A 278,785-nucleotide genomic window follows, 5' to 3' on the forward strand; every position below is an offset into this window, starting at 1 on the left:
TGCAGTGCCTTAGACCGCTGTGCCACTCGGGAGCCATATAAGTCACTTAATTGAGTTCCACAACCAATTGTAGATACTTTCAGATGATTTGGATATGATGCTTGAAAAATGCTAATATCCATCCCATGACTTGAGTGGGATTTGTGCCACAAATGCTAAAACCTAAGCATGTGGTAACACTGCCGGGGAAACTAAACGAAAGCATGGATTGCTGTCATTCATGCCTTGTCCACAGACTGCTTACAGGGTAAGGAAACCAATGTGTCATTTTGTAATTTGGTTGAACTATCTCTTGAACCTTGGCCTGAGGCAGCCCTCACTAGGGTCCGGTTACCCAAAAGCATCTTAAGGCTAAATTCATCGTCAGGATTAAGATGCTTTTGGGAAAGGGCCCAGACTGGTTGTTTCCATAAACAATGCATTTTGGCCTACATGAGAAACGTTTCCACCAGGGAACGCGTAAAGTCACATCCTTTCTATAACAACAATCAGAAACTAAGAATAAGCTACAGGTGTCAGGTTTGACGAAACATGTTGCTATCCACTTTGCCTAGAGTAGAGAAGACATCCTATCAGCATAATCTCTCACAGAGGAACACAATTCAAGATAGACAACTGTAATGGAAATTTTACTCCAAGCAGTTTTGAGAGGAGGCCCCTACTTCTTATGTGGCTCTCTATCCCCCCTCAGTGGACAAAGCTATCACAACACCCCACAGGCTGTGTAGAATTGATAAGATCATAGAATACTTTGAAAATAAATTATTGGCATCAAATCATGTTTATAAGGGTAGCCTAATGATTATATACAGAGGGGCAAAAAAGTATTTAGTCAGCCACCAATTGTGCAAGTTCTCCCACTTAAAAAGATGAGAGGCCTGTAATATTCATCATAGGTACACTTCAACTATGACAGACAAAATGAGAAAAGAAAATCCAGAAAATCACATTGTAGGATTTTTAATGAATTTATTTGCAAATTATGGTGGAAAATAAGTATTTGTTCAAAAACAAAAGTTTATCTCAATACTTTGTTATATACCCTTTTTTGGCAATGACAGAGGTCAAACGTTTTCTGTAAGTCTTCACAAGGTTTTCACACACTGTTGCTGGTATTTTGGCCCTTTCCTCCATGCAGATCTCCTCTAGAGCAGTGATGTTTTGGGCCTGTTGCTGGGCAACACGGCCTTTCAACTCCCTCCAAAGATTTTCTATGGGGTTGAGATCTGGAGCCTGGCTAGGCCACTCCAGGACCTTGAAATGCTTCTTACGAAGCCACTCCTTTGTTGCCCGGGCGGTGTGTTTGGGATCATTGTCATGCTGAAAGACCAAGCCACGTTTCATCTTCAATGCCCTTGCTAAAGGAAGGAGGTTTTCACTCAAAATCTCACGATACATGGCCCCATTCATTCTTTCCTTTACACGGATCAGCCGTCCTGGTCCCTTTGCAGAAAAACAGCCCCAAAGCATGATGTTTCCACCCCCATGCTTCACAGTAAGTATAGTGTTCTTTGGATGCAACTCAGCATTCTTTGTCCTCCAAACACGACAAGTTGAGTGTTTACCAGAAAGTTATATTTTGGTTTCATCTGACCATATGACATTCTCCCAATCTTCTTCTGGATCATCCAAATGCTCTCTAGCAAACTTCAGACGGGCCTGGACATGTACTGGCTTAAGCAGGGGGACACGTCTGGCACTGCAGGATTTGAGTCCCTGGCGGCGTAGTGTGTTACTGATGGTAGGCTTTGTTACTTTGGTCCCAGCTCTTTACAGGTCATTCACTAGGTCCCACAGTGGGGTTCTGGGATTTTTGGTCACCGTTCTTGTGATCATTTTGACCCCACGGGGTGAGATCTTGCGTGGAGCCCCAGATCGAGGGAGATTATCAGTGGTCTTGTATGTCTTCCATTTCCTAATAATTGCTCCCACAGTTGATTTCTTCAAACCAAGCTGCTTACCTATTGCAGATTCAGTCTTCCCAGCCTGGTGCAGGTCTACAATTTTGTTTCTGGTGTCCTTTGACAGCTCTTTGGTCTTGGCCATACTGGAGTTTGGAGTGTGACTGTTTGAGGTTGTGGACAGGTGTCTTTTATACTGATAACAAGTTCAAACAGGTGCCATTAATACAGGTAACGAGTGGAGGACAGAGGAGCCTCTTAAAGAAGAAGTTACAGGTCTGTGAGAGCCAGAAATCTTGCTTGTTTGTAGGTGACCAACTACTTATTTTCCACCATAATTTGCAAATAAATAAATTAAAAATCCTACAATGTGATTTTCTGGATTTTTTTCTCATTTTGTCTGTCATAGTTGAAGTGTACCTATGATGAAAATTACAGGCCCCTCATCTTTTTAAGTGGGAGAACTTGCACAATTGGTGGCTGACTAAATACTTTCTTCCCCCACTGTAGACCTGAGATATTTCAACTGGAGAACCTCGGTGGTACTGCAGTGGTCTGCAAAAAAAAGTATTTTTTTTATATTTCAAAATAATATGAATATGAATATCACTAGCAACAAAATCACTTACATACCTACAGTAAAACAATATAATAGAATACCTTCTTTCTAACGATGTCAACTTTTTTCTCAACTCTCAATATTAAGCAAATTAGACGTATTGGAGCCAATTACACTCAGTGTAGAATCTTGGTGACTCATAGCTAACCTTTGTTTAACCAGCTAAACAGCGTTTGGAGTTGTAGTACCTTTCAAGCTAATAGGCTATGTTAATGTTTACACCTCCTTTTCCAATTATAATGTGGGGAGGTCAAAATAATTTAAAAATATCTACAAAATGTATTACTTTTAAAATGGTGATTACTTTCCCTTGACATTATCGTTAACCTGATGGGGACGGTGGGCAAGGGTCGCGGCTAGAAGGGATCCGGCTTTAGTCAGAATTTAATTTTCGTATTTTATTTTTTTATTTAACCTTTATTTAACTAGGCAAGTCAGTTAATAACAAAATCTTATTTACAGTGACGGCCTACCGAAAGGCAAATTACTCTTGCGGGGACGGGGGCTGGGATTTGATTTTTTAAATAAATAACATGTAAATATGTAGCAGGTTAAGGATAACTTACGCAGCAGTTTAGAATAATTAACGTGGCAGGTTATTATACTTATGTTCAAATTAGGAAAATAGTAAGGCTTAGCTAAAATAAAAAATAATAATACAAATCTACATTTGACATAAATTGAACAAAAGCTGGATTCCATCTAGACATGACTGGGCAAGAAAAGGTTGAAGACCCCTGAGCCTATGGTATTTCATGGGGTAGATCCTTTAAATCAAATCAAATCCAATTTTATTTGTCACATACACATGGTTAGCAGACGTTAATGCGAGTGTAGCGAAATGCTTGTGCTTCTAGTTCCGACCATGCAGTAATATCTAACAAGTAATCTAACAATTTCACAACAACTACCTTATACACACAAGTGTAAAGGAATTAATACGAATATGTACATAAAAATATATATGGATGAGAGATGGCCAAACGGCATAGGCAAGATGCAGTAGATGGTATAGAGTACAGTATATACATATGAGATGAGTAATGTAGGGTATGTAAACATGATATGAAGTGGCATAGTTTAAAGTGACTTGTGATACATTTATTACATCCAATGTTCAATTATTAAAGTGGTAAGAGATGGGTCAGTATGTTGGCAGCAGCCACTCAATGTTAGTGGTGGCTGTTTAACAGTCTGATGGCCTTGAGATAGAAGCTGTTTTTCAGTCTCTCGGTCCCAGCTTTAATGCACCTGTTCTGACCTCGCCTTCTGGATGATAGCGGAGTGAACAGGCAGTGGCTCGGGTGGTTGTTGTCCTTGATGATCTTTTTGCCCTTCCTGTGACATCGGCTGGTGTAGGTGGCCTGGAGAGCAGGTAGTTTGCCCCCGGTGATGCGTTGTGCAGACCTCACTACCCGCTGGAGAGCCTTGCGGTTGTTTGGCGGAGCAGTTGCCGTACCAGGCGGTGATACACCCCGATAGGATGCTCTCGATTGTGCATCTGTAAAAGTTTGTGAGTGTTTTTGGTGACAAGCCGAATTTCTTCAGCCTCCTGAGGTTTATTCGTTGACATTACTAGTTATCTTACAGACGGTGGCTTTCCTCACTTATGAAACATATTTAGGCATATCGATAAAAATATGAAAAGTGCATCAAACGGGTCTGCATTTTATTTGATTGGCACTGAATTCATCCAATCATGTCCAATCAGCAACCAAGGAAAATGTGGGCGGAGATTTCCTGAATCCTGAGCGTTCAACAATATTCCAAGGTAGTGGTGTTCACTCTCGGTCTATAGGCAAGGCGGAAGATATAGCCCGAGGTATTTCTTTGTTTCACAATGCATGTGAGTAACACGGTTGTTGCTTTCAGTTTTAGCCAATGAGTGAGTATTATGGTCAGGAATCAGCCTAATTTGTGCCATAGTCGGGCTCGCTAATATAGGCATTGCTACAGCGTAAACAGTGTAAAACGGTGTGAAGTTCTGAAATCGGTTCATTTCGAATACATCGCCGTGCACTGCACACGCGAACAGATGTTGGCTTGTTATATACCCTGTTCCTGGAACACAGTCATTAGTAGGGTCTCGTCCTTGACACACTAGCCTATTGTTTCCAATAGCGATTGTGGTATGCAGCGAATATAAACGTGGTCCCTCACTCACCTCTGGCACAAATTGAGGTGGATGTTTCGTTTGACTCTTAAAGCTAGAATCCTTAGTTGCTTCATCCATTTTTTGTCTACCCATAGATTCTTGAAGAATTTAACTTAGTTATGCTTCATGAGCTTAGTTCAACTGTTGTACGCCATCAGAACCCCAAATATAAGCTTGCTCTACCCCAATGTTTGTAAATGGAAGCAAACGCTGTATAGCTTCAAAATATGGTTAAACATTTTGATATTAGTTAGTCTTTGCATCCATAGCTCATTCAAAACAGAGACGGCGTCGAGCTTTGTTTCAATTAAGGACTAGCTTTAAAGGCAGAATCTGTTCGTGTCTACTAATTTCAAGTAATGAATTAAATATATATATATACATCTCCTGTTTTGAAAATTATGACAGCTTAAATACAACTGACCTATAAAATACTTTTAAATAGCCTATATTACCTTTTATAACTAGAAACCAAAGGTCCTATAATTAGCGTACACCATTGTTTTTTCCTCATAGGAGACTGCAAAAAGTATCCATCAAATGAAAATAATAAATAGGCTACCCTATACGTTTAACATGTTGGAGAGAAAAGTAGGGAATGTAATGTTGCTCTCATGGAATCAGAATGGTCCTCTATTTGTTGTTAGTGAGGGAGAAATGTGACCTATAAAGTGGCTGAAAGATCTAATGTCTCTCACTCACTCTTCCCCATGGTTCCTCCAGTCTTGGCACTGATGGCCAAACAGAGCTCAACCCTTGCGGCTTTGCCGAGAGCGGAGGTCTGTGCCTACTGGGTGCTCTCTTTTGGCTCCCATCTCTACTCATTCTATCAACTGCACATATTCTCCAAAGGTAAATGTACCTGTCTTAAGATAAAAAGATCTATCAATTGGGTCATTGTTTACATTTTTTCCCACACTGAAGTAGTTAAGTCTGCTGTATGCAAGATACCTGACTTCCCACCCTTTGTGGCCTTGTATTAGTCTACTTACTGTAAGTGGAGACCTTGGCTGTGATATGCAGTTTTTGCCACTAGGTGGGACTGTGGCACTGTTTCATACCCCTTGCAGAAAAGTGAGCTGTCAGGTAAATCTGTGATGACAACTCACTCCCTTTCCGTTCTTACCATTGACTCCCTCTCAGAGATCTGAAAGGTTCCCAAACTCTATCCTGGAGACTCCAAGAGGTGCACGTTTTGTTTTTTGCCCTAGCATTACACAACCGATTCAAATAATCAAAGCTTGATGATGAGTTGATTATTTGAATCTGCTGTGTAGTGCTAGGGCAGAAACATAAATGTTCACCTCTTGGGATCCCCGGACCGAGCTTGAGAAATGCTGGTTGAGGGAGTGGCTGCGTTTCCGGTGTTATGTTTAAATTAAAACCATAGGACACCAAACATCGTTCCCCACAGAGATTGTCATACTTCATAGTAGAGTTCTTCAAGCCTCCTGGCAAAACTCCGGAATAAAAATTGAATGATTGAAACTGTACAGACAATGTGAGAAGATGTCACTAAAATATGCTCTCTTTTCCTAGAGCATGAAGCAGGATTGGAGAGACAGTTCCAACTGGAGAAAGGCTTTCTAATATGGGGGCATAAAAAGGTGAGTATAATTTATGGCTATTGGGGTCTACAAACATTGTACGACTTCCAAAGGTGCGTAAATTATTATTATTATTTTTAAAATCCAGAGGCCTGTCATTTAAAAAAAAAAAGTATTCCTAGGGTGTGTCATATGGCATGACATTTTCAGACTGGGCCCATGATAAAATGAGTTGTCTGTGACAGGACCCTACAGACTTTGAGTGGAGTTTCTGGAGTCACTGGGCTAGAAAGTCTTTGCTGTGCACTTTGTTGGGCCATGCCGTGGTCTCCAGACTAGCCAGCTTCTTCATTCCTAAGGTATAATATACAAGGAAAACATCAGCTGAAGTGAGACCTTAACATTTTTACCCCAATTTTTTTCCAGACAAATTAGAACCAAAATACTATAGCTTTGATGCTTTTTTGCTTTTCAACTTCCCATCAGTTCAGAGTGACAGCTCTGTTGGCCTATGGTCTCCTTGTGGCTTGCTGTGCAGTGGGGATTAAAGGATTGGGCGTGGTCCTTGGCCATCTGGGCCTGTCATTGGCTGTTGCCCAGCTGTGTAACCCTGCCCTGTCCTGGAGCTGTGCCCTGCTGCTACTTTCCACCCTCCACATCCCCCCACTGCAAGAGATACAGGTGAGTCGCACCTCTTTTTACTCAATCTCTTGCATGCTATCCCTTTCTCTCATCCACCCACTGCAAGAGATACACACCTCCCTCCCCCCACACCTGCCTACTGCAGCAGTCACACAGACCGAAGCAGTGTTTGATTTTACAGATATGAAGACAAAGACCCCCAAATTAATATCCAGGCCCTCTGGCATCAAGATTACTTGATGTCTATTGTCACAGGACAGAGACTTTTAAAACCATTAGAAGCCTAAGTATTTTAACCAGGTGTGTCAGTCTGACCATAGCCTGTTGCCATCCCCATTCCCTTGTTGGTATCTGTAAATAGGGAATCACGCTATTGTATATTATGTCATCTGGTTGAATAATGTTCAAATTACATATTGACTCTTGGAGGTGCCAAATGTCCATAACTTCGACATATTTGTGTGAGAGTGTCGTTGTCTGTGTTTCTGTGTGTGGTTGGCACATTCAAATATTGCTTTTTGTTATTGGGGTGCTCAGCCCCTCACACCACTCCCAGCCCCCTGTTATTGGATACCCGACAGACTGCATTTCTTCATTGATGTTTAAACTGGGTCGTTCCACCAATTAAGTGCCTTTTGAATAGTGTGCCTTGGTGGAATTTTTAAATTTCACCTAATTTTAACATTCTTATATAAAGAGCACATGTTAACCTGAACTATTTACATTGACACACTGCTGCTACTTGCTGTTTATTATAAATGCATAGTCACCTTACCCCTACCTACATGTACAAATGACCTCGACTAACCTGTACCTCCGCACATTGACTCGGTACTGGTACCCCTTGTATATAGCCTTGTTATTGTTATTTTATTGCAACTGTTTTTTCTTCTTCACAGTAGTTTATTTAGTAAATATTTTCTTAACCAACAACGCAGCTCAAGAAATAGTTAAGGGCTTGTAACTAAGCATTTCATAGTAATGTACACCTGTATTTGATTGAATTTAATAAAAATACAAAAAATCTTCCCATCTCAAGATGTTAGATAAATAAATAAATACTATAAGTGCCAAATAAAGTAACGAGGAAGACAAATTCATCTTAGATCAAACATAAATCCCCTTTTTACTGGAGAAATGGAAAGTTTGTGTGCAACAGGGAGGGGAAAGTGTGTGTGAATATATTTAAACTCAGTTTTTCACAATTTCTGACATTTTAATCCTAGTAAAAATTCCCTGTTTTAGGCCAGTTAGTATCGCCACTTTATTTTAAGAATGTGAAATGCCAGAATAATTGTAGTGATTTTATTTCAGCTTTTATTTTTGTCATCACATTCCAAGTGGGTCAGACATTTACATACACTCAATTACTATTTGGTAGCATTGCCTTTAAATTGTTTAACTTGGGTCAAACGGGTAGCTTTCCACAAGCTACCTGAAAAAAAGTAACTTCCTCTCACTGTCAACTGTGTTTATTTTCAGCAAACTTAAAACATAAGATTCAACAACTGAGACATAAACTGAACAAGGTCCACAGACATGTGACTAACACAAATTGAATAATGTGTCCCTTAACAAAAGGGAGGTCAAAATCAAAAATAACAGTCAGTATCTGGTGTGGCCACCAGCTGCATTAAGTACTGCAGTGCATCTCCTCCTCATGGACTGCACCAGATTTACCAGTTCTTTCTGTTCGATGTTACCCCACTCTTCCACCAAGGCACCTGCAAATTCCCGGACATTTCTTGGGGGAATGGCCCTAGCCCTCACAGACGTGCTCAATGCGATTGAGATCCGGGCTCTTCGCTGGCCACGGCAGAACACTGGCATTCCTGTCTTGCACGAAATCACGTTGAGATCGAGCAGTATGGCTGGTGACATTGTCATGCTGGAAGTTCATGTCAGGATGAGCCTGCAGGAAGGGTACTATATGAGGGAGGAGGATGTCTTCCCTGTAACGCACAGTGTTGAGATTGCCTGCAATTAGAAGCTCAGACCTATGATGCTGTGACACACCGCCCCAGACCATGACAGACCCTCCACCTCCAAATCCATCCCGCTCCAGAGTACAGGCCACGGTGTAACGCTCATTCCTTCGATGATAAACGCGAATCCGACCATCACCCCTGGTGAGACAAAACCGTAACTCGTCAGTGAAGAGCACTCTTTGCCAGTCCTGTCTGTTCCAGCGACGGTGGGTTTGTTCCCATAAGCGACATTGTTGCCAGTGATGTCCGCTGAGGACCTGCCTTACAACAGGCCTACAAAGCCCTCAGTACAGCCTCTCAGCCTATTGCGGACAGTCTGATTACTGATGGAGGGATTGTGCGTGCCATCCTGTATCTGTCCCGCAGGTGTGATGTTCGGATGTACCGATCCTGTGCAGGTGTTGTTACACGTGGTCTGCCATGGCGAGGACGATCAGCTGTCCGTCCTGTCTCCCTGTAATGCTGTCTTAGGCGTCTCACAGTACGGACATTGCAATTTATTGCCCTGGCCACATCTTCAGTCCTCATGCCTCCTTGCAGCATGCCTAAGGCACGTTCACCCAGATTAGCAGGTACCCTGGGCATCTTTCTTTTGGTGTTTTTCAGAGTCAGTCGAAAGGCCTCTTTAGTGTCCTAAGTTTTCATAACTGTGACCTTAATTGCCTACGGTCTATAAGCTGTTAGTGTCTTAACGACCGTTCCACAGGTGCATGTTCATTAATTGTTTATGGTTCATTATGGTTCATTGAATAAGCATGGGAAACAGTGTTTAAACCCTTTACAATGAAGATCTGTGAAGTTATTTGGATTTTTATGAATTATCTTTGAAAGACAGGGTCCTGAAAAGGGACGTTTCTTTTTTTACTGAGTTTGACATTTGAGTACTTTGTCCACCACTGCCTAAAAGTAGTGTACAATATAGGAAATAGGGTGCCATTTGGGACGCAGCCTGTGTTTATCGATTAGCTGAGCCCAGAGCAGAGTAGACACCTGTATCAGCACTTTGTCACGGTGTCTGTTATCTGACTATTGGCAGTCCAGACTGACTGATGTTGTCAATTCTGTCCATTATGATCCTCTTCCTCCTCATGCTCCTTATGTCTCCTCCACCTCTTCCTTTTCATCCTCCTCGTTGTCCAGTGCTGAGATGACCTCAGTGATTTGGTGTGTTTAAACATCGAAGAAGTCGTTCAGTAACTTAATTATATACATATTTTTAAACGTAATTTTTTTCTTCAACTTTTCCTGTTGAAAAGCGATATACCAAGTATAAATAAAGTAATGTACACGTATTTAAGGGTACAAATACATGTTGTAGAAGGACTTTAAGGTCCCTGCTCTCTTACCCACTGTGCTGTCTCATCTTGCATGTCGACCTGCCACTCACAATTCACACTGAGGGAGAATCGCTTCCTCTCTGTGACGACAGAGATCCACATCTAAAGCCTCTGCAGTACCTCTGATGGATCTGTCTAGATTGATGTACTCAAGTGTCTGCTAGTCTCTTTGGGAAAATAATAGTTCAGTAATGTCAGCCATGGGTGTCGTTTGTGTAGTGCTCTTGCACTGTTCAAGGTGCGTCGACATGATTTAACACACAATGAACTATTGTTCAGCTGAAAGCAGACCTTTTTCATTCATTTTTTTGGAGGAAACATTTGTGGCCTTAACCCAGCTGTTACATCACCAGAAAAAAGTTTGGACACACTTACTCATTCCAGGGTTTATATTTAATTTACTGTTTTCTACATTGTAGAATAATAGTGAACACATCAAAACTATGAAATAACACACATGGAATAATGTAGTAGCCAAAAACATGTTAAACAAATCAAAATATATTTTATATTTGAGATTTCTTGCCTTGATGACTGCTTTGCATGCTTTTGGTATTCCCTCAACCAGCTTCATGAGGTAGTCACCTGGGGGCTGGATTCACAGAACCTTAAGAAGAAATTACTTCGTAACTGCCATTTTTTCCCCTTAACTATAGACTTAAGAAGAAAGTTAAGCAGAGTTGCTTTTCCTCAAAGGGTATTGGACATTTTCATGCGCTATTTCTTACGTTTCTCATTAAGCAAAAATTGAATAAGAAATTTGATTCTTGAAAATAAAGTTTTGGAAATGATCTTGATTCCAAGATGGCTAAACCCTTGTATTAAACTCAGGGCAGTGAGAGAAAAGCTCAAGAAAACAATTGACATTGTTTAATTCACTCAACTTGATCTGAAAGGTTTAGTATTGATGATTTTAAACCCAAGAACATATTTTAGAACCCTAATCTCAGTAAGAAATATGCAAACATGATTGCCATTGCTAGCTAAATTGGTTGCCTTGTAACAAACATCTTAAGAAGTGTTGCGTCTTTACTATCATTAAATGAAGACTTTTAGTTTTTATCAAGGATTCTCTGTAATTAGTATTACGCGATTAAACTGATTAATCATGTAACTGTAATAACTAGGAAGTCGGGGCACCAAGGAAAATATTCCGATTTAAGTTATAAAATATCTGAAAAGTTATATTAGGAAATTATATCTGATCAATTAGTCTTCAAATTAATTATTTACTTTACCTTACGTTAGTCTCATTCCAAACGTCGTAAATTGTTGGTTATCTGCACAAACACAGTCTTCACTGAGTCATCCATACATCAATTGTCTTAAATCATTTATTTACTAAGTAATTCACAGAAATGCATAAACAAACAAAGTAAAAATGGTTACAAGAAATGATAGGGGAATGTGCCCTAGTGGGCTAAACCGGCATGGTGGCTTGTTGTACAAAAGGGAAGTGGGGGTCGACTGAGAAGACAAAAGAAAGTTGATAATTCTAACAATTTAAATGCTATTCCTTTGCACATGAACCCTCACTCATCGGGGAACAATTGCAATCAATTATATATATATATATATATATATATATATATATATACACTGCTCAAAAAAATAAAGGGAACACTTAAACAACACAATGTAACTCTAAGTCAATCACACTTCTGTGAAATCAAACTGTCCACTTAGGAAGCAACACTGATTGACAATAAATTTCACATGCTGTTGTGCAAATGGAATAGACAACATGTGGAAATTATAGGCAATTAGCAAGACCCCCCCCAATAAAGGAGTGGTTATGCAGTTGATAACCACAGACCACTTCTCAGTTCCTATGATTCCTGGCTGGTGTTTTGGTCACTTTTGAATGCTGGCGGTGCTTTCACTCTAGTGGTAGCATGACACACAGTCTACAACCCACACAAGTGGCTCAGGCAGTGCAGCTCATCCAGGATGGCACATCAATGCAAGATGTGGCAAGAAGGTTTGCTGTGTCTGTCAGCGTAGTGTCCAGAGCATGGAGGAGCTACCAGGAGACAGGCCAGTACATTAGGAGACGTGGAGGAGGCCGTAGGAGGGCAACAACCCAGCAGCAGGACCGCTACCTCCGCCTTTGTGCAAGGAGGAGCAGGAGGAGCACTGCCAGAGCCCTGCAAAATGACCTCCAGCAGGCCACAAATGTGCATGTGTCTGCTCAAATGGTCAGAAACAGACTCCATGAGGGTGGTATGAGGGCCCGACATCCACAGGTGGGGGTTGTGCTTACAGCCCAACACCGTGCAGGACATTTGGCATTTGCCAGAGAACACCAAGATTGGCAAATTCACCACTGGCGCCCTGTGCTCTTCACAGATGAGAGCAGGTTCACACTGAGCACATGTGACAGTCTGGAGACGCCGTGGAGAACGTTCTACTGCCTGCAACATCCTCCAGCATGACCGGTTTGGCGGTGGGTCAGTCATGGTGTGGGGTGGCATTTCTTTGGGGGGCCGCTCAGCCCTCCATGTGCTCACCAGAGGTAGCCTGACTGCCATTAGGTACCGACATGAGATCCTCAGACCCCTTGTGAGACCATATGCTGGTGCGGTTGGCCCTGGGTTCCTCCTAATGCAAGACAATGCTAGACCTCATGTGGCTGGAGTGTGTCAGCAGTTCCTGCAAGTGGAAGGCATTGATGCTATGGACTGGCCCGCCCGTTCCCCAGACCTGAATCCAATTGAGCACATCTGGGACATCATGTCTTGCTCCATCCACCAACGCCACGTTGCACTATCCAGGAGTTGGCGGATGCTTTAGTCCAGGTCTGGGAGGAGATCCCTCAGGAGACCATCCGCCGCCACATCAGGAGCATGCCCAGGCATTGTAGGAAGGTCATACAGGCACGCGGAGGCCACACACACTACTGAGCCTCATTTTGACTTGTTTTAAGGACATTACATCAAAGTTGGATCAGCATGTAGTGTGGTTTTCCACTTTTTAATTTTGTGTGACTCCAAATCCAGACCTCCATGGGTTGATAAATTTGATTTCCATAATTTTTTGTGTGATTTTGTTGTCAGCACATTCAACTATGTAAAGAAAAAAATATTTAATAAGAATATTTCATTAATTCAGAGCTAGGATGTGTTATTTTAGTGTTCCCTTTATTTTTTTGAGGAGTGTATTTACGCTCAGTGTGTTGTCTTGATCGCTGTTGAAAAGTTAGTTTCTGTTAGAGAGTTTCCGTCCTCTCTCTCTCTCTCTGCCTCTGTCTCTGTCTCGTGGTTAGGATGGACTGTTCAGAGTGACATTCATTCATTTGGTTATAGAATGGGTGTTTCGGCGGTTGTTGTTCTTCGCGTTCAATGATACCGAATTCCTAGCTGCAGACTAGTAATTAATATCAAAGACTTGTTCTTATTCTGTCGGTATCGATAGTCTAAGAGTTTAACCACGTAGTATGGTTAAAGGATTCAGCAATGGGCTGTAACCTTTGTCCTCTCGTCATGGAGAAAAACATGGTCTGTTGAGAATTTCTCAAAGTGGGGTTTTATTCAGGAGTTGCAGAAAAGGGCTTGTGCCAGGATGCCTGACCCTAACTAGGCTCATGGGCGGTCCTCTGATTTAGTTCATCTCAAAAGGGGGGGGAAAAAATCACAATTTTACAAACGGTATCATCCTCAGTCATCTTATACAACAATTAGATGTAAACCTCATATCTGAGGCTATTATATAAACAGCGTTATGGTAATGTGGCTGCACCGTCTCTCATGAGATTTACAAACTTGTACCAAATGGACCAGTTCGTTGCTGGATTCTTCACCGATCTTTTATACCTTCTCCGGAACACAAATGTTGTTCGGACCTCAAGTTCTGTGAGGTGGAAGAAATTCCTTTGTTCTCTATGAAACCTCACTCTCTCTATACTGTGTCCATGAGGAGATAATCTCTTCAAGGAATTTACGTCCTCTCTCACCACAGCAGCCTAGTTGTAGGAGGCAGGGAGAGGGGGATGGGGCTTGCCTGTACCCAAAGAGCGCAACGTCATGACAGAAGATTAGTAAGAAGATGTTTCAGAAGTTCATAAGAAAATCATTAAATCTAAAGATATTAGTGAGAAATTGCACTTATGAACTTTATTTTTTAAGAAGCTTCTTAAGTTTTTGCGTAAGAAGTGTTTTGTGAATCTAGGCCCAGGAATGCATTTCCTACTTAATGCGTTTGAGCCAATCAGTGGTGCTGTGACTAGGTAGGGGTGGTATACGGAAGATGGCCCTATTTGGTAAAAGACCAAGTACATATTATGGCAACAACATCACAAATAAGCAAAAATAAATGACAGTCCTTCATCACTTTAAGACATGAAGGTCACTCAATGTGGAACATTTCAAGAACTTTGAAAGTTTCTTCAAGTGCACTTGCAAAAAACATCAAGCGTTATGATGAAACTGGTTCTCATGAGGGCCGCCACAGGAAAGGAAGACCCAGAGTTACCTCTGCTGCAGGGGATAAGTTCATTCGAGTTACCAGCCTCAGATTGCAGCCCAAATAAATGCTGCGCTCCCAAGAAGCTTCACTACAGACCCTGGTTAGATTCCAGGCTGTATCACAACTGGCCATGGTTGGGAGTCCCATAGGGTGACGCACAATTAGCACATTGTTGTCTGGGTTAGGGTTTGGCCGGGTTAGGCCGACATTGTAAATAAGAATTTGTTCTTAAGTGACCTGCCTAGTTAAATGAAAGTGACATTATTTAAATAATAATAATAATTTTAAGACATCAACTCTCAACATCAACTGTTCAGAGGAGACTGTGTGAACCAGTCCTTCATGGTTGAATTGCTGCAAAGAAACCACTACTAAAGGACACCAATGAGAAGAGACTTTCTTTGGCCAAGAAATTACATGTATTTATGAAGCCCTTTCAACATCAGCAGAGGTCCCAAAGTGCTATACAGAAACCCAGCCTTAAACCCCAAACAACATGCAATGCTGATGTAGAAGCACAGATATAACATATATAGAAGAGACAGTAATGCTTATGGGGGGAGGTGTTGCTATATACATTCAAAAGTTTGGGGTCACTTGGTAATGTCCTTGTTTTTGAAAGACATAAACTTTTTGTTTTGTCAATTAAAATTAAAATATAGTCAAATTGATCAGAAATACAATGTAGACTTTGTTAATGTTGTAAATGACTATTGTAGCTGGAAACGGCAGTATTTTAAATGGAATATCTACATAGGCGTGCAGAGGCCCATTATTAACAACCATCACTCTTGTGTTCCAATGGCACGTTGTGTTAGCTAATCCAAGTTTATCATTTTAAAAGACTGGCTGATCATTAGAAAACCCTTTTGCAATTATGTTAGCACAGCTGAAAACTGTTGTGCTGATTTTAAAGAAGCAATAAAACTGTCTTTCTTTAGACTAGTTGAGTATCTGGAGCATCGGCATTTGTGAGTTCCAATTACAGGTTCAAAATGGCCAGAAACAAAGACTTTCTTCTGAAACTTGTCAGTCTATTCTTGTTCTGAGATATGAAGGCTATTCCATGTGAGAAATTACCCGCAAAACACCAGTCTCAAAGTCAACAGTGAAGAGGCGACCCTGGGATGCTGGCCTTTTAGGCAGAGTTGCAAAGAAAAAGCCACATCTCAGACTGGTCAATAAAAAGAAAAGATTAAGATGGGCAAAGGAACACACACTGGACAGAGGAACTCTGCCTAGAAGGCATGCATCCTGGAATCGCCTCTTCACTGTTGACATAGAGACATACTATTTAATGATAGATAACAATAATAAACCTGGCATTGACAACTTAAATGGAAGGCTACTGATGATGGTAGCTGACTCTCTCTGTCATATCTTTAATCTGAGTCTAGAGGAAGGTGTCCCCTCAGGCCTGGAGGAAAGCCAAAGTCATTCCACTACCCAAGAGTGGTAAAGAGGCCTTTTACTGGTTCTAACATCAGACCTATCAGCTTGCTGCCAGCTCTTAGCAAACTGTTGGGAGAAAGGTTTTGACCAAATACAATGCTACTTCTCTGTAAACAAATGAATAACATATGTTCAGCATGCTTATAGGGAAGGGCACTCAACATGCACTGACACAAACAACTGATGATTGGTTGAAATATATTTATAATAAGAAGATTGTGGGAGCTGTACTGTTAGATTTCAATGCAGCCTTTGCTATTATTGACCATAACCTGTTTTTGAGAACTTATGTTTTATGGCTTTTCAACCTCTGCCATATTGTGGATTCAGTGCTATCTATCTAATATAACTCAGAGGGTTTTCTTTAATGAAAGCTTCTCCAATGTCAAATGTGTAGTGTACCGCAGGGCAGTTCTCTAGGCCCTCTTTTTTTTCTATTTTGACCAATGACCTGCCACTGGCATTAAACAAAGCCTGTGTGTCCATGTATGCTGAGGATTCAATCACATTTAATGAAGTCACTGAAACCATTAACAAGGAGTTGCAGTCAGTTTTTGAATGGGTGGCCAGTAATAAACTGGTCCTGAACATCTCTAAAACTAAGAGCATTGTATTTGGTACATATCATTCACTAAGCTCTAGACTTCAGCGGAATTTGGTGATGAATGGTGTGGCTGTTGAGCAAGGAGGACTGAATGACTTGATGCTACCTTAGATTGTAAACTGTTTTTGTCGAAACGTATATTCAATGGCTGTAAAGATGGTGAGAGGTCCGTCTGTAATAAAGAGATGTTCTGCTTTTTTGACACCACACTCCACAAAGCAAGTCCTGCAGGCTCTAGTTTTGGCTTATCTTGATTATTGTCTAGCCATGTGGTCAATGCTGCTACGAAAACCTAGTTAAGCTGCAGCTGGCCCAGAACAGAGCGGCACGTCTTACTCTTAATTGCAATCAGAGGGCTGATATAAATACTATGCATTCCAGTTTCTGAGGAGAGACTGACTGCATCACTTCAGGGGTTTTATAAGGAACAGTGTGTGGAAAAATCCAAAAAGTTTTCATAGTTAACTTATGCACAGATCTGACACACACACACACACACACACACACACACACACACACACACACACACACACACACTTACCCCACCAGACATGCCACCAGGGGTCTTTTCATAGTCCCCAAATCCAGAACAAATTCAAGCGCGTACAGCATTATATAGAGTCATTATTGCATGGAACTCCCATCTCGTGTTGCTCAAATGAACAGCAAACCTGTTTTCCTAAACAGGTGAAGCAAGACTTCACGGCACAACGTCGCTTCCCTATTTGATCTAGATATATTTTGTGTATGTATTGATATGTAGGCTGTGTTTTTGTGTTTTTTTTTATGTATTATAGTTCTGTACTTGTCTTTTAATCTTCTCTTATGTCATGTTTCATGTTCTGTGTGGACCACAGGAAGAGTAGCTACGGCTTTCAGCTAATGGGGATCCATATGAAATACAAAGAATTGCATATTTGCGCACTGGATGAAGTGAGCCAAATATTTTGGTTTCATTTTATTAAGACAGCCAGGACCGGACGAACTAAGACATGTGTTTTTGATGTTTGGTATACTCGGTGTATGTCCATTTTAAATGTGGTTAAAATTCATGAAATGTAAATTGATCAACTTAAGAAAATATACATTTACATTACATTTGTGACATTTTTATGTTTACTTTTTAATAGTACTCCGATTGAAGGACCAAGAAATCTCAAAATTGCTAAGTAGATGCAAAATTGTCATTTCAGTCTGGCCTTAAAAAAGACATTATACAGTGGATGATTACTATGTTACATTTGTTTTCTCTTTGTTTCTTTAGAGTATGTGTTGCTTCATCTGTTGCCTCATCTGTTGTTTCTTCACATGGAGATTTCTCTCTCTGCCGCCCCCCCGTATGAATCTGAATCCTGGGGGAAACAAATGTACAGTTCCTTCAGAAGATCAGAAAGTATTCATACCCCTTGACTTATTTCACATTTTGTTTAGTTAAATGTTATTTTTTTCTTCACCCATCTACAGACATTACCCCATAATGACAGTGAAAACATGTTTATATATAAGTATGCAAATGTTTTCCAAATTAAGTAGATATCAATTTACGTAAGTATTCACACCCCTTTGCCATAACACTCCGAATTTAGCTCAGGTGCATCCAATTTCCTTTGATTGTCCTTGATGTCACTACAACTTGATTGGAGTCCACCTGTGGCCCATTCAATTGTTTGGAGATAATTTGGAAAGAAACACAGGTGTCTATATAAGGTCCCACAGTTGACAGTGCATGTCAAAGCAGAAACTACACAATGAAGTCCAAGGAACTGTCTGTAGGTCTCCTAGATAGAATTGTGATGAGGCATATATATAAAACCATTTCTAGAGTGTTGAAAGTTTCCAAGAACACGGGGGTCTCCATCATTGGGAAATGGGAAAAACCTGCAACTACCCAGACTCTGCCTAGAGCTGGCTGTCTGACCAAACTGAGCAACCGGGCATGATGGACCTTAGTCAGGGAGGTGACCAAGAATCCAATGACCACTCTGACAGAACTACAGAGTGTCCTGGCTGAGATGGAAGAACCTGCCATAAGGAGAACTCTCTACAGCACTTCTCCAATCTGGACATTACGGGAGAATGGCCAGACGCAAGCTACTCCTAAGAAAAAGGCAAATGACTGCATGCCTAGAGTTTGCATTCTGTGGTCTGAGACAAAAATGGAACTCTTTGGCCTGGCTCCAAAGTGCTGTCTAGAAAAAAACAGGCACAGCTCATCACACGTCTAACACCATCTCTACCATGAAGCGTGGTGTTAGCAGCATGCTATCGGGATGCTTTTGAGCAGCAGGGACTGGGTGACTGGTAAGGAAAGAGGGAACAATGAATGAGCCAAATACAGGCAAATCCTTGATTAGAACCTGCTTCGGATTGCAAACAATCTTATACTGGGGCGAAGAGTTACATTCTAACAGGACAATAACCCCAAGCTTACAGCCAAAGCAACGCTGGAATGGCTTCAGAACACGAATTTGAAAGTCCTTGAGTGGCCCAGACTTGAATCCCATTTCAAATCTGTGGAAAGACTTGAAGATTCACTACCGCTCTCCATCTAGAATGGGGAAAAAATGGGGAATGCAGAAAAACCCCACAAATCCAGATATGCAAAGCTGACAGACATACTCAAGGAACTCAAAGCTTTAATTGCCGCAGAAGGTGCTTCTACAAAGTATTGAGTCCGGTGTGAATACTAATGTTAATGAGAGATTTCTTTCTTTTTCATTTTCAAATGTCTAAAAACATGATTTCACTTTGTCATTATGGGGTATAGTGTGTTTATGGTTGAGGAAATGTATTGCTATATATTTTGCTCTGCAGATAAAAGAAGAAGCCTGCACATGCTTTATTGCATGATGTTTCATTATTGGACTGGCATTGTTGATTCAGTGTTTGTTTTGTAATACATGTATATTTAGCCTCCTGCCTTCATCACACAAAAAGGACCATATCTGGTAGTGATGTTAGTACAGTAAGAGTGATGAGACTTGAGTTGTTTCTGCCTATTCAAATGGAAACCAACCAAATCCATGTGAATGAGTGTTGTCACAGATTCCTAGAGGAACAGCTCCTGCGATGTCTCGCTCTTGCTCAAAACATGTGATCTCTCATACCGTAGGCTTAGGCAAAATGCACTAGAAAACTTGGGTCACATTCAGCAGGGTGCAACATTCTGGCACTGAACATTGCAAATAGAATGTCATGAATAGAGTTGACATGATATCATATTCTACATGTCAGTCATACACAATATTTGAACAGTTTACGATGTTGTGCTCTGCTGAACACAGCCCTGGGTCAAGTTCATTAGGCGGCACCTTCGGGAAACAAATGTGTTTCTTATTTAACAAGTTCAGATAGAAACAAAGAGGTAATCTCTGTTTTTGACAATTGTTGTGGTTTCTGGTATGTTGTCTCCCACAGAGAAGCTGGCACCAGACAGAGGAGGAGTACTAATCAAATTGTATTCGTTACATGCGCCGAATACAGCAGGTGTAGACCTTAAAGTGAAATGCTTACGAGCCCCTAACCAACAATGCAGTTTCAAAAAAACAGATAAGAATAGGAGATACAAGTACTTAAAGAGCAGCAGTGAAATAACAATAGCGAGACTATATACAGGGGGGTCTGATAGTCAATGTGCGGGGGCACCGGTTATTTGAGGTAGTATGTACATGTAGGTAGAGTTATTAAAGTGACTATGCATAGATGACTGCAAATAGTCTGAGTAGCCATTTGTCTAGATGTTCAGGAGTCTTATGGCTTGAGGGTAGAAGCTGTTTAGATGCCTCTTGGATCTAGACATGGCGCTCCGATACCATTTGCCATGTGGTAGCAGAGAAAAACTGTCCATGACTAGGGTAGCTGGAGTCTTTGACCATTTTTAGGGCCTTCCTCTGACACCACCTGGTATAGAGGTCCTGGATGGCAGGAAGCATGGCCCCAGTGATGTACTGGGCAATTCGCACTACCCTCTGTAGTGCCTTGCGGTCGGAGGCCGAGCAGTTGCCATACCAGGCAGTGATGCAACCAGTCAGGATGCTACCGTTTACTCTTCAGTGTGATGTATTCTGCCGCAGCCGCTGCCTCACCAGGCGTGTTGTTCTTCACCCACAGAGAAGCTGGTACCAGACAGAAGAAGAGTACTACCTCTTACTCTTCAGTGTGGCAGTGTGTGGCCTACGCTTCATCAGCTTCAGCCTGGAGCACTGCTGGCGCCCCCTGGAGGCTGGAGGACTGCAGCAGCAGGTCTACTGGCTGACCGCTTACTCCTTCTACCATCCTTTGTTCTTCAACGGACCCATCCTCACCTTCAAGGACTTCCTCCAACAGGTGAGATATCAACCAATGAGCTTTTAGTGCAGGTGGAACTCAGGCGAAGTCAGCAAATGAGCTGACGGGGCGGGAGGATGTCAGGTGAGATATCAGGCAATGAGCTGTCACCTTCAAGGACTACATTTACATTTAAGTCATTTAGCAGACGCTCTTATCCAGAGCGACTTACAAATTGGTGAATACACCTTCTGACATCCAGTGGAACAGCCACTTTACTACCTCCAACAGGTGAAATATCAGTCAATCAGCTGCCAGGGAGAAATCAGCCACTGATCTGACATGAAAAGTGCAAATCTTCAAGCAATTTTCCTCACTGGGAACATTCAATTTTCATTTGAGAGCAATTGATGCAAAAGTTTTCCTGTGAGCAAATGGGTAGCATAGCAAGATCCCCTTGGTTCCAAACTCCTGCTTCCCAAAATGAAACATCACTCCAAATTCTCATCACAGATTGAAAAAGACAAGTCAGTGTTGCAAGATTTTCTGTGATTTCTCTCTCTCTGGTGTAGTTTTAGACTCTGTGTGTGAAGGCTCAGGGATTTCTCAGCACCTTGGGGTGAGATTTATAAGAGCTAAATGAAACTCTGGTGGAAAAAGGGCTGCAATGATCCATTGCTGTAGGTTTACTGAGGGCAGGAAGGAGGGGGTTTGCACTTTTGGGACATTTCTATTGGTTCCATCTCAACAGACATGCTCAATGAAGCACAGCTAATAAAGTACGTGCAAGCATTGAAAATACTATTTGAATCCAGGTCTGCAAAGCACAGCTGAGCAGCTCCTGTTGGGCTATCACAATGCACTCCATGTGTTTTCTGTTTTTCTACTGCAGGAAAAACTCATTCCCTCAAATACTGTGCAGTAGGTGATGCTGCTAGAGTTGAGAAAGTAGTGGGTGGTGAATGGCAAGAAAAAAGATGCTGCTAGTTTGATAGGGAGGAGCGAGATCAGACCTTGGTTCAAATACCATTTTAAATAATTGCATATACCCAATCAGGGCTTGATTGAGTTTATCTGGCACGATGCAACCAATAGAATAGTCGCACACAATGAAAACCCCCAACCTTCTGTTACTTCAGGGAGGCTAAAGCAACCACACAAAGTATTTTGAAAGATTTCAAATATTATTTGAATCCAGGTCTGAGATGTCGTATTGAATATGTAAAGCCCACAAACAGGAGAAGCTAATTGGGCTAAGGTTATTAGGAAATGTGGAGAGTGCTTGTATGGAAAGAATCCCTTCCATTATTTATCATGTCCTCACCGGTCCCATCTCCATACAGACTATCAGAGGAGCAGTGGAAGCTGGTGACTTGAAATATTGAGGAGGATGGGAAACACATGGTATAGGCACCGAGATGACAAATCATGTTTAAAAAAAAATCATGAACGACATTATTTTAACTTAAAACATTTTAATATAGACATTTTATTTTAAAATATTATGGGGAATGGGAAGGCTACTTACAACGTGTTGGGAAGGGATCACAGCAGTGATTGAATGAGGGTATGAGGCATGAGTTGAGATGTTCAGAGGCTTGACTTCAGAGCAGGACAGGGGTTGGGGTGTTCAGAGGCTTCAGTGCAGGACAGGCTCATCATGGATGGATGGTGTTGAATAGCTCAACTCTTCCACTGAGGGCAGGACAGGATTTGACTGGGAAAACGAAGAAAAAAAATAACACAGTTGTACAAAAGAGCTAAGAATGTGTTAGTCCAAGCAAGGACTAAAATCACATTGATGTGTAATAATGTGATTGTGATTGAATACATACAGTAATGAGAGAAAATTGACAGGACTTAGAGAGGAAACATTCAATGCGCCAGGAAGGGGGTGTGGAGCCATGAGCCTCCTAGGTTTTGCATTGAAGTCCAGAGGAGGATGGAAAATGGCTGCCCTCTGGCTACACCATGATGCTAACCTTAGAGGGTGCTGTTGAAACTACTGTACATCTTTATTGGAAAAAAGGGGGTTTAAATCAGGTATTTGGTAACGTGAATATATTAGCTTTTATTTTAATTACATTTTTATTCACTGAGTAGGATGGTCTTCCTCTTCCTCTGTGGGGCCTGTATGAATGCTCCTCACAACACTCTACCTGTACTGGATGTTCAATAAACCTTCCATACTGTACGTTCCATTCTATTTGACCAAATACTTGTCTTATCGGTAATAGGGCTGTAAAATAAAGTATTACCTTTGTGTGATTATTGTAGATGCAGGAACCTGTGAAGGATCGTGGTGCTAGGATTACATTCCTCTCGCTGCTGGCCAACGCTGGCAGGATCTGTGTGTGGTGGCTTATAGCAGAGTACATGATACACCTGATGTACATGCACACTATACAGGCCAACGAAACATATCTGGAGATCCTGCCACCTTGGGCATTGGGTAAGTGTTTGTGTGTGTGTGTGTGCTTACAAGTGTTCGTGTGTGTGCGTGCGTGCAGTATGTACATGCATGTGTGTTTTTGTGTAGTTCAAAACTGCCATACTCTTTATTTAGCTAAGGAAACCGCCTTAAACTTGAGTTCGATGATAAAGCCATCTGTTCAATTGCCTGAAAGCAAAACGTTTGGGACCCTCCACTGTATTTCACATGGTAAGCATTTTGCCTGAGAGAGAGCGACACTCTGTAGGTAACAGCAAGCTTGTAAAGTACTGATCCTTTTGTTTTGTCAACAGGGAAATTGGGCGATTTCATGCCAGCATAGCACAAAAATATTTTTGGTGTCTCAGATTGTACTGGCAATCCTCACATATAAACTTACTTGGGAGGAAGAGTGTTTGATTTGTAACACAATTATTATACATTTATGATAATCTGCCAATCTGCCATTTTAGGCCCTTTTTAGACCTATACATGCTCACTGTAAGACCCAATGATTTGTGAACTGTACATGATACAGACAGCACCTTCATGTCAGTGTACTATCGCTACATTCTGAAATACAATTTTACACATTAATTTATTAAACAAAACAATCAATATAATATTTTAGACCGCTGCACCACTTGGGAGGCCGAAGTCTTTGTGGTGCTAGATGCGTCACTCACTACATCACATTTCCAGAGTGAGCTTTCTGATACCTTTTTAAAGATACATTTTATGTACCCCACCAACACAGTGAATTGCAAAATGGATTCAAAGGAACTCCCTTTGCTGGTGATTTTTAATATTCAGGTTGTTTAATCGTCACATGTATGTACGGGGTTGCAGCAACTATTGCAGCGTACAGTGAAAATCTTGCTGTATGTGCAATGTGTCCTGTGATTGGGTTTTATATGTTTAAAATTGATAATTTATTCAAAAGTAGCAGAGAGCCCACTCTGGAAATGTAATGTGTTTGAAGAGTATATTGTTCAAAACAATTTGTTTAAAAATAATCTAAATCAAAAGGGGTACTTTTGAAACCATGTACGGTTCATGGATCATAAGGTCTTACAGGAGGCATTTTATAGGTCTAAAAAGGGCATAAAATGGCCACTTTGGTCATGATTTTCTTTAAAAAAAGTGGTTTGTGATACTGTATGTAAAAACCATGATGAACATCATTCCTCCCAATAATGTTTCAACGTGAGAATTACCAGAACAAGCGGAGATGCCAAAAATATTTTTGGCCATGTTGGTGTGGAATCGACCCAATACAAGTTCTCAGTCAGCCTAAGGTTTTTTGAGATGGAAAGCTAAGTGTCGTAGCAGTTATGAAGTAGAACACAAATTGAGAGCAACAAAGGCTGCCTGGGCTGCACAAGCCTGCCTTTACCCAATAGTTATCTTAAAGCATACTGGAGAGAAGGCTAATAAGTGTAGTAGTCGTTAGTTCTGAAGTAGGACACAAATTGATAGATGCTTTTAAATTCTCTGAATTCTTAATCATGGAGGTAATGAAATTGTTCGGTGACAAACCGACCTGTGCAGTAAGCAATATGGCAGCCATTCTCCACCTGGCCCATCAGAGGGCAAGATGGAGCTGCCATCATATTACGAACATGAATCCAATCCTCTCAAATATACACAAGTACCAAGTGGTAGAGGCTGAGGGCTTTAGAGAGTTTCTCTCTATGCAGTCTATCTGCTAGTAAACTATTGAACACTACGGTAGCCCTTGGATTAGCTGTTCAGGAGTCTTACGGCTTTGGGGTAGAAGTTGTTAAGAAGCATTTTGGACCTCGGCGTTTGGTACCGCTTGCCATGTGTGGTAGCAGAAAGAACAGTCTATGACTAGGGTGGCTGGAGTCTTTGACAATTTCTAGGGCCTTCCTCTGACACTGCCTAGTATATAGGTCCTGGGTGGCAGGAAGCTTGGCCCCAGTGATGTACGACCTACCCTCTGTAGTATCTTGCGGTCGGAGGCAGAGCAGTTGCCATACCAGGCAGTGATGCAACAAGTCAGGACGCTCTCTGGTGCACCTGTAGAACCTTTTGAGGATCTGAGGACCCATGCCAAATCCTTTCAGTCTCCTGAGGGGGAATAGGTTTTGTCGTGCTCTCTTCACAACTGTCTTGGTGTGTTTGGACCATGATAGTTTGTTGGTGATGTGGACACTAAGGAACTTGAAGCTCTCAACCTGAGGTGTTTAGTCCCAGCGTCTTTAGCTTAGTGATGAGCTTAGAGGGCACTATGGTGTTGAATGCTGAGCTGTAGTCAATGAATAGCATTCTCACATAGGTGTTGCTTTTGTCCAGGTGGGAAAGGGCAGTGTTTAAAAAAAGAAAGTATTTAACCAGGTAGGCCAGTTGAGAACAAATTCTCATTTACAACTGCGACCAAGATAAAGCAAAGCAGTGTGACAGAAACAACAGAGTTACACATGGGATAAACAAATGTACAGTCAATAACACAATAGAAAAATCTGTATACAGTGTGTGTGAATTAAGTAAGGAGTTAAGGCAATAAATAGGCCAATAGTGGTGAAGTAATTGCAATTTACACTGGAGTAATATATGTGCAAATGAGGAAGTGCAAGTACAAATACCGGTGTGCAGAAAAACAAAAACAAATATGGGAATGAGGTAGGTAGTTTGTTGGATGGGCCATTTACAGATTGGCTGTGTACAGCTGCAGCGATCGGTAAGCTTCTCTGACAGCTGACCCTTAAAGTTAGTGAGAGAGATATAAGTCTACAACTTCAGTGATTTTTGCAATTTGTTCCAGTCATAGGCAGCAGAGAACTGGAAGGAAAGGTGGCCAAAGTGGGTGTTGGCTTTGGGGATGACCAGTGAAATATACCTGCTGGAGCGTGTGCTACGGGTGGGTGTTGCTTTGGTGACCAGTTAGCTGAGATAAGGGGGAGCTTTACCTAGCGAAGACTTATAGCTGACCTGGAGCCAGTGGGTTTGGCGATGAATATGTAGCGAATACCAGCCAGCGAGAGCATACAGGTAGCAGTGGTGGGTAGTATATGGGGCTTTGGTGCCAAAACTGTGATAGACCGCATCCAATTTGCTGAGTAGAGTGTTGGAGGCTATTTTGTAAATGGCATCGCCGAAGTCAAGGATCGGTAGGATAGTCAGTTTATGGATATGTTTGGCAGCATGAGTGAAGGAAGCTTTGTTGCGAAATAGGAAGTTGATTCTAGATTTAATTTTGGATTGGCGATGTTTAATATGAGTCTGGAAGGAGAGTTTACAGTCTAGCCAGACACCTAGGTATTTATAGTTGTCCACATATTCTAAGTCGGAACCGTCCAGAGTAGTGATGCTAGTCATGCGGGAGGAGTGTTGACTGGCGTTGAAGCTCGTTTGTTAACAGTGTCCAAAGAAGGGCCAAATGTATACAGAATGGTGTCATCTGAGTAGAGGTGGATCAAAGAATCACCCGCAGCAAGAGCGACATCATTGATATATACAGAGAAAAGAGTCTGCCCAAGAATTTAACCCTGTGGCACCCCCATAGACTGTCAGAGGTCCAGACAACAGGCCCTCCGATTTGACACACTGAACTCTATCTGAGAAGTAGTTGGTGAACCAGGCGAGGCAGTCATTAGAGAAACCAAGGCTGTTGAGTCTGCCGATAAGAATGTGGTGATTGACAGTCGAAAGCCTTGACCAGGTCGATGAAGACGGTTGCACAGTACTGTCTTTTATCGATGGCGGTTATGATAACGTTTAGGACCTTGAGCGTGGCTTGTGCACCCGTGACCAGTTCGATAGTGGAGAAGGTACGGTGGGATACGAAATGGTTGGTGATCTATTTGTTCACTTGGCTTTCGAAGACTTTAGAAAGGCAGGGCAGGATAGATATAGGTCTGTAACCGTTTGGGTCCAGAGTGTTTCCCCCTTTGAAGAGGGGGATGACCACGGCCGCTTTCCAATCTTTAGGAATCTCAGACAATGCGAAAGAGAGGTTGAACAGACTCGTAATAGGGGTTGCAACAATGGCGGCAGATAATTGAGTGCAGTGGAGATTGCATCATCTGTGGATCTGTTGGGCAGTATGCAAATTGGAGTGGGTCTAGGGTTTTTGGGTTAATTGTGTTGGTGAGCCATGACCAGCCTTTCAAAGCAGTTTATGGCTACAGACGTGAGTGCTACGAGTCGGTAGTCATTTAGGCAGGTTACCTTATTGTTCTTGGGCACATGGACATTGGTCTGCGTGCAACATGTTGGAATTACAGACGCAGTCAGGGACATGTCGAAAATGTCAGTGAAGACACAGCGCGTGCTCGGGGTACACGTCCTGGTAATCCGTTTGGTCCTGCGGCCTTGTGAATGTTGACCAGTTTAATGGTCTTACTCACATCGGCTACGGAGAGCTTGATCACACAGTCGTCTTGGAACAGCTGGTGCTCTCATGAATGTTTCAGTGTTACTTGCCTCGAAGCGAGTATAGAAGTAATTTAGCTTGTCTGTTTGGTTCGTTTCACTGGGCAGCTCGTGGCTGTGCTTCCCTTTTGTAGTCTTAATAGTTTGCAAGCCCTGCCACATCTGACGAGAGCCGGTGCAGTATGATTCAATCTTAGTCCTGTATTGATATTTGATGGTTCATTGGAGGGCATAGCGGGATTTCTTATAAGCTTCCAGGTTAAAGTCCCACGCCTTGAAAGCGGCAGCTCTAGCCTTTATGGCTTCTGGTTGTGGTATGTACGTACGGTCACTGTGGGGAAGACGTCATCAATGCATTTATTGATGAAGCCAGTGACTGATGTGGTGTACTCCTCAATGCCACTGGAAGAATCCCAGGACATATTCCTGTCTGTGCTAGCTTAGCATCTGCTTCATCTGACCACTTTCTTATTGACCTAGTCACTCGTGCTTCCTGCTTAGGTTTTTGCTTGTAAGCAGGAATCGGGAGGATATCATTATGGTCAGATTTGCGAAATGGAGGGTGAGGGAGAGCTTTGTACATATCTCTGTGTGTGGAGTAAAAGTGGTCTGGAGTCCCCATCCCCCCCCCTCTGGTTGCACATGTATCATGCTGGTAGAAGTGAGGTCAAACGGATTTAAGTATCCCTGCATTAAAGTCCCCCGGCCACTAGGAGCTCCGCCTCTGGATGAGCGTTTTCCTGTTTGCTTATGGCCGTATACAGCTCATTGAGTGTGCTCTTAGTGCCAGCATTGGTCTGCAGTGGTATATAGACAGCTACGAAAAATATAGTTGTGATCCGTCTTGGTAAATAGTGTGTCTACAGCTTATCAGGAGATACTCGCGAGACTTCTTTAGATTTCATGCACCAGCTGTTGTTTACTAATATACATAGTCCACCGCCCCTTGTCTTACCAGAGGCCGCTGTTCTATCCTGCCGAAAAAGCTTAAAACCCGCCACGACTTGGTGAAACATAAGATGTCAGTTTTAATGTTTTTAATGTCCCGTTGGTAGGATATATGTGCTCGTAGTTCATCTATTTTATTATTGATTGATTGTACGTTGGCTAATAGGACCGATGGTAAAGGTAGTTTATCGAGGTTGACCGATTTTATGATTTTTCAACGCCGATACTGATTATTGGATTGTGCTTTTGTTAAATCATTACACATTTGGCGAAGTAGGCTGTGATTCGATGCTAAATTAACAGGCGCCGCGTTGATTATATGCAACGCAGGACAAGCTATTTAATCTAGTAATATCAACAACCATGTGAAGTAAACTAGTGATTATGTGAATATTGTTTTTTTATGTGATACGTTTAATGCTAGCTAGTAACTTACCTTGGCTCCTTGCTGCACTCACGCAACAGTACGGGGTGAGTAATCGCTGCCCTGATGTCAAGAAGCTCTTTTCAGTCATAAGACATGGCGGCAGAAACATTATGTACAAAATAACGCAAAAAAACATGCACAATTGGTTACGGGATTGTAAAATGTCCATCTCCTTCGGTGCATTATTATTGATGTTGACATGTGTCTGTTACTTGAACCCTGGGAAGAATTTATTTGGGCTGCAATTTCTGAGGCTGGTAACTCTAATGAACTTATCATCTGTAGCAGAGGTAACTCTGGGTCTTCCTTTCCTGTGGTGGTCCTCATGAGAGCCAGTATCATCATAGCACTTGATGGATTTTTGCAGCTGCACTTGAAGAAACTTTCAAACTTTCTTGACATTTTCCAGATTGACTGACCTTCATATCTTAAAGTAATGATGGACTGCTGTTTCTCGTGCTTATTTGAGCTGTTCTTGCCCTAATATGGTCTTGGTCTTTTACCAAATAGGGTTATTTTCTATATACCACCCCTACCTTGTCACAACACAACTGATTGACTCAAACGCATAAAGAAGGAAAGAAATTCCACATATTAACTTTTAACAAGGCACACTTGTTAATTGAAATGCATTTCAGGTGACTACCTCATGAAGCTGGTTGAGAGAATGCTAGGTGTGTGCAAAGCTGTCATCACGGCAAAGTGTGGCTACTTTGAAGAATCACAAATATAAAATATATTTTGATTTAAGACTTTTTTTGGTTACTACATGATTCCATATGAGTTATTTGATGTCTTCACTATTATTCTACAATGTGGAAAATAGTAAAAAATAAAGTAAAACCCTGGAGTAATTAGGTGTTTAAACTTTTGATTGGTACTATATATTTTACATTCCCTTTCTCTTTTGTGAATGCTCATTCTCTTCCTCTATTTCCCTTGTTCTTTCTCCTGTCCCTCCCATGAGCGACCATTTTTCGTTTCAATCATGGAAGCCTCAAGCTACAAAGCGTTTAAGTACCCATTCATGTTCTCATTGTGAGGCTATTTATTATTTCCATACTGTTTATAACACCTTTGTGAAAGGCATTTTCAAGCAGATTTAGGGTTGAGATAAGAACGGAATTCCTTGTAAATTATTTATTGATGTGAATGGGACACTTGCTGGAAATTGAATTAATAGGTGGTTCTCAAGTCTAAATACTGTCCCATATAAATAAATTATACATGTTCAATTGAAATAACCAATGGAACCAGTCAGCAAAACTGTAAGTTTCAAATGGGGCAAAATGTTGTTTTTCCTGACATGTTAACCCCAATGCCAATCCACCATAACACAAATGTCTCTACTGTTCATGAATTATGTAGGCCTATAGTCCCAGTCAATATTAAATGAAACGTTGCTGCCCTGCCTGCCGGTGGGGATAACAACCTGTGGTTACCTAGGCTATCCCATTGGCTCACTGCAAAGACTTCACCTTTTTTAAATGTAATTTTCTTGTCTGCTTGTTTTAGTTAATTGCAAACTTGAAAATGTAAGAAAAGTACAACATGGCTAAAGATGACTTTTTTTATTGTTGTTATTATTATTTTTTAAATATTGCACTTAGATTGTATCTTTCATCAATATTATTGTCTGCATCACTTCCAATCCCCCATATACACTACTGTTCAAAGGGTCACTTAGAAATGTCCTTGGTTTTGAAAGAAAAGCAAATTTCTCTGTCCATTAATATAACCTCAAATTAATCATAAATACAGTGTAGACTTTGTTAATGTTGTAAATTACTATTTTGCCTCCCGGGTGGCGCAGCGGTGAAGGGTGCTGTGCTGCAGCGCCAGCTGTGCCACCAGAGACTCTGGGTTCGCGCCCAGGCTCTGTCGTAACCGGCCACAACCGGGAGGTCCGTGGGGCGACCCACAATTGGCCTAGCGTCGTCCGGGTTAGGGAGGTAGGGATATCCTTGTCTCATCGCGCACCAGCGACTCCAGTGGCGGGCCGGGCGCAGTGCGCGCTAACCAAGGTTGGTATCCAATTGTGGTATCCAATTGTTTAGTAGCTACTATCTTGTCTCATCGCTCATTGCTACAACTCCTGTACGGGCTCGGGAGAGACGTCCTCCGATACACAACCCAACCAAGCCGCACTGCTTCTTAACACAGCGCGCATCCAACCCGGAAGCCAGCCGCGCATGGTGTTTCCTCCGACCCCCCGCCAAATTGTTGAATGAGTTTCCTGTAAACAGTCTATATTATATTCCTAAAGATTACTTTTTAACATTGCCTGCTCCTGGGAATTCTCACTACTTAGAAAAATGGCAGTGCTAGCAGCCACGTGATTGTAAGCTAGCTACCGACCGAAATATTAAGCTAGCCAACAACACAAACAAACGGACTATACAGCTACAAGTAGTGAGTGGAGTTACAAACAAACTATACTAAACAAGTGAAATGTCTTACCTGTGATGAAATGTTTTCCACACACATACAAGTCACATAATAAGCTGCATGGATTCACTCTGTGCAATAATAGTGCTGAACATGATTTTTGAATGACTACCTGATCTCTGTACCCCACACATACAATTATCTGTAAGGTCCGTCAGTCGAGCAGTGAATGTCAAACACAGATTCAACCACAAAGACCAGGGAGGTTTTCCAGTGCCTCGCAAAAAAAGCCAGCTATTGATAGATGGGTAAAAAAGCAGACATTGAAAATACCTTTGAGGATGGTGAAGTTTTTCATTACACTTTGGATGGTGTATCAATTCAAACAATCACTACATAAATACAGGCGTCCTTCCTAACTCAGTTGCCGGAGAGAAGTAAACCGCTCAGAGATTTTACCATGAGGCCATTACAAACTGTGTAATGGCTGTGATAGGAGAAAACATTGTAGTTACTCCACAATACAAAAATAAATGACAGAGAGAAAAGGAAGCATGTACAGAATAAAAATATTCTAGAACAGGCATCATGTTTGCAATAAGGCACTAAAGTAAAACTGCAAAAATGTGTCCAAGCTATTTTTTGTCCTGAATACAAAGTGTTATGTTTGGGGAAAATCCAATACAACACATTACTGAGTACCACTCCATAATTTCATGCATAGTTGTGGCTGCATCATGTTATGGGTATGCGTGTAATCGTTAAGGACTGAAGACTTTTTCAGGATAAAAAATTAACTGAATGAAGCTAAGCACATGTAAAATCCTAGAGGAAAGCTTGGTTCAGTCTGCATTCCACAAGGCACTGGCAGATAAATTCACATTTCAGCAGGACAATAACATAAAACACTATGCCAAATCTACATTGGAGTAGCTTACCAAGAAGACCGTGAATGTTTGAGTGGCCGAGTTATAGTTTTCACTTAAATCTGCCAGAAAGTCTTTGGAAAGATCTGAAATGGTTGTCTAGCAATGACCAACAACCAATTTTACAGAGCTTGAAGAATTTTGAAAAGAATAATGGGCAAATGTTGCACAATCCAGGTGTGGAAAGCTCTTAGAGACTTACCCAGAAAGACTAACAAATGTGATTCTAACATGTATTTACTCAGGGGGTTGAATACTGATCTAATCAAGATATATTAGTGTTTTATTGTTCATTCATGTTTTACAAATGTTAGAATTTTACTTTCACTTTGACAGAGTATTTTGTGTATATCTTTGACAAAACATGACAAATCTATTTGAATCCCACTTTGTAACACAACAAAATGTGGAAAAAGCCAAGGGGTGTGACTACTTTCTTAAGGCACTGTATATATTGCCCACCATTTGGGAACCACTGCCCTAGAGGCACCAATTCATCCAACTTTAGAGAGCCTTATGAAATATGAATATGCACAGATCTCTTTCTCGTCACCGTCAGTTGTAGTGTTTCTGTACTGAGACTGTAACTCATCTTGCCATAATATGTAGACCTGTACTGTATCATTCCACCCACATCTCTTTGGCTGCGTTCCAATAGTCTTATTTCACAGGGTTTGGGTTGATTCCATTTCAACTAAATGTTATTTAGGATAATGTATTTCAATTGATGAATTTCTTTTTTATTCAGGGCACAAATGACTTTTGCATAAATCCTTAATTGATGTCAGTAAGACACTTGCATGGAAATTTGACTCTCAAATATTATCCTTATTGAATACCAATTCATCAAGATTTACTTGATTTTTGATACTTGAGGTGTTAACTTAATGTACAGTACAAAATGTCATATGAGCTGATCCTGGCAGTTAATGTGTATTTTGGTTGATTTCAATCAAACCTACATTGCAGTTTTTACACAGTAGAATATAAACATTACCTTTCTTCCAGTGGACTAGGATAAAAGGCAGAATAAGACGTGTGCACATTTCAGAGTGGGAGATTGGAAAGGTAAGGGCGCAGATTGCAAGTAGTCAGAATACCACCTTGGGGCAGTAGATATTATAAACAAGGCTTCATCTCTCTCCCTACTTACCTATATATGTCTCTACCTCCCTCATGCATGCCGGCCCTGGCATTAATCCAGTTGTTCTATGTACTGTATATACTAAGTACATAGTGCTGTCACTATACAGTATGTGCTAAAGCAGGGTTTCCCAAACTCAGTCCTGGGGACCCCAAGGGGTGCACGTTTTGGTTTTTGCCCTAGCACTACACAGCTGATTCATATAAACTACTAATCATCAAGCTTTGATCATTTAAATCAGCAGTGTAGTATTAGGGCAAAACAACAAAACGTGAGGTCCCAAGGGCTGAGTTGGGCAAACGCTGTGCTAAGGCTTCATCCCTCTCCTACCCATTTCTCTCTCCTGTTCTACCTCCCTCAGGTGGGCTGGCCCTGGCATTAGTCCAGTTCTTCTATGTGAAGTACCTGGTTCTGTTTGGTGTTCCGTCTCTGCTAGCTGGACTGGATGGGCTGGCCCCCCCGAAGCTACCACGCTGTGTCAGCATTATGCACAGTTTCACAGGAATGTGGAGGTGAGGCTGGAACACACACACACACACACACACAGGCGCACTGTCGCACACAATCTATTTTAAGTCCGATCACTGCTGCTCTTGAGATGAGGCTGTAGTAGGATCTATATTAGAGACTGTTTGCTACAGCAGGAAAATAATCTGCAATAGAAAATGTTAATTATTTAGTTGATTTTATAATGAATGGACATTTTTGTAGGGTTGCTAAAAAAACTTTTGGAAGGGAAAATCAAGTCTTAAATTTCAGTGGAAATTACAAACCTCAGAAGCCTTTTTAAAACCTCAAATACACTAAGTTTAAAATGTCCTGCATTGCAAGAAAGTTCTCCAGCAACAGAGGGATCAAATTAAGATCCTACATTTGTATACAACCAGTGCATTTTTTATCTTGGCCTGCAACAGAACGAGACAAGATTGTCAGTTTAAGAGTCTGTCTGTATGTCTGTGTGCGCATGCCTGCGTGTGTGTGTTTTGAGATGCAGTTTCTACTGCGTCAGCAGGTAAGCTTGATACGGCTTGCTAGATCCATTGTAGGCATCAAACAAGCCAATCCGTCTCATTTGATTACAAAGCTGATGTAAGTGCTGTGCCAAACTTTTACTACAGGTGGCAGAGTAGCCTAAGTATGTCAATCAATTGAAAGTCTTGGGAATTTAATAGGAATAGAACACACAATGCTCATCAATGCCATTTGACATATTACATAAGTCTTTAATAATGTGTAAAAATGCCATATTTGATGGCTGGGTCATGATGGCCTGGTTCATGTCCTATTTTTACTTTAGGCTGACAAAGACCGTGTAGGCTGAGTGGCTGATCTTAGGTTGTTCCTAAAAGGCTTTAATGGGAAGCATGTAGCAGGTCTTATGTTGGCTTTCATGTCGAAACCCTGGGTGTTCTCTTCAGATTCAGTGATCTCTTACACTGGCGGGTGTTCTTGTTCAAGAAGTAATGGGGAAATGCGTCTGTTCTTTTTTTTAGTCTCAGGTGAGAAAGCTGTAAAAAATTTTTTTTATATATATATATATATATATACACACACACACACACACAGTGCCTTGCGAAAGTATTTGGCCCCTTTGAACTCTGTGACCTTTTGCCACATTTCAGGCTTCAAACATAAAGATATAAAACTGTATTTTTTTGTGAAGAATCAACAACAAGTGGGACACAATCATGAAGTGGAACAACATTTATTGGATATTTCAAACCTTTTTAACAAATCAAAAACTGAAAAATTGGGCGTGCAAAATTATTCAGCCCCCAAAAGTTAATACTTTGTAGCGCCACCTTTTGCTGCGATTACAGCTGTAAGTCGCTTGGGGTATGTCTCTATCAGTTTTGCACATCGAGAAACTGGAGCCCCAGATCGAGGGAGATTATCAGTGGTCTTGTATGTCTTCCATTTCCTAATAATTGCCCTCACAGTTGATTTCTTCAAACCAAGCTGCTTACCTATTGCAGATATAGTATTCCCAGCCTGGTACAGGTCTTCAATTTTGTTTCTGGTGTCCTTTGACAGCTCTTTGGTCTTGGCCATAGTGGAGTTTGGAGTGTGACTGTTTGAGGTTGTGGACATGTGACTTTTATACTGATAAGTTCAAACAGGTGCCATTAATACAGGTAACGAGTGGAGGACAGAGGAGCCTCTTAAGAAGTTACAGGTCTGTGAGAGCCAGAAATCTTGCTTGTTTGTAGGTGACCAAATACTTATTTTCCACCATAATTTGCAAATAAATTAATTAAAAATCCTACAATGTGATTTTCTGGATATGTGCAGTGCATTAGGAAAGTATTCAGACCCCTTGACTTTTTCCACATTTTGTTATGTTACAGCCTTATTCTAAAATTGATTAAATAACTGTTTTTTTCTCATCAATCTCCACACAATACCCCAAAATGACAAAGCGAAAACAGGTTTTTGCTTAAGTAAGACTCAAAAATTAGCTCAGGTAAAAGTTAAATAAAATTAAATTGTCACATGCGCCGAATACAACAGGTTTAGACCTTAACATGAAATGCTTATTTACAAGCCCTTACCAACAATACAGTTACAGAAATAGTTAAGAAAATATTTACTAAAATAAAATAAAAAGTAACACGAAATAACAATATCGAACTACATACAAGGAAGCAACATCTCAAGACATCAGTAAGGAAGTTGAAGCTTGGTAGCAAATGGGTCTTCCAAATGTACAAGGACCGCAAGCATACTTCCAAAGTCAGAAAATTAGACAATTAGTGGGCAGAAATGAAAAAGCGTGTGCGATCAAGGAGGCCTACAAACCTGACTCAGTTACACCAGCTCTATCAGGAGGAAGGGGCCAAAATTCACCCAACTTATTAAGGGAAGCTTGTGGAAGGCTACCCAAAACGTTTGATCCAAGTTAAACAATTTAAAGGCAATGTTACCAAATAGTAATTGAGTAGATGTAAACTTCTGACCCAGGATGTCAAGAGGATCTGAGGACCCTTGTCAAGTCTTTTCAGTCTCCTGAGGGGGAAAAAGTATTATCATGCCCTCTTCACAACTGTCTTGGTGTGTTTGGACCATAATAGTTTGTTGATGTGGACACCAAGGAACTTGAAGTTCTTTTTTTATATTTTCTTTTTTTATACACCTTTTTTCTCCTCAATTTCGTGGTATCCAATTGTTGTAGTAGCTACTATCTTGTCTCATCACTACAACTCCCGTATGGGCTCGGGAGAGACAAAGGTTGAAAGTCATGCGTCCTCCGATACACATCCCAACCAGCCGTACTGCTTCTTAACACAGCGCGCATCCAACCCGGAAGTCAGCCGCACCAATGTGTCGGAGGGTACACCTTGCACCTGGCAACCTTGGTTAGCGCTCACTGCGCCCGGCCCGCCACAGGAGTCGCTGGTGCGTGATGAGACAAGGACATCCCTACCGACCAAGCCCTCCCTAACCCGGACAACGCTAGGCCAATTGTGCGTCGCCCCACGGACCTCCCGGTCACGTCCGGTTACGACAGAGCCTGGGCACGAACCCAGGGACTCTGATGGCAGAGCTGGCGCTGCAGTACAGCGCCCTTAACCACTGCACCACCCGGGAGGCCCGAACTTGAAGTTCTTGACCTGCTCCACTACAGCCCCGTCAATGTGAATTGGGGAGTGTTTGGACCTCTTTTTCCTATAGTCTGCATTCAGCTCCTTTGTCTTGCTCACATTGAGGGATTGTTTTTGTCCTGGCACCACACTGCCAAGTCTCTGACCTCCCTATAGGCTGTCTAATTGTAGTCAGGGATCAGGCCTACCACTGTTGTCATCAGCAAACCTAATGATTTTGTTGGAGTCGTGCTTGGCTACACAGTCGTGGATGAACAGGGAGTACAGGAGTGGATTAAGCACACACCCCTGATGGGCCCGGTAATGAGGATCAGCGTGGCAGAAGTGTTGTTGCCTACCCTTACCACCTGGCGGTGGCCCGTCAGGAAGTCCAGGGTCCAGTTGCTGAGGGAGGTGTTTAGTCCCAGGATCCTTAGCTTAGTGATGAGCTTTGTGGGCGCTATGGTGTTGAACGCTGAGCTGTAGTCAATGAACAGCATTCTCACATTGGTGTTCCTTTTGTCCAGGTGGGAAAGGGCAGGGTGGAGTGCGATTGAGATTGTGTCATCTGTGGATCTGTTAGGCGGTATGTGAATTGGTGTGGGTCTCGGGTTTTCGTGATGATGGTGTTGATGTGAGCCATGACCAGCCTTTCAAAGCACTTCATGGCTACTGACGTGAGTGCTACTGGCAGTAGTCATTTACGCAGGTTACCTTCGCTTTCTTGGGCACGGGTGCATTCTGTTTCCTTTGATCATCCTTGATGATTCTACAACTTGATTGGAGCCTGCCTGTTGTATATTTTATTGATTGAACATGATTTGGAAAGGCACACACCTGTCTATATAAGGTCCCACATTGACAGTCCATATCATTGCAAAAATCACGCCATGTGGTTGAAGGAATTGTCCCTAGAGCTCCGAGACACGATTGTGTCAAGGCACATAATTTTATTTTACCTTTATTTAACTAGGCAAGTAAGTTAAGAACAAATTCTTATTTTCAATGACGGCCTAGGAATAGTGGGATAACTGCCTTGTTCAGGGTGACCAAGAACACGATGGCCACTCGGAGAGCTCCAGTGTACCTCAGCAGAGATGGAAGAACCTTCCGGAAGGACAATCATCTCTGCAGCACTCCACAAATCAGGCCTTTGTGGTAGTGGCCAGACAGTAGCCTCTCCTCAGTAAAAGGCGTGATAGCCTGCTTTGAGTTTGACAAAAGGCATCTAAAGGACTGCCAGACCGTGAGAAACAAGATTCTCTGGTCTGATGAAACCAAGATTGAACTCTTTGGCTTGAATGCCAAGCGTCACGTCTGGATGAAACCTGGCACCATCCCTACGCTGAAGCATGGAGCTGGCAACATCATGCTGTGGTTATGTTTTTCAGCAGCAGGTACTACGAGACTAGCCAGGATCGAGCCAAAAATGAACAAAGCAAAGTACAGAAAGATCCTTGATGAAAACCTGCTCCAGTGTGCTCAGGACTTCAGACTGGAGCGACGGTTCACCTTCCACCAGGACAAAGACCCTAAGCACACAACCAAAACCACGCAGGAGTGGCTTTGGGGAAAGGCTCGGAATGTCCTTGAGTGGCCCAGCCAGAGCCCGGACTTGAACCCAATCGAACATCTCAGGAGAGACCTGAGAATAGCTGTGCAGTGACGCTCCCAATCCAACCTGACAGAGCTTGAGAGGATCTGCAGAGAAGAATGGCCCACCTGTATTTAGGGAGTTTCTCCTAATCTTATAGTGTCAGATCCAAGAAGACTCAGGGCCGTAATCACTGTCAAAGGTGCTTCAACAAAGTACTGAGTAAAGGCTCTGAATATTTATTTAAATGCAATATTTTCTTTTTTTTATTTGTCATGAATTGGCAAAAATGTCTAAACCTTTTGCTTCGTCAATATGTGGTATTGTGTGTTGATTAACCTCTTGAAACTCCCCATCCCGGATCCGGGATCGTGACTAAAGCCTCAGGCTCATTAGCATAACGCAACGTTAATGATTTCTGAAAATCGCAAATAAAATTAAAATAATGCGTTTGCTCTCAAGCTTAGCCTTTTCTTAACAACACTGTCATCTCAGATTTTCAAAATATGCTTTTGAACCATAGAAATTGACTAATTTGTGTAAGATTATGCAAAGCTAGCAATGCATTTTGAATAACATGTAGCACGCAACATTTTCACAAAAACCAGATAACCAAATAAATAAAATCATTTACCTTTGAAGAGCTTCTGATGTTTTCAATGAGGAGACTCTCAGTTACACACCAAATGCGCAGTGTTTCCTGAAAGCGTCTGTGTGTAGGAGAAATCGTTCCGTTTTCTACATTGCGCCTGGCTACTGAAACGAACCGAAAATGCAGTCACCTACAACGTAAAACTTTTTCCGGATTAACTACATAATATCACCCGAAACATGGCAAACGTTGTTTGGAATCAGTCCTCAAGGTGTTTTTTCACATATCTCTTCATTGACATGCAGTTCGTGGAAGCTTGCTTTACTCTCTGTATTGTTTGGAAAAATACTGGCAGGTGACTTTTGCGCACCAATTTCGGCGCAGGACACCGGGCGGACACGTGGTAAATGTGGTCTCTTATGGTCAATCTTCCAATGATCTGCCTACAAATACGTCACAATGCTGCAGACACCTTGGGGAAACGACAGAAAGGGCAGACTCATTCCTCTTGCGTTCACAGCCATATAAGGAGATCATGACAAACAGAGCCTCAAAAATCCTTGTCATTTCCTGGATGCCATCTCATCTTGGTTTTGCCTGAAGCTCACGTTAAAGGGCACGCACAGAGAAGATCTTTGTATTTCTGGACACGTCAGAGTGTTTTCTTTCGAACAGTAGCAATTATATGCATAGTCGAGCATCTTTTTGTGACAAAATATCTTGTTTAAAACGGGAACGTTTTTCATCCAAAAATGAAATTGCGCCCCTAGAGTTCCAAAAGGTTAATGAGGGGTAAAATATTTTTTAATACATTTTATAATAAGGCTGGAACGTAATAACATTTGGAAAAAGTCAAGGGGTCTGAATACTTTCCGAATGTACTGTATGTACTCTACCGGCCAAATGTTTAAGAACACCTACTCATTCAAGGGTTTTTCTTTGTTTACTATTTTCTACATATTCTGAAATATGCTGAGCTCTTTTGGGCTGTTTTTCCTTCGCCCCTGAGGTCCTACTCATCCCAAACCATCTCAAGTGGGTTGTGGAGGCCAAGTAATCTGATGCAGTACTCCATCACTCTCCTTCTTGGTAAAATAGCCCTTGCACAGTCTGAAGGTGTGTTGGGTAATTGTCCTGTTGAAAAACTAATTATAGTCCAACTAAGCCCAAACCAGACGGGATGGCTTATCGCTTCAGAATGCTGTGGTAGCCAAGCTAGTTAAGTGTGCTTGATTTTGAAATAAATCACAGACCATGTCACCAGCAAAGCACCCCCACACCATCACACCACCTCCTCCATGCTGTATGGTGGGAAATACACATGTGGAGAAGCAAGTCTCTTCTTCTTATTGGTGTCCTTTAGTAGTGGTTTCTTTGCAGCAATTCGACCATGAAGGCCTTATTTCACACCATCTCCTTTGAACAGTTGATGTTGAGATATGTCTATTACTTTAACTCTGTGAAGGATTTATTTGGTCTGTAATTTCTGAGGCTGGTAACTCTAATGAACTTATCCTCTGCAGCAGAGCTAACTCTGGGCCTTCCATTCCTGTGGCGGACCTCATGAGAGCCAGTTTCATCATATCATTTGATGGTTTTTGTGACTGCACTTGAAGAAACTTTCAAAGTTCTTGAAATGTTCCTTATTGACTGACCATGTCTTTAAAGTAATGATGGACTGTTGTTTCTCTTTGCTTATTTGAGCTGTTCTTGCCATTATATGGACTTGGTCTTTTACCAAATATAGGGTTATCTTCTTTATAACCCCCCCCCCCCCCTGTCACAACACAACTGATTGGCTCAAATGCGTTAAGAAGGAAAGAAATTCCACAAATTAACTTTTAACAAAGCACACCTGTCAATTTCAATGCATTCCAAGTGACTACTTTATGAAGCTGGTTGTGAGAATGCCGAGAGTTTGCAAAGCTGTCATCAAGGCAAAGGGTGGCTTTTCTGAACAGTCTCAAATATAAAAGTTATTTTGTAAAATAAAATAAAAAACATTAAATGAGTAGGTTTTCTTAAACTTTTGACCGGTAGTGTATATAAGCCAGTTTTGTCGTTACTGAAAAGACCGTTAATTGGGACCTAAATCACCTTACCCTAAGCACCATGTGAACCCCAAGCACGTGTAGTATTACAACAGTTAATACTGGTTGTGTCGTCATTAGGTTCTGTACTTTTTCCAGGCCAGGTCACATGGTAAGAACAAACTGTCTCTACACATATATGGCACACCAAGAACTCACATTTGATCTACTCGCTGCAACAAGATCACTCCCACTGTATGATGCTTAGGGTTTCTAATGTAATGTGTTTTGGATTACGAGGTTAATTTCTTTATTACAGTTTTCTTATCTGAGAGCAAGGTTATAAAACAAAGTGTTTCCTTCTACTTTGTTATAAGCAGCAGTGTTAATAACATACTAAAATACACCTCACAGCGATGGAACACATTAGTGATGGGGGGAAAAAATCAATAGTTCCGTATCCGGATATTATTTCTGATGATATATTGTATCGTTTGACAATCTCAATGTGATTTTTTTCGCTAGTTGGCTGTACCTGCACCAAAATGGCATTTTTCCTTCATATCTTGTTCGCCATCTTCTTTTTAAATAGGTAGCCAATTTGTTTTAAGCAGTTTTATTTCCATGCCTGATCAAAACTCGTTTTCTCATTGCTCTCTTGCAGACATATGGTGAGCAATATGTTTTGGAACATTGAATCGCAATAAAATAAAAAAATAAAATAAAAACAGTATCGAATCACATTACATATAGAATCGTGAGAATTGCAATACATATCGTATCCGCGCCTAAGTGTCGTGATAATGTCGTATCATAAGGTCACTGGCAATTCCCAGCCTTAGAAGACAGCTGGGTTACAACTTATTAAAATACCTATGGATGGGAAACCATCTCTCAAACCCTCTTTCTTACCCTGGGGCATAGACACAAACTTTACAACTCTCCAGCCCCAGCAGACACTTGACTGCCCATCACCACCTTTGACTCTGCCTACCTGCATCTCCTGAGGGTGCCTGTCCAATAGGCAGGTGGGCCCGGACAAGTAGAAAAGCACAGTCCAGACCAGTCCAGGCTCAGTTTTCAGCAAGCAGTGGCAGATCAAGGAGCTCTCCCATACATCTCTGCCCTCCACGCCAACAGCTGGGCCACACCCCATGGATCTTCCTTCTGTCAGGTTCTACTGTAAGCTTATAATGTACTGTAAGCTATCTGATAGCCATTTCTGCCATAGGCCTTAAGATGGTCACTGGCCAGTGTTGTCATTGTTATGCAACCTAAGATGGCCACCCCCATGGCCTTATGCAACATGGCTTCTGTTTACATATTACCATTATTAGCCACATAGCATGCTAACTTGCCACTGCTAATGGTTCTGGTTATATTATTGCTATGTTAGCCCATGGCCTTTGGCCTGCTTGCCTGCTAAGTTATTACCTACGCTAGTTGGCCTTGTATATATATATTGTGCGCAATGTTTATCATATTAGCCCATTGCTAACACCTATTGTATACACTATATTAGTATGCTGTGTGCTGCGTTTCCCATAATAGCCATAATACCATTAGCCTCATTAACATTATTTGCCCTGTGTAAATATTGAGTTAATCCTAATAGGATGCTATGCTGATACTTGATGTATGCTATGCCATGTTTTTTGCTGCTATTCCATTATATAACTCAAATTTTGTTGGTCACATACACATGGTTAGCAGATGTTATTGTGAGTGTAGCGAAAAGCTTGTGCTTCTAGTTCTGACTGCAGCAATATTTAACAAGGAATCTAACAATTCCACAACAACTACCTAATACGCACACATCTAAGTAAAGGGATGGAATAAGAATATGTACATTTAAATATATGGATGAGCAATGTCAGTGGTATAGATGGTATAAAATACAGTGTATATACAAATGGGTTGAGTATTATTAAAGTGACGAGTGATCCATTTATTAAAGTGGCCAATGATTTCAAGTCTGTATGTAGGCAGCAACCTCTGTGTTAGTGATGGCTGTTTAGCAGTCTGATGGCCTTGAGATGGAAGATATTTTTTAGTCTCTCGGTCCCAGCTTTGATCTCGCCTCATGGATGATAGCAGGGTGAACAGGCAGTGGCTCGGGTGGTTGATGTCCTTGATGATCTCTTTGGCCTTCCTGTGACATCTGGTTCTGTAGGTATCCTGGAGGGCAGGTAGTTTGCAAACCGGTGATGCGTTGTGCAGAACGCACCACCCTCTGGAGAGCCCTGCGGTTCTGTGTGGGGCAGTTGCCGTACCAGGCAGTGATACAGCCCAACAGAATGCTCTCAATTGTGCATCTGTAAAAGTGTGTGACGTTTTTAGGTGACAAGCCAAATTGCTTCACTCTCCTGAGGTTGAAGCCTCCTGAGGTTGTGCTGTTGCACATTCTTCACCACACCATCTGTGTGGGTGAACCATTTCAGTTTGTCAGTGATATGTACGCCAAGGAACTGAAAACTTTCCATTTTCACTACTGCTGTCCCATGGATGTGGATAGGGGGTGCTCCCTGTGCTGTTTCCTGAAGTCCACGATCATCTCCTTTGTTTTGTTGACGTTGAGTGAGAGGTTGTTTTCCTGACACCACACTCCGAGAGCCCTTACCACCTCCCTGTCGGCTATCTCGTCGTTGTTGGTAATCAAGCCTACTACTGTTGCGTCATCTGCAAACTTGATGATTGAGTTGAAGGTGTGCTTGGCCACGCAGTCATGGGGGAACAGGGAGTACATGAGGGGGCTGCGCACCCACCCTTGTGGGGCCCCGGTGTTGAGGATCAGCGAAGTGGAGATGTTATTTCCTACGTTCACTCCTTGTGAGTGGCCGTCAGGAAGTCTAGGACCCAATTGCACAGGTTGGGTTGAGACCCAGGGCCTCAAGCTTAATGATGAGCTTGGTGGGTACTATGGTGTTGAATGCTGAGATATAATCAATTAACAGCATTCTTACATAGGTATTCCTCTTGTCCAGATGGGATAGGGCAGTGTGCAGGCGATTGCATCGTCTGTGGACCTATTGGGGTGGTAAGCAAATTGAAGTGGGTCTAGGGTGACAGGTAAGGTGGAGGTGATATGATTCTTGACTACGCTTCTATCACAAGGCCATCAGACAGTTAAGCAGCCATCACTAGCATAGAGAGGCTGCTGCCTACATACAGACTTGAAATCATTGGCCACTTTAATAAATGTAACACTAGCCTCTATAATAATGCCACTTTTTAATAATGTTTACATATCTTGCGTTACTCTTCTCATTTGTATAAACTGTATTCTATACTATCTAATGAATCTTAGCCTATGCCGCTCTGACATTGCTCATCCATATATTTATATATTCTTCTTCCATTTGTGTGTATTATGTATTTGTTGTAGAATTGTTAGATATTGTTGCATTGTCCGAACTAGAAGCACAATCATTTCACTACACTCGCAATAACATCTGCTAACCATGTGTATAACATCTTGCAATTAACATCTGCTAACCAACATTTTATTAAATACATTACCCTTTTGTTCCATTGCAGAAACCACTTCTACTAGTCCCCTCTTTTTAATTTTTTTAATTTTACCTTTATTTTACTAGGTAAGTCAGTTAAGAACAAATTCTTATTTTCAATGACGGCCTAGGAACAGTGGGTTAACTGCCTGTTCAAGGGCAGAACGACAGATTTGTACCTTGTCAGCTCGGGGATTCGTACTTGCAACCTTTCGGTTACTAGTCAAACGCTCTAACCACTAGGCTACCCTGCCGCCCCTGCCGCCTCTTGCTATGTTGGTGTGTGCAATAGTATGTTCTGTACATCTATCGTCTACTGGTCATTACCACGCCTTCTAATTGAGGCGCAGGGACTTTTGTACCTATATTTAACCGGCACCTCTTTCGGAGACCAACACTAATTGGTGGCGCTATTTCCGTGGTCCTTCAAGCCGGATAAGGAAGTATACTATGGCGAGATGATGAACTGACTCAGCTCTAGAGATGACTGGCCTGCTTCACTGAAAGATGCCTGGCCTGCCTCAGTGGGAGAACTACCTCCACCTGCATTAAGGACACAAACCGTCCCAACTGCTGCTGGACAGAGTGGCTTTATGGGCATCATGAGCACCTTGTCCCGCACCTCCCGCTCCATCCATGTTAATGAAGGGTTAGCGTCATGGAGCAGCGAGCCTCTGTCCGAGTCTGGTGTCGTACAGCTACCAGATCCTGTTATATGGTGTTACAGTCAAATAATAACGGAGGTTTGATTTACTTTATCTTGCCCCTCAGCTCCTGCCGTGCGTGTTTCTGATTCAGAACTGACAGATTTATTGGCACTTCCACTTCAGGTAAACACAGGCAAATTAAATGTATGTATAGTAGACACGAAAGGAGGGATAGTGGGTGAAGATAAGGGGCTGGGGGAGAGGAGGGAGTTGTGATGCTCCTCCGTGAAAAATTAGCCCTTAAAGGATACTGATTGCTACAGGAAATGTAAGATTTGGCCGGTAGCTCGGCTCGGGTTCTGTGGTGTCTAACATGGTTTTGGCTGCTGGTGTTGACACTGACACTGTCCTGCCCCCGGTCTTGGCACGGACTCCCAACTGTTCACTACTGAGCTCCGGTCACCTGAAATAGAAAGGGAATATTGGAGTCAGAAGGGATTTTTGAAATGTCATAGGATACTAGAGTTGGTGCATGTGCATGCATGCTTGTGCACGTTCCAATGTGTAATAGCTGACCAGGCTCCAAGATACTAAGCTGTCTGCCAAAGGCACCAAGTGTGGTATTAAGTTAAGTGAATGATTTGTCTAATATGTCTGCGTTTCGTTGAGCACGCTGCTGAATCTGAGCCATGAATTACCTTGGACAGGTTTATCTGGCAAGCTTCTCTTTCTGTTTGCTAAACAGATGGAGGTAATGATGGGGATTTGATGAGAGAGAGCGAGCAATGCAGCCTCCCTACAGTATGCCAGTCTCCTGATTGCCTATTAATTCACTGACACTGAAGAGCGGTTGTGCTGACTCGTACCTTTGTCGTGCTCGTGCACACACACACTTGCTTGCAAACGCCAGTGGCGTAATTAGGCCTGGGTATGATCCAGCACCTATGTGAGTTTCCATAAACACACATCACTTGCGCTATGCAGTATATTTTTGTTTTACTGACACATTGTTATGACTGAAATAAACAATACAATATAATGCGCTAGGCAGTAGCAGGCACTGCAAGAAGCGCCTGGAGTGACACAGTGCCTGCTAGTCAAGATTTCACAACGCAGTGGACCGCTCACATCACAGATGTTCTTAATGTTTACTACACTCAATATATTTAACCCTGTTTTAAAATGAGCAATGTTGAGGTGGTAAAACTGACCAAATTAATCAGAGAGGTCTTATAACCTATTCCATTCTACTAGTAAACATGCTTGGCTCATGTCTGTTATTTCCATATCGGCTATTAACTATTTGTAAAAAACTGCCCATTTATTAAATTGGCGAAATTATTTCATTGAGATTTTATTTTGATTAATTTTTTTCAGTTAGCTACTTACTTTTTTTATTGTAAAATTGTTGAGAGGTTAACCTGAAAGTAAGTATCTCATTGCAATGTATACTCAATGTATATTGTGTAAATGACAGTGCTTGAGAGATCATGTATTTTCAGGTAGAGAGATACTCTACCTCGCGAAGCAACATCTGCTCTCTGTCACATCACGATTCATCATTCTTCTCTCTTCTGTAGCAAGCGTAAAGAAACCGACTGGGCAAGTAGATGCACATTGGGATTATGGTCATTGTAGTTAATTACCAAGTCTTAGCTGAACTTTGTAGAAGATTGGCATGTTGAAACTACATTGTACAGTTCAGGCTGGATTGGATTTATCTATAAAGAAACTTTGATTGTGCACATTGAGCTCACAGGAAATTAAAAAGGAACAAAAATGAATTCAAATAATATAATTGAACCGATGTCAGTCAATTAGTTGTTTAAACGTGGAATAATAACCAACATTTTGGTTAATCGCTCAGCACTAATGACAAAAAAAAAATTGAACAAAAGGGGAAGAGATGGCCAGCATCGTTTTTAGATTTGTGCTCGACAAAACATTGAAAATACATAGGCCCTTAAGTTATTTCAAATTAGCTTGTAGAACTAATGAAATGAATCGTAGAGGTCTAATAACTTATTCTATAGGTATTTTTTGCTTGTCTCTTTATATTCATAAACCCTAGAGCCTATGTAGCGTCTTCTCTCTTGAGGCGCTCTTATGCAGTCACTTAAATTTTTCTTTACAGTTGAGTTGCCCTGCTCGTGTCAGTATACACTAACTTTAAAGCGCAACTTCCCCTAAAAACTAACTTCTCATTTAGAAACAGTTGAGTCCGAAACATTTATTCTGTCATAATATACTACAAAGTGTAAATAGGATAATTTTTCACAAAGTCGGTGTCATCCAAAAGTTTTGTGAGACTTGTTGTTCGTGACTGCATCACAATGTAAATGAAGGTTGGGTTTGTTTCAATCCTACCCACAGCTGGCAGCACACGAGTAATCATCAATTCGTAGTGCAGCTGCATGTGACCCGGTCATAATGTCTGTGGTAAATTTGGATTGACTATGGATATCCTTATGGGGCTAGCCTGAAAGGGCTGCAGGTTCCCAACTGGGAACACCCCCAAAGCAAAAATATTCTTAAAAATATTTAACCTCCACACATTAACAAGTCCAATAGCTTAAATGAAAGATAAACACCTTGTTCATCTACCCAGCATGTCAGAATTTTAAAATGTTTTACAGCGAAAACATAGCACATATTTATGTTAAACCACCACTAGGAAAGCATACAATATGTAGCCACATTGCTATGCAAAATAGCACAATCACAAACGCAGGATTAAAAGAAAAATAGTTCACTAACCTTTTGAAAATCTTCATCAGATGACAGTAATAGCACATGTTACACAGTACATTTGTTTTTTTCAATAATATGCAATTTATATCCATAAATCTCTGTTTACATTGAGCCATGTTCAAAAATGCAGCAGAAATGTCCGGAGAAATTATAAATAGCTCCGGCAGCTAACGCCAGATAACAGCAATAAACATCATAAACTTTGACTAAATATACATGTTCTACATATATTTAGAAAGATACACTTCTTCTTAATGCAAACGCTGTGTTACATTTATTTTTAACGTTACAGAATTCGTTCACTATTCAATAATCTGAGACGGCGCTCAGGCATTAGCATTATTTCTCTACAATGTTGGATTTGACAAAAATACAATTTTAGAACATAAATATTCCCTTACCTTTGATGGTCTTCGACAAGAATGTCGTGGAAGGAGTTATACTTACCTAATATAACGTTTGGTTGCTGTTGGTGTGTCTTTGTATTAGCAAACGCTAACATCTTCAGGTGAATTACCCCAAAAAGGACTTCTGATCACGAAAATTGCGCATCAAAACTTCAAATTTACATATTATATGTCGACTAAACTGGTCAAACTAAGTGCAGAATCAAGCTTTAGGATGTTTTTAACGTACAAAACAATTGGCGATTAAATCAAACATAACGAACTCTCCTCATGCAAGCCGGAAAAAAAAGACCCTTTTCACAGAGCGCACACCTGAAAACTCGTGACACCTCAGTATTTTGCCAGCCAAGCAGTCAAAGCTCGTGCTATTTTCTCCGTTCCACGTCTCATTGAAAGACGAGAGCGCGCTGAAGAAATAGAAACTGTTCCCAGATCCGTAGCTGGTTGGGAAGGGTGGGGGCCATGACGTCAAAGTTGGAGCAACTTTCTTAGGAGAGAGAGAGAGTTTGGAAGAATGGCTGCCCTGTGAGTTCTGCTTTACATACAGACCTAATTCGAACGGTTTTAGAAGCTTTAGAGTGTTTTCTATTCAATAATAATTTTATATGCATATATTAGGACAAAAGCGTCTGCTAAATGGGATATATTATTAGCAATTTTTGACAGTTTTTTTTTTTAGTTTACTTTGGGCACACAATTCATCCAAAGGGGGCAGTATTGTCCCGAGCCTGAACTCCATCTGTCGTCTCCAAGCGTTTGTGTACATTTATCGATAGCCTAGCATAGCATTATGTACACTTAGCATCAGGAAGCTTGGTCACAAAAATCAGAAAAGCAATCAAATTAACCGTTTACCTTTGATCTTCGGGTGTTTTCACTCACGAGACTCCCAGTTACACAACAAATGTTCCTTTTCTTCCATAAAGATTATTTTTACACTCAAAATACCGACGTTTGTTTGTCGCGTTATGTTCAAAAAACCACAGGAAAGAGCGGTCATGACAACGCAGATGGAAATTCCAAATAGTCTTCATAATGTCCACAGAAACATGTCAAACGTTTTTTATAATCCTTCCTCGGGTAGTTTTTAAAATATATATTCGGTAATATATCAACCGAGTGTGTAGGTTAAATAACAGCGGGAGGAACAATGGCGGCGTTACTCTGTAGCACAAAAACTCACTCTGAGAGCCCCCACCTATCCACTTACGCAATGTGATCTTTCACACTCATTTTTCAAAATAAAAGCCTGAAACTGTCTAAAAACTGACACCTTATGGAAGCCAGAGAAAAAAGTATCTGGTTGATATCCCTTTAAATGGAGTATAGGCATGCAAAGGAACAGAATGGTTTCAAAATAAGAGGCACTTCCTGATTGGATTTTCCTTAGGGTTTCGCCTGCAATATCAGTTCTGTTATACTCATAGACAATATTTTGACAGTTTTGGAAACTTTAGAGTGTTTTCGATCCTAATCTGTCAGTTATATGCATATTCTAGCATCTGGTCTTGAGAAATAGGCCATGCCCCCTAGCTACAAGAGGTTAATAAGCATATTTAATTCATTCAGATCTAGGATGTGTTATTTTAGTCTTCCCTTTATTTTTTTGAGCAGTGTATAATCGAATAGATATTTGAAAAACACCTTGAGGATTGACTATAAAAAATGTTTGCCATGTTTCTGTCGATATTATGGATATAATTTAGATTTTTTTCGGCGTTGTTGTGACTGCTATTTCCGGTGGATTTCTGAACATAATGTGACAAACGGAGGTATTTTGGGTATAAAAAAAATCTTTATGGAACAAAAGGAACATTTGCTCTCTAACTGGGAGTCTCGTCAGTGAAAACATCCGAAGATCATCAAAGGTAAACGGTTAATTTGATTGCTTTTCTGATTTTCGTGACCAAGCTTCCTGCTGCTAGCTCGACATAATGCTATGCTAGGCTATCGATAAACTTACACAAACGCTTGTCTTGCTATCGCTGTACAGCATCATTTCTAAATCTGAGACGACAGGGTGATTAACAAAAGGCTAAGCTGTGTTTCGCTATATTTCACTTGTGATTTCATGAATCTGAATATTTTCTAGTAAGATTATTTGACCGTTGCGCTATGCTAATTAGTGTAGTTGCTGACAATTCTCCCGGATCCGGGATTATTAGTTCCATTAACCTCTCTAGGATAGGGGACGCTTGTGTCCCACTTGGCCAAAAGCCAGGGAAAATGTAGGGCGGCAAATTCAAGTAAAATGATATAAAAATCTAACTTTCATTAAATCACACATGAAAGATACTAAATTAAAGCTACACTCGTTGTGAATCCAGCCAACATGTCAGATTTTAAAAAGGCTTTTCGGCGAAAGCATAAGAAGCTATTATCTGATGATAGCACAACTGTAAACAAAGAGTAGCATATTTCAACCCTGCAGGCGCTACACAAAATGCAGAAATAAAATATAAAACATGCCTTACCCTTGACGAGCTTCTGTTGTTGGCAACAGAAACATCACAATTGGTCCTTTTTGTTTGATTAGTTCCGTCCATATATATCCAAAATGTCAATTTATTTGGCGCATTTGATCCAGAAAAGAATAGCTTCCAATTTGCGCACTGTCACTACAGAATATCTCAAAAGTTGCCTGTATACTTTGCCAAAACATTTCAAACTACTTTTGTAATACAACTTTAGGTATTTTTAAATGTTAATAATTGATCAAATTGAAGACTGGTCTATCTGTGTTCAATACAGGAAGACAACAAACCAACGCTACTTTTCAAGTCTTGCGCAACTCTCAACAGTGTTACCCAGTTCCTAGATAGCTGTACTTCTTTATTGCACAAAGGAATAACCTCAATCAAATTCCAAAGACTGGTGACATCCAGCGGAAGCGGTAGGAACTGAAAACAAGTTCCGAAGAAATATCGTTTCCCAATGAGAATTCACTCAACAGACAGAGACCTCAAAAAAAAAATCTGAACGGTTAGTCCTCTGGAACTTTTCCTGCAACATAAATTCTGTTATACTCACATACATGATTCAAACAGTTTTAGAAACTTCAAAGTTTTCTATCCAAATGTACTAATATGCATATCTTATATTCTTGGCATGAGTAGCAGGACGTTGAAATTGGGCACGCTATTTATCCAAAAGTGAAAATGCTGCCCCCTATACCTTAAGAAGTTGAGTATTGACGAGAACAAGGCTGGAGATCACTGCTGTCATGCTGATTGAGTTCAAAAAACAGACTGGAAGCTTCAAAAGGATGGTAGTGCTTTCAATCATTGTTCTTCCTCTGTCAACCATGGTTACCTGCAAGGACACGCATGCAGTCATCATTGCTTTGCACAAAAAGGGCTTCACAGGCAAGGATATTGCTGCCAGAAAGATTGCACCTAAATCAACCATTTATCGGATCATCAAGAACTTCAAGGAGAGCGGTTCAATTGTTGTGAAGAAGGCTTCAGGGTGCCCAAGAAAGTCCAGGAAGTGCCAGGACCGTCTCCTAAAGTTGTTTCAGCTGCGGGATCGGGGCACCACCAGTACAGAGCTTGCTCAGGAATGGCAGCAGGCAGGTGTGAGTGCATCTGCACGCACAGTGAGGCGAAGACTTTTGGAGGATGGCCTGGTGTCAAGAAGGGCAGCAAAGAAGCCACTGCTATCCTGGAAAAACATCAGGGACAAACTGATATTGTGCAGAAGGTACAGGGATTGGACTGCTGAGGACTGGGGTAAAGTCATTTCCTCTGATGAATCCCCTTTCCGGTTGTTTGGGGCATCCGGAAAAAAGCTTGTCTGGAGAAGACAAGGTGAGCGCTACAATCAGTCCAGAGACCATTCATGTGTGGGGTTGCTTCTGGGAGTGGGCTCACTCACAATTTTGCCTAAGAACACAGCCATGAATAGAGAATGGTACCAACACATCCTCCGAGAGCAACTTCTCACAACCATCCAGGAACCATTTGGTGACGAACAATGCCTTTTCCAGCATGATGGAGCACCTTGCCATAAGGCACAAGTGATAACTAAGTGGCGTGGGAAACAAAACATTGATATTTTGGGTCCATGGCCAGGAAACTCCCCAGACCTTAATCCCATATGAGAACTTGTGGTCAATCCTCAAAAGGCGGGTGGACAAACAAAACTCCACAAATTCGGAGAAACTCCAAGCATGCCATCAGTCAGGATGTGGCCCAGAAGTTAATTGACAGCATACCAGGGCAGATTGCAGAGGTCTTGGAAAAGAAGGGTCAAAACTGCAAATATTGACTCTGCATCAACTTCTTGTAATTGTCAATAAAAACCTTTTACACTTATGAAATGTTTGTAATTATACTTCAGTATTCCATAGTAACATCTGACAAAAATATCTAAAGACACTGAAGCAGCAAATTTTGTGGAAATTAATATTTGTGTCAGTCTCAAGACTATTGGCCATGACTGTAAATCGAACCGTAACCTTAGCAAGCATTTGCTCATTAACAGACAGTATGACTATCTGTAGAGCATCTACACATCTGGACTATCCAAATAAAGTGTGAGAATTTGTTTAAAGTGGGCTTTAAGGAGTGTCTGTTGAATGACATAAAATGGTTTTTATGCCAGTGGGACCAGAAGACTGCTATTGGTTGTTCACTGTGAGATAACAGTAGTACTATTGAGTCCATAACCGAGAGGTAGGGATTATCTAGAGGGCCTCAGGGCAGTCACACTAACATCAAACAGACTACTGGATTCACTTTCAACTGGCTCCAACTGTGTGTGTGTGCTTGTGACTGGGCCAGTGTGAGTCACGAGTCAAGCACGCCTCACATATCTATGAATGTTTGATGTGTGTCAGACTGACACTAGATACAATCCTATTGAGTTGCACCCTCTCCTGCTGAACATCCGGTCCTAATGACCTGGTACTCAGGACTCTATTGTCCTTCTAACCACTTTGACATCAATGCAAATGCAATTGAAAATCACATCAAGCACTTATCATCAAAATCAGTATTTGGTAGTTATTAGGATCCCCATTCACTGCTGCAAAAGCAGCAGCTACTTTTCCTGGAGTCCACATGAAACATGACCTAATACATAGTACAGAACATTATTAGTCAAGGACTGGAATACATCTTAAATGTCACACAGACTATATATTATTACATTCACACTATCTAGGTCTAATACATAGTACATAACATTATTAGTCTTCACAGTCCCCTTTATGCAGTGTTGTTTTCTGTTTTTTTAACTGTTTATTGCTAGCTTGAGTTAACTGAGGTGGCGCAGATTTCCATGTAGTCTTATTTATTTAATACTGTGCCTTTCCTAGCCTCTGTTCTGGACCTGGGGACTGAAGAGACCTCTGGTTGCATGTGTTGTCTGTCTGAACTGTTTGCCAACTGCTTGATCAGACATTTCGGTACCTTCAACACATCAACACCTCGCACAAATTCCAATAGTGTTGCAGTCGATCTCTCCTCAACTTTGAGCCAGGAGAGACTGACATGCATTTTACTGACACTTTTCTTCCGTGTGCATCGAAGTGCGATACGAGCTGCTTTGTTCTGGACCAACTGCAATTGCTGCACATGACCCCACAGCTGGGCAGTAGTCCAGGTGCGACAAAACTAAGGCCTGTAGAACCTGTCTGATCAACTGAGATGTTTGAAGTAGCCTCAAAACTGATCGGCGGGAAATCACGCGGCCTCCATTCGCTATTCGAGTGCACAAAGATGACGCCTTGCTATAAAATCATATAAAATGAAATGACATGGGACTTTAGAAGCAAGAACAAGCCTACAACCTATGGCACAGAGCATAGCCAGATAGCATAGGCCTGCATTAGGCCAACTCATATTTTGTTCTTCTGAAATACATGTAATTCATATTGTTTCTTTATACCTGACTAACATAAATAATGGATTTATTGTGATGGTGTATATTAAATTATTTATTAGACTTTTTGTAAATGTAGATGTTCCAAAGGTGAGCATCAGTGGCTTGTATGTGTGGAGGCCTGGAGATGCTAAACATGTTTGTTAGATAATGATCAATTACTGTGCGACCGGCAGTCTTTTGCATGATAATAACGGGCTGACAAAATTTCATGACCGCCACAGTCCAAGACACACATACACAATCCATGTATCAAGACATAAAAATCCTTCTTTAACCAGTCTCCTTCCCTTCATCTAAACTGATTTGAAGTTTGATTTAGCAAGTGACATCAATAAGGGATCATAGCTTTCACCTGGCCAGTCTGTCATGGAAAGAGCAGGTGTTCTTAATGTTTTGTATACTCAGTGTAGCGTGAAAAACCAAATAATATGGAACGTTGAGCCTTCATTCGTCCCTATTTTAATTTTCAGAAAAATCATATTAAACACCAAGAAATCCTCCATTCATATTGTTCTTGAAATTTTGGCTTTGGACTAAATCTACAGAAATATGAAATGCTGGGGCAAAATACTGCCATGATCCCAACTTTCTCTTCTCTCACTGTGCACCTGTTGAAACAGAAACATGTAGGGCTGTGGAGACAAAATGATGGCAGATCATGAGAAACAGTTAAAAGTAACAACAAAACAAACAGATGTTTTATTGGTAGTTGTAGTTGTGTACTTTCATTTCCATCAACTGGCAGACATTGTAACCAAATTGGTAAAATGTGTATATCAAAGATTTCACCACCCTCCTATCTCCTTAATGTAAATATTTATTGTTTTCCAGACACTTTGATGTCGGGCTGTATCACTGGCTCATCAGGTAAGACTCAAATTTTCAATATTTCCTAAAAATGTGTATGATAATTTTAAATAGGAAAAACCTATATAGACAAATTAAGAGCAATTGTGTTAGAAATGCTATACCAAAGGATGACATTCGCGTAGACATTTGATACCACATGATTGAAGTACAGTTGAAGTCGGAAGTTTACATACACTTAGATTGGAGTCATTAAAACTTGATTTTCAACCACTCCACAAATTTCTTGTTAATTAACAAACTATAGTTATTGCAAGTCGGTTAGGACATCTACTTTGTTCATGACACAAGTAATTTTTCCAACAATTGTTTACAAACAGATTATTTCACTTATAATTCACTGTATCACAATTCCAGTGGATCAGAAGTTAACTTAGTGTATGTTGACTGTGCCTTTAAACAGCTTGGAAAATTCCAGAAAATTATGTAATGGCTTTAGAAGCTACTGATAGGCTAATTAACATAATTTGAGTCAATTGGAGGTGTACCTGTGGATGTATTTCAATGCCTCCCATCAAACTCAGTGCCTCTTTGCTTGACATCATGTGAAAATCAAAAGAAATAAGCCAAGACCTCAAAAACAAAATTGTAGACCTCCACAAGTCTGGTTCATCCTTGGGAGCAATTTCCAAACGCCTGAAGGTACCACGTTCATCTGTACAAACAATAGTATGCAAGTATAAACACCATGCGACCGCGCATACCACTCAGGAAGGAGACGTGTTCTGTTTCCTAGAGATGAATGTACTTTGGTGCGAAAAGTGCAAATAAATCCAAGAACAACGGCAAAGGACCTTCTGAAGATGCTGGAGGAAGCAAAAGTATTTATATCCACAGTAAAAAGAGTCCTATATCGACAACCTGAAGGCCGCTCAGCATGGAAGAAGCCACTGCTCCAAAACCGCCATATAAAAGCCAGACTACGGTTTGCAACTGCACATGGGGACAAAGATCGTACTTTTTGGCTGGATGTCCTCTGGTCTGTTGGAACAAAAATAGAACTGTTTGGCCATAATGACCATTGTTATGTTTGGAGGAAAAAGGGGTAGGCTTGCAAGCCGAAGAACACCATCCCAACCATGAAGCACGGGGCTCTCAGCATCATGTTGTGGGGGTGCTTTACTGCAGGAGGGACTGGTGCACTTTACAAAATAGATGGCATCATGAGGGAGGCAGTCATTGCAAATAAGAATTTGTTCTTAACTGACTTGTCTAGTTAAATAATGATAAAATAAACAAATGTTTATACTATCTTTTGATCTGTTTGACTGAGTGATTATGGTTGGCACGCATGCTCGGGATGAGTGAAGCTAACCTGTAGAGTATGGTTCAGTTTGGTCGCTTGGTGGCGCTGTTGGGCAAAAATAAGTATTGTAAGATATTGTGTTTGCATTGTATATGTGAACTGCGGGGCTCAGAGTAGAACCTGTAAAACAATAATAACCAACCTGTGTTCAACTAGTATCTCTGTTCAAAAACACTGTTTGCGGTTTTTGTGGATTGTCCTTTCCTACTTGTCCCTAATGTTCAGAGAGGAAGCGGTACATAATCAAGTGAAGTTAAGTGTACCTTGAAAGTATATATTTTTTTTATTTTATTTAACTACCTCAGATACTGTACAATTATTTTATTTTGTTACCTTAAACTGCAGTTTCTGTGGGTGCTCGGCTTGGTTCGAAAAGATTCAAACACATACCTTACTTACATGAGATGAATTTTTACAATCAGTGGGAAGCTTTTTTTCCCCCACACAACAAAAGCAGCATAGAAATATGGTGTTTGAGTTCCTCTATTAAATATGTGTCCTGGTACATTTGGGAAGCGCTGTTTGTACTCTCTGTGAGCACATTCATTGTTGAATATTCAAGAGCTCAGTAAAATTCCCTGTACAAAAACACACGTCATTACTACCTACATAGGCTTGTGCCAATGTGGATCTCCAGCAAACAAAAAGATGTTTGATCCACTGCTGTATTTGCATGTATTCATTATTACGCTGTGTATTGCCATCACAGGTGAACCACTTGTGTGGCATATTGTTTTTTTGTTTTTTTTGCTTTGTTCAAAAAATGCTCATCTCTTTGAATATGCGCATATAAAACACATGCATAATGAATCTGTGTTCATTTCTACTTTTAGTTTTTCTGTGTTTTTAATGATGGACAATAAGCTCTGAATGTGTTAGTTTGGGCTCTGTGCTCGGTCTGGTGATTGCATTTGGAAAAAGGTTCCTCACCTTGGGTTACCACACCATCATTCTCAGGTCAGTCACCTGCCATAATGTCCCCAGTGAAGAGATCCATCAACCTACACTTGAAGGGCCAGGTTCCCGGACCAAGATAAAGGCTAGTCCTGGACTAACCTATATATTTTCAATCGGAGGTCTCAATTGAAAATTTATTTTTACCGCAGGAATAGACCTATTCTGTGTTTTCCTGCCAAATTCAATCAAAACCAGTGACTAGAGAGAAAGCATTATTGTGCTCTAAGAATGCAGTCATGGTCTCTGCCATTACATACAATGCTTTGAATTATATACTGAAAGAAAATATAAATGCAGCATGAAAAGTGTTGGTTGGTTTCATGAGCTGAAATAAAAGATCCCAGAAATGTTTAATTCACAGAAAAAGCTTATTTCTCTGATTTTGTGCAAAAATGTGATTACATCCCAATTAGTGAGCGTTTCTCCTTTACCTAGATAATCCATCCATCCTGACAGGTGTGGTATATCAAGAAGCTGATTAAACAGCATGATCATTACACAGGTGCACCTTGTGCTGGGGTCAATAAAAGGTCACTCTAAAACAATGCCATATGTCTCAAGTTGAGAGGGAGCATGCAATTGGCATGCTGACTGCAGGAATGTCCACTAGAGCTGTTGCCAGATAATTGAATGTTAATTTCTCTACCATAAGCCGCCTCAAACATCATTTCAGAGAATTTGGCAGTATGTCCAACTGGCCTCACAACCGCATACAACGTCTAACCATGCCAGCCTAGGACCTCCACATCCAGCTTATTCACCTGCGGGTTCGTCTGAGACCAGCCACCCGGTCAGCTGATGAAACTGTGGGTTTACCAACTGAAGAATTTCTGCACAAATTGTCAGAAACCATCTAAGGCAAGCTCATCTGCATGCTCGTCTTCCTCACCTGGGTCTTGACCTGACTGCAGTTCGGTGTCGTAATCGACTTCAGTGGGCAAATGCTCACCTCCGATGGCCACTGACACACTGGAGAAGTGTGATCTTAACGGATGTATCCCGGTTTCAACTCTACTGGGCAGATGGCAGAAAGCGTGTATGGCATGGTGTTGTGTGGACGAGCGGTTTGCTGATGTCAACGTTGTGAACAGAGTGCCCCGTGGTGGCAGTGGGGTTATCGTATAGTCACGCATAAACTACGGACAACAAATAATTGTATTTTATCGATGTCAATTTGAATGCACAGAGATACCGTGACGAGATCCTGAGGCCCATTGTAATGCAATACATCTGCCTCCATATTTCAGTGTGATAATGCACAGCACCATGTTGCAAGGATCTGTACACAATTCCTGGAAGCTGAAAATGTCCCAGTTCTTCCACGGCCTGCAAACTCATGGAATGCTCTGGATTGACGTGTACAGCAGCGTGTTCCAGTTCCCGCCAATATCCAGAAACTGCGCACAACCATTGAAGAGTAGAGCAACATTCCACAGGCCACAATCAAAAGCCTGATCAACTCTATGCGAAGGAGATGTCGTGCTGCATGGGACAAATGGTGGTCATACCAGATACTGACTGGTTTTCTGATCTACGCCCCTAATTGCTTTTTAAATCTGTGACGAACAGATACAGATCTCTATTCCCAGTCATGTAAAATCCCTAGATTCGGGCCTAATGAATTTATTTCAATTGACTGATTTCCTTATATGAACTTGTAACATTTTTTAAATTGTTGCATGTTTATATTTTTGTTCAACGTATAATTCCTACAGTTGAAGTCGGACATTTACATACAATTTAGCCAAATACATTTAAACACAATTCCTGACATTTAATCCAAGTAAAAAGTCCCTGTCTTAGGTCAGTTAGGATCACCACTTTATTTTAAGAATGTGAAATGTCTGAATAATAATAGATGTATTTCAACTTTTATTTCTTTCATCACATTCCCAGTGGGTCAGAAGTTTACATACACTCAATTGGTAGCATTGCCTTTTAAATTGTTTAACTTGGATCAAATATTTTGGGTAGCCTTCCACAAGCTTCCCAGAATAAGTTGGGTGAATTTTGGCCCATTCTTCCTGACAGAGCTGGTGTATGTTTGTAGGCCTCCTTCCTCGCACACGCTTTTTCAGTTCTGCCCACAAATATTCTATAGGATTGAGGTCAGGGCTTTGTGATGGCCACTCCAATACCTTGACTTTGTTGTCCTTTAGCCATTTTGCCACAACTTTGGAAGTATGCTTGGGGTCATTGTCCATTTGGAAGACCCATTTGCGACCAAGCTTGAACTTCCTGACTGATGTCTTGAGATGTTGCTGCAATATATCCACATAATAGTCTTCCCTCATGATGCCATCTATTTTGTGAAGTGCACCAGTCCCTCCTGCAGAAAAGCACCCCCACAGCATCATACTGCCACCCCCGTGCTTCATGGTTGTGATGGTGTTCTTCACCTTGCAAGGATACCCCTTTTTCCTCCAAACATAACGATGGTCATTATGTCCAAACAGTTCTATTGTTGTTTCATCAGACCAGAGGACATTACGCCAAAAAGTACGATCTCTGTCCCCATGTGCAGTTACAAACTGTAGTCTGGCTTTTTTATGGCGGTTTTGGAGCAGTGGCTTTTCCTTGAGCCATGGCATCATTTTCTGGCATTTTCCAAGCTGTTTAAAGGCACAGTCAACTTGGTGTATGTAAACTTCTGACCCACTGGAATTGTGATACAATGAATTATAAATTGTCTGTAAACAATGGTTGGAAAAAGTACTTGCGTGATGCACAAAGAAGATGTCATAACCGACTTGCCAAACTAGTTTGTTAACAAGACATTTGTGGAGTGGTTGAAAATTGAGTTTTAATGACTCCAACCTAAGTGTATGTAAACTTCCGACTTCAACTGTATAGATAAAATGCTTTGAACACTTGTAATAACACTATAAAAGCTATCCATGACCATCATTATTATCCATATCCATGTTATAATGGAATTTAGGTACCCTCCAGCTCTGAACACTGATACAATGTCCATCTGTAGCGGTTTCCCTATCTTCCTCAAAGGTTTCTTCTGATGAAATGTTTTCTGATTGTGATGCTCGGCTCACCGTCGTCGACACCAAATTATATGCACAATGCCCACGTCCCCAGCTCGCCAAAGTGGTGCTGAAGTAGTTCTAATGCAGTTTTAAATCCGCTTTAATTGTCTGTAGCATCCCTGCATGTGTTAAAGGTCCTGTTCCACAGCTCTCTTAAGGCATTCAAATGGCTGTCTTCTCTCCCACGTAGGCTGCCTTGTTGCATTGTCGCCATCGTCTCCACTCATACACCACTATAAGGCTTCATCAGCTCTCTTAATGCTACAATCTGGGATTTGATTATCAGTGGGTATACTGGATATCATACATTTTAAAGACCAAAAATGTATGTACCAATCACAGACTGTACCTTTTTAATGTTGTCGCCATCCAAATAGCCTCAGCCCACCTGAGGGAGCTTGGAAAGCATGTAAAAGCTTGGAACACGTGGTGGGGTGTTTAAACCAGTGCACGCACAGCTGTTAAACAAGATTCAATAAAATGAAGGGACAGAACACTTTATAGATCTAATTGCCTTATTAAAGGCGGCTGACTAAGTTCTATTACACATTTCGGAACATGCTAATCTTGGTGACAAAGCTTGCCAGGTAAATGCACTCTCTTTTTGTCATGTATTTTGTTGCGGTGCATTTCAAAGGAAAATGCTGCCGTTTGTATTTAGGAAGGCCCCAAAATGCAGGCTCATCATTCAGATGCAGATGCTTCCACTGCAGCTGTCCAGCGCACACATACACACACACTCCCCAGCAGACTTTTAGTTAAGCCGCAGAAAGCTAGCTAACTTTCTGATATAGCAGCACAGTGAGATAGTAGCGGACCTGAGTTCAAATACTATTTGAAATAATTTCAAAATGACCTAGAGTGCCAGACGGGCATGGCTTTCCACTTGAGACTTTGCTGTTGATTCCAATGCAACGGATAAGCTTAGTCAAGCTCAGCTAAAGCATTTGAAATGGTTTATTTTAACACAGGTCTAAGCAGCAGCACGGTGAGATACTAGCGAGGGCCCCAGGGGACACATACACAGACCATACAGAGCTCTAGTAATAATAACAGGACAAATCGCTTGACCATCTGAAATAGTGGTTGTTATTCACACCGGTTGCATACCAAATGGCACCCAATTCCCTATTTAGTGCACTACTCTTGACCAGGGCCCATAGGACCTCGTAGGAACCAGTCTCCTTAACCAGGGATGTGTATCTAGAGATGTGACATTTCAATTCACGTTTAACGTTAACATGAAGGGGAAATATATTACTGAAGGGGTTACTACATTCAGTGTTTTTCTGTTTATTACTGCTTTTGTGTATTTAGCAGGGCTGTCCACATACGTTTGTATATATAGTGTATAGAGTGTATTTGGGAAGTATACAGCCCCCTGACTTTTTAGACATTTTGTTATGTTACAGCCTTATCCTAAAATTGATTAAATTGTTTTAAGTCAAGGGGGCTGAATACTTTGAATGCAATGTATAAACTATATAAAAAAAAGTATGTGGACAGCCCTTCAAATTTGTGGATTCGGCTATTTCAGTCACAGCAGTTGCTGACAGGTATATACAATTGAGCACACAGCCATGCAATCTCCATAGACAAACATTGGCAGTAGAATGGCCTTATTAAAGAGCTCAGTGACTTTCGACTTGGCACCGTCATAGGATGCCACCTTTCCAACAAGTCAGTTTGTCAAATTTCTGCCCTGCTAGACCTTCCCTGGTCAACTGTAAGTGCTGTTATTGTGAAGTGGAACTGTGTAGGAGTGACAACTGCTCAGTCGCAAAGTGATAGGACAATTAAGCTCACAGAACGGGGCCGAAGCACGAAAAAGTGTCTGTTCTCGGTTCTAAACTGCCTCTGGACGCAACATCAGCACAATAACTTTTCGTCGGGATTCATGAAATGAGTTTCCATGGCTGAGCAGCCGCATACAAGCCTAAGATCACAATGCCAAGAGTCAGCTTTTGTTGTGTAAAGTCCGCCGTCATTGGACTTTGGGGCAGTGGAAACACGTTTTATGGAGTGATGAATCACGCTTAACCATCTGGCAGTCCGACAAACAAATCTGATTTTGGCAGATGCCAGGAGAACGCAACCTGCCTGACTGAATGTTCGATCTAGGCCCCTTAGTTCGAGTGAAGGGAAATCTTAACGCTACAGCATACAATGACATTGTAAACAATTCTGTGCTTCAAACTTTGTGGCAATAGTTTGGGGAAGGCCCTTTCCTGTTTCAGCATGACAATGCCCCCATGCACAAAGGGAGGTCCATATACAAATCGTATGTCGAGATCTGTGTGGAAGAACTTGACTGGCCTGCATAGAACCCTTATCTCAACTCCATTGAACACCTTTTGGATGAATTGTAACACCGACTGCGAGCCAGGCCTAATCGCACAACATCAGTGCCTGACCTCATGAATGCTCTTGTTGCTGAATGGAAGTAAGTCTCTGCAGCAATGTTCCAACATCTAGTGGAAAGCCTTCCCAGAAGAGTGGATGCTTTTATAGCAGCAAAGGGGGGATCAACTCCATATTAATGCCCATTATTTTGGAATGAGCTGTTCGATGAGCAAGTGTCCACGTACTTTTGGTCATGTAGTGCATCTACTGCTGTACATATCATTCTTAGTATTTCTTGTCTAAGTTTATCCGGTGTAGATGCATATAGATTGTATTTGGCATACTGGTACAGTGCTATTTGGGTTGTTAATTAGATTATTTCTGTTTTTAAAATGTGTTCATTTTTGGTTATTTGTCGAATGTTTTGCCATTTTTCTGCATTGTTTGGAGCTAGTAGCAAGCATTTCGCTGCACCCTCTATAACATCTGCTAAACTATGTACGCAACCAATACACTTTGAGTCCAGGGTCAAGAGCTAGCTCTGACTTGACCCCATTGGTTGACGTGCGCAAGCGAATTACTGTTGTTCAAGCTTATGGTGACCAAAATGTACAAAAAAGGCTTGCTTCCCAAACACACATAATCCAAGAAACGTGGGCAGGCCTCTCTGGCCTAGAAGTTCTCACGCTGCCCTCACCTGCAGTAACTCTAATAGCCCACCACTGTGCTCAATCAACACTTAACAAGACCTCCTGGCAGAGCACAGCACCTGATCCGGTTGCTGCTGCCACCTGGGGCTGGAGTTTTGGAAGTGATAGTGTAGTGTCTAATTGTGCTCTTAAGAACTCAACTACCAAACTATTCCATAACAATATGCATGGCAACAATAGCAAACAATGTGTCTGGGGCACAATTTGATTAAACAGTGAACAAACAGATCTATACTCTGTCAATCATCCTAACAATACAGCGAGTGTTGCTCTGGTAAGAACAGTGAGTGTCTGTCTGAAAGTGGGAGGTCTAATCTTTTTTTAGGGCTGTGTTGGGAGATTGGGTGCAATCAGGTGTTGCTGTGTTACATTGAGTGTATGTGTAAAAGCTGTGGTATAATCTGTGTTCACGATAGGAGGGCGTGATGTAAGATTTGGTGCCTGGTTGACCGCTGTCTCCCATAGGGATTAGTGAGACTCCACAGGAGCAGAGTGGATGACAACAGGCAGCCTCCCAAACACAGTCGTTTTAATTGTTTAAGTGACACAGAGGAGATGACAAATCCACCCCCACACGCTCGAGAAAAGAAAAGCACACTTTCTAGTCTACGTTGGTGATATCTTTCTATGTTTATAGGTTAGATTTTGTTATGCTAATCTCAAACCGTTTTCTCAACTGCTCTCGCTCTCTTTCCCTCTCTTTCCCGCTCCTTTCTTTAAGAGGCTCTCAGTAGCTTTACGTCTGTTTCCCTCATCCTATGGTTAGGTCTGCATCAGCTGATTGCAAAACAAACACATACAAAGAAAATGCTGTTACGTTTTTGCCAATCCAGGCACCTGCCTGTTCTCTTGTTTGATTCAAACACCTGTGATTCTTGTTATCCTGTTTCTGATGTGTGGCCTTGAATTTCCAATAATTACTTTTTCATGAAGGCTACCCAGTACTGTTTCTACAAAGAAGAAATGGAACCATGCTGAATGTCAATCTCTGCTAGTCCGGTTCAGACTGGCAATGAAATACAGACGTAGAAAAACAAAGAGGAATTAGTGTGAGGGAACAAGAATCTCTGCTCTGTGTTACCACTCGTCATACTTACACAACCAGTCGGTTACCCCTCGTCTTACCCCAGAGACTGTATAGCCGTAGAACATCTGACAAATCCCTCCTTTCCAATTTAGAGGTTTATCATTCATTGTAGTGGGTGTCTCGCTGCAGGCAAAGAGGTAGGGCTTTGTTTTTATGAAACACATTCATCACAGTGTAATTGTCTCTGCATCCCTGGTCTCGTTATGCACAAGATGTTCTTACTGTTTGGCTGATGGGTGTAGATTGATGAGTGTGGATGTTGCATTTACATTGAAATGGCAGATTTCAATGTACTGTACTATTTGAAATTAGATGTTCAGATATGTGGCCCTAAATCTAGTCCATCATTAGGAACCAAGAAACAACCACATGTTTTTGTTATTTTTTTCCTGCCCAATAACCACAAATAACTTTTAGATTGTAGCAAGGAGTGGAGCATGCCCAATATGACAGGAGCGAGTTTCCCAAAGGCTGGAGCTTTGGCCTTCTCGCCCGCTCCAATTTCGCTCCATAGCGTTCCAGTAGCGCTCACTTCACGAGCTCAGGGCATGCCCGGCCCAGCATGCATTTGTAATCTACTTGTGTGCTGCTATAGCCCCTTGCTTTAGCTACTGTCATGAAGTTCGCTAAATATTTTCATAAAGAAACTGATAAAACACACAGGTGAAAAATCAAGGTGACTTACAAAGATGAGGAGGACCAAGAGCAAGATGTCATGTCCACAACTAAAGAATCATTGTGGAATCTGAAAAGACAGGTAACCCGAAAGCATAATGGTGTAACGTTACTTAGTACGTGCACATGCTAAAAGAAAGAAAGAAGGTGGGTAGCTAGCTAAGTCTGTCATCGTGGCAAAGTATTTATAAACTAAAAATCAGATATCTTATAAGTTTTGTTCATTTTCATTATATTATCTATACAATATCATACCATCATTGATTTTGGGGCGAGGCAGGGTAGCCTAGTGGTTAGAGCATTGGACGAGTAACCGACAGGTTGCAAGTTTGACTCCCCGAGCTGACATGGTACAAATCTGTCGTTCTGCCCCTGAACAAGGCAGACCCACTGTTCTTAGGCAATCATTGAAAATACGAATTTGTTCTTAACTGACTTGCCTAGTCAAATAAAGATAAATTATATTTAAAAATTGGCCCTATAGCCTTGACATACAGTGGCAAGAAAAAGTATGTGAACCCTTTGGAATTACCTGGATTTCTACATAAATTGGTCATCAAATTTGATCTGATATTCATCTAAGTCACAACATTAGACAAATATAGTGTGCTTAAACTAATAAAACACAAATTATTATATTCTTGTCTATATTGAATACATAATTTAAACATTCACAGTGTAGGTTGTGAAAAGTATGTGAACCCCTAGGCTAATGACTTGGAGTCAAATCAATGAGATGTTGATTAGAGCTGCTTTGCCCTATAAAAAACACTCACAAAATTTGAGTTGGCTATTCATAAGAAGCATTGCCTGATGTGAACCACGCCTCGAACAAAAGCGATCTCAGAGGACCTAAGATTAAGAATTGTTGACTTGCTGGTGCACGATGAGACAAGGATATCCCTACCGGCCAAGCCCTCCCTAACCTGGACGACGCTAGGCCAATTTTGAACCCAGCGCTGCAGTACAGCGCCCTTAACCACTACAATGAATTATAAGTGAAATAAACAGCCTGTAAACAGTTGTTGGAAAAATTACGTGTCATGCACAAAGTAGATGTCCTAACCGACTTGCCCAAACTATAGTTTGTTAACAAGAAATTTATGGAGTGGTTGAAGAACGAGTTTTAATGACTCCAACCTATGTGTTGGTAAACTTCCGACTTTAACTGTACTTTTTCTTGCCTCTGTAATTTAAATAATATTACCTAAATAATTCATTGTCGTTCCTTCTTGGCTACCGTCTGGCTCCTGACCTATTTAGTGTTTATGAGCTGTTTAATACGATATGTAGCCTATTTGAAATAATGAGCCCTTTTTCTGTTGTTTATTAAAATACTTTTCATGCGAATCTTATGGTTTGGTTTCAATTCTTCAAAACCAAATGGGTAGGTCCAGGTAGTCACAAAAATATACTGACAAAATATATAAACGCAACATGAAACAATTTCAAAGATTTTAGTAAATTGAAATTAATTAGGCCCTAATCTATAGATTTCACATGACTGGGAATACAGATATGCATCTGATGGTCACAGATACCTGAAAAAAAATTGGCCTCACAATGGGCCTCAAGATCTCGTCACAGTATGTATTTCTGTGCATTCAAATTGCCATTGATAAAATGTAATTGTGGTTGTTGTCCATAGTTTATGCCTGCCCATACCATAACCCCACTGCCACCATGGGGAACTCTGTTCACAATGTTTACATCAGCAAACCGCTCGCCCACACAACGCCATACACATGGACTGCGGTTGTGAGGCAAATTTCTCTTTGAGAAATGAACATTAAATTATCTGGCAACAGCTCTGGTGGACATTCCTGCAGTCTGCATGCCAGTTGCACGCTCCCTCAACTTGAGATATCTGTGGAGTTGTGTGACGAAACTGTACATTTTACAATGGCCTTTTATGGTCCCCAGTACAAGGTGCACCTGTGTAATGATCATGCTGTTCAAACAGCTTCTTGATATGCCACACCTGGCAGGTGAATGGATTATCTTGGAAAAGTAGAAATGCTCATTAACAGGGATGTAAACACCTTTTAAAGAAATAAGTTTTTTGTGCGTATGGAACATTTCTGGGATATTTTATTTCAGCTCATGAAACATGGGACCAACACTTTACATGTTGTGTACTTTTGTTCAGGGTAGATGGATGTTGGTTAAATTGTGATTTTAATGAATGGAGCGAATTTGCAGCGGCATTTACTTTTTGAGTGAGTAGCTGTTTTTAGCGGAGTGGCTGGAAAGGATGTGGAACGCTGGGGCTCCGAGTGATGAGCGGGATTTCCAACCTGATCAACTGCACTCACATACTCTGTTACCTGGTAGCCCTGTGTTTTGTGTATAATGTCTTTCTGAAGTCCATGCTACCCGTGGTTGCTGACTTTGTCGCCCTCCCTGTCCCAGGTACATTTACATCCCATTAGGAGGTTCTCACCACGGGCTGCTGTGGAAGATGCTGGCCACGGCTCTGGCATTTGGCTTTGTATGTTTCTGGCATGGAGGACATGACTACCTACAGTACTGGGCTCTGATGAACTGGGTCGGGGTGCTGGTGGAGAATGGAGTGACCATCCTCATCTCTTCTCCCCTCGTCTATCCATCTATTGTAAGTCACTGAAGTCTTTACTCACCTTAGCCCTCATCTACCCCTCTATTGTTTGTGAGAACACATGATTGATTGAATTAATGAATGAATGACACAGGTTTTGCAAACGTGTGCAGAATTGGCCTGAACCTATTGATTTGCTGGACATTGCCTTAACTTGTGTCTGTAGAACCGTCCCAACAATTTGTTTCTGAATTACGAACTGTTCCTCTAAGGCTCTTTGAAATGCATCTGGTCTTTCCATGTGGGTAGGGTTGATAGTGTCTGTGTGTTGGTGTCTGTCTGTGTTGGTGTCTGTCTGTATACAGTATGTTTAAACGAACTGCTCTAAGTTGACTGATTTACAGCAAAGCCATAAAAACGATGTGGGAGGACTTATCAGCTCAACCCACACACACACACAAAAAGTGCTTAGTCGAGCCTGGGTCTGTTGGCTGACTCTTCATCACACTGGAAGGGCAGGGAAGCTGAGGCCTGGACCCTCTCCCTTCTTTATTTCGCTCCATCTCTGCCTCTCTCTTTTGCTTTCGCTCTGGGAGAACCTTGAATCCTCATGTCCTCTTTTGAAAAAGGTTCAAGGTAATCGATGAGAGAAAATGTGGAAATAAATATACTTGTATGAAAGGAGACTCCTCTAGCATGTCCTCAGGCAAATGAGGCTTACAGAGTTTGAATCCCAAAATACATGTGTAAAGTGGTAAAAATAAATTGGTTGGTGTTGCTAGACAAAAGGATAAGTAGCTTTTATCATTCCAAACAGCTCTTTCAAAGGGGGTGTGGTGGATTTCAAAAGTCTTCCATGGTGGGATACATCTGAGCATCCTACACTGGAGAAGGCAATTTAGGAGATGAGCAAACTCCTCTGTTCTCTTATTAACAAATTGACACTCTTACATATGGCAACTACTTATCCGTTCTCTTTGTCTGTCAACTTCAGTACAACATACTATGGGGGAGTCGCACACTAGCGACTTCAGTTAAAGGATCTACAATCACGCTTGACAAAGCCAATGAAATCTGCTCCTATCTCGAAGCCCTGCCTTACACAGGTGATTGGCGTGAGGCTCGGATTAATTCATTAAATTATTCCCTTCACCCCTGTGTGAACCAAAATGATTCACGCTACTAAAACAAACAATTTGAACACAAGACTGTCTTATGTTGCGCCAAATAAACTGTCCCTTAGTGGTAGAGCATGGCCGCCCCCTGGACATTGTGGGCTGAAGTTTGTGTGGTTGTTATAAGTCTCCTAATCACAAACCTATTAGTTATTCTTCAAATTGCTTGGCCTGCCTCTAGCAATAGGTAAAATAACTAATGTGACCGAAACAATGAAAGCTAACAAGCCGGGTTCGGGTTTGCAACCATGCCCCAATGAATTAAAAGATACTCACGTTGTATGTCTCTGCTCGGTGCGTATTCAGGCTACCCTCTCTCAAATCTGTTAGTTTGGGAGACTAGGGGACGACTGGCACTGTTCTTTTGGGGGCTTGGTGTTTCCGATAGTGACTTCCTCTCCCGGGTGCCAGTACCTTGGCTGAGTCTGTGTTGTGGGACGAGGAGATGGTTTGGGTCATTGGTCAGGTCTAATGTCCTCTGGTTCCTGTGTTGTGCTCTGTCAACGGTTACGGTAGGCTACTCTGAGAGAGGTATCCCCCCACTGCTTGTGTCTGCCTTGGTTAGGCCCTGCTTGCCTCTCTTCAATTCCTGGAGTTGGAGGGAATAGAGAGGGTGAGGATTGTATTTTTTTTCCCCTGAGCAGCTGCGCAACTCAACAAAAACATTGCTGTGACGACGGTGCCTCCGCGTTTTGTTTACGGAAAATGGGGTACTATGTCAGCCATTGCTGGAGCCCTCTGTGCCCATAAGGGGGCTGGGCTTCATGCAGGCTATACAGTCTCATGGAAGCGCAATGTGTGTTGGAAGCTTGTCCATGTTTAATTCCCCTCTGGAACCCTGCATTCCATGGTTATAATGTGGTGGTTGGTAGCGGACTCAAGCAGGGTTGGACATGACCATGCTATTATCCAACACACAGTCTCTGTGGTTCATATGAACTCTGAAATGAGCTGTCTTTCTCCAGCTCACCGCTTTTCATTCCTGGGGGAATTGGATTCAATTACGAATCGCCCATGTCTGTTAGCACAGAAGGGGTTTGTTTTTCAGAGCTGTCTGTTCCATTCCCAGCGAGGCTACAAGGCGCTTTGTCACCAGTACCTATGACTGGTCGGTAGGGTAACCTTCATGATAAAAGAAACTCCCTGGGTCTATTTTTAATGTTGCGGTTCAGTGCTGGGTGCCAGCTAGTTACCGTATCGCATCTTACTGCCTTAACCGAGTGAGGCTCATTGTGACAACAGTACCCACAGGTGGTACTGCCTATCGGGGTTTTCACTGATCACCGAAGCCCTTGTACAGAGAGTGGGCCAGGCTTTAGGCAAACTCAGGAGTTCCACAGTGTTCGAAGATGTCAAAAGTGTTGTCTCCCACATGTGAGTTTGATGAAAAGTGTCCCTTCTCGATGTTCAGACACATGGTTGTCAAGAATGGTGGAAATGGAAGAAGTAACAATATTTCCCAGTCCACATCAGGGTTCCATCAGGGTACAGGCTACAATTTATTGTGTCCACCACGCTTCTGCAGCATCATATTGACTGTTCCAGAGGCCTCTGTGCCCGTTTTGAGGAAATATTGCCTCCATCTCCAGAAGCAGGCAATCCGAGTGGTTCCTTTGTCGAATATCCAGGACGGCTGGGCTTTGCTTCCCATTCTAGACCTACAGTGCCTTTGGAAAGTATTCCGACACCATTACTGTTTCCACATTTTGTTAAGTTATTCTAAAATGTATTAAATAGTTGTTTTCCCTTAGCAATCGACACACAATACCTCATAATGACAAAGCAAAGACAGGTTTTTAGAAATGTTTGCTAATTTATAAAAAAATGAAATAACACATTTACATAAGTATTCAGACCCTTTACTCAGTACTTTGTTGAAGCACCTTTGGCAGCGATTACAGCCTCCATTCTTCTCGGGTATAACGCTACAAGCTTGCACACCTGTATTTGGGAGTTTCCCATTCTTCTCTGCAGCTCCGTCAGGTTAGATAATGAGCATTGCTGCACAGATATTTTCAGGTCTCTGCAAAGATGTTTGATTGGGTTCAAGTCCGGGCTCTGGCTGGGCCACTCAATGACATTCTGAGAGTTTTCCTGAAGCCACTCCTGCATTGTCTTGGCTGTGTGCTTAGGGTCGCTGTCCTGTTGGAAGGTGAACCTTCAGCCCCATTCTGACGTTCCTGAGCACTCTGGAGTAGGTTTTCATAATGGATATCTCTATACTTTGCTCCGTTCATCTTTCCCTCGACCCTGACTCGTCTCCCAGTCCCTGCCACTGAAAACATCCCCACAGCATGATGGTGCCACCTAAGGAGTGGCTTTTGTCTTGCAACTCTACCATAAAGGCCTGATTGGTGGAGTGCTACAGAGACGGCTGTCCTTCTGTAAGGGTCTCCTATCTCCACAGAGGAACTCTGGAGCTCTGTCAGTGACCATTGGGTTCTTGGTCACCTCTCTGAACAAGGCCCTTCTCCCCCGATTGCTCAGTTTGGCCGAGTGGCCAGCTCTAGGAAGAGTCTTGGTGGTTCCATCCAGAATGATGGAGGCCATTGTGTTCTTGGGGGTCTTCAATGCTGCAGAAATGTTTTGGTACCCTTCCGCAGATCGGTGCCTCGACACAATCCTGACTCAGAGCTCTACGGACAATTCCTTCGACCTCATGGCTTGGTTTTTGCTCTGACATGCACTGTAAACTGTAGGACCTTATAGAGACTGGTGTGTGTGCCTTTCCAAATCATCATGTCCATTCAATTGAATTTACTACAGGTGGACTGCAATCAAGTTGGAGAAACATCTCAAGGATAATCAATGGAACTGTGTGCGGCCCCCTTTGAGCATCTGGAGTCAATGGATCTGAAGATCCTCTCTTACAAAACCTCCCTACTCATGGCTTTGGCCTTGGCTAAATATTTTGGGGACCTTCACACGTTATCCGGCACTCAGTTCCCCCGGGCAACTCTGAGGTGACATTGCGGCCTTTGCCCTGAAATTCATGGCAATTTCATACAGATCCTTAGCTTTTGAGCTATTTTCCTTTTTGCCTCCTTTTGCTTCTGAAGTGCAACAGAGCTTACATGCCCTGTGTCCATTGCGAGCTTTAAGCATATACATTGAATGGACCCGGGGTATCTGGTTGTGACCGGCTTTTTGTCTGTTTTGCTGATCCAGCTCACGGCAGGACGCCCCCTAAGCAGCGGCTCTCCCTATAACCTATAGCAGCAAGGGTGACCTAGCGGTGTACGCACCCACTCCACCAGGGGTCTGGCAGCGTCTTGGGCATTGCTTAAAGGGTTGACTATAGGATATATTTGTGCCTTGGAAAGTTGGTCATCGCCACAATTTTTTTCATACATATATAAATGTTTTACCCCCAATTTCGTGATATCCAATTGGTAGTTAGTCTTGTCAAATCGCTGCAACTCCCGTATGGACTCGGGAGAGGCAAAGGTCGAGAGCTGTGTATCCTCCGAAACATGACCCTGCCAAGCCTCACTGCTTCTTGACACAATGCTTGCTTAACCCGGAAGCCAGCCCCACCAATAACTTGCCGGCGCACTGCACCGTGTCAGCGTGCAGTGCGCCCGGTCCGCCACAGGAGTCACTAGAGCGCGATGGGACAAGGACAACCGGCCAAACCCTCACCTAACCCGGACGACGCTGGGCCAATTGTGCCCCGCCTCATGGATCTCCCGGTCGCGGCCGGCTGCGACACAACCTGGGATCAAACCAGGATCTGTAGTGACGCAGCTAGCACTTTGATGTAGTGCCTTAGACCACTGTCCCACTCGGAAGACCCACATGGTTTTGTAAGGTTTTATCGCTTGGATGTCACTGCTCCAAGTGTAGCCCACAGTGTGCTTACTGCTGGGACATTGGAAAGTCTCCAGGCAGCACACCGTGTACGTAATACCCAGACTTCTGCATCTGGCAGGGTCAGGTCTGGGTAGTCTGCCGGGGGCCATTTTCTTTTAGTATCCGTTGGGGTCGGCTTGGGGCGTGACTATATTTCCCCATAGTATAATGCACTGAAGTTGACTGACTGAAAGGGAACATAATGTTACGGCTATAACTACTGTTCCCTGAAGGAGGGAAATGGGGTCCAACGCCCATATCTTTCTATTACACTTCTCACTACACACATTCCACATTATTGTCATTCTCCACTGAGAGATGTAGTTTATCGTAGTTTCAGTCTACACCCTTCTACTCTTTCCGCCCTCGAGCCTCACAGCCCACTCCATCTGATAAAAACAACAAGTTATATGTTGTATGTTGCCCCTCCCTCCCCCTCCCTCTGTATGTCATTAACTTTTGTTGCTATTTCCTCTGTGTGCTACTGTAACTGTTATGATAGTGACTGCATTGCTCCTCCCATCTCTAGGAACGCTGTATCTCCCCCGCCATGAGGAGGCGATGTTTGGCTCTCATCTCAGCCTTCTCCACAGCCATGCTCATTCTGTCCAACCTCATCTTCCTTGGGGGAAACCATGTTGGCAGGATCATGTGGAAGAGGGTCTTTATACAAGGTGAGTTATCTACTATATCAACCCAAGAATAACCCCCTCTTCCCTGACATTCTGTGGTACACTGGATTGACCACTGGCTTTCTTTCGATTGAGTTCCCAGTAGATTGACTGATTCAGTCCCTACAAATCAGTGAGGACAAAGATGTCAAAAATCCTCACGGTTCTTTTTTTTATTTTTATAGTATTACATGTAAAGATAAGGGTTTTCGATCTGACGTGGTTGTTTTGAATGTGTTCCCCAAAAATGTGATGGCACAGTCCCTAAACGAAGCATGAAAACTAATGACGATTAGAAGCGTTCACACACACAACACACGGAGCTATGTTCCTTCCTGCCTAAAATAGTTTGGCTTCTGTTGGTTACTATTGACCTGGATGTTGCTTTGTGCTCCACCTAGAGAATAATCCTTTGGAAACACTGCAGCATACATAGTTCTCTAACCAGATGGTCTGGCTTACCACCACCACCTCTGGTTTGAGGCCCAAATTACACCCTATTTCCTATATAGTGCACTACTTTTGACCAGGGTCAATAGAGCTATGGTAATAAGTAGTGCACTATAAATGCAATAGGGTGTCATTTGGGACACGCGATTGGTCTGGCAGCAACATACAGTACTGCAGAACAGTTTCCCACCCTGCTGCTGTTTCCACTGATTCCACATGTTGAGATGGACTTGAGACAGTTGGTCTGGCCTACCACCACACACATACACAGACACGAACAGAAGCACGCAAACACACACCCGACACCCACACTGCCAATACACTTCTGGCAGAAGTTCCATATTCCCAGATGTTCTTCATTTTCCAATCCAAGCTTCCACAACATCCAGAACACCCATTCTCTGCCAACTGAGGTGGTAGAATTGCTTGGGAGGCAAGATTATTCTCATCGTAACTCGACCCTTTCTCAAAGAGTGTAGCCCAGCCGCTGACATGGAGATGATAGCCCAGTATTGTTCAACGGAAAAGTTGCACTCTCCCCTTCACACACCCCTCTTTTTGGAGTTTGTATTCCAATGACTATCATAAATGCACGACTCTATCCTTGTAGTGTGGGTCTGATCTTGCCACATCATGATATTAGAGTTGACCCTATTCTCCATCAGTAGCCCCTTCCCTAGGACTCTACCTGCATCCCTCCCTCCCCTCACTCTCCCTCTTCCCCTCTTCCTGTGTCACAAAGTGCATCACAAGCAGGTAACTATACCATACAGACAATAACATTGTCTCTCACCGGCAAAGGAACCATTCTATAGGCCCAGGTCAAAAGTAGTGCACTATAAAGGGAATAAGGTGTCATTTAGGACAGAGTCAGAGTCATCTCAGAGTAGGAGTGCTGGATCAGATCCCAACCTGTCCATTTAATCTTATTCATTATGATATAAAAGGCGAAACTGATCCGAGATCCAACACTCCTACTCTAAGATGGTTTGTGGATATGGGCCCTGGGCTCAGTATGAACCCATCTATATCTAGTGGATGTGATTACTGGATGCAGTAGGGGGCATAGATACAGTATCATAAGAGCCATCATCATAGGTGTGATCACACCTCTATACTGTAAGCTCCCTATGTAAGAAGTGATTGTCCCATTCATTATTTTGTTCCACTTCTTTTAATCTTGTAAAGTGTATGAGCCCTAAATGCACTTTTTAAATGAACTCTGAATTGACTTCATTGTGTCAGTGAGGTAATGGTACTAAAAAGAGAGACTCCTGCTCTGATCATTCTAACACAAAGTGCACATACCTTTGTTCTAGTGAGAGCTCTTTTCATTCACATTGTCTAAACTACACTTTCCAGACCCTTGTTCCTTCACACAACTATTCAGGCGTCATTTCTCAAATGGAACCTCTTTCTCCAAGAATATTTTTTGGTCCAAACAGCTTTCTGTACCTTTTTTGTACTTTTACTGCAGTCTAACCTAAACTACTGTCTGGTATAAAACCTGCCCCCACCTCAGGGGTCACCCAGGCAGACTGGATGACCAAAATCTATTCTCTCATCTGTACTCTGATACACGGCCTTTGGTGACTAATTTTGTCAGAAAGTGGATTATTTCTGATAGAGCTGGCTGATAACCCGATTTGGCATACAAGTGATTTAAAAACAACAGGACTGAAGATTCTTCTTGAAAATCATTAAATGTTTGAAATTAAAATTTTCAGACAATAGTTAGTGCAGAGCTCTTGGTTTTATTTTATTTCACCTTTATTTAACCTCTTGAAACTCCCCATCCCGGATCCGGGATTGTGACTAAGCCTCAGGCTCATTAGCATAACGCAACGTTAACGATTTCTGAAAATCGCAAATAAAATTAAAATAATGCGTTTGCTCTCAAGCTTAGCCTTTTCTTAACAACACTGTCATCTCAGATTTTCAAAATATGCTTTTGAACCATAGAAATTGACTAATTTGTGTAAGAGTATGCAAAGCTAGCATAGCATTTTGTGTAGCATGTAGCACGCAACATTTTCACAAAAGCCAGATAACCAAATAAATAAAATCATTTACCTTTGAAGAGCTTCTGATGTTTTCAATGAGGAGACTCCCAGCCACATACCAAATGCGCAGTGTTTCCTGAAAGCGTCTGTGTGTAGGAGAAATCGTTCCGTTTTCTACATTGCGCCTGGCTACCGAAACGAACCGAAAATGCAGTCACCTACAACGTGAAACTTTTTCCGGATTAACTACATAATATCGACCGAAACATGGCAAACGTTGTTTGGAATCAATCCTCAAGGTGTTTTTTCACATATCTCTTCATTGACATGCAGTTCGTGGAAGCTTGCTTCTCTCTCTGTGCCCCATGGAAAAATACTGGCAGGTGACTTTTGCGCACCAATTTCGGCGCAGGACACCGGGCGGACACGTGGTAAATGTGGTCTCTTATGGTCAATCTTCCAACGATCTGCCTACAAATACGTCACAATGCTGCAGACACCTTGGGGAAACGACAGAAAGGGCAGACTCATTCCTCTTGCGTTCACAGCCATATAAGGAGATCATGAAAGACAGAGCCTCAAAAATCCTTGTCATTTCCTGGATGCCAAGTCATCTTGGTTTTGCCTGAAGCTCACGTTAAAGGGCACGCACAGAGAAGATATTTGTATTTCTGGACACGTCAGAGTGTTTTCTTTCGAACAGTAGCAATTATATGCATAGTCGAGCATCTTTTTGTGACAAAATATCTTGTTTAAAACGGGAACGTTTTTCTTCCAAAAATGAAATAGCGCCACCATAAGTGTAAGAGGTTAACTAGGCAAGTCAATTAAGAACAAATTCTTATTTACAATGACAGCCTAGGAACAGTGGGTTAACTGCCTTGTTCAGGGGCAGAACAACAGATTTTTACCTTGTCAGATCAGGGATTCGATCTAGCTAGTTACTGGCCCAACGCTCTAACCACTACACTTGATGTCTGTGTTGCAATGGTTAGCATGTTGTTGTAACGTGTGACTGTGTTGCAATGGTTGGAATGAAGTTGTGTTTTGCCAACATTGTCACTGTGTCTGTGGTAAAGTGTTGGGAGCTGGCTGGTTGACTCTGCACTGGAATCTGCACTGTGCTGGTTGACTCTGCACTGGAATCTGCACTGTGCTGGTTGACTCTGCACTGGAATCTGCACTGTGCTGGTTGACTCTGCACTGGAATCTGCACTGTGCTGGTTGACTGCACTGGAATCTGCACTGTGCTGGTTGACTCTGCACTGGAATCTGCACTGTGCTGGTTGACTCTGCACTGGAATCTGCACTGTGCTGGTTGACTCTGCACTGGAATCTGCACTGTGCTGGTTGACTCTGGTGGAATCTGCACTGTGCTGGTTGACTCTGGTGGAATCTGCACTGTGCTGGTTGACTCTGGTGGAATCTGGTGGACTCTGGTGGAATCTGCACTGTGCTGGTTGACTCTGGTGGAATCTGCACTGTGCTGGTTGACTCTGCACTGGAATCTGCACTGTGCTGGTTGACTCTGCACTGGAATCTGCACTGTGCTGGTTGACTCTGGTGGAATCTGCACTGTGCTGGTTGACTCTGGTGGAATCTGCACTGTGCTGGTTGACTCTGGTGGAATCTGCACTGTGCTGGTTGACTCTGGTGGAATCTGCACTGTGCTGGTTGACTCTGCACTGGAATCTGCACTGTGCTGGTTGACTCTGGTGGAATCTGCACTGTGCAGGTTGACTCTGGTGGAATCTGCACTGTGCTGGTTGACTCTGGTGGAATCTGCACTGTGCTGGTTGACTCTGGTGGAATCTGCACTGTGCTGGTTGACTCTGGTGGAATCTGCACTGTGCTGGTTGACTCTGGTGGAATCTGCACTGTGCTTGACTCTGGTGGAATCTGCACTGTGCTGGTTGACTCTGGTGGAATCTGCACTGTGCTGGTTGACTCTGGTGGAATCTGCACTGTGCTGGTTGACTCTGGTGGAATCTGCACTGTGCTGGTTGACTCTGCTGGAATCTGCACTGTGCTGGTTGACTCTGGTGGAATCTGCACTGTGCTGGTTGACTCTGGTGGAATCTGCACTGTGCTGGTTGACTCTGGTGGAATCTGCACTGTGCTGGTTGACTCTGGTGGAATCTGCACTGTGCTGGTTGACTCTGGTGGAATCTGCACTGTGCTGGTTGACTCTGGTGGAATCTGCACTGTGCTGGTTGACTCTGGTGGAATCTGCACTGTGCTGGTTGTTGAATCTGCACTGTGCTGGTTGACTCTGGTGGAATCTGCACTGTGCAGGTTGACTCTGGTGGAATCTGCACTGTGCTGGTTGACTCTGGTGGAATCTGCACTGTGCTGGTTGACTCTGCTGGAATCTGCACTGTGCAGGTTGACTCTGGTGGAATCTGCACTGTGCAGGTTGACTCTGCTGGAATCTGCACTGTGCAGGTTGACTCTGGTGGAATCTGCACTGTGCAGGTTGACTCTGGTGGAATCTGCACTGTGCTGGTTGACTCTGGTGGAATCTGCACTGTGCTGGTTGACTCTGGTGGAATCTGCACTGTGCAGGTTGACTCTGGTGGAATCTGCACTGTGCAGGTTGACTCTGGTGGAATCTGCACTGTGCAGGTTGACTCTGGTGGAATCTGCACTGTGCAGTTTGACTCTGGTGGAATCTGCACTGTGCAGGTTGACTCTGGTGGAATCTGCACTGTGCAGGTTGACTCTGGTGGAATCTGCACTGTGCAGGTTGACTCTGGTGGAATCTGGTGGAATCTGCACTGTGCAGGTTGACTCTGGTGGAATCTGCACTGTGCAGTCTGTGCTGGTTGGCTGGTGACATTTTGACAGGGAGAGTGTGGCGAAGGCCCGGAAGACATCTGTTGCACGGCTGTGCCAGCTCCTGTCCCTTTCCAATCTCCCCGGGGCACTTTCTTCTGCTCAATGAATTAATGCCTAAAGCAAGACTCTGGTTCCTCACTCCCTCTTTTCCTCCACCTCCCTCTCTTGATCCACTTGTTGCTTTCTCTTTCACTCAGCTCTTTTCAATCTAGATTTCTCTCTTTTACCTTTTTGTCTCGCTCTCGCACGCTCTCTTTCTCTCGACACCATCCTATGGCAATTACTGTATATGTGAAACAAGTGAGAATTAGTTTTTTCCTCTTCACACAAGGGCCATGCATTAATGTGGGGGGGTAAAGGTTATTACGTTAAACAGTCTCACGTCCTCGTGCTCATTATTAGTTTCTATCACGTCGAGTTCAGTTCCCATGAGCCTTGTTGGACAGTTGAAGTGTAATCATTCATCACAATGCATGAGTGGACATTTCTCGGCTCTCCTGCACTTCCCTCCTGCCATTGACTGACTCTCTGATAGCCCAAGCCCTTCAGTTCATTCCCTTTATTACTAGGCTTATCCTGTCCTATCTTTAAAAAAAATATATTTATTATGTTTACATTTTTAAAAAGACAGCGATACAAACATTGACATTCATTGTACTGTTGAATGGGATGGCCAATTTAGAGGACAAAACTTACACATACACAAAATAAAACTAAATCCTATTCGGTGGTATATGTATAAGAAGACAGCATATAGTCATTACAAGCAGTGTAATTAAGCCAAAAATAAATATTGAGTAGAGTACAGCACAGAGTAGCAGCAGATCATCAACCCAGTTATGAAGCGGGACTAGACCATTTATCCAGTATCGGCTGCCATATTTTGTAAAACATTGGACTTCTATTGGAGGTACTGTATCGAATCTTTTCCATGTGTATTACATTCCCTAAATCCCGTAACCACAATTCAAAGGTAGGTACAGTCTTCAATTTCCAAAATTACAATATGAGCATTTTCGCTAATAGAGTACAGAGAGAGACAGCCTTCCCTTCCTGGTTATTCCCATCAACTGTACCAAACAGAGCGATCAATGGGTCTGGGGCTAGAACTCAGGCTTTAGGTAAGTAATCAGAAATGAAAGCCCAGTAAACATGTAACTTAGGACATGTCCAGAATAAGTGGGTCAACGTCCCCTCATCCTGCTTGCACCTCTCCCATAGTGGTGAGGTGTAAGGGAATATTTTGTGCAGTTTCACATTTGAGTAATGTAACCTGTGTATCACCTTAAACTGTACAAGGTTGTGTCTGGCATTCACTGAACTGTGGTTTATATTCCTGAGAGCTTCTACCCAGTCCTCATCTGAGATTCCTGAACCAAGTTCTTGTTCCCAAGCCCTTTTAATGGTGTCTGTGGATACCTCTATATGGGCCTGTAGCACATCATATAGTCTAGAGACCAACCCTTTTGAATTGGGTTTGACAAGGATCAGGCTTGTCAGAAATTCCTGATTTGGGGGTATCTGAAAAAATGTGTTGTTGGCATGTTAAACTTACCCTGTAATTGTTGATATGAAGTTGACTGACTATCATTGTATTAGTTACCAATTGTTGTGAGCCCCTTCTCCCTCCACTGTGAATCCAATGCAGGGTGGAAAGCATGATTTAGGCAAATCGTGCAGTCAATGTATACAGTCGGTATGTTAAGAAAATACCTAATCTGTTTCCAGATCCTAAGAGTATGACAAATGACTGGATTAGAGTCATAAGTGGCCTTTTTGACATATGATGGACTATTAACAAGTGCAGGGAGTGAGGAACTTGACAGGAGGCCTGCTCAATCAAAAGCCATGAAGGCAAATCATTCTGTCGCATCCCAGGTAAACTTTCCCTCCAGAAAGACACAATGTTCAGATTAGCAGCCCAATAATACAGTTTAGAGTGAGGAAGGCCAAAGCCCCTCTCTATCTTGTACTTGCATAAATGCTTCTTTGAAATTCTGACTGCCTTGTTATCCCATAAAAATGGAATTACTATTGAATCCAGTTTCTTAAAATAGCTTTGTGGCATGAAATTGGGTAGACATTGGAGGAAGTAAAGAAACCTAGGTAGGACAACCATTTTAATAGTGTTTATACGACCAACCAAGAAGATAGGCAGAGTTTTCCAATAATCTATATTTTGTTTAAGCTGATAAATTTTCATGTCCCAATTCACTTTCAATAGCTGATCAAGTTATCTTGTCACTACAATGCCAAGGCTTGTGAACGTGTCCATCACTGTTCTAAATGGGGTAGATTGTAATTGCATATCCACAGGCCGGATATTGGCATCAATTCGCTTTTTTGCCAATTTATCTTGTAGCCAGAAAAGGAGCCGAATGTATTTATCAAGTTAAGTAAGGGGGGAATAGAAGTTTTAGGCTTGAATAAAAACAAAAGAACATTGTCTGCATATAGGGACATTTTGTGCTGCGTGTAGTTAATTTTAACCGGAGCTATATCGGCACATGCACAAATGAGAGTAGCAAGGTGTTCCATGGCTATAGAGAAGAGAGCAGGCGAAATAGGGCACACCTGTCGGCAGCCCTTGAACAGGTGGAATGACTGCAACATTTCCTGATAGGTTACCACGGATGCCATTGGGTGTGTGTAGCGGTCTTTATACGTACCACAGGAGAACCAAGAAATGAAGAGCGACGCCACGGCTGTCTTTTATTTCACATGGTGATCTTAAGCTTGTGTGCTGCTAATCGGCCATTGAAATCCATTTCATGAAGCTCCCGGCGAGCAGTTATTGGGCTGACATTGCTTCCAGAAGCAGTTTGGAACTCGCTAGTGAGTGTTGCAACCGAGCACTACACGCTTCAGCACTCAGCCTTCCTGTTCTGTGAGCTTGTGTGGCCTACCACTTTGCGGTAGAGTCGTTGATGCTGCTAGACGTTTCCACGCTAACAGAGCTTACAGTTGACCAGGGCAGATCTAGCAGGGCCGACATTTGATGAACTGACTTGTTGAAAAAGTGCCACATTGAAAGTCAGTGAGCTCTTCAGTAAGGCCTTTCTACTGTCAATGTTTGTCTATGGAGATTGCATGGCTGTGTGCTCGATTTTATATACCTGTCAGCATCGGTGTGGCTGAAATGGACAAATCAATTAATTTGAAGGGGTGTCCACATACTTTTGTATATATACAGTGCATTCGGAAAGTATTCAGACCCCTTGACTTTTTCCACATTTTGTTAAGTTACAACTTTATTCTAAAATGGATACAATATTTATTCCCCTCATCAATTTACACACACTATCCCATAATGACAAAGTAAACGCAGGTTTTTAGACATTTTTGCATTTGCAAATGTATAAAAAACTGAAATGGCAGTGATTACAGCCTCCATTCTTCTTGGGTATGACACTACAAGCTTGGCACACCACGTATTTGGGGAGTTTCTCCCATTCTTCTCTGCAGATCCTTTCAAGCTCTGTCAGGTTGGATGGGGAATGTCGCTGCACAGCTATTTTCAGGTCTCTCCAGAGAAGTTCGATCAGTTTCAAGTCCGGACTCTGGCTGGGCCACTCAAAGACATTCAGAGACTTGTCCCGAATCTACTCCTGCGTTGTCTTGGATGTGTGCTTAGGGTTGTTGTCCTGTTGGAAGATGAACATTCACCCCATTCTGAGGTCCTGAGCAGGTTTTTATCAAGGATCTCTCTGTACTTTTGCTCTGTTCATCTTTCACTCGATCCTGACTAGTTTCCCAGTCCCTGCCGCTGAAAAACATCCCCACAACATGATGCTGCCACCACCATGCTTCACCGTAGGTATGGTGCCAGGTTTCCTCCAGACGTGATGCTTGGCATTCAGGCCAAATACTTCAATCTGGATTTCATCAGACCAGAGAATTTTGTTTAGTCCTTTAGGTGCCTTTTGGAAAACTCCAAGCCGGCTGTCATGTGCCTTTTACTGAGGCGTGGCTTCCGTCTGGCCACTCTACCTTAAAGGCCTGATTGGTGGAGTGCTGGCGAGCTGGTTGTCCTTCTGGAAGGTTCTCTCATCTCGTCTGAAGCTCTGTCAGAGTGATCATCGGGTATTTGGTCACCTCCCTGACTCTTCTTCTTCCCCTGATTGCTCAGTTTGGCTGGGCAGCCAGCTCTCGGAAGAGTCTTGGTGGTTCCAAACTTCTTCCATTTAAGAATGATGGAGGCCGCTGTGTTCTTGGGGACCTTCAATGCTGCAGAAATTATTTGGTACCCTTCCCCATATCTGTAGCTCGACACAATCCTGTGTCGGAGGTCTACGGACAATTCCTTCAACCTCATGACTTGGTTTTTGCTCTGACATGCACTGTCAACTGTGGGACCTTATATAGACAGGTGTGCCTTTTCAAATTATGTCCATTCAAATGAGTTTACCACAGTTGGACTCCAATCACGTTCTTGAAACATCTCAAGGATGATAAATGGTAACAGGATGCACCTGAGCTCAATTTCGAGTCTCAATGTAAATAACGTATTTCTGTTTTTTTGTCATTATGTGGTATTGTGTGAATTGATGAGACAAATTTTAAATTAATACATTTTAGAATAAGGCAAAATGTGGAAAAAGTCCATGGGTCTGAATACTTTCCAAAATGCATTGTAGTGTGTTTTGCAGGGATCTATCATCCTCCCTCCCTCACATCGGATGCAATCAATCCTGTCTATAAGACCCATTTTGGCCTGATTTATGTGTTTGTTGTCTGTCAAGGGTTATTTTTACTTGTCTCTCCTGTGACAGTGGCTTTTTATTGGAAATCGCCACTACACTGTCTCTGATCTACTAAGCCCATTCATACCCAATATCATTTATTTAGAGGCTCTCTGAATCTCGATTGGCTTACACTCTCGGCTGATTGTCTTAAATCAGCATTGATCTGAACTTAGTCCAACTGATTTCAGAGCCCACTCGTTTGACTTTAAAGAGTCCTGCAAAATCAACTCTAATTGATCTCAAACCCTCATAAATACTCAACTTTGCTATGGACTTCAGTTATCACTGTCCTATTGTCTGTGTCAGAAACACAATGTTGCCTGATTACTGAGAGAAACTTTAAACACTTCAATGAGCAAGGGTTCTTATGTGACCTTTACCATTTAGGCTTACTTAGTTTTAATGACACTCCGGAAGCGGAACTTATTGGTAAATTCTCAGCTGTGGCCCTTTTTTGATGGAAAATGTATTCTGACTGCTCACCAGTCAGGCTTTAGGCCAGGACACCGCGCCGTCTCGGCTGCTTCTCTAGTCATAAATTACATAGTTAACTAGACCAGAAACAGCACTGCTCTGCCCTTTTAAAAATTATATTTTGCAAGCATTCAATACAGTTTTTCATGCACTGCTGCTCCGCAGCTACCCGAAATTTGTCTTGCCCAAGTGGCGTGCGGCTGGTTAAAAAATTACCTGCACGACAGATGTCAATGTATATCTGCTGATGGAGTTCAGTCTAATTTTCTTAACATAACTAAAAGAGTCCCACAGGGCTCAATACTAGTCCCTTTACTTTTCACATGAATAATGTTGGTCTGTCCCTGAATAATAATACAAAATAATAATAACTGGGGCTTTCATACATTTATGGGCTCCCGAGTGGCACAGTGGTCTAAGGAACTGCATCTCAGTGCTAGAGGCGTCACTACAGACCCTGGTTCGATCCCAGGCTGTGTCACAACCAGCCGTGATTGGGAGTCCCATAGGGCGGCGCACAATTGGCCCAGCGTCTTCTGGGTGAGGGTTTGGCTTGGGTAGGCTGTCATTGTAAATAAGAATTTGTTCTTAAACAATCAGTGTCTTGTCTGGTAGTGATGAAGAGACAGAACAATCCCCTTTCCAACCCACCCTGCACTCCTCTCTCGCTCTCTCTCCTCTCTCTTTCGCCTGTTCTCTCCTCTCTCTCCCTTACCTCTCTATCTCAATCTTTCTTTCTCTATTTCCCTCTTTCCCTTTCCTCTTTCTCCTCCCTCTATCCATTTCACTACGGTTCCAGATTTATATAAACTCCCAGATATCATTGTGCTGTTTAATAATTAACTCCACAGTGAACATACAGCACACAACGTGATGTGTTGTATAGTACAGCTTATTCAGAGGCTACACTCCACACAGATTCCCATCTCAAATGAATGTCTTTTTTTAGATTGCGTCCCAAATTGCACCTTATTCTCTGTAGTGTACTACTTTTGACCATGGCATAGTGCACTATGTTTGAAATAGGGTGCCATTTGGGACATACTTAGCTTGTCTTTACTGTACTACAATCCTCGTTTTGTGAAACATCGTATTGCCTCATTAGTTTTTGTTACAGATACTGATGGAGCTGTGTGTCATCAAGTCCCCCTGGCTGTACTTACAGTATGGATGGTGATGTGATTACTGTAATACTATCACATCATTCAATACCCATGGTGGTATTTGCTGATGGTGATACAGTATAATGCTGTTAAGTTCTCTTCTGCTTTGATGGTGATGGTTATGTGATATCATCATAGGGTGATGCCCTCCTACTGATGTTCATCCATCCATCCTCTCTAGCCTGGTTAAAGCTAAACGCGTTGATGGCGATATCTCCTCAGTGTTTCAGGGTCAAAACCATTATAGTTGAGTAGGATAAAGACCTGATGGTCTCTATGAAATTGGATTGTACTGTAGCCCGCCTTACTTACCTATCATTATGTCTGATATGAAGACTAAAAGGAGGGTCATCAACACAGATGCATGTGTGTGTGAGATGGGAGACATCACAGAGACATGCAGAGCTATCAGTCCTACCCACAGTCATCCTGACCTCATTAGGGTTGGAGTTTTGCATTATATTAAGAACACCCCCCCCCCCACACACACACACACACACACACACACACACACACACACTTCCCATCCCCCTGCTGCTGCATGGGGACCACCAGCTGTGTGGCAGAACATTATACGGCAATAGGTTACTGCCAGTGCAACTGGAGAAGGGAGACTACATACACTACACACACGTATTACTGTAATACTAAGTAACCTTCATTTTCACATTAACAAACAATGAAAATCAGCAAGAGTTAGGTTATTAGAGTGTGTGGATATTGCGATAGAGGCACTTTTAATACAATTGATAAGCAATAGCTTATCAGGAAGAAAATAATTTCTAAATAATCTTGCATAACATTGATAGAAGCAGGACAATTTGCAGGCAGACAAATAAATGCGTTGTCAATATTTATTTCCAGTCAATGTTAGACTATAGTTTAGGGTCCATCATATTTAGGAAGTTAATTTCCATAGAAAGACTATTGCACCATGCGTCTCTGCCAGTGTATACAGTGTATAGCTAACAGGCTATTTCATTGAGACCACGCATAGGCACATTTGATCTCTAGTTGGGAGCACCAGTGCTACCAAAAATGTTTAATTTAGAGTGCTAGGGGAAAGGGTGCTTCTTCTTAATACCAGTGTTGTCCCAAAGTGCTGATGATGCATTAGTCTGAGGCAGCAATTCTCAAGTCATGGGTGAGCACTAAAATTGGGTTCGCGAGAGGCTTAAAATAAAAAGTTGCAGACCTGTTTCTACGAATATACACAGAGTGTACAGAACATTAGCTACACCTTCCTAATATTGAGATGCACCCTCTTTTGCCCTCAGAACAGCCTCAATTCGTTGACGCGTGGAATCTGAAGGTGTTGAAAGCGTTCCACAGGGATGCTGGCCCATGTTGACTCCAATGCTTCCCACAGTTGTGTTAAGTTGGCTGGTAGTAGACCTCTACTCCAAATAGCTCATTCCATCTCATCCCACAGATGCTCAATTGGATTGAGGTCTGTTGACTGGGCAGGCCACTGCAGTAAGCTGAATTTACTGTCATGTTTGTGTAATCATTCCTGGACAATGCTAGCCTTGTGGCAAAAATCCATTCACAGATGGATACACTGCTGCCTTGAAGGGATGCAACTGATTGGCAATGATATTCAGATATCCTGTGACATTCAAACATTTCTCCACTTTTATCAAGTGGCCCAATGTGTGCCATGAAAAAACACCCCACACCATCATACCACCACCAGCCTGCAATGTTGACACATGGCATGATGGGTGCATGCACTAGTGGTTTTCTCCATACCCTAGTCCTCCCATCAGCAAGAAACGGCAGGAACCAAGATTCATCAGACTAGGCAATGTTTCTCCAGTGTCCAGTGTTTTTGTTTCTTAGCCCACAGCAACCACAGTTTCTTGTTTTTTCTGAAAGAAGTGGAACTCTGTGAGGTCGTCGGCGGCCACACCCCATTCGTGTCACGGTATGACGAGTTATGCATTCCTTTATGGGTTTTCGGGTACCAATGTTGTACTGGACTGTCCCTGTAACCCATCTGTTGCTCTGCACAATTTGTCAGCATCCTTTGTCCTCTTATCATTGACCCGTTTTTGACCACTGGCATGCCGTTGGCTGGATGTCCTTTGGGTGATGGACCATTCTTTATACACACAGGAAACTGTTGAGCGTGAAGCTCAAAGGTGTTGCACTTCTTGACACACTCAAACCGGTGCGCCTGGTATACAACGTTCAAAGGAACTTACATTTTTTTTATTGCCCTTTCACCCTCTGAATGGCAAACATACACAATCCATGTCTCAATTGTCTCAAGGATTCAAAATTCTTATTTAACATGTCTCCTCCCCTTCATCTACACTTATTGAAGTACACTTATCAAGTGACATCAATAAGCGATCATAGATTTCCCCTGCATTCAACTGGTCAGTCTATCATGGAAAGAGCATATTTTGTACACTTACTGTATATCTTGTAGAATACAGCCACTTTCTTGTTGAAAATCAACGGACATGCAGTGAGTCTGTAGATAGTTTGTAGAGCTTCTACAGATGGACTATCCAAATAGTGTTACTGACTATTTCATATTTCGAGGTTCAGCGGCAGCAACAACATTGATTTGATAATCCTTTGTTTGCTCTATGGAAACACTTAAATTGAACTGTGCTGAAGTGGGTACAATATATCTGACCTAGTACTGATTCCATGTGCTTAATATCATATTCAGTTTTTTTCTCTTTTCTTACATTTGATATTGAACACTGCATTGTTGAGGAAGAGCTTGTAAGTAAGCATTCGCGGTTTACAGCTGTTGTATCCTGTGCACGCAACAAATTAACTTTGATTTGAATTGGGCTGTAAATGACTAATGACTCCACAAGCCACAGCTCTTCATTCTCCACCTACTAAATAATTGTATTGCAGTCAAAAGCTGCATGGCGGAAATCCCTAGAATAATATACCTTAATGACATTGCCCATTTTGTGCATTACAAATTGCACTCTACTCCCTACATAGTGCACAACTTTTGACCAGAACCTATAGGCATTATGTAGGGAATATGGTGCCATTTGGGACGGAACCCCAGAGTGGCCTTTTCTCCCCGTTTGTACTTATTACAGACCTCTATGGTGCTAATCAGCTCACAAAGGCAGCCATTTTGGCTAATTACAGGTTTCTGATTGAATCCTTAATAACAGTAATCAGACTGCCGTTTTTAGTCTAATCACAAACCCAAACTCTCCACTCTGGGTCATGTTCATTAGGCACTAAACTGAAGAAAGTTTTATGAAACAGAGCGATAACTACCTGGACTTGACCAATGACACATTTTATTTTTTGTTATTTGTAGAAAAAGGTTTGGATAATGATATTGGCCTAGAAGGCCAAGCATCCTGTAGTTACCGCTTCACTGTTGACGTTGAGACTGGTGGTTTGAGGGGAATATTTAATGAAGCTGCCAGTTGAGGACTAGGACTAGACACACTAATGTACTTGTCGTCTTGCTCAGTTGTGTACTGGGGCCTCACACTCCTCTTTCTATTCTGGTTAGAGCCAGTTTGCGCTGTTCTGTGTATGACATTGTATGAGATCTTCAGTTTCTTGGCAATTTCTTGCATGGTATAGCCTTCATCTCTCACAACAAGAATAGACTGATGAGTTTCAGAAGAAAGTACTTTGTTTCTGGCCATTTTGAGCCTGTAATCAAACTAACAAATGCTGATGCTCCAGATACTCAACTAGTCTGAAGAAGGGCAGTTTTATTGCTTTTTTTAATCAGAACAACAGTTTTCAACTATGCTAACATAATTGCAAAATGGTTTTTCTAATGATCAATTAGCCTTTTAAAATGATAAACTTGGATTAGCTAACACAACACGCCATTGGAACACAGGAGTGATGGTTGCTGATAATTGGCCTCTGTATGCCTATGTAGATATTCCATTAAAAATCAACCATTTCCAGCTACAATAGTCATTTACAACATTAACAATGTCTACGCTGTATTTCTGATAATATGATGTTATTTTAATGGACAAAAATGTGATTTTCTTTCAAAAACAAGGCCATTTCTAAGTGACCCCAAACTTTTGAACGGTAGTGTACATGTATTTTGATTGCTCCTGCATTGATGCAAATATTAAAGCAATAATACACAAGGGGGCACGATTGCTTGTGGTTTTAGCACGGCTGTACTGCGATCATAGGTACAAACGACATCCAATGACTCTTAAACTGTCTACATAACATCATTATCTAGATAACCCCATAGGTTTGGATACAACCTGATGTGTAGTGTAACATAGAGGTGTGTCTCTTCCCAAAATTGGCCTTAAATTCTTATGTTAATCCTGGGTCTGTCCTTGGTTTTAATCCCATTCTAATCTTCTCCATGACCCTTTGGCTGGCAGTGGGCTGGAATTACAGTATCACAGCAAGGCACCTGTGGCAACCTCAGGGGCACCGCAGGAGAGGTGAGCCCCCTCTCAGGGCTTAGGCTTATGTCTGTTCACATGATGTAATGAACTGAAATTAAGACACACAACACACATCCCTCTCTCTTTTCTCTGTCTAACCCTCTGTCTTAACCCTTTTGAAATCTCTGTTTTCCCTTCCTCTCTTCATTTCTATGATGAAAAGAGTCAAATGTATTTTTCTGTTTTACTCCTCGTCTCTCCTCGTCCTTTGTCTCTTGTCTCTGCAGAAACCAAATGTAGACATTCTTGAGTGCATAAACTTTTTCTGCCAGACTAACCATTAAGAGTCTATTGACACAACCGTGTGTCAATCTAATGAACAAAATAATTCCCATCCATATCCGTCAGTTCAAGCTAGAGATGTTTTTTTTGCACCGCATCCGCCTATGTTCCCCTTCCTGAAAATCAGTCCTCTCATGAAAACGTCTGTAACATCCGAACGGTTTGGTTTACTAACTAATGTGGAAAAATGAGACTGTTACGAACACGATGGTGTTCTCCGTTTTGCTCTCATAGTCCACAAGCTTCATGGGACTCGTCTGAAGTCTGTAACGCTGATGTGCCAGCTCTGTCTGTATCGTCCGAACCGTTTGGGCTACAAACTAATGTGACCTCACTGTGGAAAAGGGAAACTCCCACGAACACGATGGTGTTCTCTCACACAAGTGTCACAGGTCTCGTCTGAGGGTAACCAGGTACTGGTTTGAAAAATGAATGGCAGTATTAAGGTAGTTGTGCCATAAAAAAATGGTTTAAATGTTTTTTTTTGTCTGTTTTCTTTTCTTTTTTTTACATATTTCCTTTCTTTCTTAGGGCAGAAACATCAAAACCTTTTTATTCCTTTTGATATTTTTTTAACTTTCTGTTTTGCCATTTATGAATGTTATTCAATACTTTTCTATGAGCTATAGTTGTGAAGGCCAAATTCAATATTTTATAAAATACCTGAAGTGGTCCATCATTTAAAAAACAAACATATTACAGCAATTCCATATGTTAGCTTAGTAGAACTCTCCCCACCACAAACGCTTATTAAAGCAAAGATCTAAACCGTTTCCCAGCCTGCTGTAAAAAGCAATGGTGAGGCTGAGTAAGAATGCCCAGTCATTCCAGATATTTAGTGCTGTCAGGACCATCTGCTCTATAAAAGTGTGTTCACATCGTCCTGTCATGTCTTGGAGTTAGTATACAGCCCTGATTTTATCTGTACAAGTGTCTTGTATTTTCTTCTACGGAGTGGCTGCGATTTCAAATTCTCTGGAACCTTACTTCTTTTAACATAGCTGCTAAAGATATGATCAACATGTTAAAATTTGAGTGCAATTATTATTTTTTTCATGTTGTAGCCCACACAAAAGACATGTTCGTTCAAGCATATCAAACACAAGCAAAATCTAAACAGGCGGTCAAAAGGCGATTATTTTCTCATTATCATTGCAAATGTTGGCTAGCTCCTTTTTCATAAACTCTCGCTATGATATGGCAGCATAACTATGAAGATTATCATCACACAAAGTAGGCTGTCTAAAGCGGTAGTTGACAAACAACATAAGAAGTAATAGAGCACCGGGTGCTGCAAAATGAACTCGCCCATGCTCAGACTCAGTTACCGGTCCATATGAACATGTTTGGGCTCCCTAGAAAGTTTGGCTGCCCAGAGGTGGAACAGCTAGGTAACCTACTTGTGCAGTAGGTCTACTTACATGATTATTCAGTGGTTAAAGCGCAGATTGTTTTTTTGCACCATTGCAAAACTCAAGCGGGGAGTTACAAAATGGGAAGGTTAGTTATTTTTTAAAAGACTGGATTTGTACGGATCTTGGACATAAAAGTGACAGCTCTACAATGATTTTCTGTCAAAAACTACAGCTGTCACACACGTGCAACACACACACACATACACATACACACACTCATGCTCTACACACTTAACAAGGCATAAGGTCCTTATGTTCTCCGTGGCCGACGTGAGTAAGACATTTAAGCGTGTTAACCCTCGCAAGGCTGCTGGCTCAGATGGCATCTCTAGCCGCGTCCTCAGAGCATGCGCAGACCAGCTAGCTGGAGTGTTTACAGACATATTCAATCTCTCCCTATCCCAGTCTGCTGTCCCCACTTGCTTCAAGATGTCCACCGTTGTTCCTGTACCCAAGAAAGCAAAGGTAACTGAACTAAATGACTATCGCCGTCGTAGCACTCACTTCTGTCATCATGAAGTACTTTGAGAGGGTAGTTAAGGATCATATCACCTCTATCATACCTGACACCCTAGACCCACTTCAATTTGCTTACCACCCTAATAGATCCAAAGACAATGCATCAACATCGCACTGCACACTGCCCTATCCCATGCAGTCTGTCCAACACATCACCAGGGACACACTGCCTGACCTCCAGGACACCTACAGCACCCAATGTCACAGCAAGGCCAAAAAGATAATCAAGGACATCAACCACCCAAGCCACGGACTGTTCACCCCTCTATAATTCAGAAGGTGAGGTCAGTTACAGGTGCATCAAAGCAGGAACCGAGACTGAAAAATGTCTTCCATCTCAAGGTTATCAGACTGTTAAATAGCCTTCCCTAGCCGGCTACCACCCCTCCTGTAGTCCCTGTTCACCCATGATGCGTGCCCATGCACACCTCCAATTCAATCATCAAGTTTGCAGATGACACAGTAGAAGGTCTGGTTACCAACAATGATGAGACCGCTTACAGGGAGGAGGTGAGGCCCTGGTGGAATGGTACTTACGTCAGAATGCTGTTCATTGAATACACCTCAGCATTCAACACCATAGTACCCTCCAAGCTCATTAAGTTCGGGGCCCTGGGTCTGAACCTCGCCCTGTGCAACTGGGTCCTGGACTTCCCGAAGGGGCCGCCCCCAGGTGGTGAAGGTAGGAAACAACACCTCCACTTCGTTGATCCTCAACACAGGGGCCCCACAAGGGTGCATGCTCAGCCCCCTCCCGTACTCCCTGTTCACCCATGACTGTGTGGCCACGCACGCCTCCAACTCAATCATCAAGTTTGCAGACGACACTACAGTGGTAGGCTTGATTACCAACAATGACGAGACAGCCTACATGGAGCAGGTGAGGGCCCTGGCGAAGTGGTGCCAGGAAAATAACCTCTCCCTCAACGTCATCAAAACAAAGGAGCTGATCGTGGACTTCAGGAAACAGCAGAGAGAGCATGCCCCCTATCCACATTGACGGGACTGCAGTGGAGAAGGTGGAAAGCAAGTTCCTCTGTGTACACATCACTGACAATCTGAATTGGTCCACCCACACAGACGTGGTGAAAAAGGCGCAACAGCGTCTCTTCATCCTCAGGAGTCTCAAGAAATCTGGCCATCAGAAACCTTTACAGTTGTACAATCGAGAGCATCCTGTCGGGCTGTATCACTGCCTGGTATAGCAACTGCACCGCTCGCAAACCACAGGGCTTTCCAGAGGGTGTACGGTCTCCCCAACGCATCACCGGGTAAACACTGTTGACCCTCCATGACACCTACAGCATTTCACAGGAAGGCCAAGAAGATATTTAAGGACATCAATCTCCTGAGCCACGGTCTGTTCGCCACGCTATCATCCAGAAGGCGAGGTCAGTACCGGTGCATTAAAGCTGGGACCGAGAGACAGAAGCTGTTTTTCAATCTCAAGGCCATCAGACTGTTAAACGGCCATCACGAGCCGGCCACCACTCATCTACTCAACCCTGCACTTTAGAGGCTGCTGCCATATATACACTGCTCCAAAAAAGCAAAGGGAACACTAAAATAACACATCCTAGATCTGAATGAATGAAATATTCTTATGAAATACATTTTTCTTTACATAGTTGAATGTGCTGACAACAAAATCACACAAAAATTATCAATGGAAATCAAATTTATCAACCCATGGAGGTCTGGATTTGGAGTCACACTCAAAATTAAAGTGGAAAACCACACTGCAGGCTGATCCAACTTTGATGTAATGTTCTTAAAACAAGTCAAAATGAGGCTCAGTAGTGTGTGTGTGGCCTCCACGTGCCTGTATGACCTCCCTACAATGCCTGGGCATGCTCCTGATGAGGTGGCGGATGGTCTCCTGAGGGATCTCCTCCCAGACCTGGACTAAAGCATCCGCCAATTCCTGGACAGTCTGTGGTGCAACATGGCGTTGGTGGATGGGGCGAGGCATGATGTCCCAGATGTGCTCAATTGGAATCAGGTCTGGGGAATGGACAGGCCAGTCCATAGCATCAATGCCTTCCTCTTGCAGGAACTGCTGACACACTCCAGCCACATGAGGTCTAGCATTGTCTTGCATTAGGAGGAACCCAGGGCCAACCGCACCAGCATATGGTCTCACAAGGGGTCTGAGGATCTCATCTCGATACCTAATGGCAGTCAGGCTACCTCTGGCGAGCACATGGAGGGCTGTGCTGGCCCCCAAAGAAATGCCACCCCTCACCATGACTGACCCACCGCCAAACCGGTCATGCTGGAGGATGTTGCAGGCAGCAGAACGTTCTCCATGGCGTCTTCAGACGGTCACGTCTGTCACGTGCTCAATGTGAACCTGCTTTCATCTGTGAAGAGCACAGGGCGCCAGTGGCGAATTTGCCAATCTTTGTGTTCTCTGGCAAATACCAAACGTCTTGCACGGTGTTGGGCTGTAAGCACAACCCCAACCTGTGGACTTTGGGCCCTTATACCACCCTCATGGAGTCTGACCGTTTGAGCAGACACATGCACACTTGTGGCCTGCTGGAGGAAATTTTGCAGGGCTCTGGCAGTGCTCCTCCTGCTCCTCCTTGCACATAGGCGGAGGTAGCGGTCCTGCTGCTGGGTTGTTGCCCTCCTACGGCCTTCTCCACGTGTCCTGATGTACTGGCCTGTCTCATGGTAGCGCCTCCATGCTCTGGACACTACGCTGACAGACACTGAGCCACTTGTGTGGGTTGTAGACTCCGTCTCATGCTACCACTAGAGTGAAAGCACCGCCAGCATTCAAACGTGACCAAAACATCAGCCAGGAAGCATAGGAACTGAGAAGTGGTCTATGGTCCCCACCTGCAGAACCACTCCTTTATTGGGGGTGTCTTGCTAAATGCCTATAATTTCCACCTGTTGTCTATTCCATTTGCACAACAGCATGTGACATTTATTGTCAATCAGTGTTTCTTCCTAAGTGGACAGTTTGATTTCACAGAAGTGTGATTGACTTGGAGTTACATTGTGTTGTTTAAGTGTTCCCTTTATTTTTTTGAGCAGTGTACATAGACATGGATTCACTGGTCACTTTAATAATGTTAACATACTGCTTTACTCATCTCATATGTATATATTTTTGTTATATTCTAAAGCTACTCCAACATTGCTCGTCCTAGTATTTATATACAGTTGAAGTCAGAGGTTTACATACATCTTAGCCAAATACATTTAAACTCAGTTTTTCACAATTCCTGACATTTAATCCTAGTAAAAATGTCCTGTCTTGGATCAGTTAGGATAACTACTTTATTGTAAGAATGTGAAATGTCAGAATAATAGTAGGGAGAATTATTTATTTCAGCTTTTGTTTCTTTCATCACATTCCCAGTGGGTCAGACGTTTACATACACTCAATTAGTATTCAGTAGCATTGCCTTTAAATTGCTTATGTTGGGTTAAACGTTTCAGGTAGCCCTCCTGCAGCAAAGCACTACCACAATATGATGCTGCCACCCCCGTGCTTCACGGTTGGGATGGTGTTCTTCAACTTGCAAGCCTCCCCCTTTTTCCTCCAAACATAATGATGGTCATTATGGCCAAACCGTTCTATTTTTGTTTTATCAGACGAGGACATTTCTCCAAAAAGTACTATCTTTGTTCTTTGCAGTTACAAACCGTAGTCTGGCCTTTTTATGGTGGTTTTGGAGCAGTGGCTTCTTCCTTGCTGAGCGGCCTTTAAAGGTTATGTCGATATAGGACTCATTTTACTGTGGATATAGATAATTTTGTACCTGTTTCCTCCAGCATCTCCACTAGGTAATTTTCTGTTGTTCTGGGATTGTTTTGCACTTTTCACACCGAAGTACGTCAATCTCTAGGAGACAGAACGCGTCTCCTTCCTGAGCGGTATGATGGCTGCGTGGTCCCATGGTGTTTATACTTGCATACTATTGTTTGTACAGATGAACGTGGTACCTTCAGGCGTTTGGAAATTGCGCCCAAGGATGAACCAGACTTGTGGAGGTCTACAATTTATTTTATGAGGTCTTGGCTGATTTCTTTTGATTTTACCATGATGTCAAGCATAGAGGCACGGAGTTTGAAGGTAGGCCTTGAAATACATCCACAGTTACTCCTCCAATTGACTCAAATTATGTCAATTAGCCTGTCAGAAACTTCTAAAGTATTGTCATAATTTTCTGGGATTTTCCAAGCTGTTTAAAGGCACAGTCAATTTAATGTATGTTAAATTCTGACCCACTGGAATTGTGATTAAATGAAATAATCTTTCTATAAACAATTGTTGGAAAAATTAATTGTGTCATGCACAAAGTAGATGTTCTAACCGACTTGCCAAAACTATAGTTTGTTAACAAGGAATTTGTGGAGTGGTTGAAAAACGAGTTTTAATGACTCCAACCTAAGTGTATGTAAACTTCAGACTTCAACTGTACATCCTAATTCCATTATTTTACTTTTAAATTTGTGTGTTGTGAATTGTTAGATATTACTGTGCTTTTGGAGCTAGGAACACTAGCATTTCACTAGACCTGCAATAACATCTGCTAAATATGTGTATGTGACCAATACAATTTAATGATATTTGTTTGTGTTATTTGTAACCCTCGTCTTCTGTTTTCAGGAAGATGTATAGTCACATACAGTCCGTTTGAACAATGGATATAGGCTATAACACATTTGTCACAGGTTTCTTTTTATATACGCTGGATATTATCATGTGGTGCACTTGAACAAGAGAGAAAAGTTTTGAGAGGCCGCTAAAACCAATTTACACCTTCAATTCTAGATGTTATTTCTTTCTTTAACTTAATCATATCAGCAGTCTCAAATTTAGATTCCAGCTACTATCTTTTTAATTAAAGTCTAATCTCCCCCTGACTGTGAGAGCAAACAAAAAAAAACTTATCCTCTTACCTCATTAGCTAAAATAACACAAATTTTGCACTGAAGGTTCTATTTTAGATTGAGTGTCTGTCCTCAATAATCTCTTTGTTAAGTAGTTTTCTCCCTCTCCAGAGACCGACATGGAGGAGAGCTTAGATCTTATAGCAACTTCCACCCTCACCTACAGTACATGCCTGCTGAATTTCAAATCAACCCCCCTAGCTCAACACCTCGGAGTGTGTGTGTATATATATATATATATATATATATATATATATATATATCTAAACCAAATGGTAATAGCTTTATCTTGGCTTCTGACTTAGTGGAAATCCTATATTGTCTGGGTCATCATACTATATTTCTTCCACCTATCTAACCCTCTCAGATCTACATGGCCTTTCCTGGAAAATGCTGTTCCTGGTATACTAAATAGGCATGTGAGTTTTTTCCCTGAACAGACTGGCCTCGTTTTGGCTGGCTTGAGTAAGCTGCTTCACTAACACGCGTTCACAGAGCACAGCACTCATTTCCCTATGGGCTGCTCTATTTTTCTCTCTCTTTAAGAAGTGAAACTAAGACCGTGGCTCCTGAACATAGTTTGATCCCTCCATTCTCTGCTGCATTGTTAGAGCTGCTCTCGATTTGGAAGGGAAAGAAACTAGCATGACAGTGTATTGTATTGGCGGGTGAATGCCTTTCCTGGACTGTCTGTCTTATCTGCCAAGCAATTTCCTTAATCCTCTATGGCATTCATTTTTATTTGGGGGAGGGGGATTATTTAATTTGGGGAGGTTGGGGGTCCCTGATACTAAACTCAGCAAAAAAAGAAACGTCCTCTCACTGTCAACTGCTTTTATTTTCAGCAAACTTAACATGTGTAAATATTTGTATGAACATAACAAGATTCAACAACTGAGACATGGCTAGAGATTTGAGTCTGTATGTTGGCAGCAGCCACTCAATGTTAGTGATGGCTGTTTAACAGTGTGATGACCTTGAGATAGAAGCTGTTTTTCAGTCTCTCGGTCCCAGCTTTGATGCACCTGTACTGACCTCGCCTTCTGGATGATAGCGGGGTGAACAGGCAGTGGCTCGAGTGGTTGTTGTCCTTGATGATCTTTTTGGCCTTCCTGTGACATCGGGTGGTATAGGTGTCCTAAAGGGCAGGTAGTTTGCCCCCGGTGATGTGGTGTGCAGACCTCACTACCCTCTGGAGAGCCTTACAGTTGTGGGCGGAGCAGTTGCCCTACCAGGCGGTGATACAGCCCGACAGGATGCTCTCGATTGTGCATCTGTAAAAGTTTGAGTGTTTTTGGTGACAAGCCGAATTTCTTCAGCCTCCTGACGTTGAGGCGCTACTGCGCCTTCTTCACCACGCTGTCTGTGTGGGTGGACCATTTCAGTTTGTTCGTTATGTGTACGCCGAGGAACTTAACTTTCCACCTTCCCCACTACTGTCCCGTCGATGTGGATAGGGGGCTGCTCCCTCTGCTGTTTCCTGAAGTCCACAATCATCTCCTTTGTTTTGTTGACATTGAGTGTGAGATTATTTTTCTGACACCACACTCCGAGGGCCCTCACCTCCTCCCTGTAGGCCGTCTTGCTGTTGTTGGTAATCGAGCCTACCACTGTAGTGTCGTCTGCAAACTTGATATTTGAGTTGGAGGCGTGCATGGCCACGCAGTCATGGGTGAACAGGGAGTACAGGAGAGGGCTGAGAACACACCCTTGTGGGGCCCCAGTGTTGAGGATCAGCTGGGTGGAGATTTACCACCTGGGGGCGGCCCGTCAGGAAGTCCCCGCCCTGTGCAACTGGGTCCTGGTCGAGACCCAGGGTCTCAACCTTAATGACGAGTTTGGAGGGTACTATGGCGTTAAATGCTGAGCTGTAGTCGATGAACAGCAAAGCGAACAGCTACGGTTGATCGGATGCAGTAGATGGTATAGAGTACAGTATATACAGTTGAAGTTGGAAGTTTACATACACGTAGGTTGGAGTTCTTAACTCGTTTTTCAACCACTCCACAAAATTCTTGTTTACAAACTATAGTTTTGGCAAGTCGGTGAGGACATCTACTTTGTGCATGACACAAGTCATTTTTCCAACAATTGTTTACAGATAGATTATTTCACTTATAATTCACTGTATCACAATTCCAGTGGGTCAGAAGTGTACATACACTAAGTTGACTGTGCCTTTAAACAGCTTGGAAAATTCCAGAAATTATGTCATGGCTTTAGAACCCTCTGATAGGCTAATTGACATCATTTGAGTCAATTGGAGTAGTACCTATAGATGTATTTCAAGGCCTACCTGCCTCTATGCTTGACATCATGGAAAAATCTAAAGAAATCAGCCAAGACCTCTTAAAATAAATTGTAGACCTCCACAAGTCTGGTTTATCCTTGGGAGCAATTTCCAAACACCTGAAGGTACCACGTTCATCTGTACAAACAATAGTATGCAAGTATAAACACCATGGGACTATTCAACCATCATACCACTCAGGAAGGAGATGCGTTCTTTCTCCTAGATATGAACGTACTTTGGTGTGAGAAGTGCAAATCAATCCCAGAACAACAGAAAATGACCTTGTAAAGATGTTGGAGGAAACAGGTACAAAAGTATCTATATACACAGTAAAATGAGACCTATATCGACATAACCTGAAAGGCCGCTCAGTAAGGAAGAAGCCACTGCTCCAAAACTGCCATAAAAAAATCCAGACTACAGTTTGCAACTGCACATGGTGACACAGATTGTACTTTTTGGACAATGTCCTCTGATCTGATGAAACAAAAATAGGACTGTTTGGCCATAATGACCATCGTTATGTTTGGAGGAAAAAGGGGGAGGCTTGCAAGCCAAAGAACACCATCCCAACCGTGAAGCACAGGGGTGGGAGCATCATGTTGTGGGGTGGGGCTTTGCTGAAGGAGGGACTGTTGCACTTCACAAAATAGATGGCATCATGAGGTAGGACAATTATGTGTATATATTGAGGCAACATCTCAAGACATCAGTCAGGAAGTTAAGCTTGGTCGCAAATGGGTCTTCCAAATGGACAATGACCCCAAGCATACTTCCAAATTTGTGGCAAAATGGCTTAAGAATAACAAAGTATTGGAGTGGCCATCATAAAGCTCTGACCTCAAACCTATAGAAAATTTGCGGGCAGAACTGAAAAAGCGTGTGTGAGCAAGGAGGCCTACAAACCTGCCTCAGTTACACCAGCTATGTCAGGAGGAATGGGCCAAAATCCACCAACTTATTGTGGGAAGCTTGTGGAAAACTACCCAACCTTTTTGACCCAAGTTAAACAATTTAAAGGCAATGCTGCCACTTACTAATTGAGTGAAGGTAAACTTCTGACCCACTGGGAATGTGATGAAAGAAACAAAAGCTGAAATAAATAATTCTCTGAAGGAATTAGATTCTTCTGTTTTAATACCCAATTAAATTAAACTCTGTCAATTCATAAGGATTTGTAAGACCCTTAATTTTATAGGAATGGACAGAGTCCGGTCTTAAAAGTCAAGTAACAGCATTTATTCAAAAGAGTACGGAGTTCATACACATTTTACCACAGGTTATAAACTGAAAATGACGTCAGCAATTTCCTAAATGTTCCGTCTCTTTTTGACACTGGTAGAAAGGCTCTATAGCTCTCAAGCCTTTCCTCCTCGCTTAGAGCCAAGGTCAGTCAGAGTAGATAAGCATTCTAGACAGTCTGGAGATAGTTCATTCATTTGTACCAAGGAACAGACCGTCATTGTTCTAAACTCTTGACTATATTATATTCAATACTGGGAGCAAGAGAGAAAATTCATACATGTACAGTAACATAATAGTATTCGGATTAGTCAGTCCTGATTGAAATGTATACATAATTAGTCATCATTGATAAAAATTCCCTTAACATTCTCTCTACTATTATTCTGACATTTCACATTCTTAACTTCTTGCTGATCAGTGGGACGCTACCGTCCCACCTGGCCAACATCCGGTGAAATTGCAGAGCGCCAAATTCAAATTAAATGACTATAAATATTAAACTTTCATGAAAATTGCGTCACGAAAGTCAGAAATAGCGATATAATATATGCCTTACCTTTGAAGATCTTCTTCTGTTGGCACTCCAAAAGGTCCCAGTTACATTACAAATGGTCCTTTTGTTCGATAAACTCCTTCTTTATATCTTTAACTCAGTTTAGCTTGCACGCTTCAGTCAATAATCCACTTGTTTTCCCTCCTTCAAAATGCATACAAAATGAATCCCAAACGTTACCAATAAACTTGTCCAAACAAGTCAATCAACGTACGCAAATAAATAATCAAATTTAAGACGGAGAAACGTTATTGTCTTTACTGGAGAAAAATACCAAAGAAAGTGCTCTCATTCACACGCAGGGAAACACTACAGCCAAAATGGGAGCCACCTAGACAAACTACAATTTCTGGCAAATTTTTCCAAAAACCAGCCTGAAACTATTTCTAAAGACTGTTGACATTTAGTGAAAGTCCTAGGAACTGCAATCGGGCACATTTTCGCCCTATTATAAAAGTGCCAGCCATTTGAAATCAGTGGTAGGATGAATTTAGTTTTTTTGTGATGGTTTGTCCTCGGGGTTTTGCCTGCCATTTCAGTTCTGTTATACTCACAGACATTATTGTAACAGTTTTAGAAACATTATAGTGTTTTCTATTCAAATCTATCCATTACATGCATATCCAAGCTTCTGGGCCTGAGTAGCAGGTAGTTTGGGCACTCTTTTCATCCAGATGTCAAAATACCGGATGTCAAAATACCGCCCCCTAACCCTACTTCCGGCGCCGACAGAGATGGCCGCCTCGCTTCGCGTTCCTAGGAAGCTATGCAGTTTTCTTTTTTTTGTGTTATTTCTTACATTGGTACCCCAGGTCATCTTAGGTTTCATTACATACAGTCGAGAAGAACTACTGAATATAAGAGCAGCGTCAACTCACCATCAGAACGACCAAGAATATGACTTGCGCGAAGCGGATCCTGTGTTCTGCCTTTCACCCAGGACAACGGAATGGATCCCAGCCGGCGACCCAAAGAAACGACTTCGTAAAAGGGGGAAATGAAGCGGTCTTCTGGTCAGACTCCGGAGACGCGCACATCGTGCACCACTCCCTAGCATGCTTCTCGCCAATGTCCAGTCTCTTGACAACAAGGTTGATTAAATCCGAGCAAGGGTAGCATTCCAGAGGGACATCAGAGACTAACGTTCTTTGCTTCACGGAAACATGGCTCACTGGAGAGACGCTGTCGGTGCAGCCAGCTGGTTTCTCCACGCATCGCGCCGACAGAAACAAACATCTTTCTGGTAAGAAAAGAGGGGCGGGGCGTATGCTTCATGGTTAATGAGACGTGGTGTGGTCACAACAACATACAGGAACTCAAGTCCTTCTGTTCACCTGATTTAGAATTCCTCAAAATCAAATGTCGACCGCATTATCTACCAAGGGAATTCTCTTCGATTATAATCACAGCCGTATATATTCCTCCCCCCAAGCAGACACATCGATGGCTCTGAACAAACTTTATTTGACTCTTTGCAAACTGGAATCCATATATCCTGATGCTGCATTCATTGTAGCTGGGGATTTTAACAAGGCTAATCTGAAAACAAGACTCCCTAAATTGTATCAGCATATCGATTGCGCAACCAGGGCTGGAAAAACCTTGGATCATTGCTATTCTAACTTCCGCGACACATATAAGGCCCTGCCCCGCTCTCCTTTAGGAAAAGCTGACCACGACTCTATTTTGTTGATCCCTGCCTACAGACAGAAACTAAAACAAGAAGCTCCCGCGCTGAGGTCTGTTCAACGCTGGTCCGACCAATCTGATTCCACGCTCCAAGACTGCTTCCATCACGTGGACTGGGATATGTTTCGTATTGCATCAAACAACAACATTGACGAATACGCTGATTCGGTGAGCGAGTTCATTAGAACATGCGTTGAAGATGCCGTTCCCATAGCAACGGTTAAAACATTCCCAAACCAGAAACCATGGATTGATGGCAGCATTCGCGTGAAACTGAAAGCGCAAACCACTGCTTTTAATCAGGGCAAGGCGACCGGAAATATGACCGAATACAAACAGTGTAGCTATTCCCTCCGCAAGGCAATCAAACAAGCTGAGCGTCAGTATACAGACAAAGTAGAATCTCAATTCAACGGCTCAGACACAAGAGGTATGTGGCAGGGTCTACAGTCAATCACGGATTACAAAAAGAAAACCAGCCCCGTCACGGACCAGGATGTCTTGCTCCCAGGCAGACTAAATAACTTTTTTGCCCGCTTTGAGGACAATACAGTGCCACTGACATGGCCCGCAACCAAAACATGAGGACTCTCCTTCACTGCAGCCGACGTAAGGAAAACATTTAAACGTGTTAACCCTCGCAAGGCTGCAGGCCAAGACGGCATCCCGAGCCGAAACATGGCAAACATGGCAAACGTTGTTTGGAATCAATCCTCAAAGTGTTTTTTCACATATCTCTTCATTGATATATCGTTCGTGGAAGCCTGCTTTCTTCTCTGAATTCCATGGAAAAATACTTGCAGCTGAGGTTTGCGCACCAATTTCGGCGCAGGACACCGGGCGGACACATGGTAAATGTGGTCTCTTATGGTCAATCTTCCAATGATATGCCTACAAATACGTCACAATGCTGCAGACACCTTGGGGAAACGACAGAAAGGGCAGACTCATTCCTCTCGCATTCACAGCCATATAAGGAGACAATGGAAAACGGAGCCTCAAAAATCCTGCTCATTTCCTGGATGCCGTTTCATCTTGGTTTTGCCTGTAGCTCACGTTCTAGGGCACGCACAGAAAATATCTTTGCAGTTCTGGAAACGTCAGAGTGTTTTCTTTCCAAAGCTACCAATTATATGCATAGTCGAGCATCTTTTTGTGACAAAATATTGCGCTTAAAACGGGAACGTCTTTTTATCCAAAAATGATATAGCGCCCCTAGAGTTTCAAAAGGTTAAACAGCCACCACTAACATTGAGTGGCTGCTGCCAACACACTGACTCAACTCCAGCCACTTTAATAATGGGAATTGATGGGAAATGATGTAAAATATATCATTAGCCACTTTAAACTATGCTACCTAATATAATGTTTACATACCCTACATTATTACTCTCATATGTATACGTATATACTGTACTCTATCATCTACTGCATCTTTATGTAATACATGTATCACTAGCCACTTTAACTATGCCACTTTGTTTACATACTCATCTCATATGTATATTCTCAATACCATCTACTGTATCTTGCCTATGCCGCTCTGTACCATCACTCATTCATATATCTTTATGTACATATCCTTTATCCCCTTACACTTGTGTCTATAAGGTAGTAGTTTTGGAATTGTTAGCTGGATTACTTGTTGGTTATTACTGCATTGTCGGAACTAGAAGCACAAGCATTTCGCTACACTCACATTAACATCTGCTAACCATGTGTATGTGACAAATAAAATTTGATTTGATAAGTTAAAATAAAGTTGTGATCCTAACTGACCTAAGACAGGGAAATTTTACTAGGATTAAGTGTCAGGAATTGTGAACTGAGTTTATTGTATTTGGCTAAGGTACAGTTGAAGTTGGAAGTTTACATACACATGATACATTTAGACAAGGTGTAAAGGTCTGAAGTCTCTAGGAAAAGTAATGTATCAGATTCATTCTTGTCTGTAAGGGGAGCAGATCTCAAACTTGACAGGGTGCCCCCCCCCCCCCCCCCACACACACACACTTATATGGTATTAAAGTAGTCAAAAGTTTAGTATTTCTGATCCTATATTCCCTGCACACAGTGACTACATCAAGCTTGTGACTACAAACACCTTACATGCATTTGCAGTTTGTTTTGGGTTATGTTTTGCCCAATAGTAACTGAATGCGGTACTACATACATAAAACACTAATTTCTGAACGATAAAACGGATATGAATGAAAATTACACTGTGTTGCAGCGGCATGGGCGCAGGTTTGGGCCGGAGCACCAAGGTGAGAGGCTGGAGACAAGCCAGGTTTGGGGGAGGAACAGGAAGTTGAGGAGGAGTAGAGGGGAGGAATGGGCTGGAGCAGCAAGGTGAGAGGCTGGAGATGAGTCAGAGGAGGTGGAGAGTGGAAGGATGTGTCTGTGAGCAAGGACAGACATTTTGAGCATTTGTATTCAGAACTGGGTGAAACTGAGGTGAACAGACGGAGACTTTCAAAACAACCTCTTGTTTGTGCAGACTGAACACAACCTTGACTGCAGTCCTGTTTAAAGTGTTTTCAGATTTCTATGAAATATTACCTATAATTGATTACAATATGAGTTCAATAGTTTTTCTTCCAAAAGATGGGAAACAGTTCCAGTCAAAAGTGTGGACACACCTACTCATTCCGAGGGTTTTCTTTATTTTTACTATTTTCTATTTTCTACATTGTAGAATAATAAAGAGAAACTATTAAATAACTCATATGTCCTTGCAGTACAACTGGGCAAATGGCCAAAGAACAAGTATCCTGCTCCAGACTCAATGTACAGACCAATGAAAACGTAGCACATGTAACTCTGAGTTCAGGACTGACATTCCACAGATTCTAAACAGCTGTTGAACTGAGACACAACTATTTCCATTAACAATTCTCTATTGACCATCAGTACTCTATTTCGTATTTAGTACTCTCGTCCTCTCATCCTCTGCATTGTGTATTTATCTTCAAAATATTCTTATACACTTTTGGCATTCTCTCAACCAGCTTCATGAGGTAGTCACCTGGAATGCATTTCAAATAACAGGTGTGCCTTGTGAAATTTCTTTACTTAATGTGTTTGAGCCAATCAGTTGTGTTGTGACAAGGTTGGGGTGGTATGGAGAAGATTTGGTGAAAGACCAAGTCCGTATTATGGCAAGAACAGCTCAAATAACTAAAGACAAATGACAGTCTATCATTACTTTAAGACGTGAAGGTCAGTCAATCCGGAAAATGTCAACAACTTTGAAAGTTTCTTCAAGTGCAGCTGCAAAAACCATAAAGCGCTATGATGAAACTGGCTCTCATGAGGACTGCCACAGGAAAGGAAAACCCAGTTACCTCTGCTGCAGAGGATAAGTTCATTTGTTAACTGCAGCCCAAATACATGCTCAAAGTTCAAGGAACAAACACATCTCAACATCAACTGTTCGGAGGAGACTGCGTGAATCAGGCCTTCATGGTTGAATTTCTGCAAAGAACCACTACTAAAGGACACCAATAAGAAAAAGGGACTTGCTTGGGCCATGAAACACGAGCAATGGACATTAGACCGGTGGACATCTGTCCTTTGGTCTGATGAGTACAAATTTGAGATGTTTGGTTCCAACCACCGTGTCATTGTGAGACGCAGAGTTGGTGATCTCTGCAAGTGTGGTTCCCACCGTGAAGCATGGAGGAAGTGGTGTGGGGGTGCTTTGCTGGTGACACTGTCTGTGATTTATTTAGAATTCAAGGCACACTTAACCAGCATAGTTACCACAGCATTCTGCAGCGATACACCATCCAGTTTGTGCTTAGTGGAACTATCATTTTGATTTTCAACAGGACAATGACCCAATACACCTCCAGGCTGTGTAAGGGCTAAACTTCCCTTTTCAGGACCCTGTCTTTTGAAGATAATTCGTAAAAATCTAAATAACTTCACAGATGTTCATTGTAAAGGGTTTAAACACGGTTTCCCATGCGTGTTCAATGATCCATAAACAGTTAATGAACATGCACCTGTGGAACGGTCGTTAAGACACTAACAGCTTACAGACGGTAGGCAAATAAGGTCACAGTTATGAAAACTTAGGACACTAAAGAGGCCTTTCTACTGACTCTGAAAAACACCAAAAGAAAGATGCCACGGGTCCCTGCTCATCTGTATGAACGTGCCTTAGGCATGCTGCAAGGAGGGATGAGGACTGAAGATGTGGCCAGGGCAATAAATTGCAATGTCAATACTGTGAGATGCTACAGGAAGACAGGAAGGACAGCTGATCGTCCTCGCAGTGGCAGGATGGCAACAGCAACTGCCTGAGTTACACCAGGAATGCACAATACCTCCATCAGTGCTCAGACTGTCTGCAATAGGCTGAGAAAGGCTGGACTGAGGGCTTGTAGGCCGACACCAACCATCACCGGCAACAACGTCGCCTATGGGCTCAAACCTACCATCGCTGGATTAGACAGGACTGGCAAAAAGTGCTCTTCACTGACGAGTCGCGGTTTTGTCTCACCAGGGGTGATGGTCGGATTCGCATTTATTGTCGAAGGAATGAGCCTGTACTCTGAAGCGGGATCGATTTGGAGGGGGAGGGTCCGTCATGTTCTGGGGTGGTGTGTCACAGCATCATCGGACTGTGCCTGTAATGACAACAAGCTATCTCAACGCTGTGCGTTACAGGGAAGACATCCTCCTCCCTCATGTGGTTCCCTTCCTGCAGGCTCATCCTGACATGACCCTCCAGCATGATAATGCCACCACGTACAGAACAAGCAGTATGGCTGATTTCCTGCAAGACATGAATGTTAGTGTTCTGCCATGGCCAGCCAAGAGTCCGGATCTCAATCCCATCATTTACAACATTAACAATGTCTACACTGCATTGCTGATCAATTTCATGTTATTTTAATGGACAAATTCTTTCTTTTTTTTCAAAAACAAGGACATTTCTAAGTGACCCAAGACTTTTGAACGGTAGTGTATGGACTGTGAAATTATGGGTGTACTGTAAACAAGTGAATGTGTATGTGTTGCTGGCATCTAAGGGTGTGTCTCTCTTTCTCTCTCCAGGTTGGTGTACAGTGGCTCCACCCATGTTAGCCTTCCTCTATTGCTTTGCCCAGATCGGACTGGAGTGGGAACACAACCCACCCTAAATCACCAACCCCACAGAGACTGTTGGAAGGGAGGCAGAACTCACCCTAACTCACCAACACACAGTGCTGACTCTGCTATGTGGGGAGAACAACCCACCTTAAACTACCCCACAGTGGACTCGGGTAGTCTAGCAGTTAAGAGTGTTAGGCCAGTAACCAAAAGGTTGCTGGTTCGAATCCTGAGCTGACTAAGTGAAAAATCTCTGTGCCCTTGAGTAAGGCACTTCAACCCTAATTGACCCTGTAAGTCGCTCTGGATAAGAGCGTCTGCTAAATGACTTAAATGTAAGTGGACTCTGCCATGTGGGGAGAACAACCCACTGTAACCACCCCACAGTGCACTCTGCTATGTGGGGAGAGCAAACCTGTCCTTTACTACCCACCCACAGTGGGGACTATCAATGAGACCTGCTGAGGAAAACACTGGACCCATGTCCGTATGTGACTATAAGAAATTGACCTACAGTGTAAGAAACCTGTCCGCCAAACTACCTGTACCTATCAGAACTGCTGCTTAATATTTGGGTGCATAGAGTAAAACGCATATATGGAAAAACAATGGATGCTGTTCAGTGGTAATTTGTTAATAACCTGACAGTGAGGCTTGCAGTATCCAACCTTGGATGTTTTGGATCTGTTTAACCCCAAAATCAGCATTATACATCTCCTGGAATGGAATGGCTGAAAGCACCTCAGTATTTTCCATTGACTGCGCTAATCCTGTATCTGTCTCATAGCACTAAAGGGATCAGCAGATCTGTGTCAGTTTAACTAACATGTAGGGTCGGGGGAGAAAACCCTGCTAATTAGACTAGCCTAACACTACTCTGAAAGGGATTTAGGTCACATCCTATTCCCTAGCTAGTGCACTACTTTTTACCAGGGGCAATAGGGCTCTGGTCAAATGTAGTGCACCATATAGGGATCTATTTGAGACAAGCTTAAATGGGTCTTATGTCATCCCGAGAATCCAAAAATCCAGTCAAGAAGAGAATACGATCTGCAGCGTTAAATCTTAAACAGTTTATGATAAGAAACCCGCCACACAAGCCTTTTCGTGACGGATTACAAGTATAGTAATAATTTCATCACACGTAAAGGTTGCTTCAAAGGGTGCCCCATGTTAGTGTTAGTCATGTAGGCTGCTCTTACTAATAATGTGCTTGTATAGAGGCAGTTCGTCACCCAGTGAGCCGGCCCTAATATTTAGGTTGCAGTGACTGACCTCGGTTCTACATGGGCCATTGTGTGTTCCTCCGTCACTGGATCCCTCACTCCCTTTTTTTCTCTTTCACTTTGTTTCTATTTCTCTCTGTGTCCGACTGAGTCTCTCTTTTCTCTCTATGTGGATATCTGTATCTTTCTCTATCCATCTCTGTCAGGGATGAGGGCCCGGTGTCGTGTTAATTGGATGTTAATGTGATGTTTTTATACATAGCGTTCAGTAAATATTCTGCTCCTTCAGGAGGCAGCCAGGCCACGCAGGTGTTATCCAGCTAGATTCAACCCCTTGTCTGTCTCTTACCTAACATGATTGGCTGGAATGGAATAAATGGAATGGTATCAAACATATGTAAACCACGTGTTTAACGCCGTTGCATTAATTCCATTCTGGCCATTACAATGAGCCTGTCCTCTATAGCTCCTCCCACCAGCCTCCTCTGATATCACTGTACTATAAGTGTGAGATGATGCATGTGCAAGGGTTTGTTCTTCTACTGTTGATGATGATAGGAGACTGTCCTGTATCTTATCATTGTTATTATGGTGGCTTCACCTATTGACATGGAACTTTGTCTACCTACATTTTTGCCAATATCGAATAAATAGTTATTTCCTCAACATCACACAATTGTGTTTGAAATGACCATGGTCTCATTTAAATTAAATGAACAACAACAAAAACTTTGAAACCAAACAGCCGACGGCTATGTATAAAATATCATTTATTATAAATAGTATTTTACATATCTTTACAAATACTCTCATTTGTGCTTGCAATTACATTTACAGTATCATTACAGGAAACATATGAATATCGTGACATGTGCATAAATCACATTACTGTCCTCATTATATATTTATATTAATGGTTGATCTTTTAGTAACACTTTACTTGAAGGGTAACTGCATAAGCACTTCATTACCCATATACTGCATTCATAAGCAGTACCTTTACTAAATGCTTGTCAACTGTCAACAACAAGTCCTTATGCATGTACCCTTCAAGTGTAACCAATTCTCTCTCTCTCTCTCTCTTCACATGACATTAAAGTAGTATGTACATACACAGTGGTACTAGGCAGCTCCCCTGAACTGACCACAAAAATAGTTTTACGCTGTTTAAACATGTCTGAAGTAATCATGCTCACGTTTTAAAGAAATCAACAGAGCATAGCCGCGGGAAGATGAGTGGGTGTGGGGGTGGGGGTGCTGAACAGTTTTTGTCCGCACTACAGACAGCTAGTTCGGTCTGCTAATACAGGAATAGTGAAGGCCCAGTGCACTACTTTTGTGTGAGAGTTATACTTTTGTATTTTTTTTTCAGGGGGTGCGGATATGCAACAGAGAATCAATCAGCTTTAAGGTTTTTTTGGTGCATTACGGGACTTGGGGGTGTGTGGCTGGGAGTCTGGGCCTAGGACTTTAAAAACAAGGTGCTGGTATTTTATTAGGTTTTACTGACCAGGCTCACGCATGGAAGGGTTGCATCCCAAATGGCACCCTATTCCCTATATAGTGTACTAATTTTTGGCCAGGTGACCTATAGGGAATAGAGTGCCATTTGGGATGCACTCGAGGACTAGCTCAATAGCTGGTAGGATCTTTCTCAATTGTCTAAAATGTCTGTCCTCTCCTAGCTTCCTCTCCTTTATCACACTGATCTGAAAGAACTGACCACGTTAAGAGCTTCCGCTGCCTCCCGGGTGGCACAGCGGTTAAGGGCGCTGTACTGCTGTGCCACCAGAGGCCCTGGATTCGCGCACAGGCTCTGTCATAACCGGCCTAGCGTCGTCCGGGTTAGGGAGGTTTTGGCCGGTAGGGATATCCTTGTCTCAGCGCGCACCAGCAACTCCTGTGGCGGGCCGGGCGCAGTGCGCACTAACCAAGGTTGCCAGGTGCACGGTGTTTCCTCCGACACATTGGTGCGTCTGGCTTCTGGGTTGGATGCGCGCTGTGTTAAGAAGCAGTGCGGCTTGGTTGGGTTGTGTATCGGAGGACGCATGACTTTCAACCTTCGTCTCTCCCGAGCCCGTACGGGAGTTGTCGCGATGAGACTAAAACAATTGGATACTTAAACAACTGGATACCACGAAAATTGGGGAGAAAAAGGGGTTAAAAAAGAGCTTCCACCATATTATTTTAATCTTTCAAGTCTTTTCCAATCAGTGCAGATAAAATGATTTTTTTTGTTGTTGTGTGCAATCAAGATAGAGCCCCAGATGACTCAGTCTGGAATTGTGATGCACTCCATCAGGACTCTCTCAATTGTTCTAAACGAACCTCCTCTGTGATATCACCACAAGAAAAACCAACACAGAGGGTTATCCATTAATGCCATGTTACATGTTCTACCAATTATTTTCCAAAAGAGAAAAAAACAGGTGAACTAAGCCAAGAACAAATCACTTTTTACCCTCAAATGTATCAAATATTGTTCACATGCATCAATGCAGCTGGCACAAGGATGTACATCAAGTTTCCATAAAAGAGTGGTAAATGCATGTACATTTGAATAGGCATGTGATTTTAGGTAAACATCATGAAGAATAAATGTACATTACTAACAATATGCACCAACCAAATGACATCGTTGTTGTTACCCATTTTGGGAGAGTATCAATTAACAAAAAAGCATGCTATAATATTTTGAAACATTTGAGCATTGCAATGCATAGAGTACAGTGTCATTCTTCTCATTAATAATGCAATATCCCCTTACTCAGGCACTGGCCCCTTTAAACATTATTATACTATACTGCATGTGAAGCTATATGTGTTAAAATAATAAACAAGCTGTTGACTTCTCCGTATCATGGAGACCTGAACGCGTACATTCTGTTAACACATCAACGGCAATGCACAATTATTGTTTACCAATGACAGCAACACGTGCAATCACCTAATTTCATTAGTGAGTAATGTAGTGCATACTTACTTTGATTTAACATACATAAGAATCAAGTTATGTTTAAGGGCTGGATTCAACCCTTATTGTGGAAGATCTGTGTTATAGCGCAATTGAAATGTAAAGATCATTTCCGATTGAGCCAACACATGCAGCGTTTACTGTGAAAGCAGTCTCCACGAACATGGGAACGTTGCCTTTAAATGTCAATCACGCTATGGCACGGATCTTCGACGATACGGATTTAGTCTATTTAAGTAAAGTGTGTGTGCATTTCTTTCCAACTTGCTTGATAATAGTAACACATTTACATCAGTAGGGGTCATTTGGGTCAGCAGTGAACAATCATAACTATTGTTTACAGCACGTGTCAAACTCATTCCACAGAGGGCGTGTCCGCTCACCTGGTTTTCTAGGTCTTAATTGAAAGGAAAAAACAAAAACATGCAGACACTAGGCCCTTCATGGAATGAGTTTGACACCCCTGGATTACATTGTAGCACTTAACTTAAGGGAATAATCCACTCCAAATATTTTGTTTTTTCATTAGTCCACTTGATACAGACTCATGATGATGTGGCAAGTGATGATGATGTGGCAAGTTTCACTTTGCTTCTTGAAAGTCCCATATCTTAACTGCTGACATGCAAAACATTTTGGGACTGTATCAACATTGGACTAATGGAAATAACAAAATAGTTTTTGAGTGGATGATTCATTTTACTCCAACACGTATAATGCATGATATTGTTATAATGCAATATAATACTTGCAATAAGACATAAGGGGTTTGTTTATATGCTTATCTCATAATTATCCTAAATGCATAATTGCTATTTTCCCAAAAAATGCTTAATATACATGCATAAAATAGTTTATAAACAAGTCATAAAGCACTTGACATGTTGGCTTTACATAAAGTGTTTCTGTTAACTACAATTAATATCTGGCCAGGATCGCAATTATACTATTCGTAAGTATTGATAATATTGTCTAAGTGAAGACCCTCCACATTCCATGTTGTGTATGGTCAAAAGATAAATATGGTAACATTCATAAGTCGTAGTTTCCATAAGATTCCAGCATGGACAAATTATCAAAATCAGGACTTTTGAAAGAACTGACATGGAGAGCTGCTGCTTGCGTACAGGAGCTGATCTCAGAACGCTAGTTATGTAAGCAAGCTCTTAGTGGAATACAGGACAGTCCAAAAAATACTACTGTATGAGGCTTATTCACACGTAAGTGAAAGAAAACTCATTCATGACCCTTTAATATCTATATATTTTCTAAAAACACATGTTCTGTAAACATTGTATACTGCTATCGTAACGGTTTTGTTCAAAATATATACAGTGACAAGAAAAAGTATGTGAACCCTTTGGAATGACCTGGACTTCTGCATAAATTGGTCATAAAATTTGATCTGAGCTTCATCTAAGTGACAACAATAAACAAATACAGTCTGCTTAACCTAATAACACACAAACAATTATATGTTTTCATGTCTTTATTGAACACACCGTGTAAACATTGCCAGTGCAGGGTGGGAAAAATATGTTAACCCTTGGTTTTAATAACTGGTTGACCCTAATTTGGCAGCAATAACCTCAACAAAACGTTTCCTGTAATTGCAGATCAGACCTGCACAACGGTCAGGAGGAATTTTGAACCATTTGTCTTTACAAAACTGTTTCAGGTCAGTAATATTCTTGTGATGTCTGGTTTGAACTGCTCTCTTGAGGTCATGCCACAGCATCTCAATTGGGTTGATCAGGACTCTGACTGGGCCACTCCAGAAGGAGTATTTTCTTCTGTTGAAACCATTCTGTTGTTGATTTACTTCTGTGTTTTTGGTTGTTGTCCTGTTGCATCACCCAACTTCTGTTGAGCTTCAATTGGCAGACAGATAGCCTTACATTCTCGTACAAAATGTCTTGATAAACTTGGGAATTCATTTTTCTGTAGATGATGGCAAGCTGTCCAGGCCCCGAGGCAGTAAAGCAGTCCCAAACCATGATGCTCTCCACCATACTTTACAGTTGGGATGAGGTTTTGATGTTTGTGTTCGGTGCCTTTTTTTCTCCACACATAGTTTTGCATGTTCCTTCCAAACAACTCAACTTTAGTTTTATCTATCCACAGAATATTTTGCCAGTAGCGCTGTGGAACATCCAGGTGCTCTTTTGCGAACTTCAGACGTGCAGCAATGTGTTCTCCGGTGGTGTCCTCCAATGAACACCATTCTTGTTTAGTGTTTCACATATAGACTCGTCAAAAGGGATGTTAGCATATTACAGAGATTTCTGTAAGTCTTTAGCTGACACTCTTGGATTCTTAACTGTAAGAGCACAGCACAGAATGCTCAATGAGGTTATCTTTGCAGGACGGCCACTCCTAGGGAGAGTAGCAACAGTGCTGAACTTTCTCCATTTATAGACTATTTGTCTTACTATTTGTCTTTTGTAACCCAATTCTTAATCTTAGGTCTTCTGAGATCTCATTTGTTTGAGGCATAGTTCACATCAGGAAATGCATCTTGTGAATAGCAAACTCAAATTTTGTAAATGTTTTTTATAGGGCAGGGCATGTCTAACCAACATATCCAACTCGTCTCATTGATTAGACTCCAGGTTAAATGACTCCTGACTCCAAAGTTCACATACTTTTCCCAACCTACACTATGACTGATGTATTCAATATAGATAAGAAAAATACAATAATTTGTGTGTTATTAGTTTAAGCACACTGTTTGTCCATTGTTGTGAACTAGATCAACATCAGGTCAAATTTATGCAGAAATTCAGGTAATTTCAAAGGGTTCACACAATTTCTTCCTCCTGTATCTGAAATAATTTAAGGCGAAATAAGGTAACAGGCTAATAGCCTGATGTAACACGATCACGATATGGGTTTGATTTAGTTAATGCATTGTTACTGCAGAGAGAGACCTGTTTTTTTCCCCCTCTTAGTCGGAAGTTTACATACACCTTAGCCAAATACATTTAAACTCCGTTTTTCAGAATTCCTGACATTTAATCCTAGAAAAGATTCCCTGTCTTATATCAGTTAGGATCACCACTTTATTTTAAGAATGTGAAATGTCAGAATAATAGCAGAAATAAATATTTATTTCAGCTTTTATTTATTTCATCACATTACCAGTGGGTCAGAAGTTTACATACACTCAATTAGGGGAGGCAGGGTAGCCTAGAGGTTAGAGCATTGGACTAGTAACCGGAAGGTTGCAAGTTCAAACCCCCAAGCTGACAAGGTACAAATCTGTTGATCTGCCCCTGAACAGGCAGTTAGCCCACTGTTCCTAGGCCATCATTGAAAATAAGAATTTGTTCTTAACTGACTTGCCTAGTTAAATAAAGGTCAAATTTAAAAAAATGGTAGCATTGCCTTTAAATTGTTTAAATGGGGTCAAACATTTCGGGTAGCCTTCCACAAGCTTCGCACAATAAGTTGGGTGAATTTTGGCCCATTCCTCCTGATGTAACTGAGTCAGGTTTGTAAGGCCTCCTTGCTCGCACACGTTTTTTCAGTTCTGCCCACAAATTTTGTGATGGCTTTGTGATGGCCACTCCAATACCTTGACTTTGTTGTACTTAAGCCATTTTGCCACAACTTTGGAAGTACGCTTGGGCTCATTGTCCATTTGGAAGACCCATTTGCGACCAAGTTTTAACTTCCTGACTGATGTCTTGAGATGTTGCTTCAATATATTCACATAATTTTCCTCCCTCGTGATGCCATCTATTTTGTGAAGTGCACCAGTCCCTCCTGCAGCAAAGCACCCCCACAATATGATGCTGCCACCCCCGTGCTTCACAGTTGGGATGGTGTAGTGTTCTTCAGCTTGCAAGCCTCCCCTTTTTCCTTCAAACATATCATTATGGCCAAACCGTTCTATTTTTGTTTCATCAGACCAGAGGACATTTCTCCAAAAAGTACAATCTTTGTCCCCATGTGCAGTTGCAAACCATAGTCAGGCTTTTTTATGGTGGTTTTGGAGGAGTGGCTTCTTCCTTGCTGAGCGGCCTTTCAGGTTATGTCGATATAGGACTCGTTTTACTGTGGATATAGATACTTTTGTACCTGTTTTCTCCAGAATCTTCACAAGGTCCTTTGCTGTTGTTCTGGGATTGATTTGCACTTTTCACACCAAAGTACGTTCATCTCTAGGAGACAGAACGTGTCTCCTCCCTGAGCGGTGTGATGGCTGCGTGGTCCCATGGTGTTTATACTTGCGTGCTATTGTTTGTACAGATGAATGTGGTACCTTCAAGCGTTTGTAAATTGCTCCCAAGGATGAACCAGACTTGTAGAGGTCTACAATTTATTTTCTGAGGTCTTGGCTGATTTCTTTTGATTTTCCCATGATGTCAGGCAAAGAGGCACTGAGTTTGAAGGTAGGCCTTGAAATACATCCACAGGCACACCTCCAATTGACTCAAATAATGTCAATTAGCCTATCAGAAGCTTCTAAAGCCATGACATCCTTTTCTGGGATTTTCCAAGCTGTTTAAAGGCACAGTCAACTTAATATATGTTAAATTCTGACCCACTGGAATTGTGATACAGTGAATTATAAGTGAAATAATCTGTCTATAAACAATTGTTGGAAAAATGACTTAGTAGATGTTCTAACCGACTTGCCACAACTATAGTTTGTTTTCAAGAAATTTGTGGAACAGTTGAAAAAATAGTTTTAATGACTCCAACCTAAGTGTATGTAAATGTCCGACTTCAACTGTACATACTTTAAGACAATTTGTCACTAATAAATTGCATGAATTGAAAGTGAAAACTTAATGGAGTGCGGTGTTGCAGCTGTCTGTTTCTAGCCATTTGCAGGCTACTTAGCACATTTCAGCTGTTATGTAACACAATGTTGCCATTATGTAGCTCAATGAAAACACAACCATTAGTGGATACCTCACCTAAGACTAATAATGAATTACATGTATATGTAATGAAGCTGGTTTAGTAAACCCCACTCACGGGATGAGTAACCTTGCCTGAGACCTGAAGACTCGCATTGGCTTACCGAACTAATGGCTATGCTTAAGCTCAGGCTAACACTGTCTTGTGGCAAACCAGGGCCCAAACGCCAGTTGGTCCCATATAGTGATGGGAGGAACTTTGGCAGCAGTTAACATTAAGATCATAATATTTTCAAATATTAACATGATACGGCTTCGATGTGATTAGGCTTAGGTCTCAAATTAATGAAACCCATTGAAGGTGCCCACACCATTGAAGACGTGAAAACTTTGGAACCGCTAGGTTCCAATTAGTGAAAGTTCCAGACAGAAGGAGATCAACATGTCCTGGATATAAATTAGATTTAAAAAATGTACATCGATTACTAATTCATAGGCCTCAATGTTCTGTTTGCCTTTGATATTCAGTAATGGAGTTCCAAGCATGAGCATTCAGTAGGCTAGCCTATGGAAAACTGCAAGGCCAAGCAGTGATGTATGTCGATCAACGCAAGTCATGCAGCAAGTCATACTTTGCAGTGAGAAGTGTCTTGAAAAAGTATGTTTTTTGGAAGACCCAGTTACACAGTAAATGTTGAAATACTTTTTCTATTCGTTTCACATGTACAGTGTCAGAGAGCCATGTTTGACAAACATAAACTAAGAATCAGTTAAATAATACAACCTCCACATCCAAACAACACAACATGTCGCCATGATGGAGCGTTGTTAGTGCAACTGACGCAGTTCCTTAAGAGTATTTCCCAGCACTGTAACCATCGGCCAAGAATAAAGACGAACCAGTCAACAAAGGTGGTTGTTTCTTGGCTATAGATAGCAGTTCTCTGTTCGATCTGATAAGACATACGGTGATGGTCAGTCAGTCTAAAAGGGGGTTGGAGTTCTTTCAAAAGACCATGCTGGTCTTTGATTGGCAAGTCAGGGTTCTCTGCGTACAGACCAAAAGATTGATTGGTTGAAACCTAATGGTCCTGAACTCTGATTTGTCAACACAGCCTCCTTCGTCTGGTTTAAAGAAGATGGCTACAAGGTGATCCAATTATTACAGAGTATAGTAGTAAAAACAACCTACTGTAATACGTTCTGTGAACCATCTGTGTGTAATGCATTGTCAGGAGCAAGATCTATATTGAATGCTTATAGCAAGTGCAAAGCTCAATATACAGTATCACCTGTGCTGAATGTTTCTATATCCTTTTTGTATTTATAAAGGCAACACCAAGGTATGCATAAAGTCTTGTAAAGTATTACACGGTGATAGAATGACATCGTGAATACATCCAGAATGCATTGCGCACTGATGGTTCAAAGATAGTGGAAAAGCAAAAGATGGATTCACCCCTTATAGATACCATACTCTGAGAACCACTAAAGATAGTGGTCCCATTGGAGATCTACAAGGATAATGAATAATAATGAATCTGTTGCTGCTCTGCTCTTGAACTCCATGGACTGGTGGAAAAAAGTAGAAACTTAAATATGCAGCTGATGTGCACAAGCAGACCAGGAGAACACAAGAGTACAGCTGTGAACCTGTGTCTGTGGGTCACAGAGGGGGTAGCCAAACCCATGGTGGTCTAAAGGTCACTGCAGTGCACCTAGACCCCTTTCACTGCGCACACCCCAGATTCTCCAAAATGACCGATGGGATCAACTCCAAGGTTCCATAGCCCACGGGTAAAACCACCAGATCCTCGTTAAATTAACAGCATCGTAGCTCCGTCATCTGCTGCTTTCACAGGCATCGGCAAGGTGAAGGACAATAAATGGCCTCAGCTGAGATACACCAACAACTCCCAGAATCTGTGGCCCTGTGACCAAATTGCCCAGTATTGGGACAAAGATTTTCTGAATCTGTTGCCTGTCTTCACGCTCTCAACGTAAGTCCCTTTTTGCTTCTATGAAAATATGTCCTCCTTGTCCGAGTCTGGTGTGGTGGGTCTAGAGATCTCAAAAAGAGGCTTGGGGGAGCTAGAAGCTCTCCTTTGGACCTTGAGGAGCTTCAGAGCCTCTGCTAGCTGGGCCTCCAGGCCAGCCATGCGGGTGTTTAAGGCCTTCAAGTCCTCTTTGAGCTCCAGCTTGAGCTCCAGAACAGAAGCCTGGAGAGTCTGCTCTGGGATGGGGTAGAAGGCGTGCTGCTTGGCCACCTCAGGGGGTGCCATAGGGCTGCGGTCCTGTGGTGTGGTGCCTGTGGTGCGGGAGCTGTCCCCCACGTTGTCTAGACGCAGATCGCTCTTGGTGATGCCGCTGTCACACGAGTCGGTTTTCTTCAGCGAGGTCTGGGACTCGTGGGCTGCCCCTGCCTTAGTCCGCTCGGGTAGCGTCTCCATGGACTCTGCTTTGGACACCTTGGAAATTAAGAACAGAATGTATTAATGAAGATGGCTGGCTTCAACCGAGGCGCGTTCTCGACAAACTGAATCCTGGCCCAAATATTTTAGGTTTCATACCTTGTTCCAGTTGGACTCCTTGGTCATGGAGTCCTTGAAGCGTCCCCAGCCTTTGACCCTGGCCGGCTCGAACACTCGGAGAGACGGGGCCTGGAGCTTGGCTTTGTCTGACGGGCTGGAGATTGTGGAGGCCAAAATGGGTGTGGCTGGGCTTTCGGTAACAGTGACAATGCTGGTGGTGGCGATGATTTCATGGATGGGAGTGGGCTCGACATTCACGGTTTGACCTCTCTCCATGTCATCGGATGGGTTGGCCTGCTCCTGATGTATACGGGCCTCCTTCTGCTGACGGAACCGCTGGAAGAGCCGACGCACCGGGTGGTCCGGCGGGAGATTAAGGGGTGCTTCATTCTTTCGTCTCAGTCGCTCCTCTTCCTCCCGTTTCACATCGCTGATTTTTCTGAACACAATCTGTAGAGAAACAAGACTCTTGATTAGTTAAATTAAACTTGTTTTTGTTTGCACGTACTCTACGATAGCTTGCCTGAGAACAGAACTGTGATACCATGAACTCAATCCTGTGTTATGTAGCCTTTGCTGTGAGTTGGCTGGGCTGTCTAACCTAACCAGAAGTTGCTTAAATGAACCAAATAACCTGAATATGCACTTTAAAACAGTCTGTCTAGGTAAGTGAAAATACATGTAAATGTGTGTATAGTGAACTACGTTCTGCACCAAATTCAGCTCTGTTCGATGAGCCTCTGACAGGTCCGACTATCACGCAGGTAAGTACCTAAAGTAGGTAAGCATACAGCAATGGCGCTTAAGGCATGAAAGTGCTGTGCTGCACACCCCCCTCATCACTAATTTAAACCCATTTTATAGAAAACACAGCAAATAATGCCTTTTGCTGAGTCCCTCAAAGGAAATCATGAAATATAAATGGCTTCTCTCGTTTCTAGCGCCAGTGAATTTTTCTCTACTGAAACTCATTCATTCTTTAGTAGACCATTAACCAAAACACAAAGCAGACATTTCAGCTTATTCTGGGTGACATTTTGATGAGAGAAAAATATTTAGGTGTATTTATGTTGATCGAGTACCTCACATAGAAAATGTTGTCCCACAGATTGTGTTATATACAGGAGTATCAAGCAAATTTATCCCTGGGAGCCGTATTCAGTCTTCACTCTACGTCTGGAGGGCAGCACTGAAAATGTCTTGTATTTCCTCACCCTCAAAATTAGCAAGATAATTGTTTCTGGAATGTTCTATGCTCTTTGACTGTCTAGTTTTCATTTCAGTAATTATTAACAAGCTGGACACAGTAAAGAAACCTCCCCCCATAAATAAATACAAATAATATTTGACTCAAGCCACCCACGGGCCGGATTGGACCCCCCTCGCGGGCTGGTATCACACCCCTGATTTAAACCATGATTGCACAACACATTTCAAGCGGCATAAGATTACCACAGTAAAGGCTTAATTGAATTTGTTTCCGAGGTGTGACATCGTCTCTTGAGAGATGAGGAACTGTTTCATCAAGACCACTGGTGTATTTACAGATAGGATAATTCAATCAAATCTTCATGACATAATAGTCACATTACTGGTGATGTAAGGATAAGTTCCATTTTAGCACCCTATTCCCTACATAGTGCACTAGTTTTGACCAGAGTCCTATGGGCCATGGTCCAAAATAGTGCACTAAATAGGAAATATTATCACAGACAAATTGTCCTCCCACCACCTCAAATCCTAGTCACCCTGACCAATATTCCATTAATGTTCTGACCCCTGTCATACCCTGCCCAGCTGCATGGCACGCTTGGCTCAGATGGATGTATTGAGTATCAAGTATGAGTTTTATAACTGTACCCATAGCTTTGTATTAGGGAAACACTATGGATGGAGTGAAGAAAGAGCAGGCTGATTGTTGTGTGTGTGAGAGTCAGAGAAGGAGAGATGAAAAGGCATATACAGTGCATTCGGAAAGTATTTAGGCCCCTTGACTTTTTCCACATTTTGTTACAGCCTTAATTTAAAATGTATTAAAAAATATATTTTCTCATCAATCTACACGCAATACCCCATAATGACAAAAAAAAACAGTAAACAAAAAACAGTTCTTTAGACATTTTTAAATAAGATATATAACAAAAATATATGAAATATCACATTTATGCCTCCCGAGTGGTCTAAGGCACTGCATTGCTTTGGGGGAGCAGGTAGCCTAGTGGTTAGAGCGTTGGGCCACCGAAAGGTTTCTGGATTGAATCCCCGAGCTGACAAGGTAAAAATCTGCCCCTGAACAAAGCAATTAACCCACTGTTCCCCATCATTGTAAATAAGAATTGGTTCTTAACTGACTTGCCTAGTTAAATAAAGGTTAAATTAAAAAATGTAATAAATAAAAACAAATCGCAGTGCTAGCTGTGCCACTAGATATTCTGGGTTCAAGTCCAGACTCAGTCGCAGCCGGTCGCGACCGGGAGACCCATGGGGTGGCGCACAATTGTCCGGGTTAGGGGAGGGTTTGTCCGTCAGGGATGTCCTTGTCCCATCGCGCACTAACGACTCCTGTGGCGGGCCGGGCACAGTGCACAGACACACTCGCCAGGTGTACGGTGTTTCCTCCGACATGTTGCGGCTGGCTTTCTGGATTAACTGGGCATTGTGTCAAGAAGCAGTGCGGCTTGGCTGGGTTTTGTTTCGGAGGACGCTCGACCTTCACCTCTCTCTCGAGTCTGTACGGGAGTTGTAGCGATGAGACAAGACTGTAACTACCAATTGGATACCACGAAAAAAGTGGTAAACATTTATTTTTAAATAAAATAATCATATTTACAAGTATTCAGATCCTTTACTCAGTACCTTGTTGAAGCAGGACTGCTACAAGTAGGACCGCTACAAGTTTGGCACACCTGTATTTCAGTAACCCTGTTTGTCGTCAGCTAGCTACAGTACCTGTAGCGTACCCTGCACACACTTAGTGCTGTTGGCTTGCTAGCTCCACTGCTTTAGCATCAAGCTAAGAGCAGGTTTCCACTAGTTTTAGCAAATTCTAATCGTAGTCACTACCTCTCCATCTGTCCCTACCATTCAAAGTTAACTAGCTGAACAGTTGAGTATCTTTGCGAGCAACCTCTGGGCTAAGCCCCATTCGGTTTGCTTGGCAAACTCATGCTGTTTCTTCAAGTCTGTTACCCCACCATTGAAGCACCATCCTTTTACATTCCCATGTAAAAGATACACTTAGCTGTGCCTTTTACCTCGAGTCGCTTGGTTTACACACGAGCCAGCACTTGGCATTAACAAGCGCTTGGCTAGCTAGTTATTGTCACCTAGGTGGTGATAGCCAGCTAATTAGCTAGCATCCCTGTTTAGCTAGCATCCCACTCCCCTGGTAAATAAAGCGTTCTGTTTCTCCATACCTGGCTACCAGCTATCATTGCCATGTGTCTCGCCTGACTACTTCAAGTTAGCAGTGCATGGAGTAGCTAGCTAGCAAGCCTTCCCCCCGATAATTCCATCCACATTCATCCATCTGGTCAAAACAATGTCATCAAGTGTACCAACCAAGGGAGAGCGAAAGCAGCACAAGCCTAGTGAAGCTTTCCCTGGCAATTGCGGCCTGTACATATTCCAGTCTGACTCTCATCAACAATACCTGCCTCAGCGTGTACCATACTTTGGCAGCTCTAATTGACCCTGCTAGTTGATGCCCCGCTGGGCCCTGAAGTATAAAGAAGTATATTTACACACACAACCTGATTTATTAATTAGATACAAATATAGACAACAATACTGGACATACAGTATGCAAGAAAACATATTGCATCTAACTCTTTGTTGTTGCTTTCTGCTTTGTTGGTTTGCTTCAATATTTCATATCACCTCAAGGGAGGAACCGGTGCCTTGCTGTGTACAGAAAAGTCAAGACAATAGTGTTGTGGACAATGAAACATTGTGGCCTGAGGTATTAAGGAGTTAGTGTTGCACTTTTATCTTTAGATTGCACTGTACACAGACAAGAGTAACACACACATCACCTCCCGCTATATGCCCAGAGGTTGTCAGAACCAGGTCTGCAAGTGAGGGTGTGCTAAAGCCATAGTAGCAGAAGTGTCTGTGTGCTTGCGTGTGTGGGTGTTTGAGAGAGGGTGTCTGTTTGTGTTAGTGTGTGTGCTTGTGTGTTTTTGAAAATACGCTTGCTCAGTCAGTATATGTCAGGCTAAGAAGGAACTCCTATGACGCTGTCTGAAAGTTCAGAACTCGCCTCTGGCTCAAGACTTACTTTCTCATGGGAACGCTATGCTAACAAAGCCTTCTCCTGCCTCATAAACCACTCAAGCTAACACAGACCAAATCCAGTCTGCTCAGTGACCTCTGAAAAACTTAGACAAAACAACCGCCATGGTCATTTAAGTACAGTTTATGTATATCATAATATAAAATGTAGCCAAACTCAGAGTAATACTGCACCCAAACCCAACTCATTTGAATGTGTAGAAGAACCCCAAAGGCAAATCAAGCAGTATAATTTTGATTCTCTTTGATAGATTAATGGGCATGGACAACTCACGACTTCCTTGTATCCATGGCAATGACAACAGTGTATTCCATCTTCTAAAACTTGCCATCCAAAGATGGGTCCACTCAGCCATAACATACCACAGAGTAGTTTGATGCTGTAGTGTATTCATGATGTCTTCAGAGGCTCATTAGCCATATTATATGCTTTGATGTGTGACACTAGTAATGTCTCCCTGCCTTTGCCCTGAATGCTGTTACAAAGGGAGATACAAATGACAACTGCATTAGCTGGGAGGTTTAACTTACACCATATCAATCTGTTGGACTAAAACCAAATGAGACAGAGTATATTGTATGACAACGTCTCTAAGTGTGATAGCTGAGCTTGATCCCAACAATGGAGTTTCTTTCTCTCCTCCCTTGTTTGGCCTAACAGAGCCATAGGGAGTGGACTCTCTCTCTCTCTCTACCTGTGTGCAGTTTATTGTTAGGCTTTGTTGTCTAGCATGGCCTTTGGCTCTCTCTCATCCATGCTGACAGCAGTATAGAGAGAGCAGGGTGAAACACCACAGTACCCCTCTACCACCCACCACCCCCTACCCAGACCACAGTACCTCAACCAGCACCACCTCCCACCCAGCACGCCCACTGCCCATATATCACTGCCTGACAAACACCATCTGAAGCTCTGTGGGAGTGCGCACACACACACAGAATAAACCACTAACCACCGGGCTCCAAGCCCTGGTTCAAAGATGCTGAGGCGAGAATGAAGATGCTGAGTGTTCCTGCCTGGACCAGCATGGGATAAGCACTAGCATTAGCATGAGTCGGGTCATGCTGGCCTGAAGATGTACAGGCAAGGGCAAGAGAAGGCAGTGGCAGAGTGTGTGAGCCTTTGCAATCGACTACCCTGCAGTTAGACTGTGCAGATTTACTGATCTACAAATCATGTTGCATCACAAACAACTACTCATTATATGATCAAGATTAGTGATTCTGCGCCACACCTTGCTCAAACTGATCCTCTCAAACGTCCTCTATATCTTACACAGTTCGTGTCCCAAATGGCACCATATTCTCTATAGATCTATGGGCCCTGGTCAAACGCAGTGCACTATATAGGGAATAGTGTGACATTTGGGATACAATCACAGGCCTGATATTGCTCATGTATCCACTCACACAGAAGTTAATACACTTCCCTACTGGTTAAGCTACTCTGCTGCTGTGACATGTCACACCAATCCTTTGTCATAAAGCTGTCTTTAAACTGACATGTTGTCTATGTAATTTAAAATGTGGTCCTTTGATTTCTTCCAAAGCAGAGCTTAACAGAAATCTGCCATTCACAAGCGCAGAAGTCCAAACTAGGGTTAAATAAAAGAAGGAACCCAGCGGGCAAAGCTGTTTGAATGACATCCACAACAAGGAGAGATGAGTGTGACTTTATTTTTCATTTGAATTGACACCATTACTACAACAAGTTACCAGAATTAGTTTGAATCTGGTTGTATATCAAGGTAACCCATTTATAGGTTGAAATCGGGTTGCAAGGGGATAATTGCAACCAGTTCTTCCCTTGGGGAAGATAGCTAGGTGACAATATTGCAACCATACATTTATCCACCAACCTAATCGTGGAAGGATATAATTTTCATTACTACGGTTCATTCATTTTCCCTATAACTGTGACGGTAGACCAAGATTGATGGTCACAAATTGTCGTCCTCCTCTGTCTCCTCAGAATTGGGCATTTTGCTTCGGTTCGCTTTTTCCCGAACACTGCTGCCGATTGTAATTGCTTCTTGCATTGAAGCTTTTATTGATGCTCTCCTCCACAGCCTCACATGCACACACGTGCGCACACACACACTGGATTGTCTTATTAAACTCATATCTCCTCATTCTGCCAGCCTGGTTGTTTACTTCCTGCAGCTCCTTCCCAGCTCTCTAGAATTTAATACATTTCTCAGAATGCTGTATATTTTTTGTGCAAAACATTATTGCTTTCCTGTTCCTTGGCCAACTTGAATGTCATTGAGAAATCATAGATATCTATTATTTGAAATTCCATCTTAGTCATCCTGACCCGGTAAAATTTTTTAACTGAGTGGTTCTGGAAACAAACAAATCTTCTACTCACTCAAGCATGAGCGAACCTAAATGGATAATATAAGGTCAAGCATATCTCTTTCTACAGTGGGGCAAAAAAGTATTTAGTCAGCCACCAATTGTGTAAGTTCTCCCACTTAAAAAGATGAGGTCTATAATTTTCATCATAGGTACACTTCAATTATGACAGACAAAATGAGGAAAAGAAATCCAGAAAATCATATTGTAGGATTTTTTATGAATTTATTTGCAAATTATGGTGGAAAATAAGTATTTGGTCACCTACAAACAAGCAGGATTTCTGGCTCTCACAGACCTGTAACTTCTTCTTTAAGAGGCTCCTCTGTCCTCTACCCGTTACCTGTATTAATGGCACCTGTTTGAACTTGTTATCAGTATAAAAGACACCTGTCCACAACCTCAAACAGTCACACTCCAAACTCTACTATGGCCAAGACCAAAGAGCTGTCAAAGGACACCAGAAACAAAATTGTAGACCTGCACCAGGCTGGGAAAACTGAATCTGCAATAGGTAAGCAGCTTGGTTTGAAGAAATCAACTGTGGGAGCAATTATTAGGAAATGGAAGACATTCAAGACCACTGACAATCTCCCTCGATCTGGGGCTCCACGCAAGATCTCACCCCGTGGGGTCAAAATGATCACAAGAACGGTGAGCAAAAATCCCAGAACCACACGGGGGGACCTAGTGAATGACCTGCAGAGAGCTGGAACCAAAGTAGCAAAGCCTACCATCAGTAACACACTGTGCCGCCAGGGACTCAAATCCTGCAGTGCCAGACGTGTCCCCCTGCTTAAGCCAGTACATGTCCAGGCCCGTCTGAAGTTTGCTAGAGAGCATTTGGATGTTCCAGAAGAAGATTGGGAAATGTCATATGGTCAGATGAAACCAAACTTTTTGGTAAAAACTCAACTCGTCGTGTTTGGAGGACAAAGAATTCTGAGTTGCATCCAAAGAACACCATACCTACTGTGAAGCATGGTGGTGGAAACATCATGCTTTGGGGCTGTTTTTCTGCAAAGGGACCAGGACGACTGATCCGTGTTAAGGAAAGAATGAATGGGGCCATCTATCATGAGATTTTGAGTGAAAACCTTCCATCAGCAAGGACATTCAAGATGAAACGTGGCTGGGTCTTTCGGCATGGCAATGAAACACACAGCCCGGGCAACGAAGGAGTGGCTTCGTAAGAAGCATTTCAAGGTCCTGGAGTGGCCTAGCCAGTCTCCAGATCTCAACCCCATAGAAAATCTTTGGAGGGATTTGAAAGTCCATGTTGCCCAGCAACAGCCCCAAAACATCACTGCTCTAGAGGAGATCTGCATGGAGGAATGGGCCAAAATACCAGCAACAGTGTGTGAAATCCTTGTGAAGACTTACAGAAAACGTTTGACCTCTGTCATTGCCAACAAAGGGTATATAACAAAATATTAAGATAAACTTTTGTTATTGACCAAATACTTATTTTCCACCATAATTTGCAAATAAATTCATTAAAAATCCTACAATGTGATTTTCTGGATTTTTTTTTCTCATTTTGTCTGTCATAGTTGAAAAATACCTATGATGAAAATTACAGGCCTCTCATCTTTTTAAGTGGGAGAACTTGCACAATTGGTGGCTGACTAAATACTTTTTTGCCCCACTGTATGTGTAGATTGTGTTGGAGGAGAAACATTTGTCATCTCTAGTGTTGGAGGAGAAACATTTGAAATGTCCAATAAGGATTTCGTCCCATTAAGGGACTTCAATTCTTAATCAAAAGCATCAAATAATATTTATATTCCAAGTTCCTGAATCACAGAGAGATTTCTATTTTCTCTCTTTTCTCTTTCTCTCCTTTAAATACATTCTTGCATGTCACTTTGGGTCTGATAAAAGCACTATACATTTTTTATTATTATTGATCTCTATGAGCAAAAACCCTCTCTTAAATTATAATATGTGGAAATACAAAATCCTCTCACAGAACTAACTGTAATGTACTTTGTAATATTATGTAAAACGCAAAATATTCTCTCTGATTGCTAAAGTGTGTTTTATTTTGTCAGCCTAAAAGCCTTCCGATCTGCGATTTGGAATCCATCAATAACATGATCTCTATCATTATAAATAGAAGAGTAGTCTAAAAGTCTGACATTTTCAAGTGATCTCACCTGACTGACCCCCATTATATAATGTTATCCTATCATGCATGTTCTTGTTTCTCACTCTGACTTCATCAGACCTCCACCAGCAGGCAAAGCTGAGGCGTGTTCAGCGGGACACAACGTTTTGGAACGTTCAGATGAGAATATGCTACGCACAACAAACATGCCTCTGACATGTAGAGTAAGGAATCACATCAGCTCTAGTGGTGGCATTTCAGTTCGTGGCCAGGTTGTAATGATCACAGAGATAATGTCCGGATACATTGTAAGAAATCTAAATAAAATCAACCACTGAAATGTGTGTGCATATCGGAGTTACCGTCTTCCAATTAATTTGGACTTATAACAACAATTATGAATCATAATAAGATACATCTCTATGAGGAGTTGGATGCTGCTGGTTGTCTCTCCAGTAAAGAACATGCAACAGGCTGGTGATGAATATCTTTATGCCAGAGGACAACTCTGAGCATGCAATATATGCTCATCAGCAACATCACTCATACAGGTCATACACACACATCCATAAACACTGTGGATGCACTGTTACATAACATAATGACAGATTCATCATCATCCACTTTAATTGAAATGAATCACCCTTCTTGGATTTCATGGTCGGCTCATAAACCTGGGTTCCATAAGAAACACTGGTGTGGCTCATGGAATTATAATTGTCACAACTATCGTCTTTCAATGGTATTGGTCTTTCCATTAGATTGCACAGCCCTGGAAAATATTATTCCTTTACTGACCCTTGTCAAATTCTAGTGGAGCAATCTAAAATTATGACTATTATTATTATAACTTTTTCGTACTCTTAAAAAGTCAGAAATTCTACTCTATTAAAGTGATATCCCATAGATATACATACTACTACACCCTCCCAGCGCCCTAGAGACAGAGCACGCAGCGCCGGCGCAGGATACCCTGGGCCGAAACGGCATACTGTAGACCAAACACGCTGGGCTGGCACAACACGCCCTAGCTGAATGCCCACTCTTGTTTGGCACTTGTGGGGGGCTGGCCTATAGCCCACCCGGGCTGTGAGCGCGTACTGGCGACACCGTGCGCTTGACCGCATAACACGGTGCCTGACCAGTACTGCGCTTCTTTCGGTAAGCACAAGGAGTGGGCTCAGGTCTCCAACCTGACTCTGCTTTGTGTTTTGGGGCTGCCTCTCGTGGTGCCGTGCTGCCTCCTCATATCGCCGCCACTCAGCTTTCGCTGCCTCCAGCTCTGCCTTGGGGCGGCGATATTCCCCAGCCTGTGCCCAGGGTCCTTTCCCGTCCAAAATCTCTTCCCATGTCCATGAGTCCGGAGATCGCTGCTGCCCGATACCACGCTGCTTGATCCTTGGTTGGTGGGTGATTCTGTAATGGAATTCTTCGTCCTCCTCCGACGAGGAGTATGAAATGTCGGACCAATGCTCAGCGTGGTATGTGTTCATGATGTTTATTAACTGAACAACAAAATACAAAATAACAACGTGAAATAAACGAAAACCGAAACAGTCCTGAAAGGTGCAGAAAACACTAGACAGAAAATAATCACCCACAAAACACAGGTGGGAAAAGGCTACCTAAGTATGATTCTCAATCAGAGACAACGAACGAAACCTGCCTCTGATTGAGAACCATACCAGGCCAAACACATAAACACAACATAGAAAAAAGAACATAGACTACCCACCCCAACTCACGCCCTGACCATACTAAAACAAAGACATAACAAAGGAACTAAGGTCAGAACGTGACAGTATTACAGCATTCTCTCAACCAGCTTCATGAGTTAGTCACCTGGAATGCATTTCAATTAACAGGTGTGCCTTGTTAATTTGTGGAATTTCTTTCCTTAATGTGTTTGAGCCAATCAGTTGTGTTGTGACAAGGTAGGGGTGGTATACAGAAGATGGTCTTTTACCAATTATATTATGGCAAGAACAGCTCAAATAAGCAAAGAGAAACAACCGTCCATCATTACTTTAAGACATGAAGGTCAGTCAATGTGGAACATTAAGAACTTTGAAAAGTTTCTTCAAGTGCAGTAGCAAAACCCATCAAGCACATTGAAGAGACTGGCTCTCATGAGGACCGCCACAGGAAAGGAAGGCACATCCTCTGCTGCAGAGGATAAGTTCATTAGATTTACCAGCCTCAGAAATTGCAGCCCAAATAAATGCTTCTCAGAGTTCAAGTAACAGACACATCTCAACATCAGCTGTTCAGAGGAGACTGCGTGAATCAGGCCTTCATGGTCGAATTGCTGCAAGAAACCACTACTAAGGGACACCAATAAGAAAAAGAGACTTGCTTGGGCCAAGAACCACCAGCAATGGACGTTAGACTGGTGGAAATCTGTCCTTTGGTCTGAAATCTGTCTTCCATGTCTTTGTGAGACGAAGAGGTGGTGAACGGATGATCTCGGAATGTGTACTTCCCACCGTTAAGCATGGCGGAGGTCTGTGTGTGGTTGTGCTATGCTGGTGACACTGTCGGTAATCTACTTAGAATTCAAGGCACACTTAACCAGCATGGATACCACAACACACCATCCTATCTGGTTTGTGCTTAGTGGGACCATCATTTGTTTTTCAACAGGACAATGACCAAAAACACACCTCCAGGCTATGTAAGGGCTATTATACCAAGAAGGAGAGTGATGGAGTACTGCATCAAATGACCTGGCCTCCACAATCACCCGACCTCAAACCAATTGAGATGGTTTGGGAAGAGTTGGACCACAGAGTGAAGGAAAAGCAGCCAACAAGTGCTCAGCAAATGTGGGAACTCCTACAAGACTGTTGGAAAAGCATTCCTCATGAAGCTGGTTGAGAAAATGCCAAGAGTCTGCAAAGCTGTCATCAACGCAAATGGTGGCTACTTTGAAGAATATCAAATATAAAATATATTTTGATTTGTTTAACACTTTTTTGGTTACTACATGATTCCATGTGTTATTTCTTAGTTTTGATGTCTTCACTATTATTCTATAATGTAGAAAACCCTTGAATTAGTAGGTGTGTCCAAACTTTGATTGGTACTTTAAATATTCATACCCACAATTGGAAGCGATTATAACAAGTCTTTCTGGGTAAGTCTCTAAGAGCTTTGCACACCTAGATTGTACAATATTTGAAAATTATCATTTTTTTAATTCTTCAAACTGTCAAGTTGGTTGTTGATCATTGCTGGACAACCATTTAAGTATTGCCATTAATTTTCAAGACGATTTAAGTCAAAACTGTAACTAGGTCACTCAGGAACATTCGACGTCTTTATAAGCAGCTCCAGTGTATATTTGGCCTTGTGTTTTAGGTTATTGTCCTGCTGAAAGGTGAATTTGTCCCCCAGAGTTTGTTGGAAAGCAGACAAACAGGTACAGGCAAAAACCTATCTCTATTCCATTTATTTTTATCCCCAAAAACTCCCTAGTCATTGCCAATGCAGCCACCACCATGCTTGAACATATGAAGAGTGATGTGTTGTGCTGGATTTGCCTCAAACATAATCATTTGTATTCAAGACATTAAATGAATTAATTTGCCATATTTTTTGCTGTTTTACTTTACTACCGTATTGCAAACAGGATACATGTTTTGGAATATTTTTATTCTGTACAGGCTTTCTTCTTTTCACTCGGTCATTTAAGTTAGTAATGTGGAGGAACTACAATGTTGTTGATCCATCCTCAATGCTTTAAAGCTGCAGAATCTTTTTGGTAACCTTTCCAAGATCAATGCCTCAACACAATCCTGTCTCGGAGGTCTACGGACAATTCCTTCAATCTCATGCCTTGGTTTTTGCTCTGACATGCACGGTCAACTGTGGTAGCTTATATAGGTCAAATCATGTCCAATCAATTTAATTTACCACAGGTGGAATCCAATCAAGTTGTAGAAACATCTGACCAATGTAAACAGGATGCACCTGAACTCAAAATCAAGTCTCAGAGCAAAGGATCTGTATACTTATGTAAATAACGTATGTGTTTTTTTTGTAATAAATAAAAACTGTTCTAGCTACTATCTTGTCTCATCGCTACAACTCCCGTACGGGCTCGGGAGAGACGAAGGTTGATGCGTCCTCCGATACACAACCCAACCAGCCGTACTGCTTCTTAACACAGAGCGCATCCAACCCGGAAGCCAGCCGCACCAATGTGTCAGAGGGTACACCGTGCACCTGGCAACCTTGGTTAGCGCGCACTGCGCCCGGCCCGCCACAGGAGTCGCTGGTGCGCGATGAGACAAGGACATCCCTACCGACCAAGCCCTCCCTAACCCAGACGACGCTAGGCCAATTGTGCGTCGCCCCACGGACCTCCCGGTCACGACAAGAGCCTGGGCGCGAACCCAGGGACTCTGATGGCACAGCTGGCGCTGCAGTACAGCGTCCTTAACCACTGCGCCACCCGGGAGGCAAAAACTGTTGTCTTTACTGGGTATTGTGTGTAGCTTTATGAGGGAAAAAAGTAATTTAATCAATTTTAGAATAAGTCTAATGCAACAAAATGTGGAAAAAGGGAAGAGGTCTCAATAGTTTCTGAATGCACTGTATATACAGTATATACATTATTTTAATAGCAGGACACTCTAAAGTCCATTATTCCTCTGAAGAGTATGAATTAGGCTGTTTGAGAAGGTTTGAATCCTAAGCAACCTGGCTACACATTTGAAGTACAATACACCAACATAGCTACTTTAGTAGGTCAAAGCTGTGCGCTGGAAAAACTTGCTAGAGCATGGGTGGAGTAAGCAGTGGTGCTGCTCCTGTGAATTTCCTTTCTTTCTGGCTTCAGACCAATGCCTATTTCTCACATAAAATGTTGTTTTTAGTTGTTATTTTCTATGGTTTTTGATTATTCCCTGATATAAGTGGCTTCCCTTTTGCTTAAAGATTCATGTTAAATTATGCCTATTTCAGCCGCAATAGGGTTTTTGACTCACCAATTACACCAACTGTGCCAACTTTAATACAGCCTAACACAACAATACAAATAAAGTAAAACTACTCAATAATGACAAATGACAACAGAAATAATGTAGTTATTAATATTTATTTTATATAATCAGCTGATTTTCCACAGGGAAGTGAAAATCCAGAAACCTATTTAAGCCAATATGGAGTAAACTGGAACAAATTTCCCTGATCTCTTTTAACAAGACAATTGAGCAACCTCCTGGAAAATACACAAAAGATCAACATGTAGCCTACCCATGAACTATTTACATACATTATTGTTGGTCACATTTGGTGGCTCGGAGAACAAGGCATTTAGTGGCACAAACTGCTTGGTGTTCTAAACCAGCAGAGGGCATGTGCTACTTCTCCCCCTGACATCCTCGTCATCCACCTCAGGGAATACAACTTGGGATACGCCAAGGAGCTGGTGCGTCAGATGCAAGGTTTTAAAGGTGGTCATCCAAATGTTTCCTGGGACAACAGTGGTTTTCTCTGATATCGCACAGCGGAGGAGCTGGATGTTCCAGTGGGACCAGAAGATAAACAAGTACATAGAGGGGGCCAGGCGCTCCGTCAATCAGCTTGTGTATACATTTCAGGGAACACAATCCGCCACCCTGCCTTTAAGCAGTGTGTCCCTAGGATGTAGGGTAGGGGTTGGGTACATCTGGCGGATGTGGGCAACAACATATTCATTGAGATTTGGTCTCTCCAGTCTCCACTGTTCTCTCCTCCATAGTAGCAAGAAGCATGCAGTAGTACACACACCACACTCCTTATTGCCACTCAGACGCTTTTTCAAGAGCCACCAAATAATTGCAAATAAGCACACACCATGCATGCGTGTGCATGCCAGTGTGTGTCACGATTGGGAGGGGGGGTGTCAAAACAATATATGAAAGAGAATGATCAGTTACATTAACCGCTACGCTACGAACCCCGTCATGTACGCATTATCTCGAGACTATTTAAATGGACAGTCTGGTGATGACAGGAAGTTTTTGTTGCACTATGTTTTTGTTGTTCATTCACTCAGTACTGATTGAACGTTTATTTCTATTGGTGGGTTAAAAAAACAGTATCATAGCAAACAAAGTTAGCAAGCATGGCGTTGTCGTTTGACTGTGCAAAGGTCACGCAAGCAAGTAATGTTAGTGTTATTTAACCTGGGTGCACCCGCACCCGATGGCTACGTCTTACTTGGATGGCAACTTCAGGTTTACATTGAAAAGTAACTTCCCACTGTGTTAATCAGTCAGCACAAATGTGTATTAAAATGACAAGAAGAAAATTGCATTGACAGAGGGAACATACTGAATCAATGCATAAGGTAAGGGCTGTAACGTTAGCTTGCTACATTGCCAAGCAAGCATGATTGACTAATGTATGGACTAACATTAGCTAACGTGGAGCAATGCCCATTGCATTTATTATACATTAGCAGTGTGGAATTTCCCAAACTTGTGTTGACTATGAACTTTAATTAGCTAACTAGCTGTGCTTTGTGGAAGAATATGGGATATATTGTCAACATTGTGTTGTGCTGGTGCATGATCTGTCCATAAAGCTAATGTTATAGCCTTGTTGGCTTGTAGCTAGCTAGCTAACATTACTGGCGATAGTTAATTGGCTAGCTAACTGGCAATAGCAGCCAAGGATTTTCGCTATATTATTTTCGCTTATTTGTTTGTGCTCTCAATCCTAAAATTGTTAAGTTCAATGGTCACTTTTTTATTAGAATTTTACCCCATTTTTCTCCCCAATTTCGTGATATCCAATTGCTATTTACGATCTTGTCTCATCGCTGCAACTCCCTAACTGGCTCGGGAGAGGCAAAGGTTGAGACATGCGTCCACTGAAACATTTAGAATTTGAGCTAGGTCGGCGCTGAAATACTCTGAAAACTGAATTGCTAACGACCATGTTAAAAACCTGTTTTTTGTTCTTGGTAATGGCCGGGCGCCTCATGATGAGAGGCGGGGAGTGTGCTGTGTACCTCCAAGTTGATTTGCAAATGGTGTCATATTGTCTTTGAAAAGCAAGATCTATTATCATATCTATGTCAGTCAGAAAGGATTTTGTCCCAAGGTACTTTTATCAGTGCTGGATTATGGTGATATTGTCTATATGCAGACCTCAGCAAGTAATTTAAACTCTGGACACTATCACGGTGCTTTAAGATTTATCACAAATGCTAGATCACTAACCCATCACTGTGATTTGTATGCCATGGTGCAATGGACCGCAGTCTACACCAGGAGGCTAGAGCACTGGTAAACTTTTGTGTATAAACATTGATAGGGCAACTCCCTCTAACTCTGTTCTTTACTGACCAGATCAGTCAACACAGTCTTCGTTCAGAGTCTCTGCTCTCCTTGTCTATTCCTTCATCCTGGATCAAGCTCAAAAGATATTCATGTTAGGGGAGTTAGTTTCCTTGCCTGTTTTTAAGACTGATCGACAACACTGGTTTTGATAGCTGCAGTTGTTTTTAATCTTCAAATGGGTCTGTAACTTGTGACACTGTCTTGTGTGTGTCCCTTTTTATTTTCTATTCTATACCTTGCTATTTCCCTGTTTTGCCTTCTTGCCAGGTTACCCTGGCAAAATAGGTTTTTAATGTCAAATGGGTCTTACCTGGTTAAATAAAGGTTAAACAAAAAATTAAAATAATAGGGAGATTTTAATTTAACATTGAGCTTCAGCCCCCAGAATAATATTATTTATATATTGAAATAAAGACAACCATAGAGATAGAACAAAACAATTGTTTTACTTCTATGGAGACAACTGATCTACTAAATGTCTGTCTGCACTCAAATCATTACATTTACAAATGACTATCTTTAAATTACTTTAAATACTTTTTTCTTTTCCTTTTTTTAATGTTTTTGATCTGACTAATTTATAGGCCATGCTATCCATTTTCTGTAGTGGCTTTTGAATTTATACCAAGACTGTTGAGTTGTGTGTATAGCAGCAAAGAGCACCACCAGGGAACCAAACTAAAGCTAGCTGCCTTCATGGTCCACATTATAATTCAATTCCAAAAACATCAGACTAAGCCTACTGATGCAAATTTCCACCTCTTAAATCATCCAGTTTTCTGCTTTGTTTTGAAGGATTTGCAGATCACATACATTCCCAAAAGTCTACTATACCGGATAACAATATATTGAAATGCCAAATTTGCATGCAGCTTAGCTGTCAGGATAGGAGTTATAAGCCCACACACACCCAGTCTTGTATAACTAACCTTGTGGGGACACACAATTCAGTCCCATTCACAATCCTATTTTCTCGAACCTCAAACCCAAACCCAAAAACCTAACCTTAACCCTGAAACTAACCCTAGCCCCTAAACCTAACACTGATTCTAACCTTAACCCCATAGAAATAGCATTTGACCTTGTGGGGACTACAAAATTTCCCCAGTTGGTCAAAGCTTTGTTATTTTACTATTGTGTGTGTGTGGACATGTTTAACTATACTTCTGGAGATCAGAAGTCTACTATTGTGTAGACTTAGCACATGTAGTTCAGCTTTAATATTGCAGATTGTAGCCTCCATCAATGTAATTGCCTGCATAATTTCCGTTCCCCCACATATTGTTTTGTAAATGTATATAGTACCAGTCAAAGGTTTGGACAAACCTACTCATTCATGAGTTTTTCTTTATTTTTACTATTTTCTACATTGTAGAATAATAATGAAGACATCAAAACTATTAAATAACACAAATGGAATAATTTAGGAAACAAAGTGGTAAACAAATATATTTTAGATTCTTCAAAGTAGCCACCCTTTGCTTTGCACAAAAGTAGCATTCTCTCAACCAGCTTCACCTGGAATGCTTTTCCAACAGTTCCCACATATGCTGAGAACATGTTGGCTGCTTTTCCTTCACTCTGCGGTCCAACTCATCCCAAACCATCTCAATTGGGTTGAGGTCAGGTGATTGTGGAAGCCAGGTCATCTGATGCAGCACTGAATCACTCTCCTTCTTGGTCAAATAGCCCTTAAATAGCCTGGAGGTGTGTTGGGTCATTGTCCTGTTGAAAAACAAATGATAGTCCCACTAAGCACAAACCAGATGGGATGGCGTATCACTGCAGAATGCTGTGGTGGCCATGCTGGCTAAGTATGCCTTGAATTCTAAATAAGTCACCGACAGTGTCACCAGCAAAGCACCCCCACAATATCACCCCTCCTCCTCCATGCTCAAAAAGACATGGCGATTGGAACCAAAAATCTCAAATTTGGACTCATCAGACCAAAAGGACAGATTTCCACCGGTCTAATGTCCATTGCTTGTGTTTCTTGGCCCAAGCAAGTCTCTTCTTAATATTGGTATCCTTTTGTGGTGGTTTCTTTGCAGCAATTCGACCATGAATACCTGATTCACACAGTCTCCTCTATACAGTTGACGTTGTGATGTGTCTGTTACTTGAACTTGAAATATTTATTTGGGCTGCAATTTCTGAGGCTGGTAACTCTAATGAACTTATCATCTGCAGCAGAGGTAACTCTGGGTCTTCCTTTCCTGTGGCGCTCCTCATGAGAGGTAGTTTCAGCGCTTGATGGTTTTTGCGACTGCACTTGAAGAAACATTTTAAGTTCTTGAAATATTCTGCATTAACTGACCTTCATGTCTTAAAGTAATGATGGACTGTTGTTTCACTGGCTGAATGACGACATTAATAACATACAGCTGGCGGGTTATACACTATCGGCAGGATAGATCAGCAGCCTCTGATAAGACACGGGGTGGGGGCCTATGCATGTAACAGCTGGTGCACAATATCTAAGGAAGTCTCAAGGTTCTGCTCACCTGAGGTAGAGTATCTCATGATAAGCTGTTGACCACACTATCTACCTAGTGAGATTTCATATGTATTTTTTGTAGATGTCTACATACCACCACAGACCGATGCTGGCACTAAAACTGCACTCAATGAGTTGTATACCGCCATAAGCAAACAGGAAAATACTCATCCAGAGGCGGCGCTCCTTGTGGCCGGGGACATTAATGCAGGGAAACTTAAATCAGTTTTACCTCATTTCTATCAGCATGTTAAATGTGCAACCAGAGGGAGAAAAAAAACTCTAGACCACCTTTACTCCACACACAGAGACCCGTACAAAGCTCTCTCTCGCCCTCCATTTGGCAAATCTAACCATAATTGTATCCTCCTGATTCCTGAGTACAATAAAAATTAAAGCAGGAAGCACCAGTGACTCGGTCAATAAAAAAGTGGTCAGATGAAGCAGATGCTAAACTCCAGGACTGTTTGCTAGCACAGACTGGAATATGTTCCAGGATTCTTCCGATGGCATTGAGGATCAGGAACACATCAGTCACTGGCTTTATCAATAAGTGCATCGAGGACGTTGTCCTCACAGTGACTGTACGTACATACCCCAACCAGAAGCCATGGATTAAGGCAACATTTGCACTGAGCTAAAGGGTAGAGCTGCCGCATTCAAGGAGTGGGACTCTAACCCGGAAGCTTATAAGAATGTGCCCTCCAACGAACCATCATACAGGCAAAGTGTCAATACAAGACTAAGATTGAATCGTACTACACCGGCGCCGACACTTGTCGGATGTGGCAAGGCGGGCAAACTATTACAGACTACAAAGGGAAACAGCCAAGAACTACCCAGTGACACGAGCCAGACGAGCGAAATAACTTCTATTCTCACTTCGATGCAAGTAACACTGAAACATGCATGAGAGCGTCAGCTGTTCTGGACGAATGTGTGATCACGCTCTCCACAGCCGATGTGAGTAAGACCTTTAAAACCTGTTGAGGCTAGGGTGCAGCAGTTTCACTTTTGGATGAAAGGCGTGCCCAGAGTAAACGGCCTCCTACTCTTTCTGAAGTTTCTAAAACTGTTTGAATTATGTCTGTGAGCATAACAGAAGTCACATGGCAGACAAAAACCTGAGAAGAAATCCAAACAGGAAGTGAGAACTCAATTTAGAAAACAGTGCCATTTGAAGTCCAGCTTAGATATGGATGTTTATGCACTTCCTAGGGCTTCCACAAGATGCCACCGTCTTTAGATTCTGGTTGTATGATTCTACTATAAAGGAGGGGCTCATAATAACTCTTTGAGTGGGTGGTCTGGCAGAAAGCCTCGGATTCATTGCGCGTGGTCACGAGAGAGTGTTCTTGCGTTCCAATGGGTTTGTTCAGACAATGAAATTCTCCAGTTGGAACCTTATTGCTGATTAATGCTTAAAACATCCTAAATATGGATTGCATACATCATTTGACTTGTTTCTACGACCTGTAACAGAACTTTTTGAGTTTTTGTCTGGAGGAATTGCTCGTGCTTTTTGAGGATTGAATGCTGGGCTGAACAAGCTGACAACAAGTGGCTAAATGGTGGGCTTTATGGAACTTTATGGAACAAATCAGTCATTTATTGTTGAACTGGGATTCCTGGAACTGACTTCTGATGAAGATATTCAAAGGTAAGTGAATATTTATAGTGTTTTTTGTAGCTTCTGTTGACGCCAAAATGGCGGCTATTTCTTTGGGTTCTGAGCGCCGTTCTCAGATTATTGTTTTCCTATTATTTTCCTGTTTTTTTAGTTTTTTTAAATCTGACACAGCGGTTGCATAGAGGATACGTTTCTTTAATTCTGTGAATAACACTTGCATCTTTTATCAATATTTATTGTGAGTATTTCTGCAAAATCACCGGATGTTTTGGAATCAAAACATTACTGCACGTAACGCGCCAATGTAAACTGAGTTTATATATATATATATATATATATATATACAGTGGGGCAAAAATGTATTTAGTCAGCCACCAATTGTGCAAGTTCTCCCACTTAAAAATATGAGAGAGGCCTGTAATTTTCATCATAGGTAAACTTCAACTATGAAAGACAAAATGAGAAAAAAAATCCAGAAAATCACATTGTAGGATTTTTAATGAATTTATTTACAAATTATGCTGGAAAATAAGTATTTGGTCAATAACAAAAGTTTATCTCAATACTTTGTTATATACCCTTTGTTGGCAATGACAGAGGTCAAACGTTTTCTGTAAGTCTTCACAAGGTTCACACACACTTGCTGGTATTTTGACCCATTCCTCCATGCAGATCTCCTCTAGAGCAGTGATGTTTTGGGGCTGTTGCTGGGCAACACGGACCTTCAACTCCCTCCAAATATTTTCTATGCGGTGAGATCTGGAGACTGACTAGGCCACTCCAGGACCTTGAAATGCTTCTTACGAAGCCACTCCTTCGTTGCCTGGGCGGTGTGTTTGGGATCATTGTCATGCTGAAAGACCCAGCCACGTTTCATCTTGAATGCCGTTGCTGATGGAAGGAGGTTTTCACTCAAAATCTCACGATACATGGCCCCATTCAATCTTTCCTTTACACGGATAAGTCGTCCTGGTCCCTTTACAGAAAAACAGCCCCAAAGCATGAGGTTTCCACCCCCATGCTTCACAGTAGGTATGGTGTTCTTTGGATGCAACTCAGCATTCTTTGTCCTCCAAACACGACGAGTTGAGTTTTTACCAAAAATTTCTATTTTGGTTTCATCTGACCATATGACATTTCCCAATCTTCTCCTGGATCATCCAAATGCTCGCTAGCAAACTTCAGACGGACCTGGACATGTACTGGCTTAAGCAGGGGGACACGTCTGGCACTGCAGGATTTGAGTCCCTGACGGCATAGTGTGTTACTGATGGTAGGCTTTTTTACTTTGGTCCCAGCTCTCTGCAGGTCATTCACTAGGTTCCCTCGTGTGGTTCTGGGATTTTTGCTCACCGTTCTTGTGATCATTTTGACCCCACGGGGTGAGATCTTGCGTGGAGCCCCAGATCGAGTGAGATTATCAGTGGTCTTGTATGTCTTCCATTTCCTAATAATTGCTCCCACAGTTGATTTCTTCAAACCAAGCTGCTTACCAATTGCAGATTCAGTCTTCCCAGCCTGGTGCAGGTCTACAATTTTGTTTCTGGTGTCCTTTGACAGCTCTTTGGTCTTGGCCATAGTGGAGTTTGGAGTGTGACTGTTTGAGGTTGTGGACAGGTGTCTTTTATACTGATAACAAGTTCAAACAGGTGCCATTAATATGGGTAATGAGTGGATGACAGAGGAGCCTCTTAAAGAAGAAGTTACAGGTCTGTGAGAGCCAGAAATCCTGCTTGTTTGTAGGTGACCAAGTACTTATTTTCCACCATAATTTGCAAATAAATTCATTAAAAATCCTACAAAGTAATTTTATGGATTTTTTTATTCTCATTTTGTCTGTCATAGTTAAAGTGTACCTATGATGAAAATTACAGGCCTCATCTCATCTCATCGTTTTAAGTGGGAGAACTTGCACAATTGGTGGCTGACTAAATACTTTTTTGCCCCACTGTGTGTGTGTGTGTGTGTGTGTGTGTGTGTGTGTGTGTGTGTGTGTGTGTGTGTGTGTGTGTGTGTGTGTGTGTGTGTGTGTGTGTGTGTGTGTATATGCAAATTATCGAACAAAAACACACAATACATGTATAACATGATGTCCTATGAGTGTCATCTGATGGAGATAATCAGGCTTTTGTGACTGTGAAAAATGGCTGTGTGTGTCTTTGAATTTGGTGGTCATCTAACATAAATATATGTTGTGCTTTCGCTGTAAAACATTTTAAAAAATCAGAAAAGATGGGTAAATTAACAAGATGTTTTATCTTTCATTTGCTGAATTGGACTTGTGTGTGTGTGTGAAAGTTAAATATTTCTAAAGAATATTTTTTTCAGCTGAATGGGAGGGGGTGTTCCCTTTAGGGAACTCCTTGTGTCCCCCTAGCCCCAGGTCAACATTCACAAGGCCGCAGGGCCAGACAGAATACCAGGACATGTACTTCGGGCATTGGCTGACCAACTGACAAATGTTTTCACTGACATTTTCAACGTCTCCCTGTCTGAGTCTGTAATACCAACATGTTTCAAGTAGACCACCATTATCCCTGTACCCAAGAACACTAAGGTAACCTGCCTAAATGACTACTGACCCGTAGCACTCACATCTGTAGCCATGAAGTGTTTGAAAGGCTGGTCATGGCTCACCAACACCATTATCCCAAAAACCCTAGACCCACTCCAATTTGCATACTGCACCAACAGATCCACAGATGACTACAGCTCAGCCTTCAACACCATAGTGCCCTCAAAGCTCATCACAAAGCTAAGGACCCTGGGACTAAACACCTCCCTCTGCAACTGGATCCTGGACTTCCTGATGTGCCGCCCCCAGGTGGTAAAAGGTAGGTAACAACACATCCGCCACATTGATCCTCAACACGGGTGCCCTTCACGGATGCGTGCTCAGTCCCCTCCTGTACTCCCTGTTCACTCATGACTCCACGGCCAGGCACGACTCCAACATCATCATTAAGTTTGCTGATGACAACAGTGGTAGGCCTGATCACAGACAACAATAATAATAAGCCTATAGGGAGAAGGTCAGACACCTGACCATGTGGTGCAAGGACAACAACCTCTCCCTCAACGTGATCAAGACAAAGGAGATGATTGTGGCCTACAGGAAAAGGAGGACTGAGCACACCTCCATTCTCATCAACGTTGCTGTAGTGTAACATGTTGAGAGCTTCAAGTTCCTTGGCGTCTACATCACCAACAAACTAACATGGTCCAAGCACACCAAGACTGTCGTGAAGAGAGCACAACAAAACCTATTCTCCCTCAGGAGTAGAGGTCGACCGATTAATCGGAATGGCCGATTAATTAGGGCCGATTTCAAGTTTTCTGTATTTTTGGGCACCGATTTTTATTTATTTATTATTTATTTTTGTATACCTTTTTATTTAACTAGGCAAGTCAGTTAAGAACACATTCTTATTTTCAATGACGGCCTAGGAACGGTGGGTTAACTGCCTCGTTCAGGGGCAGAACGACAGATTTTCACCTTGTCAGCTCGGGTGATCCAATCTTGCAACCTTACAGTTAACTAGTCCAACGCAATAACGACCTGCCTCTCTCTCGTTGCACTCCACAAGGAGACTGCCTGTTACGCGAATGCAGTAAGCCAAGGTAAGTTGCTAGCTAGCATTAAACTTGTCTTATGAAAAACAATCAATCATAATCACTAGTTAACTTCTTGCGTCGAGCAATCCCGGATCCGGGATTCTATTTATAGCCTCAAGCTCATTAGCATAACGCAACGTTAACTATTCATGAAAATCGCAAATGAAATAAATATATTTGCTCTCAAGCTTAGACTTTTGTTAACAACATTGTCATCTCAGATTTTGAAAATATGCTTTTCAACCATAGCTAAACAAGCATTTGTGTAAGAGTATTGATAGCTAGCATAGCTATAAGCCTAGAATTCAGCCAGCAACATTTTCACAAAAACAAGAAAATCATTCAAATAAAATCATTTACCTTTGAAGAACTTCAGATGTTTTCAATGAGGAGACTCTCACTTAGATAGCAAATGTTCAGTTTTTCAAAAAGAATATTATTTGTGTAGGACAAATCGCTCCGTTTTGTTCACGTTTGGCTATGAAAAAAACCTGTATCCAGTTATAGCCTCAAGCTCATTAGCATAACGTAACGTTAACTATTTATGAAAATCGCAAATGAAATGAATGTGCTAGCTCTCAAGCTTAGCCTTTTCTTAACAACACTGTCATCTCAGATTTTCAAAATATGCTTTTGAACCATAGCAAATCAAGCATTTGTGTAAGAGTATTGCAAGCTAGCTTAGCATTTTGCGCAGCATTTAGCACGCAACATTTTCACAAAAACCAGATAACCAAATAAATAAAATCATTTACCTTTGAAGAACTTCAGATGTTTTCAATGAGGAGACTCTCAGTTACATAGAAAATGTTCAGTTTTTCCTGAAAGAATCTTTGTGTAGGAGAAATCGCTCCGTTTTGTACATCACATTTGGCTACCGAAACTAACCGAAAATTCAGTCACCAAAACGTCAAACTTTTTCCGAATTAACTCCATAATATCGACCGAAACATGGCAAACGTTGTTTAGAATCAATCCTCAATGTGTTTTTTCACGTCTCTTCATTGATATGCCGTTCGTGGAAGCCTGCTTTCCCCTCAGAATCCCATGGAAAAATACCAGCAGCTGAAAATGACGCACCAATTTCGACGGAGGACACCGGGCGGACACCTGGAAAATGTAGTCTCTTATGGTCAATCTTCCAATGATATGCCTACAAATACGTCACAATTCTGCAGACACCTTGGGGAAACGATAGATAGGGCATGCTCATTCCTGTTGCATTCACAGCCATATAAGGAGACAATGGAAAACAGAGCCTCAAAAATCCTGCTCATTTCCTGGTTGCCGTTTTATCTTGGTTTTGCCTGTAGCTCCTGTTCTAGGGGACTCACAGACAATATCTTTGCAGTTCTGGAAAATTCAGTGTTTTCTTTCCAAAGCTATCAATTATATGCATAGTCGAGCATCTTTTTGTGACAAAATATCTTGTTTAAAACGGGAACGTTTTTCATCCAAAAAATGAAATAGCGCCCCCAGAGTTTCAAGAGGTTAACTACACATGGTTGATGATATTACTAGATATTATCTAGCGTGTCCTGCGTTGCATATAATCTGACTGAGCATACAAGCATCTAAGTATCTGACTGAGCGGTGGTAGGCAGAAGCAGGCTCGTAAGCATTCATTCAAACAACACTTTTGTGCGTTTTGCCAGCAGCTCTTCGTTGTGCGTCAAGCATTGCGCTGTTTATGACTTGAAGCCTATCAACTCCCGAGATAAGGCTGGTGTAACCGAAGTAAAATGGCTAGCTAGTTAGCGCGCGCTAATACCGTTTCAAACGTCACTCGCTCTGAGCCTTCTAGTAGTTGTTCCACTTGCTCTGCATGGGTAACGCTGCTTCGATGGTGGCTGTTGTCATTGTGTTGCTGGTTCGAGCCCAGAGAGGAGCGAGGAGAGGGACGGAAGCTATACTGTTACACTGACAATACTAAAGTGCCTATAAGAACATCCAATAGTCAAAGGTTAATGAAATACAAATGGTGTAGAGGAAAATAGTCCTATAATTCCTATAATAACTACAACCTAAAACTTCTTACCTGGGAATATTGAAGACTCATGTTAAAAGGAACCACCAGCTTTCATATGTTGTCATGTTCTGAGCAAGGAACTGAAACATTAGCTTCTTACATATTGCACTTACTTTCTTCTCCAACACTTTGTTTTTGCATTATTTAAACCAAATTGAACATGTTTCATTATTTACTTGAGGCTAAATTGATTGTATTGATGTATTATATTAAGATAAAATAAGTGCTCATTCAGTATTGTTGTAATTGTCATTATTACAAAAAATAAATAAAATAAATCGGCCGATTAATCGGCTTATTTGGTCCTCCAATAATTGGTATCGGCGTTGAAAAATCATAATCGGTCGACCTCTACTCAGGACACTGAAAAGATTTGGCATGGGTCCGCAGATCCTCAAAAGGTTTTACAGCTGCACTATCAAGAGCATCCAGAAGGGTTGCATCACTGTCTGGTACGGAACTGCTCGGCCTTCGACTACAGAGGGTAGTGCGTACGGCCCAGTACATCACTGGGGCCAAGCTTCCTACCATCCAGGACCTCTGTATCAGGCGGTGTCAGTTTGAAGGCCCTAAAAATTGTCGAAGACTTCAGCCACACTAGTCATACTGTTCTCTCCGCTTCCGCACACAAGCGGTACCAGAGCGCCAAGTATATGTCCAAGAGGCTTCTAAACAGCTTCTACCTCCAACCCATAAGTCTCCTGAACAGCTGATCAAATGGCTGCACAAACTACTTGCATTGCCCCCCCCACGCTTCTGCTACTCTCTGATATTATCTATGCATAGTCACTTCAATGACTCTACCTACATGTACATATTACCTTGACACCGGTGCCCCCGCACATTGACTCTGTACCGGTACCCCCCTGTATATAGCCCCACTATTGTTATTTACTGGTGCTCTTTAATTATTTGTTATTCTTATCTCTTACTTTTTTTCTCTTATAACTGCATTGTTGGTTAAGGTCTTGTATGTGAAATTTCCCTGTAAGGGCTACCTGCACCTGTTGTATTCGGCGCATGTGACAAATAACATTTGACTTGATTTTGATTTGATAAGCCATGATAACGATCATCATGTCTCAATCAAACTAGAGATGGACGATCATGAGATATGTCGGATTACATCACGAAACTTGTCAAGTCAACACCAATCCCTATTACTAGCCACTCTATGGACCTAATTGACCTTTTAAGGACATGACTTTTGACACATTCGTTTTGGTGGGAATTCTCAAGGGCCCATGTCACAGGGAAAATAGAGCCCCCATGGGTGTTTTTTTTCTGGTTTCATGTTATAGTTATGGAGCGTGAGAACAGATGTATTATCTCCTAGCCCTCAGAGGATGAATGGTCCCACATGCACCGTAGAAAGCTGTATCATCCCCTAGTCGGTGTACAGTTCTCTTATCTGTATTGACTCACATGTTGGGGACATTTACTGCAGAATCAAGGCTTGTTACACACACACACACACAAAGTCATCTCAGCATTGATTTACACTGATAGTGCAGTGCTGGCCAGCTGATGTACACTACCAGCCAAAAGCTTTATAACACCTACTCATTCATAGTTTTTTCTTTATTTGTACTATTTTCTACATTGTAGAATAATAATGAAGATATCAAAAACTATGTAATAACACATATGGAATCATGTAGTAACCAAAAAAAGTCTAAACAAATCCAAATATATTTTATATTTGAAATTCTTCAAATAGCTACCCTTTGCCTTGATGACAGCTTTGCACACTCTTGGCATTCTCTCAACAAGCTTCAAAAGGTAGTCCCCTGGAATGCATTTCAATTAACAGGTGTGCATGTGTAATTTGTGTAATTTCTTTTCTTCTTAATGCTGGGGGCGGGGTGGGTATACAGAAGACAGCCCTATTTGGTAAAATACCAAGTTCAATTTATGGCAAGAACAGCTCAAATAAGCAAAGAGAAACAACAGTCCATCATTACTTTAAGACAAAGGTCAGTCAATACAGAACATTGCAAAAACCATCAAGCACTATGATTTTATTCTCTGAGGCTGATTGCATGCGCAGACCAGCTGGCTGGTGTGTTTACGGACATAATCAATCACTCCCTATCCCAGTCTGCTGTCCCCACATGCTTCAAGATGGCCACCACTGTTCCTGCACCTAAGAAGGAAGAGATAACTGAACTAAATGACTACAGCCCCGTAGCACTCACTTCTGTCAAGTACTTTGAGAGACTATTCAAGCATCACATCACCTCCACCTTACAGGGCACCCAAGACCCACTTCAGTTTGCATTCCGTCCTAACAGGTCCACAGACGCCCTGTGCAATTGGGTCCTGGACTTTGATGGGCCGGCCCCAGGTGGTGAAGGTAGGAAACAACATCTCCACCTCGCTGACCCTCAACACTGGGGCACCACAAGGGTGCGTGCACAGCCCCCTCCTGTTCTCCCTGCTCAACCATGGCTGCGTTGCCATACACGCCTCCAACTCCATCATCAAGTTTACTGACGACACTACAGTAGTGGGCTTGATTACCAACGACGACGAGGTGAGGGCACTCAGAGTGTGGTGTCAGGAAAACAACCTCTCACTCAACGTCAACAAAACAAAGGAGATGGTTGTGGACTTCGGGAAGCGCACCCCTCCCCCCCTATCCACACTGAATGAACAGTAGTGGAGAAAGAACGTTTTTTAAGTTCCTCGGCATACACATCAACGACAAACTGAAATGGTCCACCCACACAGACAGTGTGGTGAAGGTGCAACAGCGCCTCTTCAACCTCAGGAGGCTCAAGGCTAACTTATACAGATCCACAATCGAGAGCATCCTGTCGGGCTGTATCACAGCCTGGTACGGCAACTGCTCCGCCCTCAACCGCAAGGCTCTCCAGAGGGTAGTGCGGTCTGCACAACGTATCACCGGGGGTAAACTACCTGCCATGCATAACACCTACAGTTCTCATTTACAATTGCGACCTGGCCAATATAAAGCAAAGCAGTTCGACACATACAACGACACAGAGTTACACATGGAGTAAAACAAAACAAACAACAAACATACAGTCACCATGTCTTTGTGAGTCTCGGTGTCGGTGAATGGATGATCTCTGCATGTGTATTTCCCACCGTAAAGTATGGAGGAGGTGTTATGGTGTGGGTGTGCTTTGCTGGTGACACTGTCTCTGATTTATTTAGAGGCACACTTATCCAGCATGGCTACCACAGCGTTCTGCAGCGTTACGCATCCCATCTGGTTTGGGCTTAGTGGGACTATCATCTGTTTTTCAACAGAACAATAACCCAACACACCTCCAGGCTGTGTAAGGGCTATTTTACCAAGAAGGAGAGTGATGGAGTACTGCATCAGATGACCTATCCTCCACAATCCCCCAACCCCAACCAAATTGAGATGGTTTGAGATGAATCGGACCGCAGCGTGAAGGAAAAGCAGCCAACAAGTGCTCAGCATATTTGGGAACTTCTTCAAGAATGTTGAGAAATCATTCCAGGCGAAGCTGGGTGAGAGAATGCCAAGAGTGTGCAAAGCTGTCATCAAATGCAAAGGTTGGCTATTTGAAGAATTTCAAATATAAAATATATTTTGAGTTGTTTAAAACCTTTTTGGTTACAACATGATTCCATGTTTTATTTGGTAGTTTTAATGTCTTTACTATTATTCTACAAAGTAAAAAATATTACAAATAAAGAAAAACCCTTGACTGAGTAGGTGTTCTAAAACCTTTGACCGGTAGTGTATGTGTTGTTGACCCAACTGATGTGGTGTGGTAGTAGATGGCACACAATGTAATGTGTTTTGAGCATATGGGAGAAGAAAGAAAAAAAAAATCGCTATTCATACAATGGTTTGGAATTCCCATTGTTAGATCCTATCCTGCCCATGATATACTAGACAACATACACATGGCCAGTACATTCAGAAAAGTGCCATTGTTTACATCAACTTTTTTAAATGTATTTATTGTACCTTTATTTATTAACTAGGCAAGTCAGTTAAGAAAAAAATCTTATTTACAATGACCGCGTACCCCATCCGAACACGAACAACGCTGGGCCAATTGTGCGCCGCCCTACGAGACTCCCAATCACGTACGGTTGTGATACAGCCTGGAATCGAACCAGGGCCTGTAGTGACACCTCTAGCACTGATGCGCAGTGCCTTAGACCGCTTCGCACTACTAATACTACTTTAACAGATCCCCTTGCCCAGCCATTCTGTAAAAAGCATCTACATATTATCTCCGACATTTGCAACATTGTTGCAATATTGAAATTCGATCTCCATGTGTCCCATAGTAATGAACATGTCGGGGCGGGAACATGGGGAGCCTGTCGAGCCCGCCGATGCCTGGGGAGCCTGTCGAGCCCGCCGAGGCATGGGGGGCCTGTCGAGCCCGCCGAGGCATGGGGAGCCTGACGAGCCCGCCGAGGCATGGGGAGCCTGACGAGCCCGCCGAGGCATGGGGAGCCTGACGAGCCCGCCGAGGCATGGGGAGCCTGACGAGCCCGCCGAGGCATGGGGAGCCTGTCGAGCCCGCCGAGGCATGGGGAGCCTGACGAGCCCACCGAGGCATGGGGAGCCTGTCGAGCCCGCCGAGGCATGGGGAGCCTGACGAGCCCGCCGAGGCCTCCCAGGTAGCTCCGATTATGACACCCGGACCCGACATCACCTCCAAAACAAAACAACAAAAAACTCCCTGATGCTTCCCTTTGGTGAGACGTCATTCTGTAACGATGTACGCTGAGAGTCGGGAAGCAAGCTCAGGGAGTGAGTGTTTTTGTATTATGTTTAATTTATTTATTAAAACACTCTCACTCCCTGAATTTGCTTCCCGACTCTCAGCGCACATCGTTACAATGCCACTTGGCTTCACCTCATGGCTATGACCACATCACAGCAATGATAAAAATGTCATAACACGTGGCCTATCCTGTATTATTGCTTAAATTAATCATAACTATTGTTATTAATACTTGATAGTCTGTGTACAGCCTTGCCTATGGGTATGTTTACATTGACTTGCTCAAATGTAAAATATATATATTTTTTTTTAAACCTTTATCCTGTTATTTCAGTACATTATGTGTATATATTATACATTATATGTACAACACCTGCCTGCATGCATTTCAGTATTACGTGTTTGCATTGTGGCTGTAGCTTACAAACTTGTCCTTGATTAAATTAAACATGTTACATGTTTGGTTGCAGCTGGGTCATTTTTGAATTGTGGTGGCATTTGGTCATGGCATTTTGGAAAAAAATAACTTTTCTAAAAAAATAAAAAATATTTAAATGTATTCGTATTGTCATTTCCATCTGAGATCAACCAATATGGCAGTTTTAATGATTTTAAATTATTTTTGACATTGTGCCACCAGCAGAAGTAGTAATGATGGTACCACAGCGGGTTACCACTGATCTGATTTAATTCCTGCCCAAAGTTGCTCTGGGCAGAAGATGAGAAGGGAGAACAGAAAAGAAGGGGAAAAAAAGAGAAAGATTTAGACATGAAAGATAAGAAGAGGAGACAAGGAAGATAAAAGGGCGAGAACAGAAATGAGAAAAGGAAGAGTTTGAACGGTAGGGAGGAAGAAGGGTGGTCTTGTGAACCAGCCTTATCACTTAGACAAAACAGACTGCTGAAAATAAATATCAGGCTGGTTCTACGAGGTGAAAATAAAATTGGGTGCTCCAAAACATTACACTGACCCTCTTCCGCAGGTTGTAAGTGAGCAGCAGGTTCCGTGAAAAGTGGTTAGAGAAGGCCGTGTAGAACTCCAGAACCTTCTGCAGGGCGTCCCGTTTGATGACATGGAGATCACAGTAGGTCAGGGCACGCACGTTGGCACAAGCCTGGGTCAGGGTCACCTCCTTCCAGAACACATCCCCAAACACGTCCCCCTTACCTGCAAAGAGAGAGAGAGAGCACCGATTTAAGATATTACTTCTAAGATCTAACAGATTTTCCATCTGAGATTTACTTCTGAATTATTATTTTAAATATGATTTCAGAAACATTTTTTTACCTGCAGAGAGAAAAGCAGCTAAGATGGCCTCTTTATAACGGAAACCTAACAATGATTAGTTTATCCCAGTGTGACTTTGCCTGAAATGTGAAGACTTGTGTTTGTGCCCTTAGCTAATGCCTAGACTTTGACTCAGCAGAAAAACAGTCACATGGCACACAGGAAACCCTGGGTCAGACCTGTCAATCACACCAACAAAAGCCTGTTTGAACCCAATTAACTTTCTTGGCCAAAACACAAAACTTGTTGATGAGAGTGAATTAACAATGACAAACCATAACCAGACCAGTGGAGGCTCCTTGGAGGAGGAAACTATACAAAATATGTTCACGTCACCAAATAATTGATTAAAACACACTGTTTTGCAATGATCTACATGGTGTAGCCAGAGGACAGCTAGTTTCCATCCTCCTCTGGGTATATTGACTTCAACACAACCTAGGAAGCGCATGGTTCTCACCCCCTTCCATAGACTTACACAGTAATTATGACAACTTCCAGATGACATCCTCCAACCTATCAGAGCTTTTGCAGCATGAACTGACATGTCCACCCAATCAAAGGATCAAAGAATGAATCTCGCACTGAAAGTATAAGCAACATCTGTGGCATTGTGTTGTGTGAAAAAAAAATGCACATTTTAGAGGGGCTTTTTATTGTCCCCAGGACAAGGTGCACCTGTGTAATGATCGTACTGTTTAATCAGCTTCTTGATATGCCACACCTGTAAGGTGGATGGATTATCTTGGCAAAGGAGAAATTCTCACTAACAGGGATGTAAACAAATTTGTGCACAAAATTTGATAGTTTTTTTCTGAGTTATGGAATATTTCTGGGATCTTTTATTTCAGCTCATGAAACATGGAACCAACACTTTAGTGAGTATATATTTTTTGTCCTCCCTCTTAAATGGCATCAACCTCCACTGACAAAGACACTATGTACATTTGTTCTGATCACTGTGTCTGGTTTCTGAGAGGATCCGATTTGTGATTCTATGAAATTGAACTTAAATGGATGAGCATATAAAAAAAGCTCAGACATAATTTCACGACACAATACCTAAATGTAAAGCTGTCCAAGTACTGACAATTTAAAATTAACTACAGTTGAAGACGGAAGTTTACATACACTTAGGTTGGAGTCATTAAAACTTGTTTTTCAACCACCCCACAAATTTCTTGTTAACAAACTATAGTTTTGGCAAGTCGGTTAGGACATCTACTTTGTGAATGACAAGTAATTTTGCCAACAATTGTTTACAGACAGATTACAGACAGATTATTTCACTTATAACTAACTCACTGTATCACAATTCCAGTGGGTCAGAAGTTCACTAAGTTGTCACATTCACTAAGTTGACTGTGCCTTTAAACAGCTTGGAAAATTCCAGAAAATTATGTCATGGCTTTAGAAGCTTCTGATAGGCTAATTGACATCATTTGAGTCAATTAGAGGTGTACCTGTGGATGTATTTCAAGGCCTACCTTCAAACTCAGTGCCTCTTTGCTTGACTTCATGGGAAAATCAAAAGAAATCAGCATGAAGACTTCAGAAAACAATTGTAGACCTCCACAAGTCTGGTTCATCCTTAGGAGCAATTTACAAACGCCTGAAGGTACCACGTTCATTTGTACAAACAATAGTACACAAGTATAAACACCATGGGACCACGCAGCCGTCATACCGCTCAGGAAGGAGACGTGTTCTGTCTCCTAGAGATTAACATACTTTGGTGTGAAAAGTGCAAATCAATCCCAGAACAACAGCAAAGGACCTTGGGAAGATGCTGGAGGAAACAGGTACAAAAGTATCTATATCCACAGTAAAACGAGTCCTATATCGACATAACCTGAAAGGCCACTCAGCAAGGAAGAAGCCACTGCTCCAAAACTGCCATAAAAAAGCCAGACTACGGTTTGCAACTGCACATGGGGACAAAGATCGTACTTTGTGGAGAAATGTCCTCTGGTCTGATGAAACAAAAATAGAACTGTTTGGCCATAATGACCATCATTATGTTTGTAGGAAAAAGGAGGAGGCTTGCAAGCCGAAGAACACCATCCCAACTGGTGCACTTCACAAAATAGATGGCATCGTAAGGAAGGAAAATTATGTGGATATATTGAAACAACATCTCAAGACATCAGTCAGGAAGTTAAAGCTTGGTCGCAAATGGGTCTTCCAAATGGACAATGACCCCAAGCATACTTCCAAAGTTGTGGCAAAATGGCTTAAGGACAACAAAGTCAAGGTATTGGAGTGGCCATCACAAAGCCCTGACCTCTATAGAAAATCTGTGGGCAGAACTGAAAAAGCGTGTGCGAGCAAGAAGGCCTACAAACCTGACTCAGTTACACCAGCTCTGTCAGAAGGAATGGGCCAAAATTCACCCAACTTACTGTGGAAGCTTGTGGAAGGCTACCTGAAACGTTTAACACAAGTTAAACAATTTAAAGGCAATGCTACCAAATACTAAGTGAGTGTATGTAAACTTCTGACCCACTGTGAATGTGATGAAAGAAATAAAAGCTGAAATTAATCATTATCTTCTATTATTGACATTTCACATTCTTAAAATAAAGTGGTGAACTTCGCTGACGTAAGACAGGGAACTTTTAATGTCAGGAATTGTGAAAAACTAAAACACTGCATGTAAACTTCTGACTTCAACTGTATAATATTAACTTTCATATCTTTGTTGAATGATTGAGAGTGAATGGGACAATGTTTGTCACGGTGACTGCAAAAGATAACCTTTGTTATGTTACCTAATGTTGTTTTCCTACTTAGAACTCTCACAGATCTCATGCAATTGCACAAGACATGCATTAATTTACAAATGCATGTGCACACACAAACACCAGAACTGGGTTCAAATGTTATTTCAGGTATTTCAATTACTTTTCAATACATTTTAAAACAAGTATTCAGATAACCTTTATTTGGGAAAAACAACAAGTAGTTGAATATTGGAATGTATTTTGAAATGCACTCGGAAAGTATTTAAATACACCGACTCAAATACACTCCCATGAATTTAACCCACAATTTGGTTGACTATTTGGGTTTTTACAAATAACCATTTTATATACTCAAATAAAAACATTAAACATCATAATCAGTAAATCTCTCCCATCAGTCACCTTGCCAATTACCATACTGCAAAGAAATACCAAAGAATTGAATTTACTTTTGTAGAAAGACACCAAATTTAGCTCAAGGAAAAACAAATCCTAATGGCAAAGTCTGAGGATCTACGGTGAGGGGGTTATTTGTAGCTTGCTGGAGAAACATCAAAGTCAGGATAATTTCCTATTCTACCTACCCCTCTCCCCAGAGAAGCTCTGACTAGCACTGAGCACAGCACAAAGTAACAATGTAGCACAGGACAAAACAACACAACACAGCACAGCATAGAACAGTACAGTATAGAATAGTACAGCATAGAACAGCACAGTATAGTACAGCACAGTGCAGCACAAAATAGAACAGAACACCACAGTGCAACACAGAATACCAACCTGCTATATTTCAGTTAATCGACTCCTTTAGATGGTAAGCTCAGCAATATAACGTAGGTACACAAAGTAAATAGCATAGTGGGTTAATTTCCGCACCAACTAAGAGCGTTGAGGTGCGAGGCTAAACTTCTCAGCTGTTTTGGTCCTGTACCTACCATGCACTTACAGCGTAAAGCAAACCCCGTGCACATGCGCAGTGACTGTGTGAGAGCAAAGTCTTGCATCTCTCTCATCTGCGGTGCTGCTCGTGGCGAAGTCATTTAGCTGAGCCTACCTTTCGTCTAACACCAGCACACACACACACACACACACACACACACACACACACACACACACACACACACACACACACACACACACACACACACACACACACACACACACACACACACACACACACACACACACACACAGACTGTGTTTACATCCAGAAAAGCAAGCCGTTTATATCAGTCTCTTCCTAATTGAAACTGACATCTGCCTCAGCATTACGGTACGTTGTTGAAGAGCTGCCAACACCCATCAAATACACAGCCAACATTGAATTACAGCGCGTAAGTGGGTGGGTGTAGGCCCACGTTTTCATTCCCCGAGATTAGAAGGTTGGGAGTTTGATCCTCATCCAAGTCATACCAAGGACTGTAAAAATGGGACCCGATGCATCACTGCTTGACACTCAGCATAAGAAGATATATTGGGGGCAAGGCCCTGGGATAGACTTGTATCTTGTCCAGAGGGTGTACTTGTACATCAAGCTGCCTCAAACTACAGAAACAGTAGATAGGAGCTGGAGCCTATGAGCCCTTCCAGCTCGCACAACTCAAGGCTATTTACAAACTTACTTATAGTGGTAGTTTCTGGGTCAGTGGTAGTCACTCCTAACTATGTAAATCAACTAAACAATGGCCTAATTTACACTCAAATTGTAAAACACGTTTGACACATCGGTTGTGATTACAACGGATAGTTTTGATGAGTTTGTCAGCATAATCAGATTGGATTGATTTAAAAAAAACAAGGCTTTCATGTCTTACAGCCTGAAACAAACCAAGGCAGTGACAGAGAGGCAAAAAAGGCACAGCAAGACAGCTACAGTTAGAATGCTGTTCTTCAGATTTGGTTGAACCTTGGAAACCCTTAAACAAATGCTTTCATGTCCTGCAGTTTGTGAAAACCCCAGAGAGAAAGTAGAAGGACCACGGTGCTGGTGCAGCAGTGATACTGTAGGCTATAGCAGCTACCATTAGATTAGTGAGAAAGTGACTGACAGCGGTAGCTAGTTCATCACCCAGGGTTCCATTGCCATGAATTAGCCAAGACAAGTAGAACAACATAACATGATATCAATCCTCCCCACGAGCCAACCCACCAATTACAGGTCAGCAACGCAGAGAAAACAACCACAGCTATTTGACCAAGCAGGCCCAGGGAGGAGCATGTGATGCATTTTTACTGTTCACTTTTTTAAATGATGTTGTTTGTATATTTTCCTGGCAATGTTTGCTATTTGCCCAGCACCGTCAATGTTTGTTTATGTAGCAATAACGATTTTCTGATATTTCAGGGCCATGTAAACAGGGTTGGATACATACAACAGTCTGCATATACTTCACACACACCGTCGAGACCAACCAAAACAAGGATGCGAAAAAGGACATAGAATGCATTACTCAGACATACTGTATAACAAAGTGTGATCTACAGACACTCAACATTTAGCTGTGTAGCCTTCACCCTCCAATCCCACATTAACACCTTGTTAATGTCTCAACAGGGACTGTTGTTGGGCTGAAATAAAATAAAATGTTATTTGTCACATGCTTCGTAAACAACAGGTGTAGACTAACAGTGAAATGTTTACTTTACGGGCCCTTCCCAACAATGCAGAGAGGGGAAAAAATATGAATAATAGAAAAATAATAACACAAGGAATAAATACGCAATGAGTAACTATAACCTGGCTATATACACGGGGTACCAGTACCGTGTTGATGTGCAGGGGTATGAGGTAGATATGTACACACTGATGATATTCTCAGAGGAATCTCTGTCTGTCCCATAGTGACCTCCCGTCAAGACCGTATCTTTGAAGAGAAAAGTTCTGGGGCTCCATTTTCCACTTGCCTCAATGCAACGTTACGGTAATGTCAAAAACAAGCATTTTGGTAGGTAACTCCAGCGAATTATTATCGCCAAGTTAGCAATTTTCTAATCTACATAGACCTTTTTGCTTTGAGATGGAAGTTCTGGTGTCAATAGAGGCACTGTTGAGTCTCTCAGATCTAATATTGAGGCTATTTCTGCTCAATATATCGCTTTTTCCCATTACAATTTGAGTAGCGGTTTCCATCCACTTGTCAAAGGATTTGCAAGCTAGTTATCCCCTCCAAAAAAATCTAATTTTAATAGCAAGCAGTCCTGTCCTGAGCTAAGTCCAAGCAAAAATGACCACTACCATTGCCTCTACCAATGTGCACCGGCTCAACAGCAACTCACCCAAAATGGCCACCACCTTATACTGTACAATGGACAGCCAACTCACCCAAAATGGCTACCATGTAAGCCTACTTCATCATACTGTACAATGAACAAGTACTCACCTAAGATGGCCACCACCTCGTCATCTTGGATGACCTCCAGGGATCCTGAGACCACGAAACAGAGGCTGTCCACACTCTCTCCGGCATGGTAGATGAGGTCACCAGGGGCACAGTGGATAGTCTGGAACTCCATGGCCAGGGCACGCAGGCACCCGTCACTGGCCAACCTGAACGCAGGGTGTTCTTTGAAGACTTTCCTGTTCAGGTGGACGCAGATATCTGCCCTCATGTCCTTAGGGCATATCTGCAATACCTGGGAGGGGGAGAGGAGAAGAGAGAGAGAGAGAGAGAGAGAGAGAGAGAGAGAAAGAAAGAAAGAGAGCGGGAGAGAGTGAGAGGGTTGAGTTAAATAACCAAATTATGCCACCTTCCACACTCATTGCCTTTGGTGAATCAGAAATTTCTGATTGGCAGCCATGATAGCATGTTGATACATTACTTTAAGTCCTCTTCTCTCTTGTGACTTTCCCTTCCATCTTTATCTTGAAATATTCTAAGACTGTCGCGTCATGGCAAACAACCCAAAACAGGTTGTTATTTATAATAATATAATCATCCAGTTATGGTGCTCATTGGGTAAAAGAACAAGTTAGAGGAGCACTTAGGAGCATAGACAATACAACAGTAAATCAATGTTATAATCCTGTTCTGTAAATCAGATTTTTCTGTTTAAAAAAACAGGAAGTATAAGTGTATAGAGTAATCCCAACGGTGTCGTAAGGTTAGTGGTATGGGTTACAGTTAGTTGAGTATGTGAGCAGATCATACAAAGAATCCCCCAATACTGCCAATCAAACCAGCCTCCCTCTACAGGCCTGGCTGGTATGCTCTTGTCGTCATAGCAGCCACAGTCACACTCTTGAGAAGCTGAGGTGAGTCAGTCTGCGATAGCAGAGAATCCTTAAAGGATTTGACCCTCCTTCCCTCATCCATTCTCTTTGCGCTGTGGGAGAAATGTGCCTGGAAGCTTGCATAGTGTTGCTTTCTGCTGACACGCATACAGCATGGGAATGGGCCAAAATCAGTACTGAACTACACCTACTTACCCCACCTATCAGTGTTGAGGCAACCCCAAAAGACAAACTACTGTACAGTACTTACAAAATGTTTTACTTATTGGACACATTTCTTACATTTAATTTCTTCACTGGTTTTTCTATATGCTATACTTAAAATTGGTTTCAAACCATGTCACATCAAATGAACTAATCTGATTATCTCATATTACACCATTACTTTGCTGAAGCAGTATGCTAATCAGACAACGTTTGTCTGATTAGCAAACAGGGTAAAGTCAGTTGTCATAAACTAACACCAGCTGTCATGACTATTTATGATGATCTGTTAATATAGCAGTGCTACAGAGCATTATCCATTAACTCAACACCATCCCCTACCCACATCCCACCCCAAATGGATTGGTCCAGCACAACAGAACACAGAGTCACGATCACCACCACAACACAAATGGGCCAGCTTGCTGCGAAAGCTACCATGCAGGAAAAACAAACAAACAAACCAACACAGGGGGAAGGGTAATGAATGTTAAGGTAATGAATGTCTGGCTTACAGTTTGAGATACCTTTTCAGTATCTATGCCCCGGGACATGGACCAGGTGGAGGCGATGTAATCCATGACCCTCTCGCTCAGCCCCTTGGGCACCTGGTAGAGTTTGAGGAAGTCACGGACGCTGTTCAGCATCTCGTGGTAGCGGTTGGTGTTGGCGTACATCTGCTGGAAGATGGTGGTGACGTTACCGAAGATGGTGGCGTAAAGCAGGGCTGGGAAAATAAGGAAAAGAGAAGGAAAGACAAGGGGGATGGATGTTCAGAACATTTAGAGAAGAGTCCATAGCCACGGGAAGTAGAGGTGGTGAGGGTGCTGCATCAGCCCCTGAAAAATAACATTTACAAATTATTTAAAAAGTAGTGCACTGAGCCGTTTTATGTTATTTTATTTAACTAGGTCAGCACTGGGCCTTTAATAGTCCTGTATTAGTGGATATATCGCGATGGCGAAAAAACGACTTCACGCGGCTATGGAAGAATCCGAGAAAGTTAGTTTCGCAGAGAAGGATAATATGCATTTTTAAGAACACAAGTTAACAGACGGGAGACTTCAGAAATTGATCCAGTATTACAACATCAATGTGTTGAAATGTGTCAGTACTTGAAATACATACAGTAAGTCAAGTCATCAAAGCTTGTTGATCGGTAAAAGCTGCTGGTATTTGAAAAAATAACAATAAGAATGCATCAAATATCCACTAAGGTTCAGAAAGACGTATCCTTCATCTTTGAGGACAAACATAGAAAAGAAGATTTAAGAACCAAAGTGACAAACAAGCAATGTGTCAGGAAGTGTGTATGTGCCACAGAAAGCAGAAAAGACGGCCTCTCTGGTTGTGCGTGTGCTTGCGTGTGCGTGTTTAGAGGAAACGGGGCTGAAGAGGAGGTGACAGAGACACAGAGCTCTTCTGACAGTGCCTGTCCATCAGCATCATACACATTGTCTATGTTGCGTGATAAGCCTTTAGGTCATTACTTAGATAAACTACTCAGTAGGTCAAGTTTTTAAAAAGTTTTTTGACCTTTTGTGTACCAGGAACAGCCAAGTACCTTCTTTGAGGAGCTTTTACTTTTAAACTAAATCGGCTAACTATAAGATACTGGCGCCAATCTACGGACCGAAGTTTGAGAAACCCTGAACTAAAGGTTTCCAATCACATTTCTGGAATCAGAGATTCGACATGAATACAGGTCTCTGCTAAAGCACAGCCTTCCAGCCATGACTCATGAAGCACAGTGCCCATTATGCACATGGAACAACAAGAGAGATGCGCTTTTTGGGGCCAAACAAAACATAATTCCCTTTTTATGCACTTTTCTCTCTAAGCTTATTCTGACCTTGAACATAAGCATGAGAATAGCATGCCATTTTCAATCCTCTCAAAAATGTTTTCTTGCCTCACATCATTATTTGGAAACAGTATATTGATGATATTTTTGTTCTATGGAGGGGTGAGGCAAAACAGCTCCAGGCGTTCCATGCTTTTCTTAACTCCTGTTCTGAGCATCTGAGATTTACTATGCTATCTGATACACATCAAGTCAGTTTTCTTGATCTTCTGATCTTGTGTGAAGATAAGGTTCTATACACTGATCTTTACAGGAAGCCTACTGATCGTAACAGTTTGTTGAGGGCTGATAGTTCTCACCCACTTCCCTTGAAAAATAGTTTGCCCTACAGCCAATTCTGTCAAATCAAAAGAATTTGCAAAAAACAATCCAATTTCGACAGAAATATGGCTGAGATGCAAAGAAAGTTCAAGGAGAGGGGCTACAAGAATGATCAGATTAATATTGCCATTGAGAAAATTCAAAACAAAACGAGACATAACCTTTTTCAAGGTCAGTCTCGCAAAAAGACACATTCTTGCGCTCTAACTACCCGCTATTCAAAGTGCTCTGAACAAATTAAGGGAATTGTTCACAAACATTGGCACATCCTAAAATCCGATGATAGTCTCGGTAATGTGTTTTCGGACCTTCCCTTGGTCGTATTCTTGCGGGGCAGAAATCTCAGAGACTAATTGGTACACTCTGATTTATCACCCCAAGATATTCCTGAACAACATCTATTTGCGCCCCTACTGGATGGAAATTACAAATGTAATGGCTGCGCTCAATGCAATGGCACTTATAAATGTAGATCCTTCAAACACCCACAAACAGGGAAATCGATCCCAATAAAAGGTGTTATTACGTGCTCCACTAAGGCAGTTATTTATCTTATAACTTGTCCCTTGTGGTAAAAAATGATGTAGGTAAAACAAAGCGCGAATTACAGAGCATCGTAGCACCATTAGGTGTAAAAACTTTACTTATCCAGTTGCGGCCCACTTCTTGGAGGTAGGCCACTTGATTTCGTCTCTACCTTATATTGGCATCGAACATGTCACCCTCCCTAGGAGAGGGGGTGACCTTGATAATTTATTGTTAAAACGAGAGGCTGCCTGGATCTTTAATTTAATTTAAGACCCTTGCGCCCTTCGGTCTCAATGTAGACTTTGATCTGAAGCCATTCTTGTGATTATTGTGACTTTGCCATTGTAATTGTTTGTAAACTTGTGTAGTCAAATGAATCTATGATCGTATGCTATCCATGTGTTGTTTATATGCTGTTCTTTGTATGACATTTTAATATTTGATGATTAACCAATGGTATTAGGCCACTCTTGACCATGATTACAGACACCTGTGTCTTTTGACACTATATAAACGAGTCATCCCGCAGTGTTTGTGATTATACCCTGATGAAGACAGCTTGGCTGTCGAAACGTTGGTATTCAATTTTTGCATTTGAGCTCCTAGAATGTGCGGCCCTCTTTTATTTTCAAGTTTCTACTCCGCTAGCCAGCACCTCGTCTTTATAGGTGTGTGTTTCTTTTTCTTCTAAATAGCATGCCATTCACCTGATATTTGTTTGGGGTGGAGATGGAATAAATGAAGATGTGGCGGAGGTGATACGCGTTATTCCTTGACTTAATTCCCTCATAATTCCACCACCTACGTGTGAGGAAACCCTGAATAAGGTCTAGCCAACCGACCGGTTCCAAGTGGAAAAAGCATCTACTTCGTTTTTTTCAATAGAAATAACACCATTCTCCATCCACTGTAATTTACAATTTAATAAGAGCTATTGATTAGAGCTAGGTAAATAAGTAATCCGTTTGGATAGAATATTGTGAATATAAATGACATTTTTTAGATCTATTTTACATGATAATTGCTGACAAATGTGAAACCAATCATATGGCAGCAAACTAAAGCAGTAAAGTGTATGAAATGCTGTGCCATTATGCATATTTTAAATTGGCCTTTTAACTGCAGGGATGGGCACTCTGAAATGTCTTAATTATAGGCTAACTCGACTTTCTCTGTTTCCTATTTCTATCATGATAAATATTAGTCACCATCTGTATTGATCATCAATAGGTCCAATAACAACACATATTCAACTGTCAATTTACTATTAGTCCCCTTCAGTTGGTATAGCCTCCATTATCATTTTCCATTTAAATACATTGTCTCGTTTACCTTCATTTGCTTATCTGTAAACCCTGTCAAGGCCACGTGGTTGTTGCTGAGGATCATTAGTAACAGTTCATAATATATATGTTAAAAAATAAATGTAGGAGAGTTAAATTGTTATGGAGCTGAGCATTGACCAAGCCTTAACAGTTTGAACCCAACCCATGGCGCAATACTTGGCCATGTCATCACACAGTTCCATGGTTAGTGCAGGAAATAGACTAGGGTACAGCCTATTATTGTACACTATTCTCCCAATTATAATTCTAAACTCAGCAAAAAAAAGAAACGTCCTCTCACTGTCAACTGCGTTTTCTTCAGCAAACTTTTTTTGTATGAACATAACAAGATTCAACAACTGAGACATAAACTGAACAAGTTCCACAGACATGTGAACCAAATAATGTGTCCCTGAACAAAGGGGTGGTCAAAATCAAAAGTAACAGTCAGTATCTGGTATGGCAACCAGCTACATTAAGTACTGTAGTGCATCTCCTCCTCATGGACCGCACCAGATTTGCCCGTTCTTGCTGCAGGATGTTACCCCACTCTTCCACCAAGGCACCTGCAAGTTCCCGGACATTTCTGGGGGGAATGGCCCTAGCCCTCACTCTCCGATCCAACAGGTCCCAGACGTGCTCAATGGGATTGAGATCTAGGCTCTTCGGTGGCCATGGCAGAACACTGATATTCATTTCTTGCGGGAAATCACACACAGAACGAGTAGCTGGTGGCTGGTGACATTGTCATGCTGGAGGGTCATGTCAGGATGAGCCTGCAGGAAGGGCACCACAAGAGCAAGGAGGATGTCTTCCCTGTAACGCACAGTGTTGAGATTGCCTGCAATGACAACAAGCTCAGTCCGATGATGCTGTGACACACCGCCCCAGACCATAATGGACCCTCCACCTCCAAATCGATCCCGCTCCAGAGTACAGACCTCGGTGTAACGCTCATTCCTTCGACGATCAACGCGAATCCGACCATCACCCCTGGTGAGACAAAGCCGCGACTCGTCAGTGAAGAGCACTTTTTGCCAGTCCTGTCTGGTCCAGTGACGGTGGGTTTGTGCCCATAGGCAATGTTGTTGCCGGTGATGTCTGTTGAGGACCTGCCTTACAACAGGCCTACAAGCCCTCAGTCCAGCCTCTCTCAGCCTATTGCAGACAGTCTGCGCACTGATGGAGGGATTGTGCGTTCCTGGTGTAACTCGGGCAGTTGTTGTTGCCATCCTGTACCTGTCCAAGCAGATGTGATGTTTGTATGTACCAATCCTGTGCAGATGTTGTTACACGTGGTCTGCCACTGCGAGGACGATCAGCTGTCCATCCTGTCTTCCTGTAGCGCTGTCTTAGGCATCACACAGTATAGACATTGTAATTTAGTGCCCTGGCCACATCTGTAGTCCACATGTCTAAGGCATGTTCACGCAGATGAGCAGGGACCTGGGCATCTTTCTTTTGGTGTTTTTTAGAGTCAGTAGAAAGGCCTCTTTAGTGTCCTAAGTTTTCACAACTGTGACCTTAATAGCTGTCTTAACGACCGTTCCACGGGTGCATGTTCTTTAATTGTTTTTGGTTCATTGAACATGCATGGGAAACAGTGTTTAAACCCTTTACAATGAGGATCTGTGAAGTTGTTTGGATTTTTACAAATTATTTTTGAAAGACAGGGTCCTAAAAAAGAGACGTTTATTTTTTTGCTGAGTTTATGTACACTAATCTTCAAACAAGACGAACTGAATGTGGCAATTATCTGAATGAATTATACCACTGTTTTCTGTCTTTCATAAAGAAAGATACTGTACATTCTTAACGCAAAATAATCGACAAATCTACCAATTGGTGCTGAAACAGAGACAAATATATTCAGATGGATTTCTTTCACTGATCCCTAATATTCTGAATCCGTTTTCTTGATATATTCTAGTCCGTTGACAAAATTCTAACTAAAAGGTGCACTGCATTTAAAGGGATGGCTTAAGATAAATGTACTGGAAATTCTATTGAATGAAAACTCAGCCAGCCAGTTGGAGGGCTTTCAGCGGTTGAATTACATTTATTCCGCAAGTGAGGAGACAATGCCTGCAAAGCCCATTACGCACCTTCATAAAGTAAGTCTGAATACCAACTGAGAAATGCATAGGAAAGACGTGCATAAGATCGTCTAATTTCCTATGTCGGAATCTGGCCCATAGTGCATGTGAAACATAAAACACGTGTGTTTTTCCCATTGCATTTAATTTAATTAAAAACCAAACATAGCCTCCTCTCCCCTAAATTAAGGCTGTTTTTTTGTCCTGCCCAGAGCATTCGCCAAGTAGCCAGAACTATCAATAAAGAGTTTGGCTTGTGAGATCGCGTTGAAATAAATCGTAAATCACCAACGCTTTTTTTTAAGTTAAAAGTTTTGGAGCCGCAAACAGTGAGCTGTACATTAAGTGTGTTGTAAATTATTTTAGCCAGCTCCTGGTCTTATTTTGGATGTGCATAAAAAACCCTCCATGTCGGCTACATGTCCATATGCCCATCATGGAAAGAGAGATGAGATTATCCGGTGACAATCATATTTAAAAACATTTAAGTTATTTTCCTGTAACAATTGCTTGTTTTCCATTTAGTTTAATTAAAAACCAAGCCCTCAGTAGGCTAGCCTTACCCTACTTTAACGAAAGCTGGTTTCACAATAATGCGTCGGATGTATTTGTTATCCTGGCCATGCATTAGAAGTAGCCTATCCATGAAAGGTTTCTAAATGGTCTACTCGCCGTGATTTTGCATTATTCACAATCCTGCATACTCCATTTCGCTTGTATCCATCACGATTTCCTAGTACATATATTCCGGACTCTGACATTGCTCGTTCTAATATTTCTTAATCTTTAATTTTGGATTACGTGCGTCTTGTTTTATATTATTTTATAGGTTTTATTACTGCACTGTTGGAGCTAGAAACAAAAGCATTTTGCTGCACATGCGATAACATCTGCAAATCTGTGTATGGACCAATAAACTTTGATTCGATTTTTTTTACTTTTACATTAATGATATATACCCTATGATTCTTGAAGAATATAACTTATACAGTTGGCCAAAAGTTTTGAGAATGACACAAATTAATTTTCACAAAGTCTGCTGCCTCAGTTTGTATGATGGCAATTTGCATATACTCCAGAATGTTATGAAGAGTGATCAGATGAATTGCAATTAATTGCAAAATCCGTCTTTGCCATGCAAAAGAACTGAATCCCCAAAAAACATTTCCACTGCATTTCAGCCCTGCCACAAAAGGACCAGCTGACATCATGTCAGTGATTCTCTCGTTAACACAGGTGTGAGTGTTTTGACGAGGACAAGGCTGGAGATCACTCTGTCATGCTGATTGAGTTCAAATAACAGACTGGAAACTTCAAAAGGAGGGTGGTGTTTGGAATCATTGTTCTTCCTCTGTCAACCATGGTTACCTGCAAGGAAACACGTGCCGTCATCATTGCTTTGCATAAAAAGGGCTTCACAGACAAGGATATTGTTGCCAGTAAGATTGCACCTAAATCAACCATTTATCGGATCATCAAGAACTTCAAGGAGAGCGGTTCAAATGTTGTGAAGTAGGCTTCAGGGCGCCCAAGAAAGTCCAGCAAGCGCCAGGACCGTCTCCTAAAGTTGATTCAGCTGCGGGATCGGGGCACCACCAGTACAGAGCTTGCACAGGAATGGCAGCAGGCAAGTGTGAGTGCATCTGCACACACAGTGAGGCGAAGACTTTTGGAGGATGGCCTGGTGTCAAGAAGGGCAGCAAAGAAGCATCAGGGACAGACTGATATTCTGCAAAAGGTACAGGGATTGGACTGCTGAGGACTGTGTTAAAGTCATTTTCTCTGATGAATCCCCTTTCCGATTGTTTGGGGCACCCGGAAAAAAGCTTGTCTGGAGAAGACAAGGTGAGCGCTACCATAAGTCCTATGTCATGCCAACAGTAAAGCATCCTGAGACCATTCATGTGTGGGATTGCTTCTCAGCCAAGGGAGTGGGCTCACTCACAATTTTGCCTAAGAGCACAGCCATGAATAAAGAATGGTACCAACACATCCTCCAAGAGCAACTTCTCCAAACCATCCAGGAACAGTTTGGTGACGAACAATGCCTTTTCCAGCATGATGGAGCACCTTGCCATAAGGAAAAAGTGATAACTAAGTGGCTCGGGGAACAAAACATCAATATTTTGGGTCCATGGCCAAGACACTCCCCAGACCTTAATCCCATTGAGAACTTGTGGTCAATCCTCAAGAGGCGGGTGGACAAACAAAAACCCACAAATTCTGAGAAACTTCAAGCATGCCATCAGTCAGGATGTTGCCCAGACGTTAATTGACAGCATGCCAGGGCGGATTGCAGGGGTCTTTAAAAAGGGTCAACACTGCAAATATTGACTCTTTGCATCAACTTCATGTAATTGTCAATAAAAGCCTTTGACACTTATGAAATGCTTGTAGTTCATAGTAACATCTGAATAAAATATCTAAAGACACTGAAGCAGCAAATTTTGTGGAAATTAAATATTTGTGTCATTCACAAAACTTTTGGCCACGACTGTACATGCCTCATGAGCTTATTTCAATTGTCATACCCGATCAAAACCCAAAATATGAGCTTGTTTTACTATTTTGTTTTTAAACAATGTAAATGTATACAAACACTGTATAGCCTCAAAACATGGTTCAAACTATAATCTTGATATCATGGGTAGTAGCAATAGCCTGCCTATGTGGCATGGCGCTACAGATGGTGGCCTCAGGACCTCTATATCAGGCGGTGTGAAAGGTAAGTCCGGAAAATCGCTGAGTTGACCGTTGTTTTATTTAACTTTTGCACTGTCTCTATGCACTCACAGGGCCCTACACTCACACTCACTTCATCATTTTCTCACACACACATAATATGCACATACATTTATACTGACTCTACACACACGCACACCACACCCACTCACATAAAACCATCATATATGCTGCCGCTACTCTGTATAAATATATGGTGATGTCACCTTACCCCTATACATGTCAGTGGAGGCGGATGAGGGAAAGATGGCTCATAATAACAGCGCGAATGGAAACAATGTGTTTGATGCATTTGATACCATTCCACTGATTCCGCTCCAGCCATTACCATAAGCCTGTACTCCCCAATTAAGCTGCCATCAGCCTCCTGTGATACATACAGTACCTACGGGAAGGCAGCTCCGTTTCATGTCTGTCTAATTAAGCAATAAGGCACCTCTGGGGTTTGTGGTTTATGGCCAATGTACCACGGCTAAAGTCTGTTCTTAGGCACGACACAGCCCTTAGCCGTGGTATATTGGCCATATAGGTGCCTTATTGCTATTACAAAGTGGTTACCAACGTAATTAGAGCAGTAAAACTAAATGTTTTGTCATACCTGTGGTATATGGTCCGATATACCACGGCTGTCAGCCAATCAGCATTCAGGGTTCGAAACCACCCAGTTTATAATAAAGCATAAAAATACAAAATGTGGAGTAGGAGTCCATTTTGCTGATTGCACTCTAAAACGTGTAGACATGCTGCCAAATAAGGACCAGAAGATTAAACAACCTGTAATACAGTGGGAGGACTGCTCTGCTTGCAGAGGACTGCTCTGCTTATGGTCCCAAATCGGTTGGTGCTGAATAGCCGGACAACAACCGTAGAAGCTGGCTATACAGTACAAACAGATCTGGGACCAGGCTACAACTATGGGCCCTGATCAGAAGTAGTGTACAGGGAATAGGGTGCCATTAGGGTCACAGCCCTGGAGTGGGAAGCAATCCACATTTTTCAGTCTCAGCAGAGTAGTAGCCTGGTCCCAGATCGTTTTGTGCTGTATAGCCAACTCCTACAGTAAAGCTGCTATAAGGTGAGGAGAGAAGCCATTCTATGGGCTGTCAATGGATAGACTATGTGAAGTGTAACAAGGTTTAACAAGACTGCAAATGTTGATAGAACTGCATCTAATTGAAAAGGTCAGCTCTCGCTCTTTCTCTCACACGTGCACATATTCAAACGTTCTATGCTTTAGAACCAATCCCTGCTCTCTGCCTTACCAATCAGTTCTACTCTAATTGGGAAATGGAGGATTTGGTCAGTTTTCTGTGTAAAAAGCTATTTGAATGTCATGCTTATTTTTGCTAAAAGGAATCCAAACCTGTTTCTTCAAACTAAAGCGTGAAGGGCGTCTCATTGAGTAAGGCTGCCTGCCATAAAATGTAAGTTAATGTCATGATTGCAGAAAGAACATTTGAGACAAATTAATAGCTTATTGTAGCCATGGCAATTTCCTTATTTTGAGCTGTGGATCACTTAACAGTACAGTAATCTCTGGACTTCTTCATATTGTTTCAGTGCAATACACACTGGTTACACACATTTTTCTGGAAGATGATAACTTTGCGAGACATTGATGCTACTATTTTCCAAACCAAACACCACCTATAATATTCTGCAATGCCCAAAGTATTTGACAAAGTACAACAGTGTTTGACAAAGGAGGGAACATACCACAAAATGATCACATCATTGCAGCAGGGGATAGCAGTTCATAAAATGTAAATGTCATTTCTCTCCCCACTTCAGAGTGCAGCCACACTGGTTTGTATATATTTTTCCTGTGTGTGTGTGTGTGTGTGTGTGTGTGTGTGTGTGTGTGTGTGTGTGTGTGTGTGTGTGTGTGTGTGTGTGTGTGTGTGTGTGTGTGTGTGTGTGTGTGTGTGTGTGATAGCATCAGTGTCATCAGGGCGTAGCGATAAAGTGTTGTCGTCACTATGATCCATGACAGCAGACGTCACTCATCTCCTGGCAGATACACTCCGATGTACTGTGTTTCTATCTGAATACTGATCTACTGTATGTATATGACACTTCAAATTGCTATCATTGCATTAGATCCACAATACGATCCTTCCTCTTATCACGACACAACGCGGAGTGCCTGGATAAAGCCCTCAGGTATATTGGCCATATATCACAAAGCCCTGAGGTGCCTTATTGCTATTATAAACTGGCTACCAACGTAATTAGAACAGCAAAAATATACATGGTAGTCATCTTTCACTATTATTAATTAGTGTAATATGTGTGTGGGGATGTGCGAACCTGTGAGGGTAGAGCTTGTGTGTGTTCTGGGGGGTAAGGTCTACAGGTGTAGAAATGCTTACTTACAAGCCCTTAACCAACCATGTAGTTTTAAGAAAATAGAGTTAAGAAAATATTTATGAAATAAACTAAAGTAAAAAAGGTTCGAAAAGGTCAGCTCTCACTCTCTCTCACACGTGCACACATACACTTTCTATGCTTTAGAACCAATCCCTGCTCTCTGCAGAATAACAATAGCCGTATGCCTTACCAATTAGTTCTACTCAAATTGGGAAATGGAGTGTTTTGTCAGTTTCTGTAAAAAGCTATTTGAATTTCATGCTTATTTTAGCTAAAATAAATGCGAGGAGGTATGGTTTTACTTTAGAAGAAAAGTTATTATAAACTAGGTGCTTCGAGCCCTGAATGCTGATTGTCTGACAGCCGTGGTATACCACAGGTATGACAAAACATTTAATTGCCCCTCTCTCAATAGGGGTAGACCGACATCAACACCTCTACACTGGGAAAGGGGGCGGTGGGGAGCAGTAGATCATGAGTAAGGTCCTGTCACCACTACAATAGAAGCCATTTCTCAAAGCAGCCTAGCCATATAAAATATACTGTTATTTCCTGAACACAGAATCATAACAACAATAATAATTTGTTGGGCGCTTATATTTGTCCAATTTAACACATGTACAAGTGTGTATTATACACATGTGAATTGGAAATGTGTTTTTTGCATATCCCAAGTCTCCTTGAGACACCCTAGCAGACGGGTCACGGCCAAGCTCAGCAATTATCAACGCCGACCCTGGAGCAATTAGTGTTAAGTGCCTTGCTCAAGGACACATCGAAAGATTTTTCACCTTGTCGGCTCTGGGATTTGAACTAGCGACGTGTTTGTTACTGGCACAATGCTCTAACCTCAAACACCTACCTCAAAGACCTGAGCTCATAGGACATGTATGACTCAGACAGAGAACAGCTACCATCCACAGAGACAAAAAACCTGGGAATGTACATGAATGAATAATATCCCCGACATTCATGTATGAAAAGGCATACAGTACAAATTAACTTAACACTTCCTATGAATATTGTTGTAAATATGCCTATAATACATTATGAAGAGAGTATTCATAGGGCCAAGCACACCCCATTCCACATCGACGGGGCACTTGTGGAGTGGATTTCCTTGAGTTCATGTGTGTCCACATCACTAAGGAATTAACATGCTTCACACACATCAACACAGTCGTGAAGAAGGCACGACAACGCCTCTTCCCCCTCAGGAGGCTGAAAAGATTTTGCATGGGCCCTCAAATACTCAAAAAGTTCTACAGCTGCACCATTGAGAGCATGTTGACTGGCTGCATCATCGCTTGGTATGGCAACTGCTTGGTATGGCACTCGACCGCAAGACGTTACGGAGGGTAGTGTGTATGGCCCAGTACATCACTGGGGCCAAGCTCACTATCATCAAACGGTACCGATCCACCAAGTCTGGAACCAACCGGACCCTGAACAGCTTCTATCCCCAAGCCATAAGACTGCTAAATCATTTATCAAAAGAGCTACCCGGATTATCTGCATTGACCCTTTTTGCACAAAAGCACTTTTCAGACAGACAGCGGAATATCGCAGAGTACCCCGCCAAGTACACCACTTTTCCCTCTAGTCAAAGCGGCTTAGCATGCACGCACACACATACACAAGGGTGACAGCCGCCAGTGCCCGTAGCAACAAAATAAACAACTGTTATTAACGTGCCAAAAAAATCTTGCTTTTACAACATACGCATGCATAAAAACGTATTTACATGCAACAGAATTACTAATAAAAAATGGATTCGAAAACATGGATTTTTATTGTTAAACGTGAGACTGTAAACTGATAGTGTTAGCCAGCTAGCTAGCTAGAGTCGACAAGTTAGCTGGTCCCACTGTTGAACATACAGTGCCTTGCGAAAGTATTCGGCCCCCTTGAACTTTGCGACCTTTTGCCACATTTCAGGCTTCAAACATAAAGATATAAAACTGTATTTTTTTGTGAAGAATCAACAACAAGTGGGACACAATCATGAAGTGAAACAACATTTATTGGGTATTTCAAACTTTTTTAACAAATCAAAAACTGAAAAATTGGGCGTGCAAAATTTTTCAGCCCCCTTAAGTTAATACTTTGTAGCGCCACCTTTTGCTGCGATTACAGCTGTAAGTCGCTTGGGGTATGTCTCTATCAGTTTTGCACATAGAGAGACTGAATTCTTTTCCCATTCCTCCTTGCAAAACAGCTCGAGCTCAGCAAGGTTGGATGGAGAGCATTTGTGAACAGCAGTTTTTGGCCAGATTTGTGCAATACACGACTGATTGTTGTCCTATGGACAGAGTCTCCCACCTCAGCTGTAGATCTCTGCAGTTCATCCAGAGTGATCATGGGCCTCTTGGCTGCATCTCTGATCAGTATTCTCCTTGTATGAGCTGAAAGTTTAGAGGGACGGCCAGGTCTTGGTAGATTTGCAGTGGTCTGATACTCCTTCCATTTCAATATTATCGCTTGCACAGTGCTCCTTGGGATGTTTAAAGCTTGGGAAATCTTTTTGTATCCAAATCCGGCTTTAAACTTCTTCACAACAGTATCTCGGACCTGCCTGGTGTGTTCCTTGTTCTTCATGATGCTCTCTGCGCTTTTAACGGACCTCTGAGACTATCACAGTGCAGGTGCATTTATATGGAGACTTGATTACACACAGGTGGATTGTATTTATCATCATTAGTCATTTAGGTCAACATTGGATCATTCAGAGATCCTCACTGAACTTCTGGAGAGAGTTTGCTGCACTGAAAGTAAAGGGGCCGAATAATTTTGCACGCCCAATTTTTCAGTTTTTGATTTGTTAAAAAAGTTTGAAATATCCAATAAATGTCGTTCCACTTCATGATTGTGTCCCACTTGTTGTTGATTCTTCACAAAAAAATACAGTTTTATATCTTTATGTTTGAAGCCTGAAATGTGGCAAAAGGTCGCAAAGTTCAAGGGGGCCGAATACTTTCGCAAGGCACTGTATGTGCCGAGGTATCACAACGCAGGCTACGTTTCATAATGTGATTGGAAAACAATGCCGGCACAACTTGAAAAATAGAGCAAAATCCTATTTTCTCCATCTCGGCTGAGCGGCTTCCATGGGCCCGAGCACCGCCAACCGCTCCGCCTTGATAGGGTTTCACCCCCTGCCTGGCCTTCATTGAAAATGAATGGGCCAACCCATCTGTCTGTCAGTGCCTTAACTATTTTGACTCATCACATATGCTGCTGCTACTGTTGATTATCTATCCTGTTGCCTAGTCACTTGACCCCTACTTATATGTAAATACAGTGCATTCGGAAAGTATTCAGACCCCTTACCCTTTTCCACATTTTGTTACATTACAGCCTTATTCTAAAATTGATTAAATTATTTGTTTTCCATATCAATCTACACACAATACCCCATAATGACAAAGTGAAAACAGGTTTTTAGGAAAACAGAAATACCTTATTTCTATAAGTATTCAGTCCCTTTGCTATGAGACTCGAAATTGAGCATCAGGCGCTTCCTGGTTCCTTGAGTTGTTTCTGCAACTTGATTGGAGTCCACTTGTGGTAAATTCAATTAATTGGACATGATTTGCAAAGGCACCTGTCTATATAAGGTCCCATAGTTGACAATGCATGTCAGAGCAAAAACCAGGCCATGAGGTCGAAGGAATTGTCCATAGAGCTCTGAGACAGGATTGTGTTGAGGCACAGATCTGGGGAAGCAACACATTTCTGCAGCATTGATGGTCCCCAAGAACACAGTAGCCTCCATCATTCTGCAGGAACTGGGAGAACACAGTGGACTCCAAGTTCTGAATGACCAAGACTCTTACGAGAGCTGGCAGCCCGGCCAAACTGAGCAATCGGGGGAGAAGGGCCTTTGTCAGGGAGGTGACCAAGAACCCTATGGTCACTCTGAGAGAGCTCCAGAGTTCCTCTGTGGAGATGGGAGAACCATCCAGAAGGACAACCATCTCTGCAGCACTTCACCAATCAGGCATTTATGGTAGAGTGGCCAGACGGAAGTCATTCCTCAGTAAAAGACACATGCTTTGAGTTTGCTAAAAGACACCTAAAGGTCTCTCAGACCATGAGAAACAAGATACTCTGGTCTGATGAAACCAAGATCGAACTCTTCGGCCTGAATGCCAAGCATCACGTCTGTAGGAAACCTGGCACCATCCCTACGGTGAAGCATGGTGGTGGCAGCATCCTGCAGTGGGGATAGGTTTCAGCTGCAGGGACCGGGAGACTAGTCAGGATCGATGGAAAGATGAACGGAGCAAAGTAAAGAGAGATCCTTGATGAAAACCTGCTCCACAGTGCTCAGGAAGTCAGACTGGGGGTGAAAGTTCACCTTCCAACAGGACAATGACCCTAAAGACACAGCCAAGCAGGAGTGGCTTCAGGACAAGTCTCTGAATGTCCTGGAGTAGCCCAGCCAGAGCCTGGACTTGAACCTGATCAAACATCTCTGGAGAGACCTGAAAATAGCTGTGAAGCGACGCTCCCCATCCAACCTGACAGAGCTTGAGAGGATCTGCAGAGAATGGGAGAAACTCCCCAACTACAGGTCTGCCAAGCTTTCCTCGTCATACCCAAGAAGACCTGAGTCTGTAATAGCTGCCAAAGGTGCTTCAACAAAGTTCTGTGTAAAGGGTCTGATTACTTATGTAAATGTCATTTTTCCATTTTTCATTTTTAATACATTTGCTTTGTCATTATAGGGTATTGTGTGTAGATTGATGAAGAACAAAAACTATTTAATACATTTTAGAATAAGGCTGTGATGTAACAAAATGTGGAAAAAGTCTAGGGGTCTGAATACTTTACGAATGCACTTTTATCTACCTCAATTACCTCATATCCCTGCACGTCAACACGGTACTGTTACCCCATGTATATAGCCAGGTTATAGTTAGTCATTGTGGATTTATTCCTATTATTTTTCTATTTTTCTCTCTGCATTGTTGGGAAAAGCCGTAGACAAGCATTTCACTGTTAGTCTAAGCCGCTAATTCTCTATCCTCTGTTCTCATCCTTCTAGATCACATATGTCAGAGTCAAGGCCCGCGGGCCACATCCGGCCCGCGAGAAGGTTTTTTACGGCCCCTGGGATGATCTTGATTTATTATTAGAACCGGCCCGCAGACCGCAGCAAGCCGGCAGCCCGCAGATCTTTTACACGCACCAATACTACATTTCCCACAATGCAACGGTGACGCACCGAGCAGTAGGCTGCTTCATTTCAATATTTATTGGCACAGCAGTCGTCAGCATCACAGTAAAATTAACTTTCAGATACCCATCAAAAATGGCAAAACGGAAGGTGGACACTGAGAACCGGGGTTTCAAACAAGGTGGGAGTCGGAGTATATGTTCACGGAGGTAGCTGGAAAACCTGTGTGTCTTCTGTGTGGAGAAAGTGTGGCGGTACTGAAAGAGTATAATCTGAGACGACATTATGAAACGAAACACGCGGACAAAAACAAGAATATGGACATGGAACAAAGGCTACAAAAGGCAGAGGAATTAAAACGAGGCCTCAAATCTCGACAGGCTCTGTTCAAAAAAGCCAAATCACAAGGCCAGGCTGCTGTCAAGGCCAGTTTTATTTTGGCAGAAGAGATCGCTAAATCAGCCCGGCCATTTACGGAGGGGGATTTCATCAAAAACTGCATGATTAAAGTTTGTGACGAAGTTTGCCCAGAAAAAAGGCAACTCTTTTTAAATGTGAGTCTGAGCAGAAACACCATTGCCGAGAGAGTAGACCAGTTGTCCATCAATCTAAAAGAGCAGCTTGTGAAAAAGGGAAAAGATTTCATTGCATATTCCTTGGCTGTGGATGAGAGCACCGACATTTCTGACATTGCCCAGTTGTCAATTTTCATCCGCGGAGTGGACTCCAGCCTAAGCGTGACAGAGGAGTTTTTGGCTTTACGTCCTATGCATGGCACAACTACGGGGCATGATTTGTATGAAGAGGTGTCAAGATGTGTAAATGAGATGGAGCTGCCTTGGGAAAAACTCGTGGGTTTGACAACCGACGGAGCACCTGCGATGTGTGGACACAGGAGCGGACTGGTGGCGAAGATACGGGAAAAGATGCAAGAGGAAAACGCGACAGGTGAGCTGACAGCTTATCATTGTATCATACACCAGGAAGCGTTGTGCGGTAAAGCCTTGAAAATGGAGCATGTAATGAGCATCATCACGCGCACAGTTAACTAATATAGGCTACTGATGGTGCCTTGAATACCGGTTTCTTTCATTTAATGTTCATGTTATGGGGATTTTTATATAAAGGAAATTTGTCTTTTGTGTCTGTTGAAAATTAAAGATTACTGACAGAGCCATAAGAAAATATTGCTTTATTTATCTGATCATATTGGAATATATTTGTTAGGTTTTCAGTAGGTTCAATTAGGTTCACTAGACTATATGCGTCATTTAAAAATTTTTCAATGAACATTCGAACAGTCCGGCCCTCGGCTTGTAGCTAAATTTTTTATTTGGCCCTCCGTCCATTTGACTTTGACACCCCTGTTCTAGATCTATCTGCTGGTTTCAACACCGCGAACCATCAGATCCACCTTCACCCTCTCAGGGCTGGGAATCTCAGGCTCAAACCCTACATTCCAACCCTAGCACTCTGTTCTGCCACTTCTGGTCTCTTGGCCCTCTCACTCCTACGGGAAGGCAGCTCCCGCTCATCCAAGTCCAAGTTATTCTCTGTCCTGGCACCTCAATGGTGGAGCCAGCTTCCCCCAGAAGCTAGGACAGCAGAGCCCCTGCCAATCTTCCCAAAAACATCTGAAACCCTACCTCTTCAAAGAGTATTTGAAATAATCCCCCTCCACCCCCCTCCTTCGTGAACTAACACTCACACTTCATTTTTTTTGTAGTTTTCCAAAACAAAACTGTTATTGTAAAATGGTGTTCCTACCATTCATTACAAAAATACAAAATTGTCTCATATTGGTGCGATATCCCTTATTGTCATACAAAACTAAGCTTGGAGCTTTTCTTATCAAAAGAGCCCTACAGCAACATGCAAAATTCTTTCTGTCTGTCCGTTTGCTATAAAAGAGTAATTCTGCCAGCAGATTTGAAACAGGGCTGAAGGGGACTTCTCTGCATAAATAAAGGTTACATTTTTCCTGCATGCTGTGTGCTGTCTACATTGCGCATGTGACAGAATATTATATCATCAGGTTGTCACTGCTGCGTTTGAAGATGAAGATCAGATACTACAAAGTCCATCTGACTCCGGTACTCCTCTCTACTGTAGACTCGAGCTCTCTCTATCCTCTCTACTGTAGACTAGAGCTCTCTCTCTATCCCCTCTAGTGTAGACTAGAGCTCTGTCTATCCTCTCTACTGTAGACTAGAGCGCTCTCTATATCCTCTACTGTAGACTAGAGCTCTCTCTCTCTATTTATGATGACAGAGGCGCCTGAAAAATGTAATAATGTGGTTGTGGTCAGAAAAAACAGATTATAATCAGGTAAAGTTTTCTGCATGGTCACTAATAGATATATAAAAAGTGTCCTTAATAATTGCAATATCAAAATCCCTCTCAATACACAACCTGACCAAAGACATTCGCCTGATATACTGTAACTGCAACCAGTTTTAGACTCTACTCTACTGGGTTAGACTCTACAATATCCAGTCAATATCCACATTTAGTTTCATAATCATAAAGCCTGCTTAAGTTGCTCTGGGTAAGACCGTCTGCTAAATGAAAAATGCAAATGCAGAGTAAGACATGTTACTAGGGGTGCTTGGACTGGATGCAAGGTAACACCTGGGGCTTGGACTGAATGGAAGATAAACACCTGGAGCTTGGACTGAATGGAAGATAAACACCTGGAGCTTGGACTGGATGGAAGGTAACACCTGGAGCTTGGACTGGATGGAAGGTAACACCTGGAGCTTGGACTGAATGGAAGATAAACACCTGGAGCTTGGACTGGATGGAAGGTAACACCTGGAGCTTGGAATGGATGGAAGGTAAACACCTGGAGCTTGGACTGGATGGAAGGTAACACCTGGAGCTTGGACTGAATGGAAGATAAACACCTGGAGCTTGGACTGGATGGAAGGTAACACCTGGAGCTTGGAATGGATGGAAGGTAAACACCTGGAGCTTGGACTGGATGGAAGGGAACACCTGGAGCTTGGACTGAATGGAAGATAAACACCTGGAGCCTGGACTGGATGGAAGGTAACACCTGGAGCTTGGAATGGATGGAAGGTAACACCTGGAGCTTGGACTGGATGGAAGGTAACACCTGGAGCCTGGAATGGATGGAAGGTAACACCTGGAGCTTGGACTGGATGGAAGGTAACACCTGGAGCTTGGACTGGATGGAAGGTAACACCTGGAGCTTGGACTGGATGCAAGGTAACACCTGGAGCTTGGTCTGAATGCAAGGTAACACCTGGAGTTTGGACCAGATGCAAAGTAACACCTGGAGCTTGGACCGGATGGAAGGTAACACCTGGAGCTTGGACTGGATGGAAGGTAACACCTGGAGCTTGGACTGGATGGAAGGTAACACCTGGAGCTTGGACTGAATGGAAGATAAACACCTGGAGCTTGGAATGGATGGAAGGTAACACCTGGAGCTTGGAATGGATGGAAGGTAACACCTGGAGCTTGGAATGGATGGAAGGTAACACCTGGAGCTTGGACTGGATGGAAGGTAACACCTGGAGCTTGGACTGGATGGAAGGTAACACCTGGAGCTTGGACTGGATGGAAGGTAACACCTGGAGCTTGGACTGGATGGAAGGTAACTCCTGGAGCTTGGACTGGATGGAAGGTAACACCTGGAGCTTGGACTGGATGGAAGGTAACACCTGGAGCTTGGACTGAATGGAAGATAAACACCTGGAGCTTGGAATGGATGGAAGGTAACACCTGGAGCTTGGAATGGATGGAAGGTAACACCTGGAGCTTGGACTGGATGGAAGGTAACACCTGGAGCTTGGACTGGATGGAAGGTAACACCTGGAGCTTGGACTGGATGGAAGGTAACTCCTGGAGCTTGGACTGGATGGAAGGTAACACCTGGAGCTTGGACTGGATGGAAGGTAACACCTGGAGCTTGGACTGGATGGAAGGTAAACACCTGGAGGCTGGACTGGATGGAAGGTAACACCTGGAGCTTGGACTGGATGCAAGGTAACACCTTGAACATGTGTGGCATGGGATCAAAGACAGTGAGAAACGAATTAGTACTGCTGGATAAGTGTGTGTGTGTGTGTGTGTGTGTGTGTGTGTGTGTGTGTGTGTGTGTGTGTGTGTGTGTGTGTGTGTGTGTGTGTGTGTGTGTGTGTGTGTGTGTGTGTGTGTGTGTGTGTGTGTGTGTGTGTGGTCAATGCAATGCTGCTGGCTCGTCAACAGCTATGTCATTGTCCCTCTGGGGATATGTATGCATCAGCAAATCAATATTTCATATGATGTGACAATTATGCAAATGTTCATACTCAAACTGCAACCAGCCACAAAAAAAATACATACATTATACGGTGAACATTACACATAGCCTACAGAATATACTGTACCTATACTATGCATTAAACATCCGGTAAAACTTTACTGTAGGTGTCCTTATGAAATAAAGCCTTTATAACAGCTACATAACACATTATAACAAAGACAGACACCTAGAGTAAAGAGTTACCAAACATCCTTTTCCTAGGCATCCTACAGTCCTAATATTCTGAGGTACAGTATACACTGAGCACAGTATTATGAACACGTGCTCTTTCCATGACATAGACTGACCAGGTGAAAGCTATGATCCCTTATTTATGTCACTTGTTAAATCCACTTCAATCAGTGTTGATGAAGGAGACAAGACCGGTTAGGGGGGGGGGGGGTTCCTAGTGTTTGGTATACTCAGTGTATATGTTAGTACCGCATATCCCTCTTTCACCTGAATCTCTCCACCTATCCATCAGATCTTGGTGTAGCACCACAGCTCTATCGGTGACAGTGATTTAAATGGAATACACCAACAGCTGTCTTCCTTTGAAGACAATTAACAGACAGTTGTCACAAACCCAAAAAGGTCCCAGGCCAACCGTTGCCATAGTGACAAGACAGCTGTATAATCCTCTTGTCACTGATGTGATCTTCGGCTGCTGCCAACACCAATCCACCGCAGATGGTAAAAATAGAATTGTGAGAATAATGGAATAGTCAGTCACGGTTTAAACTGGATGGAATCATACAGTAGTCATTCCACTTGTATCTTCTGTTACTTTTCTCAGCTTCTTTCGATTCAGATCAATAGAATAGAATTCTATTTGTGTAAATCTTGTAGTTATCATGGCCAGATTGCATGCCTAGGGGCCTTGACTCCTGGTATCATATGAACACACATAAGACATAAGACACAAAATGTGTAGAATTGCAGGAAATTTGTTTTAAAACTGCAAGATTTTCTCTCCTTCCCATGGCAAAATGAGAAGAATTGCAAGAAATTAGCTTATAAAAAAGTTTAACATTTTTTTTCTTCTCTCCGGCAACATGAGGGTTGCAAACAGTTTGAACAGTTTGGTGTAACACGGGTTCCGAGGTAGGGATTTGTTATTACGCAAATAAATTATAATATTCATCTGAACATCCTTTGCCACCTAGGAAATTTGTGTGAGCTGCCATTCTAAATAGTATCGGGGTACCCCTGCAATACACAACCCTAACTCGTGGAGTGTGTATCAATCATTTCAAGTGTACAACCATTGTACCTCTCACTGGCATCGAGTAACTCTGACAGAAGTATCTCTCTTTGTCTTTCACCATGGAAACGGATGCAGGAGGTGCAGCAAGTACATCTGAACCCGCTGTTCTGTAGGTGCTGTAAAGTAGTGAGCAAAACAGGATCCACATCCCAAATGGCACCCTGTTCCCTATGTGTGCACTACTTTTGACAACGTTCGATAGGGCTCTGGTCAAAAGTAGTGCACTAGGTAGGTTATATGGTCTGACCAGCTGAGACAGTGAGTGATTGTAGGATAGTGCTCGGGTTAAATTGATCCTGCAATAAATATAGTGGATATCATCAGAGGAGGAACATCCTACTCAGTGAATTTCATTAAAATATATATTTATATTTTTTAGATAAAACTACCAAATAACTGATTAAAACACCGTTTTTCAATTAAGGTCTACAGTAGCCTCAACAGCACCATCTAGGGTAGCATCATGGTGTAGCCAGAGGACAGCTATTTTCCATCCTCCTCTAGGTATATTGACTTCATTACAAAACCTAGGAGGCTCAAACAGAGAGGAATGCTATTTGTGTTAGCTAGCTGGCTAAGGCTATCTAACACTGCAACTCTTCCAAGTCAAGATTTTGGCTATATTAATTTATTGCCACCGTTGTAACTGCTAAACTGCTTGCTGTACACTGTACTGCGTGATTTTACACATGGATTTGATTGTGTGTTTACTAACGCGTTAGTTCTAGTTTGTTGACTATAACGTTAATATGGTGACAATGATATAGGCTGTGTAGGGGTTAATGGTTATGATATGAAGGTTTGGCTTGGAGAGGTTTTTGTGCATGGTCACAGACAGCTGTTGTGTTGTGTACTGAAGTCCACAAGTGAAGGGAAACGGTGAGAGGAGGAGAGCGCATAGATGCGAGAAGGAGATTTATACAATGAACAAAGTGATGTTGCTGTTTGTGGCTGCTATGAAAATGATATGTGTGTGCTGGTAATTAGTGGTGTATTCAATCCGCCGATTCTGTTGCAAAATGTTTCTTAAATGCACGCAAACTGAACAAAACGGGGAGGGACCTAACTGAATTTGTCCAATAGAAACTCTTTTTGCAACTGTTTGGACTAATGATTACACCCCTGATCAGCTAGATACAGGCAAGGCGGTAATGAATTTGTCACTGTCTGTCACCTTGATTACTCCAATTTGTCTCTCGACCTGTGCACCTACGCTACGGTTCAAAAGATTGGGGTCCCTTAGAAATGTTATTATTTTTTGAAAGAAAAGCAAATGTTTTGTCCATTAAAATAACATAAAATTGATCAGAAATACAGTGTAGACATTGTCAATGTTGTAAATAACTATTGTAGCTGGAAATGGCTGATGTTTTATGGAATATCTACAAAGGCGTTCAGAGGCCCATTATCAGCAACCATCACTCCTGTGTTCTAATGGCACGTTGTGTTAGCTAATCCAAGTTTGTCATTTGAAAAGTCTAATTGATCATTAGAAAATTGTTTTGCAATTATGTTAGTTAGCACATTATTAGTTAGCACATCTGAAAACTGTTGTTCTCATTAAAGAAGCAATAAAACTGACCTTCTTTAGACTAGTTGAGAATTTATTTGATTTATTTCACCTTTATTTTACCAGGTAGGCCAGTTGAGAACAAGTCCTCATTTACAATTGCGACCAGGCCAAGATAAAGCAAAGCAGCGTGACAAAAACAACAACACATAAACAAACGTACAGTCAATAACACAATAGAAAAGAAAAATAGAAATGTATGAAATGTAGAAATCTATGTCCAGTGTGTGCAAATGTAGAAGAGTGGGGAGGTAAGGCAATAAATAGGCCATAGAGGCGAAATAATTAAAATGTTGCATTAACACTGGAGTGATAGATGTGCAGATGATGATGTGCAAGTAGAGATACTGGGGTGCAAGAGTAATAATATGGGGATGAGGTAGTTGGGTGTGCTATTTACAGATTGGCTGTGTACAGGTACAGTGATCGTTAAGCTGCTCTGACAGCTGATGCTTAAAGTTAGTGAGGGAGATATAAGTCTCCAGCTTCAGTGATTTTTGCAATTCTTTCCAGTCATTGGCAGCAGAGAATTAGAAGGAAAGGTGGCCAAAGTAAGTGCTGGAGCGAGTGCTGCTGGTGTTGCTGGTGTGGGTGTTGCTGGTGACCAGTGAGCTGAGATAAGGCGGGGCATGACATAGCAAAGACTTATAGATGACCTGGAGCCAGTGGGTTTGGCGACAGATATGTAGTGAGGGTCAGCCAACGAGAGCATACAGGTCGCAGTGGTGGGTAGTATATGGGGTTTTGGTGACAAAACGGATGGCACTATGATAGACTACATCAAGTTTGCTGAGTAGAGTGTCGGAGGCTATTTTCTAAATGACATCGCCGAAGTCAAGGATCAGTAGGATAGTCAGTTTTAAGAGGCTATGTTTGGCAGCATGAGTGAAGGAGGCTTTGTTGCGAAATAGGAAGCCAATTCTAGATTTAATTTTGGATTGGAGATGCTTAATGTGAGTCTGGAAGGAGAGTTTACAGTCTAACTAGACACCTAGGTATTTGTAGTTGTCCACATATTCTAAGTCAGAACCGTCCAGAGTAGTGATGCTAGTCGGGCGGGAGGGTGCGGGCAGCAATCGGTTGAAGAGCATGCACTTAGATTTACTAGCATTTAAGAGCAGTCGGAGGCTACAGAAGGAGTGTTGTATGGCGTTGAAGCTCGTCTGGAGGTTTGTTAGCACAGTGTCCAAAGAAAGGCCAAATGTATACAGAATGGTGTCGCCTGCGTAGAGATGGATCAGAGAATCACCAGCAGCAAGAGCGAAATCATTGATATATACAGAGAAATGCGTCATCCCGAGAATGTAACCCTGTGGCACCCCCATAGAGACTGCCAGAGGTCCGGACAACAGGCCCTCCGATTTGACACACTGAACTCTATCTGAGAAGTAGTTGGTGAACCAGGCGAGGCAGTCATTTGAAAAGCCAAGGCCATTGAGTCTGCCGATAAGAATACGGTGATTGACAGAGTCGAAAGCCTTGGCCAGGTCGATGAAGACGGCTGCACAGTACTGTCTTTAATCGATTAATCGAGTTATGATATCGTTTAGGACCTTGAGCGTGGCTGAGATGCATCCATGACCAGCTCGGAAACCAGATTGCATAGTGGAGAAGGTACGGTGGGATTCAAAATGGTCGCTGATCTGTTTGTTAAGTTGGCTTTCGAAGATTTTAGAAGGGCAGGGCAGGATGGATATAGGTCTACAAAAGTTTGGGTCTAGAGCACAGGTGTCAAACTCATTCCACGGAGGGCCGAGTGGCTGCAGATTTTCCATCCTCCCTTGTCCTTGATTGATGAATTAAGGTCACTAATTAGTAAGGAACTCCCCACACATAGTTGTCTCGGGCTTACCTGAAAATAAAAAAACAACCTGCAGACACTAGGCCCTCCATGGAATGAGTTTGACACCCCTGGTCTAGAGTGTCTCCCCCTTCGAAGAGGGGGATGACTGTGGCAGCTTTCCAATCTTTGGGGATCTCAGATGATACGAAAGAGAGGTTGAAAAGGCTAGTAATAGTGGTTGCAACAATTTTGGCGGATCATTTTAGAAGGAGAGGGCCCAGATTGTCTAACCCAGCTGATTTGTAGGGATCCAGATATCGCGGGGGCTATTCGATGCTAATACAGAACATCACAGGATGTTTTTGTGCTGGTCAAGGGCAGTCAAGTCTGGGGTGAAACCAAGGGCTATATCTGTTCTCAAGAATCTTGAGCATCAGCATTTGTGGGTTCGATTACAGGCTCAAAATGTCCAGAAACAAAGACCTTTCTTCTGAAACTCGCCAGTCTATTCTTGTTCTGAGAAAAGGCTATTCCATGCGAGAAGATCTTGTACAACGCTGTGTACTACTCCCTTCACAGAACAGCGCAAACTGTCTCTAACCAGAATAGAAAGAGTGGGAGGCCCCGGTGCACAACTGAGCAAGAGGACATTAGAGTGTCTAATTTGAGAAACAGACGCCTCACAGGTCCTCAACTGGCAGCTTCATTAAATAGTACTCACAAAACACCAGTCTCAACATCAACAGTGAAGAGGCGACTTCGAGGCAAAATCTTTTATTTTTATTGGCCAGTCTGAGATGTTTTTTTCTTTGCAACTCTGCCTAGTAGGCCAGCATCCCCGAGTCACCTCTTCACTGTTGACATTGAGACTGGTGTTTTGTGGGTACTATTTATTGAAGCTGCCAGTTGAGGACTTGTGAGGCGTCTGTTTCTCAAACTAGACACTCTAATGCACTTGTCGTCTTGCTCAGTTGTGCACCAGGGCCTCCCACTCCTCTTTCTATTCTGGTTAGAGCCAGTTTGTGCTGTTCTGTAAAGGGAGTAGTACACAGCGTTGTACGAGATCTTCCATTTCTTGGCAATTTCTCACATGGAATAGCCTTCATTTCTCAGAACAAGAATGGATTGAGTTTCAGAAGAAAGTTATTTATTTCTGGACATTTTGAGCCTATAATCAAACCCACAAATGCTGATGCTCCAGATACTCAACTAGTTTAAAGAAGGCCAGTTTTATTGCATCTTTAATCAGAACAACAGTTGTCAGCTGTGCTAACATAATTGCAAAATAATTTAATGATCAATTAGCCTTTAAAATGATCAACTTGGATTAACTAACACAACGTGCCATTGGAACACAGGAGTGATGGTTGCTGATAATGGGCCTCTGTATGCATGTGTAGATATTCCATAAAACATCAGCCGTTTCCAGATACAATAGTCATTTACATTAACAATATCTACACTGTATTTCTGATCAATTTGATGTTATTTGAATGGACATTTGCTTTTCTTTCAAAAACAAGGATATTTCTAAGTGACCCCAAACTTTTGAATGGTAGTGTACATTATAAACTTTAATTCGTAGGCTAGGTTGTGGCAACCTCATAATGGGTATAGGGCAAATTTGAGTATCATGTAGTAGCCTACACCTATCGATGTTAGATTGAGCTGGGTGAATGGAATATGAATGACAGTCATTCAATATGCTGTAATAGAAATAAGACCATGCCTTCCCTAATCTTGAAAGGCACCAACCGCCACTGACTGCCTAGTATATTGCCACCGGGTTCTCCTGCTGCTGCTACTCCCCCACTGATACTACCACAACTGAGAGCCAATGGGCCTGATGTTAAAATAACGATACATGTCTGCTCTATATTGCATGCTTCTGTCTGCGTGTGTCAGTCTCTGGCTGTCTTTAGAAGTAACCTCTGTATGCCTGTGTAGATATTCCATAAAACATCAGCCTTTTCCAGATAGGATGGAGGAAATTAAATGGATGGATGGAATACAAAAGGATGGATGGGGTACGATCATTCCCTACATCTTTCCATAACCACTTTGACAGATATGATGTTCATGATTATAAGAGTTACAGTAACAACAGCCATTTTGTTGAAGAGATTGAGAGATACAGTAAGGATGAGACAGATGAAAGACTACTTGAATCTCATCAATCCTGAATTAACCTTTCAAACAGCTCATGAGTGGCAGACGCATTACTTGCTCTATACAAATTGAAGAGTTTAGTTCCAAAACACTATATCCACCAATTTTTCACATTTGTGTTTTTTCATCCGAAATGATCGGGGAATGGGTACCTTCATGTTTGTGGAAAAATATTACTATTCTCAGATTTTTTTTATTCATAGATGTTTGATTTTTGTGTATTAAAATGGGTTTTTATTGCAAAACGCTATATCCATTGTTTAGCTGGGATGGAATGTTCTTATCCTGTATATTTGAATGTGATATGTTGATTTCTCACCTAGCTTTCTGAAGATGAATGAACTAACTGTAAGTCACTCTAGTCACCTAAGATCATCTGTTAAATGACTAAAATGTCAAATGCAAATATTTTACATACAGATTTCATATTACTCTACTGGCCCTCCTATGTTGAACATAATAAACGGCTCTCTATCCACCGGATGTGTACCAAACTCACTAAAAGTGGCAGTAATAAAGCCTCTCTTGAAAAAGCCAAACCTTGACCCAGAAAATATAAAAAACTATCGGCCTATATCAAATCTTCCATTCCTCTCAAAAATGTTAGAAAAGGCTGTGCGCAGCAACTCACTGCCTTCCTGAAGACAAACAATGTATACGAAATGCTTCAGTCTGGTTTTAGACCCCATCATAGCACTGAGACGGCACTTGTGAAGGTGGTAAATGACATTTTAATGGCATCGGACAGAGGCTCTGCATCTGTCCTCGTGCTCCTAGACCTTAGTGCTGCTTTTGATACCATCGATCACCACATTCTTTTGGAGAGATTGGAAACCCAAATTGGTCTACACAGACAAGTTCTGGCCTGGTTTAGATCTTATCTGTCGGAAAGATATCAGTTTGTCTCTGTGAATGGTTTGTCCTCTGACAAATCAACTGTAAATTTCGGTGTTCCTCAAGGTTCCGTTTTAGGACCACTATTGTTTTCACTATATATTTTACCTCTTGGGGATGTTATTCGAAAACATAATGTTAACTTTCACTGCCATGCGGATGACACACAGCTGTACATTTCAATGAAACATGGTGAAGCCCCAAAATTGCCCTTGCTAGAAGCATGTGTTTCAGACATAAGGAAGTGGATGGCTGCAAACTTTCTACTTTTAAACTCGGACAAAACATAGATGCTTGTTCTAGGTCCCAAGAAACAAAGAGATCTTCTGTTGAATCTGACAATTCATCTTAATGGTTGTACAGTCGTCTAAAATAAAACTGTGAAGGACCTCGGCGTTACTCTGGACCCTGATCTCTCTTTTGAAGAACATATCAAGACCATTTCAAGGACAGCTTTTTTCCATCTACGTAACATTGCAAAAATCAGAAACATTCTGTCCAAAAATGATGCAGAAAAATTAATCCATGCTTTTGTCACTTCTAGGTTAGACTACTGCAATGCTCTACTTTCCGGCTACCCGGATAAAGCACTAAATAAACTTCAGTTACTGCTAAATACGGCTGCTAGAATCCTGACTAGAACCAAAAAAATTGATCATATTACTCCAGTGCTAGCCTCTCTACACTGGCTTCCTGTCAAAGCCAGGGCTGATTTCAAGGTTTTACTGCTAACTTACAAAGCATTACATGGGTTTGCTCCTACCTATCTCTCTGATTTGGTCCTGCCGTACATACCTACACGTACGCTACGGTCACAAGACGCAGGCCTCCTAATTGTCCCTAGAATTTCTAAGCAAACAGCTGGAGGCAGGGCTTTCTCCTGTAGAGCTCCATTTTTATGGAACGGTCTGCCTACCCATGTCAGAGACATAAACTCGGTCTCAACCTTTAAGTCTTTACTGAAGACTCATCTCTTCAGTGGGTCATATGATTGAGTGTAGTCTGGCCCAGGAGTGGGAAGGTGAACGGAAAGGCTCTGGAGCAACGAACCGCCCTTGCGTCACCTGAGTGGGTTGATTCACTGATATGGTCATCCTATACTCAGCCTTGTCTCAGGATGGTAAGTTGGTGGTTGAAGATATCCCTCTAGTGGTGTGGGGGCTGTGCTTTGGCAAAGTGGGTGGGGTTATATCCTTCCTGTTTGGCCCTGTCCGGGGGTGTCCTCGGATGGGGCCACAGTGTCTCCTGACCCCTCCTGTCTCAGCCTCCAGTATTTATGCTGCAGTAGTTTATGTGTCGCGAGGCGAGGGTCAGTTTGTTATATCTGGAGTACTTCTCCTGGCCTATTTGGTGTCCTGTGTGAATCTAAGTGTGCGTTCTCTAATTCTCTCCTTCTCTCTTTCTTTCTCTCTCGGAGGACCTGAGCCCTAGGACCATGCCCCAGGACTATCTGACATGATGACTCCTTGCTGTCCCCAGTCCACCTGTCCGTGCTGCTGCTCCAGTTTCAACTGTTCTGCCTTATTATTATTCGACCATGCTGGTCATTTATGAACATTTGAATATCTTGGCCATGTTCTGTTATAATCTCCACCCGGCACAGCCAGAAGAGGACTGGCCACCCCACATATGCTCTCTCTAATTCACTCTTTCTTTCTCTCTCTCGGAGGACCTGAGCCCTAGGACAATGCCCCAGGACTACCTGACATGATGACTCCTTGCTGTCCCCAGTCCACCTGACCGTGCTGCTGCTCCAGTTTCAACTGTTCTGCCTTATTATTATTTGACCATGCTGGTCATTTATGAACATTTGAACATCTTGGCCATGTTCTGTTATAATCACCCGGCACAGCCAGAAGAGGACTGGCCACCCCACATAGCCTGGTTCCTCTCTAGGTTTCTTCCTAGGTTTTGGCCTTTCTAGGGAGTTTTTCCTAGCCACCGTGCTTCTACACCTGCATTGCTTGCTGTTTGGGGTTTTAGGCTGAGTTTCTGTACAGCACTTTGAGATATCAGCTGATGTACGAAGGGCTATATCAATAAATTTGATTTGATTTGATTTAAAAATATATATCTTTAAATATTGATGTCACAAATGTATCATTTGTACAGTTCTTTATTAAAAATGTAGTTATTTGTCACATTTCACTGTATAAAACCTATAGTACTATTCTCTGAGAGTGAGTGGGATACATAGCGTTTTGCAACAAAACATGATTATTTTTCTCTCTGAAAAGAAACCATCAAGTGATAGATTTCAAACAAATACATGTATATCGTTCAAGAAGCCCATGCCATGATTAGATGGTGAAAAAACACACCAATCTATTTCAAAAGTTGTAAAAAATTGTATATATATTTACCAAAATGTCTGAAAATGGATATAAAGCACTTTGGAATGAAACTCTTCAAATGCTCATGCCTTTGTTATGTAAATATAATGATGTGAAATTGTGTTAGAGCATGGTTTTGAGGACGATAGAGTGTTTGATGTGCTCCCTGTTTCCTGTCTGGATAGAGTGCAGGGTCATCGATGCAGACAGTTTAAGGGACTATGAGCTGATGGGTTGGTCTAATCAATTCATATTACCAAACCAGTGCTACTCCAGTGTTTCACTTATCTATAACCAATTAATTCAATTCTAACAACAACATTCCATCATGAGACATGAGAGGGGCTAATTAATTAATTAATTCATAATGCTACCACATGGGGAAAATGCCAATAAGGCCACAGAGGGCACTTAAACCTCTCCTCGAGTACCCACAGCCAGTCCACATATTTTATCAAATAACATTTTATTTGTCACATGCGCTGAATACAACAGGTGTAGACCTCACCGTGAAATGCTTACTTACAAGCCCTTAAACAACAATACAGTTCAATGTATTCCAGAACTATCCCAGCTGTTTCAAATGGCCACCTAAACCCCTCATTACCCAAATCAACTGTGCTAGTTCTGGAATGCATCAAATGTGGACTGGCTGGGGTTACTCCAGGAGAGGATTGGGAAACACCACCTTAGATCATGACAGAAAAACATGTAGTCCCATATACTTACATCCAATCATCATCATGGCGACAGCAAAGATCTTCTCTCCGTCAGTGGTGGGGGCGATGTTTCCGAACCCTATACTGGTCAGAGAGGTCATGGTGAAGTATAGAGATGTGATGTAGACCGAGTCTTTGTTGGGGCCGCCCTCCCACTTCCCTGTGCCGCTGGCGTTGAAGCGGTATGGCGAGCCCACTGTCTCCCCCAGCATGTACAGCCAGCTGTCTGTCCGCAGGATGCCTGTCTCCTCGTCTATCACCTCATAGTCACCGATGCTGTACCTGTTATAGTTAGTCAAGATTAAAAGATATTCAGCAACTCTTGGTAGGACAATGGAGGTCTGCTACAAAATTGCATCCTTTTTATTGTTAAAGCCCAGTTAGACAAGAACCAAAACCAGGTAGGTGCTGTACCTGTTCGGTTGAGATGAGAAAGAGTTCATGTTCAGGTTTAGGGTTCAGGATCCGGTTTAGGGGAAAGGGAAAGGGCAGCGTTAGGGTTGGCTCTACCACACAGGTTAGAGGTTTGTTCACTTTGCTTAAGGGAGTAAGACGAAAGTTACAAAACATTGCAGGTGAGAAACAGAAACATACTTCTCCTTCATTACACTGTTAACACTACAGAGCATGACAGTTTTTAAAGGCAGTGTTTCTCAATCCGTGACTCCCCAGTCATTTCACTTAGCATTTTTGTTCTAATCCACCAATAGCAACTTGTAAACTAATCCACAACTAGTCTTGTTGATGAATAGAAAAAAAGCATGCCACAGTTGGGTATCAGAGAGGAACGGAAACACTGAAGGAATATGCAATTAACAAATACAGTAGCCAGATTGTTTTGGCCATTGTGATCATTTATATGAATAATAGGATAACAGTTTATTTGCATGTTACCAACATAATGACTTCATATCACATTATTAACTCCTATAACAGGTTTTGCCAACTCTCTCCTCGGGGACCAACAGACAGTTCACATCTTTGTTGTCTAATCGTCTTGACAAGTTAAATCAGGTGTGCCAGTTCCCGGATAAGAGAATTGGGTACTGTCATAACCCATTAAAGGTAGACTCAGCCATATGACAAAGATGCACAAAGTTAACAGCATAGTTAGTCAATTTCCGCAACAACTAAGAGTGTTGAAGCACAAGGCTAAACTTCTCTGCTATTTTGGTCCTGTACCTACCACTTTGTAACAGCGTGAAGTGAACCCCTGCACATGCGCAGATACTTTGTGTGACTGTGTGAGAGCTGTGCTATCGCAATAGCTGCGGTGCTGCTCGTGTCAACGTCATTTCACTGAGTCTATCTTTAATATACAGTAAGTCAGTCTTAACAGAACAGTACCAGATGCAGGCCAACCAGTGGGCAGCCAGGCCGAAGACACACACCAACAGGACGAGGACGGCGGCTCCATACTCAATGTAGTGGTCCAGTTTACGGGCTACTCTGCCCAAGCGCAGCAACCGGACAACCTTCAGAGAACTGAACAGACTGCTGATCCCCTGAGAGAGAGAAAGATCAGGCAAAGGTTGACATAATGTTTACGTTCTATGGAAACAGAAGGGTGGACCTGTAGCTTAGGAGCCATTACTCAAAGTATGAACAAACCTCGAACTGCATTCTCGTGAGACTGAAACATATCTCAACATGTTGACAAAATGTATGTGTCTGTATGCATGTACTATTCTCTCAACCAGGATACTCCACTCTATAACATTTGCCACTGTTTCCCAGGGAGTCCTTGGATACTGAATGTGTGTGCTGGCATCAAGAAGTCTTTCATAGACGTAAATAATATTCATGGGATGTTATGACTATAAAATGAGGGTGTACTCAAGCAGCTGTGATACAAGCCATAGACTTGCACCCAGTCGATATAACCTCACACTGAACTTGTAGCATTCATTTACTGTAAGACAACTAGCGAGGGTTTTTATTCATGAATTCAATCAAAACACCATTGCCAAGTTCCAGGGGTAAATCTTAAGGAAAGAAAGACTTCATTTGGAGTCATATACTCAACACAAAAGAATATGATCTAACACATTAGAGATGTGACAGAAATCAACATGTATTCCATTTAACTCACCATCTGTGATTTCTATCTGAATCATGAACAGAGTACAGAAAAAAACATGCATTTGTAAAAACAGGGTGATACATCACAAAACATGTATTTATATGAAAGACCATATTGTTTATGTCAATTAATGTAAATCCATTTGAGTGGAGCGTGTGTGTGTGTGTTTAAGTTTTAACTTATCCTGGATGACACAGCACATACGGTCAACTATGTGTCTGTGTTTATCAATTGCAAATGTGAAAATAATGTTTTATCATATCATTATAATCATATTTTGACCCAAACCAACTCAATCAAAGTGGGTTTGATAACGAAAGGCCTACTTGAGTGACAGCTCGACGGTTCCAGTTCTTCACGTTCCACAAATAAACACAGACAGAGGAGGGGGAGGGACCATGCAAACAGAACAAAACAGGGGGATGAGGAAGAAAATAAAGACGTGAGCATGATCAGACAGAAGAAAAGTAGACATATAAGAAGATAAAACCATGATGACTTCAAACATTCATACAAATTAATAGGTCAATCATATTCGTGTAAAAAAGGATAATGTGATGGGGAAAAAAAGACAACAGTTCAGAGACACCAAACCAAATCTCCTCACAGACTTTTTTGAATGACTACTGAGGTTTATTAAGCATGGTGGAGAGTTCAGAGCGTTGTAGTGGGCCACACTGGATTTACTGTATCAGTTAGACCATTGTTTGCGGCAAACATGTTGCTTAGTAACAATTTCATTGTCTCACACTACCTCAGACTGTTAGCTAGCGTTAGCAAATGTTCAAGGCTAACACAAAACAAAGGAAATGTGTTAGCTAACGTTTGCTACTATTTACCTTACTGAACGCATATCAGGATAACTACAAGTAGAATAAGCTGTCCCCACTTCAGAGGAAACATTACTTAGTAACACTATACTTATTGCCTGCAGGTAGGTATAATGCAGAGTCCTTTATAATGTTATAATAACTCATATGGTTTAATGAAAACTTCACATATATTTTATCAAGCCTATACAGATGCTTCACAAATCCTTTACCAAGCCTATAAAGATTCTTCACAAATCGTTCATAAGCCAATGTACAACCAGAAGTACAAACATTGCTTGATGATCAACTTCAAATAAATGACATGAATTCCCAGTAATACAGAAACGAAAATGTTGTTTCACTGTCCATAGCAGCTGGCTGGACTGAACCTAGTCAGGCTAACAGAAAATGTCCTGGTGTCTGTCAGGTGTCAGCATTAACCAGGCGCTGAGAAGCTGAAAGACTAGAGGCTGACAAAGTGCTGTACCTGCAGATACAACAGACTTGGTGCAGCTCACAGCTTTCTTAGGATCAGCTTGTTAAGTACCACTGCAACACTTTACACCACAGCCACAGCCTTCATCAACTAACAACTCACTAAATGGATGCGTTTGAGCAACACATCAGGACACTAAACTCTCCAGTTTGGTTTGCCTAAATGGCAGCTAACAGCAGCAACAAGCTCTAGCCCTGTAGGGCCTATAGTGTTCATGTGCATGCACGTGTGTGTGAAGGGTGTGCACATTGTGCAGTGCATGCTAATAATGAAGGTGACCTGAGTAATCAATAGGCCTAGAATTGTAACGTTATCCATCTCTAAATCCGTTTAATGACCCCTCCGTGGTACACTGACCCAGAGATGCACTAAACGTTATAATTCACCAAAGAAAATGGTGCTTAAATAGCATTTAAGTGCCTTTACCCTCTATTACAACCCGTGCTTTCACATATCCAAATCCTTTAGGGCCGTATTCACGAAGAGTCTCAGAATAAGAATATTTAATAGATTTCAAAGTCTGATATGTTTCATTCGATGTTACTAATCCTTAGAGATAAGCTACATAAAAAAGAGAGGTCATTTACCCAATACATTACGGGGAGTTTACATATAGAGTGTGCAACTCTATTTTAATAGCTTATAGTTTATTCGCCGTTAGTCAGCACCTCTACATAAAATCATTTTCTCTGTGTGTGCGCCAGCTCATGTCTTTTATTCGTCTATCCATTATTTGTATTTTTTTTATTTAACCTTTATTTAACTAGGCAAGTCAGTTAAGAACAAATTCTCATTTACAATGACGGCCTACCAAAATCCAAAAGTCCTCCTGCAGGGACGGGGGCTGGGATTAAAAATACAAATAAATGAAATAAAAAATATAGGACAAAACCCACATCACAACAAGAGAGACAACACAACACTACATACAGAGAGACCTAAGAGAACATAGCTTGGTAGCAACACAACATGGCAACAACATGGTAGCAACAACAACATGGTAGCAACACAACATGGCAACAACATGGTAGCAACAACAACATGGTAGCAACACAACATGGCAGCAGCACAACAAGGTAGCAGCACAACAAGGTAGCAGCACAAAACAGGGTACAAACATTGTTGGGCACCGACAACAGCACAAAGGGCAAGAAGGTAGAGACAACAATACATCACGCAAAGCAGCCACAACTGTCAGTAAGAGTTTCCATGATTGAGTCTTCGAATGAAGAGATTGAGTTAAAACTGTCCAGTTTGAGTGTTTGTTGCAACGCGTTCCTGTCTCTAGCTGCAGCGAACTGAAAAGACGAGCGACCCAGGGATGTGTGTGCTTTGGGGATCTTTAACAGAATGTGACTGGCAGAACGGGTGTTGTATGTGGAGGATGAGGGCTGCAGTATATAACTCAGATAGGGGGGAGTGAGGCCTAAGAGAGTTTTATAAATAAGCAACAACCAGTGGGTCTTGCGACGGGTATACAGAGATGACCAGTTTACAGAAGACTATAGAGTGCAGTGATGTGTCTTCTAAGGAGCATTGGTGGCAAATCTAATGGCCGAATGGTAAAGAACATCTAGGTGCTCGAGAGTGACATATCCATAACCTGAGCGGATAACAGTTAGGCTCATCTTAATGTTCCCCATTAAATAAAGGACTAACCGTGGTTCCCTTCCTAGCAATGGGACCCTCCCCAGAGAGGAGAGACAGGTTCAAAAGGTCAGAGATGGGCTTGGTGATTATAGGAACAGCAACCTTAAAGAAGAAAGGGTCTAAACTCTCTGACCCAGATGTTGTTAGGGGGTCAAGTTTACAGAGCTCCTTTAGCACATTGGACTCAGTGACTCATTAGAGAGACATGGCACTGTTTCAACCTAATTGTCTGTGGGATTGATTGATTCTCTGTGAGAAACTTCCGAGGTGCCTATTTGGCTTGATTTGGGGAAAGGTAAATGGAGTGTATTGATTATAGAACAATCTATAGCATCTTAAATGATAGAATCTTAAATTACTTAGGGGTGAGGGTGCAGCTTCCTGTTTGGTGGGAGCTCCATTTGACCAATATTTGACCAACTACGTAAGATTAGACAACACACACATATCCGAGATTTAGTCATTGTTTATGTGTAGGCCTATGTACATATTCATCTGCATAGCCAAACAGACAATCACACATTAGTTAGCCAATGGCCATACATCATCTTCCTGTCTAATGCTTATGGTTTCACTGGCTAATGTCTACACAGAGCTCATTGAGCCAGTCTTGTAATACCTGCCTAGCTGTGTTGTGCTAATATCTAATTTAATCCAGTACTGTAGCTGCACGCCTGGCTAGCTGCACTGCTAACACCACAACTACACTTCGAAGGCTACGTTAATTCTAGTTCTATTGCTGCAGATGCAATGCTGGCATCTATCCCCTCCACCAGAGATCTCATTTCCATCATGACAGAAGAAATCCAGAATCCCCCTGATACACAATTACAGCAGATGTCAAACAAAAGCTCATTTTAGAAAAGGGAAAAACAATTGAAATGGGAGGAAAAAGAGAAAGATAATTAATTGTTTTGTTTAGTCTCCTGCTTTTACTTTTTACTTGCCCGTTAGGAAACAACCAATCCATTTCACTGCACTTCAGTGAGACGTCAGTCTCCAAACCATATGCTGTACTGACTGCTAAGGGTAGCATTCACATGTAGAACACATGAAAACATTAGAAGCAGTGACTGACTGACTCTTCCAGTGGATTAGCATTGGACTGCAGACTCCTAGCCTGAAAATCCAGACTGAATTAAGCTCTGTTTCACTCCACCATTGAAATGTGATTCAGTCTGGATTTTGAGGCAAGCAGACTATTTTCTCCCAGCTCCATTTAATGAGAACTTCTTCACAAGGTAGCACTGGGGGTTCTGGCGGGGGCAATGGGACTAATTACCCCGCTGTTCTCTAACACTTCCACTGAAAAGAAAAATGAAAGTGAGCCAGCTCACTAAGAGAGGAGAAGAGAGTGACAGAGATAGAGCGCGCTGGGCGAAAGACAGTGAGGTTACCCACACCACACTTGAGCACCCAGAGAGAGCTGTGAAGGCTTCTCTCTGCAGGCAGCCAGGTCAAAACACATTCAACAGGAAGTCTGGAAACTCAAATCCAAGACTTTCTTCAAAGGCCACAGACAGAGCCATGGAGAAGAGATAGATAGGCATAGAAAGTTAACGTCTGGGGGCAGCCAGGTCAAACCTCAACACAACGGCAGCAAGTCATGAATCTCTCGTGGACAGATGCAGGTAACATAACTGGTATCGTAGCGTCTGTCAACAGACTGTGTGGGATTTGACGACTAATGAGGAATCTTTTTACTTCCCTGCTTTCGCTTCTTGTTGTAGTATCTTTTCTAACGCATCTGACATAATTATGCTGTACTTTAGTTCTGGCTATATGAGATTATGAACTCATAAATATCTGGAACTCACACCCAATACACTCTGGGACTTAAAATATATCTGAGTCATCTTCAAGTATGTATCTACAAGGTTGGTGTCAATTCTACTTCAATTCATATAAAAAATTAAAGTCCAATTCCAATTCAAAGCCCATTTTCCTCATTAAAAAATTTCAGTTTACTTCATGAATTGATTGAATTGAAATGGAACCCAACTCTGTTTATCTGTGCCTCTGAGACATGTTTACCTGAGACTCAAAATCTACACTATACAGTATATACAAAAGTATGTGGACACCCCTTCAAATGAGTGGATTCGGCTCTTGCTGACAGGTGTATAAAATCGAACACACAGCCATGCAATCTCCATAGACAAATATTGTCAGTAGAATGGCCTTACTGAAGAGCTCAGTGAATTTCAACAAGTCAGTTCGTCCCAAAAAATAATTCTGCCCTGCTAGGGCTGCCCCAGTCTAGTTCAATACATTTTTTATTTAACCTTTATTTAACTAGGCAAGTCAGTTAAGAACAAATTATTATTTACATTGATGGCCTACCAGGGAACAGTGGGTTAATTGCCTTGATCAGGGGCAGAAAAACTGATTTTTACCTTGTCAGCTAGGGGATTTGATCCAGCAACCTTTCGGTTACTGGCCCAACGCTCTAAACATTAGGCTACCTGCCTTCCCAGAACAGTGGAGGCTTTAACAGCAGCGAGAAATTGGGACCAACTCCATATTAATGCCTATGATTTTGGAATGAGATGTTCGATGAGCAGGTGTCCACATACTTTTGGTAATGTAGTGTATTTATACCTCATCACCATGGGGTTGTGTGACTACTGACACACTACTGAATTCTCTGGTTAGGAGACTGAGTAAGCAAGGCACTTAACATACTGAAAATGACAGCAACGCTATATTTCCTATTGCTGCAGCAGTCCGAGTCATACAGTAATATGTGCCTAAGCCTCAAAGCTTTCACTCATGGATAAACAGGTTTAATTCCATAATTTAATGAATGTGTGTGGAAGGTAGGAGGGATGGCGCTAATATGCTGCTCTTTGGAGAATATTTTCTTTCCGTTCAAAGATAATCTACCTTTTCCTTGAATTCCCTTACTATCTCTTGGTGAGCAGCTTCTGGTTGTAAACGTGAAGAAGAGGGACTCAGAGAACCGCAAAACCCAGAGAGGCCTTTAGCTACACAGCCACACACACACACACTGAAAACAGATTAATCGGAATGGGCGATTAATTAGGGCCGATTTCAAGTTTTCATAACATTCGGAAATCAGTATTTTTGGACACCGATTTGGCCAATTTAAAAAAAATATATATATATGTTTTACACCTTTATTTAACTAGGCAAGTAAGTTAAGAACACATTCTTATTTTCAATGACGGCCTAGGAATGGTGGGTTAACTGCCTTGTTCAGGGGCAGATCGACAGATTTTTACCTTGTCAGCTCGGGGATTCAATCTTGCAACCTTACAGTTAACTAGTCCAACGCTCTAACCACCTGCCTCTCATTGCACTCCACGAGGAGCCTACCTGTTACGCGAATGCAGTAAGAAGCCAAGGTAAGTTGCTAGCTAGCATTAAACGTATCTTATAAAAAACAATCAATCAATCAATCATAATCACTAGTTAACTACACATGGTTGATGATATTACTAGTTTATCTAGCGTGTCATGCGTTGCATATAATCAATGCGGTGCGCATTCGCGGAAAAAGGACTGTCGTTGCTCCAACGTGTACCTAACCATAAACATCAATGCCTTTCTTAAAATCAATACACAGAAGTATATATTTTTAAACCTGCATATTTAGCTAAAAGAAATCCAGGTTAACAGGCAATATTAAACAGGTGAAATTGTGTCACTTCTCTTGAGTTCATTGCACGCAGAGTCAGGGCATATGCGATAATAATAAACGTTTTGTTTTCGAAATTATAGTTTCTGGATTCGACCATATTAATGACCAAAGGCTCGTATTTCTGTGTGTTATTATGTTATAATTAAGTCTATGATTTGATATTTGATAGAGCAGTCTGACTGAGCGATGGTAAGGCAGCAACAGGCTCGTAAGCATTCATTCAAACAGCACTTTCGTGCATTTGCCAGCAGCTCTTCGCTGTGCTTCAAGTATTGAGCTGTGACTTCAAGCCTATCAACTCCCGAGATTAGGCAGGTGTAACCGATGTGAAATGGCTAGCTAGTTAGCGGGGTGCACGCTAACAACGTTTCAAACGTTACTCGCTCTGAGACTTGGAGTAGTTGTTCCCCTTTCTCTGCAAGGGCCGCGGATTTTGTGGAGCGATGGGTAACGATGCTTCGAGGGTGGCTGTTGCCGATGTGTTCCTCGTTCGAGCCCAGGTAGGAGCGAGGAGAGGGACGGAAGCTGGTATAGGGAGAAATAGTCCTATAAATACTATATTAACTGCAACCTAAAACCTCTTACCTTGGAATATTGAAGTCTCATGTTAAAAGGAACCACTAGCTTTCATATTTTCTCATGTTCTGAGCAAGGATCTTAAACGTTAGCTTTTTTACATGGCACATATTGCACTTTTACTTTCTTCTCCAACACTTTGTTTTTGCATTATTTAAACCAAATTGAACATATTTCATTTTTTATTTGAGGCTAAATGGATTTCTATTGATGTATTATATTAAGTTAAAATAAGTGTTCATTCAGTATTGTTGTAATTGTCATTATTACAAATACATTTTTAAAAATCGGCCCGATTAATCGGTATCAGCATTTTTTGGTCCTACAATAATTGGTATCGGTATCGGCGTTGAAAAATCATAATCGGTCGACCTCTAACACACACACACACACACTGACAACAAAGTCACACACACACACATGCACACTGAAGACGGAGTCACAAATCAAAACCAACGACCAGCATAATAACCCTATTCGGCTGCCATAAGACAAATGAACGCTGACAGGTTTGTGACCCTTCAAATGGAGCCTGATGTCCAGTAACATACGCTGGTTAACAGGCTGAACTCGTCTATAGACACACACACAGCCTGACGTCCAGTAATATAAGCTAATATAACAGGCTGAGCTCATTGGTTCTGTGGGAGAGACTGAGAAAAGGCTGTGTTGGGTGATTCTGGATGGCGGGTAAGGACATTAAGATTAGGACATTAGCTGCTGTCATTAGCCAAACATAAATTATATAGTCAGACAGAAAAGGAAAAGCTCAATGGCAGCGAATCAATATACAGTGGGGCAAAAAAGTATTTCGTCAGCCACCAATTGTGCAAGTTCTCCCACTTAAAAAGATGAGATGAGATGAGGCCTGTAATTTTCATCATAGGTACACTTCAACTATGACAGACAAAATGAGAAAAAAAATCCAGAAAATCACATTGTAGGATTTTTAATGAATTTATTTGCATATTATGGTGGAAAATAAGTATTTGGTCAATAACAAAAGCTTATCTCAATACTTTGTTATATACCCTTTGTTGGCAATGACAGAGGTCAAACGTTTTCTGTAAGTCTTCACAAGGTTTTCACACACTGTTACTGGTATTTTGGCCCATTCCCCCACGCAGATCTCCTCCAGAGCGAGCAGTGATGTTTTGGGGCTGTTGCTGGGCAACACGGACCTTCAACTCCCTCCAAAGATTTTCTATGGGGTTGAGATCTGGAGACTGGCTAGGCCACTCCAGGACCTTGAAATGCTTCTTACGATGCCACTCCTTCGTTGCCCGTGCGGTGTGTTTGGGATCATTGTCATGCTGAAAGACCCAGCCACGTTTCATTTTCAATGCCCTTGCTGATGGAAGGAGGTTTTCACTCAAACTCATGATACATGGTCCCATTCATTCTTTCCTTTACACGGATCAGTCGTCCTGGTCCCTTTGGAGAAAAACAGCCCCAGAGCATGATGTTTCCACCCCCATGCTTCACAGTAGGTATGGTGTTCCTTTTGCACACAATGTATATAGACTCTTTTTTTTCTACTGTGTTATTGACTTATTAATTGTTTACTCCATGTGTAACTCTGTGTTGTCTGTTCACACTGCTATGCTTTATCTTGGCCAGGTCGCAGTTGCAAATGAGAACTTGTTCTCAACTAGCCTACCTGGTTAAATAAAGGTGAAATAAAAAAATTAAAGAAATGCAACTCAGCATTCTTTGTCCTCCAAACACGACAAGTTGAGTTTTTACCAAAAAGTTATATTTTGGTTTCATCTGACCATATGACATTCTCCCGATCTTCTTCTGGATCATCCAAATGCTCTATAGCAAACTTCAGACGGGCCTGGACATGTACTGGCTTAAGCAGGGGGACACGTCTGGCACTGCAGGATTTGAGTCCCTGGCGGCATAGTGTGTTACTGATGGTAGGCTTTGTTACTTTGGTCCCAGCTCTCTGCAGGTCATTCACTAGGTCCCCCCGTGTGGTTCTGGGATTTTTGCTCACCATTCTTGTGATCATTTTGACCCCACGGGGTGAGATCTTGCGTGGAGCCCCAGATTGAGGGAGATTATCAGTGGTCTTGTATGTCTTCCATTTCCCAATAATTGCTCCCACAGTTGATTTCTTCAAACCATGCTGCTTACCTATTGCAGATTCAGTCTTCCCAGCCTGGTGCAGGTCTACAATTTTGTTTCTGGTGTCCTTTGACAGCTCTTTGGTCTTGGCCATTCTGGAGTTTGGAGTGTGACTGTTTGAGGTTGTGGACAGGTGTCTTTTATACTGATAACAAGTTCAAACAGGTGCCATTAATACAGGTAACGAGTGGAGGACAGAGGAGCCTCTTAAAGAAGAAGTTACAGGTCTGTGAGAGCCAGAAATATTGCTTGTTTGTAGGTGACCAAATACTTATTTTCCACCATAATTTGCAAATAAATTCATAAAAAAATCCTACAATGTGATTTTCTGGATTTTTTTTCTCATTTTGTCCCACTGTAGCTCACTGGGTTTAGACAACTCGACTACTAATGTAGAACATGGGGCTGGTAGTGGTAACACCAGGGTTGTGGGTTAGATCATGGGGCTGGTAGTGGTAACACTAGGGTTGTGGGTTAGAACATGGGGCTGGCAGTGGTAACACCAGGGTTGTGGGTTAGATCATGGGGCTGGCAGTGGTAACACTAGGGTTGTGGGTTAGAACATGGGGCTGGTAGTGGTAACACTAGGGTTGTGGGTTAGATCATGGGGCTGGTAGTGGTAACACCAGGGTTGTGGGTTAGAACATGGGGCTGGTGGTGGTAACACCAGGGTTGTGGGTTAGATCATGGGCCTGGTAGTGGTAACACCAGGGTTGTGGGTTAGAACATGGGGCTGGTGGTGGTAACACCAGGGTTGTGGGTTAGATCATGGGGCTGGTAGTGGTAACACCAGGGTTATATCAAAAACTCTAATTAATTCAACTATTAAAGCTGTAAAAGATAAATTACCAATATATTGTCAGACCCGATTGACTTTGTCCACATTCTCGAAGGCCCTAACGAGGTCATAGGCCAGGCAGGAAAGCAGGTTGATGACGAACACCCACCACACACACACACACACAGTACTGACCTCGTCCACATTCTCGAAGGCGTTGATGACGTCGTAAGGCAGGCAGGAGAGCAGGTCGATGACGAACCAGGTCTTCAGGTAGTTCATCCTGATGAGCTTGGGGTCAGAGATGACCTCTCCGGCCGGGCCCACGAAGGTAGTGTGGAAGTTGAGTACAATGTCCACCAGGAAGATTACGTCTACGATGCTGTCCACCACCAGCCACGTCACGTTGTTCTGCTTGGTCTGATAGTACAGAGGTAGAGTAGAGAATCTTTGTTATAGTAGAGGAGAGAATCTGTGTTATAGAAAAGGAGAGAATATTTGTAGAGCAGTATAGTAGAGCATCTGTGTTATAGTAGAGGAGAGAATATTTGTAGAGCAGTATAGTAGAGCATCTGTGTTATAGTAGAGGAGAGAATCTTTGTAGAGCAGTATAGTAGAGAATCTGTGTTATTCCCGAATGGCAATTTGCTTTAGCGTAGAGAATCTATATTACCTCCCCAAGATTATTAGCGTACATTTATTTTTTTATGCATCCTTGAGGACAGGAGAGGATCTTTATTATTGTAAATTAGAGAATCTTTGTTAGACCATAGAGATATAGGTCCCACTTTAAACAAAGTACAACATATAAAGGCTTTATAAAGGATACATAAAGCCTTCATAATCACTACATAAATGCTTCACAAAACATCTATAAGAGTATGTCATACTGTGTATAAAAGGGTGACATAACCATTCCCACTGAAGGGTGAATAATCAAATGTGACACAAAACACATTCTATGTTTATACACCATTTAGAGTCATTGACATAAGCTTATAGATGATTTGTGAAGCCTTTATGTAGTGCTTATGAATCATTTATGTATGCCAAATAAAGCCTTTACAAGTTGTACTTCGTTTAAAGTGGGACCGAGATATGTAACACAAAATAGAGTGGTTGATGTCACACACCTGCATAGCTCTAGACAGAATATGCTGATAATGGCAGCCATCTTGGTCAGGGATAAAGTATATGTCATTATATGGTTCAGACCTTGAAGGAGACGTTGTAAGGAACCATAATGGCCGTGTAGAAGGTGAGGATGAGGATGACCCAGTCCCATGTGGTCTTGAAGGCGCAGTAGTGGAGGATGATGTGGGGCGGCGTCTTGGGCGTCTCCTGCTTGTACTGGGGGAGGATGTCTGAGCCCAGTTGAAGGACCTGCAGATTGTATATCTTTTATGAGTTTGATGGAATAAAATCAAAGAGGGGTTTGGGGTAAACCAAGAGGTTACAGTTCACTGTAACACACACAGTGAAATGACATTGCCACCAGCAGCACTGCAGATATTGAGATGAGCGAAGATGCAAGGCACACGGTATCTGCGCCTGTGCACAGGTTCACTTCATGCTGTTAAAGCGGGGTAGCCAAGGGCCCAAAACAGAGGAGTTGAGCTTTGTGCTTCAACGCTCTTAGTTGTTGCGGAAATTGGCCCAATATGCTGTTTACTTTCTGCATCTATGTTATATCGCTGAGTCTACCTTTAAAGGTTGCTTAGATATTGTTACATCCATATATGGTGTGTGTGTGTGCATCTATGTGCTTGTAAATGAGTGTGTGTGTGTTATCATTTCGTGCATCCCTATAATCACAAAAAAGGACTGAGACAAATGGATTCACAGCACTGGCGCACATGCCTCCACCGTAAACCAAATGGAATGACAATGGTGACACACACACACACACACACACACACACACACACACACACACACACACACGCCCTAGCTTTATCAGTGTAGTTATAAACACGTACAATAGACATAAATATTAGCGTACCTCAGCTAGGCGAGAGTGCTTGTGAACGTTCTCTCCCTTGTGTACAGTAGGCTGTAGCTGCTGTAACACCCCTCTACTGCTGGTCAGAGCACGAGTTAGCCGGGCAAACTTCCCCCAACCTGAGAGCACGAGGCAAAAAAAGGGTTTCGGGATTAGTACAAATAATGTACTAAAGGTAGACCAAGATTGAATTTATTAACTAACCAGAGTGTTGTTATTAATAATAACGTGTTTAGATTAAAAGCAGCACCCTGATGAGGGCTTTAGACGAAACACATCAGGGTTATTATAATACTTTATTGTAAAAAGTAGTTAGGACTCATCTGTAGGGGACTATCCAAGGGGACTATCCAAGTAAATGTGACCACATCCTTTGTTGCCATTTACAAACTCTGTCACTCACCTTTTGAAGTTTCATCTTCTATTGGTTGTTTAAAGGCTGTGATGTCACTGAAGGTGCACAGAAACAGCACCACTTTTTCCTGTTCGTTTCGTATAGGGGCTATCTTGACAAAGAACCATACCGGCGTTCCTGAGATGAGAGAACATCCATTATTATAGGGGAATACAGCTGTCAACAGAAACGTGTTTATTAAAAAAGCACATGGTTAAAACTGGGCTCAAAGACCCAGCTCCCTGCTGGCAGCACGGGGAGGTATGACTGGGCCCTTATTCATAAAGCATGTCAGAGTAGGAGTGTTAATCTAGGATCAGGTCTCCACTGATTCATTATGACCTACAAGGCAACACTGATCCTAGATCAGCACTCCTACTATGAGATGCTTTATGGCTACGGCCCATGATCTACAGGGTTAGTACTGTCCCAATTGGCGATGGAACAGCATTGTACATTTTCATAAAAAAATGGCAGAATACATTAGCGTGACAAGAGGCTGTTTTTTATGTTAACTTGGTACTTACTGTTTTTTTTATACATTAGTATTTCAAATGAGTTCATCTCGTAGTTTTCAAACGTTAGCCGTACTTTCTCGCTAGTATCCTTGTCTGTGAGCTCCCCGTACATGAAGCTAGAAACACAAAAGGAAAACAACACTATTCATTTTTAATGTCCCCCAGAAGCATTCAAAAACAAGAGCGTAGACATGTTAGAATGCTGCAACGAAGTAAAAATAGTCTCTTGAAATGCCTTATTGAGGAGGTCAGAGGTGTGTGTGTGAAGTGTTTATCAATGTTTTTTATGATTTCAGATCACTGCATTGTTTGCGCAATCTTCTTTATCTGTTTCACTTACAGTACCAGTCAAAAGTTTGGACACACCTACTCATTCAAGGGTTTTTCTTTATTTTTACTATTTTGTAGAATAATAGTGAACACATCAAAACTATGAAATAACACATATGGAATCATGTAGTAACCAAAAAAGTGTTAAACAAATTAAAAAATATTTTAGATTCTTCAAAGTAGCCACTCTTTGCTTTGATGACAACTTTGCACACTCTTGGCATTCTCTCAATCAGCTTCATGAGGAATGCTTTCCCAACAGTCTTGAAGAAGTTCCCACATATGCTGAGTACTTGTTGACTGCTTTTCCTTCACTCTGCGGTCCAACTCATCCCAAACCATCTCAATTGGGTTGAGGTCAGGTGACTGTGGAGGCCAGGTCATCCGATGCAGCACTCCATCACTCTCCTTGGTCAAATAGCCCTTACACAGCCTGGAGGTGTGTTATGGGTCATTGTCCTGTTGAAAAACAAATGATAGTCTCACTAAGCACAAACCAGATGGGATGGCATATTGCTGCAGAATACTGTGGTAGCCATGCTGGTTAAGTGTGCCTTGAATTCTAAATAAATCACAAACATTGTCACCAGCAAAGCACCCACACACCATCACATTTCCTCCTCCATGCTTCACGGTGGGAACCACACATGTGGAGATCATCCGTTCACCTACTCTGCGTCTCACAAAGACACGGTGGCTGGAACCAAAAATCTCAAATTTGGACTCATCAGACCAAAGGACAGATTTTCACCGGTCTAATGTCCATTGCTCGTGTTTCTTGGCCCTTGGTCTCTTCACCTTATTGGTGTCCTTTAGTAGTGGTTTCTTGCAGCAATTTGACCATGAAGGCCTGATTCACACAGTCTCCTCTTTAACAGTTGATGTTGACATGTGTCCATTACTTGAACTCTGTAATCTTGAACTCTGTAATCTGAGGTGCAGTTATCTCTAATGAAGTTATCCTCTGCAGCAGAGGTAACTCTGGGTCTTCCTTTCCTGTGGCGGTCCTCATGAGAGCCAGTTTCATCATAGCGCTTGATGGTTTTTGCAACTGCACTTGAAGGAACTTTCAAAGTTCTTGAAATTTTCCAGATTGACTGACATTCATATCTTAAAGTAATGATGGACTGTCATTTCTCTTTTCTTATTTGAGCTGTTCTTGCCATAATATGGAATTGGTATTTTACCATATAGGGATATCTTCTGTATACCACCCCTACCTTGTCACAACACAACTGATTGGTTCAAACGCATTAAGAAGGAAAGAAATCCACAAATTAACATTTAACAAGGTACACCTGTTAATTGAAATGCATTCCAGGTGACGACCTCATGAAGCTGGTTGAAAGAATGCCAAGGGTGTGTATACTTCATAGTGTTGACGTCTTCACTATTATTCTACAATGTAGAAAATAGTACACATAAAGAAAAACCCTGCAATGAGTAGGTGTGTCCAAACATTTGACTGGTACTGTACATGTTTCAAGCAGACCACCATAGTCCTTGTGCCCAAGAACACCAAGGTAACCTGCCTAAATGACTACTGACCCGAAGCACTATTGCACTCAACACTGCAATTTCCCACATGGACAAAAGGAACACATATGTAAGAATGCTGGTCATTGACTACAGCTCAGCATTCAACACCATAGTGCCCTCAAAGCTCATCACTAAGCTAAGGACCCTGGAACTAAACAACTCCCACTGCAACTGGATCCTGGACTTCCTGACGGGCCGCCCCCAGGTGGAAAGGGTAGGCAACAACACATCTGCCACGATGATACTCAACACAGTGCTTAGTCTCCTCCTGTACTCCCTGTTCACCGATTACTGAGTGGCCAAGCACGACTCCAACACCATCATTAAGTTTGCAGACGACACAACCGTGGTCGGCCTGATCACCGCCAACGATGAGACAGCCTATTGGGAGTTAGTCAGAGACCTGGCAGTGTGGTACCAGGATAACAACCTCTCCCTCAGTGTGATCAAGACAAAGGAGATGATCGTGGACTACAGGAAAAGGAGGGACGAGCACACCCCCCCGACAGGTCTGTAGAGGAGCAGGTTGAGAGCTTCAAGTTCCTTGTTGTCCACATCACCAACAAACTATCATGGTCCAAACACACCAAGACATTCGTGAAGAGGGCACGACAACGCCTATTCCCCCTCAGGAGCATACGGCCCAGTTCATCAGTAGGGCCGAGCTTTTTACCATCAATGACCTCTATACCAGGCGGTGTCAGAGGAAGGCCCTAAAAATTGCCAAAGACCCCAGCCACCCTAGTCATAGACTGTTTTCTCTGCTACCGCACGGCAAGCGGTACCCGGGGCGCCAAGTCTAGGTCCAAAAGACGTCTTAACAGCTTCTACCCCCAAGCCATTTACGCTGCTGCTACTCACTGTTTATTGTCTATGTACAGTAATTTTACCCATACATACATGTACATATTACTTCAATTACCTTGACTAACCTGTTTTTATTTTCTTTAAACCTTTATTTAACTGACTAACCTGTACCCCGGCACATTGACTCGGTACCGGTACCTCCTGTATATAACCTTGTTATTGTTCTTTAATTGTTGCTCTTTTATTTTATTTTATTTAGAAAATGTCTTGCTTAAAACTGCATTGTTGGTTAAGGGTTTGTTAATAAGCATTTCATTGTAAGTTCTACAGGTGTTGTATTAGGCGAATGTGACAAATACAATTAGATTTGATTTTGTTGGCACAAAGATCCATTTTAATTATCTGATAGTCAAAATATCCATCTTCAAGATACAGTAAACATGTAGCACACACACACACTGTGGTTTAAAACACTCTGGTCTCACACCACTGATTGCAACCATTGCAGCCATTTCAAAAATAGCTCTGTGGAGTTGTTAGCTTTGAACAACATGGTAATTCTAATGAGACTGTATCTTGGGGCCTGCTCGCAAGGATCAAGGTGCAACGGCTCCCAAAGACTGTTGGCTTCATCTGACAGCACTCCTGACAGGAACATATCTCAACACACCATGTGCCTGCAGACTGGGTTGTCTTCATTAGGGCACACAGTAGCATAACGTTTATGCAACAGAAAATGAACAAAAGCGTTTCTTATTGGACAATAGCTGCTATGATGCGACATCTCCTTAAGACTGTTGGCTTCATTCTGACAGGAACATGTCGACACATCACGTGCCAGCATGGACAGATTTAGCAGATTCAGACTGAGGTTCCCAGCTGGAATTGCCAGACAGTACACAAAAAGTGGTTACCCTAGGGTTCCAGAATTGTTGTGTCTGATTCACACTATAGGGCCGAACCAAACCACACTGTGCTGACTCAGATTATTTATTTTTACGTTGTCCTTTCCAACGCAGTTCCAGCAACTACTTACAAACTCTGTAACCAGGCCAGCCCAGTACATCTTGGTATGGTCCAGCTTGGGTCAATAGTGTGAAAAGGGTATTGGTGGCAAGTTATCAGTTGTTTTTGTATGCAAGATGTTCTTAATGTTCTCAGAACTTCATTTTGAACATAAAGAAGGGAGTATGGTACCTTAAATGTGAAAAGGAAAACAATAACTGCCTAACAAGCGATGATCAAATGTGTAAAAAGAGCTCAAAAACACCCACAATGTTTCACACAACAACAACTAATCCAGCTGAGCATGCAGAGCTCGCCAACATTGAACAAAGTCACTTTTGGAGAGTCTGAAGAGTGATTTCAGTCTGTTTGATTCTTAATAGGGGTTTATTTCTTCTTGCTTGCTGGCTGGGATAAAAACGGTGGAATTAGCTGTAAAGTATGGCCTTTGGTTTGGCAGGGAAAGGTAATTATTTTGTTTTCCTCAATTTTTCTTTTCAATGTCATTTTATAATGCTGGTGGGCTGAAAAAAGGAATCTGGTGATTTCATCTACAGTATCTGAAAATAAGTATGCTAACAGGAAATATGGAGTAAAATGAGCTGAAGAAGACAACCAAGAACCACAACAACACCCCAGTGTTCATTGTTGCTGTTCAATAAATGAGATAAAAAGAGATGGAAGGCAGTGTGCTGCTCTTCTACCTGCATGTGCTGCTCTTCTGCATGACCTCCGCCCTGTGGTACCCCGACAGCTTGCAGAAGCCATCGTTGCTGTAGACGATGGGCCAGTCCACGATCTGAGCATTCCCAAGGACAAAATTGGTATCTGTCAAAGATGAGGGGGAACAGAGAAGGAGGTAAGGCTCACTCGTTGGTGATTGGTCACAGTTATCTACAACACATTACGCTGGATGGGGATAACAGTGGAGCGGGATTGGGATAAATTGCATTTCAGTACACTTATGATTAGCAACTGAACTCAAATTCAAATAAACAATTTGGAAAGAAAATCCAAATACATGAATTAAATAAAAAACTGAAGTGAAATGGTGTTGACACCAACCCTGGGTCGACATCGACAGGCGACAGCACAGTCATATCGCACGATGGAAGCCACTGCAGTACAGTGTGAAAACAGAGCAGCAGAATAATCCTTCACATACGGGCACTGTACTCAGTCTCAGACCATCCTTACCATTAATGCTGAGTAAGTAAGCACTGCATGTGGGGAGGGTTAGTGTCAGTTAGGCTTGAAGGGGTATACATAAGTCATAATGCCTACGTAAGCTGGACATAATGCCTACGTAAGCATTGCATGACACCTCTGGCTTTATTTTGACAGCACAAAAATGTGAAGCTTGTGTTAAAAGAGATGTGTCACTCCCAACACTGGCGACAATAGCATTTATTTCAAAACCACTCATTGTACCTATGGGAAAGTAGAGATAATCCACGCAGGGGTTTAAATCAAACCGTGTTGATTTGGTTTGAAATAGATAGCTATCATGCTGAGTATTTAAAGTGATACCATTTTTAGCACTGTCAAAATCTCACTTCACATGTTCTTTGTATACATGTACAATTGATGATTTCTCACAGTGAACATTACTTTAACCCTCTGTAAGAAACTAAACGTAGACATTACAGGTTGACAAATACTACCAGCTGATTATAAAATATAATGATTTGTTGTTTCTTTCCCTTATGTAATGTAATACCCCTTCAGATAGAGGACCACAGCTATTAGTTCGTATACAGAACGGCATAGAAACATCTGTCTGTCACCAGCCACAGACTCACTGAAGCTTACTACAGTGCGCTGCTATGCTGACGATAGTGTTTCTATGCAGCTACATAGCACATGTATTATATCACATTTGTATGAATTATTGCATTTGGGAAGGGAGGAAAAGCAAGCTCTGTCAAAATACAACAATACATGACTCAATGTGACGAGGATCAAACTGGTTTTTGATCCGTTCACAAATGATTGACATAGAAGTCAGGCAGCTACGGAGCGAGGAAAGCACCTATAGGTTCAACCATAGTCTATTAAACAACTAATGAGTCAACTTAAATGCACAGAGGAATGGCTATACTCCACAGACATGAGGTTTAATTGCTGTGTTCCACCAATTGTTTATGGAAGAGAAGATACAGTGGCAATTCCAAGGATATTTATGACAAAGGATTATAGAAAACTCCCAAATCTTAGGGACAAAATCCTGATTTAACCTATTGCTGACTTCAGCACACAAAGAAAGACAAACATCAAAGTCCAAGCCACACATTCACACCACTGTGCAGTAGTTACATCCCTGTCTCTATAGGAGTTGGGTGTAATAACTATGCATACACTAAATTTTTAGGTCATTCAGCAGATCCTCTGATCCAAAGTGACTTATTGGTGCAATTAGGGTTAAGCACCTTGCTCATAGGCCAAGACAGATTTTTCACCTCGTCGGCTCGGGGTATAGAGCCAGCGACCTTTTGGTTACAGACTCAAAGCTTTTAACTGCTAGGCTACCTGACGCCTCACTGCACTGCCAATGATCTCTGTTCACAGGAAACTCTTAGCTTCACTCCAACCCTCTGAAGTAACACACACACACAGGCGTGTGCATATGCACACTATCTCTCTCTCTCACACACACACTTAGGGAAAGTGGGAATAGGAGAAGAATATTGTAGCTGTTTATGTTGAGCCTCAAGAGTTACACTGACATAAATATTTCATACCATAAAAGATTTAAAAGACATTCTACATGCTTCAGTTCTGTCTCCTGGTCTCTAACTCTCTGGAGGCTTCTGGCCTGTTGGCTATGAGATTAGGGGACTGACTGTCTCTCACACACAGAATATAGATTTGATTTATTTTTTATAAATTGGTTCCTCCCACTATTTCACAGTGGTTGGTTCCAGCTCCCACTATTGCACACACAATATGTTGTTCACATTGTTGTTAGAAGAAAAGCATGATTGAATCTGCCAGTACATAAAGTCAACCTGGCATTATGAAAGACATGCGTGCTACAGCAGCAGTAGAGTACTAAATAATAAAGTATGTTCCATCTGTGGTGTCAAAATGTCACTTGTCATCGACATGGAATGGGAACAAAACACAAACTACAACTGCTACCCAACGATAAAAAAATACAAACTACACACACTATCCTACCAAACTACATTCACCAAGCTAAATGAAGACAACCAGTAACATTACTGACACAAACACAGTACTATGAAGTAGAACGTTCCATGCCAACATTTGTTATTTTACAATGGTTTTCAAAACAACAGTCAGATGCCATCACTGATGGGTAGCTAAGCATCATTCATCTATGTCCCAATAAAGAACACATGTCCTAGGGATTGAATTACCTGTAACAAACAGTTACTACCCAGCTAATGCAGAACATTTTCCTCAACTTTAGCTGGGTAGTGTCTGTGAACCCAAATGAATAGAAGTTAATGATGTTAAATGAAAAGAGAACAGGTGGGGGAGGGGGGTATAGGCATCTACCCCCAGGCCAGGATTTTAGACTTATGTCATAGACTTGAATTAATTTACTTTGTAAATTAACAGCAATTGGTACAGAACAACAAACATAGTACAAAAAGTTAATAGAGAGTGAGATTAAGGGGAAAAACATGAGCAGCACTCCAAAACATGGTTTGTTTATACCTGTCTGTCTATGTGATAATGTCCATACTGAAAAGTTAAAAAGAAAAAGTGTTAAAGTGACAGTGACAAATGTATTTCATACAAACGGTTATGTTTTATTTGAGTTCTTTTTTAATACTATTTCACAGCCAACATTTCACCTGGACATATTGCCTTTACACACGTTCTTTGAGCTTTTTAACAAAAAGTAGTTTTGTGTAACTTTGCAAAATCACAATGAACCGAAAGGGCAACCAACTTTAAAGTGCAATGTAGTAATCCATTATTCTAGTTTATGAAGTATATGAAATAAAATGTATTCGGGGTATTTTATCTTTACTTCATTATGGGGCGACGAGCGAGAAACAGCGAGGCTATTTTTAAACTGCATAATTTCCCAAATTGTGCGTCACTGCTGATTCCATGTGCACATGAGATACAATGGCATGCGACTTTCTGTGAATGGGATGTGCCCAAGCCTGACTGTAAACAAGAGAGATGTGCCAGACAAATAGCCTAGTGGTAACCTATCCATGTCGTTCAATTAATACATTCAGACTACCATACAAACTTTATTAAACATTGACGTTTGAAAATAGATAACAAATAATTCGTAGGAGATGGAAATTGTTTTATTCTGTTTTATGATTATTCAGAAGTTCAGACGATGTTAATTGAGAAAGATCTCCCAGTTTCTCGACCCTCGCCATTATGCGTTTTAACATGCCAAAGGGTAGGCTTCATCGATGATTTAACACCCCAATATGTTTTTTTGGTGGGCTACTCCATCCTCAAGTGAATTATCATAGGCATTAGCGCATCTCTTGTGAGCAAGATCCTTACCGTTAGATCGTCTGACAATATTTTCTAAAAAAGTGTTTTGAGGGGCTACAAGTCCTCTCCTTCCTCCGGCCATCCTCGCTCGTCATTCAGTCGTCCGTGTGTGGGAGCGATCGGTGGGGCTGGATACTACCCGCAAAACGACAAGTCCAGATGGCTGTCTTCATGGTCACTTATATCTGTACTGAGAAAGTGAGCTTTAGGTAAAGGGATCGTCTAGCTGCTACTGCTACAAAGACTTATCGCAGTCGATGGCTGCGCACCCCGCTGAGAAAGCGTGTGCGAAGCCGATTGAAGCGCTTACAGCTAGTCGCGACTCGCACGCATCTGGGGAACTCTCCTCCGCGCTTGCTAGAGCGCGCCTGACTGGTGGTACCCCAAAACTGGTGGTTACTCATTCAAACTTCTAGCGCCATCTGCCGGTGATATACGGTATAGTTTTGCGGTGGGACAACTCGGTAATGAGACGCTTCAGGAAGGCAGACATGTGTTTGAGCGGCAGAGGTCCAGGCCTACATCTGGGGGTCCCAGAGGGGTTAAGAGTCTATGAGACTCACTAATGTATGCACAATACCGTTTGTCATGTATTATAAAGCAAATCACTGGTTGTTTTCAAATATGAGCTTGCTTTATAAAGATCTAATTACCAACACTCCATAGTTCATATACATTACATACATTAAGACACACAGGAGTCAAATGGCAGTCAACATGCATGCCCCATCCCCCCACACAAAGTCAATACTTCCTCCTCATTAACTTGACCATGTCTTGGTCGTGTTGAGGTGACTTAGATGATCTGCAACATACTTATGTTCTGGAAACTTTTGAAACTTGGTCTCCTTAATTTTGATCCAGTTCTGTGCTCGGCGCTCAGCGGCGTGTCCTCTCTCCTGCTCTGTTGTCATGTACGGTCGGGAGATCCAGTACTCGTTCTCCGCCTCGCACTCCAGGTGCACCAGCATGTTGCATTTCATCTGCCAGGTGATGGCACGCGGCCGGCGGTACTTCCCGATCCACTGCTTGCCAGAGATGCCTTTCCTCAGCAGGGCCATGGTGAGGAACATGGGTTCTTCTCAGCAAGTCCTGGATTTATAGGTTACAACATGACAGAAAGAAAAACCGTTAGGGTATTGGCTCCCACGAGCAGGAGAGGAACATTGGTGTTATCAGAGAGCAAGAGGCAAAGCAATAGGTTTTACTGCACCAAAAAAAATCTGTCCACAAAAAATAAGCCCACGAAGTGAAGACTTTTTGTTAGGAGGATAATGAGTGTCGAATTTGGTCAACAATTTTCTTTTGTTGCTAATGTGCTATGTGAAGCTTATTTGATCTAATATATGTTTCATAATGGTTAGGTAGTTATGAATGCACTGATATAAGTGGACACACGTGGCATTTCGGCAAAAAAAAAATCATGTTTCGTGACTTTATATCGGAGTCGGAGAGATAGAGGACTCATCATGGATATAACCTGTTTTAAAAGGGACAGTGAGGGCTGCCACCATTTTAAAAGTAGTCAACAGGTGGGGAGATTCCTATGAGTTGGTAGCGATCAGACAATGAAGAAGAAAATGTACTACTTTAAAAACAGAGATAGTGGTGCTGCCCATACTGTCACAGACGCTTTAATGGTACAGATACAAAGAAGAGTCCTCTATCTTTATGGCCCGCTGTTCATACGCTGATATGCCCTCTTATTGGCTAGAATGATTACACATAATCTCACCTCGTCTCGCCTGCCTTCCATATTTGAAGACCTGTATTTCCATTGTTTGCCAGAAGACACCGACCCTACCATTATGCTTGTTTACACTGACCTGCACTGGGGTCGCACCGCAATCATCGTTACATTAAGACACCGTGAAGGTGGCGCGAGATATGGGTCAGAAAATGTACCTCAACGCAGGGATGGGATATGTCACTGTACTCAACTTTAGCTTTATCCACATTGCTCCATAGAGAAGATTGAAATACTGCTTGTTTTCACGGAAAACTGCCACAGCAGCCATTATGGAATGGCACATTGCTTGGAACAACAAATGAGCTGATTGGCTGACACTGCCATTTCAGAATGGCTGTAGGCCTACTGCTACCTAGCATAAGGACAAAAAGGGACTTTTTCTGGAAAAAGTAGCAGTACTTCAATTGTCTCAATGAAGTGGATAAAGGTACAATTTGGAGTAGTTGGAGTGGCATATCTCATCCCTGCATTGAGGTACAATTTGGAGTAGTTGGAGTGGCATCTCTCATCCCTGCATTGAGGTACAATTTGGAGTAGTTGGAGTGGCATATCTCATCCCTGCATTGAGGTACAATTTGGAGTAGTTCGAGTGGCATATCTCATCCCTGCATTGAGGTACAATTTCCGACACATATCTCGCGCCGGGTCCACTTGTCTTAATGTAACCATGATTGTGTTCGGACCCCAGTGCAGCTCAGCATAAACATGCTTAACGTCATGTATCTTCTGCCAAATCCATTGTCCAATCAACTATTTTGTCAATATAATAGACAATCTTTGGTGTTAGTGGTAAAACATAACAATGGAGGTCATTTCATCATTGCATTAAACCAAAATCCCTCCTGGAGGTATATAAATATATGTTTTTATGTAATGAAGAAGTTACTCTAACATTATTGTTGAGATATATGGGTATATTCATGGAATTCAAAGATGATGAAATATAGCTAGCTAGATATATAACTAATAAAAATACAAAATGTCAAAAGACATTTCATCTAACGTTAGAGGATTATGCACAGAAGTTGGAGCATGAATGAAAATTCTGGAAAATACCACATTTCATGGACATATTGTCTATTCCATTTTCAGACTAATCCAAGTCATCAGGGCGGGAATATAACATGAGCAACACCAATAATGTAGGCCTATTAAATCATTGAAACTACAAACGTGTGTAACGTTAACCACCTATGTTTATCAAAGTGGGCGTGGTGGATGCATGTTGGTAATAGCTAGAGCCACTGCTACTAGCACAAAGTTTAAATATTTGCTACTGCTATAGTATATACTACTAGCTATTTGATAGCTAGCTAACGTTACAAACGCTTTATGCATGAATTGACTAGTAAATTGGTCCTCGCTCCATTTCATTCGGATTACCTGTTAGTTACGAGATAACTTGTTGTCAAAATTCATCTTTATAGATGTTGTCTTCACGTACCAAGCTAATTCTTGCATGTGACCCCAGTCAGGCTCAGGGACATCTTCTTCTTATTTAAATTTGTATCGGCGGATCGCAACCAACTGAAAGGGGCGTACACCGCCACCTAGAGTACTGGAGTGTGAGGCATGTCACGGATCCTATCTTCTTCCTTGATGAGGTTTAATGGCGGTTGGCATCCAATAAATGTTGCATTACCGTTACCTACTAGACTGAAGTATAACTCCCTACTCATTCAAGGGGATTTCTTAAAGATTACTATTTTCTACCTTGTAGAATAGTAGTGAAGACATTACAACTATGAAATAACACATATGGAATCATGTAGTAACCACAAAAGTGTTAACCAAATATATTTTATATTTGAGATTCTTAAAAGCATCCACCTTTTGCCTTGATGACAATTTTGCACACTCTTGACATTCTCTCAACCAACCAATCAATCAATCAATGAAATCTATTTATAAAGCTCTTTTTACATCAGCAGATGTCACAAAGTGCTATACAGAAACCCAGCCTAAATCAGGAAGCAATGCAGATGTAGAAGCATGGTGGCTAGGAAAAACTCCCTAGAAAGGCAGGAACCTAGAAAGAAACCTAGAGAGGAACCAGGCTCTGAGGGGTGGCCAGTCCTCTTCTGGCTGTGCCGGGTGGAGATTATAAGAGTGCATGGCCATTTAAGGCCAGACTTTTCTTCAAGACGTTCAAACATTCATAGATGACCAGCAGCTTCATGAGGTAGTCACCTGGAATGCATTTCAGTTAACAGGTGTGCCTTGTTAAAAGTTAATGTGTGGAACTTCTTTCCTTCTTAATGCATTTGAGACAATCAGTTGTGTTGTGACAAGTTAGGGGTGGAATACGGAAGATAGCCCTATTTGGTAAAAGACCAAGTCCATATTATGGCAAGAACAGCTCAAATAAGCAAAGAGAAATGACAGTCCATCATTAAGACATGAAGGTCAGTCAATACGGAACAGTTCAAGAACTCTGAAAGTTTCTTCAAGTGCAGTCGCAAAATCTATCGAGCACTATGATGAAACTGGCTCTCATGAGGACCGCCACAGGAAAGGAAGACCCAGAGGTACCTTTGCTGCAGAGGATATGTTCATTATTTACCAGCCTCAGAAATTGCAGCCCAAATAGAGTTCAAGTAACAGACACATCTCAACATCAACTGTTCAGAGGAGACTGTGTGAACTCTTTCAATACTGTTGAAAACCATTCCAGGTGAAGCTGGTTGAGAGAAGGCCAAGAGTGTGCAAAGCTGTCATCAAGGCAAAGGGTGGCTACTTTGAAAAATTTAAAGTGTAAAAGATATTTAGATTTGTTTAACACCTTTTTGGTTACTACATGATTCCATGCATGTTATTTCATAGTTTAGCATTAGCATTCTATAATGTAGAAAATAATAAAAATAAAGAAAAACCCTTGAATGAGTAGGGGTGTCCAAACTTTTGACTGGTACTGTATATCATTTGTTTGCCTATCCCTCTGTATTGGTACAAATCTACTACTCACACCACTCCTCTCAGGATCCCTCCCCCTTGACCCATCTTCCTCTATTTTCTTCACTGCCACAGTGTAACAGTATAACTTTAGACCGTCCCCTCGCCCATACCCGGGCGCGAACCAGGGACCCTCTGCACACATCAACAACAGTCACCCACAAAGCATCGTTACCCATCGTTACTCAATCTGCCTCTCTCGCACTGGACATTTCTGATCTCCAGCCACATGGGCACCCCTACAATTAACAAATATCACTACTTTCCCCAATACTACACATTCCTTTGTCTCATGCCCTTCTGCACACTTCTCACACCTAGGAACCTCCATCCTACACACTGCTGCTACATGCCCAAAAGCTTGACACCTGTTACAATGTTAGAGCCGATTTGGACATATTTGTATAAAAGCTTCTATCCCCGATGAACACAAAGCCAAGCAGATAAAATAACTGGACCTGGACAGAGAAAAGCTGCCTGTTGAAAGAGCACTTGGAATCCAAATCAAATTTTATTTGTCACATACACATGGTTAGCAGATGTTAATGCGAGTGTAGCGAAATGCTTGTGCGAATCTGATGGAACATTGAAAGTGATGCGTTTACCTTCCGAGTCACTGCCAAGAACAGACCCCTTACAAGAAGAGGTATTCTCTCAACTGTCAGCTCTATTTATGATCCATTAGGTTTCCTCGCCCCATCCGTATCAAAGGCAAAGCAAATTCTTCAAGTGCTCTGCAAGCGAAAGTGTGGATGGGACGAAGTCATCCATGAAGAACACTACATTTCATGGAAGAGATGGCTCTCAGAGCTGGACCAGCTCTCCAGATTACAGATAGACAGGTGTATCATGCCTGAGAACTTTGGCCAAGTCAAGACCGCACAGCTGCATCACTTCGGTGATGCAAGTGAACAAGGTTATGGCACGGAAAGTTACCTTAGGTTCACAAACGGTATGGAAAAGGTCCACATTGCATTCATACTGGGGAAATCAAGGGTGGAGTCTGCAAAAGACCTGAGACTGGGACAGAGATTTGTCTTCCAACAAGATAATGATCCAAAACATAAAGCAAAATCTACAATGGAATGGTTCAAAAATAAACATATCCAGGTGTTAGAATGGCCAAGTCAAAGTCCAGACCTGAATCCAATCGAGAATCTGTGGAAAGAACTGAAAACTGCTGTTCACAAATGCTCTCCATCCAACCTCACTGAGCTCGAGCTGTTTTGCAAGGAGGAATGGGAAAAATGTCAGTCTCTCAATGTGCAAAACTGATAGAGACATACCCCAAGCGACTTACAGCTGTAATCGCAGCAAAAGGTGGCGCTACAAAGTATTAACTTAAGGGGGCTGAATAATTTTGCACGCCCAATTTTTCAGTTTTTGATTTGTTAAAAAAGTTTGAAATATCCTATAAATGTCGTTCCACTTCATGATTGTGTCCCACTTGTTGTTGATTCTTCACAAAAAAATACAGTTTTATACCTTTATGTTTGAAGCTTGAAATGTGGCAAAAGGTCGCAAAGTTCAAGGGGGCCGAATACTTTCGCAAGGCACTGTACATACAGACAGGTCATATTATGTATTTTACATATCAAGTAATCTATGCTTTAAGTTCATTGGAGAATCATTTATTTGTTAGATATAAGAAGAATAAACAATTTGCACCATATTGCTGTATCTCATTGAATGTTTGGCCGTTTGGAAACCTTGAGTGTGGACTGTATGTGTACCAAACAACCCCGCTTCAGGCTTGGGCAGTGGCTATGGTAAAGAGGAAAGGAAGCCACTACAAACGTAATGTATTCTGCACAAATCTTGACCCTGTCTGCGTCGCACTAAACGACGAGCATCACAAACACCGGGAATCTTCACTTCAGTTGGTCAACATTCACATTTACCGCTACTCCAGCAATCACTTCTTTCAATGGTGCCCTTTTCATGAGAGCAAAACTATTCACATCTTTGCCCCCATCCATTTAACGCGGAGCGCCTGCTCCCTCTGACCAGCAGAAACACAAACAATTATCACAAGACCACTTCTGCTTACCCACACCGATTCCACAGCACCCAACTCTGTTTTCACCCACCCTGAAACCAGAAATGGATCAGCCAAAAGTCAAGGGTCCAATTCTTCCAAATACTTTATACCTACTGTCAAAGACTAATCTTTATCCTGACCCTCGGTGCAAGCATCAGGCTCCGAGAACTTTACCACACCTACCACCTCCGACACTAAGCCCTCATTCACTTCCCTTTCTCCTTCTGTCCTCAGCTCACTCTGCTTACACTTTCTACCATTCTTCTTTAACAAACCATCTCAAGCTCACCCTCTTTCTCTCGCTCTTTCTTAGACCTCCTCTGCCTCTCTTTTTCCTCCATTCCTCCTCCGTATTCCAAGTATATGTATCCTTATGATAATACTGCACTTCTCCTGACAAACATCTTGTTCTTGTCTTCTCAAGGGACGCCATTTAACAGGCTGTCACAATATCCGTACAATCAGCACGAACCCCTCAGGATGTAGAACGGCCTCCATAATCATTTAGCTATTGCTTTTATCCAGCCCTGTGTTTCAACCGCAGGAGGTTGGTGGCACCTTAATTGTGGAGGACAGGTTTGTGGTAATGGCTGGAGCGGAATTGGTGGAATGGTATCAAATACATCAAACACATGGTTCCATGTGTTTGATGCCATTCCATTCGCTTCGTTCCAGACATTATTATGAACCGTCCTCCACTCAGCAGCCTCCCCTGGTTTCCACCTACTATTCTGGAGTGTGAATAAATTACACTTTGTGGCACAAAAAGGGAAGTGAAAACAACAGGGAAAAGAGAAGAATATTGCCCTACCAACTAACCCTACATACACTATTCTGCTACTTGGCCTTATCTGATCCTACACCAGGCAGACATCCTTGTAGGATGGGACAATGTTGTTCCACACACCTCGTAACTCTTCTGTAGTAAAATCTCGTACACCCAAGTACTTCTACCACAACCTCTATTTTGTGTGACACATTCCATTTCTGCAGTACAGTTGATTACCATGGATATGAACGCTAAGAAACCAACCTTACTGAAGCACATGTTATTTCTATCACTCTGTATTGGCCTTGTCCTCCTCACAGAAATGCTCTCAGGATGCCTCGCCCTGTAACCTTCAAGACATTTATTTCCTTCTTCTTCATCTTCTTCTTCGTGTGAATTTACAGCATACTAGATGCTGTGTTACGTATTGCTGCCTTTCACCGGTCAGAGACCAGATTGAACATTTTGGTCACAAAAAAGGGGGAAGGTGTCAAATTTGTATTACACAATCATCTAACCTTGCACCTATATACTAACCCTGCACCTATATACTACTAAAACTCACCCTCCCTGGATCTCTCTCTTCGGGCCTACTCACTGGGGGGCTCCCAGTCGAATCCCTCACCCTTGGGCTATCCTCTACTCTCCTTACTGCCTCAGCATATGAAACCTTCCCCGCTCGAACTCTGGCAATCACAACTTGTCTCTCTCGTACAGGACACTTCAGATACCCAGCTGCATGGGTGCCCCCACAGTTTAAACACAGTGCTTTCTCAAACCAAACTGCACACTCACTCTGACTAGGCCCTCCTGCACACTTTCCACATTGTGGGATCTCCCTTATATATACTGCTGCCACATGTCCGAATCCTTGGCACCTAAAGCACTGTAGCGGTTCCAGAACAAACACCCTCACCAAATAGCTAATAGACTGTACCTTAGCCTGACCTTATCAGGTAGACACTCCACATTAAAGCTCAACAAGACAATCCGGGTGTCCTCCGTCTCACCATTTACCCCCGGGTCTGCATCTCACCAAATGGCGGGTGTCACAAACACCAGGAACATTCTTTCTCATTCACCTCTACACATATCCACCTCTACACTGATCACTAATTTGAGTGGGGAGCAAAGCACGATGCAGGCTGAGCCCCGAAATGTGTGACGCGGAGCAACCGCTGCGTCGGCGTGGCCTCTCCCTGTCTGCAACTAATAATTCTTAATCGGGTTAACTGAAGGGCCATAGAACGTCAAGACATTTCCTTCTTCTCCAAATTCTACAGTAAGCAAGAGGAATCAACCATTTGACATGTAATGACTATTCTATCTCAGCTGGAGACACTATTATACAGAGTTTGCTGCATGAAAACAGTAATCCGGTTGTTTCATCAAAGTGACGGAAAAGGTTTCAAACCTCTCTGGTTTCCTGCTTTTTTTGGTTTGATAAGTTAAGACATTTATACCAATGAATTTCATACAGAGATAAGTCATGTGCTTCACAATGAAATACATTACATGACCAAAATAATGTGGACACCTACTCGTCGAACATCTCATTCCAACATCATGAGCATGACCAAGGAGTTGGTCCCCCCTTAGCTGCTCCACTCTTCTCGGAAGGCTTTCCAATAGATGTTGGAACATTTCTGCGGGGACTTGCTTCCATTCAGCCACAAGAGTATTAGTGAGGTCGGGCACTGATGTTGAGCGATTAAGCCTGTCTCGCAGTCTTCCAATTCATCCTAATGGTGTTTGCTGGGGTTGAGGGCGTGTCTCTGTGCAGGCTAGTCAAGTTCTTTCACACCGATCTCAACAAATCATTTCTGTATGGACCTCGCTTTGTGCATTGTCATGCTGAAACAGGAAAGTCTAAAGCACAGAATCATCTAGAATGTAAGTGTATGCTGTAGTGTTAAGATTTCCCTTCACTGGAACTAAGGAGCCTAGTCTGAACCATGACAAACAGCCCCAGACCATTATTCATCCTCCACCAAACTTTACAGTTGGCACTGTGCATTGGAGCAGGTAGCATTCTCCTGGCATCCGCCAAACCCAGATTCATCCGTTGGACGGCCAGATGAGGAAGTGTGATTCATCTCTCCAGAAAATGCGTTTCCACGGTTCTAGAGTCCAATGGCGGCGAGCTGACGCTTGGCATTATGTATGGTGATATTAGGCTTGTGTGCGGCTGCTCGGCCATGAAAACCCATTTATTGAAGCTCCCAATGAACAGTTTGTGTGCTGACGTTGCTTCCAGAGGGAGTTTGGAACTCAGTAGTGAGTGTTGCAACCAAGGACAGACAATTTTTACACTCTACACGCTTCAGCACTCAGCGGTCTCATTCTGTGAGCTTGTGTGACCTACTACTTTGTCTCTGAGCCGTTGTTGCTTCTAGACGTTTCCACTTCACAATAACAGCACTCTTGACCGGGGCAGCTATAGCAGGGCAGAAATCTCACAAACTGACTTGATGGTGGCACATTGAATGTCACTGAGCACTTCAGTAAGGCCATTCTACTGACAAAGTTTGTCTATGGAGATTGCATGGTTGTGTGCTCAATTTTATACACCTGTCAGCTATGGGTGTGGCTGAAATAGCATAATCCACTAATTTGAAGGGGTGTCCACATACTTTAGTATACATAGTGTAGGTACTTTTATTTAATAGATTTTAAAAGCTGCTGCAGTTTTTTACGGCAGATATGTAATAACTTCAGTGGGGTCTGAAATGATGGGCAAAAATTACAGTTTAAAATAAATCATTAAAATACTGAGCTATATTGTAGTCCAAAAAAATGGGAGGTTATATTTATTTTATACTAATAACTTTGCTCAGAGAAAGAGATTTGAGTTGGAGAACACATTGAGAGGGATATTAGACCATTCCTCCTTACAGAATTATTGCAGATCCTTGATATCCTTCATGTGTGCTTATGGACGGCCCTCTTCAATTCCAACTACAGGTTTTCAATTGGTTTCAAGTCTGGAGACTGATATGGCCATTGCAAAATATTGATCTTGTGGCCAATGAACCATTCTTTGTTGATTTTGATGTGTGCTAAAGATCTATTTGTGGCCAGGTTTTAGCCTCCTGACAGAAGCAACCAGGTTTTTGACTAAAATATCATGGCACTGGTTAAAGTTAGTCATGTCATTGATCTTGGGCTCCAGGACCAATGGATGCAAAATAGCGCCATAACATCAACGATCCACCACCATATTTTACAGTAGTTATGCGGTTCTTTTCTACTCATGCACTCTCATTTCAACACCAAACCCACCACTGGTGTGCATGGCCAAAGAGCTCTATTTTCATGTCATCTGACCATAGCACCAGTTCCAATCCAAGTTCGAATGCCGTTTAGCAAACTCCAGGCATTTACATTTGTTGAATGACATGAAAATAGAGCTCTTTGGCCATGCACACCAGTGGTGGGTTTGGTGTTGAAATGAGAATGCATAAGCAGGTAAGAACACTCCAACACACACATAACAGGCACACACATTAATACTGACTCACACACACACACACACACACACACACACACACACACACACACACACACACACACACACACACACACACACACACACACACACACACACACACACACACACACACACACACACACACACACACACACACACACATTAATACTGACTCTACACATACACACACACACACACACACACACACACAATCTACGCTGCTGCTACTCTGTGTATCATATATTCTGACGCCTAGTCACCTTACCCCTTAAATATGTAACTGATCCTGTATATAGCTTACTTACTTTCTCGTGTTCTTCATATTTATTTATTTATTGTTTTGTTTTTGTTCTACTGTGTAATGCTTTATTGATTACTGAATTGTTGGGTTTGGTGCTAGCAAGACAGGCATTTCACTGTACTTGTGCACGTGACATTAAAACTTGAAATATCTATTAATTAATATTAATATTAATTTCTGAATGGGCAACTCATATGATTGATTGTAAACTCATATTGATGTGAGGGTGATGGTACAAATTTCTGATTGAATAAATGGCCGTAAAAAAGCAAGGCTATTTAAGTGACTGCCACTTTAAAAGCTGTGAAGGTATTAGCATTCGGTTCTGTCCAGTGTGATTGCAAAATAATCCAGTGAGCTGTGAGTAAAAAAAGGGGAAAAACTGAAAAAGCTTCAGCTCGTTGTCCTGCCAAGTTCTGTAAAGGGAGCCCTGCCCGGTGAGATCCCTATTTCTGTGGCTCCCCCCTTTTCCCCTCTTCCCAGATCCCTCTCTTTTCCTCTCTCCCTCTCCCCTGATCACTCTTTTCCTCTCCTCCCAATCCCCCTCTTTTCTTATAGCCTACTGTGGATAGAGACGGAACAGGGACACATCTGGTCCGCTGCAACTGAATCTGGAGAGACAAACACCAACCTTTCACACAAAGGTAAGGAAAACCTAACCATTCAACAAGATCACAGGCTTGAGAAGTTTCGATTATTCTAATAAGGTTTTCATGTGATATGTCGGCGAGTAGACCATTGATAATGCAGGGTTTTACATTGTTATACTGTAGCAGAAGAGAATGGGGTACAATGCTTTCTTAACTATTTTTCATTCACCACTTTAGGAGCTTTAATGCATGTAGGTCACTGCACAGAGCTCTGTTACAGTTACCTCATAATCCGGTCTTAATGTTTTCTCACATTGTTTGGCCATAAGCAGGGAAAGTGTTTGGCCTTAGGCAGGGAAAGTGAGGGGAAGACTGATTGTATGGTTCATCTGCCTTCAATCATCACATCATAGTCACTTCCATTTCATAAGTTATGGTGCATTGTCCAGTATCCAGTGACAACTTGGCACTGCAACTTCAAACCGCTCACTACAGCTAATAATAATTATCTTGTTGTGATTTTGTTTGTATTCCGAGTTCAATAGATATCATTAGGACACTATTTAATTTGTTGGCTTGGGATAGTCTTCAGCACAAAACAGTTTTTGTGTGTTCTATTTTTCAGCTAACTTGGGTTCTCCTGCTGTCCCCTGCAGATTGACGAGGGATGTGTCTGCCTGGCCGGCACGGCAGCAAGGTCAATCTCTGAGTGTGCACAGAGTGACGATTCTCCCGGACAGTGTTGACTCTCCTGGTGTTCACAGCTGTTGTGGACTCCACCTGCACCCATCTCTCGCTCTGACGTCTCTGAATACCAACAAGGAGGAAGACACAGAAAGGCAGGCAGGCCGGCATTATGTTGGAGGAATTCTGTACCAGCAACACAGACGGGACAGAGACGAGTGCCGATAAGATAGATCATGGGATTGTAAGGCCCAGGAGCCCACATGGAACCCAGCGGAGAGTTAAAGTCCAACTACACTCTCATGACACAGACGCACCGCCACCGCCATTCCAACCGGATAAACACTCCAGCAATGGCTGCCGTTCAGTGGAGTCTCTGGATGCTGGATCGAGACAAAGAGTGTGTGTGACTGTGCGGCCTACCAGTAAACCTTCAGGCTGCTGCTGTGACGTAAGCCGCAGGAAGGGCCTTGGGCCTTGTGTACTGTGCTGCAGACAAAGTAAACCGACCACAGACGTCTGCAATGACTCTGACAGTATCACTCCAGTCCAGAGAGCAGGGATCTCACCTCAGACGTACACAGCGGATAAAACAGGATATGTTACACAGAGCATTGTGGGTACTGTAGTACATCATGGTACAGATGTACGTAGGAGTGTCAAGGAGTTGGAGTCGCAGGAGTTGTCTCCTCTGTGCAATGCAAGGACACTACCAGGTGAGGGCAAGAACTGGTTTCAGAGCTTGCTCTACTCTGGTACCTCCTTAGGTGATAGAGGCAAGGAGGCTGTAGGGGGCAAAGTGTCAGGCTCAGCATCCTCAGTCCCATCTTCCCCCACAAGAGTCGCTACGGGCAGCTTCGCCTTCTGTCTCGTAGAGGAGATGACGTCATCAACAGTCGCTGACACCAGCTGTGCCCACGGACTCAGAGATGGGCACATCAGCCCAGGGGGCAAGGCCAAAATGCAAAGGTGCTCTACACTGGCACTCCTTCCCACCAGCCCTCCCAAAAGTCCCACAGCTTTGAAGATGGCCTCAGACAATGGGTTAGGATTTGACTGCGAGACTGAGGATAGCTTTGTATATAATAAGAGGGAGCGTTCAACGGTCCTGGTCCGTAGGTTCTTGAGGGATAACCAGAGGGTGAAGAAGTCTGTGTGTACAGGGACTAGGGCAATCATCAGGACATTACCCTCGTGGAGGATCAGTGAGGAAGCGTGGGATGCTGTCTGCAGAAGGGACCGTTTCTCTGGGCCTAGTGAATACAGTCGCTTGAGTGGATACAGTTCAACCTCTCAGAGTCTACATCTGCAAGCATGTAAACCTCACCTTGGAAAAAAAGGAGACATGTTTTTTGAGGTAAGAACATACACAAAGTTAGCTTTCATGGTTCCATTGAGCAAAACTGTGTCACTTTTAGTTTAAAATGTAAAAGCCCTAGACTGCACTGGACTCACTCACTCGCTCGCTCGCACGCGCGCACACACACACACACACACACACACACACACACACACACACACACACACACACACACACACACACACACACACACACACACACACACACACACACACACACACACACACACACACACACACACACACACACACACACACACACACACACACACACACACACACACGGTGGGGCACAAAAAGGAAAAATGTGTGTGAAATCCCCTGCTACAGTATATAATAGTTACTACATACACTGCAGTGTGAGACAAAACTCCCGGAGCTGCAGGGGAAATGGGGGTTGGGGTAGCCGGGTAGGAGAGCAGAGGGGAGGGGTGGTTAAAAGTTAAGTAGAACACTAGAGGCCTGTATTATAGAGGGTGCGTCTCAAATAGCACCTTATTCCCTAAAGTGCATTACTTTTCAACAAAGCCTTATGGTGAAAGGTAGTGCACTATATAGGGAATAGGGTGCCATTTGAGATGTAGAAAGAGGGTCTGGGATTGCTTCTCTGCTCCAGTGGGTACACACCCAATGGAAAAGTTAGGCTACACCATTACATCACAATCACTTGGCAGATGGTTACAGTCTCAACCATGAGAAACAAATAAAGTCAGTGGAAAACAAAGCACACACAGTCCAGAGTTTGTTTTAAAGGTGTTGCCGAGTCAAAAACAACAAGCTTCAGGGGAAATGAAAGGAATAACTTACATACTTAGCCTACTTACTTACTGGTCCATAATTTGCTAATGGTTTGGCTGATAGACCCAGAGCAGGTCAAGATATTCATAACCTGTATGGAAAGAAGAACATCTGAGATTAGGATGATTAGAGAAAACTGGTGAAGGTGATGTTTGTATTGACTTAGAATAAATATATTTTACCATAATGGAAATAAGCCTTTGGGTTATATTTTGTTTTTCCCCCTCAATAATTTTGTGTGTATGTAAAGTTAATAAAAACAGGATGTGTGTACAGTGGTCCCACACAATAAATAGTTTATGAGTACATTTATAAAGAGGGGGATGAGTGGCATAAACTCAGAGGGGTTATGGTGGTTTAAAGTGTCAATCTGGGATAGAAACTAACTGCAGACCTCATTCAGTACTAATTCTGCAGTGGCAATAGAGTCGACCCTGACAGGAAACAATACAGTGGATTAGACTTCCACCTAGTGGTAAACTACATATTGGTCCATATTGAATCCTTGGAACAGAGAAGTGTCCAATCTGGAACACACTGCTGTTTGCTCCAGTCAAAGCAATAACACTTCTGAATCAACTTAGCAATAAATAACAGTCTGCGTTAAATACTTTATTCCTTGAATTTGGGCAATAACATTTAAATCTAATTCCAGTAAATTAATTGCACTTCTTTGAAAATAAATGATATGGCTGAATTCAATGGTTTCTTCTTTTTTATTACCGTGAACCTGCAACAAAGAAGCTCAGATGTGTGAGTGCATTTTGCATTTTGATTTAACTGGCAGCCATGGAAATTGAATTAACTCCAACTCTTGTTGTACAAGAGGTATTTGTACCAGAGGAGGCTGGTGGGAGGAGCTATAGGAGGATTGGCTCATTATAATGGCTGGAATGGAATCAATGGAACGGAGTCAAGCGTGTGGTTTCCATATGTTTGATGTGTTTGGTATGGTTCCATTCCAGCCATTACAATGACCCTGCCTTCCCATAGCTCCTCCCACCAGCCTCCACTGATTAGTACTGACCCGCCATGGTCTCAGCAGAAAATAAGACTTTAGATCCTGGTTAAGTTGTTTCTGTACAAAATAATGCCAGAATCTATGTCAGTAATCAGGTGATCAAGGTTAAAATAGGTCATTTTAGGGTTGGCTGAACTCATAGTCTACTACTTTTAACTGTGGGTCAGGGTTAAGGACAATTCAGAGAATTATTAGGGGAAGTTCTGTGAAAGAAAACATTACCATTGAAAATAACAGCTAGGCAATTGAATAAACAATTGTGATTGGTAATTGTGTGTGCATGTGTGCATGTCCTCTGTGTGTCTTGAGTGCACTCACTGCCGACCAATGTGTTAAAATAAGGCTTTGTTTATATAGTAAAGAGATTTTCACCCATCACCCAAACTGCAGCCTTTCGTAGGATGGCTGTGTGGCAAAAAAACATTGCTGTCTTGGTTTTGAAATACATTGGGATCAAATGTATTTACAGTATGATATGAAAGATGTAGGCATGTGTATATGAGCTGCAAACCTGGGATAACTATAGTTGTAACCAGGGGCTTTTTAGAAGTGGGGAGGACATAATCTTTTTATTTCTATATATATATATATATATTTTAATCCTGAAGGATAAACACTCCAACCAGTCTACCCGATTTCTCGGAGGCGTCTGCATGGTCCTAAAGCACACCGTTGCCTCGTTTTGTATCACATTCCAATGATAAAACCGGGGGGGGGGGGACAAAAATGCCATTTCAGAATGTGGGAGGGACATGTTACTGTTAGCATTCTCAGTATCACTTAACATTAAACTGTTCTTGTGCCTGTGTAATAAAACTGTAATTACTTTTGGAGCAACATTTTAGTAGCATGTTGTTATATAATAATTTGGTAATTGCATTTTATTGCATACAAATGAGAGTTTTGTAACTACTGCACACAAGAGGAAGGGACTGTGCTTTATTCCACTTATGTTATAATTCATTATTTATGCAATTATAAACCAATTTTCAAAGTCCTATGAGACAACAATGCTGCTATTGTAATAATTACAAAATTACTACACATGTATTAAAACTTGATGTTAATTGTTACTGTATTACCTTATGTCTCACTCATTGTGAAAATATACTTGTTAGTAATTTTGATGCTACAGAAGTGGTCTACTATAATGTTGAGGGGATTCCATGTCCCTTATGTATTTCATTCTAGAAAATAGGCTATATTAAGATTAATATCTAAGAGCCCTCCAAACCTTGTGCTTATTGTCATATATTTAAACTAATCAAACTAAGTGTTGTAGTTTTTAGTTCTTCATCAAATTTTTCGCAGCCATCAAATACATTTTGGTTTTCAAACAACTTGCATGTATTCAAATGTTATTTGGTTTTCTGAGAGGTATTCAACATTTGAGACCTTTATTTGAATATCAAAGAAAATAATTGCCTTTTAGTTGAAACTCTATATGAACTATATTTGACTACCTTGAGTATTTGAAAAGTTTGTATTTTCAAACAAACAAAAAAAGATAACTATTTTCTTCCCAGATCTGATGAGCTGTGATAATTTTCTCCCTGTATATTTTAGTTGAAGCCCACGGCATTGTCACGGCTGTCGTAAGAACAGTACCAAGGCGCAGCGGATGTTGAGTTCCACATATTTAATTCGAAGAGAAACTTAAACAAAACAAAATATATCAGATAAACAAACAACTAAACATGACTACGTGGTGCACAAACACAAAACTATATCCCACAAACACAGGTGGGAAAAATAGCTTAAATATGAATTAAATAAATACTTAAATACTTAAATATGATCCCCAATTAGAGACAACGATTACCAGTTGCCCCTAGTTGGGAATCATACAAAACACCAACATAGAAAATATAAACTAGAACACAACATAGAAATGTTCAACTAGAATATCCCCTAGTCACGCCCTGACCTACTACACCATAGAGAAACAAGGGCTCTCTATGGTCAGGGTGTGACAGGCATCTTGTATCAACTTCTGTCATCATGGATTTCTGACACCAAATCATTGCGAGAAAAAAAACATTGTATCGAAAAGACCTGGCTGTTTTTAATGCAAAACTGAGAACTGTAATTAGTCTATGCTTCATATCTATCTGCAACACACCATTTTGCCATAATGAGAGAGAGAGAGAGAGAGAGAGAGAGAGAGAGAGAGAGAGAGAGAGAGAGAGCTATTGAATGAACCCACAGAAGAGTCATTGGTGAATTACATCACAGTGGCTAATACTGGCTATGTAGTCACTGTAGTGGTTTACAGTAGGAGATGAGAGATGGTGATGTGTGTTTTATATATAAAGGTAATGTTATTTTCCTAATACCTCTTACTAATGTCCAGTCTCCCTAACCATATAAGGGGAGCTGTCCCAAAACACACACACACCCTTTCTCTCTCTCTCTCTCTCTCTCTCTCTCTCTCTCTCTCTCTCTCTCTCTCTCTCTCTCTCTCTCTCTCTCTCTCTCTCTCTCTCAGGTTTCAGACATGCTCTCCCTCTTCTGTCTCAAACATATCTCCCTCCTCTCTTCCTCTCTCTTCCACTACAAACTGGAACATACAGACATGACACGACTATTGTGGATTTACTGACTTTCATCAATTTTGGATGCTGTATCACATTAGGCATGATCTTCTAATGTAAGTCAGAATATATTTTCTCTTTCTTTCAGATGGTTAATTCAAAGAAAGCACTAGTACTTTACTAACATTTCTACCAAACCATGCATACTATAATCTTTGCTATTCATATCAGTGGGGATCGCTCGAATTAGAGTATGATTGTCTTTCTGATGGTAAATGTGGGTGCAATTTGTCGGTCTTCAGGCGGCTGGAACGTAATCCGAGAACCTTGATACTGATCGACTGTTTTGTAAAACCCTACCAGACATAGGCATAGTGTTGCTTATGACAGTTGCTCATGACAGTGTTGCAAGGGTTCCATACATCTTCTTCTCAACTATCGTTTCACAGGGTTTCATTAGAAAACATACCGTACATGCATCCTTGTGACAAGAGCTGCAGTATTATAGGCTATTGAAGGCTCTGTGGATGGCTGAAGTTTCAAGTTGTATTAGTTGTATGTACAGGATACACATGGTATACACTGTCCAATGAAATGCTCACTTGCAGGTTCCTTATCGACAATGCAAAAACAATAAGAAATAATACAAGTTAAGAATCTGAACATAAAGTTAATGTCTCAGTAGAATAGAATACAATTTTTAGCATAAGTATAACACAGGAAGGCACAATTTATAGTCCAATATTGACATGTTTTTTGGGGAAGGTGTGTGTGTGTGTGTGTGTGTGTGTGTGTGTGTGTGTGTGTGTGTGTGTGTGTGTGTGTGTGTGTGTGTGTGTGTGTGTGTGTGTGTGTGTGTGTGTGTGTGTGTGTGTGTGTGTTGATGAATATAGATCTGTATGGGTGTGTGCGTGAGTGAGTGCATGTGTGCTGAGGTGCAGAGAGTCAGAGCAGGTGGTCAGTCCAGTTCAAGTGTTCAGCAGTCTAATGGCTTGTAGATAGAAACATTCTCTGAGCCTGTTGGTATCAGACCTAATGCTCTGATACCGTCTGCCCAATTGCAAGGTAGTGAATCAAATCAAAATCAAATTGTATTAGTCACGTGACGAATACAACAGGTGTATTACAGTGAAATGCTTACTTACGAGCCCCTTAACCAACAATGCAGTTAAAAAAATATGGATAAGAATAAGAAATAAAGGTAACAAGTAATTAAAGAGCAGCAGTAAAATAACAGTAGCGAGACTATATACAGGGTGGTACCGGTACAGAGTCAATGTCCGGGGGCACCGGTTAGTTGAGGTAATATGTAAATGTAGGCAGAGTTATTAAAGTGACTATACATAGATGACGACAGAGAGTAGCAGCAGTGTATTAGAGGAGAAGGGGGGGGGGCATTGCAAATAGTCTGGGTGGCCATTTGATTAGGTGTTCGGGAGTCTTATGGCTTGGGGGTAGATACTGTTTAGAAGCCTCTTGGCCCTAGACTTGGCGCTCCGGTACCATTTGCCATGCGGTAGCAGAGAAAGCAGTATATGACTAAGGTGGCTGGAGTCTTTGAACAGCTCATGGCTGGGGTGTGCGGTGTCCTTGAGGATGCTGCAGGCCTTCCTCAGGCACAGTTTTGAGTAAATGTCCTGGATGGGTGGGGGCTCCCGCTGAAGGGCCTTGCGGTTATGGACGGAGTAATTCCCACACCAGGCCGTGATGCAACCGGTCAGGACGCTCACGATGGTGGAGCGGTAGTATTTGGAGAGGACCCAGGGTGGCATGCAGTACTTCTTCAGCTGCCTTAGGAAGTAAAGATGCTGTTGTGCCCTCTTGATAAGAGTGATGGTGTTGGTCCATATCAAGTCCTCGGTGATGTGGACGCTAAGGAACTTAAAACCGCTCTCTCTACTGCAGTCCCATTGACGTGGATCAGGGCATGTTCCATGCTGCTTCCTGAAGTCAACAATCAACTCCTTTGTTTTGCTGACGTTAAGGGAGAGGTTGTTGTCCTGGCACCACAATGCCTGTTCACATGATGGAGTTAGTGTCATGCAAAGCCACTTAGCAAAGGGACACCCATGGGGGCCCCCTGTGTTAAGAGTCAGTGTGGAGGAGGTGTTGTTGCTAGTCCTGACAGCCCGTGGTCTGCCTGTCAGGATGTACAGGATCCAGTTGCAGAGGGTGGTGTCCAGACCCAGGGCTCTGAACTTGTTGTCGAGCTTGGAGGGAACAATAGTGTTGAATGCTTAACTGTAGTCAATGAACAGCATTCTCACATAGATGTTCCTCTTGTCCAGGTGCATTACGGCTGTGTGAATAATGAAGGAAATGGCATCATCCATGGAGTGTTAGGCAAATTTGAGTGGGTCCAGTGTGCCTGGCATGCTGGCCTTGATGTGGGCCATGACCAGCATCTCAAAGCACTTCATTATGACCGGGGTGAGTGCGACGGGGCAATAGTCATTTGGGCATGTTACCTTGTCTTTCTTGGGGACTGGGATGATGGTGGTCTCCATGAAGCATTTATCAAATGTAGTAGGGTGTTCCCTCTCATCCCTCTAGACTAAACATACAGTATGTGTTCTGTTTCATTTAAACAGACAGAAATGTATAAACTGACTACATGAGTTTAACTTTTTATATATGAAAGGTATTTGACTAACACTTAACATTAATGTAACATTTCTAAAGGGGTTGTATAGAGTTTATCAGTCGTTTAAAGACAGGTGGTAATAAATAGTTATTACTATTTGAGAGAGAATGTTATTGGTTTAGACCTACAAATCATTGTACAAGTACTAGCAACAATCTGAATGGAAAGTAGGACTACAACTCACTTTCTTCTTTTAAATATTGAAACTTTACAAAATTGACAAAACCAAATATAATAACACTGTATATCTCAATAACCAAGGCTTTCTTCACATGCTCTGATATGAAAGAAATGGACTGGCAGATGCAAATATTAAAGGATTCTTTTTTTCTTTACCTTTATTTTACTAGGCAAGTCAATTAAGAACAAATTCTTATTTTCAATGACAGCCTAGGAACAGTGGGTTAACTGCCTGTTCAGGGGCAGAATGACAGATTTGTACCTTGTCAGCTCAGGGGTTTGAACTTGCAACCTTACGGTTACTAGTCCAACACTCTAACCACTAAGCTACATACAGCTCTTGACTTCCTCATGATCAGGACATAATGAAGGGAGAGCGGATGAGGAGAGGACACCACTATAGACAATTGTGATGCACCCTATGATCACTTTGAAATCGGCCAAAAATCCGGAGCTTTGAGAGAGAATGAAGAGATTTGACCACACAACTATTTGAGAAATGAGGTCCATTGATGGCTATTCTCCCAACGTCTGGGGAGGCCTCTGGTCCAGCCCAGCTCATGCTGGGTCTTATTCATTATTCTCCCAACGTCTGGGGAGGCCTCTGGTCCAGCCCAGCTCATGCCGGGTCTTATTCATTATTCTCCCAACGTCTGGGGAGGCCTCTGGTCCAGCCCAGCTCATGCCGGGTCTTATTCATTATTCTCCCAACGTCTGGGGAGGCCTCTGGTCCAGCCCAGCTCATGCCGGGTCTTATTCATTATTCTCCCAACGTCTGGGGAGGCCTCTGGTCCAGCCCAGCTCATGCTGGGTCTTATTCATTATTCTCCCAACGTCTGGGGAGGCCTCTGGTCCAGCCCAGCTCATGCCGGGTCTTATTCATTATTCTCCCAACGTCTGGGGAGGCCTCTGGTCCAGCCCAGCTCATGCTGGGTCTTATTCATTATTCTCCCAACGTCTGGGGAGGCCTCTGGTCCAGCCCAGCTCATGCTGGGTCTTATTCATTATTCTCCCAACGTCTGGGGAGGCCTCTGGTCCAGCCCAGCTCATGCCGGGTCTTATTCATTATTCTCCCAACGTCTGGGGAGGCCTCTGGTCCAGCCCAGCTCATGCTGGGTCTTATTCATTATTCTCCCAACGTCTGGGGAGGCCTCTGGTCCAGCCCAGCTCATGCTGGGTCTTATTCATTATTCTCCCAACGTCTGGGGAGGCCTCTGGTCCAGCCCAGCTCATACTGGGTCTTATTCATTATTCTCCCAATGTCTGGGGAGGCCTCTGGTCCAGCCCAGCTCATGCTGGGTCTTATTCATTATTCTCCCAACGTCTGGGGAGGCCTCTGGTCCAGCCCAGCTCATGCCGGGTCTTATTCATTATTCTCCCAATGTCTGGGGAGGCCTCTGGTCCAGCCCAGCTCATGCTGGGTCTTATTCATTATTCTCCCAATGTCTGGGGAGGCCTCTGGTCCAGCCCAGCTCATGCTGGGTCTTATTCATTATTCTCCCAACGTCTGGGGAGGCCTCTGGTCCAGCCCAGCTCATGCTGGGTCTTATTCATTATTCTCCCAACGTCTGGGGAGGCCTCTGGTCCAGCCCAGCTCATGCTGGGTCTTATTCATTATTCTCCCAACGTCTGGGGAGGCCTCTGGTCCAGCCCAGCTCATGCTGGGTCTTATTCATTATTCTCCCAATGTCTGGGGAGGCCTCTGGTCCAGCCCAGCTCATGCTGGGTCTTATTCATTATTCTCCCAATGTCTGGGGAGGCCTCTGGTCCAGCCCAGCTCATGCTGGGTCTTATTCATTATGGCAAAATGTTTTTCGGAAAAAAATGTCTTACGGAAAACAAAAATAAGCTGTTCTTATTGGACAAATCCAGGGAGCTGATAAGCAACCAGAAATAGCTAAACTTTATGTGTTTTTGGTTGTCGAGTCTATTAGACCATGGCCATTTCAAACTTATCTTTCAATGTATTGGCTAAGTTATTGATCCCACTTTGTAGTATACCCCTCAGGTATAGTCCCTCCCTGTTTAAATCCGTTTTCTTACGTTTGTTGCCTAACGGACATGACCCAGAGTTTGATAAAGCATGTGGCCGTGGAGCCTGTGGAGCTGTGCAGGTATCAGACTGTCTAAACATGGCTGATTGATCCTTGATAAGGATGGAGGCCGGGCCAGGCCAGTCCGGGCAAGGGGACGTACACGTCCTGGAAAACAAAATATTTAGTCAGCCCTGACGCTCTCCAGACCTGAGATGCATGCCATAGAGAGTGCTGGAGGAAAGAGCAAGTCACTTGAGCATTCAGATGATACAGTCGGTATGCTAAACTAAATGATGCACAGCCTGGTCTCAGATCTGTTTGTGCTGTCTTGCCAACTCCTATGGTTGTTGGTCATTGGCAAGACAGCACAGACACAACTGGGAGTCTGGGACGAGGCAAAAATGTGCTAACTTTGTCAAAGGTAGACTGGAAATAGGACATCATCATACAGTATTCATTGCCCACCGCTGCTAAATTGTTGCCACCGCTGCAAAAAAACATGTAATTTAAAATATATATATATTGCTGTCGATACGCGGTTTTAAATTAATAGTCCTTTGCTCAAAGACTGGAAGTCTAATAGAAGAGCTAGCATGTCATACCTGAGGGGTATACTACAAAGTGGGATCAATAACTTAGCCAATATATTTGCATAAATATTCTGAAATAACCTTTCATTTTTTTTGCAAGTAGCAATGCACCCCACCCTTGTCACCACTGCTGAAAGACATCCTCGGGGAAACACTGTCATCATACAATATGATTGGTGCAACCGTTGGGTTACAGAAATGAACAACAGCACAATTCAAATCTGTCAATAATGATGCTATTGACTTTTACCAATGTAGACATTTCTCAAGGCTTTTATATCAGGAAGCAAGAAGACAACCTGTTGTGTATGATATCTGCACATAGATATAGAAGTATGGAAGACATTCTATAAGAATTAACATGTGTGTGTGTGTGTGTGTGTGGTGCATGCATACGTCTGTTCATTAGTGCGTTCATTCATGTGTTGGAGAGAATAACATAATTTATGACTATGAGTTCCATACCCTTTAAAGGAACCGAAGGAGGATAAAGTGCTGTGAGGATGATGTGAATATAATTTCTGAATATTCGACTCCAGGGAGTAAATATTTGGTTTAGCTAAAGCACAATGTCTGTTAGGCTCTGCCAGCTGGATCTGCTTCCCTGACTTCTCTCTCTCCTCTCTCCCCATACTGACTTACAGCCAAAGGGGACTGGAGAGGAGGGGGGATGCGGGCTGGATGTCCTGGGTCCTACAGAGGGTTGGTGGAGGTTTGGGGCTAGAGGTCCTCAGGATTGGTGGTGATGGTGGTGGTAGGGGGTTGCTCCCTGTCTCCTCTCTCTCTCCCAACACTGGGTAAAATACACCGTTTGGGAGGGGCTATGGTGGTGGGCGCCCTCCAAGGGTGCTGACCTTCCCTCTCATCTTTCCACATACTGGCTAACAACCATCTCCCCAGGTTCAGAGGGTTTAGATAAGCAAAAAGGTGTGGGTCCGCACTCAGAAAGATGTCTCATAAAGCTTACTTCATTCTTTAATGTTTGTATTATTTTTACATGATCAGAGGGTTTACCTACAGCCAGTGGTGTAAAGTACTTAAGTAAATACTTTAAAGTACTACTTAATCTGTACTTTACTTTACTAAATTATGTCTGAGTGTCGGAGTGTGCCCCCAGCTATCCGTAAATAAATAATAAATATAAAAATTGTGCCATCTGGTTGGCTTAATGTAACGATGCTTAATGTAAGAAATTTGAAATGATTTATACTTTTACTTTTGATACTTAAGCATTTTTTATTTTATTATTTAAAAAAATATTTTTAGACTTTCACTAAAATAGTATTCACGTTTACTTGAGTCATTTTCTATTAAGGTATCTTTGCTTTTACTGAAGTATGACAATTGGGTACTATGTCCACAATCTGCCTACAGCTAACATGCAACAATGCTACAATGTGAGAATTGAAATACTTACATGTCAGATACACAGATAAGAAATGAAAGCAATACATTTCTACTACTGTCTCTGCATGTGGTCTGACCAAAATACCTGTTGCTTGATTAGGTTGGTTCACATCCATCAGGTTTTCCCATGTAGCTAAAGAGCTTAGTACTGTAGGTCCAAGAGCCGGGGACAAGGCAGAGAGGGGGGTGGGGGTTTAAAGGTGTTTGTGACACAATTGTTATGGGGCTTTTGGTGCACTGTCTTTAGATGTGTCACCTAGCAACAGAAGAGCCTCTTTCTCATAATGGCACTACTTTGTTGACTGAGAATCGTTGTTAAATATCACAACCCTCATTTTAACACTATTTTAATGCTCAAACAAATGCATTAGACAAACAACAATGTATTGATATTAGACTAACTGCCAAGTTGCATTTCAGAAGCAGACAGACACTTCATATAGATTTTGTCAGGCTAAAATGGAATACAAATAATTTAATATGTACATGCAGGTAGGGGTAAAGTGACTATGCATAGATAATAAACAGCAAGTAGCAACAGAGTAAAAAAAGGGGGGTCCAATGCAAATATTCCGGGTAGCCATTTTATTAAGTGTTCTGCAGTATTGTGGTTTGGGGTTAGAAGCTGTTAAGTAGCCTTTTGGACCTAGATTTGGCGCTCAGGTATCGCTTGCAGTGCAGTAGCAGAGAGAACAGTCTATGACTAGGGTGGCTGGCGACTTTGACCATTTTTAGGGCCTTCATCTGACACCGCCTGGTATAGAGGTCCAGGATGCCAGGAAGCTTGGCCCCAGTGATGAACTGGGCAATGCGCACTACCTTCTGCAGCGCCTTGGGGTCGGATGCTGAGCAGTTGCCATACCAGACGATGATGCAGCCAGTCAGGATGCTCTCGATGGTGCAGCTGTAGAACTTTTTGGGGATCTGAGGACCCATTCCACATTTTTTTCAGTGTGTTCAGTAGGGAGAAAGGTTTTAACATTTAGGGACTACTATCTGAACTTGTCCAATGACAACAAAGATAATTGTTTTCCGTAGCAAAACGTTTTGCCTTGCTGAACACGACTATCTTCCTCTGTCTTCCCAGGCATGCCATGCTCTGAGTGCTGAAGTAAGGGTGGCCAGATCCGGAGAGCTACTCCTTTCTTCCAGGAAGCTGCTGTCGTCTGCCGAGAGGAGGGATCTGTGTCGTAGGAGGGCCACATTGCCATGGCCAGGAGGAGGAGGGGCGTCTAGCTACCGAGCAACCCTACAGAGGACTGACGTTTCTGCCTACATTTCAGGGACCCTCCTGGAAGTGGTTCTGTCCATCGGCAACAGGGGAGACTCTCCTCCCTGTATCACCACAAGTCCATTGGGCTGGGCTGTCCTGAAAGGTTCCATAACCAATATGATTCTTATGAAATTCAAGTTGATTAAACATTGAATCAAGTCAGCTTACATAATAAATTAAATGACATGTATATTAATCAAATGTGGTTAAAATACTACCTGACTTATCAGAGAGAAGGATAGAGCTATAGCCATTTTGCTTACACTTATCTGATCCATTCAGTTCTACAGGAAGTGTCTATGAGTAGGGGCTAGGGGACACATTGGAATTCAGAAACAATCTACAGTATGTTCCTCCTGTCTTAACTCCCTCTTGACTCACCCTTCCTCCCCTCCCTCCTCCTTCACCCTCCCTATTTCCTCTTTCCTCCCTCCCCCTCAGAGCGCCAGCTGCACTCCCCCATGGCGGGGTCCAGCGTGGTGCCGGCAGCTCCGCTGACAGAGGTCAACAAGGAGCTGTCTGACCTCTGTCCCCTGGTCAGTTTCCCGGAGGAGATGGCCTACATCCTCATGGAGCAGGAGCTGCATCTATACAGCCGGATCTTACCCCTGGACTACCTCTGTTTCCTCACCCTCGACCTGGGGGGCCCTGATCAGCCACAGCCCCAGGGGCAGGCACACCAACCTGGACAACCCCATCTTATGGCTGGCTGCAGACGGCCCCACAATGCTGTAGAGGACCTGGTCACAAGATTCAATGAGGTGAGAGAGACATAACTCAGTTATACAGTGCATTAAAACTTAAAGCAGATTTACCTAGCTTGGTGGAGACCCTACTGTAGGAACCTCAAGAGTTAACCAGTCCTGTGAATGGGTTAGGTGAAGTTAGATAAGACGGAAGTTTATGAAGAAGGGCAACAAAAAGTGAGTAATGTAGAAATCTATGGACTTTAGCGAAGTCCAGCCGACCTTCTGATACAGGATGCAGTGACGAGTATCAAAACTGTCACCTGTAACATAATGAAGGGCACTATAGTAGATTGCATACAAAGGTTTAAGAGTAGTAGCAGCTCCACATTGATAAATGATATAACTATAATCAAGAACAGATAAAAAGGTTGACTGAATAATCTGCTTCCTACTGCTCAGAGAAGGCATGATTTGTTTCTGTAGAAAAAGACTACTTTATATCTAAGACAACAGCACAAAGGGCAGGAAGGCAGAGACAACAATACATCACACACAACAATACATCATTGGACACATGGATATTAATTTGCTTAGGCCAACAAACCTTACATCTAAGCTAATTAACCAGCTCATGTATATGTTTTTTAAAATGTCAAATCCATACCTAAGTATTTATATACGGGAACATGTTTGATTGGAGAGCCATCTAATGAGTGAACATGTAGTACATCTGAAACATTCTTACGAGAGTGTAAAAATAACATGTATTTCATTTTGCCTGAATTAAGCACAAGTTTTAAATTATCAAGGGATTCCTGCATAGATATAAAATCTGACTGTAGTTTTGACAGAGCCAGATTAACATTCGGGGCAATAGCATACATATTAATATAATCCGTAAATAGATGGAGTTGACTTTTTTACAGATTGACCATTGGATTTTATATAAGTAGTGAAGAGAACAGGTCCCAAAATCGACCCATGTGGTATGACCACGGTGGTAATTCAAGAAATCCAGACTTAACCCTATCAACCACGATGGCCTGAGTTCTGTCACTAAGATAATCGTGAAACCATGAACAGGCTGTCACGTTGGTATGAAGGATCAGGAGACAGGCGCAGGAATGCGTAATCGTTTTTTAAATTAAGCCCCAAATTACGGCGTGCCGTCTAAAGGCACGGGGACAAAGACCAAACAAAAACACAGGGTTGAAACCCAAACAAAATAGCGAGGAGTACCTTGAGTAAATAAGACACGCGCACAATGATTAACACATGGGACGAGACCCGTAATCAACTGCACAATCCACAAGGGCACGAAAGCCCAAGACACACAGCACAGGTACTCACACACCAACAGACATTGTAACAATAACCGACAGCACCATGGTGAACAAAGGGCACATATATACAAATACAATCAGTGGGAATAGGGGCCAGGTGTGTACAATGAAAGTTCCAGAGAGATCCGTGACACAGGCGTCAGAGCTCAGGCCTATCGAGGACAACTTATTCAATAAATTCAATAAAAACCACAATAAATGTTCAAAGAACTTTCTAAGAATATTATTTACAAACATATACATTCCGTTCTCACCATAAACACTCTCTCTATCCTCTATCTTGCTAAGTGTGTTCAGGTTTGTTGGCCTAAGCAAATTAATATCCATGTGTCCTATAATGTATTGTTGTGTGTGATGTATTGTTGTCTCTGCCTTCTTGCCCTTTGTGCTGTTGTCTGTGCCCAATAATGTTTGTACCCTGTTTTGTGCTGCTACCATGTTGTGATGCTGCCATGTTGTGTTGCTACCATGTTGTTGTCATGTTGTGTTGCTACTATGCTGTGTTGTAATGTGTTGCTGCCATGCTATGTTATCGTCTTAGGTCTCTCTTTAAGTAATGTTGTGTTGTCTCTCTTGCCGTGATGTGTGTTTTGTCCTATATTTTTATTTTATTTTTAATCCCAGCCCCCATCCCGGCAGGAGGCCTTTTGTCTTTTGGTAGGCCATCATTGTAAATAATAATTTGCTCTTAACTGACTTGCGTAGTTAAATAAAAGTGAAATAAAATTTAAAAAATGTCACATCTGTGCTTAGAGTTCAAAACCATTAACCTAAGCTAGCAGTGTAATATATAGCAGAACATGATAAAAAAAAATCATAAACCGTTCTCATAATATTAATAAAACCTCCCAGGAAGACTTTCAGGGAACCATAGTAAAATGTTCTCAGAACCTCCCTTCACCTTAAACACTGACGTTCCCAGAACAGACTAAATTTTTACTTCCATTTTAAGAATGTAAAAAAAATGGCTAAATTTTACAGGTCAGGAAACATATGGCTTCGTTCCCAGAACCAATGGTAAACCAAAAACGTACGTTCCCACAACTTCAAAGGAACCAAATGTGCTAGCAGGGAACTAACCTGTGTCTCAGCATGGGGCATCGTTGGTCCACCTCCAGAGTAACTATGCCTGAGACCAGTAGCCTCATTTATAAACCGTGCACATGTACAAAATGTCCGCTAAAATGTGCATGCGCAAGTTTTCACGCAAAAGTGGGCATTTGTACAAATTTAACTTGAAGTGAGAATGTGCTCACCTCCTCGCAAACCTTAGTCCATGCATACAGATGTGCTCACATCTGTTATTTGTTGAAATATTGTATTGCAAGCTGGTAAGTAATATTTGTGCAAATGGAGAATAGGATTAAAAGCTTATTCATAAAAAACTAAAAACAGGAAAACATATTAACAATGCAACCATTATTGAGAAGTACGAAAATCTGTTTTATTTTTAGAATCTAAAATAATTAGACAAAAAATCTTAGAATTAGGGTGCAGTGGTTTAAGGTACTTGGCCCAGTGTTGTCCAGGTTAGGGGAGGGTTTGGCCGGTGGGGCTTTACTTAGCTCAACGTGCTCTTGCGACTCCTTGTGGTGGGCCAGGTGCCTGCAGGCTGATCTCGGATTTCAGTTGAATGGTATTTCCTCCGACATATTGTTGCAGCTGGCTTCTGGGTTAAGCGGGCGAGTGTTAAGAAGCGTGGTTTGGCGGGTCATGTTTCGGGGAATGCATGACATGACTCCCGAACCCGTTGGGGAGTTGCAGCGATGAAACAAGATTAAAATTGGGGAGAAAAAAGGGGTATAAAATAAAACATAGAATTAGACATAAGAATCTTTTCATACTCATTTTATTATCATAATCATTGCAGAACACACTTTGCCTCCAGAACAGCCTGAATTCTTCAGGGCATGGATTCCACAAGTCGGAAATATTCCACAGGGATGTTGGTCCATGCTGACGCGCTGGCATCACACAGTTTCTGCATATTGGATGGCGGTACATCACTACCAGCCTGTACCGTTTACAGCAGGCAGGATGGGTCCATGGACTCATGCTGCTTACGTCAAATCCTGACTCTGCCATCAGCATGACTCAACAGGAACAGGGATTTGTCGGACCAGGCAATGTTTTTCCACTCCTTAATTGTCCAGTGTTGGTGATTGCTTGCCCACTGGAGCCTCTTCTTCTTGTTTTTAGCTGACAGGAGTGGAACCTGGTGTGGTCATCTGCTGCAATAGCCCATCTGTGACAATGAGACACTACGTGGACCTAATAGCCTAGTAAAAAGATAGTCTATATGTTTTTCAAGTTTTGCAATATCATAGGCAATGCTGTTTATAATACCGGTATACAGTTTAAATTAGTAGCTGCTATTTTACATTGAAGTAGGCTTATGTACAGTTGAAGTCAGAAGTTTATATACACCTTAGCCAAATACATTTAAACTCCGTTTTTCACAATTCCTGACATTTAATCCTAGTAACAATTCCCTGTCTGAGGTCAGTTAGGATCACCACATTATTTTAAGAATGTCAGAATAATAGTAGAGAGAATGATTTCTTTCAGCTTTTATTTATTTCATCACATTCCCAGTGGGACAGAGGTTTACATACACTCAATTAGTATTTGGTAGCATTGCCTTTAAATTGTTACACTTGGGTCAAACATTTCGGGTAGCCTTCCACAAGCTTCCCACAATAAGTTGGGTGAATGTTGGCCCATTCCTCCTGACAGAGCTGGTGTAACTGAGTCAGGTTTGTGGGCCTCCATGCTTTTTCAGTTCTGCCCGGACATTTTCTATTGGATTGAGGTCAGGGCTTTGTGTTGCCCACTCCAATACCTTGACTTTGTTGTCCTTAAGCCATTTTGCCACAACTTTGGAAGTATGCTTGTGGTCATTGTCCATTTGGAAGACCCATTTGCGACCAAGCTGTAACTTCCTGACTGATTTCAGGAGATGTAGCTTCAATATAGCCACATCATTTTCCTCTCTCGTGATGCCATCTATTTTGTGAAATGCACCAGTCCTTCCTGCAGCAAAGCACCCCCACAACATGATGCTGCCACCCACGTGCTTCACGGTTGGGATGGTGTTCTGCGGATTGCAAGCCTCCTCCTTTTTCCTCCAAACATAACAATGGTCATTATGGCCAAACTGTTCTATTTTTGTTTCATCAGACCTGAGGACATTTCTCCAAAAAGTACGATCTTTGTCCCCTAGTGCAGTTGCAAACCATAGTCTGGCTTTTTATGGTGCTTTTGGAGCAGTGGCTTCTTCCTTGCTGTATGGCCTTTCAGGTTATGTCGATATAGGACTGGCTTTACTGTGGATATAGATACTTTTGTACCTGTTTCATCCAGCATCTTCACAAGGTCCTTTACTGTTGTTCTGGGATTGATTTGCCCTTTTTGCACCAAAGTACGTTCATCTCTAGTAGACAGAACGAGTCTCCTTCCTGAGCGGTATGATGGTAGCATGGTTCCATGGTGTTTCAACTTGCATACCATTGTTTGTACAGTTGAACGTGGTACCTTCAGGCATTTGGAAATTGCTCCCATGGATGAACCAGACTTGTGGAGGTTTACAATGTTTTTTCTTAGGTCTTGGCTGATTTCTTTTGATTTTCCCATGATGTCAAGCAAAGAGGCACTGTTTGAAGGTAGGCCTTAAAATACATCCACAGGTACACCTCCAATTGACTCAATTGATGTCAATTAGCCTATCAGCAGCTTCTAAACAGCTTCATTCCAAGCTGTTTAAAGGCACAGTCAATTTAATGTATGTCAACTTCTGACCCACTGGAATTGTGATACAGTGAATTATAAGTGAAATAATCTTGTTGGAAAAATTACTTGTCTCATACACAAAGTAGATGTCCTAACCGACCTGCCAAAACTATAGTTTGATAAAAGAAATTTGTGGAGTGGATGAAAAACAAGTTTTAATGATTCCAATCTAAGTGTATGTAAACTTCCGACTTCAACTGTATGTATAGTATGTGCACAGACTTTTCAGAAATGGCGCATACAGAAATTGAGTGTGAAATTTATGCAAAGGTTTTAAATGAGGCCCCTGAAGACTTGTGTTGGCTTCCAGAGCTAATGTCTTGGCTTCAGCTCAATAGGCTAACACAGTCCTGTTACACAAAGGTAACCCAGGATTCACACCCAGTTTGCTACACTTATATTTACTGTATTTTCCAGGTGAGCTCCTGGGTGACGTGGATGATTATGACAGCCGGTTCTATGGAGGAGAAGAGAGAGGTGTTCTCATGTCTGGTCCATGTGGCCAGGTGCTGTTGGAACATGGGAAACTATAACACCGTCATGGAGTTCCTGGCTGGACTCAGGTAGAAACAAAGATAGAACCAATTATTCAAGGGAACACTCTACATCTCTCTATTCACACTCAGCATCTCCCCCATCCTACCCTTCAGGTCTCGCAAGGTGCTGAAGATGTGGCAGTTCATGGAGCAGTCGAACATCGAGACCATGCGTGCTCTGAAGGATGCCATGGCGCACCACGAGACGTCTGCAGAGTACAGGAAGGTAGTCTCGCGTGCCCTCCACATCCCGGGCTGCAGGGTGGTGCCCTTCTGCGGGGTCTTTCTGAGAGAGCTAGGGGAGGCCCTGGATGGAGCAGCTAGCCTGATCAGCCTCAGACCACGCCTCAGCTCACTGGACTCTGTGGAGGTGAGGAATGATACATGTTTTGCCTGGTCCCAGATCTGTTTGGGGGGTGTGACAATGGCCATAGGAGTCAAGACAGTAAAAACATATCTAGGATCAAGTTAGAGCATTGACATCACTGCACCTGTTTTCACCTGTTGTTTCCCATACTTCCTTCTGTGATATTCCTTACAAGACATTTAAATAACAAGGTTAACGTTTCAAATTGTATTGTCACATGCCCAAGTATAGTAAAATGCCTTTCTTGCAAACTCTTCCCCAACAATGCAGTAAATCAATATTTTTAGTACTATCAAAAAACATAAAGTAGAACAAAAACACAAGAAATAGAAATAAGAAGAGCATGAGAAAGTAAGAAGCTATATATAGGGTCAGTGCCAATACCATATTTACAATGTGCAGGGATACTGGAGTGGAATAGGGGTAGATATGTGTAGGGGTAAGGTGACTAGGCATCAGGATATATTATAGACAGAGTAGCAGCAGCGTGTGGGATGGTTGTATGAATGTGTGTGCGTGTTATGTGTGTGTGAGCAAATTAAATGTGTGTGTGTGCATGTGTGTGTATGTGTGTTGGATTTTCAGTGTGTGTATGTGTGAGTGAGTGTGTAGAGTGTGGATATAGTGAGTGTGCCAGAATGGAAGGCTCAATGCAGCTAGTCTGTGTAGCCATTTTGTTAGCTATTTAGCAGTGTTATGACTTGGGAATAGAAGCTGTTCAGGAGACTGTTGGTGTCAGACTTGTTGCTCTGGTACTGCTTGCCGTGCGGAAGCAGAGAGAACAGTCTATGGCTTTGGTGGCTGGAGTCTTTAACAATTTCCTTTCACACCGCCTAATATAGAGGTCCAGGGAGCTGGGCCCCAGAGATGTACTGGGCTGTCCACACCACTAGCTGTAGCACCATGTAATCAAGGGCTGTGCAGTTTCCATACCAAGCAGTGATGCAGCCAATCAAGATACTCTCGATGGTGCAGCTGTAGAACCTTTTGAGCATTTGAGGGCCCATGCCAAGTCTTTTCAACCTCCTGAGGGGGAAGAGGCGCTGTCATGCCTTCTTCACAACTGTTTGCTTGTGGGTGGACCAATTAAGTTCTTAGTGAGTTCTAGACCTTTTTCTTATCAACGTCCATCCCTTTAGGCCAAAAGTGATTCACCACACAACACGACTCATCATGAATATACTTTATTAACTGTTCCCATCTTAAACACCACCATGTCTTCTTTCCATAGTTTCTCTCTGACTACAACGGACAGGACAACTTCTTGCAACGTGCGGGGCCAGATGGGCTCAACCAACAAGAAAAGGAAGGAACTGTCAATAACATCCTACAGACCATCCGTAGCTGCAACCGCAGTATGGAGTCTGAGGATGGGGAGGAGTCCGGAGGGGCTGGTGATGGGAGCATCCCTGGTTCACGTAAAAACTCGTTCATGGACGGCTACCGCAACCAGTAAGTGTTCACAATGGAAGCACCTAACTTTTTAGTGGATTGTGCTAGATTTTGGCTTAGATTGTGCTAAAGTGTCAATAAAATTTGGAAACATTGGTACCATAACACCATACGATAAGTTGATCTTCTGCTATCTGATACAAGCTAGGTGAAGTTGGCTCCTCATTTCAATATTTAATTGTGTTAAATTTAATTGTCAATGCATTATCATTTGTTTAACATTTTGCATCTTTAGAAATATTTGTGTTGGTGTCTAATTGTATATAATCTGCATTAATTTGAATGTTTTTTGGGGGTAATTTTCCTCTCCTGAAAACCCTCTTCTCCGCAATTGGTCAGGTTCACTGTGGGCGATCTCTCCGACTCTGCGGGTGACCCATCTGACCTATCACAGGCAAAAGACCCAGACCTCCAGGGTAGTGGTGAGAGGACTCAGAAGGCCTTTGCCCATGGTACGGAGCTCATCCCCTGGTACATCCTTACCCTCCACCCCCACGTGCAGCACTTCCTCCAGCAGGGCGCTACTGTGATCCATTACGATCAGGACTCCCACCTCACCGCCCGCTGCCTGCTCAGACTCCAACCTGACAATTGTGTCCTCACCTGGGCCAAGCTCCACAGTGGTGGTGGGGGCCTCCCTGGTTCTAGCTCTGTCCCTGACTCATCCAAGCTTCGGAGCCCCACCGGGTCAGGGGCTGGTGGTCAGACCCTCCCCCACTGCAGGCCTCAGTACTGCGGGCAGTCCATACTGAAAGGCCTGGCGGATGGATTCCTGGATCTCTCCGTGGCTAAAGCTGTCTTCATGGGCCATCCAGGCGCTGACATTCAGGCGGTATGCCTGCAGAACAAGCTCTCATGTGGGTTGAGTCTGGAGGAGTGTGGGGTGACTCTGCTCTATGGGCTCCATACAACAGACAATAGGTTATTACACTTTGTGGCCCCCAGAAACACAGCTAGGATGGTGTATTCTGGGCTGCAGGCCCTGTTAGCTGCTCACAGGAGGATGAGGAGGTTCCCTGATCAAAGGCTGCAGTGGCTCCGTAGGAAGTACATCAACCTCTATCAGGTGAGGGACTGTGATGTAGTGATGGAGTCAAGTTACTAAACCTCAGGTCAGAGTTAAGTCCCAATTCCATAGTGTTCCAGTCTGAGTCAGAGTCACTACAGGTGACACTAATGGTGTCACCAGTCATGAAAATCGTGACACGAGTGAGTCCTGGACTCGAGCACTTCAACAGTATTTCTCTGTCTTCTAGGAGGATGGCAGGTACGAGGGTCCGACACTAGCCCAGGCCATCGAGCTGTTTGGAGGCAGGAGATGGAGTGTTGGTGCTGGTAGCATGGAGAAGTCTGGAGCTCAGAAGAGCAGCCATCTCACTGTGACCTCCAATCAGAAGACTGGTAGCTCTAATAAAAAGAAAAAGAAGGCTGTGACTAGGGTGAGAAAACATATTTTCAGTAAAGATTAGAGAACTCCTGCACAAATTCCTGGTGCTGGGTTGGAAGAGCATGTTGAGTCAGTTTCCATAAAATAACTAAATTGTTTGTGTGTGTGTGTGTGTGTGTGTGTTTATGGTGATAGGGGGACAGTGGGGATGCCACAGATGATGAGATGGTGTCACATAAGGTGAAGAGTGGTTGGGATATCTTAGTACGGAGTGCACCGGACCCAACAGACAACATGGACCAAGACCAAGATGACAACAGCTCCTATGGTTTCCCAGGGCCTCTCTCCCCCTCCAGCAGTAGATCCATGGTCATTAGCACATCTTCCTCCTCCATCTCCTCCTCCTCCTCAGCCTCCAATCAGAAGGCTCAAACGGGGTAATATGCTACAAAGTGGGGTATATTCTTCATTATAAACTGAGTGGTTTGAGCCCTGAATGCTGATTGGCTGACAGCTGTGGTATATACCCCGGGTATGACAAAGCATTTATTTTTACTGCTCTAATTATGTTTGTAGCCAGTTTATAATAGCAATAAGGCACCTCTGGGATTTGTGGTATATGGCCAATATACCACGGCTAAGGGCTGTATCCAGGCACTCCACGTTGCCTCGTGGATAAGAACAGCCCTTCGGTGTGATATATTGGCCATATATCACACCCCCTCATGCCTTAAGTGTGTGAGTGTGTATATGCTTAATGTTTCGTTCATTTGTGTGTGAGGATGTTTGTGCTGGAATTCGGTACACATAACATCTCTTTTAATGTGTATTTTTATTGGCTTCTCGCTTCAGTAATAGGCCCAATCAGACACTACCTAGCCGGGGTAAGAGCCAATCAAAGAGCTTCCAGAACCTCATGGTATCAGATGGCACCATGAGCTTTACTGAGTTTATTGAGCTCTTTAAGTCCTTCAGGTAATCTGCTCTAACTCAACATGAATCTATCTATGCTGTAAATTGTAATAAATTAACTGTTGATAAAATGTACAATTCCTTTCCCAGTATTTAATCAATGGCAGATTGTGGCATTCCAGATGGGGCTTTCAGTAGTGTGTTTGATTTGCTCACTAGCATGACCTACAATTGAGTGAATTGGGGCATACATATTTTGTTCCCATGTTGGTGAGTAGTATCCGGAGTCGTAAGGACCTGAAAGATGTGTTTGATGCCCATGCTGTGCCCTGTGGTCAGTCTGCCTCTGAGCCTGCTCCTCTCTACACTCACCTCAGCATCGACGACACAGTCACAGAACTGCAGCCAGACCTGGGTGAGTTACCTGCCCAGTTGGGGTCAATTCCATTTAGATTCTATGTAATGTAGCCTGGTCCCAGATCTGTATGTGTTGTATAGTAATGCTTGGCTTGCTACGGACCACTGGCATTGGTGAGAAAAACAGATCTGGAAAAGGGCTATAAATAACAGCAGGCTAGAAATAATAATCTTCAAACTACAAACTCACAGGAAGCTCAGAAAATGTGCAGTGTGAAAAGCCCTTATGTGCCCTAACATATTCTTTTTTATTTAACCAGGTAGGCAAGTTGATAAAGCAAAGCAGTTCGACACATACAACAACACAGAGTTACACATGGAGTAAAACAAACATACAGTCAATAATACTGTAGAATAATAAGTCTATATACAATGTGAGCAAATGAGGTGAGATAAGGGAGGTAAAGGCAAAAAAAAAGGCCATGACAAAGTAAATGGCGAAGTAAATACAATATAGCAAGTAAAACACTGGAATGGTAGATTTGCAGTGGAAGAATGTGCAAGGTAGAGATAGAAATAATGAGGTGGAAAGGAGCAAAAATAAATAAATAAATACAGTAGGGGGAGAGGTAGTTGTTTGGGCTAAATTATGGATGGGCTATGTACAGGTGCAGTAATCTGTGAGCTGCTCTGACAGCTGGTGCTTAAAGCTAGTGAGGGAGATAAGTGTTTCCAGTTTCAGAGATGTTTGTAGTTCGTTCCAGTCATTGGCAGCAGAGAACTGGAAGGAGAGGCGGCCAAAGGAAGAATTGGTTTTGGGGGTGATCAGAGAGATATACCTGCTGGAGCACGTGCTACAGGTGGGAGATGCTATGGTGACCAGCGAGCTGAGATATGGGGGGACTTTACCTAGCAGGGTCTTGTAGATGACCTGGAGTCAGTGGGTTTGGCGACGAGTATGAAGCGAGGGCCAGCCAACGAGAGCGTACAGGTCGCAATGGTGGGTAGTATATGGGGCTTTGGTGACAAAACGGATGGCACTGTGATAGACTGCATCCAATTTGTTGAGTAGGGTATTGGAGGCTATTTTGTAAATGTCATCGCCAAAGTCGAGGATTGGTAGGATGGTCAGTTTTACAAGGGTATGTTTGGCAGCATGAAGGAGGGTTTGTTGCGAAATAGGAAGCCAATTCTAGATTTAACTTTGGATTGGAGATATTTGATATGGGTCTGGAAGGAGAGTTTACAGTCTAACCAGACACCTAAGTATTTGTAGTTGTCCACATATTCTAAGTCAGAGCTGTCCAGAGTAGTGATGTTGGACAGGCGGGCAGGTGCGGGTAGCGATCGGTTGAAGTGCATGCATTTAGTTTTACTTGTATTTAAGAGCAATTGGAGGCCACGGAAGGAGAGTTGTATGGCATTGAAGTTTGCCTGGAGGGTTGTTAACACAGTGTCCAAAGAAGGGCCAGAAGTATACAGAATGGTGTCGTCTGCGTAGAGGTGGATCAGAGACTCACCAGCAGCAAGAGCGACCTCATTGATGTATACAGAGAAGAGAGTCAGTCCAAGAATTGAACCCTGTGGCACCCCCATAGAGACTGCCAGAGGTCCGGACAGCAGACCCTCCGATTTGACACACTGAACTCTATCAGAGAGGTAGTTGGTGAACCAGGCAAGGCAATCATTTGAGAAACCAAGGCTGTCGAGTCTGCCGATGAGGATGTGGTGATTGACAGAGTCGAAAGCCTTGGCCAGATCAATGAACACGGCTGCACAGTAATGTTTCTTATTGGTGGCGGTTAAGATATCGTTTAGGACCTTTAGCGTGGCTGAGGTGCACCCATGACCAGCTCTGAAACCAGATTGCATAGCAGAGAAGGTATGGTGAGATTCGAAATGGTCGGTAATCTGTTTGTTGACTTGTCTTTCGAAGACCTTGGAAAGGCATGGTAGGATAGATATAGGTCTGTTGCAGTTTGGGTCAAGAGTGTGTCCCCCTTTGAAGAGGGGGATGACCGCAGCTGCTTTCCAATCTTTGGGGATCTCAGACGACACGAAAGAGAGGTTGAACAGGTTAGTAATAGGGGTGGCAACAATTTCGGCAGATAATTTGATTTGTAGGGGTCCAGATTTTGCAGCTCTTTCAGAACATCAGCTGAACGGATTTGGGAGAAGGAGAAATGGGGAAGGCTTGGGCGAGTTGCTGTGGGGGGTGCAGTGCTGTTGACCGGGGTAGGAGTAGACAGGTGGAAAGCATGGCCAGCCGTAGAAAAATGCTTATTGAAATTCTCAATTATGGTGGATTTATCAGTGGAGACAGTGTTTCCTATCTTCAGTGCAGTGGGCAGCTGGGAGGAGGTGTTCTTATTCTCCATGGACTTTAACGTGTCCCAGAACTTTTTTGAGTTAGTGTTGCAGGAAGCAAATTTCTGCTTGAAAAAGCTAGCCTTGGCTTTTCTAACTGCCTGTGTATAATGGTTTCTAGCTTCCCTGAACAGCTGCAAATCACAGGGGCTGTTCGATGCTAATGCAGAACGCCATAGGATGTTTTTGTGTTGGTTAAGGGCAGTCAGGTCTGGGGAGAACCAAGGGCTATATCTGTTCCTGGTTCTAAATTTCTTGAATGGGGCATGTTTATTTAAGATGGTTAGGAAGGCATTTTAAAAAAAATATCCAGGCATCCTCTACTGACGGGATGAGATCAATATCCTTCCAGGATACCCCGGCCAGGTCGATTAGAAAGGCCTGCTCGCTGAAGTGTTTCAGGGAGCATTTTACAGTGATGAGTGGAGGTCGTTTGACCGCTGACCCATTACGGATGCAGGCAGTGATCGCTGAGATCTTGGTTGAAGACAGCAGAGGTGCATTTAGAGGACAAGTTGGTTAGGATGATATCTATGAGGGTGCCCGTGTTTAAGGCTTTGGGGAGGTACCTGGTAGGTTCATTGATAATTTGTGTGAGATTGAGGGCATCAAGTTTAGATTGTAGGATGGCTGGGGTGTTAAGCATGTTCCAGTTTAGGTCGCCTAGCAGCACGAGCTCTGAAGATAGATGGGGGGCAATCAGTTCACATATGGTGTCCAGAGCACAGCTGAGGGCAGAGTGTGGTCTATAGCAGACTGCAACGGTGAGAGACTTGTTTTTAGAGAGGTGGATTTTTAAAAGTAGAAGTTCAAATTGTTTGGGTACAGACCTGGATAGTAGGACAGAACTCTGCAGGCTATCTTTGCAGTAGATTGCAACACCGCCCCCTTTGGCAGTTCTATCTTGTCTGAAAATGTTATAGTTAGGGATGAAGATTTCAGAATTTTTGGTGGTCTTCCTAAGCCAGGATTCAGACACGGCTAGAACATCTGGGTTGGCAGAGTGTGCTAAAGCAGTGAATAAAACAAAGTTAGGGAGGAGGCTTCTAATGTTAACATGCATGAAACCAAGGCTATTATGGTTACAGAAGTCATCAAAAGAGAGCACCTGGGGAATAGGAGTGGAGCTAGGCACTGCAGGGCCTGGATTCACCTCTACATCACCAGAGGAACAGAGGAGGAGTAGGTTAAGGGTACGGCTAAAAGCTATCGTTCGTCTAGTATGTCTGGAACAGAGAGTAAAAGGAGGTTTCTGGGGCCGATAAAATATCTTCAAGGTATAATGTACAGACAAAGGTATGGTAGGATGTGAATACAGTGGAGGTAAACTTAGGTATTGAGTGATGATGAGAGAGATATTGTCTCTAGAAACATCATTGAAACCAGTTGATGTCATTGCATGTGTGGGTGGTGGAACTGAAAGGTTGGATAAGGTATAGTGAGCAGGGCTAGAGGCTCTACAGTGAAATAAGCCAATAAACACCAACCAGAACAGACATTAAGGAGAGGCATGCTTAGTTGAGTGATCATAAGGGTCCAGTGAGTAGTGAGGTTGGTTGGGGTAACGGCGATTCAGACAGCTAGCAGAGGATGGAGGTCTGTTTTTAGCCACCTCGTGCATTTCCGTCGGTAGATTAGTGGGGTTCCGTGTGGTAGAAGGGATCAATCCAAATGGCAAAATAGATATAGTTATAGTGACCCAAGAAAAATTGTCCAATAGACCTATACAGATAGCAGCCGATAAGACAGCTAACGATTAGCGGGCCGCAGATGGGCGTTCAGGTAACGTCGCGACGGAGTGGCCAGTTGGATAACTCCCTCGGGCAGATAACGTTGGTAGTCCAGTCGTGAAGGCCCTGTGGGGCTCCGCATCAGCAGTAAAACGGGTCCGGATAGGTGATTGTAGCCCAGGAGTGGCTGATGGAACTCTTCAGCTGGCTAGCTCCGGAATAATTGATGTTTGCTCCGGGATCGACGTAAGCCAATAGTCACACGGATAGCAGCTAGCTAGCTGCGAGATCCAGGTGTAAATGTCCAGAGCTTGTGGTTGAAATCTGGGGATATGGAGAGAAAAATAGGTCCGGTATGTTCTGGTCTGAGTCGTGTTGTACAAAACTGGCGATAGCTTTTCGAGCTACAGGATAGCTTCTGGTTAGCTTCTGGCTAGCTTCTATTGTGGATTTCAAATTTGAGGTAAATAATACTTTTTTTTTAATTGGTGAGGCGGGTTGCAGGAGAGTGTTTTGAAGTTTGAAAAGAAAATATATAAAAGATATGCGAAGAAAGGTGTAAATATATATATATACACGGGACACGACAAGACGAGGACAAAGGACGTCTGACTAGGATGTCTGATATACTTAGCTACTCATATTTGCTTTGAAGTCAAGTCTATAAATATTTATTTGCATTTTCCTCCATACTAGACCTTCTGACACGTAACAGCCTGGATCTTGGCCTTTCCATCCGGATCAAGCGACACATGTCAGACAATCAGAAGCATATTTCAGACGCCATAGCTGCAGCCAGCATCGTGACCAACAGTACTGGCGTGGAGAGTGTCTCGCTGGGAGCTCTGGGCATGACCATCATGCACCTCAATGACTTCCTGGTTAACTGTCAGGGAGAGAACCACTCGCATGATGAAGTCCTAAGAATTATCCAGGTGTGTGTGTGTGTGTGTGTCATTGTCGGTGTCTGTGCATGTGTGTGTGTATACTTTATACTTTGTCTTTTGTCAGACAATCTTCCACTGAATAAATGTAAGAGACATGTGTTGTCTATTCCAGAAATTTGAACCGTCTGCCAGTTTGCGTCAGATTGGCTGGATGTCCTTTGAGGGATTTGCACGGTCAGTATTTTTAGTATGTGTTTGTGATCCCTGCCGGAATTGAACCCATGGCCCTGACATTACTAGCACCATGCTCTTACAAACTGAGCCAAAAAGAACCACAATTCAGAAATAACCTGGGTTTGCTTTCCCCTGCTATAAGGTATCTGATGGACAAGGACAACTCTGCTTCCAAACTGGAGGAGTCTCAGCTGAATGTGTTAGAGCTCCAGTACCCTCTGTCTTACTACTACATTGCTACATCACACAACACCTACCTGACTGCCCACCAACTCAAGGGAGAGTCATCTGTGGAGCTGTACAGCCAGGTGAGAATCAGAACACTCGGTATTACCATGATGGGGATAATACTCCATGTAATGTTATTTACTCAAACCGATTGAGTGTACAGCAATACAGCTGTTGTGCTGATAAGCTGTCAGTGAAAAGCCTTTCCTGTAGCAAATTTGGAGGGAAGCCCTACCAGGGCTTGAACCTGAGTCCTTGTGTCTTATCCAATTACATCAAGAGATCCAAACCTTCTTGATCCAAGCCATAGAGGTCTCTAGGTGTGATGCTAAGGTCGCTACATTATTGTTTGTTTGGTTTCTTGTTGTCTCAGGTGCTCCTGCAGGGATGCAGGAGTGTTGAACTGGACTGTTGGGATGGAGACGATGGCATACCAATCATCTATCATGGACACACCCTCACTACCCGCATACCCTTCAAGGTGTGTTGAGTTGAGTTGATCTGAGTTGAATACAGTTTGGTTGAATTGAACAGAGTTGAGTTGGTTTGAGCAGGTTTGAGTTGAGTTGAACTCAAAAAGATAAGATCACTTTATTGGTCAATTGCACACAAGTTACAACCGAAATTTGACTTTCGCTTATAACCCAACCCCTCCGAAAGACACACACATACATAGACCAGTTTTGGAGAGGTGCAGGGTGCCACACTGGGAACCCGGGAGGCTGTTATTGTGGGGGATAAGTGCCTTGCTCAAGGGCACAACAGCATCTAGGATTTGATAGCAGCAACATTTTGGGTTGCCAGCTCACTTCCAGACAGATTTTTCCTGTCAGAACCGGGGTTCAAACTGGCAACCCACCAGTTGTTGGCTCGCCTCTCTAACCGCTAGGCTACCTGCCGCACATGTAATCCAGTTCCTACTCCCATTCCTGCAGGATGTGGTGGAAGCAGTGAACCGATCAGCCTTTGTGACCTCTGACCTGCCTGTGATGCTGTCCATAGAGAATCACTGCTCCCTGCCGCAGCAACGCAAGATGGCCAACATCTTCAAGGTGAGTAGGCCTACTTACTATCCTGTCCAGTTCATTGTTGAAATGTTGAGATGTTAAATGGGCTCTCATGCTTGTTGGTGTTTTACTCAAGAAAGTGGATATTCAGGCGGCAGATCAAAAAAAAATACGGTTAGGGATAGAGGGGGTGAGGTTAGGGTTAGAGGGAGTGAGGTTCGGGTTAGAGGGGGTGAGGTTAGGGTTAGAGGGGGTGAGGTTAGGTTTAGAGGGGGTGAGGTTAGGTTTAGAGGGGGTGAGGTTAGGTTTAGAGGGGGTGGGGTTAGGGTTAGAGGGGTGAGGTTAGGGTTAGAGTAGGTGAAGTTAGGGTTAGAGGGGGTGGGGTTAGGGTTAGAGGGGTGAGGTTAGGGTTAGAGTAGGTGAAGTTAGGGTTAGAGGGGGTGAGGTTAGGGTTAGAGGGGGTGAGGTTAGGTTTAGAGGGGGTGGGGTTAGGGTTAGAGGGGTGAGGTTAGGGTTAGAGTAGGTGAAGTTAGGGTTAGAGGGGGTGAGGTTAGGGTTAGAGGGGTTGGGGTTAGAGTGGGTGAAGTTAGGGTTAGAGGGAGTGGGGTTAGGGTTAGAGGGGGTGAGGTTAGGGTTAGAAGGGTTGGGGTTAGAGGGGGTGAGGTTAGGGTTAGAAGGGTTGGGGTTAGAGTGGGTGAAGTTAGGGTTAGAGGGGGTGGGGTTAGGGTTAGAGGGGGTGAGGTTAGGGTTAGAAGGGTTGGGGTTAGGGTTAGAGGGGGTGAGGTTAGGTTTAGAGGGGGTGAGGTTAGGGTTAGAGGGGGTGAGGTTAGGGTTAGAGTGGGTGAAGTTAGGGTTAGAGGGGGTGGGGTTAGGGTTAGAGGGGGTAAGGTTAGGGTAAGGGTTTAGGTTAGGTATAGAGTTAGTTAATAGGAACATATACATTGCCTTTAATAAGTCAATCATAATTTATCCGTCTTCCCTTCCATAAACAGATTAATACTCTGATGGTGTGTTTGTGTGTTGTCCTTCAATAGACTGTGTTTGGGGATAAGCTGGTGACAAAGTTCCTGTTTGAGAGTGATTTCTCGGATGACCCGCTGTTGCCATCACCATGGCAACTGAGGGGGAAAATCCTCCTCAAGAACAAGAAGCTGAAAGCTCACCAGACGCCGGTGGACATCCTCAAACAGAAAGCAAGGCCCCTGATAATGAACACTAAACAAAAAGTTGTCTTAACAGTTACTGATCCAGTCCTTTATCTGTATCATGTGCTGTACTGTATGTACCTAAAATGATGGTACACTGATACGTAATTAGAATGAACTAAGATTGTCCTAAATAACTCTTCCTGATACAGGCTCACCAGTTGGCACAGATGCATGCTCAGGCCAGTAGTGTGATGCCTCCTCCCTTCCCAACCATCAACAATGAGGAAGAAGAGGAAGAAGAGTATGAGGATGAATACGACTATGAGTACGAATCACTATCTGATGGTATGATCACACCATCAATAGCATCCCTGTGTCTGCCAGTTTATAGTCAAGCAATTTGGGTCGTAACACCCTCATGATACCCTCAGACAGCATACGTTGAATTATCCCAATTCTTCTACTCATCCTGTGACCCCCCCCTACTCACTCTTCCTCTGCAGCTGACGTCCCCACTTTATCTCCTGCTTCTTATGTCCCAGAAGGTAATACAAGTAATCAAATGAATCACTTAAGATTAACTAAACCCACCGCATGGTTGTTGTCCTGTTGCTGAATAGATTTGTGCAGCGCTCTGGTACACTGGCTGTGACTGTGTCCATTGCACAAGGGGGTTCAAAAGATTCTTGTCTACTAAATGAGTATCCACTGACACTCAATTTGATTACCAAGTCGGTCAAAGACAAGAGATGGCTTGAAAGCCAATAGTTTTTGGCCAAATGTTTGAATGTTACATAGTTCTTTGTCACCGAAAACATCAAATTAGATTATACTGAATGAGTGCGTGTTTTTGTTTAGACTGCAAGAATAATGTATTTGGCTGGGAATGTCTGCGTTGATACAGATAATATCCTGGAGGATAGACCGGAGGGAAAGTCTTCATCAGGGGAGAAGTTACAGACTGAACACAGTGACGAAGTCCCCAAGAAAATGAAGAAATGTGAGAGTGCTACTCACAACAAAGGAAAGGTGAGTTTGTCTTCCATCTCCATTCGTCACATTTGGTTGGATCCAGTAAATCCAGAAACAAAAAAGCTAATTAACCAGTTTGTACGTTAATGTTTGATTAATCACAGCATGAGACATGGGGTTAAACATTTAAAAATACATATTTGACATATTATTGGTATTTGTCTGAAGTAGTTTTGTCTCTTTTGTATTTTTCTACACACACACACACATACATACACACACAGGTATTTGGCAAGGAGTTGGAGGAAGAATTCAAGCTGCCTCGAAGCAAGAAGGAAGGACGACAGATAGCCCAAGAGCTCTCAGATCTGGTGATCTACTGTCAAGCTGTCAAATTCCCAGGTAGTTCCTTACATTACATCCCCTTCTGTAAACAAACTATACAATTCCTTGTAAATAGGTTTGTTTCCAGTCTTTTGATATAATTGTAGGTATAGGCCTATATAATATCTCTGAAGCATTTGTCTTACTTGTGAGACCCCTTTGCAAAGGTATTCACTATTTTCACATTTGGATGACTTCTGTGTGTGTGGGGTCCCAGGTCTATCCACCCCAACTCCATCTGATACTCCCAGGGAGAGAAAAGAGAGAAAAGAAGTTCTTTCTTCTAGAGGAAAGGGCAGGAGGTCCATCTTTGGGAATCCCCCAGGGAAAGGTTTTCCAGGGGACCCATCGGCAGTGATGCGCACCCCAGGGCGAGGTAGGCTACTCTTCTCTGCCCCATGACAGAGTTCTAACTCAATGCTAGCAATCTGCTACTATTTCCTAGACAGGCTAGACATCTTTTGGATATACTTGAAAGTTAAACCCTTTGCGGTCAGTGTGTCTTACACACACACACACAGATGCATACCTCTAACACACGTCTCTCATAACCCTTTCCCCTAAATCTGAAGGAGCAGCATCAGAGGGCCCCCGTCCCAACTGGGAAGAATCAGCCACCTCCCCTCCCTACACCTGTAATGCCTCCCTCAGCTCCCTCATCCGCACCCCAAAATGCTATCACGTCTCCTCAGTCAATGAGAACGCTGCCAAGCGCCTGTGTCGCCGCTACTCCCGGAAGCTGATCCAACACACCAGCGCCCAGCTCCTGCGAACTTACCCGGCAGCCACACGTATTGACTCCACCAACCCCAGTCCCCTACTCTTCTGGCTGCATGGAATACAGCTGGTCGCTCTCAACTACCAGACCGATGGTGAGCTAGACGCTAGGAGTCATCAACTAAGTCAAGTTTGCTTTATTATGCCTAAAGTGGGACATTCATTTGGCTAGCTTCATTCAAGCAAATCATGTTAGACCTACTGGCAGAATGAGTTGGCGCTGTCTGCATTCAGTTGAAAGTACAAGGGGACAAGGGGTTTGGCAAATTCACTATTTCAGAAGTTGAATCAGGGAAGCCAATTGAATGGAGCACAAGTTGACAATATCCTTCTTGAAAATGACGTCTGTCTGAAATTCTAGTTGTTGGAGCACAAACCTCTTTTTGAGTCTTTCTTAAAGTGACCATATTTCTCTCTCTTTCTCTCTCTCCTTCTCTGACAGACCTGCCCCTGCAGCTGAACGCGGCCATGTTTGAGCCTAACGGGGGTTGTGGGTATGTACTGAAGCCCCCGGTCCTGTGGGATGCCAGCTGCCCACTCTACAGACACTTCTGCCCCCTTGACAGAGACCCAGAGGGCATGAGCCCCGCCTTGTTCACTCTCACTGTGAGTATATAGCAGTAATAGTTGGATGTATACAGTGCATTCAGAAAGTGTTCAGACCCCTTGACTTTTTCCACATTTTGTTTACGTTACAGCCTTATTCTAAAATTGATTGAATTGTTTTTCCCCCCCTCATCAATCTACAAACAATATCCCATAATGCTTTCTTTATCAGTTTTTATCACAGTTTTTTATTTTTTATTTTGCAAATGTATTAAAAATAAAAAACACAAATACCGTATTTACATAAGTATTCAGACCCTTTGCGATAAGACTCGAATTGAGCTCAGGTGCATCCTGTTTCCATTGATAATCCTTGAGATCATCCTTGAGATGTTTTTACAACTTGATTGGAGTCCACCTGTGTCAAACTCAATTGATTGGACATGATTTGGAAAGGTACACACTTGTCTATATAAGGTCCACAGAGCAAAAACCAAGCATTGAAATCAAAGGAATTGTCCGTAGAGCTCCGAGACAGGATTGGGTCGAGGCACAGATCTGGGAAGGGAAGGGTACCAAAATATTTCTGCAGCATTGAAGGTTCCCAAGAAGACAGTGGCCTCCATCATTCTTAAATGGAAGAAGTTTGGAAGCACCAACACTATTCCTAGAGCTGGCCGCCCGGACAAACTGAAAAATCGGGGGAGAAGGGCCTTGGTCTGGTCTGATGAAACCCAAGATTGAACTCTTTGGCCTGAATTCCAAGCGTCACGTCTGGAGGAAACCTGGCACCATCCCTATGGTGAAACATGGTGGTGGCAGCATCATGCTGTGGGGATATTTTTCAGCAGCTGGGACTGGGAGACTAGTTAGGATCGAGGGAAAGATGAACAGAGAAAAGTAAAGAGAGATCCTTGATGAAAACCTGCTCCAGAGCATTCAGAGCCTCAGACTGGGGTGAAGGTTCACCTTCCAACAGGACAATGACCCTAAGCACACAGCCAACACAACACAGGAGTGGCTTCGGGACAAGTCTCTGAATGTTCTCGAGTGGCCCAGACAGAGCCCGGACTTGAAACCGATCGTACATCTCTGGAGAGACCTGAAAATAGCTGTGCAGCAACGCTCCCCATCCAACCTGACAGAGCTTGAGAGGATCTGCAGAGAAGAATGGGAGAAACTCCCCAAATACAGATGTGCCAAGCTTGTAGTGTCATACCCAAGAAGACTCGAGGCTGTAAAAGGTGCTTCAACAAAGTACTGAGTAAAGGGTCTGAATACTTAGGCAAATATGATATTTCAGTTTTTCCTTTGTCGTTATGGGTTATTGTGTGTAGATTGATGAGGGGGGAAAATATGATTTAATACATTTTATAAGAAGGCTGTAATGTAACAAAATGTGGAAAAAGTAAAGGGGTCTGAATACTTTCTAAATGCACTATACATATACTGAACATACAAAACATTAGGAACACCTTCCTAATATTAAGCTGCAACCCCTTTTGCCATCAAAACCGCCACAATTTGTCGGGGCATGGACTCTACAAGGTGTCAAACTTTCAACTGTAATGCTGGGCAATGTTGACTCCAGTGCTTCCCACAGTTGTGTCAAGTTGGTTGGATGTCCTTTGGGTAGTGAACCATTCTTGATACACATGGGAAACTGTTGAGTGTGAAAAACCCAGCAGCTTTGCAGTTCTTGTCACACTCAAACCGCTACGTCTGGCATCTACTACCATAAGCCGTTCAAAAGCACTTCAATCTTTTGTTTTGCCCATTCACGCTCTTAATAGCATACATACACAATCCATGTCTCAACTGTCTCGAGGCTTAAAAATCCTTCTTTAACCTGTCTCCACCCCTTCATCTACACTGATTGAAGTGGATTTAACAGGTGACTTCAATAAGGGATCATAGCTTTCACCTGGTCCATGTCATGGAAAGAGCAGGTCCAGTCAGAGTACAATCACATGATAACAGTAGTATACAACAAGTAGCTAGTGATCCGCAAAAGCAGCAGTGTCAACTGGTTTCCTTTTTTGTTCAGTTAATCTAATGCAACGTTTTTTTATGGATGTCTTTCTCTCGGTCTCGGTCTCTTTCTCTCTCTTTCCATTCCTTCCAGATCATCTCTGGTCAGAACGTATGCCCAGGGACCACAGCAGGCAATCCCTACATCGAGGTAGACATCATGGGCATGCAGGCAGACGGGTGCCACTTCCGCACCAAACCCATCCACCGTAACCCCCTGAACCCCATATGGAACCAGAGCTTTCACTTCCCCCTACTCATGGCTGACCTGGCCTTCCTACGGTTTACTGTGGTGGAACACAACAGCTCCCAGACCACGGCTCATAGGATCATACCACTCAGAGCACTCAGGACAGGTACAGTAGGCGCACACACAGAGACTCTGAAAAACCACACACAGAGACACACACATGCTACATAATTTTACCATGGACTAATCTCATTTTAAACACAGGCACACACACACAAAGATTGTGTTTTTTATTAAAAGACCAGAAGACCCAAGCTTGGTACATCTACAGTCCTTTCAGATGAAACAAATACTAATTACCAAATTAGCATAGAAAAATGTAGTCATGATTAAAACTCCAGACATTCCAAACTGCTGAATGCAAATGTCGGCCTATATGCTGCTATAATGAGCCTAATTCATGCACAAACTATTCTGTTTGAAATTATCATTTTTGTTTGTGCAAAGACACAGAAACTGCAAAAACTGTCAGAGCTTTTAACACATCATTTTGGAGGGACCTTGATAGTTCAACAATAGACTTGCAAATAGCCTAGTTGGTAAAAAAGAAATAATATATAAACGTTATATTGTTTTGTACAAATAGGCCACTCCTTTCCTCAACAGCTATCCTTCCAAGAACAAGCTACTACTACTACTACTCAACTGTCATTCAACCAATCGATAGAAAAAGAGCAGACTCTCTGAGCTATCCATCCGTACCGGCACCCAAAACGAGTAGAGCTTTCAATTTCAATTCACTTGAAGCAGTGACCCTCTCAATACCGGGAAGCAGGATCGAACGATGGCTGCATCTACAAAATGGAACAAAAGCCTGCAAAAAACAATTTATACTGCATGTGCATCAAATAATTCTCACGTGCCGAGGTCCCATGTTCTTCACTGACTGGGGGACCAATATATCCAACGTGTCAGGAGTACACAACTGTGACCCGGATGGAACGGTGATAGGTCAACAGGTGTGGAACATGACAGAAAATGGGAGTTGAATAACCCGAAGAAGAGGAATCTGGAGGCAGAGGAAAGCAGACACCGTGTTTTGGAGTCATCAGTTGTCCGAGACTGTCAGAAACAACCCTGTACACAACGTAAAAAAGTGTGTAGACCTACAGAATCACCGGTAAAAGAAGAAGCAGGTGCCGCCGGTACTGGCTCAAACCATCCCTGAGAGCCATGGCATGGCAGCAGGTAAAGATAGAACTCTTCCCGACCCTGTCATCCTTGAGGGAGGAGTCACAGATGAGGGAGACCCGACGCTGTCTGATCCGGCAACCCTCTCCAACCTGGTCAATCATACCTGAAATCTATCATAGCACCACGCGTGAACAAGGCCATGAACCCCATTTCTTCCAGCACGACAGTGGACCAGGACAGATTTCTTATCTTCACAACGAATCCCGACTTAGAATTCTGTCGGACATGCAAGCATGTGTTTGCAGATGGATCATTCAAGAAGATCCCATCTTTATGCCAGGAGGTGCACGCCATTCACAGGATGCACAGAGAGGATGCACCCCACCTGCATGATGGAGTCAATGGTTTATGCAGCAACCTATATTGTTATGACGGAAAAGTCTGAGGTATGTACCAACAATTGATATAGCCTAATTATAAATGTGTTTTTTTTGTATTATTATATTGTAGGCCTGATTAAATGTGTTTTATTGTTGTAGGTCTATATTCAGATTTGTGCTGCCATAGGCCTCCACGTGAAATAAAACTAGGACTAAATTAAAATGATTGCTTTAGTCTAATAATGTGTCCATTTACATAATTGGGCAAAACACCTTGAATTGAACATGCCATCTAATATTATATTTATATTTTTTAGCAAACATGCCGTTGCAACACATATACTTGTGCGTTCCAAGTGCTGAAGAGCCTGCGACCCACCACGTCAAGATGTTCTACACACTCGCATTTGTTCTGCCGGCTGACGTGGTGAAGTGTTTCAAGGAGCTGAAGGAAACGACATTCTTTTAGGTACCGGAGCTGTCCACCTTTCTGGAGAACTTTGAGAAGACGTGGATTGGCACAGGAGAGAAAGCCCCGGAATATAACATGGGTATGATGTTAAAAACAGTAGCCTAGGCATATTAGGCTAAGATTATATTTTTTGTTGTTTTTGTGTTATTAATTATTAGGCCATAGCATTGATGACAATGGGACAAATAATAAAATGTCTAACAAGTTGATATATTTTTATTCTAGAAATGTGTAACTACCACGATGTTGTCCTACAAGACATCTGGAAGACCAACAGCATAGTGAAGGCCTGGTATCGGTCACTTGGGTTATTTTTTAAGAAGACCAGACAACCCACGATCTGGGAGTTCATTAACAACTTGTGACTCCTTGTGACGACTACTCATTACCAAACTGTGGCCTAAATGTTCTTACCCCTGCGTCTACTTGTGCTTTTAATGCAGGCACTTCTTTTTTTGTTATTTTCTATTTTCGATGCAAACTTTTTTGTTAAACCAGGATTTTTGTAAATAAACGGTTCATTGTAAATCATCGGCTTGCTTCATTCATTCTTGAGGGATGCCCAAAACGAATTTGGAGACTGCTGTGCTTTCCAGTTCAGGAACATTTGGGACTCCAGTCCTGTCTCATTGGTTCCCACATTACTCTGAGACCAGACATGAAGTCTCTCTGTCACATCAAGTCTATGCTTGGCAGCTTTGGCTCAGCTAACGGATTCTCTAAATATTTTCCCCGCTATCCAATAAAATGGTCTGTGTTGAAATAATTCCTATACTTGACAGAAAAAATGAAAATAAAAGAACTTTTCAAATTTGATTAGCTAATTGAATTCACACAGAACTGTAGAAATTCTATGCCCATATAAAGTTTGTTTTAAAAGAGAGAGCAGGGTAAAAAAAAAAACTTGAAGGGAGAAAAAGCTACAATGCTGTCAAATGAGAGCATTATATTCCCAATACTAACAGTGGCAATTATTTCCAAAACGTGTGTGTGTGGCAGGATACAGACATGTGCAGCTGAGGAATCAGCACAACGAGGCCCTGCCGGTCTCTAGTCTGTTCATCTACAGCCATAGAACTGAAGACAGTGGAGCAGCAGGTTCACAGCCTGCATCACGGGTGAGTGTATAGCGTGTAGTGTACAGTATATTGAGTCAAGTGTGTAGGGACTGTGTCTAGTGAGTGAATGTGTAGTGCAGATTCTTTCCTACTAATGTCCTGGACAGCAACTTGGTCAGTCTGCAGGATTTTGATTCGGCCCTGCATTACCCCTGAACTCATGCTGTGTGTGTGTGTCCCAGCTCTTCAGTACAGAGGATCGAAGGGCTGCTGTGCAGTACAGGGTCACCGTACATGGAGTCCCTGGGCCTGAGCCTTTCATAGTGGTCGGTGTGAGTGAGAGGACCACTGCCAGACAGCTCCTACACATTGTGAGTGAGCACTGCATCTTCTCACATCACCATATACTGTACCTGCTGTACCTCCACATTCTACACATTTTGGGCAACTCCGTGGTATCTGAAACTCTTCTGGGAATGTATTTTTGAGGGGGGGGAGGTAAAGATGATCTGGATCTTCGAGATTCATTTCAGAAAAGTGACTGCAACAATATAATGCTTAATCTCTCTCCCACCTAGATCCATCCATCCCTCTCCTCCTCCACTTGCTTCTCCCTCTCTTCTTGCTTCTTGATGGAAGAAAGGGTGGCATTACCCCGGGAGAGGGGGGAGAGTAGGGGTGAGAGGGGGGAGGCTCGAAAGCCTCTCCTGCAGAGGACCATCAGGCCTGAGGAGGAGATATTCAGGGTCATTCAGAGTTGGAACCCTGATGAAGGCTACCTGGGCAGAGTGTGCCTCAAAACGAGAGAAAAGGTCTGGGTGCATTCCAACCTACTCAAAATCACTGTTCCGTTCTCTTATGATCAAATGTATGACTTTCAGTCGGTAAGAAAGTCATTGCACGGTTTTCCCATTTTGTTGCTTCAGAGTCTGGAATTCTAATAATTTTGGTATTTTCTCTACTCAACCCTGTTTAACCCCCAACACTGCTCTGGGGCTGCTGAACTGCAGCTGACCCTGTTCCTTCCAATGTCTGTGTGGAATTCACCAGTTATGCCATTCCTTGCCATTATTAATTATACTATTATTGATGTCTGTAAAAAAAAAAAAAAAAAAAAAACACTACCTTTAAGTTTACTATTCACCTTTGTTTCAGCCTTTGAATGAAGGGAAGACAGATATAGAGATGGAGGTAAGCTGTGGACTGGAGGATGATTCCTTCCTGGTGGAAGTACATGGAGTGTCTCCTGACCAATCACAGATGACCCTCAGAGCTCCCCGACACATCACAGCCAATGACCTCATCCAACAGGTATATGGGAGTCAGGCACACGCTTGATGTTTTAGATGTTCAGTGTGATTAGAGAATCAAATGGACTGTCAATCCTTGCATCAGTCTATGAATTTGGGCGTGGTTACCTTTCCTGAACTACACCCCTTAGCTTAACAGAGTTGCAGGATGTTGAAATTATAGATCATGCCTTTACCTGATCTCCATTTCACTCGTAGACACTGAGCAAAGCCAGACAGTCCAGCGTCCTGCTGTCTGCGGGCAACGCCAGCGACTACATTCTGATAGAGGAAGTGGTCAAGGAGCCCCTGGGGCGCAGGCTCCCTGCCAAACCCACCCAGAGGACCCTCCTGGACCAGGAGTGTGTATTCCAGGCCCAGGGGAGGTGGAGGGGTCAGGGGAAATTCATTCTCAGACTCCGGGAGCAGGCTCAGGGAAAGGAGGTGAGGATGTGTGATAAGGATAAGTGATTGTGTGTGTCTGTGTGATGCTTCAGTTGTTGTTGATTGCCAAATGTGTTAGATTTCCTGCACGGGCAATGTGTTTTTAATTTGTCAGTAACTGTAAATATGTTTCTGTAAAAATGTTTGCTGTGTTGAGGATGGCAAGACCAGCCCAACCAAAAGAACAGTTTGCAAATGTCTCAATCTAACAAATCCCACTATTTTGTAATGACCGATATTTGGGATATTTCTCCGGAGTAACTAGCCATAACTTTAATAAACCTCAGACAGCTCAGCGTGAAGAATGTATCAGACCAGTTCGCGAGGATCGGCGGAAAGGAATATCGTTGGCAAGCGAGTTGAAACGACTGACAGGCCGGAGCCGGGCCGTATGGATCGGGGCTCACACCTGCTCTGAGGTGGTGCACAGCAAGGATGAGAGGGCAGCGTGCTGCCTTCATCTGAGCGAGACCAGAGAGTGACGCTAGTGGTTCTCCTCTACACCCGTTCTACTACACGCATACAAGGTATTATGAGAACTCGAGCATAATGGAGATCCTGCTGATTCAGTGAATTATAGGATCTCCATGTCTAACCCTCTCTGAAATTTCGGGACAAGCAAATCCAAGTTTACCTCCTTATAGTTAAAACAACGCATTTTGCACCTGAGATCTCCACTGAAGTGTGAAATATGATCTCTTATATTCTCTATTTTCAAATGGAGAGTATTTGTACGTGTACTGTATATTCTTGTAATCTGTTTGTCTTTATCTCCCTTCAGGCAGTCTAATTAAAATTTCCAAGCTGGCCTGACAGAGCAGATGTGGAATTGGAGCCGTGCAACTCCTGGGTATCTTTTGTCACTCGGGGCAGTCCACAATCCAATAAACTTTAACTTAATCTACCTGGAGCTGGCACAATATCAGCATGTGAATTTATTGAAGACTTGCATTAGTTCCTCAAACTAACGCCTAACACAATCTTCTGGCATGCAAAGACCCAGGTTTGAATCCAGTCTGACATAAGAGACAACTGTAGGACAGATACAGACCAGCAGATGGTGATATTGTGCTTTCCTATGGTTCCAGAAGACCTCAACTTGACAAGTCTGAAGTGGTTGAAGAATCAATCAATCATCAGACAGAGCCGATTTCACCGGTCATCCCTCAAACCTAATTTATACATTAAAGCCTATGGGTTTTGTTCAACCTTTCACTACTTTACTGCTGGTTTAAAATACTGTGACATTACTATTGTATTACTATATAACATTTCCCCAGTGCTTTAGCTGTATCCTTTGGTCCATTTCTTCAGAATGAATCTCTGCAATGACAGACTTGAATTTGACACCAAACCGCTGTGATGACTGATACAAGGGCTTGATCAATAAAGTTGAACATTTTATTTCAAAGCTACTTGCACAACAATAGAACTCCAGTCATTTAGAAATCAGTGCACAATACAGTAGACACACTCAAATCATACAAGTGCAGGAACCCAGAAAATAATGTTAACGTTTTTGAAATTTGTTTTTAGAAAAGACACACAAAAAAGATACCCATTGTTCTTGCGATTTCTTGAGCCATGCCATAACAGAGCTAGGCACACAAAGTACAGGTAGGAGAAACAGACACCGTGAGAGCAATTTAACTTCTGGGACTTAACTGTAAAATTATTTAACAGACCATTTCATTGAACTAGTATTTTTCATTAACAATATTGATACTATAAACAAATCAAGCACACACTCCCTTGCTGCTACACACTGTTAGAATATCAGCCTAAATATAAAACAACAAGACATGAACATTCCGCTTGGCACATTCCATATTTGTTTTGAGATTGCCCTAGGAATACAATATGGCCTGTTGGGGGAGATAATACACTTGGCTAGAACACTCCTAGAACATTTGTAGTCAGTCACTGAAGGAGGTATAGGATTTTAACACGCAGCATTAGTACATTAGCCTAGTGAATGCTGCGTTCACCATTGAGCACAGCCATGGTCAGTCTGGTTTAACCAGACTATTAATATATTTCTGTTAACAAACTAATATGATGCAGTTTAAAATCACCACATACCAATCACAGAAGGGCCTCCATACTACAGGGCTGTTGCAGTGACTTATTATCGCCACACCAGCAGTCAAGACCGCAGTCAAATTCCACGTGACAGTTGAGTAACGGTGTTCTCCTATTCTGCACTCTGGACAAGCTTTGGTAGTAGCCAACTCACTAACTACCATCAGGTCCTTAACGGCCTGGTACTCAGGGCTCTATTGTCCCTCTAACCACTCTGATATCAATGCAAATGCATCAAACACTCATCATCAAAACGGTGTCATGCTTTTTAAAATTCACCTCACTGTCATCGATCAATTTGAAGAAAGAAGTTCAACAGCAGGTTGAAACAGAGTGTAAAACATGGTTGTTGTGGCAAAGCCTAACAATGAAATGGACAGCGCTTTCTATGGTGATTATTCATTCAAAACATCCATATGCATATTAGGGCTTATGCATAGGCTTATAAAACCAAGCCTGAAAAAAATAAAAAATAATTATGATTGTGCCTTATACAATACATAGCCTACTGCATATTATACGTGGCAGAAAACCATAAAACAAAACTGATTTTGGATGTCTTTAGTACATAATTGGTCAAGCCTATAATCCAAAGCGAGGAAAAGTTGTCACATGGGGAAATTGTCAAACTGTTCATATCTCCAACACTAGAGGCACTATCTCAAATAGCTCATTAGTGTGACTACATGTTCTATAGTCAACTTCCTGTTCACATGTGGTCAAGGTTACTAATCTGAGGTGCGCACAAGTTCCTTATTTTTCCCCTTGAAAATAAAAAAATTGGCACTTTACATTTTATGCAATAAAACCTTTAGGTATGAATGCTCAAAATGATAATTTTGCACTGAAAGGAGGAGACAATAACGTGTCTTTTGATACTTTAGCTGCAGTCCTATGTCGAGCTAACCTTGAGATTTAGCCAACATTAGCACACATGTCAGTTTGGGGCAAGTTGTCTCAATGACCTTGGGGAAAGTCTTCACATGTGACAAATTTGCCCCAGTATACATAGAACATGCTCAAAATACATTGTGATATTGTGTAATCAGCTCTGATAATAGTATTAAATGTTACAGTAAATGGATTATCATATAGACATATAGTTTAAAGCAGCAGACATATCCCTGGACTACACAAAACAGACTCTGGCGTGTGAGTGTCTACTAACACACTACATGCCTACTGTATGAGACAGTATATCCACACACACAACTCTACATTTGTGACACTGTATGAAGTAGTGTTATGAATTGCATTGTGGCAACAAGAATAGTAGATGGCAAGGTGGGCGTGATAAGCCTGTAATGAATCTGTAATTGTAATGAGGAAATGTGTTTAGGAAGGAAGGAAGGAAGGAAGGAAGGAAGGAAGGAAGGAAGGAAGGAAGGAAGGAAGGAAGGAAGGATGGTTAGAAATTATAAAAGAAAGACAGAATGGCAGCACACGACCTGGCATAATGTTAAAGGCAGTGAGGCAGATGAAGTTGCAGAACAAAATCAAAATCAGGAGTACAGAGAAGGATTTTGCCATAAATGACCGTATTCTGACTAGGTATTGTCAAAGTTTACCAGAGAAGAAGTTGAAAGTCAGACAGCCATGCCAACAACCGTGGTGAGCTATACAAAGCCACGGCAGGCTTTTTCAGCTGATTTGGAGATGCAGCTTGTTCAGTATATTATTAGGTCAGCTGACATTTATTTTGGTCTGTCGCCAAGTGAGGTCAGAAGACTCGCCTACCAGTTTGCTGTGGCACACCAGCTGAAGTTCGCGCCAATGTGGGCAGAAAAGTAAAAGGCCAGCTCGGAGTGGTTTATAGGCTTCTTAAAACGGCACCCAATGCTGTCGCTGAGAAAGCCAGAGGCAACTAGCCTTGCCAGGGCAAGTAGCTTCAACAGAGAAAATGTTAATGCCTTCTTCGATAATGTCGCAGAAGTGCTACAGAAATAACAATTTGGACCAGGAGACATATGGAATGTCGATGAAACTGGGGTGACCACTGAACATAAACCTGACAAAGTGGTGGGCAGACGTGGATTCAAACAAGTAGGGTCACTGCCCTCCGCTGAAGGGGGAACCCTTGTCACACTGGCCTGTGCTGTCTCAGCCACAGGGAATAGTATACCTCCATATTTTATATTCCCCGTGTCAACTTCCACAATAATTTCCTGATAAACGGGCCACCTGGCAGCAAAGGAGGGGAGAATCTCTCTGGGTAGATTAAAGATGTGCACTTTGTTGACTTCCTGAAACATTTCGTCAAGCATACGAGGTGCTCAAAGGAGAAGCCCTGTTTACTCCTTTTGGACAACCACGAGTCTCATCTGTCCATTGATGGTCTCTATTATGCCAAAGAAAATGGCAAAATTAAGCTGTCATTCCCACCCCATTGCTCTCATCGGCTTCAGCCCTTAAGACAGGTTTGTCTACAGGCCACTAAAGAGGCACATCAACACCACGTGTGATGCCTGGATGAGGAACAATCCCAGGAAGACAACATCAATTTATGACATTCCTGGGATTGTTGCAATTGCCAATCCTCTGGTTGCAACACCCACATTTACATTTACATTTAAGTCATTTAGCAGACGCTCTTATCCAGAGCGACTTACAAATTGGTGAATTCACCTTCTGACATCCAGTGGAACAGCCACTTTACAATAGTGCATCTAAGTCATTAAGGGGGGGGGGGTGAGAAGGATTACTTATCCTATCCTAGGTATTCCTTGAAGAGGTGGGGTTTCAGGTGTCTCCGGAAGGTGGTGATTGACTCCGCTGTCCTGGCGTCGTGAGGGAGTTTGTTCCACCATTGGGGGGCCAGAGCAGCGAACAGTTTTGACTGGGCTGAGCGGGAACTGTACTTCCTCAATGGTAGGGAGGCGAGCAGGCCAGAGGAGGATGAACGCAGTGCCCTTGCTTGGGTGTAGGGCCTGATCAGAGCCTGGAGGTACTGCGGTGCCGTTCCCCTCACAGCTCCGTAGGCAAGCACCATGGTCTTGTAGCGGATGCGAGCTTCAACTGGAAGCCAGTGGAGAGAGCGGAGGAGCGGGGTGACGTGAGAGAACTTGGGAAGGTTGAACACCAGACGGGCTGCGGCGTTCTGGATGAGTTGTAGGGGTTTAATGGCACAGGCAGGGAGCCCAGCCAACAGCGAGTTGCAGTAATCCAGACGGGAGATGACAAGTGCCTGGATTAGGACCTGCGCCGCTTCCTGGGTGAGGCAGGGTCGTACTCTGCGGATGTTGTAGAGCATGAACCTACAGGAACGGGCCACCGTCATGATGTTGGTTGAGAACGACAGGGTGTTGTCCAGAATCACGCCAAGGTTCTTAGCGCTCTGGGAGGAGGACACAATGGAGTTGTCAACCGTGATGGCGAGATCATGGAACGGGCAGTCCTTCCCCGGGAGGAAGAGCAGCTCCGTCTTGCCGAGGTTCAGCTTGAGGTGGTGATCCGTCATCCACACTGATATGTCTGCCAGACATGCAGAGATGCGATTCGCCACCTGGTCATCAGAAGGGGAAAGGAGAAGATTAATTGTGTGTCGTCTGCATAGCAATGATAGGAGAGACCATGTGAGGTTATGACAGAGCCAAGTGACTTGGTGTATAGCGAGAATAGGAGAGGGCCTAGAACAGAGCCCTGGGGGACACCAGTGGTGAGAGCGCGTGGCGAGGAGACAGATTCTCGCCACGCCACCTGGTAGGAGCGACCTGTCAGGTAGGACGCAATCCAAGCGTGGGCCGCGCCGGAGATGCCCAACTCGGAGAGGGTGGAGAGGAGGATCTGATGGTTCACAGTATCGAAGGCAGCCGATAGGTCTAGAAGGATGAGAGCAGAGGAGAGAGAGTTAGCTTTAGCAGTGCGGAGCGCCTCCGTGATGCAGAGAAGAGCAGTCTCAGTTGAATGACTAGTCTTGAAACCTGACTGATTTGGATCAAGAAGGTCATTCTGAGAGAGATAGAGGGAGAGCTGGCCAAGGACGGCACGTTCAAGAGTTTTGGAGAGAAAAGAAAGAAGGGATACTGGTCTGTAGTTGTTGACATCGGAGGGATCGAGTGTAGGTTTCTTCAGAAGGGGTGCAACTCTCGCTCTCTTGAAGACGGAAGGGACGTAGCCAGCGGTCAGGGATGAGTTGATGAGCGAGGTGAGGTAAGGGAGAAGGTCCCCGGAAATGGTCTGGAGGAGAGAGGAGGGGATAGGGTCGAGCGGGCAGGTTGTTGGGCGGCCGGCCGTCACAAGCAGCGAGATTTCATCTGGAGAGAGAGGGGAGAAAGAGGTCAGAGCACAGGGTAGGGCAGTGTGAGCAGAACCAGCGGTGTCGTTTGACTTAGCAAACGAGGATCGGATGTCGTCGACCTTCTTTTCAAAATGGTTGACGAAGTCATCTGCAGAGAGGGAGGGGGGGAGGGGGAGGAGGATTCAGAAGGGAGGAGAAGGTGGCAAAGAGCTTCCTAGGGTTAGAGGCAGATGCTTGGAATTTAGAGTGGTAGAAAGTGGCTTTAGCAGCAGAGACAGAGGAGGAAAATGTAGAGAGGAGGGAGTGAAAGGATGCCAGGTCCGCAGGGAGGCGGGTTTTCCTCCATTTCCGCTCGGCTGCCCGGAGCTCTGTTCTGTGAGCTCGCAATGAGTCATCGAGCCACGGAGCGGGAGGGGGGACCGAGCCGGCCTGGAGGATAGGGGACATAGAGAGTCAAAGGATGCAGAAAGGGAAGAGAGGAGGGTTGAGGAGGCAGAGTCAGGAGAAAGGTTGGAGAAGGTATGAGCAGAGGGAAGAGATGAAAGGATGGAAGAGGAAAGAGTAGCGGGGGAGAGAGAGCGAAGGTTGGGACGGCGCGATACCATCCGAGTAGGGGCAGTGTGGGAAGTGTTGGATGAGAGCGAGAGGGAAAAGGATACAAGGTAGTGGTCGGAGACTTGGAGGGGAGTTGCAGTGAGGTTAGTGGAAGAACAGCATCTAGTAAAGATGAGGTCGAGCGTATTGCCTGCCTTGTGAGTAGGGGGAAGGTGAGAGGGTGAGGTCAAAAGAGGAGAGGAGTGGAAAGAAGGAGGCAGAGAGGAATGAGTCAAAGGTAGACGTGGGGAGGTTAAAGTCGCCCAGGACTGTGAGAGGTGAGCCGTCCTCAGGAAAGGAGCTTATCAAGGCATCAAGCTCATTGATGAACTCTCCGAGGGAACCTGGAGGGCGATAAATGATAAGAATGTTAAGCTTGAAAGGGCTGGTAACTGTGACAGCATGGAATTCAAAGGAGGCGATAGATAGATGGGTAAGGGGGAGAGAGAGAGAATGACCACTTGGGAGAGATGAGGATCCCGGTGCCACCACCCCGCTGACCAGAAGCTCTCGGGGTGTGCGAGAACACGTGGGTGGACGAAGAGAGAGCAGTAGGAGTAGCAGTGTTATCTGTGGTGATCCATGTTTCCGTCAGTGCCAGGAAGTCGAGGGACTGGAGGGAGGCATAGGCTGAGATGAACTCTGCCTTGTTGGCCGCAGATCGGCAGTTCCAGAGGCTACCGGAGACCAGGAACTCCACGTGGGTCGTGCGCGCTGGGACCACCAGATTAGGGTGGCCGCGGCCACGCGGTGTGGAGCGTTTGTATGGTCTGTGCAGAGAGGAGAGAACAGGGATAGATAGACACATAGTTAACAGGGTACAGAAGAGGCTACGCTAATGCAAAGGAGATTGGAATGACAAGTGGACTACACGTCTCGAATGTTCAGAAAGTTAAGCTTACGTAGCAAGAATCTTATTGACTAAAATGATTGAAATGAAACAGTACTGCTGGAGTAGGCTAGCTGGTAGTGGCTGCGATGTTGACACTACACTAATCAAGTCGTTCCGTCGAGTGTAATAGTTTCTACAGTGCTGCTATTCGGGGGCTAGCTGGCTAGCTAGCAAGGTTGATTGCGTTCCGTTACTTAAAAGAACGACAATAGCTGGCTGGCTAACCTAGAAAATCGCTCTAGGCTACACAATTGTCTTAGATACAAAGACGGCTATGTATCTAGCTAGCTACGATCAAACAAAACAAACCGTTGTACTGTAATAGTTACTACGGTGCTGCTATTCAAACAGTAGAAGAACGACAGTAGCTGGCCAGCTAACCTAGAAAGCTAACCTAGAAAATCGCTCTAGACTACACAATTGTCTTAGATACAAAGACGGCTATGTAGCTGGCTAGCTACGATCAAACAAATCAAACCGTTGTACTGTAATGAAGTGAAATGAAAATGTGATACTACCTGTGGAACGACGCGGAATGTTGACCGGGTAGTTGGAGTTCAATTCGGTAGAGGTTGGCTAGCTGTTGGCTAGCTAGCTAGCAGCATTTCCTACGTTAAGGACGACAAATAGCTGGCTAGCTAACCTCGGTAAATTAAGATAATCACTCTAAGTCTACACACTCTAAACTGCACAATTATCTTGGATACGAAGACAACTATGTAGCTAGCTGACACTACGCTAATCGAGTCGTTCAGTTGAGTGTAATAGTTACTACAGTGCTAGTGGACAGTGGATGTTAGCTAGCTGCTGGGCAGATACGTTAGGACGACGAAATACGATAATTATGCAATTGTCGTTGATACAAGGACGGCTATGTAGCTGGCTAAGAAGAAATTGCTAAGATTAGACAAATCAAACGTTGTACTAAACCGTTGTACTATAACGAAATGTAATGAAAAGTTATAAAAAGTTATACTACCTGCGGACCGAAGTGTAGATGTGTAGATGCGGCCGCTCGCTCCAACCGGAACCGGAACATTCAGGCTGGCTTTAGGGTGGCTGGGGTACAACCTTACAACAGGGATGTATTTCTGGAAAATGAGTTTGCGCCATCCTACGTTACAGATCACCCCATTCAGAACCCTACCAGGCCCCAGCACCAACCCTGCCAGGCCCCAGCATTATTCCAGCCCTGCCCGGCCCCAGCATTATTCCAGCCCTGCCCGGCCCCAGCACCAACCCTGCCAGGCCCCAGCACTATTCCAGCCCTGCCAGGCCCCAGCACTATTCCAGCCCTGCCAGGCCCCAGCACTATTCCAGCCCTGCCAGGCCCCAGCACTATTCCAGCCCTGCCAGGCCCCAGCACTATTCCAGCCCCGCCAGGCCCCAGCACCAACCTGCCAGCCCCATTCCAGCCTAGTACGAGCTCAGACACAGACCTGCCCAGTTCAAAATGTGGATCTGCAAAGAACAAGAAGGAAGCTAAAAAAATACATATTGTAGAAGAGTCATCAGATGAAGAGTGCTTCGGTCTCATCTGTGTGGAGCCATTTTCAAACAGCCTGCTAAAGGACACTTGGGTGAAGTGTGTGAGATGCAACAAATGGGCCCATGATGTGGGGGGAATGGCCCTAGCCATCACCTTCCGATCCAACAGGTCCCAGATGTGCTCAATGGGATTGAGATCCGGGCTCTTCGCTGGCCATGGCAGAACACTGACATTCCTGTCATGCAGGAAATCCCACACAGAACGAGCAGTATGGCTGGTGGCATTGTCATGCTGGAGGGTCATGTCAGGATGAGCCTGCAGGAAAGGGTATCACATGAGGGAGGAGGATGTCTTCCCTGTAACGTACAGCGTTAAGATAGCTTGCTGCCATTGCAGGCAGTCTGATGATGCTGTGACCATCCACCTCTAAATTGATCCCGCTCCAGAGTACAGACCTCGGTGTAACGCTCATTCCTTCAACGATAAACGTGAATCCGACCATCACCCCTGGTGAGACAAAACTGCAACTCGTCAGTGAAGAGCACTTTTTGCCAGTCCTGTCTGGTCCAGCAATGGTGGGCTTGTGCCCATAGGCGATGTTGTTGCCAGTGATGTCTGGTGAGGACCTGCCTTACAACAGGCCTACAAGCCCTCAGTCTGGCTTCTCTCAGCCTATTGCGGACAGTCTGACCACTGATGGAGGGATTGTGCGTTCCTGGTGTAACTCGGGCATTTGTTGTTGCCATCCTGTACCTGTCCCACAGGTGTGATGTTCGGCTGTACCGATCCTGTGCGGGTGTTGTTACACGTGGTTTGCCACTGCGAGGACGATCAGCTGTCCGTCCTGTCTCCCTGTAGTGCTGTCTTAGGCATCTCACAGTACGGACATTGCAATTTATTGCCCTGGCCACATCTGCAGTCCTCATGCCTCCTGCACGTTCACACAGATGAGCAGGGACCCTGGGCATATTTCATTTGGTGTTTTTCAGAGTCAGTACAAAGGCCTCTTTCGTGTCCTAAGTTTTCATAACTGTGGCCTTTATTGCCTACCGTCTGTAAGCTGTTAGTGTCTTAACGACCGGTTCCACAGGTGCATGTTCATTAGTTGTTTATGGTTCATTGAACAAGCATGGGAAACAGTTTTTAAACCCTATACAATAAAGATCTGTTTAGTTATTTGGATCTTTACGAATTATCTTTGAAAGACAGGGTCCTGAAAAAAGGACGTTTCTTTTTTTGCTGAGTTTATGTGCATGCCAGAGAACGTTTGATTTCAAAGTTCAAAGTGAAGTGGTCTTGCCACTTAATTAATGTGGGCTCTGACAGCATTATTGTTTTGATTGAAAGGCATGATTTGCCAGATTCTCTAGGCATGATTGTTTTTATTTGGAGTTCTTTAATGAAGTTGAATTTGGTTCTGAATTTGAAAGTAAAATCAATTTTCACAATATATTAGTT

At 42.6% G+C, this 278,785-nt stretch overlaps 4 protein-coding genes across 7 annotated transcripts; 2 read left to right on the forward strand and 2 right to left on the reverse strand.

The window, feature by feature from the left end:
- Positions 1 to 4,282: 4,282 nt before the first annotated feature.
- hhat (hedgehog acyltransferase) lies at positions 4,283 to 109,892 on the forward strand. 3 transcript variants are annotated; one of them, XM_064933996.1, is made up of 12 exons: positions 4,283 to 4,366; positions 5,399 to 5,527; positions 6,215 to 6,282; positions 6,468 to 6,581; positions 6,709 to 6,903; positions 20,820 to 21,035; positions 23,253 to 23,427; positions 33,999 to 34,149; positions 55,469 to 55,504; positions 68,036 to 68,237; positions 73,737 to 73,881; positions 107,965 to 109,892. In XM_064933996.1, the coding sequence occupies exons 2-12, from the start codon at positions 5,410 to 5,412 to the stop codon at positions 108,048 to 108,050; spliced, it is 1,506 nt and encodes a 501-aa protein (XP_064790068.1). In that variant the 5' UTR covers positions 4,283 to 4,366; positions 5,399 to 5,409; the 3' UTR covers positions 108,051 to 109,892. The 3 variants fall into 3 exon arrangements, with proteins under 3 accessions (XP_064790068.1, XP_064790069.1, XP_064790067.1); XM_064933997.1 differs by having other exon boundaries at positions 4,294 to 4,342; XM_064933995.1 differs by lacking the exon at positions 4,283 to 4,366 and having other exon boundaries at positions 5,386 to 5,527.
- Positions 109,893 to 119,089: 9,197 nt separating this feature from the next.
- On the reverse strand, positions 119,090 to 213,562 carry kcnh1a (potassium voltage-gated channel, subfamily H (eag-related), member 1a). The gene is made up of 16 exons (XM_064933998.1): positions 213,454 to 213,562; positions 212,632 to 212,658; positions 209,649 to 209,772; positions 205,273 to 205,379; positions 204,755 to 204,883; positions 204,352 to 204,470; positions 203,566 to 203,733; positions 202,546 to 202,770; positions 192,568 to 192,594; positions 191,506 to 191,663; positions 190,169 to 190,440; positions 159,211 to 159,410; positions 157,629 to 157,881; positions 151,188 to 151,384; positions 119,642 to 120,052; positions 119,090 to 119,539 (listed from the first exon to the last, which is right to left on the reverse strand). The coding sequence occupies exons 1-16, from the start codon at positions 213,524 to 213,526 to the stop codon at positions 119,090 to 119,092; spliced, it is 2,940 nt and encodes a 979-aa protein (XP_064790070.1). The 5' UTR covers positions 213,527 to 213,562.
- Positions 213,563 to 214,048: 486 nt separating this feature from the next.
- Positions 214,049 to 216,694, reverse strand: LOC135512219 (large ribosomal subunit protein mL63-like). 2 transcript variants are annotated; one of them, XM_064934000.1, is made up of 2 exons: positions 216,639 to 216,694; positions 214,049 to 214,536 (listed from the first exon to the last, which is right to left on the reverse strand). In XM_064934000.1, exon 2 carries the CDS (start codon positions 214,515 to 214,517, stop codon positions 214,206 to 214,208), a length of 312 nt encoding a protein of 103 aa, XP_064790072.1. In that variant the 5' UTR covers positions 214,518 to 214,536; positions 216,639 to 216,694; the 3' UTR covers positions 214,049 to 214,205. The 2 variants fall into 2 exon arrangements, with proteins under 2 accessions (XP_064790072.1, XP_064790071.1); XM_064933999.1 differs by having other exon boundaries at positions 214,053 to 214,536; positions 216,578 to 216,688.
- An 8,546-nt stretch (positions 216,695 to 225,240) lies between these two features.
- Positions 225,241 to 269,448, forward strand: LOC135512220 (1-phosphatidylinositol 4,5-bisphosphate phosphodiesterase epsilon-1-like). The gene is made up of 33 exons (XM_064934001.1): positions 225,241 to 225,391; positions 225,963 to 227,378; positions 239,678 to 239,966; positions 240,305 to 240,624; positions 246,102 to 246,247; positions 246,335 to 246,590; positions 247,819 to 248,039; positions 248,379 to 249,105; positions 249,296 to 249,478; positions 249,622 to 249,863; positions 250,279 to 250,401; positions 250,617 to 250,753; positions 255,489 to 255,727; positions 255,852 to 255,913; positions 256,056 to 256,221; positions 256,515 to 256,622; positions 257,077 to 257,193; positions 258,183 to 258,341; positions 258,506 to 258,641; positions 258,800 to 258,841; positions 259,201 to 259,325; positions 259,553 to 259,670; positions 259,870 to 260,028; positions 260,225 to 260,524; positions 260,872 to 261,035; positions 263,101 to 263,362; positions 266,242 to 266,360; positions 266,543 to 266,671; positions 266,879 to 267,112; positions 267,456 to 267,611; positions 267,809 to 268,033; positions 268,321 to 268,560; positions 268,815 to 269,448. Exons 2-32 carry the CDS (start codon positions 226,194 to 226,196, stop codon positions 268,513 to 268,515), a joined length of 7,044 nt encoding a protein of 2,347 aa, XP_064790073.1. The 5' UTR covers positions 225,241 to 225,391; positions 225,963 to 226,193; the 3' UTR covers positions 268,516 to 268,560; positions 268,815 to 269,448.
- Positions 269,449 to 278,785: the final 9,337 nt, after the last annotated feature.

This window comes from Oncorhynchus masou, chromosome 24, assembly GCF_036934945.1.
Source record: "Oncorhynchus masou masou isolate Uvic2021 chromosome 24, UVic_Omas_1.1, whole genome shotgun sequence".
In the NCBI taxonomy this organism is placed as follows: domain Eukaryota; kingdom Metazoa; phylum Chordata; class Actinopteri; order Salmoniformes; family Salmonidae; genus Oncorhynchus; species Oncorhynchus masou.

What these genes read in the sequence shown, in the direction of transcription:
- hhat (XM_064933995.1), top strand. Translation starts at nt 5,386, where the DNA reads ATGGTTCCTCCAGTCTTGGCACTGATGGCCAAACAGAGCTCAACCCTT. An exon ending in CCAGCTTCTTCATTCCTAAG is followed by an intron (nt 6,582 to 6,708) that starts GTATAATATACA and finishes ACTTCCCATCAG; the next exon opens with TTCAGAGTGACAGCTCTGTT. An exon ending in TCAAGGACTTCCTCCAACAG is followed by an intron (nt 21,036 to 23,252) that starts GTGAGATATCAA and finishes TGATTATTGTAG; the next exon opens with ATGCAGGAACCTGTGAAGGA.
- kcnh1a (XM_064933998.1), bottom strand. Translation starts at nt 213,526, where the DNA reads ATGGCCGGAGGAAGGAGAGGACTTGTAGCCCCTCAAAACACTTTTTTA. An exon ending in ACCGTCGAGCTGTCACTCAA is followed by an intron (nt 191,664 to 192,567) that starts GTAGGCCTTTCG and finishes TCTCTCTCTCAG; the next exon opens with GGGATCAGCAGTCTGTTCAG. An exon ending in AGGAGTCCAACTGGAACAAG is followed by an intron (nt 119,540 to 119,641) that starts GTATGAAACCTA and finishes TTAATTTCCAAG; the next exon opens with GTGTCCAAAGCAGAGTCCAT.
- LOC135512219 (XM_064934000.1), bottom strand. Translation starts at nt 214,517, where the DNA reads ATGTTCCTCACCATGGCCCTGCTGAGGAAAGGCATCTCTGGCAAGCAG.
- LOC135512220 (XM_064934001.1), top strand. Translation starts at nt 226,194, where the DNA reads ATGTTGGAGGAATTCTGTACCAGCAACACAGACGGGACAGAGACGAGT. An exon ending in GAGTTCCTGGCTGGACTCAG is followed by an intron (nt 246,248 to 246,334) that starts GTAGAAACAAAG and finishes CCTACCCTTCAG; the next exon opens with GTCTCGCAAGGTGCTGAAGA. An exon ending in CTACCCGCATACCCTTCAAG is followed by an intron (nt 256,623 to 257,076) that starts GTGTGTTGAGTT and finishes CCATTCCTGCAG; the next exon opens with GATGTGGTGGAAGCAGTGAA.